This window comes from Balaenoptera borealis (assembly GCF_965194805.1).
Source record: "Balaenoptera borealis genome assembly, chromosome: 2".
Lineage (NCBI taxonomy): Eukaryota > Metazoa > Chordata > Mammalia > Artiodactyla > Balaenopteridae > Balaenoptera > Balaenoptera borealis.
In genome coordinates this window covers 114,887,519-115,175,876 of record NC_138867.1, presented here as the reverse complement: position 1 = coordinate 115,175,876, position 288,358 = coordinate 114,887,519, and the positions used below count along the sequence as shown (strand labels likewise).

Below are 288,358 nucleotides of genomic sequence, written 5' to 3'. Positions count from 1 at the left end.
CACACCCAAACACTTCGATGATAACAGAATTTGCATTGATCTTCACTTGTGTGTTATTTTAAGTTGCGAATTCACTTAATTACCTCTGTCTTTGATCAAGGCCACCTATTGTTCATGGGATCTGAATTTAATGATGGACCAGATGAATCCAAGAGCTGACCCTACCCACCCCCACCTCCTCCGACATGACATCCAGCAACACTCACTTCCTGAACTGGGTATATAAATACTCAGCACATTTGCAGGACTTTGCAAGCTACCTTTTGTTTCTCCTCCGGAGGGTGTTCATGTGTATGAGCCAAAGGAGATGGGGCGTGAAGAAGCTGAAAGATCTAAAGGGGAGAAAAGGCCGGAAGTTTACAGGGAAGACGGCTAATCCTTGCCAATGGGGTGAAAAAGTCAGACATCTGGTTGCTGGTTGTGTTTCCTGCTAAAATTCAGGGCAAAAGTTCCCCTACAAGGTTGAGTCTGGGAGAGAGGAGAAGAAAGAGAGTAGGAGGGGAGATGTGAGACAGAAATCCTGCAGCCGGGGAAGGGGAGAACGGGCAGGCAAAAACAACTGTTCTGGTATTCTTTGAGCTCAAATCTTCTTCCAAGAGTGGGATGGAAATTTGGCAAAAAATTCAAAGCACTCCGGCTTCCGGGGAGTGAGCGGTATCTAAGAAGCCCTCACAGGTCTGCCCTTGGCTCATTGCCATGTTTGCAGGAGGAGCCGTACAGCTCTGATCCAAAGTCCTGCCGGATAACAGATGCTGGGAGTTAACCTGGGATTCTTCATTAACAGTGCAAATTAGCAAGAAGGAAAATAAACAGATACTCGGATGCTCTATGTGTGCTCCCGACTGCAATAATCCCTTACATCACAACAGCACTTTGCCCGTTTACAAAGGATAATGTCCTACATGTGATTCCCATCATCCCATCTTGGTGAGGGGTGAGGGTCAGGCCTGGGATATGAATCTCCATTTCACAGAAGAAGAAACAGGCTCAGAAAAGAGAAGTAATTCGGCCTTGATTAGGCTTCCAGGCCCAGACTTGTCCTTGTCCCTACAATGCCCAACCTCATAAGTCACCAGGAACTGTGAAGAGGCCTGAGCCCCATGTGTGGGCACATGGGGAACTTTCTGTCCAAGGTGCCGTTTCTGGGCCACAAGGTGTAGAACCAATTCTTTGAAACTGAGAGCTTTCCGAAGCATTTGCTAGTAATGCTGGTCCAGTGCCTATTTGTGTCACAACAGACCAACCCAACTTGAAATTCCATTTTCCCTGAAATGAACTGTAGTCGATAGCCCTTCATTTATGTTAACAATGGATGAATTGCTACTACACAATTTTTTCAACTTTCTACACATCTGAACATTTTCATAATATGATATCAGGGGAAATAATTTTTATTCTATGTTTGAACCTTCAAATAAAAGTGATGAGTTGGCCTGCCTTCCTTCCCTTCTTCCATTCATCATTCGACACATATTTACTGAACACCGTGCCCAGTGCTGGGGATACAGCAGTGAACCCAACAGTCATGAACTTTGACTTCATGATGAAGACTGACAATACACGAATTAACACATTTGAAAATATAATGCTACCTCTTCATAAGTGCCTAGAAGGAAAGTGTTATGGTAGAGAAAACTTAATAGGAGGACCTGTATTCAGATGGGGAAGTAGGCCAGGAGAGAAAGCATGAGGAGCAAAGTTCTGGAGACAGGCAAGATTGTCAGGGGGCCTAGGAACTTGAGAGGAAAACCAGTGTGACCTGAGCTCCTGGGAGACTCTGAAAGAGGCTGCTAAGCCAAGAAGCACATTCAGCAACACAGCTTGGAGGATGCTTCTACCGTGAACCTCAGTTTTATCACCTATAAAGTTGGAGAGTGATACCAACATCACCGGATATTTGAGAGAACGATCAGGTTCTAGCCCAATAAAATGGAAATCCTAACCTGAGGTACGCAAACCTGCCTCTATCATGTTACCAGATTTGCTTCATCGTAATGTCTCATTGGTCTTCATCAGCGGTTGCTGGAGCATTTTGCTTTGAATTTCTCCTACCATTAAAGTGTTAAGTGATCCGTAAGCACGTGAGAGGTGGCACTGCCGAAGGACACTGCAGAGCTTCAGTCCAGGGTCACCTTCCAATTTCCTGTTGGTGAGCTTTCCAGTGCTAATGGTAGGGGCCCAGCTCACGTAATAGACAAGGCTGGCTTTTGTATGTAGGAAAAAATTTCCTCCTTTTCTCATCTCACTCTCTGCCACCATATTTGGGAGACATTTTGAAAATTTAAGGGATGAAGTAAGTACAGACAAAGCGTTTTATCAACTGTAAAGCAGTGTTTCTCAGCTGCGTGTCTTCTGGATCCCCCTTTCCCCTTTCTCACTCCTTTCAGAATCACAAAACCTTGGGTGGTTGGTATTACAAATATATGAGTACTTTTTTGTTTTCCAAGAATTAAATTATACTTTATATCATGTGCTAGAGTTTATAAAACCCTTTGATGAAACTTATTGGAAGGCCTGATAACCCTGGCTGTCTTGTTCACTGCTGTGTGTGCAACACCTAGAAATGTGCCTGGCCCATAGGAAGCAATCAGTAACTATGAGTTTGGTGAGTTAATTAACGAATCACATTTTATAGGTGGGGCTACAGAGGCTTAGTAAGATTCACTGACTTTTCCAAGTTCATGCAATCGCTAAACAGTAGGGCCAGGACTAGAAATCAGTTCCTCAGAAGTCTCATTTAGGCTTTTTCCTGGGATACTACCCCTATTTTTATGGTATAATCATAAACTCAGAAATAATATGAAATATATTATGTATTTGAAATAGCTGAAATGGCTATCCTAGTAGCTTACTCTTACAATAAATTTGATTTTTTGTTTTCTAAACGATGGGGATTATAAATTATACCTAGTGTGGGAAGGAGCAGTAGGTGGGAGGCCATAGGCTCTCACCGAGAGGCAGAAAGACTGAGAATCAGGCTGGAGCTTGGAGGGCTTGGCTGGCTGGCACCAGTTAGTATATGGGCAAACTATGCCACATACTGTCACAGCTGTAGATGAGAGCAGCCCTGCATCACAGCATTTGATGAAACCTTCAAGAAAATTCAAAATCAGAAAAGACATGCCATAAACTCTAAGAGTGTTTATCTAGAGAATAGGAGCAGACCCAGCAGACTTCCAATTTGACTTTACAGACTCCTGCATTGCTTATATTTGTACAGTGAAGTATATTAAGCACAAGAGCCCAACAAAATCAGAAGCCTTCACTGTATTTCGTATGTTCCATTGAAAAAGCCTGGAAAACAATGCACCTCAGTTTAGCATGTTTCCATAAAATATAACTAAGGTATGAAGAAAAATAATGAAAATAGAAAGGAAAGGCTCATTTTCACTGCTGCTATGAAATAATAATGCCTAACATGTATTGAAAGCCTATGACAAACCAGGCTCCATGCTAAGCACTTTGCTTACTTATCTCATGTACCACTCATGGCAACACTATGAAACAGTCCCTTTTATTATCCCAAATGATGCGAGAGTTGGGCCCCAGTTAAGAAACTGGCACACAGGCCCCGAGCTGCACTGGTTTCTTTGGTGTGTGAATCCTGCAGTAAGGGGGTTGTGACAGATTAGAAGTTCATACAAGTTGTACGAAACAGCACGCCTTCAACAACTCTTTCCCGCTCCCTACTGGTTACAGATGCTAATTAGAAAACCCTCTCTCTACCAGCTGCCCGTTCCCCCCCTCCCCTAAATTGGAAGCCCCTCGCACCAGTTCAACCCCTGCCGGAAACTCCCAGCTACTCCTGATGCACAAGAGGAGATAACCCTTTCTTCACTTGATTAAACTTTTAACAATTCCAATGTGTTCTGTATCTTCAAAACATGCTGTTTATCTCGCTATTTGGCATTTACAAAGCAGCATGTGAAAGTGGCGAGATATTTTCCTTTGGACCCAAGAAAAGATATGGACATTTGAGTCGTGAATTCCTCAGTGGCCCCAGCTTTGCTCTGTATCTTTATGGTGGAACGTGGCATCTTGAAATATGGAGGTGGTTGTCATGGGGAAAAGTTTTGCTCACTAAAACGAGAAAATGAGGGTGAATTTTGACTCTTTTCTAATTAAACTAACTTGCTCTGTATCTTTGAGATGTACCCTTGTTCTACTGGTGAAGCCCCAGATGGTGTTTTAGTGCTTCCTGAGGCTCAGAAAATGAATGATCAAGTCCCTTCATGGAACGAGGGAGCTTTGCTTCTGTTTGATCAGTCTGGATGGAAAAAGGTTTAGAAAAGATGCCTACAGCTCTCACATCAGGAGCAACAGCTTCTAGCTTGTGGAGGCAGCTACCAGTCCCATCACCTAGGACCTGGTGCTGAACCTCTCAAAACTTCATCAATTTCCTCCTCTATAAAACAAGCACAATTAAAAACTCTGCATCATGAAACCCAGTCTTGCTTCTCCATGCTCCAGAGTTGAGGTGGAGAGCAGAACTGAGACAGCCGTGCGGCTGACAGGGTCCTGGTGCTCCAGCCAGGTATGAGGCCTGAGACTCTGAGGTGGGAGAGCCGAGTTCAGGACATCGGTCCACCAGAGACCACCCAGCCCCTCGTAATATCAATTGGTGAGAGCTCTCTCAGACATCTCTGTCTCAGCGCTAAGACCCAGCTCCACTCAACGGCCAGCAAGCTCCAGTGCTGGACACTCTATGCCAAACAATTAGCAAGACAGGAACACAACCCCACCCATTACCAGAGAGGCTGCCTAAAATCATAATAAGTTCACAGACACCCTAAAACACACCACTAGACGTCGACCTGCCCACCAGAAGGACAAGATCCAGCCTCATCCACCAGAACACAGGCACCAGTCCACTCCACCAGGAAGCCTACACAACCCACTGAACCAACCTCACCCACTGGGGACAGACACCAGAAACAAGAACTAGGAACCTGCAGCCTGTGAAAAGGGGACCCCAAACACAGTAAGTTAAGCAAAATGAGAAGACAGAGAAATACACAGCAGATGAAGGAGCAAGGTAAAAACCCACCAGACCAAACAAATGAAGAGGAAATAGGCAGTCTACCTGAAAAAGAATTCAGAGTAATGATAGTAAAGGTGACCCAAAATCTTGGAAATAGAATGGAGAAAATACAAGAAACATTTAACAAGGACCTAGAAGAACTAAAGAGCAAACAAACAATGATGAACAACACAATAAATGAAATTTAAAATCCTCTAGAAGGAATCAATAGCAGAATAACTGAGGCAGAAGAACGGATAAGTGACCTGGAAGATAAAACAGTGGAAATAACTACTGCAGACCAGAATAAAGAAAAAAGAATGAAAAGAACTGAGGACAGTCTCAGAGACCTCTGGGACAACATCAAACGTACCAACATTCGAATTATAGGGGTCCCAGAAGAAGAAGAGAAAAAGAAAGGGTCTGAGAAAATATTTGAAGAGATTATAGTTGAAAATTTCCCTAACATAGGAAAGGAAATAGTCAATCAAGTCCAGGAAGTGCAGAGAGTCCCTTACAGGATAAATCCAAGGATAAACACACCAAGACACATATTAACCAAACTATCAAAAATTAAATACAAAGAAAAAATATTAAAAGCAGCAAGGGAAAAACAACAAATAGCATACAAGGGAATCCCCATAAGGTTAACAGCTGATCTTTCAGCAGAAACTCTGCAAGCCAGAAGGGAGTGGCAGGACATAATTAAAGTGATGAAAGGGAAAAACCTACAACCAAGATTACTCTACCCAGCAAGGATCTCATTCAGATTTGACAGAGAAATTAAAACGTTTACAGACAAGCAAAAGCTAAGAGAATTCAGCACCACCAAACCAGCTCTACAACAAATGCTAAAGGAACTTCTCTAAGTGGGAAACACAAGAGAAGAAAAGGACCTACAAAAACAAACCCAAAACAATTAAGAAAATGGTCATAGGAACATACATGTCGATAATTACCTTAAATATAAATGGATTAAATGTTTCAACCAAAAGACATAGACTGGCTGAATGGATACAAAAACAAGACTCATATATATGCTGTCTACAAGAGACCCACTTCAGACCTAGGGACACATACAGACTGAAAGTGAAGGGATGGAAAAAGATATTCCATGCAAATGGAAATCAAAAGAGAGCTGGAGTAGCAATTCTCATATCATACAAAATAGACTTTAAAATAAAGACTATTACAAGAGACAAAGAAGGACATTACATAACAATCAAGGGATCAATCCAAGAAGAAGGTATAACAATTGTAAATATTTATGCACCCAACATAAGAGCACTTCAATACATAAGGCAAATGCTAACAGCCATAAAAGGGGAAATTGACAATAACACAATCATAGCAGGGGACTTTAACACCCCACTTTCACCAATGGACAGATCTTCCAAAATGAAAATAAATAAGGAACTACAAGCTTTAAATGACACAATAAACAAGATGGACTTAATTGATATTTATAGGACATTCCAACCAAAAACAACCAAATATACTTTCTTCTCAAGTGTTCATGGAACATTCTCCAGGATAGATCATGTCTTGGGTCACAAATCAAGTCTTGGTAAATTGAAGAAAATTGAAATTGTATCAAGTATCTTTTCCGACCACAACGCTATGAGACTAGATATCAATTACTGGAAAAAAATCTGTAAAAAATACAAACACATGGAGGCTAAACAATACGTTACTAAATAACCAAGAGGACACTGAAGAAATCAAAGAGGAAATCAAACAATACCTAGAAACAAATGACAATGAAAACACGATGACCCAAAACCTATGGGATGCAGCAAAAACAGTTCTAAGAGGGAAGTTTATAGCAATACATTCTTACCTCAAGAAACAAGAAACATCTCAAATAAACAACCTAACCTTACACCTAAAGCAATTAGAGAAAGAAGAACAACAACAAAAAAAAAAACCCCAAAGTTAGAAGAAGTAAAGGAATCATAAAGATCAGATCAGAAATAAAAGAAAAAGAAATGAAGGAAATGATAGTAAAGATCAATAAAACTAAAAGCTGGTTTTTTGAGAAGATAAACAAAATTGATAAACCCTTAGCCAGACTCACCAAGAAAAAACGGGAAAAGACTCAAACCAATAGATTTAGAAATGAAAAAGGAGAAGTAACAACTGACACTGCAGAAATACAAAGGAACATGAGAGATTCCTACAAGCAACTATATGCCAATAAAATGGACAACCTGGAAGAAATGGACAAAAGCTTAGAAAAGCACGACATTCCAAGACTCAACCAGGAAGAAATAGAAAATATAAACAGACCAATCACAAGCACTGAAATTGAAACTGTGATTAAAAATCTTCCAACAAACAAAAGCCCAGGACCAGATGGCTTCACAGGTGAATTCTATCAAACATTTTGAGAAGAGCTAACACCTATCCTTCTCAAACTCTTCCAAAATATAGCAGAGGGAGGAACACTCCCAAACTCATTCTACGAGGCCACCATCACCCTGATACCAAAACCAGACAAACATGTCACAAAGAAAGAAAACTACAGGCCAATATCACTGATGAACATAGATGCAAAGATCCTCAACAAAATCCTAGCAAACAGAATCCAACAGCACATTAAAAGGATCATACACCATGATCTAGTGGGGTTTATCCCAGGAATGCAAGGATTCTTCAATATACGCAAATCAATCAATGTGATACACCATATTAACAAATTGAAGGATAAAAACCATATGATAATCTCAATAGATGTAGAAAAAGCTTTTGACAAAATTCAACACCCATTTATGATAAAAACTCTCCAGAAAGTAGGCATAGAGGGAACTTACCTCAACATAATAAAGGTCATATGTGACAAACCCACAGCCAACATCGTTCTCAATGGTGAAAAGCTGAAACCATTTCCTCTAAGATCAGGAACAAGACAAGGGTGCCCACTCTCACCACTATTATTCAACATAGTTTTGGAAGTTTTAGCCACAACAATCAGAGAAGAAAAAGAAATAAAAGGAATCAAAATTGGAAAAGAATTAAAACTGTCACTGTTTGCAGATGACATGACACTATACATAGAGAATCCTAAAGATGCCACCAGGAAATTACTAGAGCTAATCAATGAATTTGGTAAAGTAGCAAGATACAGAATTAATGCACAGAAGTCTCTTGCATTCCTATACACTAATGATGAAAAATCTGAAAGAGAAATTAAGGAAACACTCCCATTTACCATTGCAACAAAAAGACTAAAATACCTAGGAAGAAACCTACCTAAGGAGACAAAAGACCTGTATGCAGAAAACTATAAGACACTGATGAAAGAAATTAAAGATGATACCAACAGATGGAGAGATATACCATGTTCTTGGATTGGAAGAATCAACATTGTGAAAATGACTATACCACCCAAAACAATCTACAGATTCAATGCAACCCCTATCAAACTACCAATGGCATTTTTCACAGAACTAGAACAAAAAATTTCAGAATTTGTATGGAAACACAAAAGACCCCGAATAGCCAAAGCAATCTTGAGAAAGAAAAACGGAGCTGGAGGAATCAGGCTCCCGGACTTCAGACTATACTACAAAGCTACAGTGATCAAGAGAGTATGCTACTGGCACAAAAACAGAAATATAGATCAATGGAACAGGATAGAAAGCCCAGAGATAAACCCACGCACATATGGTCACCTTACCTTTGATAAAGGAGGCAAGAATATACAATGGAGAAAAGACAGCCTCTTTAACAAGTGGTGCTGGGAAAACTGGACAGCCACATGTAAAAGAATGAAATTAGAACACTCCCTAACACAATACACAAAAATAAACTCAAAATTAAAGATTAGGATTAACGACCTAAATGTAAGGCCAGACACTATAAAACTCCTAGAGGAAAACATTGGTAGAACGCTCTATGACATAAATCACAGCAAGATCCTTTTTGACCCACCTCCTAGAGAAAGGGAAATAAAAACAAAACTAAACAAATGGGACCTAATGAAACTTAAAAGGTTTTGCACAGCAAAGGAAACCATAAAAAAGACGAAAAGACAACCCTCAGAATGGGAGAAAATATTTGCAAATGAAGCAAATGACAAAGGATTAATCTCCAAAATACACAAGCAGCTCATGCAGCTCAATATCAAAAAAACAAACAACCCAATCCTAAAATGGGCAGAAGACCTAAATAGACATTTCTCCAAAGAAGATATACAGATTTCCAACACATGAAAGGATGCTCAACATCACTAATCATTAGAGAAATGCTAATCAAAACTACAATGAGGTATCACCTCACACCAGTCAGAATGGCCATCATCAAAAAGTCTACAAACAATAAATGCTGGAGAGGGTGTGGAGAAAAGGGAACCCTCCTACACTGTTGGTGGGAATGTAAATTGATTCAGCCACTATGGAGAACAGTATGGAGGTTCCTTAAAAAACTAAAAATAGAACTACCGTACGACCCAGCAGTCCCACTACTGGGCATATACACTGAGAAAACCATAATTCAAAAAGAGTCATGTACCACAATGTTCATTGCAACACTGTTTACAATAGCCAGGACATGGAAGCAACCTAAGTGTCCATCGACAGATGAATGGATAAAGAAGATGTGGCACATATATACAATGGAATATTACTCAGCCATAAAAAAGAAACGAAACTGAGTTATTTGTAGTGAGGTGGATGGACCTAGAGTCTGTCATACAGAGTGAAGTAAATCAGAAAGAGAAAAACAAATACCGTATGCTAACACATATATATGGAATCTAAAAAAAAAAAAAGGTTCTGAAGAACCTTGGGGCAGGACAGGAATAAAGATGCAGACGTAGAGACTGGACTTGAGGACATGGGGAGGGGGAAGGGTAAGCTGGGAGAAAGTGAGAGAGTGGCATGGACTTATATATACTACAAAATGTAAAATAGATAGCTAGTGGGAAGCAGCTGCATAGTACAGGGAGATCAGCTCGGTGCTTTGTGACCACCTAGAGGGGTGGGATAGGGAGGGTGGGAGGGAGATGCAAGAGGGAGGGGATATGGGGGTATATGTATATGTATAGCTGATTCACTCTGTTATACAGCAGAAACTAACACACCATTGTAAAGCAATTATACTCCAATAAATATGTTAAAGAAAAAGAAAGTAATTTTGAAGTTCTACTTGAAATAAAAACAAAAAAACCCTCTGCATCATAAGGTTATTGGGGTGGTTAAATGAGATAAAACATGTAAAAAGCACTTAAATACTGCCTAGTACACAGCAAATTCTCAATATAAACTTTATTATTATAGTCTCCATGAGGTGCCAGATGTTGAATTAATACATCTCACAAATTGTCACGGTATGGTTGAGATAAATGCCACAAAGTGTAAAGTGTAATGAGAAATTATAATAGGATAACATAACCAACCCTGCCTGGGTGGTCATATAAAACTTGCTGGAGGAAGTGAATGTAAAACTGAAACCTAAAGGGTAAGAAGAATCCTTCAAATGGGAGAAGGTCAGCACTAATCAAATACACTCTTCAAAAACCAACTACATTAGCATTTCCTTGAGTAATTAAGTATTACTGCTTTAAATAAAAACTACAAATGTAAAAAGCAAACAATTATATGTCGTTACTGTCTTGTATTTATGTATCTTTAATAAATAAGTTAAATATGTCTTCAAATATTTATCAGATATTTGAGTCTTTCTTTAATGATTTTATTTATGTTCTTTGCCCAAGTTTCTTTGGCGGGGGCATCTGTATTTTTATTTACTTTTGAAAGCTCTTTATATATTAAATATATTAACCCTCTATCATAGTTATCATAGACAGCTTTCAAAATTTGTAATTCACCTCAATTTTGTGATGCTTTTTAAACTTAAAAAAATTTATAATCCAAACTCACTGATAGCTTGATAAATATATTTGTTATTGTTGATGTTGTTCATATGTTTAGAGAGCTCTTGCCCCTCCTAACTTCAGATGAACATTCACCTATATTTTCTTCTTTTATGGTTTTGTTTTTGATTCACATCCTTATAGTTAAAAAAAAAATCTCTGCAATGTTTCAATTATGTTTTATTGGTTCTACACCCACTTATTTTGATTCTTACTTAGGATAGCCTACTCTTCTTGGAATTAGTCTCAATTATTTATCCTCCAAGTAGATCATTTCCTTTCTCTTAATCTTTATTGCTTTTCCCCATTTCCTCTGCATTTTGCAGACTGCTAGAGTTTATCCTTCATGTCAGAGATTCAATTTTCTGGTCATTTAGTTTTTTATTGCCTCCAATTCAGATGATTTTAATCTTACCATTAATATAGTACTTTCCTTGCCCTCCTTCTAGCCCTTTCATCTTGTCTTCTTCTTATGGTTTTCTACTCCTGTTTCATAGAAGCTTTGTTTATTGAAGGTGCCAAACAGTTTTCTAAAATTTTCTTCTGGGATTTGCTGAAAGTCATTTTTATTGTTACATTCTTCCACTGAATTTTTAAGATGTTATTTCTGTTCCTCTGACTCTTCACGAGGGTTTTAGCTGTCCCTTGTCAGGCTTCCCCTTCCCCACTTGGTTCTGCACAAAGAGAGAACTAACTACAGGGGCAGATGAGTGGGTGAATTGCCCAGCTCCACTTTTCATCAGTAGATGAAAAGCAGTAGAGTAGGTGGCTGTAATAGCTCATGATCCAATTTCCAGTGTCCAGTAGGAATACCTGTCATGATTTTCAGCAGAACTTTTTCTTCATGTAAGATCTTACTTGGAACTCTGACATAAAAAAATCTATAAAATCATAAAAGCTTGATTTAAGTGAGGGATAAGGGCTCTGAATATCACTTGTCATATGCTTCTTGTCCTAAGGGAGATTTTCTCTTACTTCTCGGTTCCTGGCTCTCTGATGGGTTCAACTGATGGAATAAATGAGAATTGCAAACCCTCAGCAGGTGCCGCTGTGAAGATTTCTTTGCTCTTCCTTTTTGTCAAAGCATTGACCTTGGGACCTCAGTCCTCTAAAATTCCCCATACCATCTCTCTCTCTCTTGCCCACCCCCAAACTCCTTGCCCTCCTTTCTGCGATTTGCAGTCTTTGGATGGATGTAGAACATACGGTGTTGAGGGGTGTGGGAAATCGTAGTCCTCAGTCTCCTCAAAATACGGCCTCCCAGGGTTCTGAAATGTCTATCTGATAGCATGGGTGTTGCAGAACTCCTAAAGTGTAGAAAACGGAGGTTGCTGAAGATTCTTTCTGCCTTCGTTTTAGGAAACAGGGATACTCTATTTCACGGATGAAGCAAGATTTGTCACCATTTTTTTCCCTCTGTCTTACTCTATTAGTCCTAAATTTGGTGAAAATTCTTCCCAAATTCAGTTTAAGGTTATCCTTCAGGCAATGTAAGCTGTGGAAATTTTCTGTACCTTCACAAATACTTTGGTGGAATATTGGGGGTAGGGGTTGGTATGAGGTTGCTTGCTTGTATTTAAAGCTGCAAGTTCCAGGGATCATTTCATGATTCATCTGGGGACCATAGGATTGACTGCTCCTGACCTATCTATCGAGTGGTCTTGTATTTACACTTAAATTTTTCTTTATTTTAAAATTTCATCCTTTAAAATGTTGACTTCTTTTCGTTTATAAGATATTCAATAGTGTATCGTTATGATTTATATTGGGAGTATATGTTCAGACATTTTTACCAATAGAGGTAGTTGCGATCAAAACATCATGGGGAAAAAAAAACACGGAGACCACCAGTCTCTAAGATACTCTGGCACACCTGGCCCTGGAAGTTTAAATGTCCCCCTCTGTCCCTTCTTCATCACTCCCTAGGGGCTCAGGTCCAGGAGAAGGCGAAGAGGGCTCCTGGGCAGCAAGTCTCCCCCACTAGACTCCCAGCCCGGCTCCTTCCCCACCCAGGACTCAGACGCCGGGGTGAGGGTCCCCTTTCTTTCCAGTTTGCTACACCCATGACCTTGCTTTAGGATATTTTGTTCTGTTCCAGAGCCCAACAAAGTCAGCATTTAGCTAATGAGCACCATATTATTGAGAATGTAAACGACCCCATTGTTTCTCCCACTTTATGGAGGAAGGTGGCTTCCTGAGGTAAATTAATTTGCGGAAGGAGTCATAATAACCAATTGCTTTACAATAAGCAACGCTTTATGCCAGTCATGCATAGGATGGGGCGCGGGGAAAATATTACACAGTATATTTTTCTTCAACTTAAGTCTTTTATGGAAAAAAAAAAGTGTCTTAAAGCTTTAAAGTATTCAAGCTATGAACTCTGAATAGTTCTAAAATGCTCCCCGGCAGTCTTCCTCATCTTCTTTGAATATCTTTGGAAGAGATGCAAGTGTGAGGGAACTGGAAAAAGGAAAACAGTCCCATCAGGATGGTTAAATATGGCTCTTTGCCCTGCTAGGGTAGATAGTTCAGAGGAGATCACAGAAGAATCTGGCAGTGAAAAAAGGGCAAGGATTCCAAAGAGTCGGCAGCCACTAACTAGGAAGGGAGACTTAGAAAACCCTGGCAGCGTGAGGGTAAAAATTCAAACAGCACAGAAGGGAAGAAGTGATCTATGTTCCATAACTGTCGAACTCAGATATATGTACAAATATTCATATGTAATGTTTATCTTCAAATCAGGTCTTTCATAAAAAAATGGCGGAAAATGCTTCTATATAAGGTGTTCAAACTATCAACTCTAAACAGTTTTCAAAAGGTACCCTGAATCCTCCTTTTCTTATCTTCTTTGAATACTTTTAGAAAAGAAGCCATTTTTTAAGTAAAACACAACTAGGTAAGGCAACTGATGAAATTTTTAAAAACTAGGACAATGAAAGCCTGTCACATAGACATTTCATAAATATTTATTTAGATACCGATTTGCAAAATAAAACTACAGTGCTCTTTTTGCAGTTTGATTTTTTTCTCTCAACAGTATACTTTGGGCATCTTTCCATAATAGTTCCTGGAAATTGGTAGCATTACTGTTAATTGCTACATTGTGTTAGATTGTAGGGATGCACTGTAATTTGTTTGACCCAACCAATGGATGTTTTAGTGTTTCCATTTGGTTTTCTATCACAGTCAAAGCTGCAACAAACGTCATTTTGTGTCTTTGCACACAAGTGGGAGTACTTCTGTAAGATAAACTTGTAGGAGTGAAAACACTGGGTCAAAAGGCATACAGAGGGTGGGATTTCAGGATAAAGTCTTAATACTTCTCCAGCAGCTCTAAGAGAAAAGCGGGAAAAGGATCAGGACTCCTCAGCCCTGTCCCTTCATTCCAGATACTCTTGAACCCATTCCAAACAGGGCTTCACCAACGGTCTGGGTTTGCGTAACCCCGAGAGCAGACCCTAAGACAAGTATTTAAGTGCAAGTAGTTTATTTGAGAGGTGATCTCAGGAAATACAAGCAGGGGAATGGGTAAGGGAGACAGGAAATAAAGGCTGTGTTATCACACCATTTCCCACTATGGGCAGCTGGGGTTCAATCCTGCTGGGAAACACTAGGAAAGAGTATGGAATACATCCCAGAGATACCCCAACCATGGAACATGGAAGCTGGTGTACTTATGCATTACGGCCATGCCCTGTCTTTGGTTGAGAAGTGAATCAAGGGGCATTAAGTATCTGGATCTTCCAACCTGTCCTGGGTAGAGGTCAAGTGCATCCCTGTAGCTGGCAGAGAGCTGCAGATGTTTGGAGTAATCAGCTGCTGTGTAGAGATGAGTGCCAAGAGGGTGCAGGCAAGGCAATGACAGCATCTGCTTCATCATTTCTGAGAAAGTGTCACAATTCCTAAACAGAACTAAAAACTCCTACTTAGTGGAAGAAATCAGAAACCCACTGATGTTTGCTAAGATGGACACATGCCCTATTTGGCTTGGCAGCATCTAAAACCCCTTTCTTTTGGGAGAGACTCCTTTATGCTACAGTTCCCGGAGGGAGGCTGAGCCCCCTTTCCACCATAAAAGCCCAAATGGGGAATGTTTATACCCTGCCTGCTGTGTTTGCAACAAATGAGTGGTGCAAAGATTCAGGGACAGTCAGGAACGATTCACAGTGGCAGTAGCTAGGTTAAGAATCCAGCAGCATGATGAGTCTTCAGGAGAGCAGAGCTGGCAAAGTGTAGTAACCAGACTTTTCCCAGTTTCATCCCCAGCCATCCTACCTCCACTGGTTTCTCCCAATTTTCCAAGCCTACTTCTCTAATGCATCCATCAATTCTTGGAGCTCCCCAATGGCTTTCGAATAACACAACAGAAACAGAGTTTCTGTTGTTAGCAATAAAGAAGCTTAACTACTGTCTGTAATCATTTCTCCCCCGCTCCCACCATCTTCTCACAGAACTATCCATGCAAACAGACAAATAACTATTTTGAATATTACACACCAGACTACTGGGCTATGGTCATAGACATCAGGAGGACTCTCCATCAATGGTAAATTGGCTAAAGCCCAACAGCTGATTGCTGGAGTCATGGGTAGGGGGAAAAAAAAAAAAAAAGATAATGGGGGATATCTAACTGCTCTTAGGGTGGTCCACTGCTTGTTAGATGTCATCTTCCCTAACTAAAGACAGAAGCCACCCCGTCACCAGCCTCAGCATAGGTGCAGCTCTCTAGGCACTCAGGTGAAATAAAACTGGTGTCCTACAAAGGAATGAAAATCAGGCTTGTATCAGAATTTTCCTCAACAATACAATACAGCAGAAGACAGTGGAGTGAAACTGTCGATGTTCTGAGGAAAGAAAGCTCACAGCCATTTAAAGGAGAGAAGCCAAGTCCCCAGCAGGTACTGATGTACCTATGGAAGAAGTTCCAATGGAAAAAGGGACAAGAAATCTCTTAACACTGAAAACTGTAAAGAAGATATAACCTGAAGACTGCAAAAATTTTTTTTAAATTAACCAAGAAACTGGAAAAGACACCAGTTACTGCTGAGAATGGAATTGGTGTTCTGGAAAATCAAATGAGGGAAGCAGCACACATACCCAGAGACCAAAAACAAAACAAAACAAAAAAACGCCACATAAATGCAAATCATGGGTACAAGATAAATGGTAGCTCTGGGAGATCTGGTGTGCATACCACAGGAGATCCTTAAGGCAAAAGGCATAGAAGGAGAAAAATAATAATTAAGGAAATAATGAAAGAAAACTCTCAGCTATAGAAAAACTTGCAATTTTAGAACTAAAGGGCTCATCAACTTTCAGCTTGCACAAAGAACTCCAAACTCATCATACCCTGGTGAAGTTTCTCAGATTTGAAGTTAAAGAGAAAATCCAACATGTTTCCAGGCACATAGAAATCTTACCTACAAAGGAAAATGACCAGACTGGTATTAAACTTCTCATCTGCAACAGTGGAAACTAGAAGACAGTAAAACAGTGATCCTAGATTTTGAAAGAAAAGGACTACATTCCAAGAATCCTACAACTTGTCATTTATGTGTAAAGACTATTTTTTCTGGATATGCGAGGACTCAGAAATACGCTCGTGTTTTCTGGGAGAAAGGACTAAGGAAAGTACTCTAGGTTAAATTTAAATCAGAAATAAAGATTGTAAGCTGTGGTAAGATGAAAAGTACAAAAACATTTGGGAACAAGAGCACTGTAACCTTTATGGCTGAATCTAAAATCAAATGATGAGAATGTGACTGGGGCTTTTGGTATCAGTGTTAAATGTTAAGAAAGATGGGAAGGAGTGAAAGCTTTGGATTGAGGTTTACATAGAGGAGTGTCAACAAGAGTTTCATTTGGGATATCTCTGATTAGAGGAATAGAGGTTTAAGTTTCTTTGGAAAAAAATTAAAAGTTAATGCCAATGGAGTTAAATTCTCCTACCAAATGACTACAAAAAAAAAAAAAAAAAAAGAGGAAAACGAAACCAATAAAATGTGTGTACCTCTATGTGTATAAGTGTGTATATGATTGATGGGATAAACAGCAAAATATTAACAATTGATGGTGGGTTTATGGGTAACATTTCTTTTTTAATTTATAAAAATAATGGAACAGTTAAATTCTATGTGTGGAGGCAGGACAAGTTTTGCACCCCTTAAGTACTAGGGATCTGTTTTCATTTGCCAGGACACTTTTGGGGACTACCCCTCTCCAGTTCCATACTCCTACTCCCTGAGCCACATGGTTGAGTGCAACTGATCCTGGGCAATCAGATGGCTCTGTCCTCCTGGCAGTTGGTTCAGGGATGGGTATAAGATCCATGAGTATGTGACTTTATGACTCAGAATGCACATAACAATCTAGCTCTTTTATCTGAAGTAGCATGACGTCATCGTTGCCTATTTTAGAATGAAGCCACATCAGAGTAAATCAGGGAGGAGACAGAAGGAAAGAGAGAACAGAGGGAGCTAAGAAGACCAAAAGGGACAGACAATGACAAGCTTGAATCTCTCTACCCTGCCAGTTTACTCCTTAGACTTCCCAGTTGTTTAAATCCATACCTTTTCTTTTTTTTAACTTAAGCTAATTAGTGTTGGTTTCTGTCACTGTTAACTAAAAGAATCCTGACTAAGGCAATGTCCCAGCCCCAAAAAGTTCAGGATATGTTACTAACTTGACCTGTCTGGGTTTATTTTAATCAAGAATGCTTTCCCTTGCCAGCATGATATGATTTTAGCCCAAGATAATTTTTTTTTTTAATGAAAGCAAAGGCCATCCTCATTCTCCTTATGTATAAAAAATCTGAGGGGGCTCCTCCTCTTATCATTATCTTTGTTCTGCCAAAGGGTGTTGTTTTGGGACGGTTCCACTGCCCTCCTCAGGCCCTAAATCCTCATCTGCATTTCCTAAATAGAGACTCTTGTTCATAGAAAATCTGCCCCCACTCTCACTGTTCCACCTCATAATCCCCTCTCACTTTCTCCCCTGCTCACTAAACTCCAGATACGATGTGGGTTTTTTTGGGGTTTTTGGGGTTTTTTTCTAGCATGATCTCAAAAGTGCCAAACTTTTACCCGACCCCAGAGCCTTCGTCCTTGCTGTTCCCCCTGCCTGGAACTTTCTCTCTTCTGAGATCCTCTCCTTCCTGCACTTGGCTGCCTCTTCATGTGTCAGCTTGAATATTACTCGTGATATTCCTTCTTCCTACTTCCAGGACAATCTAATCTAAGATCTGACATCAACTTTCATTTTACTTTTTACTTTTCTTTCACATCATTGATCACAAAGCATAATTACATGGTTAGCTGTATTTCTGCTATCATGTGTCTAATATCTCTTACTTTCCCTAGACAACAAGTCCCATGATGGCGGTGGCAGGGTCTGTTTCATTCAGGGCTCTATCCCCAGTATCTAGAACAGTGCCTGGCCCATGGTTGGCGCTCCCTAGATGGTTGGTGAATGGATGAGTGCAGGCTAATGACCAGCCATTAATACATTGGATAGTTCCTGGAACACAGTCACAAGGAGGCCTGCTTTCAGGAACAGGGCATCTCTTATAAGGCTTGCCAATGAGACGCTGCATAGATTAATGGCCTTTACACTGACTTCAGTCGAACAATAAAAAAAGAATCAGGAAGGAGGGTTTCCAGGAACAGCCTAGAGTCTGGAGAGCAAATAGATGGCCTGGACCTGGGGAAGGCTCCGTCTTCCCATTTGTCTCTTGTAGACTTTGGCCAGGACTCACTTGCATCCTCTGTACAGAGTGTTTCAGGGCCACTGTTCAACCAGATTAACTGGGAAATTCCTGGCACAAACTTGTTTTCATACCAGGAGAGGGTAGCCAACAAATTCTGAGGAGGTATTAGAAACATCTAAGCAGCAAAGTTGGAGAAACTTCCTAACGAAGGTGTTAGACCCTCAGATCAGAAGGGAAGGGAGTGCTTTTAATATTAGAACCAGGTTTTCCATTTTATGAGCATTTACAAATTATTTCTCAAATATAAACTAATGCCAGAGCAAGGGATTTAAAGTCAGCAAGGTCTGGGTTTGAATCGAGACCTGCCAATTACTAGTTATGTGACCCAAAGCAAGTTACTTAACCTCTCTGGGCCTTGGGGTTTTTGTCTTCTTCCTTCCAAAATGGAGGAAGGAATAATATAATATCAGGAATAATATCAGAACCTACCACGTAGGGTTTCAGTTCATGAGTGGGCATTAAAACGTCATAATCAAAGCAAAGCACCGAGCATAATCCTGGCACCTAACGATCACCCAATACTGGTTAGCTATTGTTATCTCATTGTTATTGCTGTTCTTGTAAAAGTAGGTAAAACATCTAGAATGGTGGTTATCTGGTACATAGCAAATAGCAGTTGACTACTGTGATTCTCTGGGGTTCATCAAAGGTGGTATTCAAATAGTTAACTACTCTGGCACCAGCCAATCAGAGGGAGGCTAAGCATTTACCTTTTGGTGGCTGGATTTGTGGAAGGCGAGGCGTACCATGGGTCAGGGGAGGGCAGGGATGGCTGTGGTGGTGGGGGTCATTTTAAGGGATCTGGGCAGTGGCTATTTACCAAACAGTTCAGAAATATTTCTGCATTTAACCCCCAGGGCGGCAAATCAGCTCACAGTCAGCCCTGGAGCTGGGACTGAGTTAGATCTTGCGGAGGATCTCAACCCAAAGGCACTGCTGACTCTCGTCCAGTTAGAAAATGACCTCTGAATACTCACTCCCACCTCTAGGGTCATCATCCGTCCAGCCTCTGGACCCTTCTTTGTTCACTACCCGCATAGGAAACATCATCTCCCTCCACACCCAGCAACTTGCAGCCTCAGCAACACCACCACCATCGCACTTTGGCAGGGACTGGCCTCTCCCTGGAAACGCTTCCCAGTCCTCAAGGCTCCCTGCATGTTCCCCTCTCTCCCCGCCCCCCATGCCAGGCCGAGGTGAACCAGCCCCTCCCCCATCTGCAACACAGCAGCCTTCTCACTGCCCTTGTCTGCCATCCCCTAAACCCAGCCTGAGGCCCTCAGGGGCCCTGAATGTTCGCCCCATTTCCCACTCTCCAGCAGGGCTGCCAGACCCTCCAATGGTCAGAGGCCTTAGGGCTGCCAGCTGACTCTCATTTGGGAAATGGCTGGTCTCTATTTTGAGCAGAGGGACGTGTCACACCTCGGGGCCAGGACATCTCCCCCCTTTTGCCAGAACACCACACTCCTAGAGTGCTTAGCCAAAGACCTTTCAGTTCCGGTCTGCAAAGGCTGTCAGGACCTTTCAAGTTGCTTAAAATCTCTGAGCATCCAAAAAAGTAAATCTTATTTTCTCTTTCTTCCCCACCGTTGGCTATATATAGCTCCACGTACAATAGCTAACCTTGGACGGCTGAACACTTGGACAGGCTTGGTCTATTGTCTTAACACCCGCCCACATGCAGCCACAAGCCACAGCCACCCAACTGGGACCTGCCTGCAGGGAGGGGTCCACAAAGAGAGCGAGGGAACCAGTCCAGCCATTTCAGGCCCCACAGGTCCTGGTCCTGCTGCTTCTTTGCTGGGTAATTTTGGAGAGCTGACTTGAGATCTCTGAGCCTCAGTTTTCTTTACCGTCAAAATATTGTAAATTTGCTGGGAGGGTCAAAAGGATTACTGTACATATTTGTCAAGAATCAAACTCAAGCCTGGCGTTATGGTGGTTGCTAAATAAATACTTGCTGTTAGACTTGTGGATGCCAAGTGGTGGGGTGTGGAGGGATGGAGTGGGAGTTTGGGGTTAGCAGATGCAAACTATTATATATAGGATGGATAAACAATGAGGACCTACTGTATAGCACAGGGAACAATATCCAATATCCTGTGATAAACCATAATGGAAAAGAATATGAAAAAGAATATATATATATGTATAACTGAATCACTTTGCTGTACAGCAGAAATTAATATAACACTGTAAATCAACTATACTTCAATAAAAAAAAACTTGCTCGAAGTTATGTTTATCTGGTAACTATTTGAAACCTCTGGCTGTTTGGGCAATTGAGAAAAATGTCTTTTTCTGTCACTCACAAACACAGCACACTCACAGATACACGCTTAGAAAAGGCTATATGCTCCTCATCTTTCTAAATGTTTCACTCTTATCTTTTGATGGCCTATCATTAAGTTCGTTCCTAACATTTGTGGGCCAAAAGGCAGAGTATTAAGGGAGGTCCATATACTATGGGCCTATATACTAAACAGCTTTATTGAGGTATAATTGACACAATAAACTCCACAGGATAGGTTCTGACATACGCATCACCCATGGAACCACCATCACATAGTGAAAACATCTAATACTCCCCAAAGATTTCCGCCCTTTATAGTTCCACCCTCCTATACCTCCCACTCCACCCCCCACCATTCTCAGGCAACCACTGTTCTGCTTTCTCTCAAAATGGATTAATTTGCCTTTTTTTAAAGAGTTTTATATAAATGGAACTATATAGTATGTACCCCTTTTGTTTGGCTTCTCCAGCCAAACATAATTATTTTGAAGTTCATCCATGTTGATGCAGGTACCAATAATATTTCGTTCCCTTTTATGGCTGAGTAGTATTCTACTGTACGGATATAACAGATTGTTTATCCATTAAACTGTTTGTGAATATTTGAGTTGTTTCCTGTTTTGGGCTATTTCAAATGAAAGTTCCAGGAATATTCATGTATAAGATTTTGTTTCTATATATGCTTTCTTTTCTCTTGAGTAAATACCTAGTAGTGGAATGCCTGGATCATATGATTTGTGTATGTTTAGCTTTTTTAAGAAACTGCCTAACTCTTTTCCTGCCAGAGTGGTCATACCATTTCACATCCCCATCAGCAGTGCATGAGTGTTCCATTTCCTTCCCATCCTTGCCAACACTTGGAATGGTCAGGCTTTTTCATTCTAGCCATTCTAACAAATGTGTAGTGATATCTTACTGTGGTTTTATTTGCATTTCCCTAAAGATTAATGATGTTGAGAATATTTTACCATGTGTTTGTTTGTCATCCACGTATCTTCTTTGGTGAGCTGTCCAAATCTTTGGCCTATTTAAAATAAAATGACCTTGTTTTCTTATTACTGAGTTTTAAGTGTTCTTTTATATTCTGTATACAAGCCCTTTATCGGGTACATGATTTGCAAAGATTTTACTTTCAGTCCATGGTGTGTTTTCTTATTCTCTTAACAGCATCTTTCAAAGAGAAGAGTTTTAAATCTTCATGAAGTTCAATTGATGATTTTTTTCTTTTATGAAGTATGCTTTTTGCTCTCATATCTAAGAAACCTTTGCCGAATTCAAGGTCAAAAATATTTCCTCTTAAAAGTTTTATGGTTTTTAGATTTTACTATGATCCATCATTAGTTAGCTTTTAAAAATAATTCCATTTTGTATATGGTGAGAGGAATGGCTCAAACTTTTTTTTTTGGGGGGGTGCATATGGATAACCAGTTATTTCAGCCTCATTCATTGAGAAGACTACCACCTTCTCCACTGAACTTTGCAACTTCGTGGAGAATCAGTTGTCTTTATATGCATGGGTCTATTTTTGGAGTCTCTGTTCTGTTCCATTGACCTATTTGTCCATCTTGATGCCAATATCACGCTGTTTTAAATATTGCCGTCTTAAAGTCAGGTAGTGTTAGTGCTCTAGTTTTATTCTTCCTTTTTAAAGTTGTTTTGGCTAACCTAGGTCCTTTAATTTTGATATGAATTTAAAAAATCAGAGTGTCAACAAAAAATCCAGCTGGGATTTTGACTGGGAGAGTATTGACTCTACAGAACAATTTGGAGGGAATTGACAACAACATCAAATCTTTTGAGCCATGAACAAGGTATGTTTCTCCATTTAGTTAGGTTTTCTTTAATTTGTCTCAGCACTGTTTTACAGTTTTCTGTCTATGGATCTTGCACATATTATATTCATCCCGAAGTATTTCATAAATTTTGCTGCTATTGTAAATGGTATTTTTGAAAATTTCAATTTCAGTCATTTATTGCTGTAGATGAAAATACAATTGATTTTTGTATGCTGATCTTGTATCCTGTAACCTTGCTAAAATCACTTATTAGTTCTAGTAGCTTTTTGTATATTCCATTGGATTTTCTACATAGACAATTGTGTCATTGGCCAATAAGAACAGGTTCACTTCTTTCTGAATTGGTTAACTTATTTTTCTTGACTTATTGCATTGAGTAGAACCTTCAGTGTAATATTAAATAAAAGTGATAAGAGTGGACATTCCTGTTTGGTTCTTCATCTTAGAGGGGGAAAACCATTCAGTCCTTGACATTTAGGTATGATGTTGGATGTAGGTCTTTTATAGATCCCCATTATCAGGTTGAGGAAGTTCCCTGCCGTTCCTAGGTTGCTGAGTATTTTTTAAAAATCAGGAATGGATATTGGATTTTTGAATGCCTTTTCTGTATCCACTGCTATGATATCATGTGTGTTTATGTATCTGTGTGTGTGCATGTGTATGTGTGTGTGTATTTATAAATTTTTAGTTTGTTAATATAGTGAACTATAGGCTAGTTAACCAACTATATGAAAGTTAAACAAGCCTTCCATTTCTGGGATAAACCCTTTTTAGTCATGATATTTTATCCCTTTTATAGATTGTTCGATTCTGCTAAGATTTTGTTTAGAATTTTTACATCTATCTATGTTCATGGGGTATGCCGGTCTGTTGTTTTCTAATAATGGGTTTTTCTGGTGTAGTATTAGAGTGATGCTAGCAACATAAAAATAAATTGCCTTCTCCTTGGGTGGGGTCTGTTCTTGGGAGGATATCCTGAGAAAAAGGCCCACATAGACCCTGGAAGACCATCAGGGCCCTTCTGGCAGGTGATTTTGGTATTCCAGTCACCTAGAGTATGATCTAGAAGAGTTCTGGGGATGCATTTTCCTTTGGTTCCTCAATAATTCTTTCTTGCCTCGTGGAGAGCCTTGCAGGCAAGCCTCTTTAAAACACTAGGCATAAGGCAGGGGCCCCTTTTGCCCAGGTCTAAGGCACACCACCTCCAAGAAGACTTCTGGAATCCTGACTAGCCATCATCTGGAACCTTTGCCCACTTTGAATCTCACCCCCCTCCCACTGTCCTCTGTGAATCATGCAGGTAAAGACACTCTCTGAGGAGTGTTCAACTTCTCCTGGCTACCGCCTCCTCCCCAACAGCATTGAGACACGCACAAGGCTCTCATCTGAAAGCCCAACAATAAAACAAAGCTCTCCTCACTCCTGAAGGCCCTCACCACCCTTGCTTCCTCTCTCCTTTCACAGCCCAACTTCCAGAAAGAACTTAACACCCTCACTCTGTCCACATAGCCTATTCACCTCTCAATAAACATGACTCTGACTCTCATCCTTGTCACTCCTGCCAAGGTCACCAGCGAACTCCTTGTTGCCAGTCACTTGGGAGCCCTTCTCTGCTTGACTCTTCAGGGCCTTTGGCGCTGTTAGCTACCTCTCCATCGTGATTCCTCTTCTGTTGATTTCTCTAACAGCCTGGTCTTCCTCCTGCCTCTCTGGCTTTTGCTTCTTCCACAGACTCCTACATACTGGTGCTCCCCTGAGATCTAGTCTCTCTTCTCAGACTGATCACCTAGTTCCAGATGACTTACCCCATCCCCATCAGGAGCTACATACATTTGCTCAGGTTGTACACTGCTCAGCTCCAAAGAGTACCATTCACATTGTGGTCATTCTGAAAGGCAATGCCCAGATTTGAAGTATGCACAACATGGCCATGTGGCTTCCCTGCTTGTCCACAGTCCAAACATACCACTTGACATCCTACAGAACAATGGTCTATTACATCTCTTGGCTGTGAGGCTTTCAAAGGCTGAATTCACCTCTTAATCATGTCTGAGGGGCCTGGCACACAGTAGATGATTTTAAGGGTGTGTCCACCACCCAATCCCAGCCAGTGTAGATCTCTCCACTGAGAAGGGCCACCATGCCATAAGTGTGGGGCTGTACTTCCTTTAGACAATGTGTCCTTTTGGACTAGAGGAAAAGATTGTTTGCTAACCCTCCTCTCACCAGACACTCCCATTCTTTGAGCTGATACCAGCTGTGAATCCTACTCTGCCTCTCTGAGCGTCAGTTTGCTCAGCCAGAAAATATGGCCTACGTTGCGGTCTAAGGCAAGGATTATTGAGGCAAAGGTGTCAAAACCACCCCTGCCTTTTGGCCCCTTCACTCTGTCACACAGCACCCAGGATGATAGCTCTGGCTAAAACCTACCCCAGGAAAATTGTTTCTTATTGATCATAAAGGGCATCTAGAAGAGAAATGGAGCCAAAACCCTGGGAAGTATGTTCTGCCTTAGCCCTTGTTGGCTCTCAATGTCAATTCTATTCCTGCTTGTTAGTATTATTTAGTTATTCATTCATCCATTCATTCAACAAATGTTGAGTGCTTGCTACTGCCAGGTGCTGTTGGCAGGCGTTGGGAGACGGGGATCACATGTTAGACAGATATGGTCCATGTCCTCATGACACTGCACTCTGCCACACTTGGAAAAGTCTGGGTTTATTTAGGCGTGAACTTGCTAGTGCAGGAAAAACACAGGCTGATTAGACAAAGAGTAAGGGGTGGGGAACGGGGATGTGGAGAGTAGAGAGATGGCTCTTTAGACAGTGTGTATACAGAAGGGACCTCTGAAGAGGTGGCATATGAGCTGAGTATTAGAGACGAGCTTGTAGGGTGGGGAGATCTCTGAGAAAGAATGAAGGAGGTAGAAAGGGCATGCTTGAGGAACTAGAGAAGGCAATGCGGTTTTGCAACAAAACAAGGGAAGGGGAGAGTGGCACGAGGTACTATGAGACAGGCACGAAGGCACCAGAGCAGCCAGCAAGATGAAGTCTGGGCGGGATTCTAAGAATGAGAGGAGGTCTATCAGAGTTCTGAGCGGGAATGATATCATCTGCTTTAGGGTTTACAAAGATGGGGGATTTCTTACTGTCCAGGGACATTTGCCCACCAGGGGGAGCGCCTGGAACGCAGCCGCTGAGTCCTCCCCTTTCTGCTGGCCAGTTCTCCTTCCTCAACCTGGCTCAAGGCACCACAGCCAGGGCTGGCTCAGATTAGGGGCTGGGAATGGACAGAAGTGAACGTTGGCAATTGCTTTGGTAAATGCTTACCGAGCCTACCACGTGCCTGGCCTGAATGAAGCGCATTATTACAGTGTATCTTCCCAGGCCTCCATCCTGTAAATACTATTAGTAGGCCATTTTTGGATGGCAACACGGCAATTACAATTTTAAATGTGTATGTTAGCCCAGCAATTCCGCTTCTGGGAATTTATCCTCAAGAAATATTTGCCTCTGTTCGTGAAGAGGCTTGGGCAAACATGTTCACTGGAACAGTATTTGTAAACTGGTGAAGAAAATAGAAACAACTTCAATGTCCAGTCCTGCAAGGAGAATGGCAAAATAAATCATAGTTCATGTACTCTTGGGGAACTATTATAAATAATGAGAGCTCTCCAGATGCTGCTGTGGGAACATCTCCCAGACACACAGTGAAGTTTCCCACAAAGCTGGTGCAGTACAGTCCTATCACATAAAGCAAAACAGATCCATAACCCAAACAAAGCTATGTTTTTATTTACTACTATATGTAAATTTACAGAAAGAGGACTAGAAGGAGGCACAACAAACTTTTTAGAAATAGCCATCACCTCTGGGGAGGGGTGTGGATTGGTAGCCAGGAATATGTCAAGTATGGCTTTTATTGTCTGTAATGGTTTTAATTTTTCATGTGGTTTTTGTTTCATACAGCATGAATATAAAAAACAGTGCAGGGACTTCCCTGGTGGCACAGTGGTTAAGAATCCGCCTGCCAATGCAGGGGACACGGGTTCGAGCCCTGGTCCGGGAAGATCCCACATGCCACGGAACAACTAAGCCCGTGCGCCACAACTGCTGAGCCTGCACTCTAGAGCCCGCGAGCCACAACTACTGAGCCCACGTGCCACAACTACTGAAGCCCACGCGCCTAGACCCAGTGCTCTGCAACAAGAGAAGCCACTGCAATGAGAAGCCCGCACACCACAACAAAGACCCAATGCAGCCAAAAATAAATAAATTTATAAAAAAACTAAAACAAAAGCAAAAAAACAAAACAGTGCAAAGTGTGAGTTTGAAGTCACATAGCTAGGAAGTAGGGGGAGCTGAGGTTCAACTCAGGCTGGTGGCAGCACAGTTTCTTACATAATGGGTTTCTACTGTCCTCACTCACTCATTCACTCACCACATGTTTACTGAGTGTCTGCTGTGGACCTGGCACTGTGCTAGGTACAGGGAAACAGTAAAGAGCAAAATGATAGATCTGTCTAGTGGAGCATACTAATTATTTGAAATATTTTAAAAGACAGATTCTACAGGTAACTCTTCCCCTTTCCTGAGAGTCCAAACTTTGGTTCTGTTCTTGAATAATTCTGTCAAGTTTTGTAATTTCTAATGTTTCAGTTATTTAACTCTGAGTCTCAGTTTATTCATGTGCAAAATGGGCCATCATTAACAACCTCACCGAGTTTTTCTGGCCATTAAATGAGGAAAATGCTTAAGCCAGAGCTTGGTACCTGGTGTGTGCTCAATAAACTGAGACATTGTTATCCTTGAGGTCTCAGCCCCTGTGTTAGCAATTTATGGTAAGGTCTCCATCTAGCTTCCGAATCCTCCAAAAGAAAAGAAGTGGAGACACAGGGGTGGGGTGGGGGAAAGGAGGAACGAGCCACGCTACTTTATCCTAGACATGGATTTTCTCCTGAGCTATGGGTCTTTAAACTCTTGGGCTTGTGGGTCCCATCTCAGCTTTCTCCTGGACTTCAAAACCCTGATTAATTCACTCACCTTCCATGCAAAAAGCACTTGCGGACCACAAATTCTGTGTCCCCAGGGCCCAGCGCAAGGCCTGACATGGAGCTAAAACAACCTGGCCTCAGCCCTTGGCAAGCTCAGAGACTGCTCATGGGTTATTTTATGGAAGGCCTTCAGCTCCCCACATCTGCTCAGGGACACCCTGAGGGGCTTCTAGGAGGAAAGAACTTCTCGGCAGCCTGCCCTGACCCAGGCCCACGATCTGCTCACCCACCCGCTCCGTTCTCCCGCCAGGGATTCCCATCCCTTTGCATGGTGCCAATAGCAGGGCGGGCGTGGGGGGCTGAGAGGTCTCGCAACACCTGGGACAAGCTCTCAGGCACGGAGCTGGGGGCAGGGAAGGACAGGGTGCCGCCAACAACTCGGGGGCGTGGCGCAGATGCAGCCCGGCCCCTCCCCGTCACTCCTTAAGCCTTCAGAGGTTAGGATCACTACTAGCTATCCCGGTTGGCTTTAGCTGAAGCGGTTACTCCGTTCCGTCGGAATTTCTGATTCCTATATTGGGGTTTGAGACCCGTGGATGCTTTCTCACCCTTTTGTCTACTGAATTAAAATACTGAATTAAAAATCCTTTGATGGCTGGATGGAGCGCATGGAACGGGTCACTCTTGGGTTCCGAGTCCGTCTGGTCCTAGATGACCGACTGACCAACATCTACTGCAAGGTCGGACAGGTGTCGGCAAAAAAAAAAAAAAAAAAAAATGCACATGACTAGAGATTTACAGTCAAGGTCAGAGCCCCCGGACCTTGAGGCCGTGATGTGGATTATGGATATCCTACATATACAAGTACAAACAGAACGCCTCTGCAACTTTAATACAATCACTGCCATTTATCTTATCCTTGCCGGCTTTTTTTCTGTGTGTGCTGCGGTCAGTGGACCACATAGTGAGACCTCCCGTTCCTTACACCTCAGCTGGCCCTCCCTTGCAACTTAACGCAGTTGTACTCCCGTGGAGCGATGCCCGTGGAACGATCGGCTGCGCATCTCCCTCCCAATTAAAAGATCTCTGCCCTTATCTTTCCTCCACCTGGTTTCCGTCATGATCGCCAGACATTGTACGTGACTTGGTTTAATGTGGGGTTAAGCCGCACTCAGGTAGGACCTTCGACCTTCGTAGTATCTGCCCCATCTAGCACTTTGGAGGCCAGATTGAGCGCACAAACGCGCACGAATATTTTTGAGATGAAATGCCTGGAAGTGGAGTTGCTTTCTTCAGGGCTTTAGATACGTGCTGCCTTCCGGAAAGGCCGGTTGGTATGAAGAGGGGCCTTGGTTCTTGGCGAAGGAAATCCCAGCGACTCCGGGGAGGAGGAGACGGTGTGCTGGGGGAAGGGGGCCAGGGGCGCGGAGAGGGTCTCCTGGAGGCACTCTCAGGCTACATTTCCGACTCTCCTCTCGGCTCTGAAGGATGGGGACCGCGCACCAGCCGACCCTGCCTTCCACCCGCCTTGGATCACGCCACCATGTACCCCGCTTTCAAGTCTTTGCAGAGGCCGCTGCCCCCACCTCCTCGCCTCGCACTGCTCAGCCCGCAGGCTCGGTTCAGGCCTGGGGCTCCGAGCACCTCCCTTCAGCCTGTGGGCGACCCAGGCAGAGAGAATCCCTGGAACCGTGCGCCCTCCGGCGATGGGTGACCAAGCCTCGTGTGGTCCCCTGATGGGCCTCAAGCTGGTGGGTACGAAGAAAGCCGAGGCTTGTGCACCCCTTCTTCTCCCCACCCGATCGGCAGCAGGATCCTGAAAGAGGGCTGGGAGCAGCGGACAGCCCGAAAGCAAACACCCCTAATCTGGGGGAAAATAGTCATGGTGCAGAAAGAGGAGCTTCCCTCCCTCCTCCCATTCACCCACCCACTAACCACAGGGCCTTGAACCTTGCAAGGGAGAGAAACTGAGTGAGAGGGGAACCGTTGCGCTAGATCCAGCTTGGAAGCTGAGCTATTAGCAGTGACGGGGGAGGGGGGAGGGATTAAACTGGACCTTATTCAATCCTTATTTTCTAATTTTACCTGAAGAACACAAATTACTTAACTAAACCAAAACAAACCAGCAAACCCTTACTGCTGTGCTTCAGAGGACTCACCCCCAACAGTCATCACAAGAGGATCTTGTTAAAACTTCACATTCCTGGGCTGCACCTCAGACAGCTGAATCAGGATCATTCAGTGGTGCTCTGGAATCTGCATTTTTAAAGAACTCTAGGAGAATTATTTCATACCTCCTCCCCAACTGATGGCCCTGTCTTATATCTCATAAAATAAGTTCAGGTACACCCAGGAGAACTTCCTCGCTTTCCTGCCACCAGAGCCATGTCTCCCTGTTTCCTAGCATAGTTCTTGGCATGCAACAGGCATCCGATATATATCTATTGAAAGAATGAATGTTCAGAGGGATAATCCCACCCCCTCCTCTCAGGGAGGTGTTAACTTTCCCTATTTCCTCAGGCCAGGGAAATCCCTTTGCTTTCCAGAAGTGGATGTTTAGGCTCCAAAAGACTGATGCATTAAATTGAGAAAACAAACAAACTCTGTATTGCCTCTCCCTGGCAGGTGTTGGTGAACCACTAAATAGATATCTTGAGAGAGGGCTGAGCCAGATCTCATTAAAATCATAAAGTCAATGTCTTTCCTTTAAGAATGTTGTTTTTTGCATATTTGCATGATGATACCAACACGGCTGGAAACTGGGGGATTCATGCTGGGTTCCAGATGAGGCTGGCTGGACCTTAGTCTGCTTCCTGCTCACCCTGACCTGACCCCCTGGGGAAACAAAGCTTTGCCTTTGGAGCCCAAAGCAGAGAAGACTGAGAGAACCAGACACCACTTCTCTGCCAGCCCTGAGCTGCTGTCCCAGCAGATGTGGCCATTTCTCTAACAGTGGTTCTCAAACTCTGCCCTGCATCAAAATCACCTGGGAGGCTTGTTCAAATTGCTGGCTGCATCCCCTGAGTTTCTAATCCAATAGGTCTGAGGTGGGGCCCCCCAGATTTTCATTTCTGACCAGTTCACAGGTGTTACTGCTGTGACTACACTTCCCAGGACTACGATTTTAGAAACTTTCGTCTATGGCAGTCCTTCCAAATCTGATGGGACATTTGCCACTCAAAGTGTAACCCCCAGTCTAGTAGCATTAGTGTCACCTGGAAGCTTATTTGAAATGCAGAAACTGAGCTTCCATCTTAGAACAATTAAATCAGAGTCTTCATTTTAACAAGTCTGAGAAGAACTGACCTGGGGTGTGCGTTAAATATGCTAATTCCTGGTCTTCTCCAGGACCAGCTGAAACAGAATCTCACAGGGTAGGGCGTGGAAATCTGCATCTGTAACAAGGTCCCTAGGGGGTTCTTAGGCAGGGCAGTGGTAGAGAACCATTGCTCTGCACATTAAAATCACCAGGGGAGGTCTTGAAACTACTGAGGCCCCGATTCCCTTAAAACCAACTAAAATCAGAATCTCTGACAATGAGGTCTAGCCTTTGGGATTTTAAAAAGTCCCTCAGGATTCTAACAGGCAGCAGGATTGAGAACCACTGGTCTTGGGTCCCTGCTGGCTGTATGGGTTCCCCTTGGCTACCCAAAGTAGTCGTTAGAAGAGCTTGGAGTCAGAGTTGGGTCAGAATCCAAAGGAATGTGTCCTAGCATTCAGATTATTATGGTTGCCTTGGGGGGGGGGGGCGTGTTGGAGGAGCTCCAGGGCCCTTTGTGATCCAATTTCCCTCTTACCAGCCAGCTCTGCAGCCACCCTTGGCTGCTATAGGATAGAAACTTGCAGACCGTTAAGAGTGTTAAAATGCAAAGGTGGGCACTTGTTCCGAGAAGCCCCCGTGAACACGCACAGGCCCAGCTGATGGGAATCATCATTTGACAGTCAAGTGTAGTTCCACTGTGTGTGGGTGCCCTTGGGGTGACAGCTAGCCCAACAAGGGGTATGCCCAAGAACATGTGAGGAGGGGGTGTGGCCAACCCAAGGTAGTTCTATAACCCCAGCTCTCAGCAGGTCTCTTGTGGGTCTGGGACAGTTTTAGAGGCAGGGGATCACCCCACTTCCAGAGGAAGGGCCGTGACCTGCCCGGTGGGGCTTCACAGAGCCTGGTCCTGAAGCCCAGCCCCAGAGACCCCCATCTTGGTCCAGGACACAAGCTTTTCACGGAGCGAGGGCAATTCAGAGGCCCCCACAGTTGCTGAGTAAAGAAAATGAAACTAAACTCAGGCTTATCACCAAACATGATTTTTCTAATGTTGAAAATACAGTTAGAAAGTTGATCAAAGGGTTTTTCTTTTTAATCGTTCACGCGTTTAAATGCCTATGTTAGTTTCCATTGCCCTGTAACAATTTACTACAAACTTAGTGGCTTAAAACAACACCAACTATTTCGCGGTTCTGTGAGAATTCTGGGTGGACTTGCCTGGATTCTCTGCTCAGGGTCCCATGGGCTGAAATGACAGTGTCGGTGGGCTCTTACCTGGAGGCTCTGGAGAAGAACTGGGCTCTATGCTCATTTAGGTGGCGCTGCTGAAGGTCTGAGGGCCCCATTTCCCTGCTGGCTGTCAGTGGGGCTGCTCCCTGCTCCTAGGAGCCGCCTGTGTGCCTTCTCACTTGGTCCCCTCCATCCTCAAAGCAGTAACTCCGCACGGAGTACCCCTCACACTGCAAACCTCTACCTACCTCTTCTGCCACCAGCTGGAGAAAGTCTGCTTTTAAATAAGGGGCATGTGATTACATTGGACCCACCTGGATAATCTCCCTTTGGCCATCAAGGGAGTGAGGAGGTCACGTAGGCCGTCTTATAATTTGGCTTACCACAATGCCTGTTTTATTTTGAAACTTATTAGTAATTTATTTGGGCACAATAAAGGAGGATTACAATATGTGATGTACGCTCACATTTTCCTCAAAGACAAAATCTGGAAGGATCTGTGCCAATAAGTTGACAAAGACTATCGCTGGTTGTTAGAGTTACAGGTCATCTTTACTTTTTCTTTCTGCTTCTCTATATTTTCTGAACCTTTTGCAAGGAGAAAGTGTTAATTTTACAAAAGGGAAAAAGTTATCTTCAAAAGCAAAGAAATCTGACTCTATTAGATGTTAAAAGATACTAAATTAACACAAATTTAAGTGGTGTGATACAGGTACAAGCACAGATATGTGGATCAAAGGAACAGAAAAATGTGGTCGAGACATAAGCTGATACCAATAATCAAATGTATCTCCAAGAAGGAAAACAAAATGTTGGGGAAGGAAGGAACTGTTGGCTTCCTGGGGATGAGATAAAAATTTGGAGGTGAAATTCCCATCTTAGAGTAAATCAAATTCAAATTGGATTGAAAAGTTAACAAGAGAATGATAGACACATTAGGAAATAAAACTAAATGTACAACTAAGATCTAAAGCTAAACATAAGGTTAGAAAGATGAAAAAGGGCTTTTGTTTTTAATCATCCACTGGTGTAAATTCCATAATCTCCAAAAAAGGTTGATAAATACCTTCAAAGATCTATTTTCTGTAGGGGGTATTCCTCCTAGTTGAATGTCTCAAGTATGTAAACTATAAACCACAAATAAGGGTGTTTCCACATTACTCAGGTACCCAGGGGTTCCCACCAGTGTGGATTCTCCCATGTTGCAAACTGTTTAGGTTCTGAGTAAAGGTCTTCCCACACTCCTGACACCAGCAGGGTTTCTCACCAGTGTGCGTTTGCAGGTTTGCCCAGGTGGGCTGCTCTGTGAATGCTCTCTGAAGGCCTTTCCACATCACACTGGGTTACGACCTCTCTCCTCTCTTGCTGTCAAGCTGCCACTGTCCCATTGAGGGACAGCCACGATGCCCTGTTGTAGGCTCATAAACGGGTTGCGCTTTGATGGCCTACTCATTCTATATTTATTGACGACCTACTGTGTATCTAAGCTAGATGCTTTGGGGCAGAAGACTGGCTTGCCGCACCAAGAAGCGTGCAGTGCGGTGGAATTCAGGCCCGTACGAAAGTGTTTAGAACAGGACTCAAGGGGGAGTGGTCATTAAAACTGTGTCGTAGGTCCCTGTGCATTCCTCTGAGGAAAGGGTTCCCAGTTTTTGTCAGGAGTCCCTCGTTTATGGAAGATTAGGAATCCCTGCTCTAGGCTGGGAGTTACTAGGATCTGAATGAAGGTGTTTCTTCTCCGAGTTGGGCTGGGATTGGAAGCTGCATCTTGGCACTTCGGAGACTGTTCTTCCTTCGTTCTCAGGCATGTTTGGAGGAGTTGCCCCTGCATGACTGAAGAACTGAGGTCACAGGGTGCTTACACATCGGCCCTGTGTTCACTCCCCTCCCCCACCACGGTGGGACTGACCTTCTCCTCCACTAGGGCACTTCCCTCATTCTCCCGTCTGGGAGCCCAACTGAGAGCTGTCATCAGGGAAAGGGCCCTGCGTGCAGATGGCTTCCTTGAACTTGAATTATGTATGAGCTGTTGCCAAGAAGCCACAGGGACTCACTGGCCCCCCTGACAGTGGAGAGAGTAGTTTTCCATCTGTTCATTCAAAAACTCATTTCCCCCCAAATAAGGATATTTAAAGGCTATTTAATTCTCCTCTCTCTCTCTGCTGCTCCCAAATCTGACCTTCTTCCTTGTAACAGAACTGGAGGAAGAGGATCCTGGAAAGGGGGAGTAACTATCTAAGCATGGAACTTCCTCCCCAAAGTTGTTAGAAGGTCAGGTCACCTGCTTGAGATGAAGTGACTGGTCCTGCGGTGTGATTTTTTTTTTTTTTTTTGGCTGCACCGTGCGGTGTGGGAATCTCAGTTCCGTGACTAGGGATCGAACCCGTGTGCCCTGCATTGGGAGCGGGGAGTCTCCTGTGGTGGGATTAAGTAGCCATATGTCTGTTCTCTGGACCCAGATGTTCTCCCTGACCTGGGGCCTGGTGACCCGTGGGTGTGCCCTCTCAGGGAGTCTTCTCAGCCAAAGGGGACTGAAGCGGCCTCGGGGACAGGGATGCCCACAAGGCCACCGTCTGCTTTTCTGGAAGAGACCAGAGGAGGGTGCTGGATGCAGGCTTCCTCCAACCTACATCCATGAGAGCCCCCCAGAAGGATACCCCAACTATCTAGGAAGCCTCCTCTTCCTTTTCAGAGAGCAACAGGGGCCTGAGCCCGCCATGTTGAATGAAGGGGCCATTTGTGCTCTGGAAACCAGGCTCTGGGGTGACACCATTTGAATACTTACTGTGTGCCAGGCCCTGTGCTAGGTGCTGGGACCTGGGGCTGGGACAGAGTCCCTCCCTCACAGCAGATCACTCGCTAGCAGGGGAAGCCGAAAAGGAAGTGAGGGAATTACTCCAAATAAGTTATTAGGGCTGTGATAATGGATTCACAGGGAATGGAGGGAGGGGTTTCTGATCCAGGCATAAAGGATGAGGTTGAACAAATAGATTTTTTCCAGTTTTTCATTTACCTACAGGCTTATCAGTCCTTGAAAATGGCACCCATTCAAGCACTCAGACCAGAAAGTGCATCCTTCTCACCCCTCTTTCCCTCTCACTCCAGATTCAAGTCCTCTTGCCGAGGTTACTGATGACATTCATGTGGCCAAATCCAATGGGCACACCAGTGATTTAACATGCTTGATGCTCCCTCCTTCTTGAAAGGCTCTCTGGTGACTTCCAGGCCTCCTCACATACCTTCTCAATCCCTTCTGCTGCTTTCTCTCCCTCTGCCAAACCTCTAAATGCTGGAGCAGCCCCAGGCTCTGTCCGAGGCAGTGTCCTTTCTCTGTATTCTCTCGCTAGGTGATCTCACCCAGTCAGTGTTTTTGAATAGCACCTACAGTATTTGATGACACCCCAACACCCCATCTCAGGCCTGACCTCTTCCCTGAGCTCTAAAAGCCTTCCTGACATCCCGCTTGTATGTTTAACGACTTCTCCAATGTAAAATATCCAAAGCAGAACCCTTACTTTTCTTCTACTGGCAGCTTCTCCCCCATTCATTTCTGGGTATATACCCCAAAGAATTGAAAGCAGGACTCAGATATTTGTACACCCACATTCATAGCAGCATTATTCACAATAGCCAGAAGGTAGAAGCAATCCAACTGTCCACTGATGAATGAATGAATAAACAAAATGTGGTATATACACAATGGAATATTATTCAGCCTTAAAAATGAAGGGAACTCTGACACACGCTACTATGAGGCTAAAGCTTGAGGACATTATGCTAAGTGAAATAAGCCGGTCACAAAAGGAAAAAAGCTGTACGATTCTATTTCTATGAAGTACCTAGGGTAGTCAAGTTCATAAAGACAAAAAGTCGAACAGTGGTTTCCAGGGGCTGGGGGAAAGGGAGAATGAGGAATTAGTGTCAATGGATATAGTTTCAGTTTTGAAAGAGGAAAAGAATCCTGGAGATGGGTTGCACAACAGTGTGAATGTATTTAATGCCATTGGACTGTCCACTTAAAAATGGTTAAAATGGTAAACTCCATGCTATGTATATTTTACCACAATAAAGAAAATCTGATCATGGCACAGCTCTCCCACCTCTCTCCCCCAGCTAAAGCCCACTGTGACTCCTCACTGTCAGAAAGATAGTGTCTAAAATCCTTACCACAGCCCACAAGGCCAGGCATGGTCTGATCCCTGATATCTATCTCAGCAGAGGAATTTTCTCTCCTCTCCCCACTCTGGCCGCACAAATCTCTCCAGCACGTGCCTCGGAGACTTCATGCACTTCATGTGCTTTCAGCCCAAATTCTCTTCCCCAGCCCCTCACTTTTCAGGTCTCAGTGTCAACTCTACCGCCCCTGTCACGCAAGGAGCTCTGTGATGGCAGGGACCGTGCAGCTGCCTGGGGTACAGATGGTTCTGTGGAACCCGCCCCCAGCAGCCCAGAGCTGGAAGTTTCCTGTGGGGCAACCAGACCTCAGCTGCTGTCTTCCTCCCCACCCAGAGTCCTCCCCCAACCCAGGAGTAGGTGTGAAGTGCAAAGTATCTGTGCCTGAGGCTCCGTCTTGGGCCGCTCAGGCCATTGGAGGGGTGTGTGTGTGTGTGTGTGTGTGTGTGTGTGTGTGTGTAGGGGGTTGTCCCAGACTCCCACGGCCACTCTGCTTATTCTCTGAACTGGTTCAATCTGGGATTTGAACAAAGGATCCCGTGGAGCGGGTGTGTTCCTTTCCTCGCCAGGCAGGGACGGCCAGGGAGGTGGCCCCATTTGACTTTTCAGGACAGGGCACTGCGCCCAACCCTCATTCCGTGGCCTTCTTTCCTGGCTTTAGAAAGATTTCTGAGCACAATATTCCGGGCAGCTCCTCTCAGACCATGACATTGAATTACGGTTTCAAGCACAGAGGTATTTTCCTCTGCATGAGAAATCCCTCTCCTCTCCCTTCTTTGCTGACATCCATGGGTCTGGGGTGCCCATGGCTGGTGCTGACTCCGCTCCCGGCCCCCCAGCAGCACGTAAACAAGCTACGGTCCAGGCTGTGCAAGCAGAGTTCAGGCCTGCGGGGGCTTCTCAGGAGGCCACCCTGGCGCCCATGTCCTGCTTGCCTGGGGCTGCCGGGGCTCCTCCTCGATGGACACTGGGGCGGGTGGGACACAAGGGGTGGTTAAGAGTGTAGGGTTTGTGTGCCAGCCTCTTCCTATTCTGAGACCTGGCAAACTACCTTACCTCTTTAACCTTCCACTTCCACAGCAGTAAAATAGAGATTCTATGAGTACTTACCCATTTCACGGGAGGACTGATGTAAGAAATAGAAAAGATAACGCATTTAGGAGCACAGCCCAATGCAGTGGCCCCGGCCCCATCTCTGAGCTGGCCTGTGTGGGAAACACACGCCCCAGCCTGGAAGGCCCTGGGGCCCCAGTGCTGAGGGTCTCTGTGGTCCTGTCTAGCCCAGAGGCCCGGGAGCCCAAGAGTGACAGCAGGGCGCGAAGGGAACCAAGTAGAGCCCCTTTCCCTTCTCCTTCGCCTTCCTTTACCTGGCTGGCGTTCAGCCGGCAGTGCTCAGAGAGACCTGGGCAACCTCCTGGCTTGGGCCCCTCTCTGGCCTTCTGATGCAACATAGGGCAGCACACACCTCCCTCCAGCGATCACCCCTCCCTGGAAACATCCAGGGGCCGACCCCTTGGCCCTGGGTGTCCATCCTCAGATGGCAGCACCTAATGCTTAGCCTGAGTCTCCAGGAAAAACAGAGGTAGGGATGTTTAGGACCCCAGAAGGGAACTCAATCCTCTTTGTCTGGGAGGGGGAGGCAGGGCCATGACTGTGCGTGGTTCTCAGTCACAAGGAGGACTCTCCAGCGGAAAGAATGGATGGAGCCCCCCGTACTGGGGAGGCTGGGGTAGGGACAGGGCTGGGGTCACAGGGACAGACGGAGGGGCTTTGGCATTTTTAAGGAAATGTGTGGTGATTTTTGTTTTCAGTGAAAGGATCTTTAGAAGTTATACTGATCACCTCTTTGGGTTCTGACGGCATCCTGTAGCGTCCAGGCGTGTGCAATTTTGGGTGCTCGAAGACCAGCACCTCCAGCAGGAGCAGGGCATCACAGGCGGCCCGAGCCTGTACGAGCCCCTGGGGGCGGGTGAGCCGGGCAAGTGGCGGCAGCGTGCGGAAGGCTAAACCTCACCTCTTGGGACGTCCCCCGAGCCCCCCGCAGCCTGACCTCCACCCCTCCAGGTCAGCTCCTTCAACTCCTCTTAGCTCCTCCCACGTCCAGGAGCTCCTGGGTGTCCCTTCCTCCGGCCCCCACTTGCTCAGATTCCTTCCCGTCTGTCACAGAAGCACAGTGCCGTCCTTCAGAGTCCACGTGGCTGGGCAGGTGGCACTGCCGTTAGCTGACGAATGAGTCTCTTCCCCATGAGAACAGGGCCATGTGTGCTCCCCAAGGCCTAACACTCACATCCGAGGAATGGATGGACGAACGATTGTATTGGGGTGCCGTGTTAGCGGCTGTCTTTCCCCAGACTGGGAGCCACACCCGGGAGGGGCCGTGTCTGGTGCGCCACTGCTCTATTCCCGGCAGTGCCATCTTCGGATAGTTGGTCGCCTAAGTGAAATGAGTTCTCAGGCAGCCTTGGCAGTGATGTGGGGGAAGGCGGGGCGTCCCAGTCTCCAGGAAAGTGGGCTGCCTGTGGGAAAGACACTAAAAAAGGGCTCTCAGCTGCACTGATCCTGAGCAGCTCCAGACAGCGTGATAAGAAAAAGGATACTTAATGCTGTGCCGAGTGCTTTACAAGAATCATGTCCCTTCATCCTCGCGATGGACCTATGAAGCTGATGCTATGGTCATCCCCACAGACCATCCCTCAGGGCTTGTCGCCTAGCTGCTCCTGGTGGAATTTCCGTGGAAGGCGCATCACGGCCCCAAGAAACAGAAACCCAACCCTGTAAATACCCAAGCCAGCACACAGTTCCCATCCAAAGCGGCACACATTTCTTTGGTTTTATTATTACAGACACACCATGTCTCTACCACAACCGGGGAATCCTGAGCTCTGCGTGCCCTACCTACCCTCTCTTTTCTACCTGGACAGGTCACACAGAAGGGTCCAAGCTACATGCAGGTGCAAGAAATGTTTGACAGAGCAGTTCAACTCATAGCTTATAAGGATGCCATTTCTATTTCTCCAACTGTGAAAGAGCTTTACAAAAACAGTGCCACGACACCCCCATGATGCTGGATTGCTTGATTCATGTTTTGTGAGCTTCAGAAACTTTGGCTCCCTTTTCCAGAGTAAGTAGCATAGGCAGGAAGTTCCACATTTGGGACAGGTCCTTCCTGGAAGTGAATGTCAGGCCGTGACATCCAGGTCTCTGCATGCAATGGGCTAACAGTCACGTTTAGGGGGAAAAAAATTAAAAGTCTCTCTCTCTCCCTCCTCCCCCCACCCTCCCAAGGCTCAGATCTCATTACGGTGTACATTATGGCCCAGGTACATTGAAGTGTGATATTTGGTTTCAGAAACATTCAGTCTCTTTGGCAAACTGAGAGAAATTGGTGGGAGCTGCTGAAATGCATTCCTCCTGCGGTCCTTCGCACTAATGCTTCATCCTCTCTAATAACCGCTGATAGACAGGGGCTGAAAGAGAGATATTTGAAAGGTGAAAAAGGTGCAGGCTTCCCATGTCTGTCTAGGATACTGTCAGAATCACGAGCACGAGGGCCAAGCAGCCTTCTTCTACCATCCTCTCCTGCACAGAGCAGATGCTTTTTGGTTTGTGAAACTTCATATCTTACTCAATGATGTTCTGAACTGGGATTTTCTACGTCTGCCAGCTTGGGACCACGACCTCATCATGGGTTCCTGCCAAGCCCCTGTGCAATATTCCCAGATTCTTAAACCTAAAAACTCATATCAACCCTAAAAAGGTTGGCACTCTTATTATCTCCATCTTAGGGAGAAGGAAACTAGGTGTTCTGTGTCTGACCCCAAAGGCCATGTTTTACTGCACCATGGTGTTCTTATCTATAGACAACAGACGGCAGATTTGGGCCTGCTTGGGGGTAAGACCCAAACAAGTCTACAAGAACTTCAAACCCAGACCAGACTTACCTAGTTTCACAGAGCTCTGGGTAGCCTGAAAGAAAACACAAGGTGTTAAGTTTTCTAGTGGATGTAATACCTACACCTGCTCATGGCAGTGGCTTTGCCCATTGCCATCCTTACTCAGAAAAAAATGGAGGGGATGAGGAAGAGGAAGGGGAATGTGGAACTGCTGGGCCCCGGGGGGCCACTCAGTCAGTCGTGGCAGCCCCAAGTGATGACGTGCTAGCCCCAACCAAGGAGACTCTGAGGCGGACATTCCTGGGATGCCCCAAAGTCAGGCTTCCCCCCAGACTATCACCTGGAGCTTGCGGAGCTGGGATCGCACAGGGGGTGGCTCAGGAATAGGAACTCTGGGCCAAGAACCCTCCTCAAGGGGCGCGAAGGAGAGCCCTATGTCCAAAAGTAAAGGGACGTATTCCAGCTCCATACCTCTGGGTTAAAGACTACCTCCTGCAGGCTCTTCTGTGGAAATGCAAACCTTCTGTAACATGACCCGTATTCCCAAGGGGCTCCACCTGACCTGAAGGGAGCCTGAGTGGGACCCCTGGGCCCTGGGCAAGCTAGGGAACAGGAGGAGAAGCACAGAAAGTCCGAGAGGTTCTGAGAGGGAGGTGGGGCTGAGGCAAGGAAGGGAGGTTCCCCACACAGAGGGCCCTGGATCCAGCACCCACACCTCTGCCCAGCAGGGCCCCAGCACTGGCCACGGCGGGCTGCGTCACGGAAAACAGAAGAGTGACTCGGAGCCCAGGCTCAGGGCAGGCCAGTCTGCTGTAAGGAAAGTTCAAGATGGGCCACCCTTCTCGGTCAGCTGGATTCCACAGCTGTGTCTGTTCTTACGGCCTCCCCACGCACTGAGGCTCAGATGCCTCACTTGGAAGGCCTCGGCTGTCGCCCACAAAGGAAGCAGGGCCTGCCTGGGTTCTTTTATCCAAACTCCACACAGGCCGGGGCTGAGGATGCCCCCATGGGAGTGGACAGAAATTACAGGAGAGCCCTGGGAGGACAGCCAAGGAAGACAGGAGAGTCCCCTCCATGAGCCCAAGCACAAGACCCAAGGCTGTTCAGGGCAGGGGCCAGCGTAGGCAGGCGTCTTACCCTGGAGAACGCGGATGCCTGTTTGAAGATATCAAGCGCAGAGTCTGCGAGTTCGTCCCCCCGTTCCTGAGGTCTGTTGGCTGCAGATAAAAGGAAAGGCAGCTTCAATGAGAGAGAAATGATTAGCGTGTCATTCATAACCACCAGGACTGAGGGGGCACTGTTGGGTTTTCTGGCTCACATTCTCAGATGAAGTTTTCCTTTGTAACTTGCCATAACTCGTGGTGGAATTCGGCCCGTGGGGAGAGAGCTCAAAGAAAGGTGAATGCACAGGTTGAGAGAGGCTAGGCTCCAGCTTTGCTGGAGGTAAAGAGAGCTCACCCAGGGCGGGATGCTGCAGGAGGGGTGCTTTGACCCATGTTCACAGCGTTCACATGTAACAAACAACTGGGCTCTGTTCGAACAGGGCTAGGATAGCCAGGCAACGCAGCAAAGAGAAATCTGTCCTTGAGTTGCTGGGTGTAGTGCATTTGAACCAAGAGTTCCTAAGTTACTTTTCAACCAGACCCAGCAATGCCGTCCAGAGATGCTCAGTCCACACGTCCCACATCATTCTCATCTTTGCTCACAGCAGGGTTTCTATCGAGCACCAACGGCTGTGTGTCGAGAAGGGCCAGCAGCAGGATGAGCGGGGGCGTGGTTCTTTAGGGCCTTACCCGGAGGCTGCAGGACACTGGAGATGACGTGGACCACGCCATTGGTGGCCATGATGTCAACTTCAGTAACAGGCTCCTTATTGACATTCACCACGTTGTTTTTCTGGGAGAAAAAGAGACAACAATTGTTGAACAGCAAGCACGTTTACCTTATCCATTCTTAAACCTAGCAAATGTTTACTGAGCACTTCTGGATGCCAGATCCTGTGCTAAGTGTGGGGGATACTCTGGTGACTGGAACAAGACCCCTGTCAGCTACAGACCTTCGGCCTGGTAGACTCAATTTAATCCTTGTGTGGATCCAGCATGTTGCAATTTACAAAGTGCTCTTTTGTGTGATTCCCTTATCCTCACAGCAGTGCGTGGTGAGGAGGTCGATATCATGGCCTCCTTTAAGCTGAGCAGGTGGGACAGCTGGGAACAGAAGCCAGGTGTCTGGCTCTGGTTGAAGGGCTCTTTCCCCTTTTCCTCCATGCCTGGCTTCAGAGTTTCTCACAGGGTAAATCTGTCTCAGGCTTTCCTGAACGACCCAAGGGGGAAGGGGGAACTGGAGCCTGAGACCGACAGGACCCTGACACCCCAGACTAGGAGCTGGGAGATTCTCAGGTGACCTGCAGAAGTCAAACAAGTCATGCCGTCCCTGCCTGCCTTCCTGTGCTCCCGGGAGAAGCTGATGAGCACAGGGATGGCTGGAGGCCAGGAGAGAGATGCAGGAAGCAGAAGCTGAGCCAGCCACATGCTGCAAGGGTGGTCCCTCCACGGGGTGTCAATGGCCTTGGCTGGTACAGCCAGGGAGGCCACAGGCAGCTTCGCAGAGCTGGGCTGCCTATCTGTTCCCTCTCTTCAAGGTAGGGACCCTCGGAGGCAGCTCCAAAGTGGAATGTGCAGAGTAAGGGAAGGTTCACAGAACAAGCGTCAGAAGAAAAAGCCTCCTGGGCTGGTCTGGTTCATGGTACAGCTCAGTGAACCCCTGGACTTGGGGGCGATAGAGTGGGAAGGGGATTGGGAATTGATCTTTCAAGACTTGTAAGTAACTATCATTTCCTTAAGGAAACGGAGATTTAATAGCTTCTCCCAGATGCCAATCAGATGCTTTATTCCCCTGCAGATCTGGAAGTTCTTATTCCGGTCTAACCACAATCTCTCTTGATTTCCCTGAAGACTCTTTTTCTTTTCCTTTCCTTTTTTCTTTTCTTTCCTTCTTTCTTCTCTTTTCTTTCAAAATGCACTCAGAGATTCAAGATGCTTCTTAAACACGGAGTGTGTGTCTAATGCCATCCTAGGGACGAGATGTGCCCTAAACCCCAGTGGTAGGGCACGGCCAGCCTTTTAATTGTTAAACATACTCACCGAGCTGACTTCCAACTTGTCGCCTTGGAGAGACTTCAGCCGCACCAGGGCCCCGATGCCTCCGCTAACCAGGATTTCATCGCCAACGTGGTATTTCAGGATGTTGGCAAGCTCCTTGGCGTTGCCTGCAGGTTTGTGGGAAAAGAAAGCAGAGTTAATCCTAAGGCTGGTAACGGGTGTGGTCAGGGAGGGCCCAAAGGAGAAGATGTAAGCAGTCACCCCCGAGATGGAGAACCCCCTGCCCAGGTAATAAGCACTTATTGAGCACCTACTGTGTGCTCAGCCCTCCGACCCACCATGTGCATAATGGTCAGGGGAACAAGACATATGACCGTGGCCATGACTCTACCTGTGCACTGGATGGGCTGCTGGGTTAAGTACACGCTTCCGTGTGATGCTGAGAAGGGAGTTAATCTATACTCCTCTGTGAGTATGACTCATGTTTCCATGACTAAATATTTGCTTGGAAAGCCAGGGGCCTTTCCAGCACTGGCATCTGAGACATTTCATCATCAGCATGGCTCCCAATAGTTATAACACAGTAGTGAAATATTTACACATTCTGCCCTCAAATGCATACTTTGAGACGGCTGTTTCCTAAGGGAGAACTTAAAAGAGTCGACAGCTGCGGTCTGGAGGAGCTATGGAGCCGATGAGGTCAGGGCCGAAGGGGGGATCCCTCCACAGTGTCCCTCCTCGTCACGTCTCAGCATTCCTTCCGGCCCACGTCAGCTCCTCCACCCACTGGGGAAAGCAGCCAATTGCTCATCAAGGTGCACAGGCAGTCCCCAGATTAAGTGTGGGAGGCAATCTTAAGGCTGCCAGCTGCCCTCTCCTCTGCATCGAGGCTGCCCCTGGTACTCATGTTACCAGCCAAATGGCCGGGTATCCCCAGGGCTTATGGACGGCTATTTCCAGCAACTTGAAACTGAGAACAGAGAAAGCTTTAAAGTATTTTGGGGAGTTCACTTGGTTATGGACGAATCCACATGAGTGCCACGGGATGGAGCCACCAGGTACAAAGGGATTTCCAAACATCCACAACTTGGAGCTGGCAAGAGTTTCCCTTCCACCAAAATACGGCCTGGAGGTGCTGAGCCAAGCCAGCCCCCAGGATGGGAGGGGTCTCCTTCTTCTGAGATCTCTAACACCTGGATCGACCTCTAACACGGGGACTGGGATGGGCTCCATGCCCCAGGCGTGCTGGGGTCTAATCCTGCCCGTAGGCCTGAGGGAGGGCGTGTTGGGGGAGCTTTGCCCAAGCCCTCCCTCAGCTCCCGCACAGCTGAAAATGAAAGGCAAGCCAAGCAGGCTTGGGACACCTGGGGAATATTCCCTTCCTCCTGAACAGAGAGAGAATGGAAAGTTTATGTCCAGAGTGAATGTCTCCCCTCTCCTCAGGAACATATGTCAGCACCACAGACACAGGCATTCATTTAGCAATAAAGAAAATTAAACAGGACACAAATACAGTTCACAGCTGCCCGAGCTTTTTGTTCTGTACTCCAGAGCGGGAAGGGAGGTGTAGACGATTTGGGTCCCAAGACTTAGCCAAGATCCTTCCTCCTCCTTCTCGTCCTCAGACTCACCTTTCTGCACTGGGTGGATGTGTCGTTCACAGGCATGCAGCAGAGTAAACACCGCAGGCCCATCCTACCTCCGCACCATCATTGCCATTATCCCATTATCGATGGGGCACGTGTGCCCAGCATTGTGGGCAATGCTCATTTAATCCTTATTAACACTCTGAGCAAGGTGCTCTTACCACCCCCATCTTACTAATGGGAAAACCAAGGCCCAGAGAGGTTAAGCAACCTGCAAGAGGTCACTCAGCTGGTAAATGCCAGAGCCAGGGTTTGGTCTGCTTTCAGGTAATCTGGGAGCCCAAGCTCTTCACCACTAGATTGTCTCTCAAACATACTCAACTTAATTGCTCAGGGCCTTGATGAGCTTCCTGGTAAAGCTTTCATCCCGAGGTACATGTGACACAGGTAAATGGCTTCATGAGCAGGTTCTCACAGGTCCTCAGGGGAAGGCATGCCTTGTTGACTGGGCTGGTTGTCATCTACCCTCAATTCCCTTCTACTCTTCTCTGCCTTGTTCACTGCCTGGGGAAGCTGACCACCGTGAAGTACATCATCCGGGCTCCCTCACCCTCCTGCGATCAGCTGCCAGGAGGCCGCTGAAGGAGGCCAAGGCACCTAGTGGCCTCCTTGCCATGGTTCTGATAGCAGCTGCATGTGGCTCTAGCCAGTGTGCTACATCCCTCCTCCTAGGGTCTCCCTGGACCGGCCCTCCCCCCACCATCCCCTGCCCCCAGCACCCCCAGGCCTGGAGTGGCAAACAATGGGTACCATCACCCTTTGCTGGTTCCTTAACCCTGCCCACACCTCTGCAAATAGTCTTGTCATTAAATTCCTTTCAGTCAAACCCTTCATAATGTGCCAACTGTTTCCTGCTGAAACCCTGACCGATACAGTTACTTTAGAGAAGTTGAAAAATGTACTTAGGTTGGTCTTTACCCAAGAGTTTGTTCAGTTCTCCCGGTGGCAAGGCTTGGAAGGCTTCATTGGTAGGGGCGAAGACCGTGTAGACCCCTTCCCGGTTGAGGGCCTCGGTCAGCCCCGCAGACTGGATGGCGGCCACCAGCATGCTGTGGATACACACACGGAAAAGGTCACCTCCCTGTGTGTGTGTGAGGGGGGGTCGTCATTTGCCCAAATACCGCACCACGGTGGGTAGGTGGAGCCCAGAGCACTGGCATTCATACCCCTTGCTGGTTTTCGTACAGACAGGGAACGATTCCGGTCTGCATCTTCTCTCCATAAATGCTAAGTTCAGTTAAAAGCCAGAAGTCAGTGGCCAAAGGCAGAAGGAGGAAGGGAGAGGTCAGTGCCATGGCTGATCCAGAGACTGGCTGAGCTCCAGGGCCCGAGGGATGTGATTCCGGGGGGTGGGAGGTGGGGGCAGAGGGTGGGTGGTCTCCTAGGCTCTTGTGCAGATGGCTGAATTCAGTGAATGCTCGATGTCACAGCACCCAGTGGTGAGTGAGCAAATCAGAAATGGAGAGAGCAAGGCAAGAAAACAAAGTGACATCAGGAGCCTGAGAAGGAAGGAAACTTCAGGGGCAATAAGCAGACACTACACGGATTGAGACTCATCACGCGCGCAAAGCCAGGTGTTCTCAGCTTCCCTGGGACTTTAAAAGGGGAGCAGGATGTTTCCCTTGCCCTTCAGGAATACAAGTGCAGCCCACTCCCTGTTCCCAAGGGTGTGAGGATTACACTCCCAGAAGCCACCCTTCTTCTCAACCTAAGTTTTTAAGGTGACCCTCGTCCTTTCCGAATCCCCGGCTTGGGAGATCACACGGACACACGGCCAGTGTTCACTGGAGCCCCGAGGAAGTGGGGAGCTCGACAGACAGCTGAGGCCACTGTCCTGCCCCAGCAGGGCCACTTGCAGAAGCACCGCCCCGGGATGGAGCCGGTTACCTGAAGCGACTGTCCCCCTTCAGCACGTCCATGACGGTGCCCACTGGGGGGGTCAGCACCCGGTCCATGGTGAACAGGGTCCCGTATCTGCCCCTCTTGTCGTGGGCGGCGATGCAGCTGTTCTCAATGCACAGGCTCTGCACAAAAGAGGGGCAGAGAGAGGCCACGTTACCCCCCAGCCCAAAGCAGGGGCCTCCTGATTTGTTCAGGGCATGTGCTGATGGCTTCACCCACAGAGATCAGTGAATATATACGGGGCTGCAGCATTAAGACTAGGATTAAAGGATGTGTTTCCTCCAGGAAAAAAAAAATAAAAATGGCGTTCCTTAAGGAAAGAACAGCTATAGAGGCCCCAATAAATGTACAGAGAGGGCCCATAACGAGATTATCACGTGACACGAGAGGGCCATTGACAATGATCAAATAAAGAGATCGAGTCTCTTCATTTATCTATTTAACAAATGACAACCGTCTTTAGCCAAATGGCGCTGGCTGGTCCCGAGCAAGGGCTATGTTGTGTTGTACTTCTTATTTGATATTCCAGGGTAACTGTTGGGTTTGAAGAGAGAGAAGAAACAGGAGAAGAGGGAAGAGAAGCTTTTGGACCAAGGAGGGCTGAGTGTCAGTTCAGGCAAGGCTTCTCTTCACGGGAGCTAAGAAGGATCCAAAACCTGCATCCCTCCTCCCTTCGTTCATCACTCTGGGTTCAGGGTGGATGGCTGCTTACCCAGCCAGGCCAGACAGGTGTTTAGTTTATTCCCAAAGGCCTCCAGAAAAGGAGGCTTGACTCTTTTGGCAAGACCCCCATTTCGATCCTTTGATATCAGATATTCTTTCTAAAATTCCTTCCTTCCTTATTAGAAACCAGTTCTCAGGCAAGCTCCTGCTTATTGAACACTTTTTTTTTTTTTTAACACTAATATAGCTTGCATTTCTTGGAGCTGAGACAAAGAAAGAGCGTGATTTAGGACCCAGAACTTACATTACGGTAAACAAAAACTCTCAGTTTTTTGCCGCCCAGAGTTTCTAGGATCTGTCCGTGGTACAGATACTTGGAGGCCAGCTGATCTTTAATCATGTGGTTCAGAAGCAAATTCTTCGTCCGGGCATCAATTGGAGGGGTTCCATCTGCAAGAGAAGGCGTGGTCAGGTCCAGACAGTGCAGCAGAAAGCCCATCCCTCCTTCCATTTGGAAATAGAAATTGAGAAATCAAGCAAGGCTGCCAATACTCCTTAACATCTGGCATCTTGTGAGAATTAAAAAAAAAAAAATGTCTAGATAATCAAGGGTGTTTGGAATTTTGCCCTAAGAGGGAGGGGTAGGCACGGACACAACTTGGCCCTTCTCTGCCTTCCCCATGGCCATGGCTCAGCTGTATCCTCACTCTGACCTCCTGACTATCACACTGGCAATTGACCCCGCAAATAAAAAGACAAGGGAGTGCTTTGCTCTCCCAACAGATGCACACTCTTGAATTCTGAGGACAAGACTGCCACGTGCATCCTCTGCTCTACCAAACGAAATAGCAGAGCCTCTTCACTTTCTCGTGAAGTCACTTCTGCTTTTGGCTGAGCTGGGTGGAAGCACGAATGGTCCACGGGGAGCTGTAAATTGGGGAGGGTGCTGTGGAGGTGACAGCGGTGGGGCAGCTGCCCCCAGAGACAAACGCACAGGGATGCCTTCCCCACGATACCTTTGAAGACAGAATTCATGGGGGCCAGGAGAGTCAATCGCTCAGTTCCAGAGAGATGGGTGCCGAGGCCAGCTTGTCTGAAAAGGTCAACAGCTGTGGAAACATCGGACTCTGCAGCCAACTCAAATAGCGTCTTGGCTATAAGGAAGGAGAAAGTGGGTTCAAAAGTTAAAAGTACTGTTTTCATGTATCATTCGTCCATCCCAGAGCATGACATACATCAGCAGGAATGTCATCTCTTGAGTCAACAACCCCTCTAAACACTGCTGGGGCACAGCGGGTTTGTGTCATCAGGGGAATGGTCACCCAGAAAACCACACCGGTTGGGGAAGTGAGGTGAGGCTCAGTTGGGCAGAGGGCCTCTGTCCCAGCCCTTGGTCAGGGTCCTGTCCAATGCTGGGGAGGAAGAAAGCATTTGTCTGTGTCATGGCTTCTGAAGAGTTGATAATGCCAGTGACCACACCCACAGAAAGTTTTCTTCTGGGTTTGTTTTTTCCTGTGAAATTCCCTCACTCATTAGCAGTAGAACTCCCTGGCAATCCAGGATGGGGAAAGGATGCTGAATGGGACCCAAGCCAAAGTCCATTCAGTCATTTTTCCCTGGGTCAGTGACCCTGGGATCCTTGGGCATGATGGAGAAAGCAAATGCTCTGAAGTCAGCAAATGGCCCTCTGTGCCCAACCAGTGCAGGCAGATCTTCTGAAAGGCCTCCGTGATTGAGTCGCTCCCTCCCCAGACACCTCCAACGGCTCTCCCCTGCCCACAGGGTAACGCCCAGACTCCCAAGCCTGCAGCTCAAGACTCTTCATAATCTGGCTGCAACCTGCCAGGTGCCCAGGCTGTCTCTCCTGGGAGGCTGTGAGCTGGGTGCAGACAGGGAAGCGGCTCCCAAGATCCCCGAGTTCCCCCAGCCGCGCCACCATGGACGGCACAGGGCACAGCAGACCTGGCAAGCCCAAGGCCCCCGAGGCCTGGATCACCTGAGTCTGGAATGAGCAGCTCGTCGATGAAGTGGATCACACCGTTGGTGGCCAGGACGTCTTTGTTGGAGATGATGGGCTTCCCGTTGATGGTGAGCATGTCCCCGCTGCAGCCCACCTCCAGCGTGGTGCCCTCCAGGGTCTCCAAGGACAGCCCCGCCACGATGGCTTCGGCACACATGGCCGACTTCAGGATGTGGTTGTTTAGCAGGTCTGGGGGCCGAACAGGACACAGGTCAAGTCAGCGCCAGCCGGGCTGACCTGAGGCGCCAGTTCGCCGCCTGCCCCGGCTAGGAGGATTCCATTCTCTCCGAGGCTAACGATCAGACGAGCCTGGGGTACCACGTGGCCTGGATCCTCCTCTTCCTCTCCTCCTAGCCTGTAAAACTAGTTGGGCTCTGTGCAGTCTACCTGAGTTTGAACCCCAGCTCGGCCACTTAGCAGCTGTGGGACCCTGGGCGAGTCACTGAGCCTCTTTGAGTCTCAACTTCCTCACTGGTCAAGTGGAGATAAGCATAGCATTCATCTCCTAGGGCTGATGGAAGGATGACATGAAACTCTGAAGGTTAAGCACCCAACACAGCGGCTGACGACAGAGTAAACGCCCAACAAATGCTAGTGATTAGCTTCTTAGTACCTGAACTTCAGGGTGAATTCTCTTATTTGTATCTGAACTTCCCAGATAGGGGAAAAACTCAAATGAGTTTACCTTGGGATTTTTTTAATCTACTGACCTTTATGAAAATGTAAAGTGTGGTAGGAAAAGATGAAAACTGTAGCAAATGAAAGTTCTGAATTATTTCTACATTTTATTTGTTTTTGTTCACTTTACCCCAAGGGTCTCCTTAGTTGCCAGGGCCTGTTAGAGGCTGGGGACGGTGAGCAGTAAGACATGGTCTCTGCAGCCCCATTCACCCCGCCCGTGAATCATAAACACAATCGTTTAATTACTTGCCCAAGTGCTGCTTTAGGGACAGGGCAGGGGCTGGGGGTGCTGAGGCTGCAGGAGCAGCGGAGGGGACGTGCTCCAGCCCCAGCCAGGCAGAGCCGTTCCAGGACTGTTGCTCACCAAGGTCCCCGGGGCCCTCTGTCTTGCGTGCTCACCACAGAGGCGAGTTCCAATGTGTCCTGAGTGTGGGAACCAAAACCGCACTGTCACAGACAGGAGGAAGCTCTGAGGCCCCGCAGAAGTGCTGAGGGCCTTGAAGGCCAGTGCTGACCCGCTTCAGCTGGTGGGGAAGACAAAGGACGGCAAGACCGCTGTGGGAATGAGGCCTTGGGGATTTAGTTTCTCAGGGAAGGAAGCTGAAGGCCGGGGGTGGGTAGGTGGGTGAACTGCCAGGGCCCCTCGGAGGGTGAGCCAGGCCAGGGCTGGAAGCCAGTCTGCGAACGGGCACTTCTCGTCCATCTGCCGACCCGCTAGCAACCAGGAGACTGTCAGGTGGACCGTGGCCGCCCGCCCCCGAGCCTGCAGTAGCAGCCCCACACAGAGGGCCCTCGCTTTGAGCAAACAGCTTAAAGTGGGAAAAGGCAGATGTGCAAAAGGGATAAACTTGGGGTGTTTTTTTCACTTTATAATAAGGTGTTCTGATAGCTACAAAGATAAAAATGTGCTCCGTACAAAACATGTTTTAGGGGGAAAACAGCTCTAAATAAAAAGCTAAAATGCTGCGATGCACCCAAGTCTCATCTCCTCGGAAGCCTTCAGGACCCTCAGGCTGCGGATGCCCATCCCTGCCCTCATCCCCGTGACCTTGGGAGTATCTCTGAGTACAACGCTCAGCACATCAGATCCCCAATGACCTGTTTTTAATTAAGCCTGTTACACCAACTAGGTTTAAACTTCCTTGACTGTACCATGTTCACTTTTGTGGCCTGGGTTCCTGGCACCACAATATCTGGACATAATAGATCCCCATCTGTGCTTTCAGAAATGTGCCCCTTCCCATCCCTGCATAGCTTCAAGGAGAACGTTTTACATTTATGGGGTGTCTGAAATGCATTAGGCATTTCGAAGGTGGGTTTAAATAGATTCAAAAGAAATGAAGTCATCCCTGGATTATATGTGGAAGGAGTAAGTGTGATTGGAGGGTTGGAGTGCACAGGGGACCTGGGGCCTACTCCCCTTTGAAGGGGACCCAGGGACCTGCAGGCAGCATCTCAGTGGTCCTGGAGTTGGGGAGCTGGGGTGGCAGAGCCTGGCCTCCCCTCCTAATCTCCCTCACATGCCCTCACATGGTTCTTCCCTCTCCTCCAGCAATAATCAACACTCCTCCTAACTTATCAGCTCACTGAGAAGGTAAGGAAGGACTCAGCAATGAAGAGTCAAGAGTTGACTGTTTTGGGTTTTTCATTGTAATTTTGGATTATCTCTGAGGCCCCCCGGCCAGACACAGGAAAAGTTCAAGGGTCAACATGATGATTCCATTTCGAGGATGCCAGCACCTGCCACCCCCTCCCCACACCTCCAAGCTACCGCCCACTCCGGCAGCCTCACTCTAGCTTTGATCATTTGGGCCTTTAACTCTTCCAGACTCTGGCCACAGCTTGCTTTGGACCTCCAGCTCCACCTCCCTCCTCAGCCCAGCTGTGTCCCTAGACAAAGGCTGCTGGATTCCTCACCCGCCCCTCTGACCAGGGTTCTGCTGTGGCCTCTGCAGAGACACAGCCAGCTGGGAGCAATGGGACAGGATGGCAGGCTGCGTGTCTGTCTTGGACAAGAGCAGGCCTTGGGCTTAGTCTGGCCACTCCAATGAGGCGGCAGCAGAAGCCCAGGGGTGCTCACCTCTCAGGGCCTCTGGGTCCCCCAGGATCCGGTTCAAGGTCTCAGCGGGGATTTTCTCGAAGGCCTCATTGGTCGGGGCCAAGAGCGTGTACTGGCCGTCCCCTTCGAGCAGGGTGTTGAGCCCCGATGCAGCCACGGCAGCCTGTGGGGGAGGGGAGAAGACGGAGCGTTCCCTGAAGGCTCTGGGCACACATGGTCTCGCCAGTGCCCCTCTGGAGGGCTCCAGACTTCTGTAGAAGCCCTGGATGGAAAGATAGGCTGAACCAAGGCTCACTTCTTCCCACGGCCTCCAGGAGCCTTGCCAGCCTGAGCTCCGCCCACTCTGACCACCTCTTAGCTGCTGCCCTGCCTTCCTCCTTTCCACCCCGGGGCTGTTGTCCTGCTGTTCCCTCTGCCCTTCCCCCCTTCTTTGCTTCTCTGACTCCTATTCCTTCCTCGGGCCTTGACGAAAATGTCGTTTCTCTAGGTAGTCAACTTGGCGTGGCCCCCCACCCCGCCCCCGCCCCCAGATGAAAATGAGTCTATTAGACACATATTCTCACGTTGTGCAATTCAACCGTTACTGGTGCTAATTATCTGTGTGGGCTCCGTGAGCATGAGGATGACATAACCCCTTCTCTACAGAGCAGGAAAATGACCTTCTAAAAGCACCCCGCTGCTCCCAGGAGGAGACACACTCCTTGCCGGGTGTGCAAGGCCCCGCAGGATCTGGCCTCACCAGCCTGGCCACGCCCACCTCACCTGCTGGCTGCGTAGCGCTCTTCACTCAGCCCTGCAGGCCTCCTTCTTGCTCATCCTGCTTCTGAGCCCTACTCTCCATCTCCCTCCTGCCAGCTTAGCTCTTGCCCCTGTGTCTTGTGTAACTGGCCATTCCCGATATTCAGGCCTCAGCTGAAAGGTCATCTCTTACAGACAGACCCTTCCCGGCCCAGCCAGTCCCCAGGGGCTCCTCTGCTCACCACTTACTGCCCGACTTCACAGCACTTAGCATGATCTGTGACTGCCTTGTCTGTTTCTTGTCTTGTGTCCCCCGGAAGAATACCAGTGCCAGCGGGGACAGAACTTTGTCTTGTTCTCCTCTATTCCTCGGGCACATAGAGCACACCTGGGAAGTAGCAGGTGCTTAACGAGTGAGTATGTGTTAGCAGAAGGACAGATGGGCGTTAGAAAGAGCCAAAGGGAAGAAGAAAGGAAGGAATATGTGCCAACCCTGAACAGTAAGAGGGGGTTACTCGGTGCGGATCAGCTGCTATTAATCAAAAGATGTGCCACCAACTTTGTGGGAACATCGTCCCCCTGCAGACCCCTGACCTTTGAGCGACCCAGAAGGAAAGCATGAGAAGAGCTTAGAGGGCAGGTTCCCTAGGGCCCTCCAGAGCCACTTCCTGAGGCCACCTGAGTGCCAGCCCAGCCCGGGGATGTTTGTCTCTCTGTGTTGGTGATCTCCAGGGGAACAACCATCCCACGCCCACTTGGTATCCTTTGTGGTCAGGAAGTTCTCCTTGAATCAGGGCAAAAACCCTGACAGGGCAGCCTGTGCTAACTTCCTCTGAGCAGCCGGTGCCAAGAGGAAGGCCCATGTGCCACCCCAGTAGTAAGATAAATGCCTGCTGGGCAGGGGGGGCAGGAACAGCATTCTGGTGCCCCAGAGCAGGCAGAAGCCAGGCCAGAAGTCAAATCCCAGACTCCGTGTCTGTGTCTATACTTGTGTCCTCTCTGGTGGTCAGGGCTCCAAGGAAACAGGGGTATGGCTACATCAGGGGTCCCATGGTGGGGACGTGTGGTCCAGAAGATCATGCAGGCTGAAAGGCCATTTATCTAGTCCCACGTGAGAGAACCAGCAACTGGGAGGAAGGGCCCTCCCACCTCTGGAACCCACAGTGCAGGCCCGGGCAGCCGTCCTGCTGCAGCCATCGCCTCTGAGCTTCCCAGGGGAGTCAAGGAAAGGACAGTACATAGGAGAAGACCAGCGGGGGGAAGTTCCCAGCAGAGAATTACGATGTCTCCTTGGGGTCAAGCTGACAGCCTGATTAGTGGACTCGCCATGTTCATGGGCATTTCAAGGAACTTGCTCCATGTCAGCTAAGCGCCCACGAACATGGAGACGTCCTCCACCCCTCCCACAGAAGAAGGCCCTCTTGGGAGGTGGTGTGTCCCCAGCTGGGCCTCCCCCGGGGCAGTCCCTCACCCGAAGGGTCTCGAAGGTGTCCTCGATCTCGATGATCTGCTGAATGTTGTTGGAGATGGTGGAGATGACCTTATCAATGAGGTGCACCACACCGTTGGTCGCATGGTGGTCGGCTTTCAGCAGCCGGGCACAGTTGACAGTCACAATCTGCCCGGAGAAGGAGTGAGAATGAGCAGCTAACACCTCGGAGGCACAGCCTCGAAGGCCCAGGCGGGGAGAACACAGCACAGCATGTGGCCTCCACGAGCGGGGGAGAAGCAGGTGCAGGGGGCAGAGGACTGTGCACAGCTGACCTCACCCGCGGGACACCACCCCAGGAGCCAGCCCCACACGCGGACCGGGCGTGGGCTCAGGGTGGGCACGGGGCAGAGCTGTGGAGGCGGGATTCCCTACCCCATTGGGATAGTGGTGGATTTGGATGTTGGAATTCTGGTACATGGAGGTGAGGGCCATGCCATGTTTCAGCTCGTCCGTCAGGACCCGTCTGTCCACCATGTGGTAGCGGAGGGCATTGAGCAGCTCGATGTTAACGTTGCTCACCAGCGAGTCCAGCACTTCCTAGGAGGGGGGTCAGTGTGGCAGTGAGGGGGCTGCAGGCCCCACGTTCGACAGAGGGGTCCCTGCCACCCTGGGAAAGGTGCCCCGGGGACCCCCCTTCTGCCGAGGACCCCTACCCGTGAGCACCAAGGTCTGTCTGGCCACTTAAATGGATGGGGCATTGGAAGCCACCTGGGGAGGCGTATTTTAGCTCAAGTGCCATGGCTTTATCTGAGGGCTTAAGGAAGACATTTCCTGAGACGGTGGGAAATCACTACGGAGTCTCAGTGAAAGCGTCCCCAGTACAGGTCCCTGGGCAGAAGGAGGTCATCTCACAGCTGGCAAGGAAGCCCAGGCCTCGTTGCTGGGGGCGAAGATGGTGAAGCTGCCGGGCCCTTCCATCTCGGGCCTCAGCTTCTCCGTGCGGTCCGTGTACAGCTGAGTGGTGGTAGCACCAACGACTCCCAGGGTCTCGTACAAGTTGGAGAGTGGCAGGGCTGCAGGGGCAGAGGACAGAGAGGGGATGGCCTGTGGGATGCCCCCCCCCCAACCAGACCACACCCTTGTCTGAGATGGGATGGCACACCGCTGGAGAAGGCCAGAGACAGCCTGCTGTCGGGGAGCCCAAAAGGCTGGTCACGTGCTTCTTAGAACAACTCCACAGGCCAAGTGCCTCCCTACTTGAACTCAACTGATTGGTCATTCTTAATCATTTTTAACTAAAGCAGAGCAAAGCTTTTGTTCATAGACATTTAGATAACACAGGTGGGAACACCAGAAACAGATATCCCAGTTACAAGGTAGCCTTATGGATTTATCTAGCTGTTTTTGAAACTGGTTCCCTAATGGCCTCCACCAGAATGAAACAGATCTTGGAAGTACTTTAGGTATTTGTAAGTAATAAAATGTTATTTCCTGCAAGTAGCCGGAAGCTCAGGAGGCCCTTCTCCTCACACAGAGAGCTTCGTGTTCCTTTTAAAGGGCCTGAAACTAAGGGCCAGAGGCTGGGTCCCACCTTCCGGGTCATCTCCTTCCCCATCCCACGTTTTCCACCTGTCCTGCCACTTAAGTCAGGAAGGCCGCGGCTCCAGCCCATGCCGACCACACCCCCTTCGTGACCATGGCACCAACCAAATCACCCCCCCTTCCTTTTAAGTCTCAGTCTCACATTCTCAACTAATGAAACAGCGAAGTTTTCAAAGTTAAAACAAAAAAAAATCCTCCTCTGTACAGTCCCCAGGGGTGTGTGGGATTAAAGGAAAGGATCTAGTAAATTCACAGGTACCATGTCGTCTGTGGACCCGCATGGCCATCGTGGGACCCTTGGCTGATTCTGGGGAAGCCGGCCTGGCCTGCCGCTCCCGTGCCTACGAGCTCCATTGGGCCGGCTTCCGACAGAGTGAGGGGGGCGTGGCCTGGTGTTCCCAGCCCAGCCGGAGACCAGGCGCACGCCATCCACTCTCCAGCAGGGCTGATGAGAAATGCTGGATGTCTTTAGAATCACTCCCAGCCAGAGACAGCAAGGCCAGGAGCCTGTGCCTCGTGCAGAGGGCACAGGCAGGTCAGGATCAGAGTCTGTTCCCGCAGCGTGTTAAGCAGTCGGCTTGTACAGGAAGGAGCAGCGCAGGAAACCTGCTGTTTCCAGCTTCCATCCTCTGGCCCTGTCATGGAGTCTCATCCCTCGGACCCCCACTCAGACTCTGCTGCCCTTCACGTGGGTGCTCCTCTCTCCCTCCTTCCCTTCCATCCGTGCCAACAGGCAAGGCTTACTCACCTGCTGGACAGCCCTTCTCTCCCGGGACCTTCTCATATCCGGGACAGCACTCGTAGCTGATGACTCTGTAACGAGACACACACGTGTATTAGGCAGGACTTCCCTCCCCCTCCTGTGTCATCAGCCCTCGCTCCAGGAAGGGACATGATGGGGCACATAGCCTGCTCTCGGAGGAGACCACACACTCAGTCATCTTTGTGCCTTTCATTGGCAAGAAGCTTGTCACGCCTCTTCAGCTTTGTACAAGGTGCCCAGCGGTTGCCATCACCTATAGCAATGCAACCGGGATACAGTCAGAGGATGGCGGCAGCATATCCGTGGTGGCATTAGAAAACATCCTCACCAAGAATTTATCTCCAACATAATTCATGGGGAACCCAGTGGGCAGCGTTCCCGAGAGGCAGCAGGGAGGAGGAGAAGGAGCCCTGGACCTTTCTGGCTCTGAGTCTGCCAGTCCCGTCTCCTCTCTGGGCCTCAGATTCCTCATCTGTAAGATGTGTGCATGTATTGTGCAATGGTCATCAGATTAAACAGCCCATGGTCTTCTGGTTCTCTGACTTAATAACCAGGAAGGGTAGTGTATTGTATATATGATCAAGTTTTTCTCAATCTTCACGATCACACTTTAAAATAAAAACAGAGTTCTTTCTTATCAAGACGCTTGTTCTTCTGTTTCTTTAAATTAAAAACAAATTTTTCATCAATGAAAACATTATATAGTTTCAAAATCTACAAAGGATTCTATAGTAAAATGCTCCCCATCCACCCTCCTCCCTCAACCATCTCGTTGTCCTTCCAGGAGGCGACTGATATTGCCAGTTTGCGAGATTCTTTGTATTTGGATGAACAAGACTGGCAGTTTATGGTTTTAAACTTTGAAGTCATTTGGCAGGAAAACTTAAAGCCTCCTCTTCTAACTCAGACTGGTCCACTGTGGAACACTCACCACCTTCTGGAGGTCTGAAATGCAAAGCTTCAGCTAACCCGGCATCCTGGTGAAACCCAGAAGACTGAGAATTTCCAAGAACATCACAAGGAAGGAAGTGTTCTAAGAAAGACTTGCTTCATATCAAATCCCCCTGTCCCGTCGAACGCCACCCCTGCACCAGCGGCGTGAGCACAGCCCCTCCTCGGAAGCCCTGGAACCAGAAGCCAACAGCCCTGTCCCGCCCCTTCCTTTCTTTCACATGGATGTGCCCTTCAGGACAGGAGAGAACTCAGCCTTGAACTGCAGCGGGTTTACCACAGAGCCGCTCACCGCGGCCACTCACAGGATGTTTAATGACATCACCAGGAGAGAAGCAGGCAGATCAGACAGAAGTCTGGCCTTTGGGAGGGGGGAGGGTGCACTCAGTAAGCCCAGGACATTCTGCTCTTACTAATTCCACTGCAGTTGTCTCAGGGAAGCCCGGGTGAGTCATGTGAAGATGAAGCCTGGTTCATCTGTTGTCCAGGCTTCATCTTCTGTTAACTAATCTTTCAGAGACAGATTAGTTAGGACGCTTAGGCTGCTAGGGAGCTATGGGTGTCACTGGGCCAGAAATGAGCCCCCAGGACATTTCTGAGGAGTGACACCATGCACATCCTTCTCTGCCCTGCTCTCTCCATCCTCCTGACTTCCTCTTCCCCTTTTCTCCCAGCCTTCCTCCCAGCCCTTTCCTTTCTAACCTTTCAGCCCTATTTAAAAGGGTTAAACAGGCTGGTGGTCTCAGGACTGATCCTGACTAACTCACGGTTTTCTCTTTGGAAACTAGTCATCTTCTGCAGCAAACGTGAGATCTGACTGACCCACAACCTTTCAAAGGCAACATGATGCAACTAAACGGTATTAGAATCAGGAGACTAGGCTTGTCATCCATCAGTAACTAGCAGGGTGGCCTTGAAAGTCCATTTCTCTCTCTGGGTCTCAGCTTCCTGATCTTTTGTAAAATAAGGTGAAGTTAAACTAGATGATCTCTAAGGTTACTTCCAACTTCACACTCACAATTCCAGCCAATGGGATTATTTCTAAGGGGTAGAGAAGCACTTTTTCAAAGTAGGATAGTGTCTGCCAGCTTCTCGTAGCTAAACCTAGGGAGAGCCGCAAGCCTTCAGCCCATAGGACCGGGAACACGCATGCGTGGAATCTCAGGCTTCCTCTGATAAATGCCAGGGCTCTGTGGCTGGGGTTGAGGAAGTGGGATTCGGTCAAGTCCCCCAAAGCTTAGCTTCTTTCTAAAAGTGCCTGGGTGACCTTCCCTGGAGTTGGAGAAGCGCAGCTGGAGGAGGGGTCTTCTCCTCAAAGCCTTCATCATCTCTGGGGTCCCCCATGCACATGGTGCTGATACTCCATGCCTTGGAGCCCCCAGCCAAAGGCTTTTCTGGCCAAAGACCCTTCTCCCAGGGTGTCAGCGTCTGAGTTCCATCCTACAAAGCCACAAGAGAGCTCAATAGCTCAGGGGACCTCACCAGGATTTCCTTGAGGACAACAGAGAGTCAGCCCCCCAGGTGTGAACTTACTGGTTCCTGTGGCCACGTGTGTGTGGAGGCGGGAAGAGATGGGGGGAATGACAGGAGAAACGGAGGCTGCCGGGCAGGGGAGCAGGGACAGACGTAAGCAGGGACGTCTCCGCGTGGAGAAGGAAATGCAGGATGGAATCAGAAAGCTGAAAGGGCTCTGGGGGCAAAGGAGTTTCTTAGGATCACAGCTGGGGAGGGGCAGATCTAGGACTCTCCCCACATTTCATCAAGTCCAGACCCTTTTCCATTGCTCTTGACAGTGCACATATTTGGGGGAAAGTGGACTGATTTGGAAAGTCTGACATCAAAAGGACGCAGGTGGTCTCTCCGATGTGATCAGAGCTAACCCCTGTCAGCACTCACTGCCCCTTCTCTCCAGGTGGGCTTTCTGTACCTGTGTCCCACAGGGGCTGGACGTGGGGGACACACCACCCCCTGCAGGGGCTCAGCCCCCTAGCCAAAGGCTTTTTCCTGGTTAGCTGAGTGTGGCTCCCTGCCAGGAAGCCTTCTCCTAATCCTCCCGCCCTGCTGGCCTCTCCCTCCTCTTCCCTCGTGCTACCCATATTCTGGCATCCCCGGCACTCTCTAGGGGCATGGGGTGACCCACGCCTCTCACCCTCAGCCTGGTAGCCTTATGGGTTGAAACGTTTCCACGGCTGGCTGTTACCCTGCTCAACTGTCCCAACAATACCAGGTCTTTTCAGAACCAGTCTGCCTGGCCCTGGAGAAGCAGAGGGCAGCTGTAAATTGCAGACCAAGAAGAAAGCCCATTGAGGTGATCCTGACCAAACCCTTCAGGACTCACACGCCCTTTTCTCAGCCCCGTGTGCCACCTTCCTTGGGCTCTGGCCCTGGGGAAAACACACATGCTGTGGGGAGACGGGCCCCTGGGGCAATCACAGAGTTGTGGTTCTGATGGAGAGGTTCATCTCTCCAGGATGAACGCAGGAAAGGATGGAAACCACAGGGAGCCCCGCTCCGTGCCTCCCTGGTTCCCTGGCTTCCCTGCACAGGGAGAACCAATCTGCTGGTCTCCGAATCGAATCTTATCAGCAAAAGCTGCTCTGATTAAAGGCTCCTGGCTTCTCCTTGGCCTGACACAGTCCAATAAGCAAAAACCTCAGAAAAAGTATATCCTCTAGGGTAATGAGACACTAATTTTCTTATTCCAACTTCCCATGTCAGAAGAGCAATTTGAGGAAGAAAGTCAGAGAAGGTGCCTGACTTAGACGGGCGTTTGAAAGAGGCAGGGGGTGGGTGCAAAAGGCAGTGTCAATCCAAGGCCTAAAGAATTGAAATAGAGTCTCAAAGCTCTCCTCCATTCCCCTCCAAAGTTTTACTCACGACTGGATAAAGAGAGAAGCATTGGTTTTTCTCTCCCCAAAATAATTTTTCAAGGAGGTAATATAATAAGTTAAAGCAATCACTCTCTCCCAAGCACGCTTCACGATTTTGGCCGCTGTGACGGCTGTAAACACCTAGGGATTAACCTGACTCTGAAGTAGTGCGGTAAGGAATGGAGCCTGAGAGCCAGTTTCCTGTGACCGAAGGTAAACCATCCAGCGTGTCATGATTTCCAAGGGAATCACTGAACAAACACAGACTGATGTTGTCTAGACATGTGCCTGCCTGGATGAGTTCATTTTCTGCACTCAGCTGAGCTCTCTTAAGCCTCCCAGGAGAAAATGAAAATCTTGAGTCCCCTGGTAAAAAAGGGCTTGTTTTAACCTACTGTCTACCACTAAAGACTCCATCACTATCCCATTCACCAGGGTCCAGCTTGGCGAGTGATGAGACGGAACCTTGGGAAAATACACTTACATTGTTTGGTGATGTCTGTTTGCACATGGTTTGTGAGGGTATTTGGGTGGTGGTGGGGGGGGGGGTCTCCTGGATGCTGGCTGTGTCTCCTCAGTTCCCATGCTCTCCATCTGACTAGGGAGGGAGCCCCCTTGCAACAGGGGTTCTCAATGACCACCAGGCTGCGGGTAAGCAAAGGTTGGTGGCTCTGGGCCAAAGGGCCTCTGTTGACCCCGAGGAGGCCTTCTCCCTGGGACCTAGAGTCACAGGTTTTAGGGCTGAAGAAAGATCTGGGGCAGTTGACCCAGGCGCTCCAAGGCTGCTCACTTGGGCTCCCCCCCATGTCACCAAAACTAGCTGCTGGGCTTGGTTCTCCCCTGGGGGCAGCATGCAGAATAACTGGACCTCTCCCACTCACCAGTGGATGACTTTGAGCAGGTTGCTTAGGCTTTCTGAGCCTCAGTCTTCCCCTCTGTAAATGGGCTAATGATCACACTGGTCTTAAGGGATGATTGTGAGAACTGAACGAGCTAACCTATGAAAAGCACTTACCAGCTAATTGATATTTACTAAGCACTCAGTTGTGGAGCTTCTTCCTAAAAAATTCCAGGTATAAACTTTAAATTGAAGTTAGGTTAATAACTTCATTGAAAGCCATGTCCTGCAGGAGACCACTGATCAAATCACATGTAATAAATAAATTCCCCATAACACAGCTATAAAAGTTAATAGATAGGGCCCACTGTGGTTAGAACAGATCATCACAAATTTAGTGAGTTAAAACCACAAAATTTATTATCTTACAATTCTGGATGTTAGAGTCAGAAGTTGGACTTACGAGGCTAAAACCAAAGGCTGTATTCCTTCCAGAGGTTCTAGGGGAGAACCTACTCCTTGTCTTCTCCAGCTTCTAGAGGCTGCCTGCATTTCTTGGCTTGTGGTCACATCACTCCAACTTCAGTTTTCATTGTCGTATCTCCTTCTCTGACTCTGACCCTCCTGCTTTCCTCTTACAAGGACCCTTATGATTATATTAGACTCATCAGATAATTCAGGATAATCATTCCCCCCCCCCACCCCCGCCAAGATCCTTAACTTAATCATATCCGCAAAGTCTCTTTTCCTTTGTAAGGTAACATATTCACAGGTTCAGGGGTGAGGATGTAGACAGCTTTAGGGGGTCATTATTCTGCCTACCACAGGGCCTAACCCCAAATGGTACATGGGTTCATGTAAATACTCAACAGAACAAGATTCCCTGTCAGCTAAGCTGCCTCCTAGGAGTTTACAGAATGGGATAGAACCTTCAGGAAGCACTGCACAACAGAGGTGTTTGGCATATGTCAAATCTGAGTTATTTCAGAGCAGGTTAGCCACGCGGTCCCAGGGGGCTGCACAGGGAATATGAAACAGGGAAGGAGGTGCTGGTGTGGGTCTGAGGCTAGCTTGGCATCCCTAGATGGCTTCTCACCATCCTCTTCTTTTCCCTCTTGGGACCGAGGCTGTGGGATACAGGAGAGGGAGGAAAGGAAGGTTCTTCCTCAGCTTCACTGCAGATGTCCCTGGGTGCCCTGCCCAAATGAGATCTACAGGAAATAGCTTTGCCAAATGATGGAAAATCTCGACCATACACCAGCTGGCTTCGGTAGAAGTGAAATGTCTAAACTTGAAGGCAGTGCTGAAGAAGTATTAATATTTCAGCCCTTGGGCAAAGCAATGCTTGCTACTAGAGAAGGGGGAATGTCCTGCCAGCTCATCTTGGCTACTGTGTTTGTGAATTGCGTTGCTTGTGAAACAACGTCAAGCCTTTTGGAATGGACAGCTGCCACCCCTACCTGCTAGCTCCTGCGCTGGCCCTCCCTGTGCCTCACTGAGGATGCCTGAGCTCCTGCTGTGATTCATTACATCCCCACGACGTCAGCTCTGACTTGGCTGTTAAATGGGCCTCCCTCTTGCCGGGGCTTCTACAAAGAAGGCCTGTCCGAGGCAGCCAGGCTTCCTGAGCACAATTTCCTGCACCATTGCTTCAGCTGCTGTATGTAAAAGTGTTATGGTTACTGATCAGACCGAGGACTGAAATGACCCTCTTTGCTTGATTAGCTGTTGTGTCACACTGGTGCTCTTTAGGATCTGAAATTAAATGAATTTCTAAGTAATAAAATTCACTCAAGTCACTAAATAGGGGCCCACTGGTAACTACTTCCTGTAATAAAAACCCATGCATCAGGCTTGACAAACAGCACCAAGACTCTTTTTGGAAATACAGAAGAGCTATCGTCTAAAGATGATGGATGCAGTGGCCTGATGGGAGTGCTGAGTGCTGAACGTGGCCATTCCCCTCCCCCCCTCTGTGGAGGTGGAGTCGGGGCCTCACTGCAGCAGACATTTGGCTCCAGGCTGCTGGGCCTCTGTGTGACCTGACCCGGCAAAGCCTTCATCCCTTGGTCCTGTACTTAGTGCCAATTATCTGCTTTCAAGTTCCAATTCTCCTGTGGGTCCTGGGCCCCCTGGTGACCTGTGCTACCCCCTTCCCCGTGACACTTTGCCCCCATGCACCCCAGTGCACACCTCTGCTCCAGCCTCTTCCCTGGAGTCGTGCTGGGAGGATCCCCACTGCCCAGGCGGACCCCACGCTGAGAAGGCCCTCTTTGCTCCAACCACAACCATGCTTGCCGTTTCCCAGTATGGTCATCTCCCAAATAAATGCACCAAGGGACCCACTGTCACCAGGATGACATCAACTCCAGCCAGCACAACCCTCTCCTCTCCCGACCAGCTATGGCACTGAATTCCTGGTGCCCAGATGGCAGCTCCTTCATGGGTCTTAATCCCGGGCACAAGCAAACTACAAGGCTGCTCCTTCTCAGCTCTCTCGGGGACAGTGGAGATGAATCCAACCACTTCCCCTTTCCCTGCCTGAGTTCTCTGGATTTCCCCCCAGTCAGCTTCACCTTCCTGACGCTGCACACAATGTTCCAGGAAGGGACCTTCTTATCCTGGATCGTGAAGTTTTTTTTTTTACCAACTCATGATTTTCTGTCCCCATTTCCTCTTTTTTAAGCTGCCCAAAGCAACAGCACATTGCAGAGTTGTAGGTGCCGGTCATCCCCTCTGGCTTTGTAAGACCAGCTCAATGGCTGGGACTGGGCCCTGGGCTCTGCTTGGCCCTGCTCTACACCTCCATTTCCCCACCCACACCTACCTGTCTATTCCTTCCCCCAGTGCCTGGGCTCCCCCTGTGCTCACTGGTGCTGCACCATCACATCTTAATGACCCCTTAACAAGAACATTTGGCCAACATACAGCTGTGCTGCCTGCACCCGTCCTGGCACATCAGTGGAGAAGGGTGCAGGTACCAAGAGCCAATAAGCCAAGGCGACTCATCACCCACAGCAGCGTCAACCTGGGAACTGCTGGGGAATATTCCCAAGCTACTGTTAACTAGTCAGACAAATGCTTCAACAGGGGCCACCCTGAAATACCATGGCCAATGCCACCCTGTTGCCAGCTTGACATCATAAGTGGGTCCCATTTTTAGGGAAACCAGAAAGAACAAAAAGGTGGCATCTTGAAACCCAGGGCTCCGAGGTGCTTGAAACCCAGGGCTCTGAGATGCTTGATACCTAGGGCTCTGGTCATCTTCCAAGAAGCAATTATGTGAGGCCTGGCTCTGTGTTTAATTAAGTAATTAATTGTTTATTTTAGTAGATAATATACACACATGGGAAAAGTCAAAGAGTACTGAAGGTATTCTTTTTTTTTTTTTTTTTTTTTTTAACTTGGGTTCCAGGTAAGGACATGTGTATATTATTTGCATAATCTCTTTTTGTCCACAGCAGCAAGAATTCTGGCTGGGGGTTTGTTTGTTCCCTAAACCTGGGAGGTGGGTCCTCTTAGCTCACTCAACTCTTGCCTTTGTGGCTGGGCTTGGTCAAGTGGGGAACCAATTGTCATGGCCCTGCCCTTGACAGGCTCCCAGGGAGCTACTGGTCTCTCCCCACCTCTGCCCTGATCTACAATTTCCCTGATCCATACTAGAGTTGATAACTGTGTTAGGACACAGTCAGGGTCACAAGTTGGGATATTTATTTCCATGTACATCTCAAGGAAAGAGCATTTTTCCCTTCCTTCAGTTAGAGGAGACATCTGCTCAAAAGCAAGTCACGAGCAATACATTTAAAAATCCCTAACATGGGAAAGGCTTCAAGATCATGGCTTAGCATCTCTTAATCCTCTCATTACACAGATAAGAAGAAGGTCAGCCCCTCACAAGTGGCTCAAGGAGTTCTGCACGGCACATCTTCCTGTCCGTAGGAGACAGCCAGCTTTGAGATCTTTTGATGGCTGGTGCCAAAATAGATTAGGTTTCCCCGGAATTCTGTTAGAACATGCAGGCCACACGGCAGTCGGCAGTCGGGGTGAATGCCGCCTCCCTCCGTGCTGATCGTGTTGAGAGAGGCACCAACAAGCCCTCCTGTAACCACAGGGGTCCACACTCCCTGGTGTCTCACTTCTGTTTGTGGGGCTGAGATTTGCAAATAACAGCAGGTGGCATTTACTGAGCACTTACTATGTGCCAGGTACCTAACTTAGCCTCTCCTGTGCATTATTTCATTCAATCCTCATAACAATCACATAAGGTAGTCCTATTGTTATTCCCACTTTACAGATGAGGCAGTTGAGGATTCCAAAGGTGAAGACACCTGCCCAGGTAAGTGGCAGAGCCAGCCCTTGAATCAGGGAGTCTGAGCCTGCGTTCTTAATATGTTACGCTGTCTTATTACATGCATATTTCTAGGCACTCTAAGTCTTTTGGGGGCATTTACCTTGGATTGCAGAGCAGGAACCGGGTATAAGTTCACTAATGGGCTTTCTTTCCCAGAGTCAGAGGCTGACGGCTTCTCCACTGAATATTTGTGTTTGTATCATTTAGTGAGGATTAGGAAGCACGCACACACACACACACACCCACACCATGTTTCATGTTTCTTGTAATCCCAAGTCAGCCCTGAAAAATGTATCCAAGTATTGTCAGGAGCCTTAAAAATGAAAAACAAAATTGGCAAGCCTACAAAAAACACCACTCCCAAGCACACAGTTCCCTGACATGCTTGCACACGCATCTTCACGGCTCCAGAAGGCTGGCCCACGCCCAGGGGCACCTGCAGCCCGTGCACATCGAGGGCAGCCTCCCCAGTGGCTGGAGGGCTCGGGTGGTTCCAGATACTCACGTGGATTTGCCGCAGATCTTTCTCTGGTACCACTGCTTGCAGTTGGTGAAGTACTTCTTGTTGGTGCCAATGACCTTCTGCACAGCGCACACATTGGGGCTGAAAACAAAAGCTGCCGTGTTAGCAAGATGGTCAGCATGTCCACCCACCTCCACATCCCTCCCACCACGTGGGCCCTCCTGGGTCACCAGAACGTTCTAGATATGGAGAAGATACAGTCATTTCGGTCTTGGTTCCAGGGGCTGGCTTGGGGGTACATTCTGGCCCTCGTGACCTAGATTTCCAGCATCCCCCTGAAAATATCCCCCTCCGATTTGAAAATTGTCGAAGTATATCTCATACAGTGACGTAATTTCATTTAAGCATTCTTCTTTGACACAGACACTTGGTAAGTGTAAATACAAACATCTTAAAAATTTTAGACTCCATGTTATAGATGGAGAATATCAGCTAAGTAAAAGTGGTGTGCTTGCTAAGAACAGCAGCTTTGAGAGAGGCCCCCCAGCCTTTCTCTGCACCTCCACTCCACACTGAGCCCAAACACCCACAGGCTTTAACCTGGCCTCCCTGTGGGCATTGCTGGTCCTGTGGTCATGAGGTCCGGGCCCCAGCACCTCCCAGGCAGCTCCACACACAGACATCCTCTGCGTCCCTAGGCAGTTGCCTGGCTCCCAAACACGGCCTATCTGAAGCGCCCACCCTGGAAACTAGGGGGCACGGCCACCTGCTGTCAGGACCTTGGAAGGAGATGCTCGCTCACTGAACTCAGTCATTTATTACTTAGGCCCCGGCTTGCATCCCACTCCCCGCAGAAAGCCCTCTTCCAGTGCCCCAGGTGACACTCTTCTGTCCACCTCTGACTGGTGATACAGCCCTTGTTTGATGCTGGCTACCAAACAGAACCCCAAACTGACCGGGCCGTGTATGTCTTCTCTTCAACTACCCTCCAAAGAACCCTGAGGGCAGGTGTTCTGCCTTGTTCTTTCTTTCATGTTCTAGATGCGGCTGAGCACCAGGTCAGGTGCAGAGGGGCTTGGAATGACCTGCTCCCAGGACCACCCAGCTCAGAAGCCTCCTGAGCAACCCTGTGCAAACACCCAGGTTCTGCTGAGAAGTCTGCTTTCCCAGAGACGTGGGGTTTTGTTTTTGTGTATTTTACCCAGTGTACCAAGTTCTGACCCAAACCATGCTCAGGCCATGTGGTGGCAGGACATTTACTGGGAGCCCCTGGGGAAGGAGGCAGCTGTGGCTGTGCGGTGACAAGTGGGAGGCGGTCTTCCTGAGCCAGAGGCAGGCAGTTCACCTGGCTGAATCACAAGCCAGAGCAAAGCAAAGCGAAGAGACTAAGGGCTTTCACAAAACCTCTATGCCCAGAGAACCTCAGGTATCAATTCTAAATATCACTTCCTTTGATACTTTACAAATATAATCGATTGCCATCATTTGAGATGCATGGTATTTTTCGGGAAGACACTGATACTGCAGTGAGGGCAGCACCTGCCGTCCCCATCATATGGCTATGGGAACTTGGTCAATTCTCAAATACTCAGAGTCAGGTTATTGGGTGGGAGGGCACACTGACCCTTTACCTCTCTGCCCTGTCTCTTCTACCACCTGGATGTCACCTCTTGTCCAGTTTGTGGTTCAGCAGGCAAAGGTGAGAGGGCCAAGGAAGCCCAGTAAATATTAGTGAGTTACTGTTAAGAACCTGAGGGTGAGAGAAGCTGAGGCTAGAGAGGAAACCGCAGGTCAGCAGGGAGAACAGCCCTTACCCCCTTGCTCCTGGCTGGGTCTGACCAAATGCCCACAGCCTCCAGAGGATTTTTACAGAAGCCAACGTGTTTCTCAGTTTGCTGCACGGCATTCATAGGTTACAGCAGTCCCCACATAACCCTGAGAGAGTCCCCGCTGGCCACACTCCAGCCACAGGTGCTGTTTATTGCTGTACAATTTCAGAAGTTCTTCTATCTGACCAAGCAGGAAACAATTACTGTTGATGAATTCCCTGCAACTTTCCGTAGGCGTTTGGCAAAATCTTCAGAGTCTCTTGTGGATGTGGCTCCAACATTCCTCTGTGGAGTGAGTTTCCACTGCTGCTGCCCTTTGAGACAGGAGCGGAGGCTGGGGGTCTCTGTGACGCACGCCCTCTCACATCAGGGTGGGAGGGGTGGGCTGTGTACCCAGGAAATTTATGCTGAAGTTTAATCAAAATGAGCACCCCATTTCTGGGACTTCTGCCTCAAGCACAACAGCTCTGCTGTTCAACTTGGATTTGAAAATCAAGTGCTTCAGAAAATTCAGTCCAGTTTTGGTTGTTGATATTTGGAAGTGTGACTGCATTTTTACTTCTCTTTCAGTACTGTTTTTTTCCTTCCTTATAGCAACACAGATAACAGCCGGGAGTCAAGAGACCATGTCATAGTCACTACTTTCCCAGCATCTTTCTGTGTTTGGACTAAGTCACTCCACCTCACTAAGCCACAGTTTCTCCATCTGTAAAATGGGAACGCACACTACAGAGCTCACTGTGTTGTGGTGAAGATGAAAGCAAAAGTGGTGACGGTGATAAAGGGTGAGCAGGGCCCGCTTATTATTTCTTCCTTCACGTCGTGTGAAGCACACATACAACATTTCCTTTAAAAAAGAGCTTACCTTTCCCTTCCCACCAGATCTCACTTTAAAAGATGGCCAGAGTTTGAACAAGATTATCCATTTTGCTCAGGGTGCCACCCCCAAGGGCAAAGTCAGGCAGCCCTGTGAGGTTTTCATAGATCAGAGTAAACGCGGCTGTGTCTGCAACTGTTTGTCACAGTTCACCTGCCTGTGTGTCCACGCTTTATCGGGGGAGGGTGCACACCAGGGACTGCTTAGACCATCCTGTCCATCACAGCTCACTGGAGGCCTTTTCAACCGCACTGCAAGCGGCTAGTCAAGAGGATTAGCCTGCAGGGGTGGGGGGAGGGCGGGGAGGGAGGAAATTGATCTAACGTCTGAACTTTATAATAAAGAGCATTTGCATTAAAAAAAAAAAAGAAAACCTATTTTCCAGCTGGTCTGTGGCTTTTCTGGGCTTTGACAGGAAGGAGGCTTGCCGCAGAGGTGGCTCCTGCTGGAACCCTGTCAGCACCACTGGGGAAGCTTCACTGTGGAGCGCACAGAGCCACCACTCCGGGTAACAGTGCCACAGGGCATGCTATTGGGGCTTTTTCTTGACTTAGTGCCTAAGAAGATACAGCGGGAACAGAAACCTCCCAGGAGGACTGCAGCACCCAAACAGGACATGCTCCACTGGTAAGAAAGGCAGAGGGACAATGGTGAGCTGGGCAGAGACAATGAAAATGCCAGGTGCTCACATTTTGACTTTATGCCTCGTCTCCCCCTCGTCTTTCTGCCCTGTCCCCTCACCCTACTGTACCCGGCCTAAGTCAAAGGTGCATCTTGCACTTCCCGAAAGACCCCGGGACATCCCCTGTGCTCTCCTCTCTCTTGCAGGGTGCTGAGGCTGCAGCATGGCCTGGATGGCTTTCACTCTGCAGAGGGGTCAGACTCACTCCCATCAGTCCCCTCCCCACAGCCCTGGGCACCTGAAAGGCCAAGTAAGGCCACAAGGCCACACACAGGCAGAGGTAACAAGGATGACTGCTCCCAAGGAGGGGGCGCTTCGAAGGGCAGGGAGCCAAGGCTTTGTAAAGCCCTATGAAGACAACTCTGATCACTTCCAACGGTGAGTTTTGATCTGAGTACAGATCTGCCCAGTCACATGGTGGTCTGGGCACCACCTGGGAGCAAATGCCAGACCCAATGGCATTTGGGCTGTGACACGACTATCCACATACAGTTCTACCTAGTTGTGAAAAAGGAGTCAGTGCACCCAGGTAGGCTGGAAGCTCCAGCAAAGCCTGGCTATGTGTGAAGCGGGAGGGCCTAGTTTGGGATGTAGAAACACTGCCCATCTCTGCCTGGGTCTGGGCCGGGGTCTTTACCAGGTCAGACCTTTTGCCTGGGTTTGCCCCCTAAAACCAACACATCTTCAGTGTCTCAAAGGAATATCTGCAATGATAACGTCCCAAATTTACAAACCCAGCCAGTGTTTTAAGAGCGATTCCAATCCCAGCTCCAGTACATACTGAAGGTCCGTGGGGAAGTGGCGTGTCCTCTCCAGACTGTTTCCCCATCTGTACAATGTGTGCGAGGCTCGGCACACTCTCCTGCTCTCCATCCGCCCGGGGAGCGGATGCCGCACTGCCCTCGCTGTGCCTGGAGGGCACTGTCTGCTGCCAGGTCGGGGGTGTAGGCCTGGACAGGTGAACAGGAGCCTGGGGGCCTTGGTTGCTGCCAGCTTGTGTGGCCCCAGCGACACGTCTTAAGGTGCTGGACAAGGACCTGGCTGGACTGGAATCTGTGCCCTGCTGGGTGGGCTCCCTCTCTGCCCTGGCCACCTTCCCACGGTGATTCGGGGCAGAGAGCTGCCAAGCGGTCTCCCCTGGGAGAAGCTCAAAGCCCGGGATCCCTCTCACGCTCTTGGCCCGAGTAGGGGTGACGGGTCAGCTCTCCCATCCGCTTCCTCTACACAGTGCCTCCTGCTGACTTTCCTCCATCGTCCCCGCCTCCCTCCCTCCACCTCCTGCAGGGCTGGTCCCTCCGAGCGTCCCACACAGCCTGCTTTAGGCTCGGGCTTTGTCTCCGGCGCCCCCAGCCCGCTCCGACGGCCCCGACGCCCAGTCCCTCCGCCCCCCATGGGGGCGCCCGCTTACCCGTGCTGCCGACCCCGGAGGCGGCTGTGCTGCAGCACCAGCTGGTAGGGAGACTTGGCGGGGCTCGCCGGCGTGGCGGCGGGGCCCAGGGCCAGTGCCAGGGCGAGGGGCAGTAGCCGCCCGAGGAGCGCCATGGAGCGAGAGGCCGCGCAAGGCGAGCTGGCGAGCCGTGGAGGAGTGCGAGCGCCGTCGCCGCCGGCAGGTTAAGTAAGCGGAGAGCAGGGAGCCGCCCGAGGGGCGGGGAGCGGGCGGAGGGCGGGCTGCGGACGCCCCGCGCCCCGCCCACTCCCCCTCCGCGGCCCAAGATCGTTCACAACCAGCCCCTCTCTCCCGTGCTCCCCAGCGTCCACCAACGGGCCGTCGGGGCCTCACTCCTTCACTCCCTCCTCGAGGTCTGCAGGGTCCTGAGCCCAAACATGCCTCACCGGCCTCAGGCCATGCTGATTCCCACAATATTCTACCCATCACACTTGCCTCCGCATTCCACGCGCACCCCTCTCCTCCCCCAGCTTGCTAACTGTAAGATGGATAGGGAGTAAATCTTATGATTGACAGAAGACAATATATATATATATATATATGTATAAATGTATATGTGTATATATATGTATATATGTATATATATGGCAGGTTTTGTTAGACTCCAAGCTACTCTTGGAAACCGTGGAGAAGGGTGGGGTCCGCCACCTTGGTACACACTCATTGTCTCTTTTAATAAACATCTGTATAGCACTACGTGTGAAAAAGATGCTGCAAAACGATAGCAAAGACAAGATTTTTGCCCTGGAGGAGCTCAGAGCAAGTAAACAACTAGTCACCTGGGAGGGAGATAAGTATTCACTCAAGCACCTATTAATCGCCCACCAATTACCTGGCACTGCTAGCCTGGGGAGACAAAGATGGATGAGTGAGTGAGATCCAGGCTCTTTCTGAAAAAGTTCACAGTCCAGAGACCCTCGGGCCAGAAAACAAGCTGCTATGGGGAGGGGCAGCTGGGGCCTTGGGAGCCTGGAGGAAGCACCGGCCTGACAGGAGGTGACACCTGCTCTAGGCTGGAAGGATGAGAAGGAGTTAGCCAGGCAAAGTGAGGGCATTCTGGGCCCTCAAAGTGTCCGGTTGGCTGAAGCATGGGGAGGCAGGGTCAAGGAGAGAGAGAAGGGAAGGCATGTCACAGGACCCAGACCCAAGCTAAGAGTCCTGCAGGTGATGGAGAATCAGGCCAGGGGCAGGAGCAGGCTAGGAGAGGACAACATAAAATAAGCAAGACTGAAGGCAGGAAGGTCAGGTGACCAGGAGGGGACCAAGAGCTTGCTCCGTGGAAGTGGAGGTGGGCGTGAAGGAGGGTGGCACACCAGGGGGTGTCTAGGAGGTAACAGACTCGGCAGAACTTGGAGGCTGTACCCAGAGAGTTGGGGGGGGGAGGAGGAGGAGCCAGGGATATCTAAGGTGCTATTGGCAGGGGCATCTTGTTGCATGGTAGCACCATTCTTAGAATGAGGGATATGGAGGGAGGTGCAGATTTGCCGGGAGAGGGTCAGTGGTTTTGGACATACTGACTTTAAGTGCTTGTGACACATCCAGCTGTCCTGTGGGCAGTTGTATGTAAAGATCTGGGGCTCCATCGAGGATTCTGGGACGGAGATCCCAACATGGGAGTCCTCCTTAGCTGTAGGCAGCTGAAGGCGTGGGAGCGGATGGATTCTCTGGTTGGGCGTATGGAGCAAGAGGTGGGTGATGACAGACGACAGAGAGGAGGCATGGCAGAGAGTAGCCAGCAAGGAGGTGAAGGAGCGCTGACAGAGAGCAGGAGGAAATGCGGAGCCCCAGAAGGAGGGGGCTGTGAGCAGCGAGTACCGCTGCACACAGATCTGAAGCTTATCTGCTTTGTGGGAAACAGACAGGCGCTGGGGACTTGGCTGTGGGAGCAGGAGGGCGAAGCCAGATGATGGTGGTTTGATGAAGTGATGGTGCAGTAGAGGGTGTGGACGATTCTTCCAAGAAGATTATCTGAGAAAGGAAGGGAGAGTCAGTGTGGAAGACAGGGGACACAGTCTACAAAGGCCTGGACATGCTAGGACATTGCTGGAAAGGAGTGAGGAAGGAGGAGCCCAGTGTAACGGGAGAGGGGGAGGGGGATCATCCGAGTGAGGGGAAGGGAAGCAAGGAGAGGCTGAAGCAGAGCAGTTGGGGGCTGGAGGAGGGGCAGAGCGCAGAGGGAGTAAAAGCTATTGAGGGCCTGAGCTGGAGTGTGGTGGAGGGAGAGGAGAGGGCGGGTCAGGTTTCAGGGAGATTTCAGTGGTAGCACTGACTAGACTGGGAAACCCAAGGGCATGGAGGGGAGGGGGGCGTGGAGTCAGGGACAACCTCAAGGTCTCTAGCTGGGATGATGAGATGCAGGACGGGCGCTGGTGAAGGTGCACATTGGGTTGCCCGTGGGGAGCGAGGTGTGACTCCAGGTGCGTTCATATCATGCCTGACAAGAACCCACATTTCGGGGTGGAGATGTGCAGGAGGGAGCTGCCTTTGAAGGTCTGAAGTTCAGGGGAGGTGTGAGCACTGAAGATGCAGACTGGAGTCATCACACTAGCAGGTGGTGGCTAAAGCCCTGGACTTGGGCAGTCTCCCTCGGGTGCACGTGTCGGAGAAGAGGAGGAGGAGATGGCAGGCCCTGGGGAGCACCCATCTGGAGAGACTGAGGGGAAACAGAGAAGGAACCCTGACAGAACCGAGGCCCAGGGACACCCTGAGAGGCCACAGGAGAGGAGGATTTCAGAGAGCCACCATCACTGCCAGGTGGGGCAGAGGATCCAAGCTGGACCCTATCACTGAGCGGTTCCTAGACTACGGTTGGCGCTCAGGAAACCAAAGACCACAAGACTACGGAATGTTTTCTGGAACATTCTAACCCCAGCTCGTATCTTCCTCATTGAAGACTAGGGGATGTTCTGGGGTGGTTTTGACCTTGGGGAGAGCCAGGTCCTTCCCTGATTCCCTTGCTCGTTCCTCTCCTCCCATTTCCCCAGGAGGGAGGGTTGGGACAGTCCCTCCCCTGGCTACCTGTGGGGGGCTGCTCCCCGGGCTGGGACCTCTGCCACTTCGGGGGAGATGATCCCTTTGCCTGTCTCTGTTCAGATGGGGCTCATTCTGCCGGCTGGTGAGGACTGTCAAACACATACTTCAGTCTGGAATGAGTGGACTTTCCTGAAAACAACTTTCTGAGGGAGGAGGGTGCCTCTCCAGTGGCTTTAAGTTCAGCATTCAGGCGCCTGCGATTTAGCTCCACTTTATCTATGAGTCTTTTTCCTCATTGTGGGGTTTATCATTTTCTTTTTTTCCTGGAGCCTCAAGAAGAAAAGCCAGGGGATAGGAAGAACTGTCTTGATGATTTCCACATCAAAAATCCTATCTGCTGACTTTGTTCTCAGACAGTGATCGTGCAAAGAAAGAGGTGTCTTTGGCAATGACTACTCAGTGAGTCAAGGTGGACGGCTGCTAAGATCATGAGCTGGAAAGCTGGGCTGAGGTCTAAGAACACAGCAGCCTCCATGGATTGTCTAGTCTAAGCTGCTGTAAAATAACTCCTTTATAAAATCGAGGTGGTCCCGACCAGAAGGGTAGGGTAAGGAATGAAAGGAAGTTTCTGGGAAGGATACATGCTGAGAAGTGAGGAAGTAGCCTTTTGGCAACTTTGCTTGATGGTTTAGGTTTAAAGCTTGGGTGCCCAAGCCAGGATCCATCAGGTAGATTGCCAGCCTTGCCTGAGTGATGGCATTGGTAAAACAAAGCTGCTGAGTGCAGGCTCTGGAGGCAGGGGACCTGGGTTCAAATCCCAGTCCTACTACTTACAAGCTGTGTGGTCTTGGGCAAGTTGTTCAACCCCTCTGAGCCTCAGTTGCTACTTTTCCCATAGAGTTGATAACAAAACCTACCTCACAGGACTCTAGGGTAGATTACATGATATAATTCATGTAAACGGGCCAACAGATACGAGCCGCTTACCTCTCCCAGTAATTGCACTATATAATAGAGATCACTGAAAAGATATGATAGGTTAGCACCTACGGAAGTGTAATCATCTGAAAATAATCATTTAATTGATTGAAAACAAAACATTTCTCTGTTTCAACAGGACTGCTTGGCATAGGACACTGGGAAGTGCTCAGAGAGATTCAAGCTTGGGCTTGATGTCTCCCCTGGGGATGGAGCACTGGCTGCATCACAGTTTTAGGGAAGATGCCCTGTGTGTGTAAGAGCCTGGGAGCTGTGCCTTCCCCAGCCCAGCTCTCCCTCTAGCAAGATTTATAGGCTCTAGGACAAGTCAGGTAATCTCGTTGTAAAACTTCCCTGATCTGTAAAACTAACATTCGATGACTTGAGTTTTTCCATGAGCTCAGGAAAGAGATTACAGTAAAACTTCATTTACTGTTTAGATGTAAAAAAAATTCCACCTCTGTGTCCCACCACTCGCCTCCCTCCAAAACCAGAAAATGCAGAGCCCTGTGAATGTAAACACGTTCTTCCACCACAGATTGCTGCTTTGTGGGAGGGGTGTTTTTCCACAGGAAAAGATGTTGCTGGGGAAAGGAACAGGGGTCCTCCATCCCAGATGTCCTGCCACCAACTGGGGCTAGCCCCGCTCACTTTCATTTGGGAAAGATTTCCCTTTTCTTTCCATGTTAGACCAACTAAAGAGAAAGAGAGGCTTGTTTGGAACAATAATTACTAGACTTTTTCAGACACTTTATAAAAATGACTATTTTCTCATTTTGTGGCTCTTACGAGATCACCAAAAACAGTTTAGTTTTTGAAAATAACCCTGTTGTGCTTGACAACAGGGCTTCAACATCAAGAAGAGTGAGCAGTTCCAACAAGCTCTCCACAAAGGAAACACAGAAAGAAACTGGTTCTGGGTCTGTCGGCAGGAGAGCTGGCATTTGCCGCTTGACCAACTTCATGCCTCCCTTTTGCCATCCTCCCTGGGTGATGTCAGGCATCAGTGAAGATAGATGACACGGTCAAAATAATTCCCAGAGGACACTCAGCCTTTCTAACCTGCCACCATGTAGTGAATGAGAGAGCTCTTACAATTCAGTTCCCTACTACTTGCCAGGGAGAAAGAAGGTTTTGGCATGAGATATCCAATTTTTAAGAGTACTTGAATCAAATTTGGGGGGAATTTTCCATTCCTTGTACAATACACAGCACTTAGAATGGTACTTTACACACTGCAATTATTCCATCCACCCAACAAACAAATGCAAGCAACATCCCCACTTACTAAAATTAAGGGGTGATTATAGTGCCATTTAGGGGATTCAGATTTGGTTTTTCAAGGATTTTCCATAACCTTGCCACTCAAAATGTGATCTGCAAACAGCAGCAGCAGCAGCAGCCTGGAACTTATTAGTAATGCAGAATCTTAGATACTGCCCTCTGTCCCCCCGGCACTGAATCAGACTCTGCATTTTAAATAAGATTACCAGGTCATCTGTGTGTACCTCAAAGTTTGAGAAGCACAGGCCTACAGGTTTCTGTTAAATAGCTAAAGCTCAGATGAGTTTAAAATAGGATTCAATTTACGTAAAACTTTTCAAGAAACATAGCCATTGACAAAAAAAAAAACACCTGAAAATTTGTACCAAGGACCACATTGGAAATCTTTGCTCTCACGGAAGCCCAGCTCACACTGTGAATGACAGTCAAGATGCCTGGGTGACTGGCAAGTGGCTTTTTCTCTAGGTCCAGCTGTTGGGTATTTGGTGGCTTCTACTCACTGAACTGGGAAAGGAAATTGTGTTCAGTCCAGGTCATCTTCAATTCGTCTCCCCTTTCAAAGCCTGCAAAGGGGGCGTGGGTGGTCTACAGGTTTGTAACAGCAAGAACTTAAAAATAAACCTGCAGTTTCAGGCTCTACAACTGATGGAGACAGAACAGCTGTCACAGCCCTAAAATGGCATTAGGTACCCAGTGTTTACCTTCCTAAATGACTTATTATTTTCACCACTTCTCTGAACACTGGCTTTCTTAATCAGGGCTTGCCAAATGCTACTTGTTGGCTAGAACCCAACTTTATTTTCCAGGGAAACTGATTTTTCACAAGAGAATTGCATTGATTTGGCTCAGATAAAATATCTTACAAGAGAAGAATCCAGAGGCACTTTTGAGGTTGCTTCAATTGCCTGACCTCAAATACTTTTATGGAGTGATGCCCACTGTAGGGAACTTACCAGACGATTGTTGGCTTGAGAAGCAAAGCTTACTCATGCCTTTCCTCTGCTCCCCTCAAGTTTTCCTGCATGGAGGGCAAAGGCCTCAGAGAAACAACGCCTTCCCAAGTCCACTAATCCTCATACCGCCTCTGTCCAGCTCCTCTCCGTTTCTGTATTCTTGCACGGCACTGCCCAAGGTTGGAAAGTCTGCTTCCAGTTTTGCCTCTCCCCCCGCCCCTCACCCCCCGACATGCGATCAGTCACCAAGACCCTACAAGTGTTCTTTCCAAATCGCTCCTAGATGTTTCTGTTTCCCCATCGACCACTCAAATACCCCAGATCCCCAAGGCCTCACCTCTCACCACCAGCAGCCCACACCCCTCCTCTGACCCGCAGCCATCCATCTATCCCACCACTGCCGGTCTTATCTTCCCCAAACACCACTTTCACCAAAGCACTGCTTTCCTAGGACACTGCCAATGGCTTTTATTGTTTATGAGAGAAAATCCAGACTTCTCTGCCTATTTTCTTCTTCTTTTTTTTTTTTAAATGAACATCTTTTTTCACCACTGATTTAAAAAGAAATACATGCACATTGAACAAAGCTTGGAACACACTGAAAAGGCTACATTAGAGCATAAAAGTTACCCACCCTACACCAAATTTGGTTCCTACACCAAAACACATCCAAGGTGTTGCCCTCCCTCTGTTGCGCCTGGCCTCTAAGTCCTTCGTAGAATTCCTCTGTTATCCATCTCGCCTGCTCTCCCATGTGTCCCAGGGTCAGCTCTGGCTCCTGCAGGGCACGTGCTTCCTCCACCCTCCCCACACACAGTTCACACAGCCCACTTCCGCTTCCTCTGTGCAGAGCCCTGGGCTACCTCTTTGCTTCCACTTACCTGTATAATATTCTCCCTTTAAACCCAGCTTTGTTACTGAGAAGCTGTGTGTCCTCAGGCAAATTCCTTAACCTTTCTGGGCTACTGTTCTTTCAGCTGGTCTCCCTTCCATGACCTTCCCACTTCATGGAGATTCTCCTTTGCCATGTCCACCAGCTCTAGCCTTTAGCCCTTGGGTGTGCCATCACAGTTGGCCCACGTAATTATATCTGTGTTTCTTTTATAACCTCATCATAACTCAGCAAGGAACCCAGTTAACATTTACAGATTCATTAATTGACTGACTGTGTTTTGAAAGGTCTAGCCTAAATCCCTGCTGGTGCAATTCACACCTCTTCCCGTGGATTCTAGACAGAGACTGGCACTGCTTTAGCTGGGTGCTCCACCCCACACCCTGGGCTAGACTGACTTGTGTGGCCTTCCGGGTCAGGCAGAGACTCTGATGGGCCTTAAGGAACATTGGTCCTGGCTCGTCTCCCCACCTTCCCTAGCCGCGTGTTCAGTTGCCTAGCAGGAAGGCGTCAGCGTCTCTGGGGCCGGTGCTCCCCAATTCACGGAAGGTTCCCCCATGTTAGCTGAAAAGAAAGGCTCCACTTCCTCAGCTGCAGAGCTGTGCCAGCATCACAGAGCAGAAAGGGGAAGCTGCTGGCTGTGTAGCAGCCACTCTGAGAGCCACATTACAAGTGCTCAAGAGGGCTTCCCTGGTGGCGCAGTGGTTAAGAATCCGCCTGCCAGTGCAGGGGACACGGGTTTCGAGCCCTAGTCCAGGAAGATCCCACATGCCATGGAGCAACCAAGCCCGTGCACCACAACTACTGAGCCTGCACTCTAGAGCCTGCGAGCCACAACTACTTGAGCTCACGTGCCTAGAGCCCGTGCTCCACAACAAGAGAAGCCACCACAATGAGAAGCCCGTGCACCGCAACGAAGAGTAGCCCCTCCTCTCTGCAACTAGAGAAAGCCCGTGTGCAGCAACAAAGACCCAACGCAGCCAAAAATAAATAAATAAATTTATTTAAAAAAAAAAAGTGCCCAAGATATTGCTTCTGACCTGACACCACCCTGCCTCCACCAAAAAGCTCTGGACATTCGAATCCAGGGTATAGAAGGCAATCTGTGTAGGCTGGGGAGCTTGTGAGATGAGAGCCACAAAATTTAGCCTGTTGGTTTTAACACTGTGGAACAAACTCATTCTCCTTTACCCTGGAACGAAAGGGCAAAATTAAACCCGTGCACGTGCCCCATGATACCCACCCCAACTTCTCTGCACCCTCCACTCCCCCTCACCCAGCAGGCAGGCTCTGGGCCCCTCCAACAGGACAGGCCCAAGGGCACACCTGTCAGCATCAGCTAGTGCAACGCCCCTTCCTCAGCCTCTTCCAGCATTTTCCTCCTCATTCTTTCGTTCAGAGGACTCCTGATATTTCACTGGACATGAATGGGGTAAGTGCTGCAATAAGAGGAGGCACTTAAAGGGACTTGGATGGCTGCTTCTAAGGACAGCCAAAGCAGGGAGGTCTCTGCCTCTGAGGTTGCCCCAGGTGAGGCTGTGTCTAGGAAAGGCTGTGAGCCTGAGAATGACGCAGGGAAGTAATCAGGGAGGAGAGCAGATGTGTGCCTGCACGTGCACACACAGAGTCAGAGCCTAGTAAAGGAGAGCTATAGCTTACCAACGGCAGGTGCTGTTCTAAGTACTTTCCATGCACTAAGTCATTCCATCCTTAAAGTCATCCTGTGGGTTGGGTATTGTTATTTTTCCTGTTTTACGGATGAGGAAGGCAAGGCCAGGAGAGGTGAAGCAACTTGCCAGAGTAGTGAGGAAGCCAGAAAGCTGAAGAGTCAGGGTTTGAATGGAAACAGCCCAGCTCCCAGCGCCTGCCCTACCTGTATCACTGCTCTACGCCCCTCTCCAGGTAGTGTAGCTGCACATTTTTGGAGAGCCCTGGAACTTTCTCTCCCTCGCACAGCAAGGGAGAGCAAAACCTTGCAAGTTCCCGGGAGCCACTCTGGAGAATGAGGCAGCCTTGGTGAGGAAAGCAGCTGGCACAGTCACTGCCCCCCTACCCTAGACAAGCAGGGGAACTGAGCTGTGGGAACCACAATTTATTTTCACCAGGAAATCAGTATTCCTTGAACGGATCAGCTAGACTTATTTAGCAATCCTTAACAACCTTGCCATGGCCACTCCCAGCCTGCAAATAGAGTACTCTGTATCCACTGCTCAGTGAATCCGTGGGGGCCAGTACCTCCCAGGCACAAGGGCCGGGGGTCGGACGATGAGCCCAGGGCTACTGATGCTCCTCCGGCAGCCCTGACTTTCGGCTCCTCCAAATCATCCAGTTGCAGGATCCCCCTCTGATGAAGTCTCTAGAATTTGAGTTAAACAAATAAAAATGCTCCTCAGCTAGCCTGGGCAAGAGGGGAATTGTTTCCTTGAATGTGTGTGAAGCACAGCCCTGTCTTTTCCCCGGGGTTTGGGTAGATACCCGAGGGAGTCTGCAGCACTGATCCCGGGGTTCCCTGTGGCCTGGGACCTCCCGAAGGGAACGTCCCCCGAGCCACACCCCATTCAGGTCTCCTCTGGGCTCCAGGGGCCAATTTACGGTCTCAGCTCACTTGGGATTCTTCAACATACTGCAGCAGGAGCTGGCAAGGTCCCACCATTCCTCCTTAACTCTCCAGGAGCCTCTTACAGCCTTCTGTGCTTCCACAGTGACCTCTGTCTGACTCTTTGGTTGGCAAGATGGGTCACTTTCTTTCCTAATGTATTTCACATTGGTGATGGACTAATCTTTACCTGGCGGTCATTGTTTCTCTGAAAGCACCATGAAAGGACGTAAAATAAGTGAAAGGTAATTTTCTCCTGGTAATTGGCACGACCCCATCTGTGACAACACCTTGGCAAGGCACATTTAAAAAAACTTTCCTTTTATTCCTTTTTAAATTACTGATCAAATATTAAGTATCTGTGCCCAAGATTTCTTCAAAGGAATGGCATGGGCGCTTTAATTAACATTTAAGACAACAAAATCCCAGGATGATGAAAGAATTAAAATGACCCCCAGGGTCTGTAGAAAAGATTTGCCTACATTAACTGGCACATTTCTGAAGTTACAGTTGAACGAGAGTTTGAGTTAGTCCTGCTGGTCTACATCATTTAGAAAAATACTGCCGACAACATATGGACAACCAAATTTCTCCACAGAGTGGTTCTGGACAGATTCTAATACAAACACTCTCTAAGCTCATGCTATAAGCCCAGCATGGATGAGTCAGTCATTCTCTAAACATGAGGCACTGAGTCTGGTTGGGGAGCCAGGCGCACACACGATGAAATAAGTGTCGAATACATGGCTTGATATGAAAGGAACTCCAAAGGGAAGTACCCAACAACTCCGTTGTTGCAGGCGGGGGGTTGGGGGGGACGGGGAAGAAGAGGGAGGATGGGGGCGTAGCGGAGGGTGGGAGGGGTGACGGGGGACTGGGATTCTTCCCAGAAAAGGTGATTCATCATCTGGTTGAAACAGAGGCCAAGTCAGCAAGGTAGACTGCAACTCATCAAACCAGAAACCGGAGACAGGGTTAGTACCAGAGACATACTTGCTGGTCTGCGTTTCTGGTTCTCGTTAGGGCTTTACAGTTCCCGAGACAGAAGAGCCTGAAAGAATTGCTTTTCTGTGTGTCCACTCTTAATGGCCAAGGAAAACGCCATCTTCCCAAGATCATCCAGGGTTTTTTCCCTCCATTGTTGAGAAATCTACTAAATATCCTAAGGCTTAATATTTGGTGTCTCTCAAAAATAGACCCAGGTCTTCTATGTGAGCACTTTCCACGCCAAAAGCAATAAGCACTGGAGCAGGCCCCTAAGCCTTTTGGGCTCCATTTCATCTGCAGGGCACCATCAGCAGCTAATGGCATATTGTGCTGCTGGCGTGCAAACATGTTCAGGCTCCTTCCAAGCCTTCTACTTGCTTACATTTTAAAGGGGGCGGGGTAGGCCAAGAAGCGTACATCTCTGTGTGTGTCTGTATGATGTGCAAACAGCAGACTGTGTGGGTCCAAATCCACGAAGTGCAAATCCTATGGAGCCCTTGAGACAGATGGGGCCGAGTTGTGCTGAGTCGGGGAGGGGTATGAGGCTCAAGGCAGAGCTTATAAAGGCTTGGCTTGGTGGTTAAAGTCCAACACAATACGCAACTTGAAAAACATATTTATTTAGATACAAAGTTCATCCAAGACCCCATAAAAAGACCTTGGTCTGTTTTCAAAGAGTATTGTGACAGTCATGGCCTCTTTTTTAACTTTGGTTCCTATAATTTACACCGGGGACCTGAGTTGATCATTCCAAACCAGTAAATTAACAAATGGAGGAGCAGAAAGGAAGACTGCAGGGTCATAACTGTTTCCAGATGTGGGGTCTGGCACAGCGTCAGCCTGGTGACAGTAACCGAAGAAAGTCCCTCCTCTCCAGCTAACAGCAGGCAGCTACTGGTCCCAGCAAAATGGCCTCTCTCTCTGTGTTTTCATTTCAGAGGACTTGCTCGGCTGGAAGCATGGCCCTTGCTGACTGTTTAGTGGGCACAGGCCATGGAGTTGATTCCAGTCAAACGCAAGAACCTCAGTGCAAGGCGTCTCCTGAAAGAATCGTATCCTTATAACGGTGGCCCTAAATGATGGAGAAAGATGGGGGCTGAATTGGGGGCAAACGTCACATCACTAGGGAAATGGTACATGTGCAGTCGTTAGCCCAGGACCCTGTCCTTACCATTGATGAAATGTCTCCTCTACAGTTCCCCAGAGGAGAGGTGAGAGGGCAGGCTTGCTTCTGACTTCAGGGCACTTACAACCTGAGGCCAGGCACACACCCATGAGACAAAGCCAGGAGTGACTGGGGCCAGATGAGATTTGTCAGGAAAGACATCCTATAGAACATGCCCATGAAAGGACTCATAAAGGACAGCTGGGCCTGCTTTCAGTAGCAAAAAGAGGTGCTCTTAGGAAATGGCAGGTTCTGGCCTAGACCAAGTGGCCAGTCTCCACACATGGGGAACTTCACCCTGGACCTCAGACCGTGGTCAAGGTACCAGTCAGGTTCCAAGAGGCCCAAGGCCGTGAGGCCAGGCCAACGGAGCCCAGGCTTCTCACGTTCTGCTTCCATCCTCCTCTGTCTTTTGGGAAAGCCTCCTTCTTCTGTTGATTTTTATTTGCCAATCTGCTCATCCAACCACAGGGAAAATCAACTCTGAATATTTAAAACTGGAAGCATATAAACTGGTTTGACATACATGTGGCCTCGTCCCGCAGACAGATAGGGAGTAAGCTGGCCTGTGCGGTCATTGACCAGCTTGGAGCCAACTGTAAGAATGAATTTCATTGCTTTCTAGACCACAAGCAGCACTTAGTTGTGGATTTCCAGGAAAATACCATGCCGAAACATCACAGACAATTCCCGCTTTTGTGCCTCAAAAGATATATCTGATCTCAGTTGGTTTTGATTTGTCAGGGACCAGAGCTTGTTCCCCTGAGTCATCTGCAGGAGTAAACTGTGTGAACTTGAACAGAAAGCCCCGAAGGGTGTGAGGGAGAAGGGGGAGGATGTGGCTCGCCAGGGCCACTGTGGGGCAGCAAGCAAGGCTGAATCTGTCTGCTGGTGATGGGACCTGATGGGCCAGTGACAGAGCCAGAGTGTAAATGAATGATCCTACTCTCCCGTCCCTGCTACTGTCTCTCTGCCCTTCCCTGGTCTCGGACATGAAAGGCAGGCTGACACAAGCCACACACATTTCATCCATCCTTCAGGCCCCTGGGCCTCAGCCCCAGGGCCACTGGGGTGCACACCCCTTGAAGATGAAACGCTCCTCCATAATCCCGATTTTGGAATAATGCACGAAAAGATATTTCAGAGCACGGCTTCCCGGGGATTCACGTCTTAGGGGCCAGCAGATGGGGTCCTGTTAGCCCTTTCCCTGGCTAGACTGGGTTCCATGCACTGCTGCCCAGAGCCAGGGACGTATGAGAACAGCTCCAGAGAAGCTCTAGGAGGCCTCCTTTTCTAGTAAGTTCAACGCCCAGTGAGCATTTACTAAAGTGTCAGTAGTGGGTTTTGCATAGTGGAGCAAATATGGGCATAAACATAAAAGATGTAGAAGATCCTTTGTGTTTTCCAGAGCATACCATCATCTGGGAGGGCCAACAAAAGGGAAGAAAAACACTGGGAAACCTTCATCTCCATGGCCAAATTTACTAAGTGTTTTCTGTTCTCAGAGCCAAGCATGCTCTTTCTTACCTCCAGGCCCTTGAACCCACTGGTCAGAGGCAAGCCTGCTGCTTGACTTCCACTTGCCCATTTGATTTTAGTTTAGACGACGCTTCCTCCAGGAAGCCTTCCCTTCCTTCATGCCCTTTCTCTGGGCCTGCACTGGCCTCTTTTCTTTCTTTCTTTCTTTTTTTTTTTTTTTTTTTACTACTGTGGCATCTATTAGTGTTGTAACTGTCTGGTGACATCTAGACCGCGAGTTTGGAGAGGGCGGGGGAAACGCCTGCCTCATTCACTACCTTATTCCCGGCATTCATTCATTGATGCATTAACTCATTTATGGCATACCTAGAGTGAGCCAGTCAAATGATCAAAGAAGAGAAAAGTCGTCCGTCATGAGGCTTCACTACTCAGGGAAGGCCCGTTGGAGGAGGTGCATTGGGAGGTCTTCTTCAAGAAAGTTTGAGAAGGGAAGACAAGAGAGGCACGGAACCTCACTGCATCACACCCCACCCTCCATGAGAGGTCTGGGCTTCCATGGGAATAAAATCTGGGACCCATTAATAAGGGGGAAGGGCATTCACATTCAAGGAGCTCGTCCACATGCCAAGACGGTTTTCCGTTATTAACATCTGCCATTCACCCAGAGCTGGCTGCAGGCCAGGGTACTTCTGGGGCTCCCTCATTTGATCTTTCAACAACCCTGCTGAGTGGAGCTGGTTGGCCCCGTTTTTACAGAGGAGGCGCTGAACCTCAGAAAGGGTGGGATTGGGCCAAGACCGCAGAGTCACGGAGCCAAATTTTAAACCTGATATATAAATTTTTTCTATCATACGTTTAAGTAACTGCCAAAGATGCAGAATACTGTATTTTGAGTACGTGTGGGGCGGTGGGAGAGAGGAGGCGGCATGGGTGAATCAGTATTGAGGGGGGCTCGCTCAGGCAGATCTGCTGTAGAAGAGGGTACGCGTGGAAGCTGAGAAAACTGATTCTGCTAAAAACTCTGTTTGTCCACACACCCCCTGCAGGGCTTCCTAGAGTCCCAGGGGTATGTGTGTTTCAGTTTAAAGTCTCCATTTGCCCTTGAAGGTCAGCGACCACTAGTGAACAAGGCTGCCCTCCCTCAGCAGGGGCCCAGCATCCCAGAGCAAACCAGATGAAAGAGGCCAAAGGTTTTCTCACTTTTTCCTCGCAGGAGGGTTAAGTTGCAGGCAGGTGCTCTGCTGGCGTGGCATGGCCAAGTCCTACAGACCTTTGCCACTCAAAGACTGTGATTCAGCCCCACCCTACTGAACCAGACTCTGCCCCAAACCAGAGGCTCTTAACATTGGCAGCATCTTAGGATCACTGCTCAGGGGGAGCTTTTCACAAATCCTGTTGCCCGGGGCCACACCTCAGACCATTTAAACCAGAGCTCCGGTCCTGTGGTCCCCGCGGCAGTTTCTCAGCTCCCAGGGTGATCCCGTGTGCAGCCACTGCTGAGAGCCACTGTCGCGGACGCATCGGCACACCTTCAGCACCCCCTTCACAGCTGCACGCTCCCCTCCTCTCCCCGGGGCTACTCTGGCAGCCCCCAGCCCCTTCCCTAAGCCAGATCCTCCCAACCTGGCCCTACATACTCTTCCCAACCTTGGCTCCAAAGGCTCCCCCACTTTCTAATCAAACTGGAGGACTTGCTCTTCCCCAAGCACCCCTCAAAGTTTCCCACACGCTCACCCCCTTCGATCTATCTTCTGTACTATTTCTCGCCCCAATCCTGCCCATCTTTTTTTTAAATTTTATTTATTTATTTATTTATTTATTTATTTATGGCTGTGTTGGATCTTCGTTTCTGCGCGAGGGCTTTCTCTAGTTGCGGCAAGCGGGGGCCACTCTTCATCACGGTGCGCGGGCCTCTCACTATCGCGGCCTCTCTTGTTGCGGAGCACAGGCTCCAGACGCGCAGGCTCAGTAATTGTGGCTCACGGGCCCAGTTGCTCCGCGGCATGTGGGATCTTCCCAGACCAGGGCTCGAACCCGTGTCCCCTGCATTGGCAGGCAGACTCCCAACCACTGCGCCACCAGGGAAGCCCCCTGCCCATCTTTTGAGGCACATCTGAAATATGCCTCCTCCACATCTGAAATATGATCCCCTCCGCCTGGTGGGGACCTCCCCATCACGTTTTATCTGACTCTCTCATGGCCCTTCCTATTTTCTACTTTGGACTCACACTGCGCATCTTCTTTCCCCTTTCCAAGCCGCCCCCTGAGGCTGAAGCCTTCAAGGGCAGACTGGGGTCCCACGTATCCTTGTTTATCCTGGCTCTCGGCTTGGCACACGAGAGCTACTCATACACAACTGCGTCCCCTGCCCTGTTCCTTCCCCGGGCAGAGGGCAGGCCCAGGACAACTCCAGAGCCTGGAAAATTCAGGCAGGGCCTGAGAGCCCCTGTAGCGCTGCAGACCATCTCCACCACCGCTGGTGATTATCTGGCTTGCCAATTTGTTCCATTAAATTAAAGGTCTTAAAATTACTACTCTAAGGGGAGTGGGCAAAACCCACATTAGGCAAATTGCGTTGGTCTCTGCAACATAAAAGTTGCCTAGAAATAAAAAGTTTTCTATCATTTGTAGCAATGTTAATGCAGAACTCCAAATGTGGGCCCCCTCCCTTCTAAATAATAGCCTTACTCTTTGGCGGGATAAGATAGGTTCACTACCACAGCCAGCAGAAACCTGACCACCAAACTTCAAAGGAAACATTCTCCATCTCTCCCTCCAGCTTACTCTGGCAGTCTGGGCCTGGCCTCGGTTCAAACCCCTAATAAATGCTCTTTTGATGCAGAAACTTGCATTAGCATTTGGGCTTGGACTGCTCTCCTGTTTTCCCTTCATGGGAATCATTTAGTAATTTGCTCTTATAAAATTCAGGCAGGGAACCAGATATTCAATGTCTAGAAACAGGATGCAGGAGGACTCCACCTCACATCACTGTCGTCCCTGTGCTTCTGAGCAGGGCTGACCATGCACTTTCCCCTCCAGGGAATCTGGGATCCAAGCTGCTGCTCCTTTAGTGTTGGTGGCCTTCTTCCCTTCATCTCCTGCCCGTTTCTAGGCACCCACTTTTTTTTTTTTTTTTTGAGCTATACTTGACATATGACAATGTATAAGCCTTAGGTGTACAACAGGATTTGATATATATTGTGAAACGATCACAATAAGTCTAGTTAACACCCATCACCACTCATAGTTACAATTTTTTTTCTTGAGATAAGAACTTTCAGATCTACTCTCTCAGCAACTTTCAAATATACAATATAGTATTGTTAACTATAGTCGCCATGCTGTACATTAGATCTCCAGGACTTACTTATTTTACAACTGGAAGTTTGTACCTTTTGACCCCTTTTACCTCTACCTCTACTCCCCTGTTTGGCAACCACCAATCTATTCTGTTTCTAGGAATTGGTTTTTTTTTTTTTTTAAAGATTCTACATATAAGCAAGATCATACAGTATTTGTCTTTCTCTGCCTTATTTCACTTAGCATAATGCCCTTGAGGTCCATGCACATTTTCACAAATGGCAGGATTTCCTTCTTTTTTATGGTTGAATAATAATCCATTTTATTATATAAATGTACATACCACATCTTCTTTATCCATTCATCTACCACTGGACACTTAGGTTGTTTCCATATCTTGGCTACTGTAAATAATGCTGCAGTGAACATGGGGGTGCATATGTATTTTTGTGTTAGTGCTTTGGTCCCCACTCTTCCTATGTCTCTGCCAGCCCATTTTTTAGACAGGGTCCTGAAACGTATCAGTGTGGGTCACATTCAAAGTTCACTTTGTCTCTGAGATGCAAATTTGTACTGACAAGGTTGCAGCTGTATGGTAGGATTTACTAAAGAGCCAGCAATCTTTCGCATTCTTATCTTCTTAGCACCAAACCAGAGGTCTCAAGAGATATTTTAGAAAGTGTTGGTTCCTTAGTGCATATTACTGAAGAGGAAGACTTTTGACAGAGACTGAAATGAGTCAGTCTCTCCCTGCATCTCACCTAGACATGTGGTATTAAGGCAGCACCCCCCAGGGCCCCAGGCTAGAGCCGTGCAAATTGGGATTCCATGTTTAAAAGATTCTCTTCAGTGTTAGGCTTGGAATGGGTTGCAGAAGCTGCTGGGAGGTGTCCTGAGGAGATCTTTAGGAACATACAGCCGTCTATTACCCTTGGCTGAGGACAAGCACAGAGAGCAGAGGGGTGGGGAAAGGGACCTTTGAAAGCTGCTTCTAGCCAGGGACTCTGTGACATGCGCCGCTGGCCTCATCCAGAGCCAGGTGACGCTGCTGTTCTTCTCCAACTTTTGCTTAAGAGCCTGTATCTCAACAAGGGTTTTCAGCACACTGTATAACTTCCACTCTACACAGAAACTTCAGCCCAGAGGGGGAAAAAACTGAGCTTTTTTCTCTGGGCCAAACACTGAGAAACTTTTGTTTGCATGTGCCTGTTACATTCAGCTCTTCACGGATAACAGAATCACCAAAGATCTAAATTCTGAACTCCCCCGTTTCCAAAAAATTTTTAAGAAAATGCCACCTCAAAGTTCACTAGGCACTTAGAGATTTATATTTTGAGTTCAAGGTTTCTGATGAGAACTGCAATTTTGCTATTTATCCGGAAAAGCATGAATTAGACCCTTATAGTAAGAAGAGGAAATGGCTTGCCAAATAGCAGCGTTAATTCTCGAGATTCTGTTTAATTACACAATACTCCACTTCCTCTCTTCTTCAACTAATGTGAACAAGCAGTTGTCTGAAATATTAAATACACAAAACCACAGCAAACGCTAAATGATAAATCCTAAAATTATATACGTGTGCTCTTTATGGGCAAAGAAGCGCATACGGCATTATAGGAAGAAAAGACAAAATAAGGGAGAGACTCCTCACCTTCCCCGAGCTCCTTGGAGATTCTAGAAAACCATTTTCCAAGTTCATTTCTGATTTTCAAAACCAAAGGATGATAACAATAGTTAGCTTTTAAATCTTTGGCTACAACCACCCAGAGTAAATTTCTCCTTTATTAACCTAGAGAGAATAATTATCAAATAAAAGATCTTCTGTTCTTTCTCAGCCATGATTTGTTTCAAATGCGTCTATTCAGTTCCACATTCCATGTTTTACACATGTGAATACTTAGACATTGGATACATTTCCTGTTAGCTGTCACTGTGCACTGCTTTTCAATTTAAAAAAAGAGATTTAAAAGATTATCAAATAAAAAACAACTTCAAAGCTTAAAACAGGGGCTTCCCTGGTGGCACAGTGGTTAAGAATCCACCTGCCAATGCAGGGGACACAGGTTCGAGCCCTGGTCTGGGAAGATCCCACATGCCACAGAGCAACTAAGCCCGTGTGCCACAACGACTGAGCCTGTGCTCTAGAGCCTGCAAGCCACAACTACTGAGCCTGCGTGCCAAAACTACTGAGCCTGCGTGCCACAACTACTGAGCCTGCGCTCTAGAGCCCGTGAGCCACAACTACTGAGCCCCTGTGCTGCAACTAATGAAGCCCACGCGTCTAGAGCCTGTGCTCCGCAACAAGAGAAGCCATCACAATGAGAAGCCCGCTCACCTCAACGAAGAGTAGCCCCTGCACCGCAGGTAGAGAAAGCCTGCACGGAGCAACAAAGACCCAACACAGCCAAAAAATAATAATAATAATAAAATAAAATAAATTTTAAAAAAAAGCTTAAAACAAATCCTCTTATTGTATTCCCAACTACTTTATATCTCTTATCACAAGGTAAGATTAAACAATCCTTTTGGCTGTTTTCCCAAACACCCAGACATATTTTATGCGAAGTGTGAGTCATGGTGGCATTGCTTTCAATGTTCGGGACAGTCTCCTTGGAGTGAAGAATAAATGGCAGTCTGAAGTTATTGGTGATGATGGATTGGGAACTAGACATTTATCCAAGTGACGAAAAACGAAATAGGAAAATGTTGCCTGCTAATTTTAAATCAAAAGAACTAACTGTCTTATATGAGTTGTGTCAACTAAGAAGTATGGGATGGTGGCAGAGCCTGGAAAGAACAGAAGTTGGAGAGGAGCACTCTTATGAATGAAAGAATTTAAACTCTAGAGCAAAATGTGGACTGGTAAGAGTTTTAGGGAAAAAAAATTTAGTGTCTTTCTTCCATCCAATGTTGTTTTCTGTGTGGTGAAGTTTTATGATGGCAAGTTCAATAAACAGTGAAGTCAGTTATTTCCTAAAATGTCTATTTTTATCCTAACGTTATTTAACCTATGTGTGATGAGGCAAAGATGATTAATGTATTTGTATCTCTTAGAACCTTTGCCCTTTGAGAGCTCCTTCTGAGGAGAGTTTCATTTCTGCCCCATCACTCATTGGAACTTCTGTGTTTTTGAATCAAAATATCAGAGCAAGGAAAAAAGAACCACAGAAGCAGGAGGAAAAGGAGAAAACTAGGAAGTCTTCATTGATCTGACTCAGCGTGTCCAAAAGAAATATAATATGAGCTATATTTATAAATATGTAATAAACATATATAAACATGAAATTAAAATTTTTCTAGTAGCCATATCCAAAAAGCAAAAAGAGACAGGCATAATTAATTTCAAATATATAATTTATAAAGCAATATTTTAAAAATATTATCATTTCAACATGTACTCAATATAAAAAATTATTAATCAGATATTTTACATATCTTTTTTTTTATAACAAGTCTTCAAAATCCTGTGTGTATACTACACTTAAAGTACATCTCAATTCATAGTAGTTTCATTTCAAGTGCTTACTAGCCACACGTGGTTAGCGGCTGCCATATTGGACAGTACAAATCAAGATAATAAATTATTGGGAGGGGGGAGTAGAAATGAAGAAAAAAAGCCCTGCAGGCTGTGGGTTTAGGACTTTATTGCCAGGGAAATGTAGAGAACAGCTTAGCAGCATAAACTGAGACCTCTTTTAAATTCTTAAAAGAGTAAAAATAAAATATTTGAGTTATTTTGAAATTAATTTGGGTAGATGTACTGTGTTTCTTCAAACTGGACCACCTGGTCCTGGCTTTACAAGGGTTAAATCTCCAATCATGGGTGGAGGAGAAGTAAATGAAAATGTAGGGTAGAAAGATGTTGGAGGTTGTGGGCAGAGGCGAGCTATATTATTACCTAGATCTGCACAAGCAATGCCTGTCCCGTGTCTGGCATGGGTCACAACCAACCCAGGAGGGCACAAAGTCAGCACATCAAGCAGATGCAAGAGAGGATATCAACTGTCATGACCCAGTAGTGCTATAGAGCAATGGTCTTGAAACCCTTGGAGGAGACAGGCATGGCCACGTGGCATAGACCCTGACAGGTGGCATAGTTTGGAGTGGTCACCCTGGGTGCAGGAGCAGGAAACAGGATGAAGGATGCCTGCCATCAACCTGCTTCCTGCAGGTGCTGTAGACTAAAAATGCACCACAATCAGAACCCAAGCAGGAGAGACTGACACTCAGGCCTTCAAATGCAGCTGGAGCCCAAGGATCAGGATAGCCCAGAGCTCTGAACTCATTTTATGTCAGACAGGAGTAAAAGTCATCCTGAATCGGCATGTTAGCACCATTCTGGTGGCCCAATCCCATGAGACTCTATGAAAGAAATACCGTGCTGCCCTGTGAGAGTGATCTATTTCCCAAACCGTTTCCTGGAACTGGGGCCCCGTCCATAGGGCCCTCAGGATAACGCCATGAATGGGAGTCCTGAAGTTCCTCGGAACATTTGGTCTACCCCACAGAGGTGAAAGGGTCAAAGAGCAGCCTGAACAGAAGGAATGAGGACCAGAGCTCATAGAGAAGGAACCGAGCGTTGCAGCTGGCCCCTGGAATGAGAGCGGACTTCGGAAACTTCAAGCAAGTTACTCCAAAGCATGGGGCTCGGGACAGAGACCCCACTTTGTGGGACTAAGGGCATTTGGGAGGAAGGTCTCCTGGAATATGAGAGAATAAAGCCAATACAAAGAGAGAAACAGAATGGGGAAACCAAGTGACAGAGACAGTCCTGCTGACCCAGAGCTGTGGAGGTCAGTTCAACCCCTGAAGTCAGTTTTGGCAGCCAACACATTCTCTTTCTGACTTCAGCAAGTTTGCAAGGTGTCTCTGTCACTTTCAACTCAAAGAGCCCTGGACAATGCAGAGTGTTCAATGCTTTCAAGACTAAAGTTGTGGATTCCATCCTCACGAGGGCCATTCCCTTCCTCCCAGTCCCAGGGCCAGGGACATCCCTCTCCTCTACAGGTCCAAACATGCACCAGAGGGGCTGAGCAAACAAGGCTGTAGCAAAAGAGCAGTAAGAATCACCTCCCTCCCTGGAAAACAGCATAAAAGTATGAAGGATCATCCCCTTAGAAGGATGAGACCCTGGTTTTATGATGAGGTCTTCTCAAAATTCCTCCATAAACAGATGTGTTCCACCCTTCTCCACCCAGCTTAAAGCACCCTTGTGCATTTAGAGTAATCTCTGTAATCTGGTCCCAGCCTGCCTGCTGCTTCAGTCTCACGCCATCCACTCCCCACTCCCACTCTGTGCTCTTCAGCCATTCTGGACTTCTTCCTGTTTCTTTAACAAGCCACATTAGTTCTGCCTCAGGGCCTTGGCACTAGCTGTCTCCTCCTCTGGAATGCTCTTTCTTCTCTCTGACCTCTTTTTGTCCTCAGATCTTACGTGAAAGGAGACAGGTCTTCCTTGACCCCAATTTTTCTTTATCATCCTATTTTCATTCCTTTAACAACTGCTGCTATTTGTTCCGTTGGTTGTTTTTATCTGTTTCCCCATTATATTTAAACTCTTTGTGGGTGGGAATCTTATTTGTCTTATTCACTACTCCATCCATAGTATCTAAAAGAATATCTGGCACATAGTAGGTGCTCAACAAATATTTATCAATTACATAAACTAAATGCACACAGGCTGTTCTGGTTGACAGATACAGCTTGTCTTCTGGGGAATGTCATCCTCCCAGCTCCTTAGTTAAATCTAGAGCCGACTTATTTATCTGGCTTAACAAGTCACTGCTGAGCATGCCCTCTGCAGTGGCTCCTTCGGAGGTGATAACTGGATGTGGTTCTTAACCTCCGGGAATTAAGGAGTCCTTAACCTCCAGGACTGATGGGAGAGACAGATACACAGACAAATACAAGACAACGTGGTAAATGCTGTGCTCCAGCTGGGGAAACAATGAGGAGAGCACGATCTTTCTGCTGCACAAGACATTCAGACAGTGAAGTCGGGGAAAGCCACAGAGGAAGAGCCTTCGGGATGTGTACATTTTCCCCTCTTGCGACATCTCACAGATATGAACTGTAAAAGAAATTCTCCCCACCGTCTCTCTCCCTAAAGTATGGAAAGATATATATGGCACTAAGTATCCACAGTTTGTCCTGAAAGAAGGGAAAGCTGGAACACCATGCACTTGAAAGAGCTTGTGATTATCAATTCTGTTTGCATGTCAAGCACCAATTAGATTATTTATGCCTCTCAAGTGGATTTTGCATTAACCTGAATATCTGGTTTTGGCAGTGTTTTATAATCTTCTAGATTCACTAATTGCCCCTCCTATCCTGGCTTGGGGTAAGGAGATGTCGCAGGAGGTAGAGGGGCCTTGTGCCTATGAAATGATCGGGAGGAGAGCCAGCCAGCAGTGTCCCCACGGGGAGGACAGAGCCCAGGAGTCCCTAAGGTCCCAGGTCTCCATCGTCTTGCCCCAAGGGGGTTCACACCCAAGACCAGCCTCATCAGAGAGCAGGGTGCCACCCTGCTCCTCACCATGGGTGCTGATTCACCTCCGCCCGTTAGACACTCATAGAGAATACGGAATTCCGAATACAAGACAAAAATCCACCGGGAGCACAGGAGGCTCAAGGCCAGGTCCTGAGGTCTTTGCACACCCTAATGTCTCAGAATTTACTCACTTTTGCCTTAGACCCCTTGTCTAAACTTGGTCTAACAAAATGATCAAGGCTCATTGTCAAAATGAAGCATCATCCAACTCCTTATGGTTAAATTATGAATCAGTCATGAAAGGACTTTTCATTTAAAAAAAAAAAAGAGCCTGAAACCCATTTTCTGCTACACTAAACACATACATACAAACAAGCTGGATAAGTCAAATAGACAAGACCTTTCCAAACTGCAAACTCATATAATCTATGCACCCTCTAAAAAAAAAAAAAAAAAATCTAACAACAAAGAGATGAGATGGAGTTACTGGAGCTGGGCACCCTTGGTGGGACACAGGGCACTTCCAGGCTCTGAGGCTGGACACTGGGAGGCATCTGTGGTTTCTGTTTCTTTGGCCCCTAGAGGAGGTGGATCAACCCAAGGTCAGCAGATCCCTCCTTTCTACAGTATTCCCGCTAAATCGCAGCAGTCGAAAAAGATGATGAATGTTGGAGCTGGAGCCATTTTGGAAACTCTCTAGACCAATTCCTTCATTTGTAAACAAGGCAAGAGAGCTCCAGAAGGGAGCCCTGCCTCGTCCGAGGTCACACAGCAAGTCCAAGCTGGAGTCAGGAACAAGAAGCCAGAGTTCCTGACTCCCAGCCACAGGGCTCCCAGTGCACCCGTCATAATACATTGGTGTTGTGAGTTACGGCCCGTGTGTATCTGTCCTAGCGCCCTAATGAGACTCTAATCTCCACTGGCTACTTACAGTACTTTATTCTTTGGATCCCTGATAGTCCCTCAATTTGAAGCTTCCTTAGAACTTTCGTTTTAAAACAACGCTTTGTTAATAGCCTCCTACTGAGCCGCTCCCAACTTCTCATGAAAATAACTAATACAACATTAAAAAGAGTAAGAATCTCATTCTGTGACTTGGGATCAATATTCAACCCAACACCAGGCAAGAAATTGGATAAAAAGATGCCATTTTAGGACCACCCATTCTGTGGGTTAGGGAGCCAGCCCCTAAAACCAGGACCACAAGGGCTAGCAGTCCAAAACGCTGGGATGTTGTCCAGGGGGCTCTCTGCCTTCAGCGGCACCCTCTCCTCATGTCCTGGGGACAATGGATGCAGAGGAACTGGGCTCCACAATAGCCCAGGAGGGGAGCCTTCACAGGCATGGCACTATAGCCCCAGCCCACAGATGGCAGAGCCTGGAGGCAGGTGTGCCGGGGCACAGGTCTTTCTACCTACTTTATCTTTATAATGTGTCAGAGAGCTAGCTAAACAGTGATGTAGAAGAAAGAGGATTTCAGCTAACAGATGTTCAGTAAATAAAAAGCTGCTGGTCAGGCCAGAAAATTGCGCCACAATCTATGACTCAACTACTGAGTGGGGCTTTTAACTGAAACCCCTGATGACAGAGGCAGCAACAAGCATGAGGCCCCACAATCTCTCTACTGGAAACTAATGGATCTAGAAAGAGCTTCCAACTGTTGAAGGATGAGTAGAAGGGGAGAAACAACAACAACTAGAAAGTAATCACGGAACATCTGAAAAAAGGTACCCAGGTTTGCAATTTAAAAGTTTTAAATGCAATACCAGAAAGAAACCAAAAAACAAAAACCCTGCGTTAGGTCCATAAGAAGCTGAGCTGATACCACAGAAAAATGCATCAGTAGCACAAGACGAGCATGAGACTCAGAGAACACAGAAGAGAAGGGCAAAGTGATGACAGTGACAGGAAGGAAAGAACAGGTTTTCTCTCACTCTCCTCATTGTCTATCTTGCCACAACAAAGAGCTATAGAGCTTCCTAAGGAAGAAACTCACACGGTTGGAACAAAAGCAATAATGAAAGATATAACTAAAGAAAACTTTATATTTAGTATGCACATTGAAAGGGCTCATGGTATTATGAGTAAAAATAAGTTTAAAGGGGGCTGTGCAGGAAAGACCTAACAAAACAGGCCTAAAGCTGCTATCCTTAGACCTCCAGCTGCTTGCTGGGGTCTGGGAACTTGGCTGGTAAAGAGCTCCCTACACTGATATAAAACTTAACCTAAATGGTAAGTAAGAGTGGCTCACTGTGCCTGAACTGTTTTTTACAAACACTGCGGTTTAGGCTGAACACCTGCTTTCCCTCTGGGAGTCTGGAATTTTGGTGCATGCTAGGTAGAGTGCCTTTATGATCAGACCCCAATAAAAAAACTTGAGAACTGAGTCTCTAATCGGATTCCCTGGGCAGACACATCACACATGTTGTTCCATTTTCCTTGCTGGGGAAAAGTGAGCTCTGTGTGACCCCTGATGGGAGACAGAGAACATAAAGAAGCCTGTGCTTGTGTTCCTCCAGACTCTGCTTGTGCCTTTTCCCTCATAAGCCAGTTGTATCCTCCTAATACATTGCTGTAGTAAGTCTTAGCCATGAGTACACTTCATGTGGACTTTTGTGAGTCATTTTGGTGGATCTCCAAATTTAGCAATGGGACCCCTGATACAAGGGCTTCACTTAAAACACATTCTAGCAAAGTATTTGAATTTTAAGAATATCTTACTTGTACATTATAAGCATCAGGGAAGAAAGACAACTTCTTACAAAGAATATAAAAATTGGCTGGCTTCAGACTTTTCCTTTACCACTCTATATGTGGCAGCCTTCAGAGGGTTCTGAGGGAAGAATGTTGGGACCCAGTAATTTTGTGGCCTTCAGAATAAAGTCAATAGACAGACATTCTTAGATATGTAAGCACTCAAAATAGACTTACACCAGTGACTGAGATCATAAACTTTAAGGGTATGAGAATATGGAATTCTACATATGCACTTTTTTTTATGGAGATCCCTAATTCAAAATCCAGTCTGATTGTTTTATTGGAGAATTCTGCAACTTCAGGCTTAGCCCTTCACTCTTTCCCTCAGCTGTTTTTCTGCTTCTGACACGTTACTGAGACCAAGAAATGATATTTTTGTGCCATATCTTTTACCCCATAATTTAGGAGGAATCTTCTGTTGCAATTGATGGCCACTTAAACTATTAGGCACTATAGTTCTATTCTTAATGATTGCTAGACATACAAGACAGCAACAGGTCTCATTTTGTAAGAGTCACTGTACTGAGGGTTGTTGTGTTGAGTAGGATTCTGAACCACATCTGAGCTCCATGGGAAATAATAAGGGGGATCAATGAGCGATGACTGGCCTGGGGAAAAAATGGAGCATGGCGGTACACGTGTCGCTCGTTTGCTATCCCTAATCACATACTCAGGATATTGTGGTTTAAAAATTAATACACACAAAAAAATCTTAATTTTGTCCACAAAAGAATAGCTGCATAGTTCAATAAAAAAGACCATTTACATTTCAAGAAGTTTGAGTAATAGTTTTCTGTATTTAAAAAATTCACAATGAGAAAAAAAAAATTACTCCAGTAGAGTGACTTGGGTCATTGTGTGTGTATGTGTGTTTTAATGTACTGGGAAAGTTAATAAACCACTCAAATGCAATTATTATCTGTCATCCAGCCCTTCTTTCAATAGCTTTTCATTTGGACCTTTGTTCCTTCGTTAACTATGCTTTAAAAAACAACTATGTAGTAGTATCTCGGCTATAAAAAAGTAATGCATATTACAAAGTCATTGATGAAATCTACCAAAGGGTTAATCAAGGTTACCTCTGGAAGGTGAACTTTTGAGTGATTTTTAATTTTTAAAATTATTTATCCAGGCTATTCTCTGTTTGCACCCCTGCTCACCATCAGGTCTATTCTCCACTTTTCTCTACCTTGCTCAGACCCTGGATCTGTACTCTCTATAGGTCACATTGCCTGGGCTCTCTTGCCTTCTGGCTTCTGGTTGGGTTTGGCCAATCGGGGTGATTAGAAGAGATCAGAGGGAGGAAGTAAAGATGCCTCAGAGAGGTAACGTTGGAATAACATTGGCACTCCGTGTTATTTCCCAGCAGTAGAGTGGATCACTCATGTACATATTTTGCTGCTCCTTCCTGCTTTTTGGATATCCTTCCTCATGTATATGAGTAAATTACATCATCTCTAAAGGTTTCACAGTTAGAAACTACCTAAAACTTGTTCACCCATAAGATTTCTATTCCTTCCCACGGGGAAGAAACTGATAAGGTATCAAGAGGTCTGGACTGAGGACTGGAGGCTGAGGTCAGGATGGCACTGCCTGAGTCTGAATTCTGTGGCAGAATAGAGATTATATCTTAAATGTGAACACATAGACACTGGGTGAAGTTCTATGCAAAAAATGTTTAAAGTCATAAAATGTTAGCTTTATAATTATGAGGAAAGTTAAGCCATACTTTCTAATATTTAAAGAAAACATTTATGAATTCCACTAATTAGATAAGAAATGGTGAGATCTTCCTGACAAGTTTGAAAAATCAGACCAAAAAATGAACACAAATTTCTTTCTCTTAGAGTTGTGTTATAAAATAAAATAACAGCTATGTTAGTCTACATCTTGGTTTCACTGTCCATGCATGGGTTTATCAGTTTTGTTTTCCTGGGCCGTCAGCTGATATGCTTTCTTCATTTCATTCTTTTCCATCACTGAGTTACCCATTTTGACATCTCAGCAATTTAGTTCACGTTGTGACAAGTTTGATTTTAAACAACAGGCTAAAAATCCTATTCAATACTAATGTTTATATAATATTGTTGGGGAGACAGAAGGAAGTTAGAAAAAAAAATAGTAAAGGAAGAAAGTACAAAGAAAAGGGTTGACAGACCAATTGCATAACATTTTTAAACCTCTCTGACAAAAATACAAAAACATCATAAGATAAAAAGGTAAACAACGAGCCGAGATACATATCTGCAAAGTCATCAAGGATCAATATCCTTAATATAATAAGCTTTTGCAAATCAATTAAAAAAAAAAACTGGGTAAAAAGCATAAGCAGTAAATTTCCAAAAGAATAAATTAAAATTGACAATGAATGAATGAGAAAGTGCAGTTTGATCACTAGAAAAATGAGAAATTTTAAAAATCCTTGCCTATTTGATAGATGAAAGATTATAATACCCAGTGTTGCAATTGTAACTTTTCTTAAACACAAGTTGCCATAGCTTTCAAAACTCTTTCCAGTATGCATGCCCATTCACAGAAATCCCACTACTACCAAATCATGGGAGATGGGCTTAAAGACGTCTGTATTGAGCGATCATCTCAGGATTATAATGGCAGAATGTGGAACAATCCAAAATCAGGGGATTGGCTAAACAGGCTAAGGTAAGTCTACGGGATGGGATATATGCAGCTGTAAACATCATGTATAGAGGACTGCAGACTGAATGGGAAAGTGGTCCTGATCTACGGTTTACTGAAAAAATAGGACAAACTAGCTCACATTCCATGCACAGGTGTGTTGTTGGGTGGTCTGGGGCTGTACAGTCTGGAGCGCCCAGCCTGCAACTGAGCCTTGGCCGCACCCGCCTCCCCAGGTAATCCTGGGCAGATTTCCTGCCCCTTCTAAACTGCAGTGTCTTCCTTTGTAAAAACGGTATTAAGGAAAGTACAGACCGTACAGGGTCTACGGACTACGGCCCAAGATCTTCCAGGCAAAGTACTTAGTACACTGCCTAACTGACGTGTGCTTTAGGTTTTTCTTGTTTTTAAAAATAAATGTTGAAAAATACTCATGGAAAATAGGCCGAACGGACACCAAAACCCCTGGCAGTGGGACTGTAACTAGTTTTTGCTTCTTTTTACTCTTCTAGGATTTCTGCATCGAATGTGGATTACATTCCATGTTAAAACACACGTACTAATGTCGCTCTATCAGGTTACCAGGAGTCTTGGGGAAACAGCCGAAACCCATCCTTCTAGGAAGCAAACAAAGAAGAAATGGGCAAATGAGGGGGAAACCACCCCCTCACCCTAGGCAACACGCTCCAAGCCCGGCCTGTGGGGCGGAGGAGGGCACCTCCCGAGCCTGTCAGGCAGCAGGCCCGGGGTCATGGCTGTGGTTGCTCGGGTGGGCGAGGGCTGCACACTGGCCCTTTGTCTAAACAGGCTCTGCTGGGTCAATGAGAAGCAGATGGCCCTTCCCCTCCTCACACACCTCGGATGCAGGGCCTGCTTGAGTCCCCCGGGGCAATCTGGTTTTCATTTTATAAGCAGAGGAAAGCTGTGGAGGAAGGAGGGAGGGAGGCTATAGTTTTCGCGGTGTCAGGGGAGTTGATGCAAGAATAATTCAGTTCTCCCAGACTCTGAAAGACAAGGCAGTGCAACCCCACAGGATGCCTGTGGCGGCCAAGCTACAACCTACACTCACCTCTCACTCCCGCCGGGCAGAGGCAAGCCAATCCCGGAACCCGTGGCCTGGATCTCGAGGCTCCAGGCTCTTAGGACCAGCAGGGAAAGGGAGTTCAAAGCTTCTTCAGTCTGCATTGTGTAAAGGAGCTAGAGAGGAAGGTGTAGGGGCCGGGGAGCAGCAGGCCTCCCACCCCGCAGCCAAGGGAATCATTATAAACATCCAGGGGGTCGCTCCTCCTTCCTGGGGAGGAGCACAGGCTCTGGAACTGTCCTGTCCAGGATCTCATCCCAGCTCGCTGCTCACTTGCTGCGTTACCTTAGGCGAGCTACCTAAACTCTCTGAGCCTCTGTTTCCCCACCAGACAGATGGGCACGAGACGTGTGTGATGTCACAGGAAACGGGATGACTGCAGGAGGTGATCCATAGGAAGTGTCTACAGAGTGCTTGGCACATAATAAGTGCTCATTAACTGTTGGCTACCGTCACTGTTTTAACTGCCAGATTCTCTGTGTCTTCCTTCCCTCCTCTTTACACGGTGGCGTAATTTACATGGTGACAGTCTTTCATGCATAATTTCTTCTCAGAGCAGCAACTGTTCTCAGTCTTTGCTTCAGGGTGATCTCTGCCTGTGTTCCACATGGGGGTCCCAACCTGCAGACACTAATGATTTATATTGTCTTTGGGATGAGTCCAGATTATTGCATGTGATCGTTCTGTGACAGCCCAGCCATGACCCAGTGTTTTCCCTCATCCGGCAGTTGTGCAGCAGGGACAAAAGTCTTGAGAGCCAGAGAATGACTGTAGATAATCCCAGTAACGAAGTGCCACCCTGAAGCCCTAAGATAAAGGACAGGAGGATGAGAAGAAGCCCCGGAGCAGAGGGTTTCAAAGGCAAGTCTACGAAGAAGGGGGCAGAGTGGTCCCCAGAGGAAGGGGAGCAAACAGAGCATTTGAACAGGTGTGAAGGTGGCTGCGATTTGAGAAGACACCAGAGAAGGAACAGAGTTTCAAAATACACAGGAAGAGGAAACGGCTGAGTGGCCTTTTGCGGGTGGTGGCAGAAAAGACCCTAAGAGAAAGCCATCGTCAGCATGAAAGTCTGGAAAAACAAGAATCGTAAGATGCTTACATGATGGACAGACAAATGATAGGTGTAGGGAAAGAAGAGAAAGAAAGAGGATTCAGTGCAGATGACATGGTAATTGAGATTTTCGGAAAGAGATGACAAGTAAACTGCATCAAACATCTCCAAATCAGGTGTGGCTGCATTTGACTGGCAGCTTTCCCTGAATGTGCTAATTACACTCATTTGTTCTCAAATAAATTAGCTTATTTGTCAGGAGGGCTGAGGTACTAGGGTCTGAGAGAGTGTCCTCCCTCAGTGAGCAGGTGGGTAGTTCTGTTTGAATGACAGAAAACTCATGACTATAGAGCAACACAATCACTTTTTATGAAGGTTTTTGGATTGGGTCCTCAGCTGTATTTCACAGCAGAAACTGGATCAGAAGCCTGGCTAAGATGAAAACGACCTGAATGTCCACCAACAGATGAACGGATAAGGAAAATGTAATCTATACATACAATTGGGTATTATTCAGCCATAAAAAGGAGGAAAACCCTGCTATTTTTGCAACATGGATGGACCTCGGGTGCATTACGTTAAGTGAAATAGGTCAGACAGAGAAAGACAAATACTATGACAAATACTATGATCTCACTTCCATGTGGAATCTTAAAAAAATAAAAAAGAAAACCAAGTTCATAGATATACCAAACAGATTGGTGGTTGCCAGAGACAGGGAGTTGGGGGGTGGGTGAAATGGGGGAAGGCAGACAAAAGGTACAAACTTCCAGTTACTAAAAAAAAAAAGTCTTGGGGATGTAATGTACAACATGGTGACTAGAGTTAATAATACTGTATTGCATATCTGAAAGTTGCTAAGAGAGTAGATCTGAAAAGTTCTGCTCATAAGAAAAAAATTTGTAACTGTGTGTGGTGACGAATGTTAGCTAGACTTATTGTGGTGCTCATTTCACGATATACACAAATATTGAATCATTATGTGGTACACCTGAAAACTAATATAATGTTGTATGTTCATTATACCTCAATTTAAAAAAGACAGAGAAGGTGGCAGCAAGATTAACAGTGATACCCTCCTTTGTATCAGTCAGGGATAGGCTAGGTTATGTGGCAATAACAAAGAACCCCAAATCTCAGGGGCTTTTAACAACACAGGTTTATTTCTCAAGCCCACTGTGGGTTGGCTGAGGCTTTGCTCTGCATCCCCCGCACTCAGGGACCCAGGCCGATGGAGTCACCATCTCAAATCTTGCCAGTCACTGTGTCAGAGGAAAAGAGAGTGAGACAAAACACACACACTGGCTCGTAAAACTGCTCAGAACGATGTACATCATACCTACTCACATTTCACTGGCTAACGTAAGTCACACGGCTGTGCTGAATCACCCAGGAGCTGGGGAGGTACAATCCTACCATGTGCTGGTAGAAAAGAAGGAGGAGAAGAAAGAGAAGGGAATGAAAGAGTACATGCGTGAGCCGCCCTAACTACCCCAACCATGCATTCCACAACTTACCCACCTGCCTGTCACGTGGCTGTCACTCCTGGTAGCCCGCACCCCTCTCAATGATTCCCAGACATCTCTGCCCACCTGGGCACCACAATCTTCAAGTCACATTGTGGATGAGATGATCGGTAACAGTGCTTCCAACTTGACTTCATAATCATAAAATAAGGGAAACACAGAGCAGAACCTCTGGGAGGACCTAGCCCAGAGCCCCTCTCTTTACAGGTGGAGAAACAGGGAGTCAAAAGAGCAACCACGTGTGGGAGACAGAATTCTAAGACGGCCCCCAAGATTGCCACCCCCTGGTGTGCACACTGCAGGATCTCCCCCCTGGAGGGTGAGTGGACCTGTAAACAGGATGGGATATCACTTTAATGATTATGTTACTTTACATGGCAAAAAGGATTTTGTAGATGTAATTAAGATCCCCCGAGTTAACCAAAAGGGAGGTTATCCTGGGTGGGCCTGACAATCTGAATGCCTGTAAAAGAGACGCAGCAGCAACAGGCACTCTCCTGCTGGCCTGGAAGAAAGCAAACAGCCATGTTGTGAACAGCCTATGGAGGGGGCCACCTGGCTAGGACCTGGGGCAGCCTCTAAGTCAGCAAGGAAATGGGGACTTCAGGCCTACAACTGCAGGACCTGAATTGTGCCAACACCCTGAGCGAGCTTGGAAGAGGCCTCTGAGCTCCAAATGAGAACACAACCCCAGCCAACACTTTGATTTCAGCCTGGTGAGATCCTGAGCTGAGAACCCAGCTAACCTAGGCATGACCCATGAAAACTGTGAGATTAAAAAAAATTATTTAAGCCACTAAGTTTGAACTAATTTGTTACGCAGCAATGGCACACTAATATGCCATGGCATTGGCGGGTTCTGCAACTTCCTTCCCTGGGGCTTCTCTGCTGAACTCCACCACCCACCGGGCATGCCTTTGCAGCTGGGAAGGCAATCAGACTTCACCCATGAAGCCATCAGGAAAACAAGCTCAAATCAACACCCATCATTCTCTCTTTTCTTGCACTCTTTGCTCCATTCAAACCATCTCACACATCAATGACAAGGGAATCTTTCAGAAACACTGCTTTCTCCCATGCCCTTCCCTTCTCCAAAACCAGCAGCAACTCCATTCTCTTGCCTGGGAACATCAATTCTGGGCTTCTAATCCCAGTATCCAAGGCCTTCCAGCTCTTTGTCTTGCTCTCACTGAACACAGACTCTCCAACCTAGGTCTGAGGGTATCTGCATGGCCCGTCCTACCTGCCCGGATTGCTACCCTCTGTGCCCTTCCCTAGCCTGCTCCCAGAGGCATGACCCTTGCCCCATGGTCCCTGTTCATCTGACGGGTCTTTAATATCTCCCCCACCCCCCAGTGAAATAAAATCACCCCCAGTGAGTCCCGCTCACTGTACTCTCATTCTCCGACTGTTACATAACACCTGACACAAATACAAGGCATTTCTGCACTTGACTCCATCCAATAATAAACCGTCACAAGTATCACATCATTTAAATCTCTTCCTGCCAAGATTTCAAACTCTCTAAGGGCAATAACTATGGTCACTCCAGGTGCTACATCCAGAATCGGAAAAGGCATTTGTAGTCATAGCTAACTGGAAACAACCCAAATATCTATCATCGGGTGAAGAGATTAACAAATTTTTATTGCCATTCAATGGAATACTGCTCAGATTAAAAAAGGGAATAAATTATTAACAACATGCTATCATGTGGATGAATCTCAAAAACATTATGCTATATTATTTATAATAATACTATATTATTTATTTATATAAAAACCTAGAAAAAGCAAGGCGAATCTATATTGACAGAAAGCAGATAAGTGGGTGCCTGGGGCAGGGGTCGGGGGAGCGTAGCAAAGAGGCACAAGGGAACTATTTAGGGTGATGGGAATGTTCTGTATCTTGATTGTGGTGGTAGCTACATGAATGTATAGATTTGCCAAAACTCATCAAACTGTATACTTAAAATGGGTGTATTTTAAGTCAAATTATGCCTCAAAGTTGACTTTAAAAAATTCTTTGTATATTCCGAGTCAACTCAGACTTTGTTGGACACATCACAGGACATACCTTTCGGAAGTGGAGATCTGCACGTGATTTGTAAAGAGGAAGCCTAGGAAAATGCCTACAGATAGATGCCTGTTCAGACACCGGTCCCTAGAACATGGGTAAATGTGTCTCTCCCACACAGATGAGCTCCTAGGCTGACAGCAAAGTGTCGCTTAAATGGTGAGTTAACCAACTTAAAGAGGCATTGCTCAGCAACAGAAGCCCAGAAGGAGAGGGAGAGGAGGACAAAAAAGGACATGTGTTCAGCAAGAGAGGCCTGGATTTGGAGGTTCAAAGGGCATCTGTCCTCCCCACAGCTCTCCCCACGTGGTGCAGTGGGGCAGGGCTCTTGCAGAGGCCTCACCCTGACCCAAAGGAAGAACCTTGGGGACCAGCTCCACCCCCCTGCTCTGAATCCACATGCCCCAGACACTAGCCTGGTTATAGTCTGACTTCCAAAGGAGCCGGGTCCTGGAAAGGGGCATAGGGCTTCCCACCAAAGAAAGGCATCCCTGTTCGCACCAAGTGCCGGAGGGCCACTGCCCGGGTCATGCTGTCTCATGTGGCCTTTGGATAGCCAACCACGACCCTTTCTTCCTGCTGTCACTCAGGACACCTCCCGCAAGATGAGGCTTGGCAAGGGCAGCAGCTGGAATGGGAGGAGAAATCAGCAGGGCTCCAGCCCCGGAGAGAGCCAGAGAGAAAGAAAGCAATCCCTTGTTTGGTAGGAAAGAGCTCGCGACTAGCACGCTGACTGTAAAGGACTGGAAACCAAGTTCTGAGGTAGGAAAAGAAAGGGAGTGTGCTCAAGGGCTAGTGCTGTGGGAAAAGCGGAGAGACGAGCAGAGGGGCCTGGGAGCCAGGGAGCTAGGAGGCAGGAAGAGGAAGGAAGAGGCTGTGAGCTCAGCCGTGGCCGTGAGCAGCAGCAGAGATGGAAAGGGGAAGAGAGGGCCCTAGAGGAAAGGAAGGGGAGACAGCTCTGCTGGCTAGTGCTGGGGGCTGCGGGGACACAGGGCCTGTTTACACACAGGGCTGCCGGGCGGTCCCGCCACCTGACCAAACCCCCGATGTTCCCCTTTTCGCCCAAATCCCGCGACACCACCTTGCATCAGAGCCCCCAGCCCCACTCATCAGCACTGCCCTGACCCCTGTCCGCAACCCAGAGCCTGGGCTCTGCTCTCCTCCCACAGGCCAGGACTCACCTGCCCCTCCTGGGGACGCTGCTGGAACTACCCTCCTGCCGCCCCCTTGCTGAACCGCGTGGAGACGTGCTCAGTCGCGGAGAAGCGACCCAACACGTGTTAAGTGTGTACTATCCTAGACATGTTCATTCCGACTCTCATAACAACCCTCCAAGGGAAGCAGTCCAATCTCCACTTGGCTGTCAGAGAACCTGGGCTCAGAGGGTTGACCTAATTAGCCCAAGTCCAAACAGCTGGTGAGGGGCCGGTGGGGAATGAAACCTTCCAGCTCCTCTCTGCTGCTCCCAGGTGGACTCAACTACACATCCATTCAACTCATTTCCCTGATTAAAACCCTCCACTGACTCCCCATTACTTAAAGCAGTGTTTTTCAATGTTTGTTTTCTTGTGGTCACAGTCTACCTTCTCCAAAAAATGTTTACACGGACACTCACCTACCACCTTGACAACGGCAGAGCTGACTCGGTGTGCGCGGGGCTGAGGCCCAGCACCCCGCCTGCTTTCCTAGCTGCCACCTCCATCTGAAGTCTCACCAGCGTGCCAGTTTAAGACTGAAACTCCTGACCTGAGCCCTGGCCTCTTCCTGTGATGAGTGGTGGGACCATCCACTCAGGGACCCAAGGGCCAGCTTCTCCCCATGTGCTCCCTCACCCTCTGTAAGAAGCAGCAAGCCCTCTGATGTGCCTTCTCCATCTCTCCTGAGCTGACCTCCTGCTCTCCATCTGCACCGTGAGCACCAGGCACCCAAGTCCAAGCGATTACAGTCTCTCACCTGGAATAAGGGTGGCACAGCCTCCCCGCTTCCACCCTTGCATCCCAAAAGTTCGGTCCGCTCCCCACACAGCGGCCAGAGTGAGCCAAAACAAAACTCCCCGCCAAAGTAGAAGGCCACCCTGACATAGGAACTTCCTGACATTTGAATGGCATTGTCACTCCCCTCTACCCTCAATCAAATATGGCCATGTATTTCCTTCTTACTTTTATTTAAAAAAAATTTTTTTTTTGTATAATCTTGAGTTGAAACTATCAACCAAAAAGTAATCTGAGAGTCAGAAGAATGGGATGTGACCTGTTCTTGAATTGCTGCATGACCACTGAGTTTCACCAGCCACAGAGCAGAGTTCATAGAATCTGCTCTTTCTCTTGCCTGCAGCTGTTATGGAAATAATTTGTGTAAAATATTCAGAATTAATTACAAAGAACATATACATCTGAAGCACTCTTATGTTTCACTGACATGAAATAATAAATATGGCTATATGGACATCTGGTTGACAATATGATGTTCTAAGATCTAAAACAAATCTGATGATGTCATTAAATACCTATCTTTCTACTTTTACTTGTATTTAGGACAAGGTCCCTCTCAAAATCTATATTTATTCACGGAGTTGGCCACATGGTCATATAAATCATAAGAAAATTTGGAGCAGATGTTATTGGGTAGCTGGAATTCTGTTAAGACTGCATTTTAATGGAAAAATGACACAGAGCAGACTTCCTACATGTTTCACAGATAGAGTAATGTAGCTACTTGAAAGGACTATTTATATTCTAGATAGGTTGACTTTTAATCAACAAATGTGACTGCTTATTGTCTGCTCTTGGGTGAGTCAGACAGTGGGGTATGCAGGCGTTTCCGGGCAGGAGGGGAGTTGGGCCACCGCACGAAGGTTTTACGGTACTTTCTCTGTCAGTGTGTCTTGGGCTCTGTCTCCTCTTGCTGGCTGGTGGAGATGTTCTAGGGCCTTTTCACAGTAGCCTTCCATGGCCCTGCAGCCTCAGAAACTTTTGCCTGAGAGGGAAGTGATAAATGTGAGCTAAACCTGAAACCCCACCTAGTACAGAAAACAACTCTTCGGCTGTGTACATTTCAAAGATTTTTGAAATCCTCTGTTTTGTTGGTGTTTACTCCTCTGAGTCTGTTTCATCTGAAGTCTATGTTTTGAACCCTGTTTGGAATAATTTTTCAGACGTGATTTTCTAGGGTTGCAACATGTCCTTCTGAAGACAAATGCCTGTGCTTCTGAGATGCAATAGGTGATGTTCCGCTTCATGTGGCCTCTGGCTCCCTTGCTTTTATTCCTCCCTTTCAAGTTACTGACTGGAGCATCACAGAGCTGTAGTCCAGATTTTCTACTTTTTTCTGTAACTTGGAAAATGAAGAGGTAAAGCTACAGTGTTCAACATGGGAGGTCTGGTGGATAAACGGATTGGAAAATGACTTCACTCAAACAATGACTCAGTCAGATTTTCTGACATAGAATAAGGTGGTTTAACTCTGCTTATCCCAAGTTAGGTTACGTGTTCTGAATAACTGCAAACACCATCCTCAGTTGGGCAGCTATCTGTGGTTTCAGGGGAGAGATGGGGTAGGTGGGCAGAAGAAGAAGGACCGTACCAAGTGCCCCCTGGGTGCACGGTGGGGTTTCAGGATGGGTGGTGGCTGAACGCGCCTCTCTCCCTGCACTGAGCACCTGGGGGCCGAGGCCTCACCATTTGTGTTTTCACGGGAAGACCCTGGGGTTGGAAAGGCAGCCACAGACCCAGCACCTGCCTTGTGCCACCTGAGTAGCCTGGGTTCAGCCTGGCAGACTGAAGGACAGACGAAGAATGACAAAAATGCCATAAATCGGAAAATCTTTTCTGGTTGCGGTAATTACAAGGATCACCAAAAACAGAGTAGATGTTATCAACTTGTTTTATATAGAGAGACTTGCACATGCCTATTACGATTCACGCCGAAGCTAGACCATGCTGCCCTTGTCATTTTATTGCCTCAAATATTTACTGAATACTTACTATGTACTAAGCATTTATGCTCAGTGACATGTGACATCCTAAATAAGCAGATTTCCATGTTGTTTTCATCAGCACAGTGTAGTATTTATAATATATTGCTGGATGAAAAAAAGTAGTTTGAATCACAAAAGGACACACACACACTGTAAGAACATTCAAAAATATAAAATGTTAGCGATAGCTCTTTGGGTAATTGGATAATGGGCTATTTTTATGTTTATACAGCATTATAAAAATATATATACCACTACCCAGGATATGTCTAACTCCAGCTACCAGGAAAAAGTCCTCCCAACAATGAATTATCGACAACTAGCAAGGGCAGCATGTTATTTGTTTCCGTGATGACACAAATCTTTACCGACTGGTCACTTACTGCCCTTGACATTGGAAGATGGTTGCTCTAGATTTCTACCTCTTAGGAAGCTCCCACACTTAGGTCCTCTTAGATTTTTTTCATAGTTCCTTTGCAGTACACAGTTCCTAGGCGGACAAGTATGGTTCAAATCCCGGAGAACCCATATGTCAGGACCTAATTTGTTTTGACATACTGTATGTGTAAGAAAACTGAATTGACGTCAGTTTCAAAGCCAACACGAAAACCAGACCTTCCTCCAGAAAACTGCATCACGCTATTGCTTTTAATCTTTTCACTTGGGCCAAGTTGAGACAAGAGACATCCACTCCAGGTAATTCCAAAGGCACCGAGGCGTACAAAGACACCTGTGGCTGGAACCCTGAAGACTCCAGTGAGTAGCACTGGGGATGCACCACTGGTGAGTGATGGCCACGCACTTACTTCTTATAAATACTGATTGTGTTAAGTAAGCATTTTTGGATTTCATAGAAAGGTTTCTATCTTAACATATTTGCAGAATTCGCAAGAAAAACAATATTTGGTGAATTAGGGATGACCACAGGTCATCTTACTGCAGGGAAAAAGGTGTGTACTTGTCCTAAATGAAATTTGATGGTGTTATGAGTCATGGATACACCCCAAAGTCACGTGACACTTTCATAATTATCCACAGTCTGAGAAATCCTGTCTCACTGTTGCTATAAAGTTCAAGGCACAAAGTGTATGAATATTATTTTTGCTTTGCAGTCAACCGGTGGAAAATACCAGTTTTCAATTTGGACCAGCAAAAGCGTATCTCTAAATTATGCTTTATCTCAGCATAAATTTTCTTAACTTGTTTGCTAAACAGGGTAACATTGCCATGGATACTTTCCACTGCCCTATAACTTCTGTTACACATTCTGACACTTTCTTTCAAAGCTACCACACATGCTACCAACTGAACACGTTAGCATGTCATTTGTTCTCAGCATGGATGGGAAATCCAGAGAAAAAGCAGTATAAAAATATGATGAAGAGAGAGGAAGCATAAAATAAGGAGAATGAGAGGGGTGGAGACCCACAGCGTGACTAAGAAAATGTACTAGGGTGACTTAAGCCTTTCGGAGCTCAGGTAGCCTCCATGTTTTGTCTAATCAAAATCACTTCCTATGAGAAGGGACGGAACAGATGGAGATGGAGAAGTACGTTTAATTGAGCTAGCTGACACGGGGAGAGAGGAGGAGAGCTGTGGCCCACAGACAGGATGGGAGACAGGCTTCTCTCTACTCACTGAGGAGGGAGCTACGCACCAGCCACCCCTCGCTACCCCACGGTGCCACGTGCAGAGGGCCCGTGCTCAGCTGTCAGCTTCCCCACACACCTGAGCTGTGTGCAATGGAAATATCTGCCCTGCAGTCGCTTCTGAAACCCTGGCTGGGAACGGACCATTCTAGATTCTGTGTTGGGCTCATCAGAGAGGCCGACAGGACTATCGATATCCATTCAGATACCTCCTGCTGGCCTGTGACAGAGAGGCTGCAGGTGAGCACAGCACAGGAAAGACAAGTGTTACTGTCACCTTGCTGCCTGTATTCCCTCTTCAACGTCTCTGAAATCTGCCCACTTCTCTCCAGCTCCGCTGCCAGCTAAGGCCCGGCTGCTAACACTGCAACGTCCTCCTACCTGCCCTTCCTGGGTCCTTGTTGGCCATCCTCCTAACCAGAGTCCTCACTGAGCCAGGGTTCTCTTCTCAAAACACAAACCCCATCACGGCTCTACTCTGCTTAAACCTTCCAGCGGTTTAAGACAACCCAAAGTCTCTCACGTGGTCTATAAAGGCTTCTCCGCTCCTCCCCACCGCCTCCACCGTGGGCTCCTCTCACCTGTGCGTCCCTCTTCCTCCTCCGGGACACACTGGGCATCTTCGTGTGGGGTCATGGCACATGCTACGCCCTGCGCCCAGGCGCCCTCCCTTCTCTGCCCCTGGTGTTGCCCCAGCGCCAGCCCCCTCCCATCCCCGGCCCTTCTTCCAGATCTTGGCTCAGGCATTACTTCCTCACAGAAGCCCGCCCTGACCCTCAGTCTAGGCCAGGCTCCCTTGTTATCTGCTGTAACAGAACCGTGTTCTTTTCCTTCATAGCACATACTGCAGTTTGGAGAGACATTAAGCAACTAATCACACTGCTGGGACTATGGCTCTTCCCCTGGCATATCAGCTCCACGAGAGGAGGAACTGCTTTAGATTCACCTCTTTATCCTTAGCTCCCAGGACAGGGCCTGGCACTCAGTAGGTGCTTGATAAATATGCTTATTCTCTCAACTGATACCCACTAACCTAGTCATACACCAGCTTCTCAACCTCCACAACCAGCAGTGCTGAGCAGACGACTTTGATCTTTGTTATGCCCGTCTCTCTCTTATATTTTACCTCCAAAGAGCTGACTTTGTAAAAAAAATTTAAAATCTAAGACAGATGCTTTCTTTTACAGATGACTCTCTTGATAAATCATGTTTAGAACAGAGAATAGGAGAAATAACAGGGTCTTATTTCTTAATGTCTATCTGCCGTCTCGAATTGACAACAATTTGTCTGACCTTTAACTGTCTGTCAGCAGGATGAGACAGCTTGCCCACACCAGATCACAGACAATTCAAAATGGGCCCAGGTCAGAAGCCAAAACCTTGTCAACAAAGGTCCCTCTTCCAATAACGCCACCTAGAGCTGACTGTCCTCTCTGCCTGCGCAGCCTGAGGCAGTCACACGACTCCAAACCAAGTACAAGCAAACAGGTCCCAAGGTGCTGTCCTCAGCCATCTGCTTCTCAGGAGCCACAGTGTTGGGACAATACAGGTCTTCTTAATAACAGTGAGAGACATGAAAGCTTAAAGCCACACCTGGCCATAATGAATATTACTGTAAATAGTCCTAAGTGATGTTAATGCACAAGAAGGAATCCCAGAGGATCTCAGCTTAGAACATGCCTAGCAGATAAGCAGGCCGAAAGCATAAGTATTTCTGTTCTTGGACTGATTATAGGGAGCACATGTTGACCTCGTACCTTCCTTCACAGAGCATTTGGGGAAGTGGGCGTGAGTCAGGAACCCATCTTTTGGCTAATTAATTTGGAAACAGAGAGATACAGTGAGTGGCCCAAGCTCTCAGAGTGGGCCAGAGGCCAAAGAACTCACTCTGATCACATCCAGTTCAGGGTTCCTTTGCTCAGTCCACAATCACAAAAGGGTCTTACAAGGTGTGGCCCAGGGACCACCTGCGTCAAAACAACTCCAGAGAGTGTGTGGAAAACACTTTGACTCAGAACCCTCTGGGGATAGAATGCAGACATATGCACGGTCAACAACCTTCTCAAGAATTCTGATGTCCACTAACATTTGAGAACCACAAAGCTGAACTTAAATTTCTGCCTTGACAGCGCACATCATTTCCAAGTTTATTCTTCAATCTGAATTTGTGACTTTTTGGGATAAGGAGGAAGAAGGATGTAGAATGAAACCCATGGTGTTCTTAAATTTCCTGTTTGAAGTCCCTGGTACTTGTGTTGAATAAAGGGACTTCTACATTATGAGGACCTGGGAGAGGAGTGTATTGCTAAAATTAGAGGAATCATTTTAAATGAGGGAAGGGCCTTCCTCTCAGTGCCCTCTGGTGGAACTAATCCAACCCACTGCTTACACTTAGAGTCTGAAAAGACTTCACAGCCTAGGGGATCAAGCAGTGGAATCCAGGGCCTGCCAACTGGAGGAAGATAGAAGTGATTCCCCTTGCTTTGGGCTGGGACACGGAAAAGCTGCACCCCAAGAGTAGAGGGAAAGAGAAGTAGGTAAGCTTTTTCAGGGACTATAGCACATCTCATTCTTGGACTGAGCTTTTCCGAGCTCATCCTGGCTTGCTGGGATGCTTAGGGATCTAGCAAAAGCAAACATAATTCCTCTCTGGAATTATAACCTCATCTTAGTACTCTATTTCTACAAAAAAATTTTGTAAATACAATGTCCAACACAAGATTAAAAACAACCAGAGCCACTCAAAGACAACATGAGAGAAAAACAATAAAGAGAAGGAACAGACCTGAAAAGGCTTTAGACATTAGAGTTACCACACAAACTTTAAGGTAACTCTGCTATATATATTTAAAGAGCTAAAAGACAAGCTTGAGAATTTTTGTCTGATAACTAAAAATTATTTTGAAAAAAGAACCAAATTTAAGTTTTGGAAATTAAACATACAATAACTGAAATCAATAACTTAATGAGTGGGTTTAACAGTAGATTAGATATAACTGAAAAGAAAATTGGTAAGACAGTTTAGAATATTGTACTTAAATTGTGATTTGTAGACCAGCAGCACTGACATAACCTAGGAGTGTTTTTTTTTTAAATATAGGCACACCTTGGAGATATTGCAGGTTCAGTTCCAGACCACCACAATAAAGCGAGCAAGTAACACAAATTTTTTGGTTCCCCAGGGCATATAGAAGTTATGTTTATACTATACTGTTGTCTACTGAGTATGCAATAGCATTATATCTAAAAATATAATGCATATACCTTAAAAATACTTTATTAAAAAAATTCTAACCATCATCTGACAATGCCACAAAACTTCAATTTGTAAAAAATGCAATATCTGCAAAGCATAACAAAGTGAAGTAGAATAAAATGAGGTATGACTGTAGACTTTTATCTTAGAATGGTTTTAGATTTCAGATAAGTTGCAATGGTAGTACAGAGTTTGCATATAACCCACACCCAATTATTAACATATTACATTAACATGGCACATTTATTACAATTAATGAACCAATATTGATATGTTCCTACTTTTTTCCATTTAGTAGTTTGCTTAATGCAAATTTAATGAAGTTATAGCATGATGGAAAGAACATGGGCTCTAGAATCAGATAGACCCGAATGTGAATCTGGGTTCTGCTCATAACCAGCATGATGATACATTCCTACTGACTAAAACTCATACTTTATTTATACTTGCTTAGTTTTTACTTATTATCCTTTTAATGTCTGGGAGCTTTTTTAAATGTGTGGAATCTAAGCCCCCACTACAGACCTAGTTAATCATAATCTATATTTTTAAAAGATCACCGGGTCATTTTAAAGACATTAAAATTTGAGAAGTATTGGTTAGAAAAAGGAAAATTTTCAGACTGAAGCATGAACAATAAATAAATAATACAGAAGAGAGTGTAAGAGGAAGAGTAAAGACAATAAATATAGACAATGAGATGCAAGTCTTATATAAGAAAAATTGCAGTCTGCAAAGAAGATTACAGAGAGAATGGATCAGAAGCAATATTTTGAGACCATGGCTAAGAGTTTTCTAAAACTGATAAAAGATATCAAGCCACAGATTCTAGAAGCTCTAGGAACCCAAAACAGGAATGAAAGAAAATCCACACATGGGGGGGACCTTCAAGATGGTGGAGGAGTAAGACCTGGAGATCACCTTCCTCCCCACAAATACATCAAAAATACATCTACATGTGGAACAGCTACTACAGAAGACCTACTGAAGGTTGGCAGAAGAGCTTAGACCTCCCAAAAGGCAAGAAACTCCCCACGTACCTGGGTAGGGCAAAAGAAAAAAGAAAAAACAGAGACAAAAGAATAGGGACGGGACCTGCACCAGTGGGAGGGAGCTGTGAAGGAGGAAAGGTTTCCACACACTAGGAAGCCCCTTCACTGGCGGAGATGGGGTTGGGCGGGGGGGAAGCTTCAGAGCCACAGAGGACAGCACAGCAACAGGGGTGCAGAGGGCAAAGCAGAGAGATTCCCGCACAGAGGATCGGTGCCAACCAGCACTCACCAGCCCGAGAGCTTGTCTGCTCACCCGCCAGGGCGGGCGGGGGCTGGGAGCTGAGGCTCGGGCTTTGGAGGTCGGATCCCAGGGAGAGGACTGGGGTTGGCTGCATGAACACAGCCTGAAGGGGGCTAGTGCGCTACAGCTAGCCGGGAGGGAGTCCGGGAAAAGGTCTGGAGCTGCCTAAGAGACAAGAGACTATTGTTTCAGGGTGTGCGAGGAGAAGGGATTCCTCCCCCATCTGCCCACAGAAAGCAGAGCACCGCCTAAATGAGCTCCAGAGACGGGCGCAAGCCACGGCTATCAGCACGGACCCCAGAGATGGGCATGAAACGCTAACGCTGCTGCTGCAGCCACCAAGAATCCTGTGTGCAAGCACAGGTCAGTATCTATACCTACCCTCCCAGAAGCCTGTGCAGCTCACCACTGTCAGGGTCCCGTGATCCAGGGACAAGTTCCCCAGGAGAACACACAGACATGGTGAGCCTCAAGCTGTTGCAACGTCACGCTGGCCTCTGCCACCGCAGGCTCGCCCCGAATTTCAATTATAACTACCGTACCCCTTCCTCCCCCTGGCCTGAATGAGCAAGAGCCTCCTAATCAGCCGCTGCTTTAGCCCTGTCCTGTCTGGGTGGGAACAGAGGCCTGAGGGCGACCTACACACAGGGGTGGGCCAAAACCAAATCTGAACCCCAGGAGCAGTGCGAACAAAGAAGAGAAAGGGAAATCTCTCTGTGCAGCCTCAGGAGCAGTGGTTTAAATCCCCACAATCAACTTGATGTCCCCTGCATCTGTGGAATACCTGAACAGACAACAAATCGTCCCAAAATTGTGGTGGTGGACTTTGGGAGCAACTGTAGACTTGGGGTTTGCTGTCTGTGACTGATTTGTTTCTGATTTTTATGTTTATCTTAGTATCGTTTTTAACACTTGTTATCATTGGTGGATTTGTTTATTGGTTTGGTTGCTCTCTTCTTTTTTTTAAATTATTATTACTTTTTAAATTTTAATAATTTTTAAAAATTTATTAGTCTTTCTTTCTTTTTTCTCCCTTTTCTTCTGAGCCATCTGGCTGACAGGGTCTTGGTGCTCCAGGCAGGTGTCAGGCCTGAGCCTCTAAGGTGGGAGAGCCGAGTTCAGGACACTGGACCACCAGAGACCTCCCAGCCCCATGTAATAGCAATCGGCAAGAGCTCTTCCAGAGATCTCCGTCTCAACACTAAGACCCAGGACATATTTAAGACCCAGCTCCACCCAACAACCAGCAAGCTCCAGTGCTGGACACCCCATGCCAAACAACTAGCAAGACAGGAGGAACACAACACCACCCATTAGCAGAGAGGCTGCCTAAAATCATACTAAGTTCACAGACACCCCAAAACACACCACTGGATTCGGTCCTGCCCATAAGAAAGACAAGATCCAGCTCCACCCACCAGAACACAGGCACCAGTCCCCTCCACCAGGAAGCCTACACAAGCCACTGAACTAACCTCACCCACTGGGGGCAGACACCAAAAACAACAGGAACTATGAACCTGCAGCCTGAGAAAAGAAGACCCCAAACACAGTAAGTTAAACAAAATAAGAAGACAGAGAAATACGCAGCAGATGAAAGAGCAAGGTAAAAAACAACCGGACCAAACAAATGAAGAGGAAATAGGCAGTCTACCTGAAAAAGAATTCAGAGTAATGATAGTAAACATGATCAAAAATCTTGGAAATAGAATGGAGAAAATACAAGAAACGTTTAACAAGGATCTAGAAGAACTAAAGAGCAAACAATGATGAATAACACAATAAATGAAATTAAAAATTCTCTAGAAGGAATCAATAGCAGAATAACTGAGGCAGAAGAACGGATAAGTGACCTGGAAGATAAAATAGTGAAAATAACTACTGCAGAGCAGAATAAAGAAAAAAGAATGAAAAGAACTGAGGACGGTCTCAGAGACTTCTGGGACAACATTAAATGCACCAACATTCAGATTAAAGGGGTCCTAGAAGAAGAAGAGAAAAAGAAAGGGTCCGAGAAAATATTTGAAGAGATTATAGTCAAAAACTTCCCTAACATGGGAAAGGAAATAGTCAATCAAGTCCAGGAAGTGGAGAGAGTCCCATACAGGATAAATCCAAGGAGAAACATGCCAAGACACATATTAATCAAACTATCAAAAATTAAATACAAAGAAAAAATATTAAAAGCAGCAAGGGAAAAGCAACAAATAACATACAAGGGAATCCCCATAAGGTTAACAGCTGATCTTTCAGCAGAAACTCTGCAAGCCAGAAGGGAGTGGCAGGACATATTTAAAGTAATGAAAGGGAAAAACGTACAACCAAGATTACTCTACCCAGCAAGGATCTCATTCAGATTTGACAGAGAAATTAAAACCTTTACAGATAAGCAAAAGTTAAGAGAATTCAGTGCTACAAAACCAGCTTTACAACAAATGCTAAAGGAACTTCTCTAGGCAGGAAACAAAAGAGAAGGAAAAATCTTACAAAAACAAACCCAAACAATTAAGAAAATGGTCATAGGAACATACATATAGATAATTACCTTAAATGTAAATGGATTAAATGTTCCAACCAAAAGACACAGACTGGCTGAATGGATACAGCAACAAGACCCATATATATGCTGTCTACAAGAGACCCACTTCAGACCTAGGGACACATACAGACTGAAACTGAGGGAATGGAAAAAGATATTCCATGCAAATGGAAATCAAAAGAAAGCTGGAGTAGCAATTCTCATATCAGACAAAATAGACTTTAAAATAAAGGTTATTACAAGAGACAAAGAAGGACACTACATAATGATCAAGGGATCAATCCAAGAAGAAGATATAACAATTTTAACATTTATGCACCCAACATAGGAGCACCTCAATACATAAGGCAAATGCTAACAGCCATAAAAGGGGAAACCGACAGTAACACAATCATAGTAAGGGACTTTAACACTCCACTTTCACCAATGGACAGATCATCCAAAATGAAAATAAATAAGGAAACACAAGCTTTAAATGATACATTAAACAAGATGGACTCAATTGATATTTATAGGACATTCCATCCAAAACCAACAGAATACATTTTCTTCTCAACTGCTCATGGAACATTCTCCAGGGTAGATCATATCTTGGGTCACAAATCAAACCTTGGTAAATTTAAGAAAATTGAAATCGTATCATGTATCTTTCCTGACTACAATGCTATGAGACTAGATATCAATTACAGGAAAAAAACTGTAAAAAATTCAAACACGTGGAGGCTAAACAATATGCTACTAAATAACCAAGAGATCACTGAAGAAACCAAAGAGAAAATAAAATAATACCTAGAAACAAATGACAATGAAAACACAATGACCCAAAACCTATGGGATGAAGCAAAAGCAGTTCTAAGAGGGAACTTTATAGCACTACAATGCTACATTAAGAAACAAGAAACATCGCAAATAAACAACCTAACCTTACACCTAAAGCAATTAGAGAAAGAAGAACAAAAAAACCTCAAAGTTAGCAGAAGGAAAGAAACCATAAAGATCAGATCAGAAATAAATGAAAAAGAAATGAAGGAAACAATAGCAAAGATCAATAAAACTAAAAGCTGGTTCTTTGAGAAGATAAACAAAATTGATAAACCACTAGCCAGACACATCAAGAAAAAAAGGGAAAAGATTCAAATCAACAGAATTAGAAATGAAAAAGGAGAAGTAACAACTGACACTGCAGAAATATAAAGATTCATGAGGGAATCCTAAAAGCAACTATATGCCAATAAAAAGGACAACCTGGAAGAAATGGAAAAATTCTTAGAAAAGCACAACCTTCCGAGAGTGAACCAGGAAGAGGCAGAAAATATAAACAGACCAATCACAAGCACTGAAATTGAAACTGTGATTACAAATCTTCCAACAAACAAAAGCCCAGGGCCAGATGGATTCACAGGAGAATTCTATCAAACATTTAGACAAGAGCTAACACCTATCCTTCTCAAAATCTTCCAAAATATAGCAGAGGGAGGAACACTCCCAAACTCATTCGATGAGGCCACCATCACCTTGATACCAAAACCAGACAAACATGTCACAAAAAAAGAAAACTACAGGCCAATATCACTGATGAACATAGATGCAAAGATCCTCAACAAAATCCTAGCAAACAGAACCCAACAGCACATTAAAAGGAACATACACCATGCTCAAGTGGGGTTTATCCCAAGAATGCAAGGATTCTTCAATATACGCAAATCAATCAATGTGATACACCATATTAACAAATTGAAGGATAAAAACCATATTATAATCTCAATAAATGCAGAAAAAACTTTTGACAAGATTCAACACCTGTTTATGATAAAAAAAACCTCCAGAAAGTAGGCATAGAGGGAACTTACCTCAACATAATAAAGGCCATATATGACAAACCCACAGCCAACATCGTTCTCAATGGTGAAAAACTGAAACCATTTCCTCAAGATCAGAAACAAGACAAGGATGTCCACTCTCACCACTAGTATTCAACAGAGTTTGGAAGTTTTAGTCACAGCAATCAGAGAAGAAAAAGAAATAAAAGGAATCCAAATCGGAAAAGAAGTAAAACTGTCACTGTATGCAGATGACATGATACTATACATAGAGAATCCTAAAGATGCTACCAGAAAACTACTAGAGCTACTCAATGAATTTGGTAAAGTAGCAGGATACAAAATTAATGCACAGAAGTCTCTTGCATTCCTATACACTAATGATGAAAAATACGAAAGACAAATTAAGGAAACAGTCCCATTTACCACTGCAACAAAAAGACTAAAATACCTAGGAAGAAACCTACCTAAGGAGACAAAAGACCTGTATGCAGAAAACTATAAGACTCTGATGAAAGAAATTAAAGATGATACCAACAGATGGAGAGATATACCATATTCTTGGATTGGAAGAATCAACATTGTAAAAATGACTATACTACCCAAAGCAATCTACAGATTCAATGCAAACCCTATTAAACTACCAATGGCATTTTTCACAGAACTTGAACAAAAAATTTCAGAAGTTGTATGGAAACACAAAAGACCCCGAATAGCCAAAGCAATTTTGAGAAAGAAAAACGGAGCTGGAGGAATCAGGCTCCCTGACTTCAGACTATACTACAGAGCTACAGTAATCAAGTCAGTACGGTACTGGCACAAAAAGAGAAATACAGATCAATGGAACAGGATAGAAAGCCCAGAGACAAACCCACGCACATATCGTCACCTTATCGGTGATAAAGGAGGCAAGAATATACAATGGAGAAAAGACAGCCTCTTTAACAAGTGGTGCTGGGAAAACCGAACAGTTACATGTAAAAGAATGAAATTAGAACATTCCCTAACACCATACACAAAAATAAACTCAAAATGGATTAAAGACCTAAATGTAAGGTCAGACACAGTAAAACTCTTAGAGGAAAACATAGGCAGAACACTCCATGACATAAATCACAGCAAGATCCTTTTTGACCCACCTCCTAGAGAAAGGGAAATAAAAACAAAACTAAACAAATGGGACCTAATGAAACTTAAAAGGTTTTTTGCACAGCAAAGGAAACCATAAAAAAGACAAAAAGACAACCCTCAGAATGGGAGAAAATATTTGCAAATGAAGCAAATGACAAAGTATTAATCTCCAAAATACACAAGCAGCTCATGCAGCTCAATGTCAAAAAAACAAACAACCCTATCCAAAAATGGGCAGAAGACCTAAATAGACATTTCTCCAAAGAAGATATACAGATTGCCAACAAACACATGAAAGGATGCTCAACATCACTAATCATTAGAGAAATGCAAATCAAAACTACAATGAGGTATCACCTCACACCAGTCAGAATGGCCATCATCAAAAAATCTACAAACAATAAATGCTGGAGAGGGTGTGGAGAAAAGGGAACTCTCTTGCACTGTTGGTGGGAATGTAAATTGATACAGCCACTATGGAGGTTCGTTTAAAAACTAAAAATAGAACTACCATATGACCCAGCAATCCCACTACTGGGCATATACCCTGGGAAAACCACAATTCAAAAAGAGTCATGTACCACAATGTTCATTGCAGCTCTGTTTACAATAGCCAGGACATGGAAGCAACCTAAGTGTCCATCGACAGATGAATGGATAAAGAAGATGTGGCACATATATACAATGGAATATTACTCAGTCATAAAAAGAAATGAAATTGAGTTATTTGTAGTGAGGTGGATGGACCTAGAGACTGTCATACAGAGTGAAGTAAGTCAGAAAGAGAAAAACAAATACTGTATGCTAACACATATATATGGAATCTAAAAAAAAAAAAAAAGAAAAACAAGGTTCTGACAAACCTAGGGGCAGGACAGGAATAAAGACGCAGACGTAGAGAATGGAATTGAGGACACGGGGAGGGGGAAGGGTAAGCTGTGACAAAATGGGAGAGTAGCATTGACATATATATACTACCAAATATAAAATAGATAGATAATAAATAGATAGATAGTGGGAAGCAGCTGCATCTCACAGGGAGATTAGCTCAGTGCTTTGTGACCACCGAGAGGTGTGGGATAGGGAGGGTGGGAGGGTGACGCAAGAGGGTGGGGATTTGGGGATATATGTATACGTATAGCTGATTCACTTTGTTATACAGCAGAAACTAATATAACATTGTAAAGCAGTTATACTCCAATAAAGATGTTAAAAAAAAAAGGAAAATCCACACATAGATACATCATAATAAACCTGCTGAAAACCAAAGACAAAAACAAATAAAATCAGATGACCTTCAATGGAGTCCCTACTGGACTTAAAGCTGACTTCTAAAGAGAAATAATGGGAGTCAAAAGACACTGGAATGATATCTCCAGAGGGCTGAAAAATACAATGGTAACCTAGAATTTTATACCCACGGAAAACATTCTTCAGAAATTGTGACATAAAGTTCAGACAAAGAATAAATGAGGTAAGTTTTTCTCCAACTACTTTGCACTAAAAGAAATATTAAAAAGGCTCTTTCAGGTAGAAGGAAAATGATCCCAGACGGGAGTCTGGAGATGTGGAAAGAAACAAAGAAAAATGAAAATGGAAAATATGTGAATAAATCTAAGTGACGTTCAACTGCATATAATAATAATGACGTATTGTGTGTTTACAAGATAAAATATTAAAATACAAACAATAGCAGAGAGCTAAAGTATTAAATAAAACCACAGGAGCGTCCAGAAAGCAACAAAAACACCAATTAAAACTGGGTTTTGATAATGCATGCTGTAATCTCTAGAATAAGTATTAAAAGAATGACTACAAATCATATAAAACTTTCAAGTTTATGGAGGGGTAAATGCCATATAGAAATAATTAGTCAAAAGGAGGTCAAGAATGGGAAGAAACAATATAGACTAGGCAAGGAAAATAGAACACACTGAGTAAGATGGTAGATTTAATTGAAAATGTATCAGTTTTTACATTAAGTGAATTGGTCTAGGCAGTAAAAAGTCTGCCTCCGTTTGGGGATGTTTGCTGACAGTTCTTCAGTCTCTGCCTTCCCTCTTCCCTTCTGTTCTACATCTGGTAAGAAAAATATGGGTACTTCCTCCTAAGGCACCAGTGGGAGATTCAAGCCACACAAGCCCTTTTGTTTGAAGGCATCCCAATCCCAACCCAGTCTCCTAACTACAGTCTCCTTTCCTCGCTCTCAAGCCATTTCAGGCCTGCTCGAGAGGTCTCACCTGTTCTCCCAGACAGCCTCAGTTACGTAAGTAATAAATCTTTTCATACCCTCTTGGTGTGTATGCATGTTGTCATTGTCTCAACATCCAAACCAAAATTTGGGTAGGGGTCTATCTTGCTTCTTCAGGGTGGTTAAAACAGTTTTACATGTCCTAATTAAAAGACCAAGATTACAAGACAATTAAAACTACAAACCCAAATAGATGCCATTTACAAGAGCTATATCTAAAACAGACGGATACAGAAAGATTGAAAGGATTGAAAAAGGTAATATGGAAGTCACTAAATAGATTTGGTTTTGCTATATTAATATCTAAAGATAAAGTAGACTGCAAAATAGAATGCATTACCAGACGTAAAGAGAAACACTTTTAAAAATAGTTTAATTCAGAGAACAATATAAGTATTCTAAAACTGTAGGCCTCTAATAAAATAGCCTCAAAATATCAGCACACAAATCAAGCTTCAAACACTAAGAGAAACAGAAGTGCAATCGTAGTGGAAATTATTGCACACCAATTTCAGTAACTGAAAGAAGCAGCAGACAAAAAGCCGGTAGAAATACGGGAAAGGTAAACAACGTGATCAGCAAACTGACACAGTGGACACACTTTCTACACTTCAAACTGCAAGATACATTTTTTTCCTCAAGTGGTATTATATAGAGCTTTCTTTATTGATAAATCATTGAGCTGTATTGAAAATTTTATTCACATTACTCCTTTTTACTACTTTCCACAATAATCTGGAGGTTCTCCACCTAGGATTAAGACCCTCCATGGTGTCAGAAACCCAGCCTTGTTCTACCTTGTTGTTCCACTATATATATTTTCCATTTTGAAGCTGCCTCAGTCCAAAATGGCTGCTGAAACTCCAGCTATTAGGATCACATTCCAAATGCAGGAAGGAGAAGAAGAGGGATTTCATAACGTCCTTGTAAAAACACTTTCTAGAATTTGCAAGTACTATTTCTGCTTATATCTCATTGGCCAGAACTTAGTTACTTTCACATCTAGTTCCACAGAAGGCTGGGAATAGAGTCTTTATTTTGGTTGGCCAAGTACCCAGCAAAAAAAAAATTGAGGGTTTCATTGTTACACAGGGAAAACTATAATGATATCCAGATGCTGAAATAAAGAGAGGAAAAAAAAGATTCACATTTTACCTTATTTAATGGACATTTTCTCCAGCCCCAGCCCCAGCCTATCACCACCAACAAAAAAGACAAACTTGGCTCCCTAGGATCCCCTCTGTCTGTACTCCTTTGTCGTGGCATGAAGGGGGACTGGATGGGGCAGGGAGGAACAGGCAAGCAAGCAATTACTAAGTCGAGCGAGCTTTGCATCCATACCCTAACATAGTAGGTTTAACGAATAGGCTGTGGAGGTCTCGCTTTGCAAGTTAAAGTGAGTGATTGCACGGAAACTGAAGTCATTAATAAATACAGCCTCTATTTCATGTAGGATGTCCAAGTCTAAATCAAATGCAACTGTTGAAAGGCCAGATGTTATTCCCATTGCTACACTGCAGTGTTTTCCTGGAAGTGATCTCACCGTGTTGGTAATGCTGTTGTCCAACTGTTCGTACTATTTATATCTAGAACCCCAGTTTTCAGGTTTAAAATGCATCAAGCTGCAAACAGCTATTGCTTTGAATGCCGAGCCGGACACGGGGAAATGAAGCAGAATCCTCGAGCTGTGAGGTGTTAACTTTGACGGCTGTCAGCGAGGCAAAGCCTTATGTAACTTGTAAACACGTGGGTCTATCATTGTGCATGGTTCTGGGAAACACTGCCACATTAACCAACATGGGGGATCCAAGTCTTCGCTGTCCTATTCTATGAAGAAAAAATTTAACTGTGATTATCTCCTACAGACTGGAAAGTACATAATCCCAAAGCTAAGAGGGATATTTGGTCAGAGACATAAACAGAGTGCCAATCCTTAGAAGAAAAAACAAAAGCAACTATCAGAAAGAAGTGTGATGATGCCCTTTACCTGGAATATTTTCTTCTTTTTGTTTTTCTCTTTTAGAATTTGAGGGTAAAGAAAGGCATTGTGAGAAAATAAGTTGTTTTTGAAGAATAGATTTTTTTTAAGGATAATTATATCATTTTGGTTTTATGTATTCATCTCACAAAAACATTATTGGTACGATGAAGTGAAAACAATACAGTTATTAACACATTGGTAGCTATACACACTCAATAGTTCATTCACATTATAAATGAGAAATAGAACATTTAGATGGTTGTTTTGTTGAATGTCAATATGAAGACAACTAATGCCTAAGACTGATTAAAAACGATAGCTCCCATTTCTGGGGGTACTTCCTATGGGCCAGGTCCTGTGCTAAGCGGCTTGTTTGCATTATCTCACCAAATAGAAAGAGGTTCTATAATTATCCCCCAAGTTCAGCAGAGGAAAGTGAGGTGCAAGCAGGGTATATCACTTGTCCCAACCCACATGGCCCTTGAGAAGTGCAGCTGCGACTTGAGCCCAGGTTGCTTGCTCCAGAGCCCGTCCTTATAAGCCTGAGATTAAATGAGACATACTGCATTTTGGGAGTTTAGCCCAGCGCCTGGCACATAATGAGCTGCCAATAAAGGTAAAATGAAGGATATTTACACAAAAACAGACTAAAGCAAGCTGCAAATCACATACCTTCCACATCACTGAAGGCGCCTGAGAGGACAGTTAATGAAAGATAAGGGGAACCACCTGGTTGAGGGTCCCTTTTTGGTTCTACTTCTGCTTCACAATTATCCCTGGGCTCCAGCCCTGAATCACTCCATGAGAGGCTGTGTGGCTTTGGACTAATCACTTCTCCTCTCTGGACCGGACATTCTTCTGTAAAACAAGAGCATCTGGCTGGAATGATTCCTAAGGTTTCCCTCTGCTCTGAACTACTACAATTTAAGTCACTTCTAAGATTTTACCTGTGAAAATCAATCCAGGAGTCCAGGGAGGCTGAAACCTAGCTTTACTATGTAGAAAAAGATTAACTGCCCTATGAAGAAAGAGAGCAAGGCATTAGAAGGATCAGCATTTTCCACAAAGGATAAACTCTGTTTCAATGGCAACAGGCTGTGGTGGCAAAACTGCAAAGCTTCCAGAGTGGGCATGACTCAAAACCAGAGGGCCAAGGAAGACCTTTAGAAGAGCTGATGGAATCGAATTATACCAATGACTTTCATAATCCTGCTCCATTTCAGACCCAAATGCGTCAGTCCAGATGGGAAAGGCATGCAGGCTGCTCCCGGGGGCAGAGGCAGAGGCTCTGAAGTCTGCTCCATGGCGTCCACTAGTGGAAGACCACATTGTGGCGATGCAGACCTGCTGATTGCAGCGGTTCCAACAGCTCTGCACTGTTTAAGCCCAAAGTCCACCCATGCAACTCCTGAATAGGGAAACAGGAGAAAGAGCAAGTGTCTTGTCCAAGCCCATCAGCTAGCTAGAGACAGAGCTGACCTTTCGGTCCACACAGAGAAGTTGTCTTCTGTACAACACACCAACGGTTCTCTATCATAACCTATCATTTAATATTCATTTGTTGCAAGATCCTGGTCACTATATTAAAAGAAAGAGCAAACTTGCTCTATCTTTCATCCAAGGAAATATAAAATGTCTGGACAAAGTCAGGTCTTCTGACTTTGTCATAATTTAATAGCTGTGCAAATATTCTTGGGATCCCCTCTCCCATGAATATTTTATTGGAATCAAAATGGTTCAGAGAGATAAATTATATTGGAAGTAAGAATTATTCAACAGATATTTTGAACTTCTCATGAGTGACCAGGACAGCATACTGCAAACTCTCCAGTATAAAAAATCTGACAAAATCCACCAAGTAGTCTCAAGTATATGGTAGTAATGCCATTTATTTACTGGAAATCCACCTATACTTGAAACATTAAGCATATTTGGGTTCAAACAGTGTGTAACGTTAGGAAAATAAAAGCGGCGTGTGACAGTTCTTATCCCGAGAGGCCGCACATCTTCACAAGGAAGTTAAGATGTACACGATGGATACAATATATGACTATAATTCTGAAAGAACTTAAATGTCCCAGAAAAAAAGTTGGGAGGGAGTCTCAAGAAGGGGCACTGACAAACCTAGAAAGAGCTAGGAGAACTTCATGGAGCAGACAGGACTTGAACTGAACCTTAAAGAATGGGAAGGGCACTGAAGTAGAAAGAAAGGCAAGCGATCAGAAAAGGCAAACGCACAAGGATGCAGGGTGGTGGCTGAGGCAGGAAGGCGTTCCATGGACGTGTCCTGTCATGGCTCATCTCAACACGACTTCAGTTTCTCAAACGTCTCCCAGTTCCCAGCTGGCTTCTTTCTTGCCTCTCTGTCCAGCCTAGATGTCGTGGTCAGCCCTTCCGATCAAGCTTGTCGACTCTATGCTTTAGCTACCTTGGGGCCTCCCTCTGCTTATTGCGTCCTCTTCTCCCACTCCTGCGCAGCTGGACACTCCTGGAGCATCACAGAGACTGGCCTCCTGAGTCCCAGCTGCTTGGCAATCCTTTCCTTCATTTCCCATTTATCAGCTCCCATGGCCAGTACAAACCATGCTTAATCTCAAGCTCAAGGTCATTTCCTTGCCACTCTCACATTTTCTACGCATCTCATCTCAGAAGACTGAGGCTCTTCTACATGGGCTCCAAAATACCTTGTCCCCACTTGAAAATGTTTCTTTATTGCCACTTATTCTCCTTCCATGTTCCAGACCACCCCCTCACCATCACACATCACATCCTCAGGTAAGACTATAATTAGGTCCCCCAACTCCCCATATTTTCTGTCTCTTGCAGAAGAGAGCACTATCTCTGCTTTTGGGCATTCCATGAATTAGGTGAATGTGAGACTCACCAGGGAAAACATTTACCCTACATATTCAGGCCTGGAGCTCCTGTGATTCCAAGAGACCCGGGATTAGTAATTGCCCAGGGAGACTGTCCTTGGAGATAGGAGAATGGATGCAGGACAGCTTCTCAGGAGTCAGACAGGCATCGCTTCACGTGTCTGAGCTTCAGTTTTGGCACAGACAAGGAGCAGGGACAAATGAGGCAGTAAACTTGAAAACAAAAAGGTGCTTTGTTTTCTTTAAAAGAAACACACCAAGGAATGAAGACCCCTCAATCATGAAATGATCGATGTGTAAGCCTTCTAATTTTGGCACAGTAACATTTTTTCTTTTCTTTCTTTCTTTCTTTTTTTACAACAAGGTTTTGGCAAGAAAGGAACAAACTAATAAAAAGATGTTTCAGAATATTTGATAATGATCAACAAAAACAGGAAGTCATTTGGCAGGTGATTTGCTTTTCACTTAGCAGGTTTTTGTTTCAAAAAATACAGGCCAGAAATTCTTCTTACTAACATTGCTCTTAAATGATAAATTGGAACAGCTTATCATTTGCTATTTGCTATTGAAAACGTGGGGGGCTGCAGGCTAACCTCAATGCACATTCCCTTGCGGGATTCTCCGTTTGCTCTCTACAGCACCCACTCTTTGCTCTTGTCTCACAGCCCTTCTGTTTCTGTACGGTTTGGCACTGGTAAAACACAAAGAGACGTGCAGAGTGCTCACAAAATGAAAAACATGCTAATGAAATGTGGGAATTAGGGATTTTCTTCCCTGGCTCCACCATTTTCATTATGTCTTATTTCTCCTCTAACTCCTCACCAAAGGTTTTAAATTGAACAGACCATAAGGAAAGTTTTCAATGAGATTGTACTTGGGTATATAAAGCGTCCATAAATTAAACCAACAAGATGAAATTTCCTGAAGCCCCATGAAAGCCCCCATGGCATCCCAAGCTTTGCTTCTGTTCTGGTTCAACTCTTGAAGTCAAAGCATGGGGTTAAATTTTTATTCCTGAAGCAAAGGTGCTACAATGTTGCAATAGTTAATTTTATATATCAACTTGCATAGGCCATGGCACCCAGGTATTTGGTCAGAGACCATATAAATGTCTCTGTGAAGGTACTTTTAGATTAACGCTTAAATCAGTAGACTTTGAGGAAAGCAAATTACTCTCTATAAGGTAGGAAAGCCTTAGTCAATCAGTTGAAGGTCTTGAGAGAAAAAAGAGGGAGGTCCCCCAAGGAAGAGGGAATTCTGCCCCCAGACTGCCTTTGGACTCCAAGCTGTAACATCAACTCTTCCCTAGGTCTCCATCCTGCCCACCTGCCCTGCAGATTTTGGAGTTGCCAGCCTCCACAACTGCATAAGCCAATTCCTTAAAATAACACATACTCTCTCTCTTTAGAATACAGTATACAGAGGGTTATTTTGTGTATATATATATTCTATATATAGAAAAAATATATTCTGTTATTTTGTGTATACACACAGACACACAAACACACACACACACACAAACACACACACACCCTACCAGTGCTGTTTCTCTGGAGAACCCTAATACAAATGGATACCCTTTTGTTAATTGCAGAGAGAAAACAACATCTCCAGCAGAAACAAATTTTCTGAAATCATAATTACAAAAGATACTTCTAGGCTAGCACTGTTACATTTTCCCTGAAAAGTTCTGTTTACCCTGTTGTCTGGCAAAGGTTTCCTTAGAGTCATCTACTCTGAAGGTCATGCTCTCTGTCTTTTATGTCCATCAGGTCCAACCAATTTCCTTTCCTTGATAGTTCCTATTTAGCAATAACAGAAAAAAAAAGTTTTATATCTCCGATATACCTTCTGATGAAACAATTTAAAAGTAAACTTTGAAAACAGATAAAAACACAAGTATATCTAGTCTTTGCACAAATATCTAAACATCCAACAATGACTTCCCTATCCTCTCTCACAGCATCCAACATGAGTGTTCCTGGAGCAGTTCCAGATCTCCCTAGGGTCAAATGAAATTTTTAAATTTCATCTTTATTGTTAGAAACAAGCAACACAGTGGGAAATCAACACACACAGTCTTGATTTCCAAGGCCCTCTGAAATGCTTTATGGGCTTGGCCAACTTCAAGACCATCAACACTCCCCACACCTGTTTCACTCCTCCTGGGCCTGCACTCACCCTCATTCTCACATCCAGGGTTGACCCCTGCCATGTTCTCAGTCTTTCCTGGCTTGCTTGCCTCCCTACTCATCTTAACATTCTCACAGCGCTTAGTTGAGTGCCTTGCACAAACTACTCACTGAACATGAACTTGAGTCATTGAACAGTGAAGCAATACTGTAACTCTGACAGTCACTCATGTTGACAGTTCCTTTTTTAGGAGGTATCAGTAGCTAGACAGACGATTTAGTCCCCGAACAGGAGAGCATCATTTCTTCCATTATCATAATCCATTGATTACTCAGTTTAAGATGTTCAGCTGGTCTGAGTCAATCCAAACAATGGCGCCAAGAATGTGTGTGTTATAACCTCTGGCAATGCTCTGACCATGTCTGTGTGTGGTGCAATTTCAGAGTTCAAAGCTCAGTGGGCCAATCACGTCTGTTTACCATGGCTTGGGGTAATCCAAGTCTTTGTTTCCCTAGGTGGCCCTGGGATGTTTGCTTTCTGTTGGTCAAAGTACTAGCAGATGGTGAAACTGGGTGAGGAAATATGCCCACTGTGGGTCTCTACGTATTTGATAGAGTGAGGACTGTCTATTGACTGGGCTTAGTACATTCTGGAACCTTAAAATCAAATGGTCAGTTCTGACACAAAATTCTCTGGCAGGATTTTAAAACCAAGAGACTCTCATTTGAAAAGAATGGATTTAAATAAAGAACAGGTCTTCCTTGATTGCATATTTGTACCCAGTGAGATAAAGAACAGTTTTTTCAGTAAAAGTTCAAGTCCAATTTAAATCTCACAGGCTAGAATGATCTTATTTTATTTTGTATAGATGACTACCACTCTCTTTTAGCTACAAAGGTATGCAAGAGATAGAGAATCAATTGGTTCACAAGTGTTCTTGAGAGCAACCTCAGGTAAATATTAGTGGTTGTAAGCAGAGAAGGCAGACACTGTAATTTAATGAGTTGTGAGGAGTAGCCCCCTCATCTTTGATCCTCTGCCCTTAGCACACAGTAGATAGAAAGAGGGAGGATGTTTACATCCTACATGGGTACAAGCATTTCCCCTGGGGTCATGGTTCTGATGGCCAGATACAGGCACACGATTTCATGTAGGGACTACACACAGAGAACAGCCAGTACGTACAGTCCCTTAGGAAAACCAGACATTGCACATACTAGACAAAGACTATAAATCAGCTACTTTAAACATTCAGAGAACTAAGGGAAATCATGTATAAAAAAGTAAAGTATGAGAACAAGGTTTCACCAAATAGAGAATTTCAATAAAGAACAGAAATTATATGTAAAAGAACCAAATAAGAATTCTAGAGTTGGAAAACACAGTTACTGAAATAAAACATTCTCTTCTGCTCAACAGAAGATTTGAGCAGGGAGAAGAAAGAATCAGGAAACTTGAAGATATGTCAATTGAGATGATCCAATCTAAGAAACAGAAAGAAAAAAGAATGAAGAAAAATGAACAGAGGCTTAGAGACCTATGGGGAACCCCCAAGAATACCAATATATGCATAATGGAAGTCCCAGAAGGAAAGGAGAGAGAGAGAGAAAGGGGCAGAAAGAATATTTAAAGAAATAATAACTGAGGGACTTCCCTGGTGGTGCAGTGGTTGAGAATCCGCCTGCCAATGCAGGAGACATGGGTTTGAGTCCTGGTCCAGGAAGATCCCACATGCTGAGGAGCAACTAAGCCAGTGTGTCACAACTACTGAGCCTGTGCTCTAGAGCCCATGAGCCACAACTACTGAGCCCTCATGCCAGAACTACTGAAGCCCATGTGCATAGAGCCCATGCTCTGCAACAAGAGAAGCCACCACAATGAGAAGCCTGTTCATCGCAGCAAAGACCAGCCCCCGCTCACTGCAACTAGAGGAAGCCTGCACGCAGCAAGAAAGACCCAGCACAGCCAAAAAATAAAAAATAAAAATAAATTAATTAATTAAAAAAAAAAGAAATAATAACTGAAAACTTCTCAAATTTGATGAAAAACATTAATCTACACAACCAAGAAGCTCAACAAAATCCAGGTAAGATAAACTCAGAAGCTCAAAGATTGGACACATCATAATCAAACTTTCAAAAGACAAAGCCAAAAATAGATTCTTGAAAGCAATAAGGAAGAAGGAATTCTTCACATACAAGGAATTTTCAAAGAGGTTAACCGCTGATTTTATCATCAGAAATCATGGCGGCCAGAGGCAGTGGTATGACATATAAGAAAAATACTGCAAGTACTGAAAGACAAAAACTGCCAACCAAGAATTCTGTATCTGTACCTGGCAAAATTATCCTTCAAAAAATGAAGGAGAAGTTAAGGCATTCCTAGGTAAACAAAAACTGAGAGAATTTGTTCCTAGCAGATCTGCTCTACAGGAAATGCAAAGGAACTCCTTCAGGCTGAAATCAAAGGACACCTGACGGTAACTTGACTCTCCATGAAAAGATAAAGAGTACTGGTAAAAGTAACTATCAATACATAGGTAAAGAAAGCAATAATTACAAATCTGTATGTTGATGAGCATACAATGTATAAAGGTATAATTTATATGACAAAGCACGAAGGAGGAGGGAAAGAGTGAAGCCATATAGGGACAAAGTTTCTGTATACTATTGCAGTTAATTTGGTATTAATCTGAACTAGATTGTTGTAAATTAATTTATAATCACCAGGGGAACCACTAAGGAAATAACTCAAAAATATATAGTAAAAGAAATGACAAGGAAATTATAAAGTACAATAGAAAATATTTACTGAACACAAAAGGCAGTAAATAGATGAATAAAAAGACTATTTTCAGATTAAATGACCTTGTATATAGAAAATTCTAAGGACTTCGTCAAAAAAAACCTACAAGAGCTAATAAACTTATTTGGCAAGATCACAGGATACAAGATATATATACAAAAAGCAGTTGTGTTTCTATACATTAGGAATGAACAATCTGAAAGTGAAATTGAGAAAGCAATTTCATTTATAATAGCATCAAAAAGAATAAAATACTTAGTGATACATTCAACAAATGAAGTGTAAGACATGTACCCTGAAACCATAAAACTTATTCAAAGAAATTAAAGAGGACCTAAATAAATGGAAAGACACCCCAAGTTCAAGGACTGTAAGACTTTATAATGCTAAAACGGCAATAATCCCCAAACTGATCTACAGATTCAACTCAATCTCTCAAAATTTCAACTGCCTTTCAATTTTTTTCAGAAACTGACAAGATGATTCTAAAACTAATATGGAAATGCAAGGGATCCAGAGTAACCAAAACAATTTTGAAAAAGAATTAAAAGCTGTTAGACTCCTACTTCCAGATTTCAATATTTACTATAAAGCTACAAATCAAGTCTGTGTGATACTTCCATAGGATATACATATAGATCAACGAAATAGAATTGAGAGTCCAGAATGGCCAAATGAATTCTGACAAGGGTTCCAAGACAATTAAATGGGGGAAATAATTGTCCTTTTAATAAATAATGCTGAGAGAACTATCTACACACAAAAGAAAAATGAATTTGGACCCTCTACTTCATACCATATTAAAAAATTAACTCGAAATAGATAAACCTAAATGCAAGAGATAAAATTATAACATTCATAGAATAAAACATAGGCATAAATCTTCATGACCTTGGATTAGATAATGGTTTCTTAGATATGATATCTAAAGCACAAGCAGCCAAAGGGGAAAAAAAAGATACATTTAATTTCATTAAAACTAAAAACTTCTATGCTTCAAAGGACACTATCAGTGGGAAGCAGCCGCATAGCACAGGGAGATCAGCTCGGTGCTTTGTGACCACCTAGAGGGGTGGGATGGGGAGGGTGGGAGGGAGGGAGATGCAAGAGGGAAGAGAAATGGGAACATATTGTATATGTATAACTGATTCACTTTGTTTTAAAGCAGAAGCTAACACACTATTGTAAGGCAATTATACTTCAATAAAGATGTTTAAAAAAAAAAAAGAAAATGAAAAGACAACACACATGGGAAAAAATATTTGCAAATCATCTATCTCACAAAGATCTTGTGTCCAGAATATATAAAGAACTCTTACAACTCAACAATAGAAAGATAAATAATCCAATTAAAAACTGGGATTTTAATAGGATTTAAATAGATATTTAACAGAGGAAGAAAACATACAAAAGGGTAATAAGCGCATGAAAAGATGTCCAACTTCCTTGGTTATGAGAGAAATGCAAGTCAAAACCACTATTAGATACTACTTTACATCCACTAGAATAGTTATAATTAAAAAGACAGATAATAACAAGTGTTGGTGAGGATGTAGAGAAACTGGAACTTTTAAACATTGCTGGTGGGAATGTAAACTAATGTAGCCACTTCGGAAAACCATTTAACAGTTCCTCTAAAAGTTAAACACAGAGATACCATATGACCCAGCAATCTCACTCCTAGGTATATACCCAAGAGAACTGAAAATATATGTCCACACAAAAACTTGTACGTGAATGTTCATAGCAGCATTATTCATAATAGCCCAAAGTGGAGACAATCCAACTGTCCATCAACTGATGAATGGATAAACAAAATGTATTATATTCATTCAGTGACATATCATCCAGTCATAAAAAGAAATATAGTACTCACATATGGTAAAACATGGATGAACCTTGAAAACATTATGCTAAGTGAAAGAAGCCAGACACGAAAGATCACATATTCTATGATTTCATTTACACGAAATGTCCAAAACAGGTATGTCCATAGAGTGAAAAAGTAGACTAAGAGTTGCCACGGGCTGGGGAAAGTACGGAATGAGGAGTGGCTGCTAATGTGTCAGGTTTTTCATTCTGGGGTGATGAAAATGTTCTAGAATTAGTGGTAATGAGTGTATGATTTTATGAATATACTAAAAACCACTGAATTATATATTTTAAAAGGGTAAATTTTAAGATGTGTGAATGAAATCTCAATTTAAAAGGGATCAAGTATGTTAGCAGATATAAAAACACACATTATATTTATATGTATATAAATATATACAAAAGTATACTGTTGTTATGCCTCTTCCTTTTGCCCCATTTCCAAATCCTAAAGAAATATTGACAACCTGTGTCACCATGTTTATCCTGTGGCTTTTTGTGTTACCTGGCCCACCTCCAGATACTCCTGGTTGAAAAACACGGGCCGAGGGAGCCAGAAAGGGAATCAAGGAGCAAGATGTTTATGGGCCCATTTGGTGTCACTGAAGACAGAAACATTTTCTAGTCCATTTTATCACAGAAAAGGAAAGAGACTTCAGACGAACCACACAGTTGGTTGGAAAAGCCCTTAAAATTCTTTACCTCTTTTTGCTCTCATTCCACATTCATCAAACCACTTTCCCAAGGGTTTTAACACCAAGAAGGGAGCATATTCTCCCATTAGAGAGGAATCACTTCCATTGAAAGTCATCTATTTGTCTGTCTGTCTGTCTGTCTGTCTGTCTATCTATCTACCTACCTACCTACCTACCTACCTACCTATCTATCTCTGTGTGCATTTGGCTTCCTGTAACTTGATGAACTTGAATCACTCTCCCTGAGTCTAAGTCTTAGACAATGAAAAAACTAAGGGCCAGACTCTGGATTAAGGTAAATTCACCTCAATCAAGGATGATAAATAGATTTTAATCTATATGCTAACTGACCGGGCTGGCACCATGATCTTGGACTTCAGACTCTAGAACTGTAAGAGAGAAATTTCTGCTGTTTATGAGCAACCCCATCTATGGTGATCTGTACAGCAGCCTGAACAGACCAAGACGAACACAAAATATTAACATATCAGAATCAATCTGTTCATAAACTCCTGCAATTTGGCCAGTATTATCACTTTGATATTTCAGCACAAGTTCACTACCTACCTCGTCGGAAGCAGAAGACAGAGTTACAGAGAAGCAGAGACAAGACAGGAGGAAACAACTGAGCCTTGCAACTGGGTGAGCTCTTACATTCCTTTATCTCAAGCTTTTCTAACAAGAGATGAGAATGATGTGCTGAGAGTAACTTTTAGTAAATCTCAATATAGTAAAATATAGGAAAAATAGTTTTATTACCACTGTCCTCAAATTTGAATTATAGCCAGTTTTGAATTTCTCCTCATCCTGAGCCTCCCTTCCTTTGGTGAAAGTACTATGAAAAGTAAAATGGTCAAGGCATGAGGCCTGGGATGGGGCAGTGGAGGTGGTAGGAGGTGGGGGTGGGTAGGAGAGAAATGTGAGATCAACTTACAATGCTGAGAGCTGACTACTTCTGGCAAGAGTTAAATGCCCGTCAGTAATTGTAGCCCAGTAAGAATTTGTACTTCCACATGTACTTCTTTATGAAGTATAGCTCAAAGAAGATACAGGTCTCTTTCAAAGCTGTCTACTGGGCTTCCCTGGTGGCTCAGTGGTTAAGAATCTGCCTGCCAATGCAGGGGACACGGGTTCGAGCCCTGGTCCGGGAAGAGCCCACATGCCGCAGAGCAACTAAGCCCGTGAGCCACAACTACTGAGCCCGTGCTCCGCAACGAGAAGCCACCACAACGAGAAGCCCGCGCACCGCAACAAAGAGTAGCCCCCGCTCGCCACAACTAGAGAAAGCCTGGGCGCAGCAACGAAGACCCAACGCAGCCAAAAATAAATAAATAAATAAATTTAAAAAGCTGTCTATTAACAGATAAGTGTTTTTAGTCAAAAGATCTCTAATATGTAGCAACCATCTGATCATTCCTCATAATCACTGACTATACACAAAGAACAATAGCAGTGCCTTCTGGCCCTGGGATCCTACTCCAAAATGGACATTTGCCAGCCTTGCTCAGAACAAATGTTCAGTTAGCTAGCTTATATCTGCTTTAATTCCCTTATTATTTCCCTAGACACAATGGAGTTTAATTATTGTGTTCAAAAATACTGAGAGCTGGTAATTTTCTGATGTAAATTAAGGAATATAGTCCAGGTTTAATATGCTAATGCCCATCGTGATGTTTTTAAACCGGTCAGTAATCACCTAGACAAATTTAATTCAACATGTTCTTAATTCTAGTTACAAACAAAATATTGGGTATACCTCAGATCACAGTTTTGCAACCTTGGCACAATAGACATTTGGGGCCAGAGAATTCTTTGTCGTGGGGTCTGTTCTGTGCCTGGTAGGATGTTTAGCAGCACCCCTGGCCTCTATCCACTATGTTCCGACAACACCCCTGTAGCTGTGACAACCAAACATATCTCTAGACATTGCCAAATTCCCTAAGGGACAAAACCATCCCGGGTGAGAACCAATGCTCTGGATAAATGACAGATGCCCAAGAGAGAATGTCTTTAGATGATTCTAACACAGTAAAACTTACCCACTTCCCCATAGGTTTGAATCCCAGATCTGCTACTTCCTCCCTGTATGATCTTGAGTGAATTTACCTACTCAAGCTGTGCCTTTGTTTTCTCCTCTGGAAAATGGGAATTACAATAGTACCTGCAACTCAAGAGGCGTAAATAAAATGATCCACTTAGCAAATAGCAAGCACTCAGTAACTGCGGGCTGCCGTTATTGCTATTGTTAATATTTTCATCCCAATTTCAGCTTTTCGAGGTCCTCACTCTGCAATCAGTGAGCTAGGGCTCTTAGGATATTCAGCTGGAGATTAAGATTCTGACTGAGGGACAGTTGCTCTTTTGAACAAGCAGTATGATGTAGGTGGTAAAATATGGATTTTGGAGAAAACTGGGATCTAATTCTCATTTCCTTGGGATTTTCAAATCTCACACTTCCCACCTTCACGAACATTATCCTCAAAATAGGGCTGGTAGTAACATCATCAACATCGTGTGTGAAAATTAATGACGAAACCTATATTTTTAAAACTGCTCTGAAAATTACTGCAACGTGGAGCTGGTGGCCGTGAAAATGCTGCTCCCAGGGCCTCCCCTAGGGAGTGTAATTGACCAAGGTCCCCAGCTTCTGTGCTTTGAAATCCACCACCTCACTTGCACCAAAGACCATGCCTCCATCTGGCTGCTCCCCACCAATGACTGCATTGGAGGGAGGATACTCAGGTAGGTCTGTTCCTGGGAGACCCAGCCCTCCTCTGTCCCTGGCTCTAGTGAGAATGAAATAATAAGATAAGCAGTGAGCAGAGTGCCTGACACATACGCTGCACTACACAGCGCGTGGCACTATAGTTAAAAACACCCGCCCAATTCCATATGTTAATTCCTCACTTTTGTTCTTAGAGATCCCAAGAAAGAAAAAGCATATTTGGATTTAATAGTATCACCTTATGGTTTGTGATACTGTTGCCAGACACGGTCCCACAAATCTAAGCATTTACACATTTTATGTGAATATGTGTTTGATTTTACGTTTTGATGGATTAAAATGCATACATGTTTAAACCAAACAGAACGCAACCCAAAGGAAAAAAAAACAATTTGGATTTGCTGGCACTGTTTTTCCTCTAGTACAGAGACTCCAGTTCTTTGACATAGTAAATGAATAGGCAGTCCGCACTTTACACACGAGATGCCTCCTTGAGAGACTGTGTGTGAAGTAAAAAGTGGTATATACTCTAAGTGGTATTGTTTAGTTACTGCTCCTTAACCTACCATCCCAGAACTCACCGGCTTCAAATGACAACCAGTTATTCTTGCTCACACATCTGTGGGGCGTGCTAGGCTGGCTTCAGGGGGCTGACTTGGCTAGGGTGACTGCTCCACGTGACCTGCATTCTCTTCCCGAGGCCAGCAGGTGAGTCTGGGAACCCTCTCCTCACAGCGATGGCAGAACACAAGAAGGCAAATGCAAAGACACAGACCCTGGAGGACTCAGGCTCTACGGGACACACTGCCACTTCTGCTTCGTTTTATTGGTCAAAGCAAGTCATATCACTGAACTACAAATCAAAGGTTGGGAAAGCTCCTCTGCCCCCAGTGAGACACAGCAAGGGCGCTGATGCAGGGAGGGGTAAAGAACCAGGGCCACAATCTCAGTCTCCTGCAGACCCTGACAAATTACTTAAATAGGGATGCTTCCATAGAAAATTCCAGGGCCTCAATTAATATTAAGCATAAAAAGGCAGAGGTGCTAATACATGTTTGGATTATACAGAAAAGTAAAGAGAATAATATAACAAATACCCATGTACTGACCTTCAATAATTAATAAATTAATGTTTAAACATATTTGCTTCTGATCTTTTTCTTTTTTATAAAGTATTTTAGAGTTTAAGCACTTTGCATATCCTTTCACAATTCTATTTCTCTCCCTCCTCAGAGGTAGCTATTATCCTAGAGTTAGTCTGTGCACATTTTTGTATTTTTACTATACATGCAGCTATTCACAAAGATAATACATTTGCTTTCAAAATTTAATAAGTGGTTAAATTTAATCCTGTGTATAGCATTTTAAAAGTAGCTTTTTTATTCAAAAGTGTTCAACAGTAGATCTAGCTGTTTTAAAACAGACTGCCTTCATTTGAACTGTTAAATTATATTCCAAATGTTATTATTATACTCCATTGTATGACTCTATCCTAAGTCATCTTTTCCTCTACTTATGGATACTTTGGACGTTGTTAGTTTTACATTGTTACAAACAAGCAAACATTTAAAATCCTATATTTAAAGGAAGGAAATATAATTTTATCAAAACAGTAAAATTATTTGCAAACATTATACAGATGAAACATAACTGAACTGATGATCCAAAAAACCCAAGGGATATATACTAAAGAATATGTTATAGAGGGTCATACATTATTAATGGTCTTTTCTGAAATATGTCCTACCCAGGAAATGAAAGGTAGATCTTCTAGAAGATGGTACTAAGCATTCAATTTTTCACGGGATATTCTCCCACCAGTCACAGCCCAGGAAGAGTCACTCTTCACCCAGCCTTATCACTTTCTGTTAATATTTAGTCAGCATTTCCAATAAAGTTAGCTTCATCAGAACAAAAGCTTTTATATAGGTCCTACATGTGAGCCAAACAGCTATCCATGGAATATTAGAATCTGACTCCCCCCCGTTCTCATATTTGTTTTGTGTGTCTCATACCAAATTAAAGATATGAGAGATGCAGCATTCTAAGGCTAAATAGCTAGAAAATACTAATTCAAACTTGAGTATTCTTCAAAGAGAGCGTAGGGGCAATCCTAAGTATCAGAGGAAGAAGCATCCTAAGGGAGACCAAAGCCAAATGTTTTCCACAGGAATCCTCCTTCTGGCTGTTTTGATTTCACCTGGTAAGTCAAAATTACAATTTTAGAATCTTGGCTGACTTTTGAAAACTGATTTCAAGGATAGATTTAAAAGTCATTAACATCACAATCACAACAGAAACTTGTCTATTTGGTTATTAAAAATGGAACAGGAAGGATACACGGGGGAGAGGGGTGGTCCTCAATGATTTCCACCTGAATGTTGTTTCTTTCATGAGAGAAATAGAAAAGTCTTTCCGTCTTAGTCTAGGACTTAATCGGAACAAAATTAGAAAATAAAAAGTTTGCATAAGAATCTGATTTATAAAACTCCTGATACAGAGACTAGTATGGATTAGGACAAGGGGAACTGCCAGAGCAGAAGAGAAAATGAATAAATTAATAAACTGTCTAATATATGTCTCAATTCTGAAGGATAGATATTAGTTGTCAAAGAGATTTGAAGCTTGGCTCCAAGGTATAAGACTTATGAAACCCACCTTTTAGAGGTATATTCAAGAATATGCTTAATGGCCATATTCTGTAGCTTCTCTTCATAACACATATATTAATGAATAGCAAAATATCTTTAAATAAAATCAACAACCAAATTAGCAGATTCTTGCTTTTGCTTCTGTTTTTGTTAGTCTGTCCTGACGTAAAAGGATGAGTTTCTTAACGCATCTCTCTGTGAACGTTAACAATTGGAAATCCAGGAAATCTAATTCAAATGAACATTTATCAAGTGCCTACTCTAAAAGAGAAGTTACACTAAAAACAAAGTTTGCACAAAATACACAAAGAGAGCCATCGCCCTCCTCCATGTTTTACTGCTTCATAATTTTTCAAATAATTGTTTTACTCCCTTCTCCACTTTCTCTTCTCACTCCACTCTAGGCTAAATTAGTTTGACATGTTCTTATTTCTAAGAATCTCCTCTTCTATGTTTGCAAATATGAAAGAGATTTCGTGTTAAATAAACTTTGCTAGTGCAGAGTTTGCTTCTGCTTTAATTCAAACATTTTCTTGGATTTGATTATCATGACTAGCAATAAAGAACATTTCAAAGTTACTTTAGAATTTCTAGAATTATTTCTTTGAGCCATGCTGTTTATTTTGTTTAACCTGAACATAGTGGTCCCCATGCCAAGTCATGAGCAAAAAAAAATTGAAAAGCACAATGTATACCATTGTTTAATGAATAATCTGAAACAAACTATAACGATAAAGGTAAATGCTTATAAAGAAATACACAAATACTCTACATGTCATAAAACAGACTTCTGTGACCAGGGGAAAAGCCCATTTTATAGCTGAATCAGGAGTTAAAGGAAGACCACCCCTTAAACTACAGAAAAATTAGAGAGAAAGTATAGTGAAAACAGAATTTTTCAATCTACTGGGAGACACAAGGATAGTAGAGTTTGGGAATATGTGGTCAGGAAATGTGCTTCTCCTATTTCTCCTTTTTAGCACTGGCTGGGCCATGGGCTACTATATGTGCTGGCAAGTCTTCCAATGAGATCAGGACGTGTGACAGCCACGGCTGTGGCCAGTACATGGCTCAAAGGTAATGGGGTTTCACACATAACCATATCCTCTTTTGGCTCTTAACCTCTTTGCTTAGTGTCCTTGCCCGAAGTTTCTTCAAGTGCTCACCATCTTTTCCCTTCCGACAGCAGGAAAATTCAGATATAACCAGTTACATTACCATGTTTGGAGCAACTTCCAAGAATAGGGTGTCAACTCTGGGCTCTGAATTAGGAACAGAGCACTGAACAAGGGCAAGAGAGAGGAGAGCAGTGTTTTCTCTCAATGTTTTCACACGTTGACTCATCTCACCTGGCTTTTCCAAGGTGAAAGCCAAACATTACTGTCCCATTTTACAGATGAGGAACTTGAACTGGGGCACCAAAGGGTTAAGGGACTTGCCAAACACAGTTGGAGGTGGTGAAGGCTGGACTAGAATTCAGGTTTTTGGATCCTCTTCCCATCAAACCATGGTGTTACTGACCCAGGCTCTGGGAGGTGAACACCAGAGGCTGGCCCTAAGCAAGTAATCTCTTCCAGACAGTGAGGGACACACTTGTGAACTTTCAACAATGCACAGTACTACCTTGGGAGTGCCACTTTCTGATGAAATAGCCATGTGTCCAACTGTATCACTGATCTCCATCCTAATCACAGAACAACTCTCACTCACACAGATACTACTTACAAGCAACCTCACATACCTGGAATAGGGCTAAGAGACAGGACATAGGGGAAAGTGGCCTCTGAATTGCCAAAATTAAGACTCAATTAGTTCATACCCTAAACTTTATGCACTTGACTCATACAATAACTTACTGGCTCCTCACTTGGAATCTGCTCAATGTTGCTTTACACATACTGCTAACAATCCTAGTGAATCTGACTTTCAGGTAGACTATTAGAAGGGAGAAGAGGCTGGTGGAGAACTGGCATAGTGTCAACAGTGAGGACTGTTGGAAACAAGAAATCTCACAACCTGGGATCATTCTGTGTTTGTGCTCCACACACTTTAATAAATGCAGGAGGTATCACTCACTATATTAAAACCGTACACAATAAATGATATTTATAATGACTTATGGATCATTGGGAGAAAAGTAAGACTAGGGTAACATATGATTCTTTTATAATAGGTTCCCATAAAAAGTCATCTCTTTTCTAAGTGGTCTTGCAGGGGTCAAAATTCAGGTATCTATAAAATTTACTTACATGGATTGCCTCATTTCCCCAAAATGCCATATAATAATAATGGCTAACATTTTTAAAGGCTTCCTGTGTTTTACTATCTTAAATGTTTTAACCTTTATAACATGGTTATTACAACCTGCAGAGAAGGAGGTGAAAATTGGGTAAACAGAGTGACGAAACCTGGGACACTCCAACACGTTCCAGCAGCTTCAATTTTTGATACCCTGGTCTGGGAACAGTGGGCTAACACCATGTTCCTGGGCAATAAAATTCCCAGGGCAGTTCCTCAGTCTGTTCATTCTTATTTACATCCTGGAAATCATAGGCTTCACCGGGGTGTGGATGTCTTGTGCTCGGATGGATCTACTGTGTATGCACCTTTCACCGGAATGATTGTGGGCCAGGAGAAACCTTATAAAAACAAAAATGCCATCAATAATGGTGTCTGGATCTCTGGAAGAGGTAAGGGGTGGTGTATATACCTGGAGCACATACTGGAGATGTTTGATGCTTATTTATTTAATGCGTATTCTATACAAAGACGTTTCATTCTTTCTTTAAAGTGACAAAACCTAGGACCTAAAGGACAAGGGTACCAAACTAAAACAGCCCATGCATTTTCAAAGATGTTCCACCACTTTCCCTGAAGTCATCTTCTTTATGCATACACTCCCCACCTAACTCTATAGTTGACTGAAGGGCTTTCTTCCTGAGGCCCATGTGACTTTGCTTAACAATCTACAAGCAAAATCACTTTAGCATTACAGTATTATCTATAATGAATAGACGCTTTCATTCACCAAAATCCCACAATTCAAAAATGTTGGCATTTCTGCAAGAGTTGATGTGAACTATTTTCAAATGCTCTATGTTCTAGGTAAAGCTGGGTCTCCTGGTACTCCAGGTACTGGGCTTATTGTTTGGTTGTTTTAATTCTATTGACGTAGAACATACACACAGCAAAGCGCACAAAGCAAAAATGGCCAGCTCCATGAATTGTCACAAAGTGAGCACACCCGTGTAGCCTGTTGGTTACACCAGATCAAGAAAAAGAATAGCAGCAGCAGTCCAAAGACCCCATGTGCTACCTTTTAGTCATCATTCCCAGCAAGGGTGATTACTATCCCACCACATATTAGCTTTGCCTGTTTCTGAAAATGATTTAAATAGAATTAATCAGCACGCAGTCTTTTGAGTGGGGCTTCTTTTACTCCACATAAGGTTTGTGAGATTCATTCATGTTTTTGCATGTAGTTTAAGTCCCTTCATCCTTATTGATGCGGAGCATTCCATTGTATGCATATATCTTCACCTATTTAATCATTCTTCTCTAAACGGACATCTGGGCAGTATCCAGTTTTAGGCGATTATGAAAATGCTGCTATGAACTCTCTGTACATTTCTTTTCATGAACATAAACATGCATTCCTGCTGGGAGTGGATCCGGAGGACACTCCTCTCACTAAGGCTGTGAGAAACACTTTGTGAGGGAGCCCACATCCTTGAGGAGCTATCCAGTGGCTATCCTCTCTAGGCCTGAAATGACAAGAGGAACTACTGCCATTGAATGGAGCCCACTTAGCAGTCAAGGCTGGCACGGTTATCCAACAGGGAGCAGAGCTGAAGCAGTAATCAGATACATCAGAAGCAGAGACCCGTGGCATTATCTAGTTAATCATGGTGACCTACAACTGAAGACATGGGCAGCCTACTAAAGCCTTATTTGATTTGTATAAATGGAAACACTCTAGGTCTGATAAACAAAATTCTGACTTCAATCATGACAATAATGGGTCTCAAAACCTTCCTCCCAACACCATCAACCCATTCCCAGACTTGAGCCAGTTCACAGTCCCAGAGCCCCTTGAATGAAAGGGAGGCTGAGTCCTTCTGAGGAAGGGCCCTATTACAATGCCAAAAATTTATACTGTAACCCTTACTTCTAGCCATCCCCAAAAGGACCTGCAGCCTTTTAGCAGGATGATTGTATACTGGGGAAGAAGACACTCGCTCAAAACTGACAGTAATTTCTAAAGACCCAAAAAGCCACTGTGGTCCATCAATCAGACTAGGGGCTTCTAGGGTCAGGTGATCAACATAGTTTTTTCCTAGGGTCCATCTTACAGTTGACCTAGTGCATCCACATATCCACCCTGTGGTAATTTCACCAGTACCAGAATGCATAACTGGAATCAATATACTCAGCAATTGGCAGAACGCTGGAGGAGTGGAGTTGCTGGGTTACTTGGTATACGTATCTGCAGTGCTAGCAGGTACTGCCACCCAGTTTCCCAAAGTAGTGGTACCAATTCACAGCCCCAACAGGAGTGTATGAATGTTCCAGTTGCTCCATACACAATACTTGGTGTTATCTAGCTACCTTTCTCATTTCAGCCATTCTGATGAGTATGTAACAGTATCTCACTTAAATTTAATTTGCACTTCCATGATGGCTAATGATATTGAGCCCCTTCTCATATTTATTGATAACATGGATATTGTCTTTTGCAAAGTGCCTATTCATGTATTTTGCCCTGGCTTTTTTGCCTTTTTCTTATTGGTATGTGGGAGCTTTTTGTGTCTTTTGGATATGAGTCCTTTGTCCAATATATGTATTATAAGTATCTTCTCCCACTTTATGGGTTCCTTTTCACTTTTCTAATGTTTTTTAATAAACAAAAATTCTTATTTTTAATGCAGTCCAATTTAGTAATATTTTCCTTTACTGTTGACACATTTTTATTATCCGTTTAAGACACATTTGCCCACCCTAGTCATAAAGGTATTGTCCCTATGTTTCTGTGTACAAGCTTTATTGCTTCATCATTCATACTCAGATTTATAATCCATCTGGAATTGGTTTTTGTGTAAGGAATCAGATAGGGATCAAAATTTCCCCCCATATCGACATCTGACTCAGTACCATTAACTTGCCAAGACCATTTTTTCCTTACTGCATTGCAGTATCTCTTGTCATAGATCAGGGTCTGAATATACATAGGTCTGTTTATGGTCTTTCTATTGTGTTTCACTGGCCAGTTTGTCAATCTTCCACAAATACTGCACTGTCTTAATTACCATAGCTTTAAAATACATCTTGATATGAATAGTATAAATCTTCCAACTTTGATCTTCTTTCAGACTGTCTTGGCAATTCTTGGGTTATTTGCATTACCAAATAAATTACAGAATCAGTTTGTCGATCTCCACCAAAAATCTTGCTGGGACTTTGGGTTTGCATTCATCATACAGGATCAAACCGAGAAGAACTGATATCTTAAAAGTAATGAAAGTCATCCAATCAATGAACTTGTTAAAATTTCCATTTATTTAGGTCTTCTTACACTGTTGTATTAGTAGCTTAATTAGAGTTGTATTAGTATCAATGTAGAGGTCTTGCACATATTTTTGTTCAATATATGTACATAAAATGCACCTTATTAATTTTCCATAGATCTTCTATAGCAGTACTGTCCAATAGAAGTATAATAAAAGCCACATATGCAATCTTTTCAGTAATCACATTAAGTAAAAAGAAACAGTGAAATTAATTTTAACAACACATTTAACTTAATACTTCCAAATTATTATTTCAAAATGCAATTAATATAAAAATTAGTAATATTTTACTTTTTGGGGAGTACTGTCTTCAAAATCCAGTGTGTATCTTATACTTAAAGCACATCTAATTCAGATTAGCTATTTCAAGCACTGACTAGCCACATGTGGGTAGCAGCTACTGTGTTGGACAGGACAATTCTATAGCCTTACTTCTGTCTTCTGTCCACTTGACCTGTTTCACTGATGCAAGTGTGTTGAAGTCTTCTGTCACTACTGGGTTTCTATCTATTTATCCTTGTACCTCCTGCATTCTCTCCTTTATATAGATGGTTTCTGTGTTATTTAGTGCATGGATAATCATATCTTCATTGGATTTAGCATTATACATTGTCCTCCTTTGTCTTGTTTCAATGCTTTTTGGCCTGAATTTCACTCTCTGGTAACAGGATCATAATCCTTGCTTTCCTTTTTCCTTCCATTTACATGGCAAATCTTTTCCAGTCCTGAATTTTTAGCTTTTCAATTACTGTTTCATTGTATACAGCATAGAATTGCATTTTGCTTTCCAAGCCAATAGGAAAATCTTTTTCCTATATGAATTAACATTTATAGATACAACTCATATATTTGGTCCAAACACTGTCATTATTTTATGTTGTAATTATGGTAATATAATGGTATTATCTCTATTTCTCTATTTGATGGGTCTTGTTTTAAATTTTTCTTTTGATATTTAAAAAGATTTGTATTCTTGTGCCTGTTATTTCCATTTTTCTTTGTCTTTAAAGTCTATTAGTTTTATTGGAATCTGTCTTGGAGCTGACATTGTTCTGGGTCAATTTTCTCAGTTACATGGGGTTTTTCTGCTATTCTTCAATGCCTTTTAAAACACTCATTTGAGTCTATTCTTCCTTAGGCATCTTGTAATTTTAATCTTCATTTCTGATATGATTTTGTCATTTTCTTCTACTCCCTCATTGAGTTTAATCAACCGTCCTTTCTTTTTGTATTCATTTCTGGTTTGTTTTTTTTTTTTACAATTTCTGATTCAAGGCTACTAAAACCCAGATAATGAATAATTTTACTACTTCTTTTCTTTTAGGTTTCTGTATTAAAATGTTCTACATTAAGCCAATTAAATATAAAGGTTCTATCAAGAAGGGAGAAAAACTGGGCACTCTATTGCCCTTGCAGAAAGTTTATCCTGGCATACAATCTCACGTACACATTGAAAACTGTGACTTGACAGATCCTACTGTGTACCTATAGATGGAAGACAAATAACCAGATCTTCTAAAGAGAGCCATCTTCTTAAAACCTGGGTGCATATTCTGCTTTTCAAGAAACCTGTGTTCAAATAGAAACATGATGAATGCAAGAAAGAAAAAAGCATGTTGATTTCAACTCATTGCCACTTTGATGTTTTGAGGGTCAATTAATCCCTCAGGTCTGATCTGTAATCTATGGGATCTGGGGTGTGTTTTTTCTTAAAGATTTCTCAGTCCTGAATACATAAGATAAATAAACATATGAATTCAAACTGGTTCCGACGGCATCTTTGACACTTCTAAAACTAGCTTTCTGCTTAAAAATAAGAAAAAGCCTGAAGTGTTTTTAGGGTACACGAATAGAGTGTTGTACAATGCTAGACACATAAACCTGATAAATATTAGGTGAATAAACTGGAGCCTTCTTTTGAGTTAAGGTAGTAAAGAATTTCAGCAATAGCCTTAGGTTTGTCAAAGTGCTTGGAGGGTGAGGGGTTTACACGGATAAGACAGAGTTTGATGGTCTTTATATCCACACATTCCCACGTTCTATCTAAGCAGTTGATCTTCCAGGTAATGAATGACAGCAGTCCAAGGTAATATGGAATATTCTAGATTTCAGAAAGATTGCATTACAGGGAGTACTAGAAAGAGAAAGAGGTCTATCCTAACCTGAAGTATCTCATGGAACCAAGTCAGTCAACCTCATCTAGCCATACGCCTATCATAGCTACTGATTCTTACACATCATTGTATATCCTTATTATTCTTTCCTGGTTATGCTGACAACAGGTACAAAGGAGAAATAAAACCATATGAATGTTCAAAGGACCAGAAATAATATGGCTCTGTAGATTTTAGGCAGTCAGTAAGAAATGAGTACGGTGAATTCATCATTCTAGAAACTTTCTTCATGAATTTTTGCTTAAACTCTTTGGAATGTAGAAAACTCCAGTAGAATGACTTCATTCCTAGTGTAGATATGCTATAGGAAATGCAGTCAATTGAACTTTTTTACTGGAGAGAAGTGTCTGCATTTGTATACTAGGACATACGTATAAGAATGTTCATGAATCACTATTTGTCATAGCAAAACCTGGAACAACTCAAACGCTCATCAATAGGAAGATGGACAAATTGTGGTTTAGTTATAGATGGAATATTATACTGCAGTGAACCTCAGCTAAACATAACAAAATAGATGAATCATAGCAATATAATTCTGAGTAAAAAAAAAAAAGCCCAGAGGATCACATATAGCACGATACTCTTTTTATAAAGTCAAAACAATTAAAGCCAAAACGTCATTTTTAGGAACATATATACATATGCGATAAAAATATATAAAAAGGAAATCAAGCAAATAATGAACACTAGTTATCTCAGGACTGGATAGGGAATGACCACACAGAAAAATTTAAGTTACTATCAATGCTGTAGTTTTATGGTTGGGAGGTGATTTCATGAGTATTTATTATTATGAAGAAGATGTTATGGAGGCAACAGGACTTACAGGTGGGTGTCCAGGAAGAAGAAAGAGTCAGTGATGGCTCTCAGACAGTTTAGAGTCTATACAACACAATTAGTACTTTCTCATATCCAGTTAGATACTATTCTCTACTGTGTCATAACATCTTATACAAGGCTAGAAAATTAAGACTTTAATTTTTGGTTAAAAAGAAAACCGTAACACCAGCACTGTCTGGTTTGATCATCTACCTTACTTGTCTCCTTAGTGCCAAATAACCTTAGATTGTTTCCAAAGATTACATTTGTTTTCAACGGACAAAGGCTGTGTTCCCATTGAGATCACAAAAAAGGAAATAGCATACAGATTTCAAAGGCAATTTTAAAAGGACCTCTAAAATGTTTGAACAATGAAATATATGCTTAGCCTTCTAAATAATCAACCTTCTGAAGTGACTGTTTTAGAAACCAGACTCATTACCTGGAACGGAGAGCTTCGCCAAGGTAGAGCAAGAACACTGCCTTCTGCCTAGCTTTCCACAAGCACTCTCATATCTGTTGAATGGAAATGCAAACTTTAGACTAAAGGACTTCTTTCCTAGGAATCACTAGAATACAGCGCCCTCTGGTGCATTATATCAGAGGTTTTTTTGTTTGTTTTTTGTTTTAATTTCCTTTTCCTTTAGGTTTGAGTGTTAAAGTGTTCAGTTTAAAGTATTGTAAAGGTTCAAATGACAGAGAAGTAATAGCCCTGAGTAACTTAATTTTCTTTACTGAAGGTGATTATAGTATATACTTAAAATTTTGGTGTCAGATATTAGGTTAAATGACTATAAAATCCATTTTTATTTAGAAAATGTTTTGAGTTTTCGAAAGAAAGTAATTTAATGAAAGAACAAGGTAAGTGGACAATTTAAGAGGCCAAGGCTAGAGAGGGAAGAATTATTACATCCTTGTGACAACATTTATCACACTTGGCGCATATTAACAACAATACATATAACTTTAAAATCTGCCTATCTCCCCAATATTTAGTAAAATACAAATGAGGCAAGCAAGGCTTATAAGGAAGGAGAAAAACAAAGAGAATCCTATTTTTGTGTCTCTTCAACATAACCTACAATAGAACCTTTTCTCCCATTCTCTCCATTTACAGTTTGCCCACAAAATTATCCTAACTTTTCCAGAACCCTCTAACACATGCATAAAAAACATTTTAAAGAACAAGTTTGCTTACAGAACTAAAATATTTTTCAAAGGCTAACACTTGAAATCCATCTAATATTGAACTCACTCATTTATCTAGAAACCTCTATTCTTAGGTAAGCAGTACTTTTCATGGACTTCCAAAGTAATGGCGACATTTTCATTCCATGGAGCAACAAAAATACTCTATTTCCTCATCTTGTTTTTGGCTATACTAAACTCTTTGCTCTTCAATTTATCAAAAGTAAGCCAGACCAAGCAGGGTCATTTAACTGAGCTGATCAATTTTACTCTGACTTTTGTTCTAAGAGTCACTATAGCGCTTAGCTAACTAGGTTTGAATACTGGGCCACCAAAGACCACTATTTTGAGCAGCAACTGCTCATTCAATGCGCAAGAGGCCACTGGTACTCATTCTCCCTCTATGCTAGTGGGCTCACCTCCCTTCTCTAGCCCCTCTCTGTTTTGCTTCATTATCCTCTAGCGCAGACACCACTGGCATTCTATCACCTCACCATTCGGGTATATACACTTAAAGTAACACCAGGTGAGATTGGAGGTTCATCTCTGCAGTGTTTCCACCACTACTCTGATCTCCAGTCAGACTGACCTCTCCATCTCACACCGTTTCCTTCATGGTTGTTTGTCCCGTGGTTCTAATCAGACTTTAAGCTCCCTATAATATGCTGCTTCTGCACTCTCCTGAAATCTCAAAGTATAAATTACATGATCTGCAATAGTAATAACTATCTTTAAGAAATGGGTTTTATTTTTGAACCAGAAATATCGGTCCCACAAGCATTTATTGAGTGTGTTCTGAGACTTTCAAACACAGAGGTGAATGAAATGCCTGTTCTCAGAGTCACAGTAACAAAGACCATGGTACAGTGGTGAGAGTGTATGCACAAGGACAGTCTCTAAATAAAGGGATATGAACTGTGCTACTTTTTAAAATCACCATTTAGAAATAACAATATGTTTTAATTCCTTAATAGATGAGAATATTTAAAATTTTTTTCCTATAAAAATATTCAAAACTGGAAAATAATGAACGTATTTCAATTTTTTTTAGTTTAATTGATTTCTTAGAAATTTAAGGTATTGGGGAGAGGACTTAGAGGAACAAGTCTGAAAAAGAAAGTACTTATATAAAACTTGCTGAATGCCTACTATGTGCTAAACACTATGCTAGATGCTGGGCATACAACAGTGAGTAAAATCCAACCTTGATCTTGCAACGATGGAGCTTACAGCACAGTGGTTGAAGCAGATAATAATCATACAAGTGAAGAGCAAATTACAATAGTGATAAGCACCACAAAGGGAAATCACAGAACACTGAGACTCACGGAGGCTTCCCTGAGGAAACGACATCTAAAGGAAAGATGGAGCAAAGAGAGTAATTGAAGTAGAAAGAATATGCACAAATGCACTCTGACTGAAGGGTTCATGGCAGTCTTAAGGAACTGAAAGAGAATGGGAGCAGAAGGGCAAAGGGCACTTGGTAAGAGAAAACAAGGTCAAAGAAGCAGGGAGAAGCCAGACCTTGTAGGGTCTTGTGGGTCATTTTAAGGATATATGTTCATCTTAAAGGCAACAAATACACAGCCGTTAAAGAGTTTTAGCTGTGTTACTAATTAAATTCTAAGATCACTTCTGCAAAGGATCTGGCATAGTTTCAGATACACAGTAAATATATTCAGTAAATGCTGATTCCCTCCCAAGCACACTCTGAAAAATTTACCTTTTCATCTCAGTAGTGTATTTAATCAATTAGCAATCACAGTATCTTTAGAAAATGAATTAGCATTATTTAATTTTAATCTAATGCCCATTTTCTCCCAAGTTAATATAATAAAGTAGAATTCAAAGTGCACTGAAAATTAGAAGTTATTTATTGAATCATAATATGATCCTATATAGTGCTAAAAATGGAGTACAATTAAGCCAGCCTCTGTATCTATATTTTGATTGTACTCTTAGTTTTTAATACTAAATATTTTGCAAAATATATCAATACCAAGATGAAACAAAAATGATTAACAATATAAAGTTGTAAATGACATAATTTAAGGGATCCAAAGCTCAATATTATAAATTTATTTAGCAAGCCAAAATATACCTTCAAGGAAGGCTGAAGAACTTATCTAGAAACCAACTGTTTCTATCAACTATCTAATACACAATACAGTGTCTGTGTCCTATATGTGGTTTCTGTCTTTTCAAATTTCTCTTATTTTCTCAAATGTTTCTGCTGTAATCCATTAAGACAGTTTGCAAACAATAAAATATTTTACCTAAGACATTTCCGCAATGCATCTTAAAATTTACATTTGCAGATAGAAAGAAGCTAATCTTATAGATTAAAAAAAAAAAGTTAAGAATCTTTGGTAATTACCAGAGAGGCATGACATCAGGGAACCATACTCTTCCCAGGTATTTGGAGACTTCAGCATGAATTTCATCTAGGCTATAATCATCATCAGGGATCAAAACTTCCTCCATGATAGACAGCTGGGTTAGCCTTCTCCCACATAGTCTTACAAACTCAATGAATGCACTGCAGCTAACTTCACATTCACTGAGGCCCAAGGCTGTTAAGTTTTTACAGTGTTCAGCAATACAAATAAGTTCATTATCAAGAGCCTGAAGACCATTAGCACATACTACTAACTCTATTAGTCGTGGACAGTTAAGACCTATCCGTCCTAGAATTGCTTTGCTTATGGAACGACCAAAATAAAGGTGAGTAACAGGGGTTTCTTCTTTGAAGAACGTCTCCAATTCCTCTTCATATAAAAAGAAGTACATAACAACATTAACTCCAGGGGAGTGTTTAATGAGTACATCCCAACTTTGTTTTTTAATAGAAAGAAATTTGATTTGTCCAGGATTTTCACTCACAACATCTATTCGAAGATGCTCAAGGTTAACATGGGTCTCACTTGAAAGTGCCAGGAGAAGTTCATCACTTAGCATGTAATAATTTAATGCCAGTTCTCTAAGACCTTGACAATGGTCAGCTACACAAAGGATTCCTGCAGGGAATGGGGAAAAATCCTTAAACACAAAGAATATGGATACTAATATAATATTTTGTGAATTTAAATTTGATACTAGTTATTCATTATTTGCTAAAATAGATGTAATGATTTCTGAGGAGATGGATGCCAAGATATATATCATTATACATGTAATAAAAAATATCCATAACTAAGATACTCCTAGGAGAAGCAATTTAAACTATACGTAGCTTATACATTAAGAGGTCTTTTGAAAAAAGATTAATGAATTATGTCTTATAAGCATGTAGTTTTCAATAGGAAATTGCATTATTACTACTACTATAATAAAAAACATCGCGCAAGCTTAAAAAATATAACCTACCATCAGATGAAACATGAGGACAGCTACTCATTTTGAGGCGTCTTAGAGTATCACTATTATTGGCCACAAGAATCTTCAAAGAAGGATCATCCACTGGTGTGTCTTCAATTTTGATTGATGATAATGATTTTGAGTTGACAAAAACAACTGTAAGTGCTGACACAAAATGAGACTAGCATGAAAAATAAGAAAAAAATTACAAAAACATTATTTAAACATCTACAGCTTCAATTAAGTAATTCATTAAAACTATATCAACATGCTTACACTAACATAATAAAAGCAATCAACATATTACTATTTTTCATAGTGCCATTAGCCAGTAGAAGACATTTCTATAACAAAGTATAGTTTTATACTTTTACCATCAATAAATGGAATGGTGAGAAAGGAAGAAATTTCAAAGATTTCATAAACACATCTTCCAATTATTTTCAATCTTAAGGATTTGTTTTTCAATATTAAAAGGATATAATCATATTTATTTCCTAGAATAGAGGCTGGCAAGTTATGGTCCACTAGCCAAAATCAGTCCACAGCTTGTTACTGTATGACTCATGAGTTAAGCATGGTTTTTACATTTTCAAATGGTTGAAAGAAAATTTTTAAGGAGTAATATTTTGTGATATGTGAAAATTGTATGAAGCTCTTTCAGTGTCCATAATTAAAGTCTGACTGTAATATAGCCATGCTGCCTCATTTATGTAATGCTACGTCTGCTTTCACACTACAGTGCTAGAGGTGAGCAGAACAGTATGACCCACAAAACCTAAAATTGTGCTTTCAGGACCTATTCAACCCCCTAGCCTGAAAGAAATAGAAATCTTATCTTTTTATTCACTTCTGTATTTCCAGCACCTGAAATAGTATCTGGCACACAGTAAAAGGTCAATATTTATTGTTGATGAATAAATGATGTCATATTCTTCCAAACTTTTTTCTAGCAAATTATCCAAACAAAGATACAGTTTGAAAACTTCCTCTGTTTTGGAGATTGACAAACTAAAGCTTATTTACAGTTTGACTTCAAAATGGATGGAATTTCACAAGTTTTCAGATCCAGTATTTTTTGACACAGATAGAAAGTCTGGAAACGAAATCCATGCATGATCATTTTTCCTTTTACAAAATCAACTTGGATTCTATCAAAGGCTCTATTGTCCCTATCAGAATGACCAAACTGGTTATACATCTTAATTCATTTATAAGAAAACATTGGTTTATACTAATTGTAAACTGATTTACACAAATTTTTAAATGGTGGACAGCTAAACCTCTTTACTAAATTTTATGGTGCCAAAAATTATTAGAGGAATAGAAATAGATCACTCATTTTCCTTCAGAAATATAAGGTTTATTTTCCTTTTAATCAACTCTCACCCAACTCTTTTAGTACTGAAGGACACATTTAAGCATTAGAGTACATATTTCATTACAGTAACAATATATTAGTTTAGTACTTCTTACGCCTAGCAAAATGCTGTATCTTTACATTACTTTCCCTCAGTTTACAAATGAAAAAACTGAGGCTCAGAGAGATCCACAACTTTGCCAGAAGCCACAGAGCTCATTTTGCTGTGGAGGCAGAGCTTGAAATGAAGCCTGCTAATCGCTGGTGCTCCACTCTGGTGACGGCATCAGCTAACCCAGAAGCTAGCCCCGGAAGCTGATGCGCAACATGAGAGACAGCTCAGAATCTAAGAATTTCAGGTGGATCTGATTCCCTAGCTCCTAAACAAGGAAATAACTATTTAGAAGTAGTAAGTTTTCATCTGGTTACTTAAATTACTTGAATCCCCAAAAGACCCATTCTCTTCAGGCTAGCAGAAATGCTTGCTAGAAGAGAGCCATGACCCAGTTAACGAGAAAGGAGATGCTACTATTCCTCCATCCTCTTCCATAGGAAGGTTTCCATTAGCCAGTTTTACTGACAACCATAGTTTAGTGCTTATTACATATCAGGCACTATTCTAATTCTGGGTTTATAATGGTAAATAAGCAAAACAGAATCCCTGCCTTCCAGGAGTTGATGTTTTCTGTCTGAGGAGAAGAGAGTAAACTAAACATGTTAAATAAACAAGGTGATTTCAAGCCCTGATGAAGGATATAAAGAAAATAAAATAGTGTAATACAGTAGTGAGTAACTAGAGGAGGGGGTGTTGTTTTAGCAAAAGTAGTCAAGGAGGGCCTCCCTGAGGAAATGGCCTTCAAGTTGAAGACTGAATGAAGAGAAGACAGTCATCAGTTTCTGTGGCAGAGACTGCTGGTTGCTTCCTAGGAATTGATTCCTAGGGTTGATTCCTAGGAATCATCCATCCTTTCTTTTTTGGTAATCTGGTTCCAATTTTTAACTGGGCACATCGCCACCCAGCTAAAAGACTGTCCTAGCCTTCCAGAAATGTGGTGTGGCCAAAGAGCTAAGCTGGCTGACAGACAGAACCACCATGAGGTACTTATGGCTAGTCCTGTGGTACTTACAGCTTGAAAAAGGAGAGGGCACACCCTTCTCCCCCCATTTCTTTCCTCCAGCTGTCTAGAACAAGGACGTGATGGCTGGAACTGAGAAAGCCATCTTGGGCAATGAAAATGAAGAAAACACCTTGGAGAGAATGGAGTGCCCAGAAGGGGCGTGGGTTCCAAACAACTTCATACCAGCTATGGACTGTGGCACCTATGGATTTCTTTAGTGTAAGAGAAATAAACCTCAGTCATGTTTTCAAGCCACTGCTGTTTTAGAATTGCTACTGTAAGGATGCAATCATCATCCTAATCAGTATAGGACATTTAGTTAATAAACATTATATTGTTCCACCTCCAATGGAGAGACTACAGAATTACAGGAAAGACACCCACTATTGGCCCTACGCACTCTACATTCAAAGTAACTAAGTAAACTGGCACTTGAAAATTCTAAGTATAACATCCAACTTTTATATTAATGACATCTACTGTGAAACAATTACTAAAATTACAGAATATATCTAAAGAATGAAACCATGCATCAGCTATTTCATCAAAAATAAGTGCTAGTCAAATCAACAGAAAATGGCTTTAAATAATTATTTGAGTGCAAGTAAGGTTATGGTCTGTTTTTAGGAATAGAATTATTTTTGACTAGTTCGACAATATTTAAGAATTTTAGTAGCTCTCACAAAAATGTCTAGCATCTTTACCTTTGACACATTCATAAAACTTGGCTTGGCCGTTGAAATCAAGCCCAAAGTCTGGATAGAACAATTTACCAGCTGAGAAAGTATATCACAGGCAGCTTCTGCTGATTCAGTACTACTGTCAACCTACAAAGACAATTTAATATCTTAATTTCCTGAATATAACTTATCAGAAAGTTATTGGCAATGTAATTATTAACAGAATTCAATTGCAAAACCGTACTTAACCCTTCAAGCTATAAAATAAATTAGAATTTTTCTCTATACACACTATCTCAGATAAAAAATGAAAAATAGAAATGATGACAAATGAATTTTCTAAGCACTTTAAACTTTCGAATCTTATTTACACTTTCAAATTGTATTTATACTTTCAAATACAATTACCTGAATTTTAATAATGGCATCTACATGAAGGAAGCTGAAGTTTAAATTATTCAATTATAGCTCAAGTGCTACACCTAAATCTATGCAAGTAACAACAGATAAATAGGAAAAAGTTTGGGATTAAAATTCTGCAAAATTCATTGATTGTTTCAATATAATGATCTAGTTATACATAAATGTCAACAAAACCCAAGTCATTGTTTTTATTTATTGTTTATTTTTCTTACCTTAAAGCTGACGTACTGGAGATGGGCAGCATGCTTTTTAATGATCTGCTGAATGAGATCAGGATGAGTGGAGTTAAAATATGAAGTAGCTGACTTGTTCAGTTCAAACTCAAACTTTCTCCAAAGGTCAGGAATATGAAAAACTTCATTCCATCTCTTACATACAGAAGATGCCCGGGCCCGATCCATTAAAGGAAGATACTGAAAAATGCGTAACACTACATAGTGAGGCAAACTCCCCCAGTCTAGAAGGACAGTGTATGTATGAGTCTGGTTGAGAGATGAGTAGAACCCAAGTTTAGGCTGTTTCACTGCTGGTGAAGACTGGACAACTTTATTCACAACAGATAAATTGTTCCTCTTCATTCTGTAAACATTAAACAATGTTAAGTGATAATTTTCCCATCATTTCCATCATATATTTTGCTTTAATTGTATGGAATAACAACATTAGAAAATGAGAAACAGTTTAAGACAATTTTGACAAGAATCTTCCACTTTCATGCGTTGATAGGTACTACTACTATGTGCTAGGGATACAGAGATAAATAGGAGAGGACCTGCTCTCAAAGAGCTATGGTGAAACGGCAAAATACAGTGATAAATGCCATCACTGAAATTGGGACAAGTTGCAATGGAACATTAAGGGAACGGCATGCATTTGAGTTTGTATGTGGTGGGGGGGGGGGTTGGGGAAGCTTCCAGGAGGAAAGGTCCAAGGAAGCAGTGTATGTGCCAGGTTTACTCCTCGTCAATTATTGTATTCTCACTATCACATTGCAATTGGGCTAAGAACTCCCAGGGGGTCTGGGAGACGGTAAAACATAATTAAAAGCATAGATCTGGGTAAGTCCCAGCTCTGCCATTTACTAACCATGGGATCTTGTCTGAGCAAGTTAACTTAAGCCTCAGTTTCCTCATCTGAAAAGCAGGGAGAACTGCAGTACCAATCTCATAAGGTTATTGAGAGGATTAAAGTATCTTAAGTGCCAGGACACAATAAGTGCTCAATATATGCTGCAGTCATTGTTGCTATATTAAATTGTCCAGTGAATCTTCCTGAATAAATTCCATGACATTACTTAAGTTGGAGCACAATTCTAACAAAAAGTCAAATGACCTGTGACAATGTTCAGATGACACCCAGGACACATGAGCTGCAGAGAAGTGGGATATAGCAGGGACAGAAGCTGTGTGACCAGCATACTGGGTCCTTACGAGCCAATGTAAAATAGCAAAGGAATGAGCATTCTCTCCCAACGAAAAGAAATGATGACTCTCCAGGTATTAGTCAGCTTGAGACACAACTGAGTTCCAACAAATTTCAGGTCTAGATATACCCAAATATATAATCCTGTACATATATTTTACATAAGAATCTAAAGTATTTTAAGTATACAATTATTTAAAAGGTAAAATAATGATAAGAGTAGTTCTGAACTTATGTTGACTATTTAACCCTCTCTTCACGCCTGAATGTTAGGAATGTGTATGTGGAAGATTTGGTGTCATAATTGAAACCTACCTTCAAATCTAATGAAATATCTATTTAATATGTAAATATCTCTGTCTTGTAAGTCACTCTGTCTGATGTGAAACATTTCTTAACTACAACATAGAGTTGGATCCCAGAAGCAGGAATGACCTATAAAGTCACTGAACAAAATGAAAGGTCATCTTTAGGGTTTGGAGAAAAAAAGGAAAAAAAAAATGTATCTCAAGCATCAGGCAAAAGAGCTACTACACACTTTAATCTGACTAAACCAGTTATGCGCATAACTGAGCAATACAATGTAGAATATATGAAACTGCTGACATCAATAATTCAAAGCATATACTATTTTAAAGGGCTAATTCCCTAAAATGAAATACGATGGCCCAGAGAAGGTAAAGGAATGGACGCCAGATTCTCAACTCTGATATGGAGCACATTTATTGACATTTGGCTTGTAACTGTTTTATTTGGTAGCCTACAGAATGGAGAGTTAAAATTTTACTAAGGAATTACAAAAAAGTTATCCCTAACATAATCCGTCATTAAAAAGCAGTGAAGCCAAAAATAAAACAAAGACTTCATCCAAATGTCCAGTTAGAAAACTGCCTTGCCGTTCTAAATAAAGGCATTGTGCTATACATTAAATCTGTATTAACATGGATTAAACATTAAACCTGTTTATTTATTAAAATCATTAAACTGCCAATTCACTGACAAATCACCATAAATAACTTAAGGATATTAGGTACCAATAATTCTATTAAAAATAACATTTTAGCTTTCTTTTTCCTCATGTACATTAATTTTCAGAATATAAAACCCACCCACAAATCATAAATTTCATATAAAATAGTTTGATAACAATGAGCATCAGGAAAATATTAGAACTCAAGACAAGTTGATCTTTGTTAGCTTGGAATTCCAGCCTAAGCATATACAATCACTTTTCAAAACTGGTATTTCTTTTTCAAACTACCAACTGTCTTACCTAAAGAAGGCTTCCAAGTTAGAGTTCCCTCTGAACAAGCGAAATGAAGTAACTGCTGCCATGGGGTGCTCACCAACATCCATCTGATTTCACTTCCTAGCTTGGCAAAACACCACAAAAACACATTTATCAGAATATATAAGTAAAAACCCAATAATTTTTATGCTTAGGATATTTATATATCATTGTATATGTTGAAAGTTTTTGTCAGGAAATTACTGATTCCCAAACTATTTTCTACTCAGAGGAAAACCTGTCCATTAAAAACAAAACAAAACAAAAACACATTAGCCTGATTAATGGAAGTACTGCAACACTTGCCAGGAATTACATGTGAAGTTCTGCTCAAATAGAAGGCTGTGTGTGGATCAAACAGTCAAAGGAGGGTTCTGAAAATTCACATTTTAATAAACACATATGGAGAGGTATTACAAAACATTTAAGGTAGCCCATGATTACATTTATTTGTTCATAGGCTGTGTAAATCTTTCAGTTCCAAGTTTTAGCAGCACATAACGTCACTACAGTTAAAATAATTAAGCAGACAGAACTTTTATTTTTTAATCATTCCCATATGAATGTAGTTTGACTAGTCTGCTGTTAACATAAGCTTCTGTGGTTTTTATTTTTTCACTTATATTGAGACATATAATTGATTCGTTCATAATCGATTGATTCATATTCTCTTTGAGGTTTGATCAATTTTAGGCACAGTGACTTATCAGAATTAGGAGCAGTCTATGGACATGGAAGAAAATAATAACAGGTCTACACCAGGATAAAACTCACTGCCTGGACATCATGAATAAGTATCATAAGTAAAAATAAATAAATGCATTGTGCTAATTTTTGTAAGCCTAACTCAGTTACACACAGGAGGTGGAGGAGGAAACCTACCAATCCACTAAAAACTTCTCTTAAATCTCTAATGCCTACCACCTGCCAGCTCTCAACTTCTCTCTGAAGCCTACTCCTAAAATAGAACTTTGGAGGACAGACAGGGAGAATGAATTAGAGGTCAATATCCACAATTTGATTTCCCCACTGCCAAGTGTTGTTCTACTATCATCCAAAACACTATTTTCCAGATAATGGTAAGGTCATCTCTCTCTCCTTTACATTCCACTCCAGAAGTAGGTAGAAAGGAGCCACCAGGTACAGTTTCAGAGGAACACCACAAATGAGAGAAAGAAAAGTCAAGTGACTTCTATTTCCCTAATCAGATGACACACAATTTTATTTACTGCAGAAACTTTTCTACTGAGTTATCAATATGGCTAATTCTGTGTGTGCAGCCCATTCTTTATGCTAGAGAACACTGAAGAGATCTGGTAAAGGTATATAAATAGGGAATCACTACCGAAGACCCATAAGAAGGTGGTACCAAAGTACCTAACTCAGATCAGTTCACTGGAGTCTTCAGGATCAGATGAATTACTTCCCTGGTGGCTGAAGGAATCTGACTGCTGCTTTAGAGTCACTATCTGAAATTGTGAGGGCTGGTGGAAGACAAAACCAGAATTCAGAATCCCATTGGGTGGTAAGCCACAATTTGGAAAAGGGAGAGATGAGCAAGCCTGACGTTGATCACAATTCTAGAGTATAAAGCAGGTTTGTTAGCGCTTGGGAAAGAATGTAGTGATGAGTCTAAGTCCACTTGGTGGCTTCACTATCCACCGTAACCCAATTTCCTTTTTTTGATACGTTTATTAATTTGGTAGATAAGGTGACCCTGTGAATCGGAGCCTCTAAAAGTTTCTAAGAAATCTCCCACAGTATTCTTGAGGGAAAGATAATCAAAGACAGGTTAGACGAAAAATTAAACATCCAAAGCCACATCTTCTGCACCATCACCAGATTCTTCCAGATTGGTGAAATGAATAAACAGAAGGTACTTTTAAAAGTTTCAAGTTTTTAATAGTCTAAGAGTAGAAATATTGTGTAAATACTACAGATAAAGAATAAAAATTCAAGACTATCTAAAAGGTTAGACAAATTTATTGGAAGCATTAAGATGAAGATGAACAGAAAAAATGAGCAAATGCCCTTTATTTAAGCTACTTTTCTAAGGTGGTACACTGAGAAATCAGGTTGCTGCCACCACAGGCACGTGGCCTCTGCTAAGAGACCCTGAAATCCCAGTCACCAGTGCAATGACCAGGGAGGTGTGGCCTGGCAGGAGAGCAGATGATTTATTCCAAAATATAGCTTTGAAACACACAGCATTCTAATAGAAGCGAATTGTGCAGAGGGGCAAAATCCTCCCACTAAACATATCCCAAACAGAGGACAAAACAATTTTTTAGAGATGTTTTCAAAAATATTTATGTTCTTTGCAGCCCACATGACCTCTAAGTTCCCTTCTAAATCTAAAACCTACAATTTCTTAAAATATGAAAGTCAAATTACAATATCATCAAGGTTTCAACAGGAGAAAAATAATTAGTATTTATGTCAAATAAATCTTTCCTAAAGCAGTAATTGCCAACTTTTTGGTGTTATATTTTTTCACTGATTTAGCAATTTTCTATACACTCTCAATAGTCTCTGTGTATTAAGATATATTTATTTTTCAGGAAAACTTTTAATTTTAAAATAGGTATGTTTGCTTTTAAATGACTCATGAAAACTGAAGTTTTCAAAATACATGTGGATTCAAAACACCTTTTGAGATGCAAGGAGAGGGTTAAACAGAACTTGTGGATTCAAAACACCTTTTGAGATGCAAGGAGAGGGTTAAACAGAACTTGAACTGTTAAAAATCCTTGAAAGGGGGGCCCAGCTGTTCCCCTTTCTTAACCCTCCCCACCTCTTCCCCCAACTCTGGAAGAGAAAAAGGAGCAAGGACAGGAAGCCAGGCGCTCTAAGGCGAAGCCTTCTGACGTGGGGAAAGCCCCCATCTTAGTGCTGGGTACACCAAGGGATCCAACAATTAATACAAAGAGTTCAGGAAGGCATTTTGCAACATTTTTCTGAGGAAATAATCATAATTTTTCAACTCTGGGGAAAATTTCTGGGCACAGGTGCTAAAAACAAAACCAGTACACCTGAAAGAGTATAGATTCTTCCAACTCACAGCAAAGGCTTGAGTCTACTTTTCTCCCAGACAAGCCTTTGTAAATTTAAACTCTTAACACGATCCTCCTGTAAAGGAAAACCCTTCAAGTAGTCGTGCAAAAGCAACCGCGTGTATCAGTAATCACTTAGCATTCTCATCAGCTACAAGGATTGGAAACATGTAATGCGCGTTTGAGAGAGAGAGAGGTTAAGACGAATGCAATCCTTTCAGAGTTTACCCTCCAAAGATGAACAAAATGATTGAATTCGGGAAACCTGGGTCCCGAGCTGGGCCCTGCAGAAAAACCACCACGGGAAGAAACTAACCACCTGTGGCTGTAAAACCAGACGGAAGACCCGACGTCAAGGCAAGTCAAATGCGGTGGTGGAGGCTGGCAAGGCGGCCTGGCCTGGGGTCGGATGGGCCGTTAGCCAGGGGCCCCCCCCTCCCTCTCCCCGCCTCGGGCGGCCCCCGGTGGGCAGCGCCCCGGCTGCGGAGGCCAGATCGCACCTCCTCGTTCCCGGAGAAAGCGCGCTGGGCGGGGCGCCTCCCGGTCCCCAAACCACAACCCGCCGGAGTCAGGACCCGCGTTCCGGCCCGCGGCTTCCTGAAAGCCAGCGGAGGCGCAATCCCCGCAGACCACCGCGCCCCGCAGAAGGAAACGCTACCTTGCAACACAGAACCGCGTGTGTTTCCGCGCGCGCCCCGGTGTTCGTGGGCCGGGCTGCGGCGGCGAGACCACCCCGCCCCGTCCCAACTCGAAGCCGCTACACTTCAGCGGGCTGCGCTGGGCCCGGAGCGAAGACCCCTGAGCCCGCGGGCGTCCCCCAAGGCCGCCCCCGGGCGTTCACGCATGCGCGCAGCTCCACTTTTCGCGGGAGGCCGGTGCGCGCCAGCTCACACCTGCGCAGGAGTCCGCGGGGCACCTCCTTAGTTGGTTAGTGGGAAGTTTCTGCCCGCCGCCTTCACCGAAATCGCTGTGGCCACCTGCGCCCTGAAACTGACGACCAGCCTCTCCGAATGGGAGTGAATTTGCAGTTGCAGTTTCTATAACTTAACCTCCCTGGAAAGTGCACCCTTTATTAGTATACAAATAATTGAAACTTAAAATATCAGAAGTGTTAACAGCTCAGTGTTAAATATGTATATATCACTTCCTTGTCCTGCTCCACATCTCGTTCCCTGGGGATAACCACTGTTCATTGTGTAAATTACTAGACCTTCGGTACATACCCAAAAGTATCCAGTGAGAGGCAAGGATTTTATTACTCTCATTTGTTAGTTTGAAACAAATCTGAGATCAAATTGTATATAATGTTCTGGAACTTCTTTTGCTTACTACACCATGGACATAGTTCTCTATCAACACATATAGATCCCCCTCATACTTCCTTTTTTTTACAAACATCTTTATTGAGGTATAACTGACAAGATAAACTGCACATGCTTAAAACGTACAATTTGATAAGTTTGGACACCTTGAAACCATTGCTGCAGTGAAGATAATGAACAAACGAATTTCTCCCAAAAGTTTCCTTATGCCCTTCTATAATCCCTCCTTCAACCCCTCCCCCATCTGCTTTATGACACTATAGATTAGTTCGCATTTTCTAGAATTTTTTGTAAATCGACTCAGAGTGTGTACTCTTTTTTGTCTGGTTATTTGCACTCAGCATAATTGTTTTGAGATTCATCCATGTTGTTGCATGTATCATAGTTCTTTTCTTTTTATTGCTATGCAGTATTCCATTTTATGGATATAACACAGTTTGTACATTCACCTGATGATGGATATTTGGGTTGTTTTTGGGTTTTGGTTATCATAAATAAAGTTGGTATGACCATTACACATCTTTGTATGGACATATGCTTTCTTTTCTCTTGGGTGAACACCTACTGTGGAAGAGCTGCATTGTATAATAGGTGTATGCTTAGCTTCTAAAAAAGACTGCCAATGCCTTGCCTTTTCCAATGAGGCTGTTTTATATTCCCACCAGAAACGTATTACAGTTCCATTTCCTCTGCACTCTCACCCACACTTTTTAATCTAATAGATGTCTAGAAGTATCACAATGCAGTTTTAACTTACATTTCCCTAGTGAATAATGCTGTTGAGCACTTTTTCATGTGCTTATTTGCCACCTGTACAACTTCCTTGGTGATGTGTCTGTTCAAGTCTTTTGCCTAATTTTAATTGGGTTGTCTGTTTTCTCATTGAGCTTGGAGAATTCTTCATATATTCTGCATACAAATTCCCTCTCACATATATGACTTATAACCATTTTTTTCCAGTCTGTGACTTGCCTTTCTACACTCCTTCAAAAGGGCAGAAATATTCATTTTGTTGAGGTTCAGTTTATCAATTTGATCTTCTAAGGATCATGATGTCAAATCTAAGAAATCTTTGCCTAAGCCAAGTTCACAAAGATTTTCTCCTATATGGTTTATAATTTTAGATTTTACATGTAAATGTATGATTCATTTGAGTTAACTTTTGTATATGAATCTAAGTTCACTTTTTTTGTATATGTATATCCAATTATTTCATTACTAGCTTTTGAAGAGACTGTTTTTCTCCACTGAATTGCCTCTGCATCTTTGTGGAAAATCAATTATCCATGTATGTGTGGGTCTATTTTTAGACCCTCTATTCTGTTTAATTGATATATTTGCCCATCTTTATGCCAATATCACACTGTCTTGATTTCTGTAACTTTATAATAATTATTAAAATCAGGTAGTTTTAGCCCTACAACTTGTTCTCTTTCAAGACTGTCTTGGTGGCTTCCCTGGTGGCGCAGTGGTTAAGAATCCGCCTGCCAATGCAGGAGACACGGGTTCGAGCCCTGGTCTGGGAAGATCCCACATGCTGCGGAGCAACTAAGCCCGTGAGCCACAACTACCGAGCCTGCGCGTCTGGAGCCTGTGCTCCGCAACGGGAGAGGCCGCAACAGTGATAGGCCCGCGCACCGCGATGAAGAGTGGCCCCCGCTCGCCGCAACTGGAGAAAGCCCTCGCACAGAAACGAAGACCCAACACAGCCAAAAATAAATAAGTAAATAAATTAAAAAAAAAAAAAGACTGTCTTGGCTATTCTATATTCTTTGCATTTCCATTCGCATTTTAGACTCAGCTTGTCAATATCTACAGAAAATCTTGCTGGGATCTTGCCAGAGATAACCATGAATCTAGAAATCAATTTGGGGAGAACTGGTATCTTAAAAACATTGGGTCTTCAAATCGATGAACACAATATATCACTCCACTTATTTAACTCTTCTTTAATTTCTCCCAGCAGTGCCTGAGTTTTCATACAGGTCTTGCACACATTTTTTTCCAGAGATATCCCTAGGTATTTTATAGTTTTTAAAATGCTGTTGTAAATAGTATTTCTTTTTATATTTTAAATTTCTAATTATTTGTTGCCAATATATAGAAATGTAATTGATTTGTGTACATTGATCTTATATCTTGCAACCTTGCTAAAATCACTTTTTAGTTCTAGAAGCTTCCATTGGAATCTAGTACATTCCACTGGATTTTCTACATAAACAATCATGTTGGCTGTGAAAAAGACAGTTTTACTTCTTCCTTTCCAAAATACATGCTTTTAATTTCTTTCCCTTGCCTGATTGCTCTTTACCTACAGTACAGTGTTGAAGATTACTGGTGAGAGCAGACACCCTTGGCTTGTTCTTGAGCTTAGGGGGAAAGCATTCAATCTTTAATCAGTAAGTATGTTGTTACCTATAGGCTTTTGATAGATACCCTACATCGGGTTGAGGAAGCTCCCTTCCATTCTTACTTTGCTGAGAGCTTCCTTCTTTTTTTTTTAATGAATAGGGGATGTTCAATTTTGTCAAATGCTTTTTACGTATCTATTGAGATGGTCTTACGGTTTTCTTTTTTAGTTTGTTCAAATGGTGAATTACATTATTCCTTTCTAAATGTTAAACCAATCTTGCATTCCCGGGATAAACTTGACTTGGTCATAATTTATTATCTTTTTAATCTATTGTTAAATTCAATTTGCTAAAATTTTGTTTAGAATTTCTGCATCTATGTTCATAGGGGATATTGACTTGTAATTTTCTTTGCTTATAGTATTCTTCTCAGATTTTGATAACAAGTAATGCTGGCCTCATAGAACAAGTTGGAAAGTACTTCCTCCTCTTCAATATTCTAGAAGCGTTTGTATAAAAATGGATTGTTTGGGCTTCCCTGGTGGCGCAGCGGTTGAGAATCTGCCTGCCAATGCAGGGGACATGTGTTCGAGCCCTGGTCTGGGAAGATCCCACATACCGTGGAGCAACTAGGCCCGTGAGCCACAACTACTGAGCCTGCGCGTCTGGAGCTCGTGCTCCACAATAAGAGAGGCCGCGACAGTGAGAGGCCCGCGCACTGCCATGAAGAGTGGCCCCCGCTTGCCGCAACTAGAGAAAGCCCTCGCACAGAAACAAAGACCCAAACACAGCCAAAAAATAAAAAATATATAAATAAATAAAAATTAAAAAAAATAGAGAAAACCTTACTTATAAAAAAAAATGGATTATTTATTCTTGAATATTTGGTAGAACTTACCAATGAAACCATCTGGGCCTGGAGTTTATTTTGTGGGAAGGTTTTTATCTACAAATTCAATTACTTTAGTAGACATAGAGCTACTCATGTTATCTATTTCTTCTTGAGTGAGCTTTGGAAGTTTGCATTTTTTAAGAAATTTGTCTGTTTCATCTAAGTTGTTAAATTGATTGGCATAATATTGTTCATAATGTTCTCTTATTATCCTTTTAATGTCCATAGTATCTGTAATGATGTCACTTCTCTCATTCCTGATATTGGTAATTTGTCTCTACACTCTTTTTTTACTGGTTCAGTCGGGCTAAACTATTAACAATTTTATTGTTTTTCTCCAAGAACCAGCTTTTGGTTTCATTGATTTTCTGAATTGTTTTCTCTGTTTTGTATTTCATTGATTTCTATTCTGATCGTTATTTCCTTTGTTTACTTTGAGTTTAATTTGATATACTTTTTCTAGTTTCTCAAGGTGGAAGTGGAGTTCATTAATTTTGAACTTTCCTTCTATTCTAATATGGGCATTTAGGGCTATAACTATCCCCCTAAGCACTGCTTTAGTGGCATATCACAAATACCTAAGTTCAGGGAGTCCACTAAACTCAGCCTGGGTTCCCCCTTCCTGTATAGCAGTCTAGAAGCTCTCGATGCAGTAAAATGGGGCACTCATAGGGCTTCTGATGTCTTGTGTCTTGAAAGCTGTTGCTTCTAATATTTTGTCTCCTCCCCACCTTTTTTTTTTTCCATAGAGGGTAAATCTAGTCCCTGTTTATCGTGGTTGGAATAGGAGGTCTCCCCCTCATATTTTGTAGTGGATGAGTGAGAAGTTCCCCTTACATGGAAAAATCACAATTCCTTTAACTATTATCCTATCACTGAAATCTAGTTTTTACTATTATGAAAATCATATGTCTTAGTTCATTTCTGCAGATATTACTGAATAATAATCCTAGATATGGAATTATTTGTTCAACTACATTAGATTTTGACAGATACAGCCATATCTAAAATAATGCTGGACAGACAATTGTGATATACTTCATTTCAAACTAAGGACCACAGAATTATGCCAATAATAATTTTTAAAAAGAGCATCTCTGTATAGTCCTTTTGTAGGGAATGTCATTGTCATGCTATGAACAAATAGTGATTCTGGTGGTTTGAATCAGGATAGTCTAGGTTATGCTGCATAACAAATAACTGCAAACCACGAGGATTTAACACGACAACGGTTTAATTCTCACTCATGCTATGTTTCTCTCATAATTCAGCTGGGAGCTCTGGTCCCTCTTGTCTTCATTCTGGGACCAAGAATAATGGAACAGTTACTATCTAGAAAGTTATCAGTCTGTGGCAGAGGGGAAGAGACAGTGGGATGCATAATTGTATCTTATGCATCTAACCTCACGTCAATTCCATTCTCATTTCATTGGTCAAAGCTCGTCAAAATGGCCACACTCAAATTTAGGTGGGTGAGAAAGTGCAATTCTATCACATATCTAGAAGGAAAAACCTGGAATATTTGGGAACAGCCATAAGGACTGTCATATTAGTAAAATTGTACAACCAAAATGTCATCAAAAATATTTTCAAGGATAAAAGAATGTCTCACTTTGGGGAATTATCAAGTTCAGGAAAGGACTGTCCCCAAGACTGCAGTCACTTCTGACACCAACTACAGATATCAGGGATACCCAAGACCATCTTGCTTCTGACACCATTCAGGTAGTTCTCAAGACTACCTTCAGATTGATAATTTGCTATAAAGACTCACAGAACTCACTGAAAGTGGCTATACTCATGGTTATGGTTAATTACAGTGATAGGATGCAGATCAAAGCAGCCAAGGGAAGAGATGCATGGGGCAAAGACCAGGAGAGTTCCCCATGCAAGCCAGCAGTTGTCATCTCCCAGTGGAGTCATGGACAACACTAAATTCTCCAGGCAACAATGTATGGCAATATACATGGAGTATTGCCATACAGGGGAGCTCACCTGAGCCTTGGTATGCAGAGTTTTTATTGGGGTTTGGTCACATAGACATGGTTGACTGCCTGTGTGACTGATTACTTGCCAGCCCCTCCAGAGGTAGAGATGATACCACACGGCCCAAAGCCCTCACCATAAATCACATTGTTAGACTATTTGGTGTGGCCCAAAGCCCCAGGTAAACAAAGACACTCTTATCAGGCAGAACATTCCAAGGACTTAGAGATCACATTATGGGAGCTGAGGGTGAAGATGAGACCTCTCTTCAGGTAAGGATAAGTCTGTACTACACAGGGGTTAAATCATATTTGATTCAATATCATTTCAGAACTCTACAATTAAATTGTCTCTGTATCCTACTGGAAAGAAAAATACATTTGAATTATATCAGTAATAGTTGCTACTGAATAAAAAGTCTTTTTTTTTGGTAGTGTGATGGGAAAAAACAATGTCACATTTGCCAAACACATAACCTATATAAAAAGACCCTCTAAAAGTTGTTTTTGTTACAGTTTATCCCAGTTGAACCCTAAAATCAATATAATTATGCTCTGAAGATCTATCCTACCCTCCTTTTAAGAACTTGGTTTTTAATATTTAAAAAGATATATAAGCTATTTTCTAACTAGGTTAAGACTTTTTGATTTCACTTCATATTCCTTTAGATTAAGCTTTCCCCAAAGGAAATTAGTAAAGGTAAAATTAGTAAAGTAAAAATTAAGGCTTTTAATTTTAAAATCAGAAATGCCTGTTAGTGTGTCCCTAAATGTGGAAGAACTTGCTGCTGTTTTTACTGTATTCAAACACAGTATGAAGCCCTTGTAAAAAGAGGGAATTATGAAATGAGCATTTCTAAATGGGTCAGGGTTAGTCATCACTGACAATACTGATTCAAAGCCACTATCCTGTTTTGAAAAGTGAATAAAATCAAGGGGATTGCATGGAGCTCAAGATTTCATAAACACCATGTCCTATCTGGTGCAAGGTAGCCTTGTTTTGTACCATCTCATGGATCTGAACTTATCATTTCTTAAAACAGAGAAGAAAAATGATTTTGAACCTGTTGCTTTTCACTAATGCTTTTCTAGTCAAGCTTTTATAATGCAAAGTCTTTAAAATAAAGTATAACTTTGAATTATGTTCAACTTTGTAGATTACCTGGTTTTAAAAGCTATAACTCAAGTAAATGATTCTGCAAATATACTTTGTTTTAAAGAGAAACTAATTTATTGCTATGTTTAAACATTTCATAGAAATACTTCGTTAATTTGGAGATAATTTTCTGCAGTCTATTTATGAAAGGCAAAATGTATATTATTAATTTGATTGTCGGCACTAATCCGGGATTATAGAGAGAAACAGGGTCAGCCATTTCAAATCATTTGATAAAAGTAGGTTAGTAGGTCATGTTTTATAGCTGTCCTGGTGATCAGCCATTTCTAGAGCATTTCAAAAAGTAGTCATTAGCAAGGATGAAAATGTCTTAGCTTTTTTATAAATTTTTTTTTTTTAAAGATTTATTTATTTAATTGATTGATTGGTTGCTATGTTGGGTCTTCGTTTCTGTGCTAGGGCTTTCTCTAGTTGCGGCAAGCGGGGGCCACTCTTCATCGCGGTGCGCGGGCCTCTCACTATCGCGGCCTCTCTTGTTGCGGAGCACAGGCTCCAGACGCGCAGGCTCAGTAGTTGTGGCTCACGGGCCCAGTCACTCCGCGACATGTGGGATCTTCCCAGACCAGGGCTCGAACCCGTGTCCCCTGCATTGGCAGGCAGATTCTCAACCACTGCGCCACCAGGGAAGCCCTTAGCTTTTTTAACAAGAAGAAAAATTTAACGCTGAAATATTTTCCTTATATAGAGCAGTAAACACTTTCAATGTATTAAATTTTCTTGTTTATTATGTTTTCCTATGTTAATTTAAAATCTTTGAAAAACAACACATCTTAAGATTGGAAATTAACTACATAATAGTTTAATTTGTCTTACTGGTTTTAGAAAGAAAATGCTCCAAAGTAGGGTTTTTTAAAAAAAATGATTATTATTCATTATCATAAGGGATATACTATATTGCCAGTCAATTACATTAGATCATAAAAGTAGAACAATTGTCAGAGGAAATAGAAAAAAATACTATAATATTTAGGGGAAGTAATATTTTAAATGCCACAGCATAGCAGCAGACTGGCAGCGAACACACCAATCAAGTACCCAAACAGAAATAGGGCAGCTCTTTGTTACCAAGGTAATAAGGAGACACTGAAAACACAGGCTCATAGACATCAACAGAGTTCGTCACTCAACACCGATGGTAACTGTGCAGGACAGAGAACAGAGCAAGAACAAACTGAGCCACACAGTCATCTGTGCAACACAGCCAGATGCTCACGACAATGATGTTCACTACTGCTCACGTCACTGCTGATCACACACCTACTACCAAGGCTCCTAGATGGTGGTATTGATTAAACTACTGCATCAGTAGACATTCAAACAGAACACAGCATGTCTGGTTTTTACATTTCCCTGTGTGGACTCCCCCTGTTGAGTAAAATTATAAAGCTCAACACTTAGAGAGAGAGTTACATCTTTAAATCTTTCAAATGAGTATTCTTATTTGAGCCTTATAAAAATGGGGTGAGGTGTGCAAAACATGTCAAATAAAAATCTAAGTGAAACCACTTTCCGGACCACATGCGTACCCAGCACGTGGCGTGGTGTGCTCTCTAAGATGGTCTTTGAGGAGGAGTCCAGGCTTTTGAGAAGGCACAAAGCTTTGGGCTTAGGGGGAACGATTTTCCTCCAGAAGCGGGGAGCAGATCTCATGTGTGAGAACTGGAGCTATTTTCTTCCCTTGATGGTGATTCACAGAATATGTATTCAGTTTGGGTCAAATCATAGTGAAAGAGTATATTTTAGATCCTCAAATCCTTGTTGAGCATTTTTGCCCTTATGTTTAATAAAAGATGTTTTCTCTTCAGAGAAAATTCTGTTACTCATATTCCTTTATCAACATCGATCACACCTTCTTGCCTTTAGGGAACTTTTCAAATCTTTGAAAGGAAATTATGACAGCATCCACTATTGAATGAAGTGTGTTTCATTAAGAGCAAGTTGCTGTTGAGTCATATCCTGAAAGTGACTCGTTCTTTCTAGCAGAAAAATTGTATGGGTACTTCAGAGGAGAACCGAGTCAAACTCTTATTATATTGATGTATTTCCCTTTGGAACAGTTTTCATTTTGAATCCAGAAAAAATAACAAATATCAAGCTTGTAGAATGCCATGTATAGGTTACCTTTGACAAGTGACGGTGATGATGTGCAACTACTTCACTGACTTCTGAGTATAATTCAGTTGCATTTCCTTGAATTAACTACCTAGAAAATTATGCTAAAAACATTAATTTATAAATCACAGCATTTCTTATGCAATATTCATGGCATCCCTAGCACTTTTCCTAAATGTTCTCAACGTAGAGTTAGAACATTATCCATGAAAGGTAAAGGATTTGAGTAAAAGTTCCTTTTCACAAACTCAGATTGCCCTATATTCTGGACGTTGTATAAAACCTATTTTCAAATAGCCTAAATTTAATTTTAAAATTTTTGGCTAATATTCCATAGAAATATGTTGAGAATTATAATGACTTTACTCCTGAATTATGCAGAAAAAAAAAATCCCCAAATAGTTTTTAAAACAAATGCTTCAAATTTTAAACTTTGGTATGCAGCCTCTTGTAAAGCAGGAAAAATGATGGGAAGGCATCACCTTTCTCTAACCAGAAGACATCACATTAGCCTGTTCTTTTAGCTTTGGTTTGTCCTACTACCAGCCCAAATCACAGACACTTTTCTAAATATAGAACAATAACGTATAATGATGTTTTGAGTACACTATTTAATTATGTCCTATTCCATGGCAAAGACTATGGATGCAGTCTCTGGTTTTCCCTTGGTTCCTCTGGCTGTAACCGAGCAGGACCCTATGGGGCCTTCCTGGGACAGGCCTTCCCCTATATCCTCTGCTTTAGCTCCTCTCTGAAGTGCCTAGATAACAGTATTTGATGCAAATTTCCTGAGTTGTTTTGTGGATGTGAAACCCCACACCACCACCACCAAATGGAAGAACTACTTGGAGACCATGAGCACATAGCCCCAGGCCTCCTGGAGCCTAAGCACTGATGATGTTAACCCCTGTGACAGCACCCTGCTGCCTCACCAGCAGCCAATGAGAGAACTGTGCACAAACTGATCACTTACCTGTGACCCCCAGCCCCCATCTCCTGGCCTTTAAAAATGCTTTGCTGACCCTTCGGGGAGCTCGAGGCTTTTCAGGGCGTGAGCCACCTCCTCCCCTTGCATGGCCTTGCCATAAGCCTTTCTCTGCTCCAAACTCCAACGTTTCAGTTTGTCTGGCCTCACTGTGTGTGGGGCACGTGAACTTGCGTTAACACGGCCACTCCTCTCCTTGGCCGCCCCCTCTCCCAGCTCCTCGACCTCTGCCCCGGCTCAGTTCTGGGAGCACTTTTTTCTCTATTTATGCTGATTCTCTTGGTGACGTCACCCCTTCTCCTGACTTTAAGTTCAATCTACATGTTATTGACTCCCATGTCTAGATCTCCGGTCCTCCCCTCTCTCTTGAACCCCAGACTTTTATATCCAGTTCTCTCTTGGACTTGGATTTCCGATAGTCATCTCAAACTTGCACCCGGAGTGACTTCTAGATCCTCTTCTTCAAAACCTGCTTCTCTTGCTGTTTTCCTATCTCAGTAAATAGCAACACCATGTTTTCAGTTCAGGCCCAAAACTTTAGAATTCTCTCTTTTCTTTCCGTAAAATCTGTCAGCAAATCTCAGCTCTAACTTCAAAACATGTCCAGAATCTGAATACCTCTCCTCACGCTGACTGCCACAATCCTGATCCAAGCCACCACCATCTCTCCTGAGTGTTTGGTGGCCCCTAACGGCCTCCCTGACTCTGCTCTTGCTGCTGCGATGCCTTCTTAATGCGGTAGCCAGAGGACTCCTACGAGAATGTCAGGTCAGCGATGTCACTCCTCTGCTTGAAACCCTCTAATGGTGTCCTTCCACTCAGAGTAAAAGGCAGTCCTTATAAGGACCTAAGAAGCCTCCCTGCAGTCCGCTGTCTGCCACCCCATCCCTTTGACTTCATCTACTACCTCCTCCTTAGTCCGTCCCTCACTCTACTCTCTATTCCTCAAACCCTCCCAGTAGACTCTTGCCTCAGGGCCTTTGCTATTCACTTTGCCCTCTATCTAGAATGCTCTTTCCATAGACATCCACAGGGCTTACTCCCTCTTCTCCTTCAGGGCTTTACTCAAATGTCACCTGCTTTATTTTCCCCTTAGTACTAACCACTGTGTAATATACTATATGTTCTGCTTATCGATTGCTCCCACTGGAATGTAAGCTCCAGGCAGGCAGGGATTTTCGCCTGTTTTATTCACTGCTGTATCTTCACTACTTAGAATAGCGCCTGGCACATAGTAATTACTCAAAGCATAATTGTAAAGGCATGAGTAAATGAATGTCTTGTCATCTCACAAAATTGTTCCAGTAGACAGAAGACGGGTAGATGGATGGATAGACAGAGGAAGCCTATATATAGATAGGTTGGTATAACCTGTCACTACCACTCCCCCACCCCTACTCCAACAAAAAACAGCACAAATACTAAGACAGAATTACAGACAGAACTTCTCATTTTAGGCTAAGGACAGCATATAATCATTACACATTTTATATTTTTCAGAAATTAAGTATTAAATAATACCTTTCATTTGAACATCTTAAAATGTGTTTTAAAAAAAGAGTACCATAATTACGTGTACTTATACATCACTTTAAACATCAGGTAGCAGTAGAAGGCCTAATGGATTCAAAATCTCACTGGCTTTTGACACCTTTGTAATAGAACAGAAAATGAAAGAGGAGCCCAAGCAGCAGGCTGACATTTACAATATGTCATTTAAGCCTTAGAAAGTCTATTGTTGCCTTGCTTATTAGCATGAGAAAAAAGTGAAATGAGGTGTTGACTATCAACAGAGTGCCATGGCGACCTTGGGCCAGCCAGTGACCTCAGTTAACTTCACTTGGTTCTTCCTGTCTTCTTACCACATCGCAGTTGAGCAGATTGCTCAGAGAAGGCTTGACGAAGGAAGAGGGGTTCACTCTTAGCACTTTTTTCTTAACCACAAGTGTTTTCCTGAGGTCAAAGTGTGAGTGACACATACGCTCTGTGTTGACCACACTTAAAATCTAAAGACAAGTGTCCTTTATGAGACTGAGCCCCTACAAAGCTGTCAAATGTTTAGAGTGTGGCTTTGGTGCCCTGGTCTCCTAATGGCATGCCCCTCATCACCTTAAATCCCCTCTTCTCATGCCCGGAACCCTCACTCTTCTTACTTTCAAAACTAGCACACAGGAAACCTCTGATTACAGCTTAAATAAGCTGCCTCTTCCAAAGTTGTTATATGCACTTTTGGAGAGATCAAAGCCAGAAATAAAATGAATGAAGTGCCAGTGGTGACATTTCAGGAATCAACAAGCCAGGCCTCTGTGTTTGGGGGCAGGACTTTGACTGCCAATGCCCTGGAGATAGAGTCAAGTAGGCCAAACACTCACAACCCCTGCACCCCAAGCATCTCCAGCACATAGCTGCTCTACTTATTAAAATAAACTCTGCCCCATGGGTCTAAAGTCTGAAAGAGACTCCAACAGGCCATGAATCATATATTCATAGACTTCTGGAGGACCTTAGAAGCCACTTAGTGTAACTCTCCCATTTTATAGGTGAGGAAATTGAGGTTCCTAAACGTTAACTGCTGTCCTCTGAGCCCCTCAGTGCACATTCCATGTCTTGCTTTTGTGTGTGCTTGGAAATGACTGATTGCATTTCTTGCAAAAGGTCCTATAATTCAACATAGTCATTCATTCTATACATCTTAGTCAGAGGCAGTGATATTTGATTGAGCTTGTCAACCAGGATGCTCCAAAAATGCCTGTGTTCTAGGAATGCAAATCATATAAACTAATAAGAAGACTTTCAAGTTGGGCCCAGGAGGAATTAACTTGTCATCTGCCTCCAAACTAGAGTAGCCCATGACCTCAGGCAACAAGTGGTAAATCAGTATTACCTGCTTGAGCAAAGAAAAAGCATGGTGGTGTGGAGAGGACACTGGACGGGAGAAGGTAGGTATGAGTTTTAGCCCAGACTTCATCGTAATCTAGCCATTTCACTTTTGGCGAGTACCTCATCTCTTTGGGAAATAGAAACCCTCCTAGTAAGCAACCAAACTTACTACCATCCACTAGGACAGGGCAGAGAAAAGAGCAAAGCAAATGCGCCATAGTTTACTTTAAAGGAGAAATGTCTCTCTGGTTCAGTGTCTCCTCATCTATCAGAGGCTTGGAGAAAGAGATTGCCTGGGAAGGCTGAGAGCACACTTGTACCACCCCAAGTCTTTCCAGCTCTTTTCTGTGGCCAGAAAATGGACACCAGGTGGCAACCAAGAAGATCCCTCCCCAAAACCAATTTCAGTGGTAGACATGTGATCTGTACGCAAACAAGGATAGTACCTACTCCCCTTAGCAACAGAGATAGGGCCAAAGGATAGCCATGTGACCAAAGCAGACCATTCTCAGATTTCCTCAGATTGGTATACAGATCTTGGGAAATAGGAGTCCTTTCCTCTAGTTAATAAGTTGGGATGGTGCAAACGTGAGGTTACAGTGGCTCCTTCCTTTGAGCTCATAGTGGAAGTCCATCTGCAGGAGGAGAGGTAAGGCCAACACAGAGATAAGCAGAGCAGAGAGAAGGACAGTGTTCCAACAATGCTGTCTGATTCCCAGATTCAGCCATGCCTGAAGATGTCTGACTTGAAAAATTCTCTTTTTTGCCTGAATTAGTTTTAGCTGGATTTCTGTCATTTTTGATTAAAAGAATCCTGAGTAACACATCCTCTAATTTTTCAAATGGGGAAAGTGAGGTTCACACAGAGGGAGTGATAGACTCAAGGTTACACAGCACACTGGGGACAAAATTTGGACTTGAAATCAGATCTGTTGATTTCCATTCCAACACATTTTCTACTGCACAGTGCTTTATATACTCTATCTTGTTAATTATTCAACACTTTCTAAATAAAGTACAGGTCTTTTTCCGTACCATACTGCATCATGGCAAAATTCATTTATTTAAGCAAAAGATGAAGGATCATTTGCCAAAGATTCTATGATATAATAAGAGAATTTAAACTAATTGATTTGTGCCTAGGTAACTCCAAATAAAAGATTTGATCATGCCAGGATCAAAGGTAGAAACCATGTACTTGATTCTATTCTTTTGCCAATGGAACATCTACTGTGTTCCAGGCACAGAATAAGGTCTTTTATAAATGTGTTCATGTGTAGTTACTTCACACTGGGTTCAATGCATAGTTGAAACTCAGTATACACAGGAAGGAAGGAAGAAAGGAAGGAAGGGAGGGAGGGAGGGAGGGAGGAAAGCAGGTAATAAGGGGGAGAAAGAGGAAAGAAGAAGAAAAGTAGAGTGGGTTTCAAGTAAAAATCAATTGTTTTTTCTACTGTTCAACAGAGCGTATATTAATAACTAGTATCTTACAGTAATCTCAATAAATGCCATGAAACCTAGTCTGCTATGCCACTACTGCTTCTCCTAAATTGAACAGAAGAAACCGTGAGAAGAGAAACCTCAAGTCAGAGCCTCAGACGACAAGCCCATCTTTGGAGGACTGAACATTAGGAACAAATAACGTAACAGAAGATGGTGACTCTTGATAAATGCCCTAATTGTAGTAGTTCCATGAACTGGTTACGACAGGTCTCAGTCACAAGTAGTAATATTCATTTACAAGGGCTGTAGAATAAACTGTGTGAAAATGGGCGGTTCCTGGATTTAGTAACACAATGAATAATGTTTTAGAAAACTTGAGCACTTGATGATGAATAGATTTTAAGATTATTCTATTTGAATTATTGTTTAGTATGTGTTATTATCATTCTTTGTGATCAGACTTTTTAAACCACAACCAGGATGAAGACAAAAGGTAAAAATATAAGTTTCAGAGTCAGAAAGTAAGATGGTCATCAGGAGAATATGTTTTGCATGGCTTTGTAAAAGTACCCAGACACTTTCAAACTTGCTCTTTTCTAGTTTTAAATTCAGTAATGAAAGACAACACCCCAAAAGATTCCTTAATATCATAAACACAGAACTGAAGGGCATCCTTTACCATGTTATATAATTTAGACATTATAAAAAGGAAGGGGTGGGGAGATTTCACTCTCACCCTCATCAAATTAGCAAAATAGAATATACTATGTGAATTATTTGTTAAAATAAGTTTTTCTTTAGGTAAGAAATCTTTGCCTTAACTCATATGGTAATCTAGACATCAATAGTTTCCATCAATGGTTTTATATTCCATGTAGAGTACATTATAATAATTATTTCTGAACTTTTGAAATACTGATAAAACTTTATATAAGCATGACTTTTGTTAAGATTCGCCAATGGCACTGATATCAACTTGCCATGTCATTTATTATTGAAAAACTTATGAGTGTACGGTTCACTGTCCAGCAAACTGCTCACTGGTTTCTTGTGCTTATTCTTCCCTCTGCGTGTGTCGAGGGCCACGTCACTGTCTCTCAGAGAAACACTAAAGACTTGACTTTGCCGGTCAGCAGTGCAGTCTTTTTATGAAACACCTACAATAGCACCACATGCATCTTCACCATTCATTCTTTAATTCAAGTGTTCATTCAACAAATATGTGCTATTCATTGTTCAAGACTCTGAAAACAGAGGTGGACCAGACAGAAATGGTCCCTGCTTTTGGAACTTTTATTGAGAGAGAGAGAGGAAATGTTTTCATTAAAAAGATGATTTTAGAGGTTGGTAAATGCTCTCAAGAAAACAAAACAGGTAATATGATAAAGGGTGTGGGAGGAGGGCGGTATGAATAGGGGCATTTAGAAAAATCCTTACTGAGGAGGTGACATTTGAGCTTGAACATGGATGACAAGGAGCCGGCCTGCATTTCCCAGCATGAGGGAACATCAGGAGCACAAAGGATGGACTGGCATCGTGTAGGAGGGAAAGAGAGAGAGTGACCATGAGTGAGCGTGATAGGCTGAAGAAGGAAGCAGGGGTCCCAGCATGCAGGACACCGTGGGTCACGGGGTAGCAGGTGGTGCGGGCAGCTGAAACTCTGTGCTAAGGGTTTGGGGAAGACAGTGAGGGTCTTCCAGGGCAGTGATATCCGATTCATGTTTTTAAAAGATCCCTCTGGCAGCTGGTGGGTAATGGATCATAGGGAGAAGCTTAGGAGTGAGGAGGGGTGCTGGTTCTGTTTATGTAGGTTGGATCCTACGCAAGGAAGGCAGGCAGAGTAGGTGAGTGGGCTTGAAATCCAGCTTTTGCACCACTCACCAAGCCCTGTGTCCAGCATGGGCCTACGTTCGCCTGGAGAAAGGCATATATTTTTCTATCACACGTAATGCACCATATGGGTAGGAAGCAGCCTCAGGAGTGAGAACAGGGGGCAAGATATTGAAATAATCTTTGTAGGGATAATAGTTATGGTGGAGAAAGAAAGAAGTGGGTTTAGGATATGCCTGGATGAAGAGCTGGCAGGACTTACTGATGGATTAGATGTGAGAGGCGAGGGGAAAGGAGAAGTCAATGCTGATCCTTAAACCCATGGGGTACGGTGCTGTCACTGACTGAGGGAGGGAAATCGGGGAGTGGGCCAGCTTATTTTTAGGAGAGGGGTCAAGAATTCAATTTCGGCAAAGTTAGCCTAAGATGCATGTTAGGTGTCAAACAGTCAGACACATGAGTTGAGGAAATTTTTGACTCTATTAAGTATAACTCAGAAGTGTGAAGAGATCATAGCCTCTTAACATCTTCCTCAAGATTCCTGACCCACTGAGGGATGGGGACAGGTGGAGGAAGAGAGCTAGAGTCAGCCCGGTCTGCTATTCTTCAACCGAGGGAAGAATTTAAACAGGTTCCATCTCTCGGATTTCCATCCCATCACTCCTCTCTCCCCCAAGATGCTGGGCACCCGTGGTGCACTCCCAGCAGCGCCTGGCAGGGGTCTTTGCTCCTTTTGGTGCCCTCTACCACCTCCGGACTCTGCAGCAGTGCACCTTGTTTGCATGGCCCTGGCCACTGCTTGTCCTGCTGGTGTTCACTGCTGAAACTGGCAGCCTATGGCTGGTGAGAGCTCGGTTAAGGCTCTGGGACTCCCTGCGTGATTCAGCCTCTTGTCAGCTGGCCCTGTACAGCCCTCTGGGTGCCTGCCATATTCTCCACCCAGCTCCTGACCTGAACCACACTGTGGCCCTATGAATGTTTACTAGCTCTCTACCCAGCCATGGTCCACGGACACTTTGGGAACATTTGGGCATTTCTGAGTCCCATCCTCATCACATGGGAACTGAGGATAGCTTTAGAGAGTGACCACCCAGCCCTGTCTCTGCCTGACCATGCCATACCACTGATTTTACTCTGATATGTTTGTCCACCATCTGCCTCCCATCACCCAAGCTGGCATCGGGCCCAGATGGGAGACGATCTCCTCTCTTAGCTTCCAAAGTAGACTGAACAAAAACTCTCATTGTCTGCCTCTTCTGCCCCACCTTCTTTTCCCAACAAGCCCTTGGTACCAGAAGAGGTGGGCTTCCAACTTTCATTCATCCTGTTCCATTCTTCTCCTGCCCTGGGAAGCAAGCATCACAGCCCAGACAGCAGAAATGGGGTGGGGGCAAGGAGAATCTTCTCCCTATATACAGAATTCTAATATAATTGAAGGATACAAAAATTCTTTCCAGTCACATTGCTACGGCCAAGGGATTATGGGAAATGGTGAAATGATTATTCAGAGGGAAATGCAATCTACACATATTTAAATATATTACACTTGTAACACAAGTGTAGAGCTCACTGAAACTGCCAGTGCTGGAGATACAACTGAGAGAAACCAGCATGTGGATGGGGTAAAGCCAGGAATGAAGGAGAGTATCTAAGTCATGTAGAAAAGCGCTGAGAGCCCAGAACCAAGTGCTGGGGCAATCTAGTACAGAGAGGCTGGACGGGGCCAGGAGCCAGCAAAGGACACTGAGAGGTAGTGCATGAGGTAGAAGAAAGTTAAGAGCATGTGCTGTCACTGGGGCCACAAGAGGAGCAGGCTTCCAGAAAAAGGGAGTGTGCAACTGAATCAAACATTCCCAGGGGGACAAGCCTATTAAAAAGACCCTACCCACAGTCTGATACTGACCCTGACCCTACCTCAGACCCCCAATGCTTCCTTAGACGGATAATAAGGACAAGTTGGAATGAATAAAACAAATACCTTATCTAAAAGGACCATTAGTAGCAAAACTTCATAAAATCGTGTAACCATTGTTAACTAAGATGATACTCTATTCAACAATTTCTGCACTCTTTGAGCCAAACTGAAACCCCACCAGGATGACTGAAGTGAACACTGGCTATTGGAGATCCCCCGCCGTTACTGAGAACTTTTAGAGGTACTGCACAGGATCTCCAGTCTGCCTCTTATGCAGCGTCATGAAGAGCAAGGGGACTTTCTTTGCTTTGCTTATCTTTTTTTCTGAAATCAACTTGGAAAACACATTAGTCTTTCATTCTTTTAGGCAGACACTAAAGCACATGGTTTTGTGGGTGAGGCCTCTGCTGGTTCCCATGCTTGGTGTCCCAGGCGTTCTGGAAACAGCAGAAATGTAGCCAGAGATGGTGCCTTTTTTTCCACCAAAAGGAGCCGTGAAATAAACCCCTAGGATGTGCATGGTGCCTGTGGCCTGATGCTTCTCCCCACCATTGCTCTGAGTTCATGGTGCCTGCTACCCCTACCCTGACCTTCACTTGTAACTGTGACTGTGGCCACAGTAGTTTTATTAAGTTCCTCTATTCCATTTTACCTGTTTAATCAAGTTAATACTATCTAGACTATGGAAAGAACAATACAAACAGTGATTGAGTTTGAATTGTTTACTTTAATGGTCAACCTGAGAGACAGAATGAGATAATACAAAGAGCATGGGTTGAATCCTGGCTCTGCCTCTCACTAGCTTAGTGACACTGGAGGTCTAAGTAATCCAGTGGGTTGTGGGGTGGGTAGCGAGAAACCTGCCCTCTAAGCTGGGCTGGGTTTCTAGGACCTGTCACTAGCCGTGGAGGAGGAGCAGGGCCATTGTTACCCCCTCAGGGAGCTAGAGATAGAGCAGGTTACTATAAAAGGAGCGGGCAGACTGTTGGTGGGAATGTAAATTGATACAGCCACTATGGAGAACAGTATGGAGGTTACTTAAAAAACTAAATATAGAACTACCATACGACCCAACAATCACACTACTGGGCATATACCCTGAGAAAACCGTAATTCAAAAAGAGTCATGTACCACAATGTTCATTGCAGCTCTGTTTACAATAGCCAGGACATGGAAGCAACCTAAGTGTCCATCGACAGATGAATGGATAAAGAAGATGTGGCACATATATACAATGGAATATTACTCAGCCATAAAAAGAAACGAAATTGAGTTATTTGTAGTGAGGTGGATGGACCTAGAGTCTGTCATACAGAGTGAAGTAAGTCGGAAAGAGAAAAACAAATACCGTATGCTAACACATATATATGGAATCTAAAAAAAAAAAAAAAAGGTTCTGACGAACCTATGGGCAGGACAAGAATAGAGACGCAGATGTAGAGAATGGACTTGAGGACACGGGGAGGGGGAAGGGTAAGCTGGGATGAAGTGAGAGAGTGGCATGGACACATACACACTACCAAATGTAAAACAGATAGCTGGCAGGAAGCAGCCGCATAGCACAGGGAGATCAGCTCCGTGCTTTGTGACCACCTAGAGGGGTGGGATAGGGAGGGTGGGAGGGAGATGCAAGAGGGAGGAGATATGGGGATATATAACTGATTCACTTTGTTATAAAGCAGAAACTAACACACCATTGTAAAGCAATTATACTCCAATAAAGATGTTTAAAAAAAAAAGGAGTGAGCAGAGACAAAGTTCAATATTTTTTTGTTTTGAGTCTTTTACCTAAAGTACCTAGAGCAGGTGCTAGAGACCAAGGGGAGTGGAATCCAGTAACCTTGCTTAAAATCTGCATCCTTGAGGCTGCTGAGGACAGGGCTTGTCCTCTGGGTGGAGGAAGACTCTGTGATGGCCAAGATGTCACCTAGAGGGAGGCTCTGTGCTAGCTGATGTCCAACTTCCAAGACAAGAAGGAGACCTTGCTCTTGAGCTAACATGAAATTCCACCCAAGCAGCTTAGCACTGCTTTCAGCACCATCCCTGTCCTGAATAAACTATTCAATCTCTAAACTGCTAAAGAAAAATTATACATCTAAATTTGTCTTCTATGTTTGTTAAGGACTGAAAGAAATTGCATTGGCTTACATAGTCTCTGTTGGGACCCATCTCAGCTGCCCATCCTGATTATCTTTCTGAACAGCTGTCCATATGCATCAGCAGAGCAAAAAATTACCAAATATATAAAAGTACTCAGCGGTTTAATGGAACATTCAGAGTAAATAATACTGAATGAAAAGCGCTTAATAAAAGAGCTTCTCTCTCCCCTACTTCCTGTGTATATATTTTTAACAATTCTTATTCTTACATTGTATCAATAAAGCAAGAGCAGGCTGTTAGGAAAGCAAATAATATGTAACAATTCTTGAAGATAAAAAATACAATTGCACAACTGAAAAGAAAAAAAACAAAACCCCAGCAGCAATGAACACAGCTAGCTTCCATCTTGCTTTCTAATACCATTCCCCAATAAAAGGAATCCGCACTCTTTGGAGAAATGGCTGATTCTAGGACTGGGGAAGCAAATAGACAAGGTGAGCCTGGAATATCTTCTGGTACCAGAAAGTAATACAGTGCTCAAAAAATAAAAAAAGCCACAATGATAGGGTCAAAAGGGACACAGAAGACAATTTAAACATCTCCAAAGTGGCTAAAGCTGGAACAATTTGAGCAACAAAATAAACAAGGCAGTATTGGATTGTAACCCAAAGTGTAAAGTAAATATTCATGAGTCCATACTGATATAAATAAATGAGGAGGCAAATCTCCCACGCAAAAGAATCCCAAATAATTTATGTAGATACTCAGCCCTCAAGAAAATGGAACATAGCTCCCTGCTCCTTATGTGTGGGCTATGTATGGTGACTTCCTTCTACAGAGTACAGTACGGAAAAAGGAGAAAAGAATAATCAACAGTAAGAAACCTGACAAATGTTACCTCAGCCAGATGATCAAGGTCAACATCAGTAGGGATAAGTCATGTTGATGTATGTACCTTTGATATGATGTGACAAAAATAGCACTTGACTTCTGTGGTCTTCCTCCCAAAACACACAACCTCAGTTTAATCATGAGAAAACCATCAGGCAAATCTCAACTGAGGGACATTCTCTACAAAATGCTTGACCAGTACTCCTCAAAACTGTCAAGGTCATCAAAAACAAGGAAAGTCTGAGGAATTGTCACAGCCAAGGAGAGCCTAAAGAGACATAACGACTAAACATAATGTGGTGTCCTGGATGGGATCCTGGAACAGAACAAGGACATAAAGGAAAAACTAAGAAAATCTGAATAATGTAAGGACTTCAGTTAATAATAATGTATCAATATTGGTTCATCAATTGTAACAAATGTACCATGTACATAAGTAACAAATGTAGGAGGTTAATAGCTGGGGAAACTAGATGTGGGATATATGAGAACTTTCTGTACTATATTCACAACTGTGTTGTAAACCTTAAACTGTTCTAAAATTAAAACTTTATTAAAGATCAAAAAAGAAGATGGAAAGATGCTGAAGTAAGGTATGGGGGAGAGTGAGCCTGAACCAAATAAATTGGTTTAGGGTCTGACAGTGGGTATCAGATTTCGGAGAAAGAGAAGTTGGATGGCTGTATCCAGGGTCAAAGAACCTTTAATGGAAATAAAAGCTTTGGTGGAATTCTTAATTAATCATTTTTATAAAAATGGTGCATGATGGGCTTCATGAGCTTATTACATACTATTTGGAATGCACGTTGAAAATTTTAAGTTAAAATATTCATTGGTGGGGAAAAAACCCTCAATAGAGGCAGTTAAACAACAGATTGGATTCTGCAAATAATTGAATTGGGAATTAAAGGACCCAATCCAAAAGTTCCCCCAGAAATCAGGAGTAAAAACAATGGTAAGAAATTTAAGGGAAAAACAAAGGCATGAAAAATAAGTTTAAGACATTTCAAAATATGTACAATAGGAATTATAGGAGGACAAAAATGAAGATTGATGATCAAAAAACTAAAAGAAAAGATTTTAATTGGAAGAAAGATTATGATCTTAAAATCAAATGGGCTATTTGCTGGTCAGGAGTAAAAAGAATAGCCACAACTAGACAAATTCTGGTGAAATTTCTGAGTTCCAAGGATGAAGATCACGTGGATAGGAAGAAACAAAAAGGTTTCATTCAGAGGAAGAAACCAATAGAAACTTCATGAAGTAAGAAAACAAAACTTAAATTATAGACTATTAAGAAATTAATGAGAGGGCTTCCCTGGTGGCGCAGTGGTTGAGAGTCTGCCTGCCAATGCAGGGGACACGGGTTCGAGCCCTGGTCTGGGAGGATCCCACATGCTGCGGAGCAACTAGGCCCGTGAGCCACATCTACTGAGCCTGCGCGTCTGGAGCTTGGGCTCCGTAACAAGAGAGGCCGCGATAGTGAGAGGCCCGCGCACCGCGATGAAGAGTGCCCCCACTTGCCGCAGCTAGAGAAAGCCCTCGCACAGAAACGAAGACCCAACACAGCCAAAAATAATAAATAAATAAATAAAAATTTAAAAATAAAGGAATTCCTTTAAAAAAAAAAAAAAAAAGAAATTAATGAGAACAAGCAAACCACACCCCAAAATCTACACAAGGCTGCTGTGTTCAAAAGACTGGCTTCTTATCTAGTAATAACTATGTGATCCTGGGCGAGTTACTTAACTTTATAAAGCTTCAATTCCTCATCTTTAAATAATAATATCAACTACTTCCATGGTGCAAAATATGTGCCAGACACGGTTCTAGGGGCTTTATGTGTATGAATTTATTTATCTCCCTTAACAGGCCTATAATGTAGATTATATGATTATCCCATTTTACAGGTGAAGAAATAGGAGCACAGAGAAGTCACATGCACAAGTTACAAATGGCAGCAACTGTAGCTCGAGTCTGCACTCATAAACACTATGCTAAAGACTTCTTATGAGGCCTTATGGGGTGTTATGAGGATTCAGTGAGATAATACATGTAATAGTGTACTCAATAACTGGAGCTACTATCTGTTTTAAAAATGAAGCAAACATGTGACTTAAGGAGCTAGCAGAGGAACAATAAAATAATCTAAATCAGGTAAGAAGGAATTAATTAAGGCAATAATAATTTATAATATAGCAAAAATGCTAAATTAGAATAAGAAAAATCATACACAGTATTGATAAATAAAAGCATAACTTGATTCTCTGAAAATAATCAACTATACAACTTTCCTACAAGTTTCACCAAAGAGAAAATGTGGGCAAAATGCACAACATCACTACTTTGTTAGCAAAAATCTGGGATCATCTTCTAGGAATATGCGCAATAAAAAAAAAATCAATAAGTGAAAAATCTAATAGAGCACTAAAAAGATTACAAAAACAGAAAATACCAGAGTTAACATCCGAAAGTCATCAGAACCAGATTTTATGGACAAGTTCTTATGAGAACTTAATTCGTTCAGCCATGCTTTTTTTTTTTTTAAAGAAACGGTTGTTTTCCTTCAACCTTATTTGCATTTTCTGTTTAAGAGTCTGCGGAAGAACAGCTTAAGGCGACCTGGCGCATGTACCTACCCACTGGCTGCAGTGCCGTCCTGGGAGGCGGGCTGACTAGTCTTCAGCGGGGAGTCGCCAAAGAGGGCAGAGGGCCCCTGCGCCTGCAGCCGAGCCTGCCACCTCCGGTTGAGGGGCCGTAAATTCGGGAGCTGGAGCAGTCCGTTCACCCTGAAGTTCCTCCGTGCTCTCAACCTTTTCAGCTGTAGCCGGCTCTCCCTTTACCATCTCTTCAGGGTCTCCGTAGAAGTAGAGCAGGTGTGACTTTCCGCGGGTGTTCACGGGAGATGGCGCCGCGCAGGCGCAGAACTTCCCCGGCCGGCATCCGGCGCATCAGATGCACTGAGTGAGCGCCCTTGCCCATGTGTGAGACGGCAACGTCCACACGGCGCAGAGGAGAGTGTGCTTTACCCAGAGACATGCGGGGCAGGCCCTGGGATCAGTAACCACCGGAAGTTGCAGTTCCCAGAAGGCTGCCTGGATCTGGTTAGTGAAGTTTCCAGGAGTGAAGTGTCCAGCAATAGGAGTGGCCCCACTGGCTGCAGCAGACTTCAGCACAGCCCACTGGCCAGTAGTCCTGGAGGATATGACATGACACCAGCAGGATTTTCAAAGGCAACAATGGCATGAGCTGCCAGCAGAAGCTTCTCCCGGTTCTCTTCAGATTTATGATGTAGATACAATTACTTTTTCTTGTGTAAACGTACTGTTCCATTTGGAAGTCAAGGTTGGTGCCACCTAAGTGGGTTCCTGATGCTAGGAGTTTGAGGACATCCCCTCCTTCATTTGCAGGACCTCAAGGGCTCCAGACACTGTGAAAGTTTTCCTTTCAGTTACGACAGGAACCCAGAACAATGCCACGGACCCCTCTTTAGGTAGAACAGAAAGGACAGCAAATAATCTGATTGCTGTGTCCCAGGCACTGTTGCCACTGGGTTTGTGGGAATGAACAAGAAAAATCCCCTGCTTTCCATGGAGCGTGACGGAACACTGAAAATTCTCAGGCTGATTAAACTCTTACAAAGTATAGAGAAAGATGGAAAGCTTCCTGACGCACTTTATGAGGATAGCATAATCCTGACCCAAACCTGAAAAAGAAAGCGTAAAAAAGGGAAAATTAAGAATGAACTTATGGATGTAGATGATGCCTGTACTGTATTAACACAACAGTTTCCCCTTCCAAAAGAGAATTTGGCCTTTCCATTAATTTTTTAGTTCTGTTTCCCTGAAAACCAGATGAAGGTAAAATATCAGCTGGGCCTGATTGGCAAAGTGTGTCTGCACTGGGAGGACTACCAGTGAACCATAATTCCTCATGGGGACATCACAGCCTTGGGCTCCCCTGAATGCAGGGGACTTGGAAGCCCCCCCATTGGAACTTTTCCAAGAGATACTGGCTCGTATGGGGCACAAGGCCTTTAAGCCACCACCATCCTATCCCCTTGCAGTGGGAGTCTTGCTTCTTCACACCTGAGCCATCTCATGTGGAGGGCTAAAGGAACGACTCCTGGATGACCGCTCCCATGGAGAGAAGCAACGAATGCTGCCTTCCTGCAAATTATGTCCATCCTCTACCCTTCAGAGGAGGCAGGTACTGAGTGTGACCTAGGGTGGTCTTGTGAGTTTGAATGTTTAGCTGAGTCCACATTTAGCTGAATGTTTGATTGAGCCTAGGAAGACCTCCCAGTGGAGGTCAAAATTCAAAAAATTCAAAATAAAGGAATAGCAAGTTGAATCCAGCAATGTGTTAAAATGGTAATGTAGTATGACCAAATAGATTTTATTCAAGGAATGTAAGGATGATTCAACATTTGGTAATCTATTAAAATAATTTATCACATGAATAAGTGAAAAGATAAAACTCACGGTCCTGACAGGAACTTAAAAAGACACTCTGTAAAATTGAGAGACATGTCTAATAAAAACTTAGTAAACTAGAAATACAAAACTATTCTTTATGATGAAATCAATAGCAAACATGATATTTAAATGGAAAACACTGAAAGTATTCCCAGTAAAGTGAAGAAAATGGCCACAAGGCTTGCTATGACAACAACGGCATTTCCTTAATTCTAGCTGTGAAATAACAACAACAAAAGGAAACAAGACATAGTATTCTAAAGAAATTTATTATAACAGCAGGGGTCAGAAAACGGGCTGGCTGCTTGTTTATTTTTAAATAAAGTTTTATTGGGACAAAGCCAGAGACGTTAATGTATGTAATGTCTCTAGCTACTTCCCTGCTACAGCAACAGAGTTGAAGAGTTGGGACAGAGACCATATGGCCTACGAAGTCTGAAATATCCACTAGCTGGACATTTAAGAAAAATTTGCTGATCCCTGGACTAGAGGATTATTATTTTCAGATGAGAACATCTACTTAAGGAAAAAAACCAAGAGAATCCATTGAAAATCGTTAAAACTAATAAGAGGGTTCAGTAGTTGGTGGGTATAAGATAAAGATACAAACATTAATCATTTTTCTCTTGTGTTGGATTGCATCACTTGGCCTAGTTCCTCCCTCCTCCCCATATCCATGCTCTTTGCCATGTAACTGCTACATCTCCTCTCACCATGGGCAAGATGCCCTGCTTTATTCATTGATCAGTCATATGACTTGCTTTGGTACTGGCATGTAGGCAGAAGTGATGCAAGCAGAGGCCTGAGATGAAACTAAGCATTGGGCTTTACTCCTACATGTCTTCCACTACCATGAGAAGAACTTTTACATGGGATTATCCCAACGGTCTCAGGTATGTGGAAGCCAGGCCCAACCTAGATTAACCAACTACTGCAAACCCGCAGATATATAAGTGAGCCCAGACAAGATCAGCAGAGCTGTTCAGTCAAGCCCACCTGAAGCCCCTAAATATATGTGAAATTAACGATTATTGTGGCATGCCACTAAGGTGTTGTGGTCTTTTGCTACATAGCAAAAGCTAACTTCTATACCTATAATATTAGCAATAACCAGTTAGAAAATGTAACCCTGCACTCAATAGCTATTAAAATAGAAAACACTTCATCTCTTTCTTTACCCTTTTTACCCAACTACCTACTCAACATGGCCCCTGGATGCGTAATAGGCATCTCAAACTAAACAGGTCCAAAACAAAATTCACCCCATCTCAACTCCTCCACTCCAATACCTGTTTCTTCTGCAGTCTTCCTTATGTCAGTTAATGACTCTTCTCTTTCTCTCTCATCATTTAGCCAGCCCACCAGCATATCTATTGGCTCTACTTTAAAAATACATCCAAATTCTGAATTATCTGTCTACCACTATTGATACCACTTTGGTCCAAGCCACCAACAGCTCTTATATAGACCATCTCAATAGCAGCCTATCAGATCTAACTGTAAAAGGCGATCAAGTCTTCCACTCTTGTGTCCCAGCTATTCTCCATGCAGCAGCTATTCTTCATGACCTAAAATATAGGTCAGATCATGTTATTCCTCTGCTCAAAGCTCTCTGATGGCGCCCACCTTATTTCGAGTAAAATCTCAAGTCCTCCTCACTGCCTATCATGCTCTATTTGATTTGCTTTCTGGCTCCTCTCTGACCCCAATGTTTCTATTCTTTCTTTAATCACTCTGCTATAGAAACACTAGCCTCCATGCTGTTCCTCCTGCATGGCAGACACACTCTATCCTCAGGGCCCTTGAGCTTTCTATTCTCACTGCCTGAAATATTCTCCAAGATATCTGCCTGACGCACTCACCCACTTTCTGTGGACCTCTACTCAAATCACTGTATCAGAGATTTAATACTGATCAAAATCACTGCCTACCTTAAAGAACATAACTCCCACCTTCTACCACTCACTGTTTCCTCACTTGCTTTTGATTTTCATGGCACTTATGACCACCTGACATATTACCAAGATATTTGTTTGTTTATTGTCTTTCTCTGCTTTCTAGAATGTAGGCTTCCCAAGACAAGGTACTTTGTTTTGCTCACTGCTTTATCCCCAGAGGCCTAGAACAATGCTCAGGATATAATAAGTTCTCAATAAATACTGTTGAATAAATAGATAGACCTAGGAATAAACTTCACAAAACTCTGCAAAACCTGTATGAAAAAAGAAATATAAAATTGAATTGAGGGAAATAAAAAAAGGCTTGAATATATAGAGACATATCATCATCCTGGATGGAGAGATTCAATATTTCAAAGACATCATTTTTTCCTAAATTCAGTTTATATTGAACACAATCCCAATTAAAATCCTAATATGATTTTTTGGGGGAGGAAACTTATCAAAAGGATTCTAAAACCAATCTAGAGCTATAAATGTTTGAAGCCATCTAAGGCACTTTTGAAAATGACAAGTAATAAGAAGCAGGCAGATATTCCCAACCATATATTTAGATATACAGAAGAGCCACAGAAACGAAAGGTCATGGTACAATAGCACCAATATAAGTAGACATGTCATTGGGACGAATCGGAGAGTCCAGCTAAGCAGATAAATCCAGTTCACACTGCCAGCTGTGTGACTAAGGTGACTCTCAGCCTCTCTGAGCTTCAATTTCCACATCTATAAAATGGGGCTAATAAAGATTGTCAAGAGGCCTGAGTCACATAATATACATAAAGTGCTTAACATGTCCCCTTGTATGTAGTAAGGGTTCAACAAATTCTAGTGCCTTCCCCAATGGGACCCAGAACAGGAGTTCTTATCCTTTCTTAATCAGATGGACACTAGTAAACTAGCCACAGCAAAGGGGGTCCCACAGTCTTTAACTAATGTACGGGCAGGTTTCAGGTAATGATGGGCTGTGTCGATAGGAGGGTGTGAAAATTCCATCGACAAAGATAGCCTGGATTGTTATTCACCAACAGTGCAGAGGAGAAGAGGGGAGGGGAGGGAAGAGAGGATGCTGGTCTCAGAGCTCTGGAAACTGCATAGGGGCCAGTCTGGGAGAGTAGGCTCTGTGTCCATGGGACCCAGAATTTCCTTAGGAGGGATGGATGCAAGGGGAGGGTGTTGGGCACCCAGCTAGAAATCACCTCCTTGGGGGAGAAGCCCCTAAAGCGATGACAGCACATCCAGTGGGGTTTGCCCCATCACACTTGATTGGGAAATACTAACTTAGAAATAACTATTTGATTAAGAAATTAGTGCTTGAGGATTCTCATAACTAGTTATCTCTTGGTTGTTTACAGAAAAAAATGAATGGGTTTTACTTAGAACCTGAGTGCCTTTTTTGGGGTGTATCATTTTGTGCTGTGGCTTCCTAGAACAAATAACCATTTTGTTTTATTCCCAGAGAAATAATCCATGACACATGGGTTTTTATCACAAAACAAAAATGTCAAACTTTATCTTTATAACAAAATAAATGGTTGAGTATAGTCTTTTGTCATTTATTGTAAAATATGTTATCTATGCTAAATCTTGGTAAGCATCTTACTCTCCGATCTTCTTGATAAAATAGGTGAGTAATTAATTTCTGAGCTTGGTGTATTTCCTCTGTAAGAGATCATTTGCCTATGTGCATTTTGATACTGAAAGAAATCCTAGAAGCTAAACTTCAAAAATTGTAGACTTTGCATAGATAAACATCTGCTGTTTAATGGTGTTTTGAACTGCAGAGCTACCATTTAAGTACTTTTAATTCTTTTCTTTTTTATAACTGAGTGGGTGGGGAGATGGGAAAGAATTGTTAAGAATAGTCAACTCTCTCTCTGTTTCATCCTTTACAGAGCTGGAGTTCCCACACCTGACATGCCTTCCTCATGTAGTTCAATGAGAATTGAAAAGAAGAAGAGATTAAAAAGTACTTCAAATTTCTCAAGGGACTACAGAACAGGAAGGTTTATTTTGTTCATTGCTGAATCACTTTCCTGGCTCAGGTTTTTAAAATGTTATATTTGCTCTTTTTTTGTTACTGGTCCATGGAGAACATGTATTGGCCATTTCGTAAATAATATAAATTTAATAAGCTTTTACAAGATTAAATGTATTCATCATTCATTCATTTAACCAGTAATTCCTAAATACTTAATATAGACTGCACCCTGGGAATACAAATGAACAAGAGTCAGTCATCGTTATTGGCTCTCATGGAACTTACAGCCCACAAGGAGGAATAGACCCTAAGACAGAATCATGCAGATTGCAAAGACTACTATGGTCATGGAGGGCTTCGTGGAGGAGGTGGCTTTTGAGTTGAAATCTGAAGGATGAGAATGGGCCATACATGGAAGAGCTGAGAAAGAATATTCCAGGCAGAACTCAGCAAGAGCAACGGCCTGGAGGCTGGACATAGCAAGAAACCAACATGACTGGAGGGTGGTAGGTGAGGGGAAAGCAGAGTATGAGCAGAGATTGGATCAGACCAGACCAAATTTCCAAATGGAAACGTGGCTCATTCCTGAAGAAGTATTCCAAATGGAACACTCCTATCTCTCCGTGAGGTAGGCCTAGGTGATCTGCCACAGATTCCTGTGTGGGTGAGTGTTGATGGTACAATGATGCTTGGAAAGGCTAGATAACCTGCCCAAGGAGCACCAATGTCCACTGATCACCTTTCCCCAGCACCAGCTCTTAGGGGTTAGGTAGGAGGGTGGGTGACCCAAGGCTAGCTGGTCAGGCCAGGATTTGGCCCAGGAAGAAAAGGATGTTAGTTCACCCACTTTTCTTCTGACTTCAATATGCAAAACTGTTCCCAGTAAACCAGGGCCTACTTTAGATACCACTGATGGTGGGTCATGGCTACACGAAGAGAAGATTTTTTGCTCGTGGGACCATCAAGCTCATTCCACAGACAGCTGCAGCAAATGATGGGCCTCCAGCACTTCAGACAATCAGGCAGCCGAAGATTCCAGGGCCCCCACTCCCTTCCCCTCTGTATGGAGGGCTGACCTGAATAACAGAAGGACAATGGGAGAAGAGACACGTGAGCCACCAGCTCCTAGCTGTGCCCTTCCCAGGAGTGGGAGATAACAGATGGTATCTTCTGAAAATGAGGAATGTGGTATGTGAACTACCCTTTTTGGTAAAGGGTCAGATAGTCAATATTTTAGACATCACAGGCTATATATGGTCTCTGTAACACATTCTTCTTTGTTTTTATCTGTTAATTATTTTTTAATAACACTTCGAAAGGATTAAAAACCATTCTTAGCTTTCAGGGCTTACACTGAATCTGGCCAAGTAGGTTACAGTTTGTTGAGTCCTAAGCTAGACTACATTGCCCTGTCAAATTTCAAACTGAGACTACTTAATCTGCATTACACGCTGCATAAACATTTCTTTTAAACTTTACAAGAATTCTCTGAGATAGGCCTTATATAACAACCCTATCCCCATTTTCCACACTCATCGGTGTTTTATGGTCAGGAGATGGAAGCTTGGAGAGGTCAAGACACCCACCCAAGGCCATGTGTCTAACAAACGACAGAAGCAAGATCTGAACCCAGGCAGTGTGTTCTCAGGCTTCCTGGTCTTAATCACAACACTATACTATCCCCCACCGTTAACTAGAGATATGGCTTTGGACACATCCATTCGTCTTTCTGGGTACAGCCCCCATCTGTGCAGTAAGAGGGGTCTTCCTCAGTGTGAGGGGCACACCTGATGCTGTGTGGAATGATTTCCATGGTCCATACACACAGCATTAAATAATGTTGATTCACACAGTGAGATGACTGCCCATTCAAGTCTCTTTTAAATCTTCCAATGATGTCAGGGAAAAAGGTTCAATCTGGCCCTCACATATCTTTTAACATCTCTCCAGCACATGGTAGTTTCCATTTCTATAACAGCTTTCCATTTTTACTGAGTTTCAAGGCTCAGGGTCTTCAGTAGGCAGTGATATCTAGCTAGAATTTAGTATCACTCTTCTATTCTTATTGTTACTTTCTGGTGTTGCTTTCATGGTTTTATTTTTATTGTTTTTTATGATTATTTTCTATTTATGTAAAGTGTTAGTGCTGCTATTGCTGCAATTCTCTTTTCCATTCCTTCATGGTTATAAGATTGCTCCTGAAGCTCCTGCCATCACATCCATGCCCAAACTGGAATAAGGGGTAAGGGCAGGTTTCAGCTACTTTTATCTCCTACTACCAAGAAAGCAAAAGAATTATAAAGACATTGCATTGATCAGAACATGTCACATGGTCGCCTATAGCAGCAAGAGAGGCTGAAAAAGTGAATGTTTGGCTGGGCACATTGCCACCATGAACTAATCAGGGTTCTACCAACAAGGAAAGGGCATAGATACTGGACTCGGTAATAAAAGTGTTTGCCATAGGCTGGGAAGCCTTTGAACCTTCTTCTTAGTGCCTGCAGAGGACAGGCCTGGAAGTTAGAGATGCGGGAGCATTTGGGGAATTAAGCAGAAAGCCACTTTCTTTTTACCTTGTTTGCCACCAAGATAGTGCGGCCACATAGAGCCGCCAAACACCAATGAACCATCGTCGCTCGTAAGGAACAACGTGCAACGAGAAAAGCAATAATGTCACACGCTCTTACAGTAGTAAGAGTAGTGGTGAGAAATCTTATGGGTTTGTCCCCGTTGGCCACTACGGCACAAAGTGCCAAGCAAAGTGCCTTTTCAGTCTCTATTATGTAGAAGAAATATTTTCTTAAGTGCACACACCTCCAAATATGTACCCTAGAAACTAGGTCTGAAATCTTATAAAATCTCAGTTTATGTGCACATTTCTTACTATTTCAAAAACTTTTCACATTCATGATTTGACCCAACAAGGATTTAGTGATGGCCCACTGTTCCCCAGGCACCTTCCCAAGTGCTAAGGATACAGGGGTGAAGTAGACCCACAAGAGGTATATATCCTGATGGAAGAGGCAGACAAAAAACACACAGAGAAGCAGGAAAGCCAGAATATTAAGGACTGAACCTGGGAGTCAGACTTCTGGGTTTGAATACAAATTTTGTTGCTTTCTGGCTGTGTGGCTTTGGGCAAATTGTTTGCCTCTCTGTGCCTCAGTTTCCACAGCTATAAAATAAAATAATGAGGATAATTATACAACTTCCTTCATAGGGCTACAGTAAGACTGCTTCTTGGCTCATAGGGATTAGAACAGCTTCTCCAAAGAACCAAGAAGCTAAGGTGCAGACAGCGTTTTAAAAGGTAAAAAAACGGGGATGACAAATTAGTACAGACCTCATTTGATGACTGTACACATTACATGGTTTAATTCCCATAAAGTGCTTAGAATTGTGACTGGTATGTAATAAGTACTCAATAAATGTTAACTATTATCTTATTTTGAGCATGGAGTTTTTACTGGATGTTGCACAGTGCTATGTAAGTTCCCTAAAGACACTAAGGAATCCTCTAGGCCAGTTTTAACGGGCACTGTTGCTGCATTCTTGTGCTTAAGTTGAAGACTTCCTCCTTCAGTCACTTGTTCCAGGAAGCATTTGTGTGAGGTAGGGAATCTGGCCCCAAGCATGGAAGACAAGTTTAAGATTTGGGAGTAAAGTATAGTAAGATTGAGGTAGCAATGACGAGACAGAGCTTGCAAAATCCCTGATGACAGAACTGCTCTCCTGCACTATTTCTCATCCTCCCTGCCCTCCTTCGTCAGAATACCAGTGACTGGCTATTATATCAGCATTTCCAATAAAGTAAAAAGGGGAAAATACAGACCTGGGCTTTCATGGAAAGTATTTTCACTCTCACAACCAGAATCTCTGCCTTAAAAAAAATTATTGTTTTAAGATCTTTAACCTTTCCTGCAGCATCTTGATACCCAACTTTCTGAAAAGTGTCTCTTCTGAGGAATGGTATTTCGTGGGACAACGTAACATAGTCTTTGCCAAGTGACTCAGTTTGAGATATATACACACGCAAATATTGTTCCAATGTCAAGTGACCCAAATTTACAGAGAAAAAGTGGGCATTGGTATCAGTTTGATGTCAGGGTTTTCCCATGTTTGCAGGGCAGCTTTAAATACAACTTGATTTGAAGGCATTTGAAGGCCAAGCTCCAGCCCCTTGTCAAGATGCTCCTGGCTGTGGTCCTTGCCTCTGCCCTGCTCCTCTGCTCCGCGGCCAGCCAGAGGTGTTTGACCTTGACAGGGATCAAGGATGTCGAGTACCTCATCAACAACCTGCAGGTAATCTGCAGAGGGGGGCGCCAGTGGGAAAGGCAATTATTGAAAATTTAAGTGAAATATAAGAGGATGAAAAATGCACCACTCACCATGGGTTCTTGTTTCTCCACTTAACTTTTTTAGAAACATCCACCTTCAAACTGCAACTGCAGCACCAATGTGAGTAAATGCTCTTCTAAGATCTTTCCAAACTAATTTTAGTTTTCACATCTGGAATCTTCACTGTGAAATTTCTCTTTCGCAGGTGACTGATTGTTTGTGTCTGCCCATTCCTTCTGTAAGTATAGTAAAAGAAAATAATCTTGATCATGTTTTTTTAAAGCCTTTAAGTCAAAATTAATTGTTCTATTTGATATCTGAAATAAGAAACTGTTACTTAGTTATAATTGTTACAGATTAGTAACAATTTTAAAAACCTTTCAAAATCTTGAAATTCTATGCTATTGATATATACATTTCTTTGCATTTAGTCTCCTTGAGAAGTCTGAACACTTTTCGATATTTAAAAAAGAATCTTGAATGTGTTTTTAGATTAGTGGCCATGTGCCCAATTAAATCAAACTGGGACTGAGAATATAACAAATGATATAGTTCATATCACACTGTTTTCTAATCCATTTGCTGGTATCTCTAGGGTTGCAAAACAGTGTAAATAAAATGACGTCCTTTTGTCCTTCCTCTGGCCTAAACTCTCTGCATACTTTGCCTTCTCCCTCCCTCCCTCCCTATCCTTCTGTTTAGCTGATTCAGAGTGGCTATTGCAAGGTTTGAAGCCTGCCTTCCAGGAGGATAGGGTGTCTGAGATCGTGGGTGGAGGGAAAGTGAAAAGGGTTTCCAGGGAGTCATTTCCCACTTTGGCAGAGAGGAAGCGTGGCAGGAATTTCCTGGTTAAGGTGAGGAAGCAGCACCTACCCAAGGTGCTGTTGTGCTTGACTCTCTCACAAGCCAGGCCTGGGAGAACCTGAGCTTTTCACCACAGCTGAGGTCAGGTGTCACACCCTACCATGGTCCATCTATTAGATGACAAGAGCATATTATGACTTCTGAGGAGGAACCACACATTTATGGCCCAGCCCATTCCCTTAGTTTTTAATCCATGGTTTTAGCTACTGCTGAAACAATGGCAGTATTCAACAGGCATATCCCATCAGGCTGGTGTGAAAAGGCTTTTCCTTTCTCTGTACTTTCAAACTCACTATGACAAGACTTGGAACAAGGGAGCATCCTTTGAAAAGTAGACTCAGCACTGGCTGTTTCCTGGGGTCCACAGGCCTCATGTTCCCTGGGGTGCAACATACTGGAAATCTTCAGGGAGTGTCACTGTGGGAAAAGGGCCTTACCTTGAAATATTGAAGATCATTTCCTAGCCTGGCAAGGCACCTGTCTAAAACACAATGCAAGTTTAGATTACATTGGTTAAATTAAAATAGCCTCTAAAAGCATTCTCTTTGTGATTCCTACTCAAAGCTGTCCTCTGAATGTTTCTTTTCCTAAATCCTTGTTATTTACCAGGACAACTGCACCACAGCATGCTTACAAGAGGGTCTGTCGCAGATGGCCAACACCACAGTGAAAACAAGTTTCCCGCTGATTTTCAATCGGGTGAAGAAAACAGTTGAAGCCTTCCAGAACAACAAGTGTGGAGTGAGTGTGTTTTTATCTGTGATGTGCTCTGGTTAGTTATTTTTGTGTGAATGTCAATGCCAACTCCATCTGAATGAGAAAGGGTGATAAGGTTGGAACTGGTAGTTCAAGGTTGATTAGGGACATATAAGAAATTTAATCAGAGCAAGAGAATTAAAGTGAGATCTGCCCGGATGGTTCATTGTTCCCTCTGACTTTAAACAACACTCACCCTTATGTTGGCTTTTACTTCTCTCCACCTCTTGAATAATGAAAGAATCTAGCCTGATTGTAATTAGAAGCTAAAATCTAGAGAATCAGGGCTGTAACCCATACAGTTCTAAATTATCTTAGAGATTCAGTTTGCCGAGTGGCTATTCTGGCCTGTAAGTTAAAGTTTTCTTTCCATTGGCCAAGGAGGTGTTTAAAGGAGGACACATCCACATCCAGGTGGAAGCTTGTCATCTGCCCTAAATGTCCATCAGTGCGTCCTCTTCTTGAGCATACACCCTGGTCGCTGGAGGAAAGGGGAGGGAGTGAACTTTTTTCATTACCGTCACCATGTGAGGGCCCCTCCTCACTCAGCTACTGAACTGCGGGGGTTTCTGCCATCAACAGCATGCAGTTCTAAATGCTTAATATATACTGTTTCATTGAATACCTACCTTAATGACAATTGTCAGATTTACCACCCTCACATTGTAGAGGAGGAAACTGAGGCTCAGTGAGGTTAACTGATTTGCCCAAGGCTGCATATTTAATAAGTGGCAGCACTGAGATTTGAACTCTGGTCTCTGGGACCCCCTAAATCCCACTCTTAGTCATTGTGCTATAAAATGACCTTGGAAGGACAGCCAGAAAGAACAATAACAAAATTTTAAGCCTCAAAGCATCCCAAGAAAGTTTCCTCTAATGAGGAGATTTAGAGATTTAGGGCCACTTGATATGTGTGTGTGTGTGTGTGTGTGTGTGTGTGTGTGTGTGTGTGTGTCTGTGTGTGTGGCAAGCAGACCCCTGAAATCCTACTTCAAAGTCAACCACCTATGCCACCTACACAAAATGTTAGTGACTCCCCATCCATTTGCTCCATGCCTCAAGCCCCCCACTGCCAGCACACCCCCATCCCCACTGACCATCCCCCCCGTCCACTCACCAGGCTCTGGGCAGGGTAGTTCCTGGGGCTGCTGGGTCCCATACTGTTTTAGTCACTCTGCCTTTGTCAACTTTTATCCCAACAGTCTTTCTCCTGTGAAAAGCCATGCAACCAAACCACAGCAGGCAATATGATGACATTTCTGAAGACTCTCCTGGAAAGTTTCCAGAAAGAAAGGATGAGAGGCAGAGTGTGAAGCTGAAATGTTTATTTATTCTATTTATTGAATTTAGAAAGCCTCCTCTTTAAGTGGTTGCAACTAAAAAATCAAATAAGCCATGCTAAGTCAAAATCAGTTTTAATAGTTTGTTTAAAATTTTATGTCTTTATTTTGGAATAAACAGATCTTGGAAAAAAACTCAGTCTGGTCTCTAGGTGCTTATTTGTTCCTTGATGCTCAGAACAAAGAAAGCTACAAGTCTGTCAATGGGCTGATGGGTCAAATACTCCTGTAATAACAGTAAGACTCGTTATCCTCAGCACAGACTTGAAGCCTCGTGAACCGTATCTGGGGCTGTTAGGAACAGGGCCGCACAGCAGGAAGTGAGCGGCAGGCGAGCGAAGCTTCATCTGCCGCTCCCCATCGCTCCCCATCGCTCCCATTACTGCCTGAACCATCCCCCAGCCCCCCACACACACTCCCGTCCGTGGGGAAATCGTCTACCACGAAACTTGTCCCTGGTGCCAAAAAGGCTGGAGGCCGCTGGTTTAGAGGAATCTACTAAGGGCAGTATTTTTCCAGGTACTGGTAAAATTAAAATTGCTTCTCCCTATGGGGCTAGACCATCCTTTGGTACTTTTTTTTTTTTTTTTTTTTAAAGATAGTAGTCATCTTTTCTCTTTTTTTTTAAAATTAATTAATTAATTTATTTATTTTTGGCTGTGTTGGGTCTTCATTTCTGTGCGAGAGCTTTCTCTAGTTGTGGCAAGCGGGGGCCACTCTTCATCGCGGTGCGCGGGCCTCTCACTATCGCGGCCTCTCTTGTTGCGGAGCACAGGCTCCAGACGCGCAGGCTCAGCAGTTGTGGCTCACGGGCTCAGTTGCTCCGCGGCATGTGGGATCTTCCCAGACCAGGGCTCAAACCCGTGTCCCCTGCATTGGCAGGCAGATTCTCAACCACTGCGCCACCAGGGAAGTCCTCCTTTGGTACTTTTGATGTCAATAATACATAAAGTTCAGAGCACCCAGAGCCAGGATTCCTCAAAGGGATTTGCTCAAAGGCATTTCTGTCGGTTACAATGTCAAGAAATATCCATGTGACCTGCACAGCAAACAGGCCTTGGCCAGAGGTGAGGTTCTCTGATGATATGGGCAGTGTGGTCCCTGTAGCTGTGCAGCTCCATTAGTGACGGGGGTGGCACGAAATTCGCCCTCCACCTGCAGCCATGCCCCTCCCGCATAGGGGAAGTGGAGGAGTTTTAGCAAAGGGGGCCCAGGTCAGGGGAGTGTTTTATTATTTGGTGCAGAAATGGTGGGTCCATGGGTACATCCAATCATAATTATTTTAGTCTTAGTTTTGACAGAAAGAGCCAAGTTTCTCAGTGATTAACTGACGGTGACATGTCTATCAAAGGGCAACAAGCTGGATCTCTAAGTCCAGAGGCTTTCTGCTCACTGGTTTAAACTTTGTCTTCCCTCAGTGCTGAAGGCCATCAGGCACGTTGCAGGGGACACAGACCTCCATACAGACAGACAACAGTCATAGTCTGTTGACCCATCGGCTTCCCGAGAAAAGGGAAAACGTCACGTGGCAGGGGGGTGGGAGTGGGGTATAGGTTCTGTCGAGGAGGTTTCCTCTGGACCTCTCGTAGCACGAGAATTCGAGCTCCAGCTATTACTGTTTTTATGAGTATCTCCCAGCATCTCCTATATTATTTCCTCCCCGAGACTCAGAGTCTGACCCCTAAGTGTCCTCAGTGCCCTCCCTCTTGGCACCCAGCTCCCAGCACCGGAGGCCTGCCCTGCAGGGTGGGTCGAATGCAGGGTCCGGCCGTGGCTGCTGTGCCGGATCCCCAGCTGGCCTGTGGATTCCCACGGACAAAGCTGAGAAAATGGTCTATCAAATAACACCTTTACTGTTATTTATTAATAGTAATCATGTAATTAGTAAGCCCTTACTCTATATGTACTAAGCATGCATGATCTCATTTCATCTCCTAATAAACCGTAGGAGGTAGGTATTATTATTTCTGTTTTACAGACGAGGAAATTAAGGCTCAGAAACGTTAAGTGACCTTCCCAAGGTCCCACGGGTGGTTAAGAGTTAGAGTAGGGATCCAGCCCCAGCTATCTCTGATTCCAAACTCTTTGCTCTCTCCGTTCTGCTCTTTTCTTACTCTGTGTATATCGTGTCTGTGTTGTGTTCCCTCTGACTACAGCCTGACGGTAAAAAAGATTCATAATGATATGGGTCCACATTCCATTTTCCAAAAACCTGGGGTCCAGAGAGCTTTCAGAATTCAAACTGTTTAGCTGTTTAGAAAGAGAATACTCAATTCACACTTCTCACGTTACATAACATCCATAGCAGGGCCTGGGGATCCTGTGATTAAACACATTAATAGCCTGCAAAAAACAGAGGAGCAATCGCGTGAGGTAGTCAGCTTTGGCAACCAAATGAGTCTCAACAAATCTTGGGCTTTCAGAGCTGCTTGGATCTCAACATTATGATAAGGGCTTTGTGGGCATTTCTTTAGCTCTGGCCCCACTTACAGAAAGGGGGGCCCTCTCTTTGCACTGGGCACCTCCAGGAGGGCCGGAGACCTCTGTGGCTCCCTGGACAGCCCGCCGTGGCATCCAGGTCCTGGCAGCAGGGCCTTCTCCTCTCCTCTCCTCTCCTCTCTCTCCTCTCCTCCATCCGGGTTTTCTGAATGACTGGCCCCAGACGCAGAGCTGTGCCGCATTATACAGCATGGTTTACAGCCTGCAGCCTTGGAAGCCGCCCCCTCAGCAATGCTCACCCCACACGGGCATCACAACAAGGACAGACGCTGGTGGTTGGTGATGGTTTCAGAACACAACCTGGGGATGCAATCAGCTGCCGGAGAAGATGGGCAGAGAGATAAGCTGCAACCCACTGTCACAGCTTAGTCACCAGCAGAGCCTGGCGGTTTCCCTTGGCTTTTCTGCAAAGGTGGCGTTACCCGCCGGATGCACCCCTGCAGCCAGTTCAAAGCAGGATTCTCAGGGCCTGCCTGTGATGAGGTGCCCCGTCATTGCTCTCCTTCCTGTGCCAGAGGAGCTGAGATTTATCTAGAAGTCACCTTGGAGAAAGGAGAAAAAGAAGGACTAACATTTATTGTTTGCTGTGTACCAGGCACTCAGTTAATGATGTTTTGTTCAATGTCTAGTTGGATCTTTACAACAAGCCCATGAGGTCGGTGTAGAATTATTGTCTGCAATTATGCCTAGTGCACAGATGAGGAAAACGGGGCCCAGAAAGTTTACATGGTTACATTACTTGCCAGGGGCACACTGCTCACAAGTGGAAAAGCCAAGATTCCAGCTCAGGTAACTGACTCAAGAGCTACATTCTTAAATCTGACCCACAGGAGGGTGTCGGCTCTCAACACAATCAGTCTCAACAACCTGGCTGCCTTGTCCAGGTAGCCAGGCCCCCAGCAGAGTTGTGCCCAGGAGATTCCAGATCAGGGCACAATGTCACTGGCCAAAGCCAAGCCCAGATGCTTCTGGCCTGAAAGCTGACCAGTCCACATCCATCTGTCTGTCTCTCCCTCTCTGCCCATCCATCCCATTTGAGGCAGGAAGATACTGTGCAGTCTCAGCCCTGCAATTCCTTTCCTACCCTGCTCCCCTCCTCATTCATCCCAGACCAACACCTTTCTTCCTCTGCAAAGGGAGCGCTCAGCAGAAATGCAAAGACCATTCACCCATTGAAAGTGTACAACTCAGTGGATTTGAGTATATTCACAGGGCTGTGCAACCATCACCACAATCTGATTTCAGAACATTTTCATCACCTGCAAAAGAAACCCTGTACACATTAGCAGACATTCCCTATCCTCCCTTCCCCCAGCCTAATCAACTAACAATCTACTTTCTGTCTCTACTGTATAAATTTGGCTCTTCTGGATTTTTCCTATAACTGGAATATGACGTGTTCTTCTGGGACTGGCATCTTTGACTTACCATGATGCTTTCAAGGTTCATTATGTTGTAGCATGTATCAGTACTTCATTTCTTTTTATTTTTTAATTTTTATTTTATTATTATTATTATTATTTTGGCCACGCCGTGCAGCATGTGGGATCTTAGTTTCCCCACCAGGGATCGAACCCACATCCCATGCAGTGGAAGTACAGAGTCTTAACCACTGACCACCAGGGAAGTTCTACTTCATTTCTTCTTATAGCCAAATAATATTCCTTTGCATGGATATACTGCATTTTATTTATCCATTCATCAGTTGATAGACATTTGTGTTGATTCCACTCTTTGGCTATTATGAATAATGCTGCTATGAACATTCATATAAAGGTTTTTTGTGTGAACATGTTTTCATTTCTCTCGGGTATATACCTATGAGTGGAATTGCTAGGTCATAAGGTAATGCTGTTTAAATTTTGAGGAACTGCCAAACTGTTTTCCAAAGTGGCTGCACCATTTTACATTTCTACCCAGCAATGTATGAGGGTTCCAATTTCTCCACTTCTTTGTCATCATTTGTTATTATCTGTCCTTTTGATTATAGCCGTCCTAGTGGGTATAAGGTGGTATCTCGTGGTAGCTTTGATTTGCTTTTCCCTTATAACTAGTGATGCATCTTTTCATGTGCTCATTGGCCACTTGTATAGAAATATCTATTCAAATCCTTTGCCCATTTTTAAAAAAATTTTATTTTATTTATTTTTTTATACAGCAGGTTCTTATTAGCATCAATTTTATACACATCAGTGTATACATGTCAATCCCAATCTGCCAATTCATCACATCACCACCACCACCACCCCACCGCTTTCCCCACTTGGTGTCCGTACGTTTGTTCTCTACATCTGTGTCTCATTTTCTGCCCTGCAAACTGGTTCATCTGTACCATTTTTCTAGGTTCCACATACATGCGTTAATATACAATATTTGTTTTTCTCTTTCTGACTTACTTCACTCTGTATGACAGTCTCTAGATCCATCCACGCCTCAACAAATGACCCAATTTCGTTCCTTTTTATGGCTGAGTAATATTCCATTGTATATATGTACCACATCTTCTTTATCCATTCATCTGTCGATGGGCATTTAGATTGCTTCTATGACCTGGCTATTGTAAATAGAGCTGCAGTGAACATTGTGGTGCATGTGTCTTTTTGAATTATGGTTTTCTCTGGGTATATGCCCAGTAGTGGGATTGATGGATCATATGGTAATTCTATTTTTAGTTTTGTAAGGAACCTCCATACTGTTCTCCATAGTGGCTGTATCAATTTACATTCCCACCAACAGTGCAAAAAGGTTCCCTTTTCTCCACACCCTCTCCAGCATTTGTTGTTTGTAGATTTTCTGATGATGCTCATTCTAACTGGTGTGAGGTGATACCTCATTGTAGTTTTGATTTGCATTTCTCTAATAATTAGTGATGTTGAGCAGCTTTTCATGTGTTTCTTGGCCATGTGTATGTCTTCTTTGGAGAAATGTCTATTTAGGTCTTCTGCCCATTTTTGGATTGGGTTGTTTGTTTTTTTTAATATTGAGCTGCATGAGCTGTTTATATATTTTGGAGATTAATCCTTTGTCCCTTGATTCGTTTGCAAATATTTTCTCCCATTCTGAGGGTTGTCTTTTTGTCTTCTTTACGGTTTCCTTTGCTGTGCAAAGCTTTGAAGTTCCATTAGGTCCCATTTGTTTATTTTTGATTTTATTTCCATTACTCTAGGAGGTGGATCAAAAAAGATCTTGCTGTGATTTATGTCAAAGAGTGTTCTTCCTACGTTTTCCTCTAAGAGTTTTATAGTGTCTGGTCTTACATTTAGGTCTCTAATACATTTTGAGTTTATTTTTGTGTATGGTGTTAGGGAGTGTTCTAATTTCATTCTTTTACATGTAGCAGTCCAGTTTTCCCAGCACCACTTATTGGAGAGACTGTCTTTTCTCCATTGTACATCCCTGCCTCCTTTGTCATAGATTAGTTGACCATAGGTGCGTGGGTTTATCTCTGGGCTTTCTATCTCATTCCATTGATCTATGTTTCTGTTTTTGTGCCAGTACCATATTGTCTTGATTACTGTAGCTTTATAGTATAGTCTGAAGTCAGGGAGTCTGATTCCTCCAGCTCCCTTTTTTCCCCTCAAGACTGCTTTGGCTATTCGGGGTCTTTTTTGTCTCCATACAAATTTTTTAAAATTAATTAATTTATTTATTTTTGGCTGTGTTGGGTCTTCGTTTCTGTGCGAGGGCTTTCTCCAGTTGCGGCAAGCGGGGGCCACTCTTCATCGCAGTGTGTGGGCCTCTATCATGCCCTCTCTTGTTGCGGAGCACAGGCTCCAGACGCGCAGGCTCAGTGATTGTGGCTCACGGGCGTAGTTGCTCTGCGGCATGTGGGATCTTCCCAGACCAGGGCTCGAACCCGTGTCCCCTGCATTAGCAGGCAGATTCTCAACCACTGCGCCACCAGGGAAGCCCCTCCATATAAATTTTAAGATTTTTTGTTCTAGTTCTGTAAAAAATGCCATTGGTAATTTGATAGGGATTGCATTGAATCTGTAGATTGCTTTGGGTGGTATAGGCATTTTCACAATATTGATTCTTCCAATCCAGGAACATGATATATCTCTCCATCTGTTGGTATCATCTTTAATTCCTTTTATCAGTGTCTTATAGCTTTCTGCATACAGGTCTTTTGTCTCCCTAGGTAGGTTTATTCCTAGGTATTTTATTCTTTTTTTTGCAATGGTAAATGGGAGTGTTTCCTTAATTTCTCTTTCAGATTTTTCATCATTAGTGTATAGGAATGCAAGAGATTTCTGTGCATTAATTTTCTATCCTGCAACTTTGCCAAATTCATGGATTAGCTCTAGTAGTTTTCTGGTAGCATCTTTAGGATTCTCTATGTATATTATCATGACATCTGCAAACAGTGACAGTTTTACTTCTTCTTTTCCAATTTGGATTCCTTTTATTTCTTTTTCTTCTCTGATTGCTGTGCCTAGGACTTCCAAAACTATGTTGAATAATAGTGGTGAGAGTGGACATCCTCGTCTTGTTCCTGATCTTAGAGGAAATGCTTTCAGTTTTTCACCATTGAGAATGATGTTTGCTGTGGGTTTGTCGTATATGGCCTTTATTATGTTGAGGTAGGTTCCCTCTATGCCCACTTTCTGGAGAGCTTTTATCATAAATGGGTGTTGAATTTTGTCAAAAGCTTTTTCTGCATCTATTGAGATGATCATATGGTTTTTATTCTTCAATTTGTTAATATGGTGTATCCCATTGATTGACTTGCGTATACTGAAGAATCCTTGCATCCCTGGGATAAATCCCACTTGATCGTGGTGTATGATCCTTTTAATGTGTTGTTGGATTCTGTTTGTGAGTATTTTGTTGAGGATTTTTGCATCTATATTCATCCGTGATATTGGTCTGTAATTTTCTTTTTTTGTAGTATCTTTGTCTGGTTTTGGTATCAGGGTGATGGTGGCCTCATAGAATGAGTTTGGAAGTGTTCCTTCCTCTGCAATTTTTTGGAAGAGTTTGAGAAGGATGGGTGTTAGCTCTTCTCTAAATGTTTGACAGAATTCACCTGTGAAGCCATCTGGCCCTGGACTTTTGTTTGTTGGAAGATTTTTAATCACAGTTTCAATTTCATTACTTGTGATTGGTCTGTTCATACTTTCTATTTCTTCCTGGTTCAGTCTTGGAAGGTTATACCTTTCTAAGAATTTGTCCATTTCTTCCAGGTTGTCCATTTTATTGGCATAGAGTTGCTTGTAGTAGTCTCTTAGGATGCTTTGTATTTCTGCTGTGTCTGTTGTAACTTCTCCTTTTTCATTTCTAATTTTATTGATTTGACTCCTCTCCCTCTTTTTCTTGATGAGTCTGGCTAATGGTTTATCAATTTTGTTTATCTTCTCAAACAACCAGCTTTTAATTTTATTGATCTTTGCTATTGTTTTCTTTGTTTCTATTTCATTTATTTCTGCTCTGATCTTTATGATTTCTTTCCTTCTGCTAACTTTGGGTTTTGTTTGTTCTTCTTTCTCTAGTTCCTTTAGGTGTAAGGTTAGATTGTTTATTTGAGATTTTTCTTGTTTCTTGAGGTAGGCTTGTATAGCTATAAACTTCCCTCTTAGAACTGCTTTTGCTGCATCCCATAGGTTTTGGGTCATTGTGTTTTCATTGTCATTTGTCTCTAGGTATTTTTTAATTTCCTCTTTGATTTCTTCAGTGATCTCTTGGTTATTTAGTAACGTATTGTTTAGCCTCCATGTGTTTGTGTTTATGTTTTTTCCCTGTAATTCATTTCTAATCTCATAGCGTGTGGTCAGAAAAGATGCTTGATATGATTTCAGTTTTCTTAAATTTACTGAGGCTTGATTTGTGACCCAAGATGTGATCTATCCTGGAGAATGTTCCATGTGCACTTGAGAAGAAACTGTAATCTGTTGTTTGGGGATGGAATGTCCTATAAATATCAATTAAATCTATCTGGTCTATTGTGTCATTTAAAGCTTCTGTTTCCTTATTTATTTTCATTTTGGATGATCTGTCCATTGGTGTAAGTGAGGTGTTAAAGTCCCCCACTATTATTGTGTCACTGTCTCTTTCCTCTTTTACAGCTGTTAGCAGTTGCCTTATGTATTGAGGTGCTCCTATGTTGGGTGCATATACATTTATAATTGTTATATCTTCTTCTTGGATTGATCCCTTGATCATTATGTAGTGTCCTTCCTTGTCTCTTGTAACATTCTTTATTTTAAAGTCTATTTTATCTGATATGAGTATTGCTACTCCAGCTTTCTTTTGATTTCCATTTGCATGGAATATCTTTTTCCATCCCCTCACTTTCAGTCTGAATGTGTCCCTAGGTCTGAAGTGGGTCTCTTGTAGACAGCATATATATGGGTCTTGTTTTTGTATCCACTCAGCAAGCCTGTGTCTTTTGGTTGGAGCATTTAATCCATTCACGTTTAAGGTAATGATCTATTTGTATGTTCCTATGACCATTTTCTTAATTGTTTTGGGTTTGTTTTTGTAGGTCCTTTTCTTCTCTTGTGTTTCCCACTTAGAGAAGTTCCTTTAGCATTTGTTGTAGAGCTGGTTTGGTGGTGCTGAATTCTCTTAGCTTTTGCTTGTCTGTAAACGTTTTAATTTCTCTGTCAAATCTGAATGAGATCCTTGCTGGGTAGAGTAATCTTGGTTGTAGGTTCTTCCCTTTCATCACTTTAAGTATATCATGCCACTCCCTTCTGGCTTGTAGAGTTTGTGCTGAGAAATCAGCTGTTAACCTTATGGGAATTCCGTTGTATGTTATTTGTCGTTTTTCCCTTGCTGCTTTCAATAATTTTTCTTTGTCTTTAATTTTTGCCAATTTGATTACTATGTGTTTCGGCGTGTTTCTCCTTGGGTTTATCCTATATGGGACTCTCTGTGCTTCCTGGATTTGGGTGGCTATTTCTTTTCCCATGTTCGGGAAGTTTTCGACTATAATCTCTTCAAATATTTTCTCAGGTCCTTTCTCTCTCTGTTCTCCTTTTGGGACTCCTATAATGCGAATGTTGTTGCGTTTAATGTTGTCCCAGAGGTCTCTTAGGCTGTCTTCATTTCTTTTCATTCTTTTTTCTTTATTCTGTTCCACAGCAGTGAATTCCACCATTCTGTCTTCCAGGTCACTTATCCGTTCTTCTGCCTCAGTTATTCTGCTATCGATTCCTTCTAGTGTAGTTTTCATTTCAGTTATTGTATTGTTCATCTTTGTTTGTTTGTTAATTCTTCTAGGTCTTTGTTAAACATTTCTTGCATCTTCTGAATCTTTGCCTCCATTCTTTTTTCAAGGTCCTGGATCATCCTCACTATCATTATTCTGAATTCTTTTTCTGGAAGGTTGCCTATCTCCACTTCATTTAGTTGTTTTTCTGGGGTTTTACCTTGTTCCTTCATCTGGTACATAGCCCTCTGCCTTTTCATCTTGTCTCTCTTTCTGTGAATGTGGTTTTTGTTCCACAGGCTGCAGGATTGCAGTTCTTCTTGCTTCTGCTGTCTGCCCTGCCTTTGCCCATTTTTAAATTGAGTTATTTGTCTTTTTATAGTTGAGTTGTAAGAGTTCTTTGTACTTCTGGATCAAAGTCTCTTATTTGATATAAGATTTGCAAATATTTTCTCCCATTTTGTGGGTTGTCTTTTTCCTTTTCTTCATGGTATTGGTAGCACAAAAGTTTTAAGTTATCATCCAGTTTGTCTATTTTCTATTTTGTCACTTACACTTTTGGTATTCTAAGAAATCTTTGCCTAACCCAAGGTCACAAAGATTTATTTGTATGTTTTCTTCTATGAGTTTCATAGTTTTACCTCTTACATCTAGGTCTATGATCCGTCTTGGGTTAATTTTCATATATGGTGTGAGATAAGGTTCCAACTTCACTCTTCTGGCATGTGGATACTCAGTTGACCCAACACCATTTGTTGAAAAGACTATTCTTTCTCCATTGAATTATCTTGGCACCCACATCAAAAACCAATTGACCATGAAAGTAAGGGTTTATTTCTGGACTCCCAATTTTATCCTGCTGCTCTATGAGTCTATCCTTATGCCAGCACCATGCTGTCTTGATCACTGTAACCTTGTCATAGGCAAGAGTGAGTCCTCCAACTTGACTCTTACATATCAAAATTGTTTTGGCTACTCTGGGTCCTTTGCATTTCCATATGAGTTTTAAGATTAGCGTTTTGGTTTTTTTTTTTTTTTTTTCAAAGCTATCTGGGATTTTGAGAGAGATTGCATTAAATCTGTATGCCAATTTGGGAAGTACTGCTATCTTAACAATATTTAGTCTTCTGATCCATGACATAGAGTATCTTTCTATTTATTTAGATCTTTTAAATTTTCTTTCAGTAAGGTTTTGTAGTTTTTAGTATAAAAATCCTGTACTTCTTTTATTAAAATGTGCCTAAATATTTCATTATTCAAATACAATTGTAAACAGAATTGTTTTCTTAATTTCATTTCTGGTATGTTCATTGCTAAGATATAGAAATACAATTGATTTTTGTAGGTTGATCTTATATCCTGAAACCTTGCTGAACTTATTTATTCGTTCTAATAGGTTTTAGTGGATTCCTTAGGATTTTCTATATACCAGATCATATCATCTGTAAATAGAAGTAGCTTAGTTCTCCTCTCCAATGTGGATGCCTTATATTTCATTTTCTTGCCTAATTACCCTGGCTACAACATCCAGTGCAATGTTGGATAGAAGTGGCCAGAGTCTTGTTCCTGATCTTAGTAGGAAAGCACCTATCCTTTCACTATAAGTTTGATGTTGGCTGTGGACTTTTTGTAGATGCCTTGTATCAGGTTGAGGAAGCTCTCTTCTCTTCTCAGTTCATTGAGTGTTTTTATCATGAACAAGTATTGGAGTTTGTCGAATGCTTTTTCTGCATCGACTGAAGTGACTGTCCTTTACTTATTAATATAGATGTTAATTCTTGGCTTTTGAATTTCCAAAGGTAGAGCTCCTAGCTATAGGGGGAGGAAGTAATAGCCTATGGACCATGGAAGAGAAGTTAGAGAAGATGATAGCAGACACTGGTGAGTGCCTCTCCCCCAGCTGAGCTTGGAGTGGTGGTGGCAGAACTCCAGGGAGGCTTGAGGACCTGAGAAGGGAGGGCTCCTGAGCCACATGTCCTGTGTGCCCCGGGAGATGACAGTCGGAAAAGAAATTGTCTCCTGCCACCCATTACATGGTGTGGCATAGGGAGCCCCAGGAAGGTGGGCCTGATGCAGGCCCTTGAGTAGTTCCAGTGTGGAAGGCAAGGCTTTTCCCATAGGACAGAGAGGGGCATGGATGTGTCATGGAGCACGGTAAGGCCAGAGGGGCCTCGGGGTTGGCAGATATGGCAGGCAGGGACCATGTGGCCAGGACCAGATGGGAATGAAGATGCTTCCACAGAAGCCACCATGGAGGGAAGGCCATGCTCCAGGACTAGACAGGAAGAATGCTAGCATAGGATGGAGCATCTCCCAAGAGCAAGAAGCCTCTCCCTATACCCCAAACCCTGAGAATCTAAAGTCACCCCAGGAGAGGGAGAAGAAGGAGAAAATCCTGAACTGGCTGTATTTAACTTGGAATTTCTGAGTTTTACATCTGAAATGGCAAAATTACTTTTTCTGCCACCAGGTAGAATGGAAGCTTGAAAAAAACTAAATTAAAAAAAAAAAAGCAAGCTTCTTTTATTTTTTGTACACCTGAGGATGTGGCTGAATCAATCAACAAACACCAGTAAAGCACGCAAGGAGTGCCAAGTGCTGGGTTCGACACAGTGGTGTCTTCATAATCTACAGGTGTGGAGGGGAGCGACAGCCGGCACAAGGCAGTTAGGGGTGGGTCCTGTGACTGGTGAGGGTGACTGGGCCCAGAGCATGCTGGCCTCTCCCCACTCTCCACCAGCAGCCTGAAAAAGCAGACATTCTCTGGATGGTTTTTCCGGCTCCCAGGTGCTCACGGGCTGGACTCCTCTGCTTGACCAAATGTTTCCTGGAAACTTCATTGATATCAGCCTGTCAGAGAGAGGCACTGGGAGTCAGAACCCTGGAGGACTTGAATCAGTGACTCGACAGATATCCTGGGCATCAGAAAGGTCACATCAGCATCTGCATCCACCCCACCCCAAGCACGCATATTGGAGGTCTACTTGGGGGTCCAGAGGCCTAGGAGCCGAGCATCTGTAGAAGTCAGAGTTTTAGAGGCAGAGACAAGGCTCAGGGACCACCGATGCAGCCACTCTGTATCATCCCATGAAAAATGCCAACAACCCAGACTCAGAGAGAGGAAGACAGCCTGAAACCGAAACAGGAAAAATCACAGAGTACCCAACCTCCACCACGTTCCTCTGACCCCTGTTTAGCACTTCACAGTTTAGAAAACCACTTTAACAATAGAGTCTTACTGAATCCCTGGAAGATAGGTAAGGGAGGTCCACCCAGTGTGGCCATTTTACAGATGAGGAAACTGAGGTCCAGGAGGGCCAAATCTTGCCAAGTTCATGCAGGTAGCAGATTACAGACCTGGAGCTGGAACCCAAGGCAAGGTCTCCCTGGTCTGAAGTTAGTTCCACCACAGAGAAGTAAAAGAACAATGACAACAACGGAGATGATGAGACCCCAAAAAACAGGAAGAGAAGTGTCATGGGGCCCAGATGCTCTAACCACTGAAACCAACGTCACGACGTACCAGAAGCCCCGACCTGCGGTGCATTTAGTTGACCTCTGCTGCCACCTAGTGGCGATTCTACAGCTCATCAGCCGAGAGCGCTTTTGGGTGACTGATTTTGTTCTGTAGAGCAGGAGTTCTCAAAGGGAGACCCGTGCTCAAAACTATTTTCATATGACACCAAGATATTATCTGCCTTTTTTACTCTCATATTATCACAAGTGTACAATGGAGTTTTCAGAAAACTACGTGTCAAGGGATATCGCAACCGACCGAAAGCAGAAGCAAATATGGGAATCCAACTGTCCTCTGTTTAAGCCAGACATTAGGAGATTTGCAAAACTGTAAAACAGTGCAACTTTCCTCATTATTTATTTTTGTTTGGAAAGAATAACTGTTTTCATTAAAATATGTGTGCTAAAATGTAATGGGCTTATTATACTTTAAACAAATACTTTAAAAATTCTCAGTTTTTACAGATGGCCAAAGGATGCTCAACATCACTAATTATCAGAGAAATGCAAATCAAAACTACAATGAGGTATCACCTCACACCAGTCATAATGGCTATCTTCAAAAGTCTACAAACAATAAATGCTGGAGAGGGTGTGGAGAAAAGGGGACCCTCCTGTATTGTTGGTGGGAATGTAAATTGGTACAACCACTATGGAGAACAGCATGGAGGTTCCTTAAAAAACTAAAAATAGAACTACCATATGTCCCAGCAATCCCACTACTGGGCATATATCTGGGAAAAAAACATGGTTCAAAAGGATACATGCACCCCAACTGCAGTGCTGTTTACGATAGCCAAGACATGGAAGCAATCTAAATGTCCATTGACAGAGGAGTGGATAAAGATGTGGTGCATACATACACTGGAATATTACTCTGCCACAAAAAAGAACGAAATAATGCCATCTGCAGTAACATGGATGGACCTAGAGATTGTAATACTGAGTGAAGTACTGATAAGTCAGACAGAGAAAGACAAATATCATATGATATCACTTATATGTGGAATCTAAAAAAATAGTACAAATGAACTTATTTACAAAAGAGAAATAGAGTTACAGATGTAGAAAACAAACTTATGGTTACCGGGGGGAAGGGGGAGAGGAATAAATTGGGAGATACGGATTGACATATACACACTACTATATATAAAATTGATAACTAATAAGGACCTACTGTATAGCACAGGGAACTCAATACTCTGTAATGACCTATATGGAAAAAGAATCTAAAAGAGTGGATAAATGTATTCATATAACTGATTCACTTTGCTGTACACCTGAAACTAACACAACATTGTAAAAATTCTGTTTTAATTTCTGTAAATGTTATAATCTATATAAACAAAAATTCCTTGCGGCCCTCCGTAATTTTACAGAGTGAAAGGACTGCTGTGGAGAACCTCTGCTGTAGAATAATGGTTACTGGTATTCTTTTCGCCGTCCCCAGGAAGGCAAAAGGGCAAATCTGAAGTTCTGCAAGACCAGGATACAGGCACCAAACCTGGTGCTTAGCGTGAAATTCTGTTCTGTCTTCAGCCTCTCTGAAAAATGGAATTCTGGGACTTCCCTGGCAGTCCAGTGGTTAAGACTCTGCGGTCTCAATGCAGGGGGCACGGGTTTGATCCCTGGTCGGGGAACTAAGATCCCACATGCCGCAAGGCTCAGCCGAAAAAAAATGGAATTCCATTTGTAAACATACTCCTGATGATGACACAGATCAGCCTGTACTAAGCTTCCCGAGGGCAGGATCCCTGCCGTGGTCACCCAGCATACCTAGCACAAGCACCTGGTACAGAGTCAGATCAACACACATCTTTTGGGTTGAGTGTATGACGTGTGGACTAAGGACAACCCCCAAACTGTTGGTCCCAATTATTCCACAAGATTCTCTCCTCCAGGAGAATCTAACAGGAAGTGGGGCCATTGCTGGTTGACCCCTCCCAGTACTGGCTACACATGAGGTTTGTCTGGGTTGGGGTCGAGTGCCTTCATTAAGATTGAGGCCCATCCTTTTGCTGTCCAGGTGTTCGTGTGTGTGTGTGTGTGTGTGTGTGTGTGTGTGTGTGTGTGTGTGTGTGCAGAAAGTGTGCTGCAGGCTGTGTATAACTGGCACTGGGGTGGGCAGGGCAGGCAGAGGAAGGGCTGTTGCTTAGAGCCTGAAGTTGGCCTGTGCAGCTGAGCCAGCGGGAGCCTGAGAAATAAGTGCCCAGCATGGAACCCAGCTCTGCAAATAGATGTGCCTTTATTTTTAAAAATTATAAAATCAATATATGCTCACTGTAAAAGATTGAAACACTATAGTGGTGCACAGAGAAATCACCATCATCATCAAAGTAGAAATTGAAAGCCTTCTCCCAATTCCATATTCCCAAAATAGCCACTATTAAGTTTGGTGTGTATCCTTCCAGATTCTTTTCAATATCTATATAATTATGCATAATTAGAATATATTTATATAACATATATATATATATTTTTTAATTAATTAATTTTTATTTTTGGCTGTGTTGTGTTGCTGTGCACGGGCTTTCTTTAGATGCGGCGAGAGGGGGCTACTCTTTGTTGCAGTGTGTGGGCTTCACGGTGCCTTCTCTTGTTGCGGAGCGTGGGCTCTAGGCACGCGGGCTTCAGTAGTTGTGGCTCACAGGCTCAGTAGTTGTGGCATGCAGGCTCAGTAGTTGCGGCGCACAGGCTTAGTTGCTCCGCAGCATGTGGGGTCTTCCTGGGCCAGGGCTCGAACCCGTGTCCCCTGCATTGGCAGGTGGATTCTTAACCACTGCACCACCAGGGAAGCCCCAACATATATATTTTTAAAGGAGTAACATCACACATTTTACCCTTCCACTTCATTTTTGCACTTAATATACAGCCAGCATCATATTTCCATGTTAACTTACCTCCTTCAATCATGCAGAGGAGCCAAGATGATCAGAAGAACCTGGGACAGGTTCTGACACCTGAAGAAGGTTGTTGCGGATCTCAGCTCATCAGAAGCACCCAGCAGAAGACCCCACCTGGCCTCGTGAATACAACACTCTTCTGAACAAACTGGCAACCAGCAGCAGCGCCAGGAAATGGTCTAGCTGAGGAGGACTTAAGAAACATGTTCTGGGTTGTGTTATACAAAACACCTCAGGTTCCCCCGGGAATGAACCAGATGCTAGTCAGCCTCTCTTCACCAGCATCCATAGTGCCTGCCAGGCCCAGCGATGCATGCAGACCCATCTCTCATGTAAACAGAACCGTCTCTAATACGCCAGAACGGAAGTACCACAGGGGCCCTTCATGGCTGTCCCCAACATCAAGGACAGTGTCTGCATGTAGTCAATGCTCAAAAATGTTTGATGACTGAAGGAAGGAGCGAACATCCTGCTGCTGGCGGGATGAAGAGTTTAGACCGCAGCCTATAGAGCTGCCCGGGGACCCCACAGTGCCAGGGGTAGTAAAGGAGAAAAATCAAGGAGACCATACTGAGGGTTTTATTTCAAGCAGGGAACCCTTTGCTACAGTAACAGCATAAGTTGAGGAGACTGAACACTTTCAACTTGGTGCCAGAGCCATGCTTTGTGCTGGTGCTGGGTCTGTTGGGGGAGGGGATTTTCAGAGACATTCTCCAAATCACTCAAGGGGGATGGGAGGCAGTGGAAAAATCAAGGAAGACCCTTTCAAGGGGGAAAAAAGGGGTGGTGGTGGGGAATCTAAGGATATTTTCCCCACCAGGATCTAAGCCAGGAATAGATGCATCACGCTGGCTGGTGGCGGCTTCCCAGGGCACTGTGTTGAGAAGGATTCGGGAGCGGCGTTCAGCTCACGAGGAAGGGGCTGTATGACTGATTAGGGATGCTCCTGGGGGCTTGGAAGTGGCAGTGACATCATGGACACATAACAGCAAAAGAGCAGTGGCCTCCCCACATGGTCCCAGGGAGAAGTAAAATTTAGATTAATGACATCATAATGGAAATCAGACTGTGGACAAAGAGTTCATTTTGTTGTGTTTTGTCCTCCATGTGAAAATAAGGCCCAGAGAATGCCCACCCGACCTGCACTCAATACTGCCATCCCGGAGATGCTGCAGCCGCGCATGCCACTGTCCGGGGAAGAGAAACCTGCTACAAGGCTTCCCCGCCGCCCTGCCCACCTGAGGCAGCTGGGGAAAAAGGAGCGCGCTTGCCATCTGAGTTCCTCTCCTCACCTGTGTCGAGAGGGCTCCTCTCTGGGCCGGTGACATCCACAGGGGTCTAAGCAGAGGGAAGAATGAGGGTGGCCAGTCTCTTGGAAGGCAGGCGGAAGCATCTGATACAGAAATGTTTTTATTTGGGAACTCAGAGACAACTCCAGCTCCTCTGTGAATTCCCAGCGAGTTTACAGCAGTCTTGGGGGCAGGGTCTATTTGACCCTGCTTGATATCAGGTGCCAGTGAGGATCTGAAATAGATGGTCATGAATCAAAGGTCCTTCCAAGGCAGCAGCTCAGCGGCCCCAGCCCATAGGTGAGGAAGAGTGCTTGCAACTGGGAAAGCAGGGATTCTGGAGGTGAGACCGGGTGGCTGAGGGTCGGCGGGGAGGCATTCTTTCTCTTCAGTAAATTCGCTACCACAGGTTCTAGAGACGCCGCCATCAGCATCAGCTGTAGCAGAATGAGGCCCTGGTCAGGTGATGCTGGCTCTGGAAAGAAAGAGGAAAGCTAAGACTTTCATCTAACTGGGGTTATCAGTCAGCGAGATCCAGGAGTCAATCTATCTGAAAACTGTTTTTGTGAAGCAACACTGGGCAAAGTATCGCCATGAGAAAAGACTGGGGAAAGGCTATGAGGTTGTCCGGGGTTATTTGTAAAAGTTCGATAAAAGATATTGTAGGAAAACATGTATCTTCCTGCCTTGAAAATGAATTTTCCTGAAGTTGAAAAGTGGGCCAATGAAGTCTGAATGTCACAGCAGAGGGCGAACCAGCATCATTCCAGGAAAGTTCTGGGGGCAGGGGATGCTGGCGGGCCGGTAGGGATGGTGCAGTTGGATTCACAGGCCTCGGACCTGTGAATTCAGGTCAGTGCTTGGATTCACAAGTGCTGACCGCTGAGCGGTGGTTGGGACCCCACTTCTACCACCAAAGGTCATCTTCCTTGTACAGTCTGATCCTGGTTTCTCTACGTGAACAGACAAAACTAACCACATCACAAAACCACCACCTTGTGCGGTATTTACTGGGTTTCAAATGATCCTTGGGTCACTCATATGTGTGATCTGGGAGCAAGATAACTGAGTGGATGAGTGAGAGGGAAGTGCTCTTCCTTCCCAGGACTTCGTGGGGGCGGGGGGAGAGCTCTGTATCTGGTGGTTGGAAGGGGGCTGGAGCTGCTTGGGGCTGGACTCTATTCCCTGCAGGCACCTGGAAACAATTCCACGCCGTTCCCACCACCTGTGCCCAGGAATCGAGATAGACAGCGTCCCACCACTTTTTAGGCTCCCTAATTCTCTAACTACCTCATCCCACTCTGTCCTCAGTCTAGGTTACGAGGCAGGCACTGGCTGCCTTGTCTTCAAAAAGTGGGTTTTACTGCTGCCTGGGGCATGACCTGCCCGAGATTTCAGTGCTACTTGATAAATTCAGATCCAGGACTCATTAAAGGGCTTTGGTGTTCTTGGATTAGAGCAGGAAGTTGAACTCCTTGGGTGAGGCTTGTTCAAGATGAGGCTCCAGAAGAGTCATTGGGAATGCCCTCCTCCACCTGAGAGGCACCAGCCCCCTCGCCACCCCAGCAGAGAAAAGGCACACAGACATCTGTGCCCCTTGTCCTATCAGAGCACTTTCAGAAGGAAAAGCTTCCAGTTGGGGCACTGCTCTGAAAGGCCAAATCCAGGACAATCAGGATTGGGCTTGCTAGAAACGCCTTCTTTCCTCCTGAAGTAGCCAATCACCAGGGTGGCCACAAGTGGCAGGGTGCCATGGCTCAGGCAAGCATCCAGCGACTCTGGGATCTGTGAAGCCTTGGCATTAAAACCGCTTTGCAGCTGAAGATTTAATGACATGGAAAAATGGTCCTGAACTAGTAAATGGGAGGAGTGAGTTATAAAATACTGAGTAAAGTTGGATCCCATTTGGGGGATAAAAAAGTTGGAAGAATATTAACAAGGTCATGAGATTACAGGTATTTTTATTTTGTTCTTTTTGTTTATTTGTATTTTCTATTTTTTCCTACAATAAAAATTGATTTTATGATAGAATTTTTTAAAAGTCACTTTCATCTGTTAAAAGGGGGATGTGGCCAGTATCTGAGCACAGCTTTAAGAACCAGACTTCTCTTCCCTGTCCTGGACATAACCCAAGTTCAGTGACTCTTTACGCAGGATATTTAATTATGCAAAATGTGTTGCTGCCCTTTTCCTTTTGTAAGAGAGGGCAAAAAGCCAGAAAGCTGTGGATACAGGTGCTTTAGTGAAAAGCTAAAGCATGTGATTTAAAGCCAGTGTCCAGGGCTGGGCCTGGGCTCACTCTCATGAGCCTGATCCATCCTGCCCTTCCCTTGGCTCTAGGGTCTGGCCCCATCCACGCATCCTAGCCAGACTCTGATGCCCCAGGGCAGTCAACAGGGAGGTTGGTTAGACCTTCCTGATGAAGACAATCCTTTTTGAGAGAATTTGCAGTCACCACGACCGAAGCAAAATGGTCTCTTGTTTTCTAGAAAATTCAGTGACTCATCCCACTTTGTCTTCTGAGCTCTGCAAACAACTAGTTTGGGGCTAGAGAAGGAGAAACAAGGGAGGAAAAGAAGGGATATTGGAAGTTGATCATCCATCTACTCAACGGTGTTTCTGAGTGGCCATTTGTGTGCCAGGCTTCGTGAGAAGCACTAGTGATACAGAGGTGAAAACATAGTTATAGCTCTTCTGGAACCTTCGTGCTGGCTGGGGAGTGAGGAAAGTTGGCAGGCAGTTATAATGCATGGGCATGTGGTAGGGACAGAGCAGAGCCTACAGCAGGCACACATTCTCCTGGCTGAGACATCAGGGCAGGCTTCCTGGAGGAGGAGACCTCTACACCAAGGCCTGGACAACAAAGAGGAGTTGGTGAGGCCAAAAACAAGAGGAAGGCCTGAGAAGAGGGTGTCAGGCAAGGGCGGCATGCACAAACACCCTGAGGCGAGAGTGAGGATGGTATGTCTAAGATGCTGGTGAGAACGAGGCTGTTAAGGACTGACACTTAACCTAGAGGGCAATGGGAAGCCATTGAGGACACTGGAGCAAGGGAGTCACTTGTTCAGATTTCTGTTTTTAGATCCCTTTGGCTGCAGTGACCTTTCTACAATGAGAACAGGAAAAGGAGAGGGTGAGGGAGGCAGGGATGGTATAGCAGAGGCTGTCCTCTAGACTCTGGGAGCCTGTCCTCAGACCTAGACTGAGTTCAGTAGGGAGGTGGGGAGATGGTGCCTGTGTAACAGGCGGTGGGAACCCTGGTTCAAGTCCTCAGTCTTGAGCCTGGGTTATTTAAATTGTACAGTGAAGCTAAACACGCGTCTCTCCAAGGGCTCTTGAAGCTACTGAACGGGAAACAGATAGGTGAGCTCACTATAAACAGGTAAGTTCTGTGCCGACCTCAGTTACTGAGCGTCCAGCTCACCATCAGCCACAGGTGGGCATTTCAGAAGGGCTTTTTGATGACAAGAAGGGTGGCAATTCTAGCCCAGAATTAACACAGATTAAACAGGAAACAAATGATAGAGGGATATTTCAGAAGGCCACACCATTTTCACCTCAAAGAAAGTTTTAAGCTCCAAGAGGGCGCAAGTGGCTGGGAAGGAGGTGCACTGACCTTGCGCTCAGGGGCTGGTCGCCACGTGGTCCCCGCGGATCGCCTGCAGCGAGAGCTCGTACCCAAGGAACATGGCCGCGCTCATGGGGAAGCCCCGCACGGCATTGACCGTGATGCCTCTGAAAAACACCTTTGGCAGGAGGCAGCGTTATCACAGGGCACTGACCTGCACCTTCCGCAGGGCTGCCACCGAGGGCAGAGCCAGGGCCGGCGCTGCTGCCCACCCACGCAGCCCCCTGTCCCAGGCTGGACCCTACAGAGCCCAAAGGACCGGGAAGGTGGAGACCCTCCCCCTCCAGCACACACACACCCCAGCCACGCCCCCACCCTCAGCCACGTCACTTCTGAAGGCGCGTTCCTTCGCAGGCCCGGTACGCAGGCCCGGTACGCATGCGCTACATACTATGCGCCAACAGGTGAGTCCCGCGAACACCACATACACTCGTTTGTGGCGCTCTCTCGTGAGCATGCGCACAGATGCTCGGTTCTCGGGACTCTGCAAGTCAGAGCTCCACACGCTTTGCAGGGGCAGAGCACCCGGCCATGACCAACAACTGTGACAGGTGCTTCACAGGACGTCCCCAAAGGGGCAGGGTAGGGGGAACTCAGGCCCTGCTCAAGATGACACACCTGGAGTCCAGGTACAGTTTGCCAGTTAGTAGCTGTGTTACTTGGGAAAATAGCAAAGTCTCTAGAAGTCAATTTTCCCAACTGTCAAATAGGGGTAATAATACTATTGACCTCCTACAGTTTTTGAGGGAATAGATGAGACGTTACTTTTAAAGGCATTTTCACAGTGCCTGTCAGGCAGTAAAGCACTCCTTAACTGTTGACAGTCACACCACCATCCTTATCATCAGTACTCACCACTTCATACAGAGTAGCACTCCACTTTGGTCATTAGTATGAGTGCTGAGGAGTATTAGTACCACTGGCCTAAACCCGGCCTTTAATACAAGAAGACTGTATTTGTCTTCACGCCTAGGGAATATGGTAAGATGCTTCCCTTCCACCCTGAATCTTCCTGCCTGGTGCTGGGTAGACACTGATCTCTGTGATGTGGTTCCAGCCCTTGGGAAGTTTATAAGCTACTAGGGAAGATAAGCCCCATTCAGGAGTAACTACAGTATAACCTAGAACATGATGAGAATAAGTAAAGGCCTTGGTGAGGGGTGGGATGGGGAGGAGCTGTCATTAAATGTCTTCTCTGGGAAGAGATCACATGTCTGAAGGTAAATCACTACCCAAGTGTGAATGACCTGAGAACTGTCAGGTATAAGATGTAAACTTGTTTATTGATGCCTGTATAATTTACTGTTTACGGACTAGACCTGGTACTATAATTTTCAGAAGGTAGAAATCCCTTGCATGTCCCCAGTTTTCTTAGTTGTTGGACACTGTGATGTCAGGGTAGGTGCAGGCCACTGTCATGGGCCAGGACGTCAGGTGACAGACATCCCTTCAGGAGAGGCGCCTGCACCATGGCACTCGTGGCAGCCTGGGACATGCAGCTTCGTCAGGAAGGAGAGAGAAGGGCCTCAGTGTACCTTGGTGGGTGAGGGAGCCTTGGCCCCAGGGAAGGGAGCTTAAGATCCCCAGAGGTGAGCAAGTGGCCCAGCCAAACCCTGGAGCAATTCAGGTAGGGGGCAAGAGGGCTCCTTGTAACATTAGTACTCCTCTCTAATGTCTAACCTTTCTGGAATTCCACAGGCTCAGCCAGGGTGACTGAATAGCAGCAAGGAACTGGGTCAGGCTCTGAGAGGAAAATTCCATGCCGGGTGCACACAGAGGCTCCCATGTGCACCGGGGTTTGGCTCTGCAAGGCGAGGCAAGCCAGGCAGGACGCAGCTTGGAATGTGATCCTCCTCTCCCACGGCACTGGGCCATGCAGGAGCCGTGGGCCACTTCAGGCAGCCAGAGGTGACCTCCCCCTAGCTATGGCCTGCTCTGCTGTGAGGCCCAAAGATGGCAAAAAGAGTGCAGAGCTACTGGCTATCACCTTGGCTTTTGGAACACAAAAACAGTAGACAGAGTCTTTCCTCATGAATCCTCAATGGCTCCCCACTTCCCAAGGTCAAGTCCATACCCTTCCCTGGGCTGCCAGGACCCACATGCTCTCTCCTTGCACTTCTCTGAGCTGCCTCTTACACTTGACATTGTGGGCAGTATATTGGCCTGCCATTCACTCCTCCTAACAGGCCAGCTCTCTCTCACCACTGAGCCTCTTCTGGTCCCCTCTGCTGGAATCCTCCCCAGACTCGGCTATACCCTCTGGTAGCCCTGCCATGGCCACCCCAAGTAGGATTATGGCCCGCTGTCTTCTGTGCCCTCAGTATCTCTGCCATCACAGCACTTCTCACACCATCCTCCAATCACCTATGACTTGTCTGTCCCTTCATTAATAGTCCCAGTCAGAGTAGTGCGGCTCACATCTGAATCCCTAGCATCTGCACGGTGCTTGGCCTAGAGGAGCCTCTATAAATCTTATTAAATGAATCAATGGATGGATGGACAGGCAGATGAATGAATGAGTGAATGAATGAATGAACGCATGAACGAACAAACTCCTTGCTGTGAAAAAAGAATGGTCTCTGGGCTGAAAGCATCCTGGTGGTGGTTGTGGTAGTGGGGGATTCCTGGAGTGGAGGGAAGCCTTCAGATCCCCCAAGTAGCAGAACCAAAGAGTAACCAACACTGGTGCCTACTTACAAATGGTCCCCTCCATCTCTCCTTAGAGTCATCCAGTCTCATCCCACTGTCACAAACCCCCTCACAACAGTCACCTCTGTGGAGCTAGAGGACATCAAGTCACTCCTCCAGCCTCCTTATTGCAGATGACAGCTCTCCAAGTGTGAGCCATGGCCCATGTGGTTTAGGACGATCCTCGCAGCAGGCAGAGAATGGATCCAAAACTACCCCACCTTTCTTCCGTTCTGACTTGGGAATGCCCCAGAAGTCCATGGACTTACTAATTCCCCTACCATAAAGACTGCTTTACTTGTAATCACTGAGTTACAAGGGGCTACTAAAATTGGGTACCATTGCCATTATTTGACTCCTTTCCAATTCTTTACTATCACTGAGTTCTTCTTCCATAGGGAAGTGAGAATAGGTTGCAGCCTCAGTGAGCTGCAATAAAACTGTTTGGGAATGGGTACTCCACAAAGCCAGCACTCAAGCTCACTAGGATTGGAGCCATCCCTCAGCCTTGGGAAAAGGTGCTCCACCTGCCGCTGCTGGGGATCTGACTGTGAGACCACCCAACTTTCCAGGGCTGTATAAGATTATTTTTTTAATCATGTTGCTATGTATGTTTATATGCAAACACCTATACAAACATACATAAATATACTCACACACATATATGCTTGCATAGGCTGTGAATATTTTGAAAATATATCACAAGAAACTTATAACAGTGATTGCCTTTGAGAGAAGACTGGCAGGGGGTCACAGGAGGGACATTTAGACAGTATATCCTCTTATACCTTTTGAAGCTTCCTATGTTCACATACTACAAATTTTTTAAGCAACTAATAAAAAATAATTTCAGTCAATGATGTGGTTAATCAAGTTGAATATTGCTATCTCTGCTTAAAACCTGTCTCTGAATATAAACTGTGGGTCAGACACTTTTGAGGTTAAGAAATCAATCATCTGACCTCAGTTGTTTTCTAGGACTTTGCTTTTAACAGAACACAGTAAATTTTTGGAGGAAATAATATCTGCAATATATTTTGCTTCTACAGCACTTTTTGGAAAAATGATACATTAATATTTGGGGAAATAGAAAAAAAATCTCAAATAAAAACTGAGCATCTCTTTTGAATCTCTCTTATGTGTCACTCTGTATTTATTGGTTGAATCACAAATTGTGCTTCTGCTAAAAAAATACAAAAGACAATTGATTCAACATCTATTTATGATAAAAATAATAAAGGCCATATATGACAAGCCCACAGCTAACTTCTTAATCAATGGTGAAAAGCTGAAAGCATTTCCTCTAAGATCAGGAACAAGATGAGGGTATCCACTCTTGCCACTTTTATTTAGCATAGTATTGGGAGTCCTAGCCACAGCAATCAGAGAAGAAAAAGAAATAAAAGGAATCTGAATTGGAAAAGAAGAAGTAAAACTGTCACTGTTTGCAGATGACATGATACTATACATAGGAAATCCTAAAGATGCCCCCAAAAAACTACCAGAACTCTTCAATGAATTTAGTAAAGTTTCAGGATACAAAATTAATACACAGAAATTTGTTGCTAACAATGAACTATCAGAAAGAGAAATTAAGAAAACAGTCCCATTTACAATTGCATAAAAAATACCTAGGAATAAATTAACTAAGGAGGTAAAAGGTACTTGGTAAGCTATAAGACATCAATTAAAGACAGTGAAGATGACACAAACAGTTGGAAAGATATACCATGCTCATGGATTGGAAGAATTAATATTATTAAAAAGACCATACTCCCCAAGGCAATCTACAGATGAAATGCAACCCCTATCAAAATATCAATGGCATTTTTCATGGAACTAGAACAAATAATTCTAAAATTTGGATGGAAAAACAAAAGACCTTGAATAGGCAAAACAATCTTAAGAACAAAGAACAAAGCTAGAGGTACCATGCTCCCTGATTTCAAACTATACTACAAAGCTACAGTAGTCAAAACAGTATGATACTGGCACAAAAACAGCCACATAGATCAATGGAACAGAATAGAGGACCCAGAGATGAACCCATGCTTATATGGGCAATTGATCTATGACAAAGGAGACAAGAATATACAATGGGGAAAATACAGCCTCTTCAATAATGGTGTTGGAAAAACTGGACTACTTTCTCACACCCTATATAAATGCAAAGTGGATTAAAGACTTAAATGTAAGACCTGAAACCATAAAACTTCTAGAAGAAAACATAGGCTATACATTCTTTGACATCAGTCTTAGCAATATTTTTTGAGATCAGTCTCCTCAGGTAAGGGAAACAAAAGCAAAAATAAACAAATGGGACTATATCAAACTAAAAAGCTTTTTCACAGTGAAGGAAACTACCAGCAAAATGAAAATGCTGCCTACTGAATGACAGAAGATATTTGCAAATGATATATCTGATAAGGGGTTAATATCCAAAATATACAAAGAACTCATATAACTCAACATCAAAAAACCAAACAACCCAGTTAAAAAATGGGCAGAGGACCTGCAAAGACATTTTTCCAAAGAAGACATACAGATGGCCAACACGCACATGAAAAGATGCTCAAAATCACTAATCATCAGGGAAATGCAAATCAAAACCACAATGAGATAGCACCTCACACCAGTCAGAATGGCTATTATCAAAAAGACAAGAAATAACATGTGTTGGTGAGGATGTGGAGAAAAGGAAACCCTTGCACACTGTTGGTGGGAATGTAAATTGGTGCAGCACTATGGAAAATAGTATGGAGGTTCCTCAAAAAAAATTAAAAATAGCACTACTATACAACCCAGCAATTCCACTCCTGGGTATTTACCTAAAGAAAATAAAAACACTAACTAGAAAAGATACATGCACTCCTATGTTCATTGCAGCATTATTTACAATAGCCAAGACTGAATTAAATGTTGACATCTGTGAAAACATGGATGGACCTAGAAGGTATTATGCTAAGTGAAATAAGTCAGAGAAAGACAAATACTGTATGATTTCACTTATATGTGGAGTCTAAAAAACAAAACGAACAAACATAACTAACCAGAAACAGAGTCATAGATACAGAGAACAAACAGGTTGTTGCCAAAGGGGAAGGATGTTGAGGAGGAGAGAAATAGGTGAGGGAAATTAACAGGTACAAACTTGCAGTTACAAACTAAATGAGTAATGGGTATAAAATGTATTGTGTGAGGAATATAGTCAATAATTATGTAATATCTTTGTATGGTGACAGATGGTAACTAGACTTATCATGGTGATCATTTTGAAATGCATAGGAACATCAAATCACTATGTTGTGTACCAGGAACTAACAAAGTGTTGTAGGTCAATTATACTTCTAAAACAAACAAATAGAGAAAAAGAGATCAGATTTGTGGTTACCAGAAGTGAGGGGTGGTGGGAGGGGATGTACAACATGTAATGTACAACATGATAAATATAATGAACACTGCTGTACATTATGTATGAAAGTGGTTAAGAGAGTAGATCCTGAGTTCTCATCACAAAGAAAAAAGTATTTTTCTATTTCTTTAAGTTGTATCTATATGAGGTGATAGATGTTCACTAAACTTATTGTGGTCATCATTTCATGATATATGTAAGTCAAATCATTATGCTGTACACCTTAAACATCTACAATGCTGTATGTCCATTATATCTCAGTAAAACTGGAAAAGAAAAAAAAACAACTGAGGTGAGAATTCTAGGAACATGGCAGAGTAGAAAATACCAGGACTCTGTCTCCTCACCTAAATAACTATTACACAGACAGAATTTGTCTGATGTAACTACTTTAGAACTCTGGAGTTTACTGAAGGCTTCCAACTTCCAGGGGAGGGTTTGGGCAGTGGTTAATTTCAGTCAATGTCAGCATTTAGCACAGTAGCAGCTACCCATCCCCCATCCCAAGCCCTTTGGCAGGCATCTATGCACGTGTTCCTGGAGTAACCTGCACACAGCCTGTGGGAACCAGGGTGGGCAATGAGAACCTTGTCCTCCAAATACTGGACATCTGTGTTCTGGTCACTGATTGCTGTTTCTGATCATGAGGTGCAAAGAGGAGGGCATTCATTCTTGTTTAACCTCCCCCTCCATCTTGCAACCCCCTTGTTCACTGGCTGAAGTGACTTCCAGGGAATTTAAAGGGATGGTGCCCCTTTCCCTTCCCTTCATTTCTCTCTTTTTCCTCTTTTGGGAGCCAGACATTAAAGACTAGGACATTCAAAAGCAACTGCATGTATGAGGAAAATTAGAAAGTGACTGCGTATGCCCAGGGAAAGGCACGGGCTCAGAAAAACACTGAGAAAACCTTAAGTTTACACCTCAGGTTGATCATTGGCACAGAGATAGCCTACAACGATCAAAAACAATAACGAAACCCACCACACCCTGCGGAAGACTGAGAATTGGATTTCCAGAGTTACCACATTATTAGATTCAAATGTCTAGTTTTCAATAAAAAATCACAAGGCATATAAGAAACAGGAAAGTATGGTCCACTCAAAGAAAAATAATCAAAATAAAATGTCCCTGAAAAAGACCTGATAGCATATCTACTTGACAAAGACTTTAAAATATCCTTCTTGAAGATGCTTGAAAAACTAAAGAAAGATGTGAAGAGAGTCAAGAAAATGATATGTGAACAAAATAGAAATATCAATAAAGAAATAGAAAACCCAGAAAGAAAGCAAACAAATTCTGGAGCTGAAAAGCACTGAATGAATGAATGAATAACTGAAATGAAAAATTTACTAGAATGATTCAAAGGTTTATTTGAACAGGCAGAGGAAAGAATCAGCAAACTTAAAGATAGGACAAGAGAAATTATTGAGTCTGAGAGAAAGAAAAAACATGAAGAAAAGTAAACAGAGCCTAAGGGACTTGTGGGAAACTATCAAACAGAGCAACATATTCATTGTGGGAGTCCAAGGGGAAGAGAGAGAGAGAGAGAGGCAGAGAATATTTGAAGTAATAGGGCCAAAAACTTCCCAAACATGATGCAAGACATGAATACAAACATCAAAGAAGCTCAATTAACTCCAAGTAAGATGAACTCAAAGAGAACTACAAGAAGACACATTATAATAAACTTTTGAAAGACAAAGAGAGACTCTTGAAAGCAGACACAAAGTATCCTCTATAAGACTTTCCGCAGATTACTCATCAGAAACTTTAGCAGCCAGAAGGCAATGGGCGAATATATCCAAAGTGCTGAAAGAAAAACACCAAAACTGTCAACAAAGGATTCTATATCCAGAAAAACTATCCTTCAAGAGTGAGAGAGAAATCAAGATATTCCCAGATAAACAAAAGCTGGAGGAGTTCATCACCACTAGATCTACCCTGTAAGAAATGCTCAAGAGAGCCCTGCAGGCTGAAATAAAATATCACTAGACAGTAACTTGAAGCTGTATGAAGAGATATTGTAAAAATCTCACAAAAGGTAAATACATGGGGAGAGTGACGCTAGCATCATGGCAGCCCAAAATGTCCCTTATTTTGTCCTCACTTCAACAACAAAAATTCAGCATCCATCCATAAACAAAAGTGCCTCTGTGGGAGTTGTGGGATCCAGCACTATACACCAAGGGACCCAAGAGGAGTCTTGCCCACCTGTGCATCAGCTAATAGGCAGACAGACCTCAGTACTGGCAGCAAAACCTGCAGTAGCCTGTGAATTGGCTCCAGCCACTCTTGGCTGTAGTCCAGGAGCAGCTGGAGAACACTGACTTGGGAGGTCACACACAGACGAGAGAGCCTTTGTGGAAGTCCAGGTTTCCAGAGGAGAAGCTCTGGCACTCCATTGGAGCAAAAAAACAGAAGTTTGGACACACTGGCGTGGCAGTTAGTAAGGATTGGAGGGCTTGGGATGAGGCAGTCACGTGAGATAAGGCCCAGAGATCAGTAGTAACATTAACGCTAATAAAACTACTACTAATAATGCTAATGATAAACAGATGACTCTTTCTAAATGTTCTCTATGTGTTATACATTAAACTGAGCACTTTTTATATGCCTAATTTAATTTAACCTACAAATATCTCTGCTGTTCATGGTAGGGGTGATTATCATTGGAGAAATTGAGGCCCAGAGAGGGGAAGGTTGCCTGGATTCCCCCAGTTCACAAGTAGCCAGGCCTGGCTTTGCACTCAAGTCTGCTGACTCTAAGAGGCATGCCAAGATAGCCAGGGGCCCATTCGAGGAAGAGCAAGCATGAGGGTACTAGGGGGTATAGTGGGAGGCAAGATAGATGGGGATGTTTATAACTTTGGACACTAGATGTGGAAACCTGATCTTCATTCTGAGATAATTTAGAGGCAAGTAGAGGCTTGGGTTTAGGATAAGCCCTTTAGGTTCAGGAGAAGGAAGACAAGGCCAGGCTGGAGGCTGCCTCAATAGCCGAGACCAGAGGTGATGGGGTCTGGACTTGTGTGGGGTGGAAAGCAGAAGACAGATCAGGGAATTGGAACCTGCAAGATGTGATGATTGAGGTGATTCTGGGAATTCCCACTTATAGGAGGGGTGAGGCTGAGGTGCTGAGCAGGGAGTGAGGAAGGAGCTCCTAGCCTTTCTGGATGAGGAGGCAAGCTTCGGTAACACAGATGTGGGTCCAGACCCTGGCTCTGCCACATACCAGCTGTGTGACCTCAGGTAGGTTACCGGTCCTCTCTGAACCCATCAGATGGGTGCACACCCACTTCTTCCTCCAGCCCGGGGCAAGGACTGGATGAAACAAGTGTTTCATAATTTAACTGCCAGCACCTCGGTTTCCTGATTCCCTTCTCTGTAGTCTCACATCTTCCAAAATCTCTGACCCTACCTTCCAGGGACTGACACTGACCCTGCATGACTGCTGTGGGGCTTACTTTAAGACCTTCCTTCTGGTAACTCTGGGAGATACAGTCCAGGACACCTTTGTATTTGTTTACATAAACCCCGTCAGCTTGCAGTCGACTCTTCACGACATCCATAGGAGTTGCTGTCCCCCAAGAAATTGCTCCTGTTAAGAGAGAGACAAATAGGTATCAGGGGCTGGCTGGTTGGGGTGTGGAGGAGACCTGGCTCCCTGCAGATTTCCACCATTCAGAGGCTTAATATGCTGCTGGGGGACGTGGAAAGAGCTCAAGGTCAGGACCTAGGAAGGGGGTTCTTGATCCTCCCTCGCCATTTGCTGTGGGACTTTGCAGAAGTCTCCTGCCACCTCTAGGCCTTGGGTTTGTCTTCTGTAAAATGGGCCAGCAGTACCTATCTTCATGGGGTTGCTATGAGGACAAATAACCTGATGCATGTGAATCATTTAGCACAGTGCCAGGTCCATCGCTAGTGCTTCCTAAGCAGAAGGCTTTATTAGCAGCTTTTATTGGAGCAACAGGCCCCATAGTACTTTCCGGGCACAGGGGAGGGAGACCAGGGTGAGGCCTGAGGCTGAAGGCTGGCAGCTCCCCAGAGGCAGGATTTACTCTGAACATGAAGAAGATGCTAAACAAACACTTTCAGATAGCCTGCTTGCCAATGAAGGGTTAGCTTAGGGATTGCAGAGAAGAGCAGGGGCAGGTCTTTAAAAAGCTCTTATCTTTTCCAGTGATGTGGGATAGAGGCCTTAGGACCATGTGCCACTGGGTCATCTCCATTGGATAAGTTCAGGTGTCCTGGTTTCAGTACTTTTGTGACTTTAAAGGACTCTAAGAAAACAACGCCAGGTTATTGTATAAACAGAGAAATTGGCACATTCTTTGATGGGGAGAGAAAAACAAACCGATGCCAAAGTCCAAGGCAGCTGGTTTGCAAGGTTTTGTAACTGCTGCCCAGCAGCTCCCAAAAGAGGCCTTAGCCTGTCCCCAGACCCCTGCCCATCCCAGCCTCCTGCCCTTGGTCCTCTGGGGGCCCTCTGGACCTCTCCTCCCTCCTGCCTTCTTCCAGGATAAATGGGGCCGCTTTCCCTGGAGTCAGCCCAGGTGCTGCCCTGGCACACTCCCCTGTTCTCAGCCCATGGGAGAGGGTATTACAAAACCATGTTTGACTGCCAGGCCACACGCACCTGCTCTCACCAGAAATGAGAGCAGCTGGGGCCTGTTTGCCTTCTCAGTCAAGAAGTATTTATTGAGCACTTACTGGGAGCTGGCACAGGCTAGGCCTCAGGCACAAGGCGGGGGAACAGGAACACTGGGGTCTGGTGGCTAAGATGTGGGCTCTGTTATGTGTTTCCTAAGTTTCAAGCACAGCTGATTAGATGATGAGGAGGAGGAATGACAATTTTCTTCTCTCCAGTGGATCTTTCCCATCAGCATCAAACATACCATGTTATCTGCCTTTTTTAAAAAAAATTTTACTGGAGTTTGGTCGTTTTACAATGTTGTGTTAGCCTCCACTGCACAACAGAATGAATCAGCCATACACATACAGATATCCCCTCCCTTTTGGACTTCCCTCCCATTTAGTTTACCACCGTGCATTCGATAGAGTTCCCTGTGCTATACAGTATGTTCCCATCAGTTATCCGCCTTCTTGAGAAGCAATCCTCTCTTGACTTCCGTACCCCTCTCTGACTATAGCTGTGTTTCTCTCTTTCCCAATATAGCACATTCAAATCTCTCAAAAGTGTTGTTTGTACTTGGGTTCTCCAATTTCTTTCATCCCATTCTCTTTTGATCCCACTTCAATCAGGTTTTCACACCCTTCTCTTCATCAAAATGGGTCTTGTCAAAGTCCCTGATGACCTATGCATTGCTAAATCCAAGCAGTGGGAATAGCAAGTGCAAAGGCCCTGTGGTGGGGAGAGAGCCAGGCACGGTCAAGTTGTAGGAAAGAGACCAGTGTGGCTGGAGCAGAGCAATGTAAGGGGACGGTAGCAAAAAAATGAGAGCAGAAGGGTAACAGGCAGCTGAAATGCTGATGGTCTTGAAACCATTGCAAGGTCATTGACTTTTACCCAAAGTGAAATGGGGATGCAGCGTGGGTTCTGGGTAAGGAGGTTAAGTAACCAGTCCATGGTCACAAAATGACTAAGTGTGGATTTGAACTTGGATCTTTCTGACTGCAGAGTCCCTACTATACTGTCTACATTAGCTGTGTGACCTTGAGTTGGTCACGCTGAACCTGTTTTCTCACCTGAAAAATGGGGAGACTGATTCCTACCTTCTGGGGCTAATGAAAATGTCACATTGGAAAGGTTTGCAGGGTGCCAGTATTCAAAAAAGGTGAGCCATGATAACAGATTTTCTTTTCAAAGCTCAGTGATACCTGACACAGAGTAAGTGCTCAAAATATACCTTCCAGCTGAAAGCTGTAAGAGCCCAGATAGGGACTCAGAGAGAAGGGGATGGGAGAAAGAGGGGGGACCATGCCCCATTCGTAGCCCTTCACCTGCCTGGCTAGGTCTGGCCATAGCAGGTACTTAACTAAGAATTGTTGGATGAGTGGCTGGATGAACCCTGCCCTTCCCCAGGGCTGAGAAGGGCATGGTAGGCTCCCCAGCTGTCTCGCTGCCGTGGCCGGCACGGGGTCAGGGGTCGGCCATGCCGCCCTTACCTGCCATGCCACCCGCCAGCCACACAGCACAGGGGCTGGGGCTTGTGTGGGCCTCGGGCGTAATCCAGTCGCTCAGGAACACATAGGGGATGAAGTAGAGGCAGTAGCCCGGGACGTCCCGCAGCAGCATGGCACTGGCGCCCCGGTACAGCCCTGCCAGGCCTTCAGTCCGCACGATGGTTATGATGCAATGCACAGGCCCCTGGTAGGCTGGCTGCTCCCCAAGAGCTGCCACCCTGGGCTTCAAACCGAGGTTGGCTGCAAAGACAGGGCAAAAAGATGGCAAGTGACCTGGGGGCAAGAGAATGACCATTGTCTGGCATTGGAGTCAGCCCAGCCCATTGACAGTTCCCACTCACGTCACCAATTGATTTTTACCAAAACTTCTGACCGTCTTGGCAGCTCAAACGGGGATTCTGAAGTCCCAACAGGGAGCTCCTGCCAGCATGTGCAGCCAGACTGGACAAAATCCCAGCCAGGTGATAAAGCACCTGTTGCCTTAGAATGCCCAGAGGTTCTCGGTCAACCATCACTATGTCTTTTTGAGTAGATGTGATTGCACGATGCCTTGGGTCAAATATGCTGAGGCATACCAAGCTCCTTCTTGAAGCAGAGGCTGGAAAACCCAACACACTGTTTGTGTGTGTGTGTGTATGTGTGTGTACTCATGCATAGTGTGGTAAAAAGTGTATGAGATTTGGACCCAGACTGTCCTGGTTCCAAATCCTGGCCCTGCTTACCAACTTTCTGACCTTGGTAGGCACCTTTTTAGCCTTTGTTTCCTTACCTTTGAAAAGGGGACAGGCCAATACTGTATTGTATACTTGAAAGTTGCTAAGAGAGCAGATCTTAAACATTCTCACCACATACACACACAAAATGGTAACTATGTGAGGTGATGGATGTGTAAACTGACCTTATCTTGGTAATCATTTCACTATACATACGTGTACCAATTCATCACATCGTGCACCCGAAACTTACACAAGGCTATATGTCAACTGTATCTCAATAAAGTTGGAAAATTGTATTTTTTAAATAAAAAACAGAACAGGCTGTTGTGAGTATAAACAAGGTAATACCTATAAAGAGCTCAGCATGGTGCTAGGAACACTGTAGGGGTGCAATGTTATCACCAGATTATTACTGAGGCCAAGTTGACTGGTGTGAGTTGGGTGCAGGAGGCACTGGCTGGAGGGCTGGACATGTTCTCACTGACTCTCTCCAGCCCTGGCCAGGCTGTGCCCTGAAACAGCTGTAGGGCAGTACTGGTGCCATTGGCCCCTCAAAGTCCAGGGGCACAGGGTGCTGTCTCCTTAGCTGACCTCTGGGGTCTCTGCTGGCAGATCATCAGTTGTTATATCAGTAGCTTCTTTACAGGATGTGTGTAGCCAGCAAGTAGCGACTCTGTCTGTCCCTCTAATTCTTCCATCGGGCTTCTTGCATCTCCCTGTCTGATGCCTGTCTACTCTGCTACGGACCTTTTAGCACAGCTTTGACTCATGGCCAGAGAGACCTCCTAGTCCCAGTGCAGATAAAGCAGACTCATGTTCTCAACTTTCCCTTCTTGAAGAACTAACATGACATGGCCAGGACAGAAACAGAATGAAGCTTGCCTGTGACCACATGCGTATTTTGCCAACTGGGTTTAATTCCCTGTAAGCACCCTCTCAATGGGGTTTTACACATGCTGGCTAAAAGACAGATCACTTTTGTTATATAGGTGAATATCCAAGCCCCCTACATAGCCCCATCTTTATCAAATGAAGGTTAGGAAAAAATACTCAGCTTCATGATGCCACAGTCCAAACCGGAGATTTAGGAGTAAAGTACAACCTGTCCTTTTCACTCAACCCGGAAGTAGACGAGGTCCAGGGGGAGGTTCCTATTTGCCTGGAAAGTATGCTTGAACAAACTAATCCTGTATTTTCTTTCTATGTTGGGGGAACAGAGGCATCCTGGCCACGTGCATTAGGCCAGCTACAGCGTGGGCAGGAGGCTGAGTCTCATTCTATAGTCTATAGCAGGGAGTGAGCAGGGGTGGTGGCCACTTTTAGGGGCACAGGGCCCTCTGAGCTCAGAGCAAGATCAGACACTGTGGTCTTTGAGAGTCTACTGAGAGGTCACTGAACACCCCTTTCTCTCCCAAATCCACTATGATACCACCAGGGTCATCCTGGGAAATTTTGACATTAGCCCACATAGATGTTAATTGTCCCAACATATAAACTTTGCCTGGGCCATGCTCATGTCAAAGTAACAGTGATCTGTCCCAGGAGTCAAGGTTTTCATGAATCAACTGTGGGTATGATGTAGCTTTCAGAAGTTACTGATTGAAAGAGAATGTCCTGATAACATTCTGCTTGTCTGGGGGACAGATGTTGAAAAAAAAACTTGTCCAACCTCCAACTGACTTTGTCAACAAAAACCCTGTACTTTTTTCCTTTTCTTTTCAGGATAAGCAATAAGGAAATTCTCTCACATTCTCCTACGGTTGTAACATAAGCGATCTAGCTTTTATTGCTTGAAAATGATCCATTTACAATTATTACAGCAATAGAATTGTCATGGTGACCTGGAATACTGACACGAGTCTGAACTGGTGGCCAAGGCCTTCTGGACACAAGTTGATACTGTGAAGCCCTTGGAACTCCTTCCAGCTCCCTCATTCCCAATATTTTTAAAGAAATTTTTTATTTGGAAATTATTTCAAATTTGCAAAAAAAAAAAGTACAAAAAAGGAAAACTGTACACAGAACACCTTTACCCAGATTCAACTATTGTTAACATTTTACCTTATTTGTTTTATGGTTTGTGTGCTCTCTCTCTCCTTTCCCCTCTTCTCCCACCCCGCCCCCCCACTTTTCACTCAAACACGTGTGTGCAATTAAACTGAACAGATGCCTTTGTCCCAATGCCTAAACTTTGCCTGGGCCATGTTCATCTCCAGGTAACAGTGACCTGAACTGGAGTCAGGGTTTTCACGAATCAGCTGCGGGGTACAATGTGGCTTTCAGGAGTTCCTGATAGAAGGAGAGAATCTGATAAAATTGGAAAAACACTTGGCCAAACGAGAACTGGCCTTGACAACAAGACCCAAACCAGAACCAAATCTGTACTTTCATTCTTTTTCTCCCAAAATTAGCAATAAGGAAATTCTTTTGCACACACATGCATACATAATTTTATTCTCTGACCCATTTCAGGGTGAGTTACATACAAAATGGCCCTTCACCCCTAAATACTTCAGTCTGTGTTTCCTAAGACTCGGGATACCATTCTACATACTGTGGGACAACAGCCGGGTTCATAATCTACATGGACAATACTTGTATCTAATGTACTGCCTATGCTCATACCTTCCTGTGATCTCATGCTGACCTTTAGAGTGTTCCTCCCCAACCCCCAGGACAGGATCCAGTCTATCAGGTATTATATTTAGTTGTCATGTCTCTTTAGCGTCCTTTCATTTGGAGCATTTCCACAGCCTTTCTTTGTTTTTTTTATGACACTGCCATTTTTCAAGACTACACCGCCCCCTTTCTTGTTAATAGAACTTTCCTTATCTGAGGCTTGTTTGATGTGTCCTTGTTATTACATTGAGATGATGCATTCTTGGATGGACTTCTTCCCTGTTCTTAAGTCTCACCTTTTTTCCCATGAAGACCAATCACTCTTAAGAGCCCCTGTCTTCTCCTCTGGCCTCCTCTGCCTGTTTTTATTAGTTTGTTTTTTAACTGAGGTATAATTTACATTCCATAAAAGGTGTAGCTTGTAAGTGCACAGTTGGTGAGTTTTGACCATGGCATGCACCAGACACCATATCCTATTGAGAAAATGACGTCTTAGACTTGAAATAAACTGTTTTGGTCACTCAGGCAGAGCTAAGAAGCCTACCTAGCCTCTCCTGCTTTTCAAGGCAAAAGGATTCTGTGACATCAATGACGTGTCACTCAATGAGAAGTAAATCTCTTTTGGGTGACAGTTGTTACGGGCCCACCTACTTTAGCAATAGTGGTATGGACAATTCATAAGGGACCACAAGGCAGAAGACCACTGGGATTCTGATCAGTTGCTCAGAGCACAAGATGCTCTGTGGCTCAGCTGGGGAAGGAGTTGCCCAGGAGCCTTGGCAGCTAGACTTAGAAAAGCGCCGAATCAGAGCTTCCAGTAACTCTAGCAGTGGACCAAATTTAGTTTGTGTAAAACAAATTTTGGTGACCCTTAAGAACTGACTTGGGAGGTTGCTGGCAAGCAGCTCTTGGAAATATGCACAACTGATACATGTGGATTTGTCTTTGTGCAAGGAACCCAAGGAAGGAAGTAGGCACCCTGCTCACACTGAACCACTGCCTCTCAGCCTGTTGTTCTGGAACCTTCAGGGCTTTGGCTTGGGGTGTACACATGCAAGTGAAGGGTTCACATTAGGTATATTTCCTTCTAGAATGAAATGTATTTAGTTTCTCTAATGAGAATTTCTTGTTCTAAGATGAGGATAAGATGATGAATCAAATTTTGATTATTTCTTATCATGATTATTTCTTATCACTTTGCCATTAAGGCCATTTTTTGCTATACTCTCTAAATCAAGAGCCTTTTACTATGATAGGTGGAGTTACACTCAGGATGCCTGTGGTTTTCTTTGTTTTCCCAAATTCATTTAGGGTCAACTCAAGCACCCTACACCAAGATGAGCAGGATGTTCAAAGTTGATACAATTGCCCCCCACCTGCTCCTAACCTTCACCTAGGAGCTTAGGAAGGCCTACACAGTTCTAAAAAGACCCCTCCTCCGGGCTCCCCTGCCTTGTCCAGCTCAGTCCCCGCCATCGCTCCTCGGACCACACACTGTGGCCGTCTGGCTCCACCGCTCAGCAGCGGTGTCTGGTGCCTTGCTTGCTGGCTCCTGCCTGGGCCAGGAGGTCCCTCTGTAGGCAGGTGCCTCTGCAGGTGCCTCTGCAGGGAGCTCTGCAGCGAGTGCGGGTGTCCAGGTTTGGCCACTTCTAACAGGTACACATGCAGCCACTCCCTGGGGGGTCCTCCTACCTCAGAGAGGCTGCACTGGCCCAGATGCAGGCTGAGGTCCCCACAGATCTGCCACTAGTGCCCCTCTTCTCAGAACCCAGGGTCCTGCCACTGCATCCCGCTGTACCCTTCCCAGACACAAACACGAACAAGTTTCACTTCTTTCCATTTTCAGGCAATGCTGTTCAATTTCTTCAGTGGGTCGTGACCTTGGAAACAGGAAAGTCATCTGAAACACAGTGACTGGTCACTGATCCACTGAGGTAAGGAGGGCCCAGGCCTCAGGAGCCTCTCTGGAAGGGAGAGCGCCACCAGTCCTCCTCTGTGTGCCTATGTTAGGGTGGGGTGGAAATACAACATCATTTCTCAACAGGTCACTTTCTCCAGAAAATCCTTAACAAGTCCGCCACCCACTGATGAGGCCCTGCTGGTCCCCAGTTAGCGATGTGCAGGCTCACCAAGTGTTCTGTGCTCGAATGCCTCTGGGCCAGCAGGCTCTCAAATGCAAGGGGGCAGCATGGGGTGATTTCAAGGGACCCACCAATCCACAAGCATTATAGATTGACAGAATTCCTAAAATATCTCACATACATGTCTGGCCATTTTTCTCATATGTGTAGGTGCTATTGTGGGAACACAATAACAATTACTTAAATACACTGATGATCCATGGTAGTTTCTTGTCACATGTGTTTTCTTAATCTGTGGACACAAAGTAAACAGCTGTTCTATGGGTTGGACTCCATTTTATATATTTAAAAGGTACTTGTAGAAAAAGCTGGGACCCCTAGTCCATACCAAGGCTGTACCCCCTATCATGGTCTGTCCTGGCTGCTGCTGTTTTCTGAGCATGTTGTTTTGCCTTAACCGGTTCAGTGAGTTTCCTGATGATAGGGATCACACACTGTGGCCTGTCCCAGGCACTGTGGCCCTGTGCATGACACTGTGGGCCTTATGCGCCTCAACATCCATTCAGTGAACACTTGAGCATCTGATCGGCAGCTCTAGCACCGGGGCCTCCCAAAGCTTCACCTCCTGTGTTCGGCATTCCTCCAAGCCCAGCCCTGTCTGGTCCTTGTGCCAGAGACTATAGACGCTAAAAGAAACTTCCAAATCATAAGCTGCCACACTTGTCGAAGAAGCTATGGAAGCATCCAGTAATGTGGATGGACATCCTCCAACAAACAGGTTGGGTATAACCTCTGTGGTTTGGGTTTGAACAAGCTGAGGGACCCCTCAGTTCACTTCCCCAGGGTATTACCAACTGGGAAGCTCTGGCCCAGTTCCTGTTTCTAAAGAGTCCAGCAGTTTTCTCATGATCTAAAGAGTCCATGATAGGCAGATGGTTTAGTAGAAAGAGCCCTGGATTAGGAGCAGCTGGGATTTGCTCTGTTGCTCAGTTGCTATTTACTGTACAACCTGGTGCAAAGGACTCAACCACACTGGGCTGCAGTTTCCTCATCATACACAAAAGGCGAAGAATCAGTGGCCTGTCCACATCATTTGGCTTTTGTGAAAATTGAGAATGTTGGCAAATGTACTTTACTAAAATGTGTGTTGTGCAAATGTACTTTACTTGAGGCAAATAGTTATCGTTCCTGTCTTTATTACCTTGCCCTGATGTGACTTCAGATTCCGGAAGTGCTGGACCTGCTAATCTCAGGCAGCCATGCCCTGCTGTCACCTGCCATGACCTGCCAAGCCTGCTGTGGAAAGATTGTAGATACCGACCCAGCTCTGAGAACTACCAACACTAGTGTCAAGTCTAGAAATCAGGACAATATTTGCCCTTGTCAATTGATTGGAAGAACAAATGGATGTGTCCCCACTGTATGTAACTTATACAATGGTGTGTTATGTTGTGTACACCTTCATTAATCTTGGCAAGCTATGTGGGACCACAGTTTGAAAAATATTCAGTCACACTGTCCAGAACTCAAGGGCGCCTCTTGAACTGCATGGCTATATGCCTGGCCTCTTCACAAACCTCCTCCCTCCACTTCTGGGTTGCCATTGCTCCAGCCCTCACTTCCTACTGGCACACAGCCTACTTGAGAAGAAGGCCCCGACTGTATGGTCCTGGCTAGTCTCCAGGTTTTTGTGCCCCTTATCACATTCCAAGGGTTCCTGCCTTCCCAGAGGCTTCCTTCTTTAGGAACTGAATGGAGCAATGTGTATCTCTTTACAGAGCTTAGCATCATTAATTCCTGCCCTGAACTGGGAAATTCTTAGAAAGTCCACTGTATCAAAAGGGTAACCTGCCTGGAGATAAGTATGCTTCGGCAGCCACACATCTTTATGGGAGCAATAAAACTGTGTTGCCAAAGAGACAAACTGATGTAGTCAGGGCCTCTGAGGCACAGTTGTTGACCTTCTCAGCCAGACATTTCAGAAGATCCAGGGAGAAATGGTTTCACCCCATTTTGCCATCATGCAGATTCTTGAGCTCAAACGGGCTTTGTGTTCAGGTGTGTGGCTGATGATCTTACTTGCCCAGATCACCCCGCAGCTGGCACTCCCACTGTTACCATCCAGTCCAGCTTGTCTCCTCTTGGCATGTCCAGATATTAGGACCTTCTCCTCCTCGAATCCTGGCCACACTCTGTCCCTTTCATTCCATCAGATTATCTTAAGTATGGTAGAGTCAGGCTTCCTCAACTTCCTTCCTCTTGCCTCAAAATTCTCTCGCAATTGTCTCTTTCCTTCTCCCCTCCCAACTTGGAAAAGAAAGTCTTTTTCCTTCTTTACCCATTGGTCTCCGTCCCCACTGTCACCCTGACTTCAGCAACTCTCCCTCCTTCCCTCTCCTTCCCGACGTTGGTGACACGAGTCTCTCAGGACTGTGTTCCCAGGGTGTGGAGCTGCATGGCCCGGGGCGGAACAGCCCAGGGAGCATGGACAAGTCACTTAAGCCCAGCCTCAGTTTCCCCACCTGTCAAATGGAGAATGACAGTGCGGATTTCATAGAGTTGCTGTGGTGACTGAATCACAGGATTTGTGTTAGCACAGAGCACATGGCTGGGGCGCAATACTTGTTAACTACAGCTATTAGCATCAGTATAGCTCCCGCCCAAACTCCTTTACAGCGTTTTCTCATTGACGTCTACCCTGGTGGTTATTGCAGCTCACCTTGGCATTTGCATCTAACGCCATGACTTCAGCTGTCACTTCTATGTCTGTCACACCCCTGTCTAGACCTCCAGCCCTGACATTCCATTTGCAGTCCCTCCCTCAACAGGAACCAAGGTCAAGTCCCCACGTTCTCACTCGAGCCTACCCCTCCAGCCAGGGTCCAAACCAGCAGCAGCAACAATGAGTATGTGTGCTCACCCACTCCACACCAAGCTCTGTCTTGCATGCTTCATCTGCTGGTTAATTCCCTGCGTGGGAGGTACCACCTCCCTCATCGCCACCCAACTTTGAAATCCTGGGTCATTTTCGACACTTTCCTCTCTCCTGCTTGGCCTGGTGGTTCTACATCATCAATGCCTTTTCCATCTGCCGCTCCCCTCTACTCCCAAAGCCCACGGCCCTGGGTCCGGCGTTCCCAGCCTCTCGCCTGGTCTGTGGAGCAGCCTCCAAATCAGCCTCCTCACCTCTACTATTCCCACCCCCTTCCATCCCTTCTGAAGGCCAGGTTCACTTCCTACCACACAGCTTTGCTCAGGTCATGCTGCTGCCCAAGATGCTCCACTGACTGCAGAATAGAAAGGAAACCCATACTCCGCTAAAAATCCAAGCTCTTCACAACTGACCCTGCATCTTCCACCCCTCCTCCCTCATCCTGCCACATGCTTGCCTTTCCTGCCACTGACTCTTTTTTTTTTTTAAGATTTTTTTTTAATGTGGACCATTTTTTTTAGCATCTTTATTGCAGTATAATTGCTTTACAATGGTGTGTTAGTTTCTGCTTTATAACAAAGTGAATCAGCTATACATATACATATGTCCCCATATCTTCTCCCTCTTGCATCTCTCTTCCACCTTCCCTATCCCACCCTTCTAGGTGGTCACAGAGCACCGAGCTGATCTCCCTGTGCTATGTGGCTGCTTCCCACTAGCTATCTATTTTACATTTGGTAGTGTATATAAGTCCATGCCACTCTCTCACTTCGAATGTGGACCAGTTTTAAAGGCTTTATTGTGTTTGTTACAACATTGCTTCTGTTTTATGTTTTGGCTTTTTGGTTGCAAGACATGTGGGATCTTAGCTCCCCGACCAGGGATCGAACCCGCACCCCCTGCACTGGAAGGTGAAGTCTTAACCACTGGACCACCAAGGAAGTCCCCTGCCACTGACTCTTTCCTTACATCGTTTCTCAGTCTGAAACACCTCTCCCTCCCTACATCCCCACCTCCAAATCCTAGCCAGTATTCAAACACCCAATCAATAGCCACTTCCTCTCTGGAGCCTTCCCGGTCTGCAGAGCCAGATTCTGAGGTTCCAGGGCCTTCCTGGGGCCCTTCTCATTCTGGTGCACACCTGATTCCCCACCAGACTGAGTGCTCCATGAAGGCAGGGGCTGTGTGTGTCTGATACCTGATTTACCTACTCTGCTTGGCTCAGAGCAGGGCCTCGGGAAATGCTAGTGAATGAATGAATCAAAGAGTGAATTCAATCAAGTGTAACCCTCAGCCCTTTGCCTCCAACTGGGCCTGGTGAAACTACTATGATGGTCAGCACAGAGTTAATGCTGAGTCCTCCTCTGATTCCCCAAACTCTGGCCTCCTGTGGTGTTGAGGGCTTTGTGATCTGCACATTAATTAGGGTCTTAATGAAAACACAGACCTGAAAGCTCCCAGATGGGGGAGGAGTGAGTGCCATTGGCCACTGAGCTCCAGGATGTGACTTGGCCCAGGCAGCAGAGGGACCTCACCCCTGAATTCCAGCTCGGGCCCAGCAGGGTGCCTAGTGAGGCTCATGCCTGGGCGAAGGGTAATGATAACTTGAAAACGGCACCTTCACAGGCACCTTACTGTCAAGGCCAGATCTGAATGAATTCAGGCCAAGTGACAGAGGCCCCAGGAGAAAACCTCCGTGAAGCTGGAAGAGTTTTCATGAGGATACCTGCCGTCTAGCATGTACTGGTAGGCAGCGCCAAACGGACCCTCCCTTTAAACTTTAGCAACTGCCTATGTAATTTGGTAAAACCCCTCTGTTTAACAAATTTCACAATACGTACCAAGAATCTTAAAAATGACTGTAGTCTTTGACCCAGTCACGAATCAAAGAGCCCACACATTTAGGGAAATGACTGTAAATGAAGGCAACTCTTTATGGACAAATTTGCTGATCACATCACTATTTTTAGAAGAGGAAGAACTGTAAACAACCTAAATGTTCACTAGTAGGAAGACTTCTAAATAAGTTTAATTGCATAGCTAACATTTATTTCGTGTTTTCAATGTACCAGACATTGTGTAAGATCTTCCTGTGTTACATGTTATCCCATCCCATCCCAGTTATGAAGGAGCTACTCCTGTTATGCCTTTTATGCAGTTGAGTAAACTGAGGCTTGGCAACAACAGGTGGAGGTAAGATTAGAAGCAGGTGGCCTAACTCCAGAAACTGAATTCTTACTACACTGTATCATCCCTCTCAAAATGTGTGTGTCTGTGTGCATGTGTTTATTTGATGGAATATTGTACATCTATTTTAAATATTATCCATCTATTTTAATTTTAGAATTCTATTTTAGTAACATGGAAGATGCTTCTGTTTTACATTGAATTAAGAACAGGATGTGAAACTGTCTATATAACATAAGTACAACCTCTTAAAACATTTAATCCATGCACATAGAACAGGAAAAGGAAACATATTAATGTGTTAACGGTGACTGTATTTGGGTGGATGGGCGCTTTCTCCCTCCACATTCAGACAGTCAGGATGAACTCAGTGGCTTTATATTTGCACGTCTCCAACCAGATGAGCTGAGTTCTCACCTCGCCATGGCCTCCTTTCTACTTGACACATGCCCCAAAGCAGGGAAGCCAGAGGCCTCTGGCACCTGCCTTCAGTACATGGCTTAGTCTCTCATAGCCTGTTGTCACCACCCGGGAAGTGGCTGGCAATTCTGGGGTAAAGCCACAAGCCATGAGCAATCCCACAAGCCCTGCACAGGGTAGCCTGCAATTACCCATCTCAGCCCAGTTATCAGGGAGAGCGGGCCTGACTCAGAGCAGAGACCACAAGCTCGCAGCCAACCGCAGCCCCACACTGTCCAGTCCACACAATGCTTTGGGCTGCAAGGTGTTACGTTGGTTTGTGTTTGGTTTTGGTTTTACTTGAATTATCTGACAATTTCCAATTGGAAGACCCTGGGAAAATCTAGCTTTCTGCCTTCTCTTAAAAAGCAGAAGATCCAGGCCGCGTGGCAACAGTCAGCCGGAGCAGGGTTGCAGCCACCCCTCTGACAGGATCTGGGCAGCTTGCAACCGTGTGTACCACTCCCGACCGCCTTCCCAGCACCAAGGCCGACACACGTGCTTGAACTGCTGTGTTTCTAACAGCAGAGTGATATGGAAAGTGAAGTATGTTCTGTGTTTCAATAAAAAGAGGAAAAACGAAACACAGGTTAGGAGGGCTGTAGGTGTCCAGAAAATGGAAAAGGGTACATTTTCCAGGTACCCGTGCTTACTTATGTTACCTCCCTGGTCCCAGTGAGTCTTTGAGTTTTCTATCTCTGGCCTAGAGGGTTTCCGAGGAAAAAGTGAAAGATAACCACATCCTTCCTCATCTTCTGGAGAGATTCCTGGCAGAAAGTACTGCCTGGTGACCCACTGCCTGCCTCCCATGCTTTATCCCCAATAGTTGATCCTGACCAGCACCTGTAGTCGCCAAAGCCCTTTCCCCATGCATCTGGGGGGACAGGGGAAGGTAAGGAAGAGTGGGCCATGCAGAGCGGAGCTGCCCAAAGCCACAGGACTCGGACCCATCCCTCGGAGCCCACAAGCTATGCCCACTACTTGAACAATGTCATTTTGGAGACATGTTCCAAGTCCCCTTTCCTCCCTCAAAGTTTGCAACTGGTTTTGCACATGATGATTTTGTGCAAAGACCCAGATATTACCAAAGTTGTCGTAGCCTCAGCTTCTACAAAACCCTGGGGCAGAAGCAGAAATAGCATCAGTGGGCTCTGAGTCAGTTGCCTGCGTCTGTATCCCAGGTCCATCTTCCACTAGGGCAGTGACCTCAGGCAGGTGATGGAATCTCTCTGTGCCTCAGTCTCCCCTTTGTAAATGTCTAGGAATTGGGTTGTTGTGAAGATTAAACACACACTAAGTTCTTCGCACAGTGCCTGGCACATGGTAAGGGCTAAGTAAATACTGGCTCCTCAGCCCCCATAGCTGTGACTATTCTGGGTTAGTCCAGATCACAGGCTCTAGGGGCACAGCTGAGGCGGACCCTCCAGTCTTGGTTTCTACCTTCCCTCCGCCCACTCAGGTCAACCGTTTTGTGTCTGCACTGCCAGCTAAGCCCCTGGGATCAGGTGCTAATGACTTCGAGCTTTGCAGGGCTGGGAAAAATCTGTGTGCAGGACCTCCCTTGGTCTCTTATTAAGAGCCTTCCCTGAGCTCCCCAAAGGTCAGCTTCCTGGCACACTGGGGAAGACAGAACAAACACATTTTTATTTTCTGTTGCTGCCTCAAGCGGTTTACTTAAGAACCGGTTTCCTTCTGGCACCATGCGGATGAACTTACAGCCTGAGGCCATGGTCCCGTCTGTACAGGAGTAGGGTCAAGAAACCGCCTCCCGCCCTGAGATGCTGGAGAAGGACAGGGAGGGCACACCATCCCCATGTTCTCCCTGCTCAGAGGGCTTATCCAGGAAACAAGGCTCCAGAAGGGTCCCGACTTCCTGGACAGGCAGTTCCAGAGAGTCCCAGCCCAGGTGGGCTGTGCCTCAGGCTCCCATGGCCCAGGAGAGCAAGCATGGGTGGCCCTCGGTGCTGCCCTAACTAGGTGCACGGTACTGACCTCCAAGCTCTCCTTCCACCCCTCCCACCACCTGCCCCAGAGCCCTTCCTCACCCCCAGCCTGGCTGACAGCCCAACCCATTCCCTGCCACCCACCCTATTTGGAGTGGCCCAATTCCTGTCTGCCCATGTGCTGGACAGAGCACTACAAGAGAGATGGAGTCTTTTGTTCATCGTTGTGTCCCCAGCACCCAGCCCTGTGCCTGGCACACAGCAGGTACATAATTATGGTGTGTTGGGTAAATGAACAAGGCTAACAGTCATGCTGACCTCCCACTGTCGGGTGGATATTAAATGAGATGATGCACATACAGCACTTAACACAGTGTCAGGACACGATGAACACTTAGCAACTTTGGCAGCTGCTAACGGAGGCTGCTCAGCTCCCTAAAAGTGAGGCTCCTGCACGCCCAGCATTAGGGGCTTTCTTGGGTCTGGCTGTTCTGCTCCTATCCTTCCTCCAGTCTCCGGAGGCTTCTAGTCTGGCCTCAGGACCCCTGTAGCTCAGCCCTTAGCCTGCCAAGTCAGCCACCATTCTAGAACCCTCTGCAGGAAAAGTGTAGGTGGGTGAGGACAGAACAGAGAATGGAAGCAAACACTGTGGAGAAAGTTTACCAATTAACTTGCCTCCAAATGTGCCGGCATTTATTGAGAAACACCTTCCTTGGTGTCTAGGCTGGCTGAGGGTCCCCTCACACGTACACAAGCATGCCTACCCCTCTCTCCTCCCCTTCCATGGACAAGGCGCCCTGGCTGTGAAGGAGGTGGGGCTGCCCCCAGGAGCCTCATCACCGAGACTCTTGCAACATCTGGACCCCAAAGAGCTTTAAGGCCTATGGAGAGATTTCCTCTGCACCCGAGACTAACACAGCTTTTTGGAAGTAGACAGGATAGTGTAAAAAACCAGCCTAGGGGCCGGGACTCCTGGGTTCTAGGCCTGTCCATGATGCCCTTCATTTCTCTACATCTTTGCTTTTGCCTCTGGGATAGGACCAGATCAGCGAACTTCAAACTCTTCTCAGAGGTGTGACCCCTTGGTCAAACTGAGCTGTACCAAGACACGATTCAGTATGTCAGGTAGATGGAGGCGAGGATCTGCCTGCCCTGTATCTCCCTGGGCGGCCCCCATGGGAGCACGCTCTGTGACCCTCCGGGTGAGCCAACCCGTCTGTTGCCCTGCATCTCCCCGCATGCTGACAGTGACCGCGAGCATCCAGCAGGTGTGACTCATGTTCTTGGGGTGGCAGGGACCCCTGTGAGGGGCATCGGCACTCTGCTCAGAGTGTGTGCAGACCTGCCCTAGACACCGCCCCGGCTGAGCAGGGAGTGCAGGCTGAATCGAGGAACCTGGGTTGGCGGCAGGAGAGGCACTGGCCTCGGACGCTCCTGAGTGAGCTTTTGGGGCTTCAGCCACGGGGCAGAGCCGACCCCCCGCCTCTGTGGGCAGAGGGTTCACACGGAGGCCATTCAGAAGGCTGCCAAGGAGAGGGGTCTTACCCACGAGATCTGTCAGGTATGTATCTGAGGTGACAGGAAGGACCTGGGATGCAATCCTTCCATTATACGGAAAAGGAGACTGAGGCCCAAGAAGGGATAGTATCTTCCCTGAGGAGACAGAGTAAAATGAGAGCCAAGGACCAAACCCCAAGGTATTGAAATTTGTCTAAGACCCCCCAGTTCATCCTTCCTCGGGAGCTGGCACTTTCTACTCTGCACAGCAAGTGCCGTCCCATTCTTTCCATCCTCCTTTATCAAAACTGCTCCAGGAGAAGAGTCAGAAACCTCCTTCCCAGCAGGGAGATGACAGCTCCAGCTCGCGGCGCAGGAGTAGCTTCATAAGAAATGAAGCTCTAATGGGACATCAAGGGTGAGGGAGGGGCGGCCCGCTTCATGGCCCTGCAGCCAGTCCAGCTTGAGGCCTCCCTGGCTGCACTCCCTGGTGTGTGGGGGGCAGGTGTGGGTCTGAGACCTGGGCAGTCACACAGGGCCCCTCACTTGACAATGCTCTGCTGTTGCCCTTTTAAAATTCTTACTTATTTGTGATCAAGAGATCGCATTTTCATTTCACCCTGGGGGGCTGCAAATTATGTAGCTGGTCCTGACTGGCCAGTCATTAATTGTGTGTCCTTGAATAAGTATCTAAACCTCTGGGAACTTCAGTTTTCTTATCTGTAAAATGGAAAAAATCACAGCACCTGCCTCAGAGAATTGTGCTGAAGATGAATTAAGAGAACCCACGCGGGGCTCTTTGCAAGCGCCGGGCGCATAGAAAATCCTTAACCAGTAAGAGTTACCACTATAGATAAAATGATTCAACATAGATGCCCTGCTCCATAAAAAGATTATTAACCAAATCCCAGATCTGGGAAACCAGGAAAGGGTCACAGGTCCCCAGACACCAGGCCACCTCCCCTGGCCGCTTACCTTCACGAAATGGCTGTGTTTGCATCTGCAGCCGGATCTTGATGAGGTCCACGGGCGCACCCAGCCCAACAGAGACCACGCCAGCCACCATGCTGGCCAGGAGCAGGTCGGACAGCACGCGGGGTGAGCCGGCCTCGGGCTCCTGGCACCGGTGGTGGCTGAGGAACCTCTGTGTGTTGCTGAAGACCCCAAACACCACTGAGTTGTAGACAGCGATGCTGGCGAGGGGGAAGGCCATGCCCTTGAAGAAGCCAAACACCTGTGGGGAGACCCAGGGGGAGGAAGCATGAGGGCCTATGCTGCCCTTGGCAGAGACCTTGCCCTCCTGGAGCCTACGGGCTGGCGGGGGAGACACCATAGGAAAAGCAAACCAGTACGTTGGTGGAAAGAATAAAAGAGGATGCTGATGTGAGAGGAGAGACAGGGGAGGGCGAGAGCATCCTTAACCCGAGGAGGAACCGGCTTCTGCATGAAGCTTTGGTTCCTGAGCCGTGATGTGCTGGGCCTGGAACCTGCATTTGTCACTGGAGTGGCAGTGTTCTTGGGCTGTGGCCGAGGGCAGCCCATGGAGCCCCAGTGGGTAGTGGGCTTACCAAGCACCACACACTCTTCCCTCATGTGTCACTCCAACAAAAGCATTCTCTGGGCATGTGCCAGGCCCTGGAGGACAACAAGAAAGACACACTCTCTTCCCTCACTGACCTCACAGTCTGGGGGCAGGGGAGGGGGGACCCAGACAGACAAACTGACAGGTAATTAAAATATAATGTGCTAAGCCTGTAGTGAGGGGGTAAGAAGGGTCCCACAGCATCCCAGGGGCACCTGGGCCAGCATGTAGCTGGGTGCCCCGAGCATGGAAGTCTACTGGAAAAAAGCCAGAGGGGGAGTCCCCGGATGAACAGCACGAAAAGGCTTCTGTCCATACACACCGCGTTCTCAGCAAACACCACAGATGCTCCACTGAAACTGGAAAATTCCACAGGCTCTTCGAGGAGTCAGTGCAGCACACGTGGCACCAAAGATGAAGAAGCACCGGGAAGCCATTGTAAAAACTCCAGGCTGTACTCAAACCCACTAATCCTGACCTGAATGCATGCCCCCTATTGGCAAGGGGCAGGACACCTCCTCACACAGGCGTCCACACACACGTGTGCACGCAAACACATATGCACGCACGCACCATGCTTCAGCCTCTTCCTCTACAACAAGGTCTCTCAGATAACTTGAGACATCACTTAGCTCTGAGCTGCTGTGTCTCAGAGGAACGCCCACAGTCCCCACAGAAACCCCAGAGTGGACATGCTGGCTGGCAGACACTGCAGAGAACATGTGCCAAAAAGGAGGCTCAACAGCTGCCATTCAGGGGACACAGGAATCGGACAACGTTACCCCGGAACAACGAGTGCTGGGTTTACAGCGCTCACCCTGATTTTAAAGCAGACGATCAAGAGAGTCAGAACAACACCAGGACACAAGACATATTTTGTCTGAAGAGAAGAACCTCCAGGTGCAGGCAGGAGGCTCCCGAGCTCCAGGGCACTTCCTAGGACGGAGCCTGGGGGGGACAGCAGTCAATAACGGGGCCACATTTCCAGTGACTCAAGGAAAAGCCCAGGGCTGCCACAGGGCTTACACCTGACTATTTCTTTAAACCAACAGGTCATTTCATCCTAAATTTTAAAACTTATTTTAAATTCCCCAAGGAGGAGCCTTGGAAAGTCTTCCAAAAGCACCTACTCATTCTCAAGAAGGTCACCTGATGCTTCTTCTACAAAATGTTATTCAGAATTTCCCCTTTGCAGAGAAAACCCCTGGGTCCCATGGTCTGGAGTGACCTGTGGTACAAGCCCATTCCGGGTGTCTGGGATCAGAAGAGCCTGCCCCCCACACCCTCCGCCCCATGCTGGGAGAAAGGGAGCCTGTGAACACATGGTTTACCACCACACATTTGGTTTTGAAAACCTGGCAGGTCATCCTGTTTTTGTAGGAATTTTCCACATTGTGGTTCTAAATGCCTCCGAATTTCTCCAGAGAGGTGACACAAAACCAGTTTTTTTCCTCAATAACATCCCACTTGGGGGCAGGGTTAAGTTTAGGTAACACATAATATCGGAGGAGTGGTGTGAGATGAAGAGAGAAAATTGAGCCGAAGGTGATGAGCGGAATGAACAGGCCTCCTGCTGGGCGTGCCGCGCGTGTGAGGGCTGTGACCTCGGTCCCCAGGAGGAGACCCCACCCCGGGAGCACTTACACTCTCCCTCCTGTACACAGTGCGGATGCAGCTAAGCGTGCTCCCGTAGCCAGTGCCGGCCTGCAGGCGAGCCTGCGGAGAAAGACAAGGGCGTGAGGGCCAGCCGGAGACAGGTTACATCCCCACCTCCCTCACGGCTCTGGGCTCCCAGCACGGAAGCCCAGAGAAGGGAAGCCCCTGCCCCAGTGACCCCGTCAGGAAGGAGGCCTGGACTTCAGTCCCGGCCTGGCTGGCCTTGCGTCCTCTACCTGTACCGCCTCCCTGCAAGTCCCATTCTCACCTTGCTAAATGCAGCAGGAGTCCCCTTGGTCTGAGGGAAGAACAAAGGCCAGTTTGTTGTGCAAAAGCAATGTTTGTGTGGGGACATATGATGCTGCTGCATCTTGAGTACAAAAAGCTAACCTGCGGCTCTGGCCCACCTGCTGTCCGTCACTCTGCCCTCCTAAATACTCTCAGGAGCAGCCTGCTCTTCTCATCTCCAGAACCCCTGCATCTCTCACCCTGATGATGGGCTGGGCTCCTCGCTGGCCTCCTGCTTCCCCCACCCCAACTCCTTTGCCTATGTCTACACAACAGTCAGACTAATCTTTTCCAAACAACGATGAATGTTTGTCACTGCTGTTTCAAGCTCTCCAGTGGCCTCCCACCAAACTCAGAATAAATTCCACCCTTAACCAGCACCCAGAAGCGTGGCTTTCACCACTCGCATGTCATTTCCTCCGCACCCGTTGTGCCTGCCACACGGCACATTCCTGGACCCTGGAGCATCAGTTTTTTCTCACTTCTAGAATGTTCCACGTGTGTTCCTCCCCTGGAAGGCTCTTTCTCCAGCTTCTGCTCATCTTTTGGGTCTGAGCTTAAATGCTGCAATGATGTGATCTGTTCGTCTGTTTACTTAGGGTTTATTTGGGCCTCCCTCTGGGGCAGGGCCGTCTTGTATTCCCCTCTCGTCCCTGGAGCCGAGCGTGGCTGTGGCACTCGGCCCTTTGTACTGGCTAACCAAGGGGCCGGAGGGTGAAACCGTGGCATCCTCTAATGGAGGCTGGCTCTGGTGACTGGGGGCATCCGTAGACAGGCAGAGGGTCTGAGAAAAGCCACAGAAGAGCCCAGAGCACACTTCACTCTGGGTCTAGACCAGAGCAAAAGTCTGTCAGCTCTTGAGGAAGCTGCCACCGAGGCCAGCAGCACAGCTCAAGCCTCTAAGGCCTCCAGTTGTAACAGGAGCTAGCATTTAGTATGCACCAACTGCATTCTTGGGAAAACACTGGAAATCTTATGGAACTTATCTCACAGAATCCCACAAATGCTCTGAGGCATGGATACTATCCCCACTTCACAGATGAAGAAAGCTGATTCCCTGTATATGTTTCCGATTGCTGCTGTAACAAATTATGATAAATTCAGTGGCTTAAAACAATGCAAATTTATTCTCTTACAGTGCTCTAGCTGGGCTATAGAGAGCTGAGCCCTGAGTAGAAAACCCTGGTCACATTGCATCAGACATAAACTTTAAATGCACCAGCTGTGCCGGGAGCCAGCAGTGAATCCTGATCCCAGCTCTACTGCCACCAAGTAGCCAGTGCTGGCTCTCCCACCTGTGGTGAGGCAGCTGCGGGCAGGGAATGAGTCTTTGACCCAGGTCAGCAGCCCAGATCCTTCTAGCTTGGCTCTCCCAGGGGCGAGTCTGGAAACCAGGAACAAGTCACTCATCTGCCTACCCACACTCCAATGTGTGTATTCTTCAGGACAGGAGGGGATCGTTCGCTGCTCTATCCTCACTGCCACTTGACAATCCTCATGACAGCCCCACCGGGGAGGTGCTCTTTGCCCGTTTTACAGATGAGGAAACCGAGGCTTGGGGAGATTAAGTGCTGTGCCCTAGGCACAGGAGAGTATGTGGGAGGCTGGAACTGGACTCCAGGTTATTGTGACTCTGAGGCTCTTGCCCAGACATTTCTCAGTGAACAGGAACTCTAGAGAAAATGCCAGCCAGAATGAAGGGGGATGTTCTGGAGAGAAACAAGGGCCCCAGGCCACAGCCCTGGGCTGGACCCAGAGGCCAGCCATGTAAGCCAGCATCTTGAGGCTGGGACCCTCAGCAGAGAGGTTCTCAGGCTGAACAGAGACAAGATTTTATGTATCAGGAAACGTTCCCTGCAGAGGCTCAGGGGGCAGAGTGGAGAAAACAAGGAGAGTCCTGGTCTTTACAGGTGACATGTGGCCAGGCGAAGAGTGGCCAGGCTTGCCTGTGCCAGGGGCAGGGGATGAGGATGGGGGTTCCAACAAGCTCTACCATCCCCTAACCAAGCTGCAGGTGAGGGAAGGATGCTCTACCAGGGAGAGACACTGGTTGCCCGGGTCAGAAATGTGGCTGTTAGGCCTGCCGGCGCAAGGACTGGACTTGCTTTGTCCACTACTGCTGCCCTGCCAGCCCCATAGTGCCTGCACAGAGAAAGCATCCAAGATGCATTTGATGTATGAGCAAAAGGCTGGGCTTGTGTGAGGGGTGTGAGGAGCCAGGAAATACCTTTAACTATTTAGACACATAGGCTGACCTCCCCATCAAGAAGAGAGCAGGCCTGGGCTCTGACTGAGGAGGGGCCCACGGTCACGCAGGGAGGAAGATGGGGAGAAAGGGGACCACAGTGCCCACTGGAGAAGGGCCTGGGAGGTCCTCTTTGTGCACGATCCCGGCAGAGCGTTAGATACAAATGTGGAAGTCAGGGTGAGGAGGCACTATCTGTGGCCACGTTCTCAGGGTACAGCTGTGAGTGCTGCTCGCCATGGGGACAGGTGGCAGGGGTGGGGGTGGACCCAAAGAATGTCCCTTTGTAACATCTCACTCCTCAAGCCTTCGATTTGTTGTGTGACCTGAGGTGACACCCTTCCCCTTTCTGGGGCAGTTTCCACATGTGTAGAACAAGAAGCGTGGATGATCCCAATGCCAGGTGGCTTTGCTGGCTCCGTCAAGTTATAACGGCTTCCCATTCCCAACCTAAGTCTAGAGTCCTAACCTGAAGTTCAAGGCCTCCAAGGATTGAGTGCCAACCTACCGGTCCTGGATTCTGATCCGTAGCTGCTTTCAGAAACCTGATGCATCAGCAGAAGTGGCCATGTTGGCCCTTCCGAAGCATGGCCCCCTGGAGGTGTCCCCACCTCACTGCCTTTGCCCATGCCATTCTCTGTGCCTGGAGTATCTTTTCCAGTGGCCCAACCTTAGATTATGGGCCCAGATTCTGGTTCCCTCGCTCAATAGAGGCTTGCAGGAGAGCACTCACAGTGCCCCACCCCTCCCCTGCAGCTCATGAGAGCCTGGAGGCAGAAATGGAGCTTCACAAAAACAAAATCACTGCCCAGCAAGGAGGGGGGAGCATTCCAACCGGGCCTCCTAGCGCTCCGCCCCCGTGGACTGGCACAGAGAGTCTGCCCTGCGCTGGTGGCCTTCTGGGGGTCAGAAACAGCAGGCACATTCCCGGAGTCAGACTCACTCCAGGCCCCTTTCCAAAAGGTAATGGCAACACGGCTACTGTACCTTGACTGTGTCCAGAGGGTGGCCGACGATGACGCTCGCTGCACCTGTGGATCAAAGAGGACTTCCTGGTTACTCAGTCCCTGGACTCCTCACTTGTACTGGCTGGCTCTTAGGACGGAACAGAGGACTCAGACACTTACATTCACTTATTCAGTCAATGCCCAGTCACCAGAGGGGACCCCCCCGCCCCCCGCCAGTGTGTTAGGCACAGGCTCACGCATGGAGGAAGGCAAAGAAAATGGAGTAAAACCTGGGCCCTGCCTCAAGAAACAAATACCCTAAAAAAAGGGAGGTAAAGGTGCTGGGATAACTGGCTACCCACATGCAAAAGAATAAATAGACCTCTACCTCATACTATATACAAAAGTTAACTCAAAAGAAACTAAAGACCTAAATGGAAGCACTGCAACTATAGAAATCATATGCTAAAATATAGGGGGAAATCTCCACGAATGCAGATTTGCAACAGATTCTTATATATGACAACAAAAGTACAAGCAACAAAAGAAAAATTGGATGTCATAAAAATTAAAAACATTTGTGCATAAAAGAACACTCTCAAGAAAGTAAAGAAACCTACAGAAGGGGGGGGGGAATATTTGCAAATCGAATATTTGATAAGGGTCAAATATCCAGAATATGTAAAGAACTCTAACAACTAAAAAGAAAAAAAAATTTTTTTAAGGGCAAAGGACTTGAATAGACATTTTTCCAAAGAAGATATACAAACGGCCAAGTACATGAAAAGATGCTCAACATCATTGGTCATTAGGGAAATGCAAGTCAAAAGCACGGTGAGATTCTGCTTCACACCCACTAGGATGGCTATAATAAAAAAAAAAAAAAGAAAGAAAAGGAAAATAACAAGTATTCGTGATGATATAGAGAAATTGGAACTCGTATATATTGCTGGTGGAGATGTGAAATGGTGCAGCTGCCGTAGAAAACAGTTTGGCTTATTACAAAGTTAAACATAGGATTACTCCATAACCCAGCGATTCCACTGTTAGAAATATACCTAAAAGAACTGCAAACAGGCACTCAAACAAGTACATATACACACATGTTTATAGCAGCACTATTCAAAAAAGCCAAAATGTAAAAACAGCCTAATGTCCACTGCTGGATGAATGGCTAAATAAAATGTGGTATATCCATACAATGGAATATTACTAGACATAAATAGGAATGAAGTACTGATACATGCTGCAGTGTGGATGAATGTGGAAAACATTATGCAAAGTGAAAGAGGCCAGACAAAAAAGGTCACATATTGTATGATTCCATTTATATGAATTATCCAGAATAGGTAAATCCATAGAGACAGAAAGCAGATTAGTGACCGCCAGGGTTTGGAGGAGGGGAAATGGCAGTACCTGCTTAATAGGTCCAGAAACTTCTCTGGGCATGAGAAAAATGTTTTGGAACTAGATAGATGGTTGCACAACACTGTGACTGTACTAAATGCCACTGAATTGTATACTTTCAAATGATTAATTTTATGTTATGTGAATTTCACCTCAAAAAAAGAGGGAGGGTATGAAGAGAAAACCCAGAAACTTTTCAGGTTCCTGCAGGTTATTTAGCTTTTCTACACCTCCCTTTTAGCATGTGTAGTGGGAATAATATTAGCACCTACCTCACGGTTCCATTTTAAGAATGAAATGAAGTAAAAAATGTAAAGTACCAGCAGAGCTTGGCACTTACAGGATGCTCAAAAGGGGCTGCCATCCCTATTGATTTTTTTTAAGAAGGCCTCTTTGAAAAGGTGATGGATACTCTGGATCTTTTCAATGAAAAATGCCCATCCGCACACACATTCACAAGGCCAGAACGATTTTGGAGGCAAGCAAGACAGCCTTGAGGCCATGCCACAGAAGGCAGTGATTGTGAGACTGAAACAGGAGCCATCCTTCTGAGACCAATTCCCCATCGCGCTGATGAGGAAGGAAGTGTCTCTGCTAGCAGGAGTGACTGCACCAGGTAGGGCAGATCAGGGGTCCTGGAATATTAGATATCTACAGAGCAGAGAAACCAGCTATTCCAGAACAAATGTTCCCTTGGTCTAGAACCTCTAGGCCCCTCTCAACCCCTCCTTCCCACAGAACGGGGCAGAGGCAGAAAGATGGTGGGCAGCGGAAAGCCGGGCCATTCACTCTACAGGAACCCCTCCCTTCAGGGGAAGGAAGGAGCTCCGGTCCTCAGGCTCTGGCTGTATCCCTCAGCCCAGGGCAGCAGCCCCAGACCCAGCCTTGGGCCATTATCTCCCTGCATACTCATTAGTCCACCAATCTGAAAGCAGGGATACAGATAAGAAACAGAATTATCAGGTCAGTGATTTCCAGACCTTGGGATATTACAGACCAGTAAAATTTCGAACAAAATGTGAAAGATGTAATGGTGAAAGTTTATCATGACAGGTCACTGAGAGAGAAAACAGCTATAGATGAGTACAGGGCTTAAAATGGCCCTGGTACCAGACTGTCTGGGTTGGAATCCTAGTGTTCATCCTAGATGTATGGTTTTGGGCAAGTCATTGAATTTCTCTGAGTATCCACTTCCTCATCTGTCAAATGGGGATGTAATGATAGTAGCTACCTCACAGAGCTATAAAGAAATATACATAGACATGAGACCACATATTGTATGATTCTGTTTATATAAAGTGTCCAGAAAACGCTAATTTATAGAGCCTGAAAATGGTTGCCCAGAGAGAGAGGGAGGGGATGGGGTTTAATTGTAAATGGGCATGAGGGATCTTACTGGGGGATGAAATGTTCTAAAACTAGTTTATGGTAATGGTTGCACCACTTGGTAAAATTACTAAAAATCACTAAATTGTACACTTGAAATGAGTGGATTTTATGATATGTAAAATAACCTCAATAAACTTGCTTTAAAAGTATCCATGTAGCATTTAAACAGCACCTGACACTTATGAACTATTCACTGCTACTATATATTCATGTTCATTTCATGGAAGCAAAAACAAAAACAAACAAAACCATGTTGACATCAACAAAGTAAGGGCAATCGCAGAATAAAGGACAACCCACTACTTGCTGTGTGAGTTGGGGAGGGTCTCTGTGTCATCAGAGATTTTGAGCTACTCTGACAGTCTTACCCTCCAGGACATTTCTCAAACCAAGCCCCTGGCAGCCCTACTGAAGTTGGTCTGACTATTTAAAGGGCAGCCAAGGAAAGCCTCTCCCTCTGAATGGCTGAAAGCTTGTCCAAAGAGGGTCTGGATGTGCCTGGTAGATCCCTGGGCACAGCCCCCTGACTGGCAAAGTTAGGAGAGGCAGGTCTCAGCCCTACCCAAGGGAGCCTGTGCAAAAGAACTGCCCCCAGTGAGAGGAATCACCTTTGCTTGGGAGGGTGAGAAGCAGGGGCCCTGCGGCCACCTGTCACCTGTGGGGGACAGACACGGACTCCTGCTAGGAGGTGGGAGGGTGCCACCAGAAGGGGAACCACCCGGGATCCTAGCTGGTTAGTTACTTTTTTTGTTTTTTTTTCTTTCCTACAAATCTCCTGGTCTCCATACCTAGAACACTTGGTGGGGCACAAACACGCTAGCCATAGCCTCTACCTGAGTGTCTCAGGATTTTACTTTGGGGAGGGGCTGCATTCGCCAACAGCTCTTTTCTGATGGTCCTCTTAGATGGAGCCAAAAGAAAGGCTATATCTGACAATAAGCAAAGTCCCTCAACCCCGTCCCCCGCAATAGCTGAGCAAAGAGGAGGGATAGACCTATTGGAAAGAGAAGAATGGAGAAGCAAGGCAATGGATGCGACTATCGCCCAAGCAAACACACCCCAGGCTCAGCAGAGAGCGGCTCCAAGAGTGGTAGGAAGGGACCGGCGGGCCCAACAGTGCCCGAGGAGAGGCGTGACAGTTGGCTGTGCTGAAAACGCGAAGGGTTCCTCCTATCTGGCAGCGGACACCTGCAGCCGGTGCCGGGCTCCCAGCTCTGCGCTCCGCTCCCCGCAGCCCGACGCCACAAGGGTCGGCCTGACCGCCAGGCCGGGCTCCGCATCCCGCGCGCGGGGGCGGGCGGCGGTCAAACGCCACCCTCACACACGAGTTCCTGTGAGCCCAGAGTCCCCAGACTCAGGTGCGCACCAGGGCGCCGAAGGGTGTGTACGCGCCGGGACGTTCCATTGGCTGTCCGCTTTGACCAGCGGTTTAATCATTACAGGATCAAGTCCCGCGGACCCAAACTTTGAGGCAAATCGCAAGCTCGGGATGAATCTCCCCCGGGGTCGCGGCAGCAGGCGAGGAGCGGCAAGACCAGCCGGGCGGCGGGCAGCGCGCACCTAGGGCGCGTATGGGCAGCGCCCCGGCGCGGAGCTCCCTGACCCGGCACGGCGTGGCAACTCCGCCTGCGCAACTCCCGGCTGGCTCGCTCTCTTCCTCTCGGGCCGGGCTGTCCCGTCAGCGCACTCACCTCTGGGGGTCCCTCCCATCCGGGGATGCGCTCACCTCCGATCCAGCCCGCCACAAAGTCTTCCAGCTGGAAGTTGCCCATGGCCGGGGCCGCGGAGCCTCGCGTTCCCGGAGCCGGGTCGGTGCCCATTCAGGGTCTGCTGGTCATGGCCCACGGGCGAGCGCGCCGGTCGGGCCAAGTCAGGGACGCGGAGCTCCCGGCAGATCCTCCTCCACGCCGGGTTCGGAATGGCTCGGAATCGCCGAAGCGCGCGGGCCGCCTGGGTCCCGCTCCAAGCGCCCGCGGGCAGCTGACATCACGCCCCCAGTAGACCTTAAAGGCGCAGCGCGCGGGCCGGGCGAGGGAGTGTCCACCGGTAGTTATGGTAGTTCTTCACATCTCCTCCGAGACACTGGAAATGATTTCAGGGACATTTTTCAAAGTTCATGACAAGAGGTACAGAGGAAGGCTTTATCCGAGGTCCAGAAGTATTTAATTACAAACACCAAGGTCTCTCTGTGATAGGATTATTTAGCTGGGTGGACACATCCTCTTTTAAGCTAAAACAGAGCTGAAATAATTATAATTGAATGTACAACTATCAGCTAAACCAGAAGTTCTCAATTCTTTGAGCTGACTGAAAGCCATGGACAGTTTCGCTATAAAATACAAAGGACACACAATTTTCCATAACAACTTTAGTGGTCAGAGGCTCTTCTCCCACCTGCACTCCACACCTTTCTCTAGCCCCCAGGTTTCAAAACCTTATTTATTCCTGAATTACTGAAATAATGTGTGGAAAGCACCTAGCCCAGGGGCAGGCTCCAAATCAGTGCTAAATAAGTACTCGCTCTTAATAATGTTCAACATTTCCTGGGCACTGAAATCGGGCCCCCTTCACTGTACCTGGGCTTACTCCTCACAGCAGCCCCGTGAGATGGGTGTTATTATTATCCCCATTCCTAGGGAAATGATTGTATGACACACAGATTTTAATCTTTTAGAAAACTGGTCCAGATTTGGAGATGAAAGTTGTCGCACCTGAGTTATAGGTTTAGCTGTGTGAGGACAGATTTGAGCTTATTCCCAGAAGACCTGGCTGCCACGGTGGAGAGCCCAGGGGAGACCCCACCCAGACTTGAAGGTCCTGCAGCACCCCCGGCTGAGGGCACACAGCCCCCTGCTGAGAGCCCACAGCCCCCTGCTGAGAGCACCTGGGCCAGGTGGGAATTTCCAGAGCCCTGAAAACTCTCAGCCTGCCCCTGGCCAGGCTTTCAGGAGGGATGAGGCTAGCCTGGAAATTTCCTCTGAGAGCTGCCTGGGCGTGAGGTCTGGGTGGCCAGGCAGCACACTGTGCCTCTGGAAGTGCCTGCCTCGAAGCTCCCCGAAGCCGCTGATGCCCCACCCACAAAGCCCCCAGGGCTCTCTGAGCCAGCCCCCACCCCCTGCAGACAAGCAGACCCAAACCCAGCTCAGCCTCCTTGGCTCAAACACTTCGGACCAGCCCGCAAACGCACTACCCGCACGCTCCAGACAAGCACACGGAGCCAGAGCTGCCTTGCCCTGAGGATGTTTTCAAGCCAGAGTCTGTGCACAGTCTTACTTCCTCACTCCCCCTCACAGTAGCTGTGAGCAGGCACTGGGGGTCATCCCGGCAATGGTCACTTTTATGTGTCAACTTGGCTGGGTGACGGTACCCAGTGATTTGATCAAACACTCATCTAGGTGTTGCCGGGAAGGGATTCTGTGGAGGTGACGACCAACTGATTTTAAGTCTGGGAGCTTATCCTTAATAATCTGGGTGAGCTTCGTCCGATCAGCTGAAAGCCTTTAGAGCAAAATGGAGGTTTCCCTGAGGAAGAAATGCCACCTGTGGAATGAGCATTTCCAGCCTGCCAGCCTGCCCTCCAGATTTCACACTTGCCCAGCCAGACCCTACAATTATGTAACATAGAATCTCCCTCTGGTTCTGTTTCTCTGGTAGAACCCTAACTGTGTACACCTGTAAACTAGAGATGCGGTGGCTCGTAGGAGACTCAGGGAGGTTTAATGAGACCCTAACCAGTCAGGGGGTCTCATGCCCCCCAGCTGTGAGCTGGTGGAGGAATTCTAGGGACAGCCTTGCTCTTGACCTCTCTCCACACACTTCTCACCCCGCCCTCCACTTTCCTATCCAGCCCCTTGTGCTGAAATGGTGCTCGTGTCTCCCTGAGCCTGTGCTGATCCCCATCAGCCATGGGCTCTCTCTTCCCTGTCCCACCCCCAGGCAGTGATGCTTATTGCCATTCCAGCCATGTCCCAGGCCCTGGCCCCAGAGCAAGCAAGACCTGGAGGGCCAGGGTCATGTCTGACTCTACAGGGGCCCAGCCCCCTCCAGGCCCAGGCTCAGCCTGAGCCAGCCCGGAAAGCAGAGGGGTGGTCACCTCTCTCTCAAGACCCCCTCTCTGTAGGCAGCCCTGCACCCAGCCAGGTCCCAGCTGGAGGTCCATGCTTACCGGGAAATGTGACCTGGCTACGTGGAGGTGCTTTTGGTCCAGTGAGAGCTCCCTGGCCTCCCTCCAAGAAGGAGGAGGACTGGTGTACCTCAGTGTCCTGCTAGTTTCCAGCAGGGACCCAGCCTTAGCACCTGGGATTGCAAAAAATGGTGAGGGGTAATGTCTGAAGGAAGGGGCCTCTGCTGGGCCTCTCCCACTGGCACATTTATGTCACATCATCAAGACCATCATGGTGTGGCAGCTGCCCAGGGCTCCTTCTTCCAAAGCAAGACAAAGTTTGCCACTGAGGCTTGATCCAAAAAGGGCTCAGAGGAGTAGGGCTACCAGTAGCACCTCCCCCCACCCCACACCATGCTGTGCCCTGCCATGCTTGGGACGCGTGCCAGGACAGTTATGAGAAATGAAAGGTCTCCAAAGAGTGGTCATTGTGTGAACTCACCTTGAAGCTGGTCCACAGGTGGAGAGCCTGACAGTTCACCAAGGCCTGCCTGCTCTTTTGGAGGACCACCCAGAGGGTGCCAGGCGGATTGTCGTTCCCTCAGTCCTGTGTTGGCACCAAGTAAGAAAGCCTTGAGTTGGCAGGCAGAGGCTCCGGAGCCCTGGGACAGCCTCCCGGGCCCAGAAAGCGGCTGCTTGAACTGCTAATGAGCTGCAGCAGAGCGGAGGGTGTGGGCTCCTTTCCAGAAGGAACCTCTGTGCTCCATTCCCAAATGTGGGCCACAGATCTGCCCAGCAGGCACACCAACGAGGGAGGTAGGGGGAGGCCCCAGGTCTCGTGGCAGCCAACGGCCTGGCCAGAGAAGCCTAGACCCAGCAGAATGCTGACTCTGGGGAGGGCTCTGAGCTGCTACTTGTTCCTGGCTTCCCTGCTTTGGAGCAGCAGTTGTAGCGCTGCCGTGCACACTTGTATTCCACCCTTGGGAGAGAGCAGGTAAGGCAACTGAGGCACAGAGAGATCAACTCCCTGGGTTGCTAGGGTCAGAAAGAAGCCCGATTTCCTTTCTTCTTCAGCTCCTTCCCCAAAGGTAACCCCCAGAGCATCTTCCACTGCAGTGGGGATAAGCAGCTGGGCGATGCTGACAGTCTTTGATAATGAGTGGCCCACTTCCCATTTCTCATTTGCCCTTTCAGGTAAACAGTCTCCCAAGCACCTAGTCTGTGTCAGTCTCTGCTCTTGGGAAGGTCTCTGGCAGAGAGAGGACCGTTTACCTGAGACGCCACGTGGGGGCGGCTGTGAGAGCACTGAGGGGAGTCAAGTGTCAGTCAGCAGTCAGGGAAGGCCCCCCACTCACCCCGGGCCTGCAGCCCCCTGGCTGCACCCTGAGTCTCTCCAGCCGCATGGCTCCACCTCCTTGGCCAAGCCCAGGTCCCCCACCTGCTACACCTGGGCCAGCTGCTCCCACCTGACACCCCGTGGCAGAGACCCTGCCCTGCTCCCTGCTCTCCTCTGTCTTCTGGAAGCTTGCCCTCACCCGGTGGGGCGGCCATTCTCCCTGACTACTGCGCTCTCTCTCCTTCTCTCTGTCCTCGGTACTCACTTCCTGCCCCTCGTTCCGTTTGGGGACTCTCAGGGCCCTCACCTGGACCCTCTCCCAGCCATACCCATCACCTCTCAGATCACAAGCTCGACACCTCATCTCCTACCTGTCTCTCCTCTACTCAACTCCTCTACTTGGATGGCCCCATGTCATCTCTAACTCAGCACATCCTTTTATGGACTCTCTAACTATCCCTCCAGTGCCCCACCCAGCTGGCCACCCAAACCAGACGCTGGGCATCACCCTCGATTCTGCTCTTTCCCCCAAGGCCTCATCCTATCAGCCGTGAAGTCCAGGGTCCATCTCCTCCCTGGCCCCGACATCCATCCCTCTCTGACGTCTCCCAGTGTGGCTCAGCCCAGCCCTGTGCCTCTGCCTGCCTGGATCACGGTGGACAGAAGCCCCTGGGTCCCTCTGCCCCAATCCTCTGTCCCTCCAGCAGCTGCCACAGTGAGCTTCTGAGACCTTGAATCTGCTCCTGCTCCCCAGCTGACAGACCTCCAATGACTCCCCACGACCTTGAGTCTAATTCCACATCCTTAGCTTGGCATGTGAGGGTCTGTGGGCCTGGGTTCAGCTGCCTTTCCACTTCTCACCTCCTACCACCCCAGCCCTCCCCTCAGGCCAAAGCCCCAGCTGAGTGGTATGTCCTCCATGCCCCACATGCTTTTCACATGTGTGCCCGCCCACATGTTCCCTTGCTGGGAACCCCCTTTTCCCCACTTCTTCTCTAGCTAACCCTCACACCTTACTCCTTTGAAACTCAACTCAGACAGCTTCTCCTGATAGGCCTTCCTTGAAGCACTCACGGCCCACTCCATGCTGGATCCACTATCTTTCAACTGTATTTCCAGAACATTCCAGGCATAGGCATAGCACTGCCGTCACGCCCTATGGATTATAGTCTGTCTTCCCGTCAGGACTGTGGACACACTGAGAAGAGGGCACTGCCTTATTCTCCTCTGGACCTGCAGAGCCTGGCAGAGGCCTGGTGGACATCCCTGCTCAGCGGGCCTTAAAAAGGGAGGCCATGGAGACCAAGTCTGAAGGGCCTGCTGACTGCTGGCAGTCAAAGAGGGAGTCCAGATACAAGGCAGAGCAGAAGAGACCAGGGTCTTTCTTGGCGTGTCACAGAAGCCCGGCTCCTTGCAGGCCCTCAAAAGTTCCAGATGCTTTTCCAGCTCAGGGCCTTTGCACTAATCGCTCCCTCTGCTTGCAGCTCCCTCCTCTTGCCATCCTCAAGGCCAGCTCTACCTCCCTCAGGACTAAGCTGAAACATCCTCTGCAGAGAAGGCTCTCTCATTGCCCCTCTCGAGGCCCCCTGCTTCTCCTTCCAGCCCTCACCGTGTTGGTCAGTCTTTGTGCAATGCCTGGGAGGCCCAGGAGGGTAGGAGCTGTCCGCCTTGTCCACTGCCGCTGCATTCTAAGCCTCTGCTGCAGAGCAGATGAACGGCAGTGACTAATGACTGAGTGCAAATGAATGAATGAAGTGGGACACATGCATGTCTTGTCTTTCTTCTTTGGGTGTTTGTACCTGCTGCATCACTCCTGTGCCGGCCTCAGACAATGGGAGCTCTGGGGTCCCTTCCCTGACTCTGATGAGTGATTTTGAAGGTGCTACTGGAGTTTCTCATTTGGGGCAGGATTCCTTCTTTTACTGACAGTTGTTTGAGAGAGTCTGTTCAAAGCATGTTCTGACTGTATTTGGTCCAGTGCCCATTCAATTTGATGCTCCAAGTCAAGTAACAGAGGCGAGTGGCCGTGAAGTGAGGGGGCAAAGCAGCTGCTGGGAGGCTGGGCTGCCTGGGCTCTGCTTCTGGTGCTGCTGCTCACTGGGCACCTTGGGCAAGTCCGGGGCTCAATTTCCCCTCTGCTTTTTGTAGAGCTGAGACGAGTCTCCTCAGTGTCCAGAGAACTCTAAAATTCTGGGCCATGGAGATGCTGGCTGTGGGTGTCTTCTTAAGATATGTCAGCAGAGGGCGCTGCTGCACAGCACTTGGAACTCCCAGGAGGAAAGGACAGGCTTGGCTGCAGCAGCGGGGAGAGATTCCTGGCCCAGTTTCCCTGGCACTGGGCTGGCAGAGTCAGAGCCAGTATACACTTGGGCAACGAAAGAGGTGCTGACACGGGAGGCTCAGGAGGAGTCTGAGGGTGCCAGAGCGGACCTCTGAGGGGCTTGATGAGGACCCATCTGAGGCTTCCTGGGAGCTGACTCTGTACTTGGAGGGAGAGCCCCCAGTAAGGAGAGGTGACACCTCCATCTCTTCACCTGCTTTGACTCATCCAGGCCTCAGATTTACCAGGTTCTTTTCCACCTCAGGGCTCCAAGCTGGGCCAGTGCTATATGTTCTTCCTACACTAGCTCATCGAATTCTGTGAGGCAATTCCCCACTTTTCAGGTGAGAAGAATGAAGCTCAGGTTGGTTAAGCAATTTCTTCAAAACCACACAAAACCTCCGTGAGTGGAGGATTAAGGATTCACACCTTTTGTTTGACTCCAGGACCCAGCTCATAACCAAGGTGCTGCCTCCTGGCCAAGCCTCAGAAAGTGGAGGTGACTTTCCCCAAAGCCCTGCCCCCTCCCTGCCCTGGCCCCTGTGCATAAATGTCCTAACTTCTCTGACTCAGCTTCTCCACCATCGGGGAGATGGTATTAACCTTTGCCAACTACGCTCACATTCTTAGGGCTGCTGGAGCAGATGTCTCAGGAATCAAGGGGAGCGCCCTGGGCTGCCCTCAGTCCTTGCCTCCCTGCCAGGGTCCTGTGGGCTGAGATGGCTCTGTGCACATCTGAGAACAAGGCAAGCCTGCCCTTTTCTTCTCAGCTGATGGGCATAAGCGGGCTTGTGCTGAGGACAAGCGGAGGCCGGGCAAGTCAGGGACCAGGAAACCTGGGATTGAGGGATTTCCGCAGGAGGAGAGGGGCGTGGGGTGGGCGATGGCGGGGGGACTCCACCGCAGCTGTTGAGGTCACGTCCAGCGGCCCCTGCTGAGCACTGCTGTGTGCTGAACTGCCTGGGGTGCAGAGAGCTGGTGACTCGGATGGTGAGAGCGGAGTCTGTGTCGGGAATGGCGGCCCCATCTCTGCCGCCGTGTGGCGAGTCTCCTCCACCGGCAGCTCAAACTCCAGCTGCGGGACTCCGAGGGAGACCAGGAAACCTCATCTCATGCCTGAGCTGAAAAGAAGAGGAGCCAGACTCCGCAGTCTAAGGAAGGAGCTGGTCCTAAAAAGACGATCTGGATTTTGGCCTGCGGAGGCAGTAGAGAGGGCATCCATCACAGCACAGGCAGAGGGCAGAGCTGAGTGACCCCAGGCAGGAGAGAGCACGGGAGCCAAAAGAGCTCACCTGCTGTGGCAGAGGAGGCTGAAGGCTTGGAGTCTGAGCTCCAGGACCCTGGCTGGCCAGGTGACTCTGTGGGCGGTGGCATCTGCTGTCTATCGGCGGTCCCCAGTCCTCCTGCTGCCCCTGTGAGTGGACGGAGGACCCATCTGGGGGCTAGCTGCATCTCACCTGGACAGACCTCCCTGGCCCACCCTGAGGCGGGCCTGGGCTCCTTGCACACCAGCCTTGCTCTCTGTGGGAACCTGGCGGGCTTGCCTGGGGAGGCTGAGGCTTGTGCTGGTCCAGCCTCTCAGAAGGGCTGTGGTGTCCCTTCGCACCCCTCACCCCAGCACATGCACAGCACACTCACCAGCCTCTGGGTGAGGGTGGGGTGCGGGCACGAGAACCAGCAACGTGTTCCGACCGCAGAGATAGCACAGGTCTTCCCACTTGCCGTGCATCTCTGGATGCATTCTTCCTTCCGGACCTCAGTTTCTCCATCTATTAAAAGAAAGGCCAGACTTAAGACCCCACACCTCGAAGAAAGAGACAGGGTGACAGAACTCGCAGCTTGGAACCCACCCAAACCCACTGCTGTCTGCTCCAGGGTCAGTGTGAACATGGCAAAGAGCAACGTCCTGTTTTTAAGAGAGGGGAGGTTTAAAGGACTCCAAGGACATCTCATTTTTGATGCAAGTACAAAGAAAAAACTTAAAAGAACAAAATCTCAAAACCATGTGGATTCAATTTTCTCCAAAATACAGATTTCCTAAGTGACAAATCTGTAGCCAGGGAGAAGGCTGAGGAGAACCAGCCTTAAATGAGGTACAAGTCCACTTGGGGAGGGCGGTGCAGAAGGGAAATTGCCCACTGCCCCATGCCTTACATGGCTCTGCTGCAGCCGGGTCTCCCAGCAAAGCAGCCGAGCTCCGGCTCTGCCCCTGCCTGTCACTTCTTCCAGCCCCCTCTCCACATTCTCCTGAGGAGCTCCACCCTTTTCCTCTTGCATGCAGCCTCCGAAGGTGCCTCAGAATGACCAAGGTGGCTTCCATCCCCCTTCCTCCACTCCTCCCCTAAGTTTAGGCCCCATAAAACCAGAATGTGCCCCCTTTTCTGCCTTTATTGTTGCCTCATCCATTCATCCAACAATGAATGCTTGAGTACCTCCCATGAACTAGGCATAATGCTGGGTTCTGGGGATACAGCCCTGTTATCTTAGCACATCCCTCCCAAGTACAGTGTTAATGCCACTCCCCTCTGATGCGACACCCCAACTCCAGGGCCTGCTTTGGTGAATGAGCCCTCTCTCCCCACAAATCCCCAGAATTTGGCACTATACCTTATATTAGAGCATATGGTAGCCCATCTTCCAGGATGGTCACCGATGTTTCTCACCATTCATGCCCTTGTGAGGTCTCTTTCTATACTGAATTAGAGCTCACCTGTGTGGCCAACAGAATATAGCAGAGGTAAAAATATGTGACTTCTGAGGCTCAGTTGTTAATAGGCATTACAGCTTCTGTCTTGGTCTCTGGGATCACTTGCTCTGGGGAAGCCAGTTGCCATGTTGTGCGGCTGCTCAAGCAGCCTTGTGGAGAGGCCCACGAGGTGAGGAGCTCAGGCCTCCTGCCATGAGCCGGCACCAATTTGCCAGCCGTGTGAGGGAGGAAGCAGTTCCTCCAGGCCCAGTCAAGCCTTCAGATGACTGCAGCCCTGGCCAACACCTTAACTGCAGCTTCACGAGAGATCTCAAGCCACAATCACCCAGCCAAGCTGCTCCCAGATTCCTGAACCTTAATGCTGTGAGAAATTGTGTTTGTTGTTATGTTAAGCCCCCAAGTTTTGAGATAATTTATTACATGGAAATAGACATCTAATACAAGCATAATAGTTAAGAGCATGGACCCCAGAGCTAGATAGTGTTTAGATCCTAGCTCTAAAGCTTTCCAGCTCTGTATTCTTTGGTTGGCCACTTAATCTCCCTGTGGCTGGACATCCTCCTCTGTAAAATGGGGCTGCCAACTGTACCTAACCAAAGTCAGAATCAATGTGTTAAGTCATGTACAGTGCTCAGCCCTGTGGTTGGTGCACAGTAAACACTCAACAAAAGTTAACTCTCACCACTGTTCTGGCCTCTGCGTCCTCACATGTGCTCATGTCTGTGTCGGCACAGAGCAGCTCCCGGCCAGTGCCAGCTGGATGGATGAGAAGCAAATTGCTCTTGCAGATAAGCCCATCCCCTTACCCAGGATCTCTCTGCCCCAGACCCTTCCTGCAAACCACTCCCTCAAGAGAGCTCTCAGTCTTGAAAAGCTCCAGGGTCTCCTCAGCCCTGGCACTTGGCTGCAGGGCTCCCAGCCCTACCTGTGCTCTACAAGCCCCACACACGGACCGAGGGAGCCGTACCTGGGACCCAGCTCGGAGAGCACAAAGGAAGAGTGGCCCCCCTGGTTCCTAACTCACACCCAGACACCTCCCAACTGTTTGAGGGCAGTGAGGGCTCAAGGATGCCAGCCAGCACAGACCCAGCCCAGACTCGGCCCTGAGGAACACACAAGGGACCAGACCAATTCCCCCCCTCCAAGAGCAAAGCCAAGGAGTCTTCCAGCAAGGGCACCTAGATTTCATCCATCACACTCCCAACCCCAAGTCCCCCAGCGCAAAGGGAAGTTGCAGGAAATATCAAAAAGTGGATTTTTTTAGAAGAAATTCTTCCATGTACCTGAAGTGTGACCGACTGATTTCTTTCCCCTCCTCCTCAACTTCCTCATCCTCAGGAAGAGTGGGGAGGAGGTGCAGGCATTCCCCTGGTGCAGGAACAGGAATCAGCCGTCAGGGGCGTGTGGGTCATGGCATCAGCACCGCGGGACAGACTGGCTGTGAACGTGGGACATGACGTGTATGACTGGGCACTCAAGGACAGTTTCAAACAGAAGCTGACGTCCGTGTGCTCGGTCCCAGGAGTGGGTGGGGTGGGCGGACACACCCATGTGTCCTCATCCCACGTGCTTCAGCCTCAGGGCCCTCTGCTGTGGTGCGTGGGGGGAACCTGGAGTTGGGGCACCAGACAGCACGTCCACGGAGTCCAAGAAGGCAGGGCCTCGGCAGATGTGTGCTGCGTCGCCGTGTCCTGCCTGCTGCTCCAAAGAGCAGGAAGCTGGGGAAGGAAAGGCAGAGGGGCAGTGAGGAAAGGAGAGCTGGGGATGGGTCCAAGGGAGCCTGGCAGGCAGCAGCTGGCTCTCTCCTTGCCGTGTGAAGACTCACCGAGGAGGGGCATGTGGGGAAGTGCTCAAGCACTCAGGCCCCCCCGGTCAGACAGACCTGGCTGTGAATCCCAGCTCCTCTGTTGGTGAGCTGTGTGAGCTCGGGCATGTTACTTAACCTCTCTGAGCCTGTTTTTTCAACTGTAGGATGGCGAAGACACAAGTGTATGCCCCTAAGGATTATGGAGGTGGTCTCTGTGAGGTGCCTAGTACATAGTAAATGCTCAATAAACGGAAGCCACAGGTATTACTTCAAAGCATCAAATTAGTGCACCAACGCCAACCCTTGTAGTGGAATGATTTATTTACAAACTCGTCTCTGGTCTCTGCGCCTCTCAGGTGTCCAGCCAGCCCTGCTCCCTCTGCTTTGTGGAGGCACTTTTGGGGCAGCTGCTCTCCACTGGGCAGGTTTCCCAGCTAGGAGAGATGAGTGGGAGCAGCCGGGGTGGTAGGGTCACTTCCTGGGGGTGGGGCTGAACGTAGGGTGCAGGCTGAGCTCTCCCCTCTGCTGAGTCAGACCCCGGGGTATAGCCACTGGCTAGCAGGGTGCAGGGTCTTCTTTCCAGCCCGACAGGGGAGCCTGCCGGGGCTTGGGGTCCTCCTGCCGGGAGGGAACATGAAGGCCTGAAGGCTGCAGTCCCAGGCCAGCTCCAGTTCCAGGGCAAACTGAGCTCTGGGAACCTCACCCCCAGCCACTTCACCGCCTGTGTGCTGATCATTAGGCGCTGGGGGCTGTTCCCCGGTGGTTCCTGCCGCCCCCAGCTCCTGCTCCCGCACAGGGAGGCTGCACCCGGCGTGGGCAGCTTCCCTGTGGGCTCCTGGCCCCGAAGTGGACAGGCGGGAGGCCCAGGGCTCGTGCGCAGCCACTCCTCAGGGGTTCTGTGGTAAGGCACGAATCCTGAAGCACAAAGGGCCTGGCCCCCGAAGGCAACGTCGCTGGAGACAGGTGCATCCAGGCCGCTGTCACGGGAGTGCCCTGCTGAGACCAGCAGGATGTGGCAGCGAGTCGGTGAGTGAGAGCGCCCAGAGATGCGGTCTGGGCCTGCCGGGCCAGCCTGGGTCAGCAGGAGACAAGATGGTCAGCCAGGCTCCCAGGACTGGCCTGTGCCTCCACTCCACAGCAGCGTAGGGGAAGAAGGCAGGGCCGTACCTCCTACAGAAGGGAAGCACTCGGTGATGTGATGTCACTCGCCCCTCCCAGGGCTCCCAGCTGGGATTAGAGCCCACTCATCCCACCTCCTCCATCCTGCAGTCACAGGGCAAGTTGCCAGCTTTGTGGGGCTGGAGTGGCTTTAGTAACTCTGGAGGGCACGGGCTTTGGGTCAAATCCCAGGATTGCTCTTGCTAGCAGTGTCTTTGGCCAAGTCACCTAACTTCTCCAAGGCTCATTCCATAAAATGGGAATAATAACAAGACCTACCGCATAGGACTATTACTAGGAAAAAGGAAACGACACACACGAATCATTTGTCTGGGAGCCTAAGGACTAAACAAATAGTAGCTACTACTACTTTCTGTCTTTTATAAGGAAACTGAGGGTCATGAGGCTTAAAACACATTCACCAGGCCGCTCTCCGAGCAAGTGGCCGAGCTGGGATTGAGGCGGCCTGCCTCCAGGCTCTGTGCCCTTATCTAACGACACGCTGCTCCAGGAGCCCCAAGCGACCTCGGGGGCCTGGTCAAGCCTCCTGGGGTGCGGGGCCCCGGGACAGAGGTCTGCCAGGGCTCCCAGTGCTGCCCCCTGCACCCTCTGTGGCCTCCCCAACTCACAGAACACCTGCCGCTGACTGTCACCCTGCGGCAGCAGCAAGCCTGCAGCTCCCTCCTGGTGGGTGGGTCACGGGAGCCTGCACACCACCTGCCAGGAAGGGCCAGGCTGGGAAAACTCTCCTCCTTGGAGCGGTAATGAGGGAAGAAGCCACTGGGCGGTTCTGGGAACTCCTCTCTGATACTCTGGTCTCCTCCTCGGTCCCTGCAAACCTCGGGCCGCGGGGCCAACTCCTCCTCAGCCAGGAGCTGCCCGTAGGTGCGGAAGAAGGGCAGGTACTCCAAGGCCACCAGGGGCCCATGGGAGAGGTCAAGGTTGCTGCGGGGCTCACTGTCCCTTGAACCGGTGGCCTGCAGTTGACGGGACGGGGGCTCTGGGTCGTCCTCCTGCAGGATGCTCTCAGAGGGCAAGACTCTGGGCTCAGCCTCGCAGCTCTTCTGGGACGTCTGGGAAGAGAAGGGAGTTCCATCTGTCACTGCACCCAACTCCCCCAGCCCCTTCAGCTCCCGCCCCAGCTCCTGCCTACACTGGAGGCCAGAGGGGTTTTCCAAATGTGGCTTTCCTCGTTACAACCCAGGGTGGCTCCCATCCAGGGTCGGCTTACCCACAAGCCTCACCTGCAAGCTCCCCGCGGGACACACCAGCCTTCTTGCCCTTCCTCAGTCACACCAAGCAGGTCCCACTTTAGAGCCTGTGCTCTAAAGACTCTCTTAGACTCTCAGCTCAGAGGAGCCTTTCCAGCCCCCGCCTCCCCCGTGTGACTCCGGATCATTTCGCCCTTCACTTCTGCACTGAAGCATTTTTCTTAGTCAGTGGTCTGCCTGCTGCGTGTGTGCGGTGGTCTTTGTCTGGTGTTCCTAGCTCATTGTAGGCACTCAGCCTATACTTTTCCAACAAATGATCAGTCTAGTCGGCTGACTCTCAGTGCATCTCATATGCCCTTCACTCTGTCCAGTCCAGCCACATAGACCTTCTCTAGGTGCTTCTTACTTGCCAAGCATCCTCTTGCCACAGGGCCTTTGCACTTGCTAATGCTCCTGCTTGGAATCTCTCCCCTCTCCTTCTTCCTAGCTGACTTCTCCTCCAGCTCTTGGCTTAAGGTCTCTTCCTGTACTCCCCTGGTCTGGTTGCATCACTCTACCATTGACTCCCACCATCCTGATTCCTCTCATTCAAGGCACCCATTCCTCTGCTGTGAAACATTCGTCTGCATGATTACTTGATTAATGCCTTTCATCCTACAATTTATAAAGTCCACCAAGGCAAGGCCCATCTGTCTTCCGTATCCCTGGAGCCTAGAAGAGCCCTGGCATACAGTAGATACCAAATATTGGAAGAAATGAAAGGAAGGTTGGAGGGAAGGAAAGAGGAAGAAAGAAAGAGAACTGAACTGGGCTTGGCCAGGAACAAAGTCTTTGCCAGACTCAATGTCAACAGGAGGGAGAAGCCATTTCTTGGGGGGGATGGTGGGGTGGAGAATGAGGAATTACTTCCCAGGCCCTGAGGGAACATAGGGACCCAGAGCACCTGTCAGTGAAAAGCCAGCCCATGCTCCACCTTTGCCTATCAGGGCCATGGGTACGTGGTGGGGTCCATGGGGTACATGTGTGGCCTCTGGGACCCTATTGGAGGACCCTCCCAATAGGAGGGACCTATTGTGGTCTGGCCGTGGCCTTCTTGATCCTTGATGGGGACCCTGGGCCTTGAGTGCCCTCCCTCACAAAAGGCCATGTGGTCCATGCTCACCCCAACTCCTGTGTGCAGCTTGAGCACACGGTCCCCATCGTAAGTCTTAACCCTTGCTAAATGCCTGCTGTCCTACTGACTGCAACTTCCTGGAGAGTGGGTACCAGGCCCTCTTCTGAGTTCCACGTGTCTCGCTCAAGCCACCTTTGCTGAGTTTGTGCCACTCCCCAGACACCCCATGGGCACTGTGCTGTGCAGTCCTCTCTCTCCAGGAATCCTAAAGAGGCCTGTGAGGAGAGACTTGCCTTTCCAGCTTTGTTGTGCCAAAGAGACGGGACAGACTAGTAGCAGTGCCGGGGTTTGAGCCCGAGTCTGCCCTGCTCTGAAGCCTGTGGTCTTCTCACTGTGACTTACATGGTATCGTGGGTTGAACTGTGTCCCCCACAAGAAATGAGGTCCTAACCCCTGGTACCTGTGAATGAGACCTTATTTGGAAATAGGCTCTTTGCAGATGGAACCCAGTTAAGATGAGGTCATTCTGGATTAGAGTGGACCCTAAATCCAATGACTGGTGTCCTTATAAGATGAGGGAAATTCGGACACAGACACAGGGAGAATGTCACATGACAATGGAGGCAGAGACTGAAGCGACGCTGCCACAAGCCAAGAAATGCCAAGGATTGCCAGCAACCATCAGAAGCCAGGAGAGAGGCAAGGAGCAGATTCTCCCTCTGAGCCCTGAAGAAGGAACCCTGCCCACACCTTGATTTTGGCTCCTGGACTTCAGAACTGTGAGAGAATAAATTTGCGTTGTGTGAAGCCACCCAGTTTGTGGTGACTTGTTTCGGCAGCCCTAGGACACTAGTTCACGCAGGTTGGCTGGACGGCTGGTTGTGTGGATGAAGGGATCTGGCATAAGGATGAAGACTGGCAGCACTCTCCCAGCCCCACCTGGCGAGCAGCTTGTGGGGAGAGGCCCATCGCCATGACGGCAGCCCCCTCTGTGGGCTGGGCTCACCTAGGCCTTACCCTTCCTGCCATGTGGTAGTGCTGGCCCAGCGTGGACCTCCCTGCGGTGGGCCAGCAGCTCTCCTGAACCGCAGCCTTTCCCGCCTGGGTCATGGCTCCACTTCACCAGCCAGGCCTGGATTGAAGGAGGCCAGGTGCGCCTCCAGTTCCCCAGAGGGGCTCAGCAAAATGGCATGTGCACAATGCTGCTTGTGCTGTCCCTGGGACACTGCCTCCAGAGGCCGTTCCAGAGTCAGCAGTAGCCCCGAGTCATGACAAGATCAAGTCTCATCTTCAGAGTCGGGCTGAAAAGACAGAGCCTCCTCAGCAGGTGCCTTCCTCCTGACCTCCTCTTCCCCCTAGCAAATCCCCCTCTGCCTGTCAGAGAAGATTCCATCGTGAAGTCACAAGGCCTAGTGCCAGACAAGAAAGCCAGATGGCTCTGTTACCATGGAGACTCCTGCCCAAGCGCTCAACACCTGGGATCATCACCTGCCTCTTAATTCAGTTTAATCCAGCTCTCCCCCAGAGACTCAGGGGGACAAAGGGAAGGCGGACATCTTCTGGAATCAGATCAGTTCTCCACGACGGGGCCAGTGAGCTTGCTCAGGGACTTGTGCCCCGAGACTCGTGGAGTCCCCCAGGGCCTCTGGCAGGAGGTGAGGAGGAGTCCCAAGGACCTGTTCTGCTGCCCAGGGCGTCTGGACGTCTCTTTACGTGGGGGCCTCAGTCCCCTCGGGGATACAGCCGAGACCCGGGTCTCTGCTCTCCCTCTCAGCAGCCCCTCCTGTGTTGTTCTTCCCTGGTCACTAGTGAGCACGAAGTGAGACGGCCGTGGAAGGACTGATTATGCCGAATGCCTGCTTTCTCCCATGGAGCCAGCAGCCCTGACTTCTCTCCCAGGTCTGGTACTCCTGCTTAGAGGGAAGAGACTGGCATTTGTTGTCACCTCCCAAGTGTCCTACCCACTGGGTGATTCCCACATGCAGTCCTACAGACTTTCAAGTCAGAAAGTGCATCACTGTTAGGCCATTTTACAGATTGGAGAGTTGAGCCTCAGCACTAAGACAGCCTGGAGAAGAGGACTTCAGAGTTAGTCTTTAGCCTGAGGGCTCAAGACAGGAGAGCCCCAGCCCACCACAGGGGAGCCACAAGGCCTGGGCGTCTCCAGGACCTCAGGTTTCCCCAGTGCAGAATTCCAGGCAAAGCATGACCCAGCGGACCCCCCGGGGCCCAGGCAGGGCTCCACCATCTCTCTGCCCTGGGACCCATGGACTGCTGGGCTGTTTAAGCCCGCTTTTCTCTTTTAATAGACTTAACTCTCGAATCCATGTGGAAGTTATTTTTTGTAAGTGGTAATAGATAAGGCTCTAATTTTATTTTATATTTTGAATGGTTAGTCAGTTGACTCAACATCATTTATGAATAATTTATTTCTCCCCCAACCTGATTTGAAATACCAAAGTAAACCCACATTCTAAGTTCTTAACTATTTCAAACACAAGTCAGTTTCTCGAATTTATTCTGTCCCTCTCTTTGTCTCTCTTTGTACGAATACCATATTGTTTTGATCTCTTTAGTTTTATCATGATTTCAATTCATGTTATACAGTCATCTTTTAAACCACCAACTTTATCGAGGTCTACTTTACATACACTAAAAAGTATATGGTTCACCAATACCAATCAATCTATACACTAATGTAACAACCCCAGAATTAATATACAGAAGTACTTCTTTTCAGGTAATCCTCTCTCTGCTTCCCAACCCCAAGCAACCACTGATTTGCTTTTTGATGCTACTGATTCATTTTGGAATCACACAATACGCATACTTTTGTGTGAAGCTTTTTATTCCACATTTGAAGATTCATCCCTGTTGTGGCACTGTTCGCTCCTTTTTATCGATGAGCAGTACACCATCGTATGGCATAACAGTGTGTTTATCCAGTCATCTGTGTAGAGGCGTTTCCATCATTTCCATTATAAAGATGCTCTGAATAGGTACAGGACTTCATGTGGGCATAGTCTTCATTTCTCTTAGGTAAATACCTTGGATGCACATAGCTTGATCACATGGTAAGTGCATGTTTAACTAAATAAGACACTGCCACACTGTTTCCAAAATGGTTGTACCATTTTTACATTCTCAACAGCAATGTATGAACATTCTAGTTGCTTCACATTCTTGCCATCATTTTTAAATTTTTGCCATTCTAGTGGGTATATAGTGGTATGTCATTATGGTTTTAATTTGCATTAATTACTAATGACACTTTGCATTTTTTCACGTGCACGTTGTCAATTTATGTATCTTCATTTGCAAGCGTCCAAATCTTTTGCCAATTTTAACAACTTTATTATCATTAAAGTACTATAAATTGCATCTATTCAAAGTGTACAATTTGATAAGTTTTCACTTATGTCCACACCTGAGAAGCCATCACCACAGTCAGGTTAACAAATAGTTTTATCAACCCCCCCAGATTTCCTCCAGCACTTCTGTAATCTCTCCCTCCCTCCAGGTCCATCCCCAGGCAACTATGACCTGCTGTCACTATAGATTATTTTTCATATCCTTACCCTTTTGGTAGTCGGTAGAGCCTCTTGAATATGTCAGTTTATGTCTTTCACCATATTTAGGAAGCTTTAGGCCAAATATTCTTCAAGTATTTTTTTCCCAGTTTACTTCTCCTCTCCCTCTGGGACTCCTATGACACATATGTTATTTTTAAAGTATACATTTTCCCACAGATCCCTGGGACTCTGCTCATTTTTTTTCTAATTTTCTTTTTTCTCTTTTCCTCAGATTGTGTAATTTCTATTGATTTCTTCAAGTTTACAGGTTTTTCCTCTGGTCAACACCAGTCTGCTGTTGAAATCATCCAGTGAACTTTTAATATCAGATTTTGTATTTTTCAGCTCTAATATTTCCATCTGGTTCTTTTTTATAGTTCTTATTTCTCTGCTGAGAACTTCTACCCTTTTATTCATTCTGAATTTTTTTTTAACCTGATGGAGCATGGTTATAAAAGCTTCTTTGAAGTCTTTGATAATTCCAACACATGGGTTACCTTGAAGCTGGCATCTCTTGTCTTTTCCCTTGAGAACTGGCCACATTTTTCTGGTTCTTTGTATGCTGGGTAATTTTGAAATGTCCTAGACACTGTGAATATTATGTTGTGTAGATTTGGGTCCTGTATATCATCCTCTGGAGACAGTTGATGTTTTTGTTTTAGAAGGCAATCAACTCTGTTAGGTTCAAGCTGCAAGTTCTGTCTTACCTTCTGTATGCAGTGGTTCAAATCTAAGGTCAGTTTTCTAAGCCTTTGCTGTGTTGTAGTGGTGGTTTGGGTCTGTCCTGAACTTACATTATTTAGTGATTAGGCTAAAAATATGGGTCCCTGAAATCATACAACTCATTTAAAAAAGTTTTTATGCACACGGTTTAAACCTGATTTTGGTTCTCAAAGCTTGGCTGTGCTGGTTTGGGTCTGTCCCACTCTTGTGTAGCTCAGGGGTTAGGTCAACACTTGTATGCAGGTTTGAAGAATTAAGGGACCTCTTTTCTGGCTCTCTCTCCTCCTGGATTTCCCCCACACTCTCTGTCCTTCCAGGGTCCCCCTCCTTCCACTGTTGCTTTTGCTACTGTGCTCATGGAGTTGGCCCTCTAGGCAAAGCAGAGAGACAGACAGACAGACACAGAGACACAGAGAGAAAAAGAAGGAACCTAGTGAAACTACCCCTGCATGGATCACTTGTCCAAGTTTTGACTCTCCTCCACAATCTGTTTCATCTACTTTTTAGAGTTCTCAGGTAGTTGGTTTTTGTATCTTGTTCAGAATCTTTAGTCATAATCAATGGGAGGAATGAACGATAGTGAGCTTACACTATCATGCTAGAAAAGGAAACTCCTTTTCAAAATATCTTTTTTGTAAGGTTGTATGTCTTATTGTTATGTTGTAAGAGCTTTTATATATGCTGGATACAAGTCTTTTGTCAGAAATATGTATCGTGAATATTTTCTACCAAGCTCTGTCTCGCCTTTTCATTTTCTTAACAATGTCTTTCTAGGGAACAGAAGTTTTTAAATTTGATGAAATCCATTTTTTTTTTCATTTGTGTTTTTGGAATCCTAAGAAATCTTTGCCTATCCCAAGATTGTGAAGATTTATTTCTGTTTTCTTCTGGAAGCTCTATAGCTTTAGCTTTTATATTTTGATCTATGATTGTTTTGAGTTAATTGACATGATTTGAGGTGGGGATCAAGATTTATTTTTCCATTTGGCTATCCATTATGCCAACACTACTTGTTGAAAAGATTCTCCTTTCCCCCATTGAAATACTTCAGCACCTTTGTCAAAGCTCAGTCACAGATGTGTGGGTCCATACATCCTGGACTCTCTGTTCTGTTTTGTTGATCCATACCACACAGCCTTGATTACTGTGATCAGAGTTTCTCGATCTTGGCACTACTGACATCTTGAGCCAGATGATTCTTTGCTGTGAGGGCTATTCTGTGCATTGTAGGATGTTTAACAGCATCCCTGGCCTCTACTCACTGGGTGCTAGTAGCACCCCTTCCCCTGAGTTATGACAACCGAAAATGTCTCCAGACATTGCCAGATGTCCTCTGGGGGGAAAATAGCTTTCAGTTGTGAACCATTGCTATAAATTTACTATATTCCTTGAAATCAGCTACAGGAGTCTGTCAGCTTTGGTCATTTGAAAAAATATTTTACATTTTTAAAATATAAAAATAAAAACATACTGTAGGTCCTTTGCATTTTCATATAAATTTATGTTAACTTCTAAATATTTCAAGTTTTATATATATATATATATCTTTTTTAGTTAATAAAATATACCCTTTTGAGTGTACAGATCTACGAATTTTGACAAATGCACACCAACATGTAATCATGACCTTAATCAAAATATAGAACAGTTCACCTCCTACACTGTTGGTGGGAATGTAAATTGGTACAGCCACTATGGAGAACAGTATGAAGGTTTCTTAAAAAACTAAAAACAGAGTTACCACATGATCCTGCAATCCCACTCCTGGACATATATTGAGAGAAAACTATAATTCAAAAAGATACATGCACCCCAATGTTCATTGCAGCACTATTTACAATAGCCAAGACATGGAAGCAATCTAAATGTCCATCGACAGATGAATGGATCAAGAAGATGTGGTACATATATACAATGGAGTACTACTCAGCCATAAGAAAGAATGAAACAATGCCATTTGCAGCAACATGGAAGGACCAAGAGATTATCATACTAAGTTAAGTAAGTCAGACAAAGACAGGTATCATATGATATAGCTTATAAGTGGAATCTAAAAAAAAAAAAGAGAGAGAGAGATACAAATGAACTTATTTACAAAACAGAAATAGACCCACAGATGTAGAAAACAAACTTATGGCTACCAAAGGGGAAAGGAGGGTGGGAAGGGATAAATTAGGAGTTTGGGATTAACATATACACACTACTATATATAAAATAGAAAACCAACAAGGACCTACTGTATAGCACGGGAAACTACACTCAATATTTTGTAATAACCTATAAGGAAAAAGAATCTAAAAAAAAAGATATACATGTATGTATAACTGAATCACTTTGCTGTACGCCTGAAACTAACACAACATTGTAAATCAACTATACTTCAATAAAAAACACACAGAACAGTTTAATCATCCCCCCCAAAATCCCTTTTGCCCGGTGGTGTTCTGGTAAACCAGCTCTCAAAAACAAACAACACAACCAAGCCCTGATGGGAGTGTCTGCTGATTTCCCTGGTGTAGACACTCCCACCTGGCTGATTCCAAGATGCTAACATGGCACGGCTCAATGTGGACTTGGGAAGAGAGGTGCAGATGGGCCTCCTGTGAGGTGGCACCTGGTACCTCCTGGCCACCACTCATTGTATCACTTGGTAGAAAGCACCCTCTTCTCCTCACCCCCATTTAACCACTCATCTGTTATCTGTCCCTTTGGTTTTTGCCTTCCCCCTAAAATCACACAAAAGGAATCATATGCAAGTTCTGGTTATCTCATCTTTCTTGAATATCCATCTCTGCCTTCTCGATTCAGAGAGACTGAGGCACTGTGCTCTGAATGAGTATCCCCTCCCTGCTGCATTTTAAAAAGGGTCTTCAGGGGGACAGCTGGGGTGATTTTAAGGCTCACCTCCTTTGTTCCCTTTCTTGCCTGAATCACTGTCCTGCATTTTCTGTTTTCCATTGTCTTAAAATAGTGGTTTCCTGGTTTATCCACTTTCCTATTTGTTCACAGTGGGAGGGCAAATCTAGTACTAGTTACACTTTGGCATGAAGAGAACCAATTTTCAATAGTCACATTTATTTGCATGGTTATTCTATGCCAGGAACCATGCTGATCATTTTTCATTGATTATTTCCACTTAATAATCCTATCGGGTATGTAAAGAGAAGAAAATGAAGTTTAAAAAGGTTAAGAATATATTGAGTAATCAATGGCCAGTATTAAGTGGCAGAGCTGGAATTCAAACTTAGGCAGTTAGACTCCAAAGCTGAAGTACTTAATCACTTTGCCACTGAAGAAAGATTTCAGGTGACACACAGGGGAACGGTTCTTATTTTGATAGCAAATATATTTAATTTAATGTATATTAGAAAAAATATAATTATCACATCAAAGCTATGATTTTATAGATATTTTTGCTTGGGACAAGGTAGATTTTCTTTCAATAAAAATATGAGTCTTTAAATATCTGTATCATAGGTTGTAATCAGATGCGGAAAGAACATGGAGGAGATGTGAGAATGTCTGTGCTGTGGGACACAGACACTACACTTTGTCCCTTCTGGTTTGGTGAATGTGGTTCCAGGCTGGCCTGTGTCCATGTGTATCTGTCGATGTGGATGAGGATGACTAATTTTACGTAAAGGAAATCATGTATCACAAGTTGTTATCTTCGTTTCATAACACATGTTAGACTTTGCCCTAACCCATAAATATAGAGAGTTTAAGGCCAGCCCCTCAGGCTTTTCTGTGGGGTTGATGCCCCTTTTACCTGTAAGACATTTCAGGTGACTTTTAGAGAGCCACCTCCCCATGGCTGCTGTGCAAGTCCAGGGTTCCGGGGTTTCTGTGGCAAACCCTCAGCCATCCCGGCCCACACAGAGTCCCGGAGAAGATGCATCTAACTCACTGTACAAGCCACAGCGTACTCCAACTGCAGCTCAAGTGTTTGGTCCAGCAGAGCCCCTATCCCTGGGCCCACCCGCTGGGCGTTGCTGCCAGTTCCCAAGGCGTTGGCTTTCCTGGCCTCACTGAATCCTCACTGGATCCTCACACTCGTGACCAGCAGGGCATCATCAGGCCCAGAGATGGGGACTGACTTATCCAGGTAGAGCCAGGACTCAGCACCAGGCACCGTGCTGAGGAAGCACTTTAAAAACCCTAATAATCCCAGGGGCAGAGACTCAGAGCACAGTTCTGGAGATTCTCACTCCAGGTCAGTGTGGCTAAGCGTCTCGGCCCAGGGCCCTTGACTCCGGAGCCTGTGCTTCTAGCGCTTGCTCTGGAGGCAGAATGTGCTCTCTGCCCAGACAGATTACAGTCTAGACGGGGAGGGACATCAGCCCTCCCTGTGCCTCATGCCTCATCTGTGTAACAGGGACCATGTGACCATCTTGCAGGAGGTTTGAAATTCGGATTTGCAGGGACACATGATCCCTGTGCTGCTAAAGTCCAGGTGGAGTTTGGAGAAAGCAGAGATTCGATAAGATGGGAGTGGTCAGCTAAGGGAACAGAGCGAGGGGTGCAGAGCTAAGGCCCAGAGTGCAGAGACCTGCATGGATAGCCCATGCTCAGTGAGATGTCAGCTCAAAACCTGGAGCTCAACTACAGTGCGGATTCTGTTTCAATTGCCAACTTGATTTTTCTTTGTTGGAAAAAATACTCCACCACATTTGTGTCTTTGGCGGTCAGAATTGTCCTTTGCGTTTTCCTCCTCCTGCCAGAAGTGACACCTTTATCGCCCTGAAGCTGCTCTTAGGTGGCCTGAGGTCACTCTGTCAGGAGAAACTGAGGCCTTTGGTACAAGTCCCTCACCTGGGGTGCGTCCAGGAGCAGAACTTTCCTCCCACCGTTTGGGGGTGTTCTCCCCTCTCCCCCATGCTCCTGGTGTCTCCCTCCTTCTCTCCCCCCAGGATTTTCTTACTTTCTACTGTTTTTCAGGAAAAGCTCCAATAAAGTCCCTGTCCTAAACCATCTCAGGGCAGAAGCATGCCATGGTACCCGCAGCTTTTCAAGAGTGTGAAACTCCCCTGGTACCTTTAACATTGTTTCTTTCTTTTTGAAAGGACTGTTGACGTGTTTAATTTCCCCTTTCAGCTGGGCCCCCATATGAGCTGCTCAACTAGCCCCTCTTCCAATTCAGATAAGAAGTTTGTCAGAAGGACAAACTTTCACCTAAGAGGACTGTCTGCTTTTCAATGCTGGCAAATCAAAGACGTACTTTTATACATACCAGTCACAGTAACAGACGGGTGCCACTAAGGGTTTACGGCTCTTACCCAAGTCCTCCTCTTTCTCCGACCCTTGCCTCCCCCTACACTCTGGTCATCATATCTCTTACCTATCAGACAGTGCCATGCAGGTCCCTCCTGTGGGGCCTCCATGTCACCTATGAACTCTTCCTTCTTGGGGATCTACTTCTGACCTGTTCCCCAGTCATGCTCATTCAGACCCTTAAAACTCTCACCCCAGGCAATTGCAGTCTCTTTCAGCTGGTCCCAACCTCAGACACTCCCCTGCCAACCTAACCTGCTCCCAGACTTCTCTTTCTAAAATTCGGATTTTATCCTATCACTCCCTTGCTCAAAAACCTTTGGTGGCTCCCTCTTGTTTAGGAAACCAAATCCAAACTCTCTGGTCTGGCATTCTAGGCCCTTCACCATCTAGCTTCCTCTCTCCACTAAGCAAGTGCCCCCTCCGGCCCACTGGACTTGCGCTGCCCCTAAAAGACCCGGCACATTGTCCCCTGCGCCTTCTCTCACACGGCAACCCTACTCCCACCTGAGCAAGCCAGTAGCCTTCCTCCAAGAAACCTCCCGGGTGGCCACAGGTGCTCTATTAGTCTTCTAGGGCTGCCACAATACAACCCCACAGACTGGGTGACTTAAAACACTCAAATTTATTTTCTCACAGTCCCGGAGGCTGGAAGTCTGAAGTCAAGGTAGAGGCAGGGTTGATTTCTTTTGAGGCCTTTCTCCTTGGCTTGTAGATGGGTCCCTTCTCCCTGTGTCTTCATGACTTTCCCTCTGTGCGCGTCCATGTCCCAATCTCCTCTTATAAGGACACCAGCCATATTGGATTAGGCCCCCTCTGAATGACCTCATTTTGCCTTCATTATCTCTTTAAAGACCCTCTCTCCAAATTACATTTGAAGGTACTAGGGGTTAGGGCTCTGACATATGAATTTGGGGAGATACAATTCAGCTTATAACAGGTCCTCATACTTCTTCTGTCCGCCTTTCTCAGACTGTATTACAGAGAGAATGGCCTCCTTCTGCCTCCCCGAATGCCCAGAGCTGCTCTAGTGCTTTCCCTGTCCCCTGTCCCCTGCAGGGAGTTTGTCTCTAGCCATCTCTGAGTCTCAGAGTCCTCAGCTGTAAAATGGGGATAATAACAGCCTAAGCTTGTGACAAGAATTAATTTAGAGAACAGTCATAAATGGTAAGAATAGTGCCTGGAACATAGTAACCTCCCCACCAGATGACAGTGATGATTACTGTTACCTCTCCTGTGAGAACACAACCTCCTGGTGCACCCTAAACCTCTCAGCTTACAAGACCTCGACGGGGACATGAAGAGTGACCTGTCCCACAGGGATGCCATGGCTCTGAGGATGCGGGACAGGAATCTCTAAAGTGACAGATAGATAGATACATAGATACATAGATAGATAGAAAGGAATATTGTATAAATTATATATACAATCTCACATTAACCTTTGTACTAACTTTGTGTGTGTATTTTAAAATACCAGTCATAAAGCCAATCAGTCATTACAGAGATATTTTGTTACTTCAACACAGATTTTACATAAAATGTACTATTTAAATGTACTTTTAAATGAGAAGGAAAAAAATTCATATGCCCTACAGTTCCCTCAGAACTCTTGCATGTAAATTTTAGTTGGAGAAATAGGTACTTTCCTAGTTATCCACAAGGGGGAAGACTTATTCCATTTCTTCTGGAAGGCACCTTTTGGGTCATCATTAAAGATCATTTAAAACTACTATGATTTTTTGTGTGACTATTTCTTTCAAAGAAATGAAACTTCTCTATTCATGGAAGATGCCTTTTTTTTTTTTTTTAAAGCTGACAACTTACAGATGGCCATTGGTTTGAAAACATATTTCAAAATGATTTACACACACATTCTCCCTGCAGTCAGTCATTAAGCAGTCTAACAAATGCCACATCCAGAATGTAAGAACACTGTGGTCTTTCCACTAGAAAGTCAAGCAAATTATTTAAATTCACAGGAAAGAAAAAACATCTTTTCTCAACATCAAACAGAAAACATTCTCTCTTTAAAAATGTAAATCCCTTAAATATATTCAAGAATTTTAACAAGCACCCAGAAAACTATCCTATTACTCTTTGAAGCCCTTAAAGAGTTTTCTGAAAATAGTCACACGCTACTCAGGGTTGGGGAGAGGGGCTTGTAAGTGACAATGGAGGTGGAAGCAGGGCCCATGAGTCCCTGTGTACCTTTTTCAGGAAAGGCAGAACCAGCTTTAGAGAATCACTGGGCAAATGCAAGGGTATGGGGGAAATCTAAGAGTAAAGCACAGGATCCATTTCCCATCTGTTTTACATCTGGGGTTAGAAATAGGACACAGAGCTCTGAACTACAGGGAGAGCCTCAAAGAAGATGTTAAGAACAGAGAGTTGTGGAGAACTTGGATCTCTCATCTGTCCCCTCTCCCATCCAAGCCTGAGTGGGGTGGCAGTGGGGGCATTCCAAGAGGATGAAACCGAGGTGGTAGGCAAGCCAGAGGTAAAAAGCGGTTTGATGCTCAATCCTTTTTTGAGCTAATAAACAAACAAATTATCTTCAGTTCCAGGAACTGGATCTCCATCTAAGTTCAGAAAAACATAAGAGTCTAGACAACACCAGCTACTTACTCAAAGAAGTTTTTCCTACGGGAATAATTGAAGATATTTTCAGAGACGTGGCTTTAAGATACTTATTACAGTGTTGTTTATAACAGAAAAAAGTAAATGAAAAATAAATTAAAAAAAGAAAAATCTCTAAATATCCAACAATGGGGGATTGATCAGATAAAGGATGCTATAGCCACACAGGTAAATATTATGAAACAATTTAAAATTATAACATAGAAATGTATATATTGCTATGGGAAAAGAGTCATAATATATTAAGTGAAAGACAGCTTGGTTATGTAATAGACTATGCAGGATGTATATATATTGGTAGACTTGTAGATGTTATCATTTCTCTTTTTGCTAATTTAAAATTTTTCATCCTATTAAAAATAATACACAAAATATGTGCTACCTACAGAAAAGTTATTTATAAAAAGACAGAACCCAAAATTCCTATCAAAACACCAGCAAGATAATCTGTAGATATAGGCAAGATTATTCTAAAATTTATATGGAAAGACAAAGGAACTAGAATAGCTAAAATAATCTTTGAAAAAAGAATAAAATGGGAAGAATCGCTTTACCTGATTTCAAGACTTACTATATACTACAGCAATCAAGACTGTGTGGTATTGGTAGAGACACACATAGACCAATGAAACAGAAAAGAACCCAGAAATAGACCCACAGATATATGCCCAGCTGACTTTTGACAAAAGTGCAAAAGCAAATCAATAGAGGGGATAATCTTTTCAACAAATGCTGCTGGAACAACTGGACATCTGTGGGTTAAAAAAAAATGAACCTTGACCTAAGTCTCACTTCTTATATGAAAATTAACTCAAAGTGTATCATGAACATAAATGTAAAATTTAAAACTATAAAACTTTTAGAAAAAAATAGAAAGTCTTCAAGGCCAGGAAAGGGTTCATAGATATAACATCAAAAGCACAATCCATAAAATGAACAATTGATAAATTGGACTTCATCAAAATTAAGAACTTTTGCTCTGAAAAACACCTTGCTAAGAGAATGAAAAAACAAGCTATAGAGTGGGAGAAAATATTTGCAAACCACATATCTGACAAAGGACTAGTATCCTTTGCAAGTAAACAAATTACAAAAGCAAACAGTAAAAAAAAACCCAAACAATCCAATTAGAAAGTGGACAAAAGACAAGAAAAGATATTTCACCAAACAGGATATGAAGATAGCCAATATGCACAGGAAAAGATGTTTAACACCATTACCTGTTAGGGAAATGTAAATTAAAACCACAATGAGATATCGCTATGCACCTATCAGATGGCTAAAATAAAACATAGTGACAACACAAAATGCTGGAGAAAATACATAGAAACTGAATCACTCATACATTGCCGGTGAGAATGTAAAATAGAACAGTCCCTCAAAAAAACAGTTTCTTAAAAAAGTAAACACGCAACTATCATAGAACCCAGCAATCTCACATCTGGACATTTATCCTAGAGAAATGAAGACTTATGTTCACACCAACACCTGTACATGAATGTATATAGCAGCTTTATTCAGAGTAGCACAAAACTGGAAACAACCCAGATGTCCTTCAGTGGGTAAAAGGTTAAGCAGACAGAGGCCCATCCGTACCACAGATACTACTTGATGATAAAAGGGAAGGAACTATTGATACACACAACAACCATGACTCTCCAGAGAATTACACTGAGTGGGAAAAGCCAATTTCCAAAGGTACATTCTGGGTGAGTCCATTTACATAATGTTCTTGAAATGACAAAATTACAGAAATGGAGAACAGTTTAATGGTTGCGCAAATGGTAAAGGAGGGGTGGAGGGATGGGGAGAGGGTGTGGCTATAAAGAGGCAACACGAGGGATCCTTATGGGGACCGTGGGGATCCTTATGTCTATATTTTGACTATCAAGGTCACTATTCTGGTTGTGATACTGTATTAGAGTTTTACAAGACGTTACCATTGGAGGAGGCTTGATAAAAGCTATGTGGGATCTCTCTGTACTATTTCTCACAACTGCATGTGGATCTACAATGATCTCAAAATAAAAGGCTTAATTAGAATAAGAAGTAGATGAGAAGATGGTGGTGTGGGAA

General features: G+C 45.0%; 5 protein-coding genes and 1 pseudogene across 14 annotated transcripts; 2 read left to right on the top strand and 4 right to left on the bottom strand.

Annotated features, from left to right (window-relative positions):
* Positions 1–39,223: 39,223 nt before the first annotated feature.
* Positions 39,224–71,383, bottom strand: TGFBI (transforming growth factor beta induced). The gene is made up of 17 exons (XM_082381426.1): positions 71,177–71,383; positions 66,423–66,521; positions 56,893–56,957; positions 55,455–55,615; positions 54,975–55,139; positions 54,582–54,728; positions 52,394–52,535; positions 49,609–49,821; positions 48,629–48,766; positions 47,917–48,062; positions 46,935–47,071; positions 45,966–46,096; positions 43,444–43,568; positions 42,094–42,196; positions 41,438–41,517; positions 40,349–40,373; positions 39,224–39,874 (listed from the first exon to the last, which is right to left on the bottom strand). Exons 1-17 carry the CDS (start codon positions 71,308–71,310, stop codon positions 39,834–39,836), a joined length of 2,052 nt encoding a protein of 683 aa, XP_082237552.1. The 5' UTR covers positions 71,311–71,383; the 3' UTR covers positions 39,224–39,833.
* Positions 71,384–102,194: 30,811 nt separating this feature from the next.
* Positions 102,195–160,560, bottom strand: LOC309623972 (F-box/LRR-repeat protein 21; the record flags this gene model as incomplete). 6 transcript variants are annotated; one of them, XM_082381430.1, is made up of 6 exons in its annotated part: positions 123,122–125,182; positions 126,009–126,194; positions 154,211–154,382; positions 157,384–157,506; positions 157,995–158,361; positions 160,478–160,560. In XM_082381430.1, 6 exons carry the CDS (start codon positions 160,558–160,560, stop codon positions 125,178–125,180), a joined length of 936 nt encoding a protein of 311 aa, XP_082237556.1. In that variant the 3' UTR covers positions 123,122–125,177. The 6 variants fall into 6 exon arrangements, with proteins under 6 accessions (XP_082237557.1, XP_082237556.1, XP_082237555.1 ...); XM_082381428.1 differs by lacking the exons at positions 123,122–125,182; positions 126,009–126,194 and adding exons at positions 148,532–150,172; positions 153,222–153,861; XM_082381431.1 differs by lacking the exons at positions 123,122–125,182; positions 126,009–126,194 and adding an exon at positions 102,195–108,416.
* LECT2 (leukocyte cell derived chemotaxin 2) lies at positions 140,385–148,394 on the top strand. The gene is made up of 4 exons (XM_082381437.1): positions 140,385–140,645; positions 142,074–142,170; positions 143,647–143,783; positions 147,985–148,394. Exons 1-4 carry the CDS (start codon positions 140,600–140,602, stop codon positions 148,149–148,151), a joined length of 447 nt encoding a protein of 148 aa, XP_082237563.1. The 5' UTR covers positions 140,385–140,599; the 3' UTR covers positions 148,152–148,394.
* On the bottom strand, positions 160,494–191,113 carry LOC309623487 (small ribosomal subunit protein uS2 pseudogene; annotated as a pseudogene). Its single transcript, XR_014249936.1, has 3 exons — positions 191,107–191,113; positions 188,069–189,063; positions 160,494–160,573 (listed from the first exon to the last, which is right to left on the bottom strand). The product of XR_014249936.1 is annotated as a small ribosomal subunit protein uS2 pseudogene (transcript).
* Positions 188,968–204,178, top strand: IL9 (interleukin 9). The gene is made up of 4 exons (XM_082380436.1): positions 188,968–198,184; positions 199,646–199,817; positions 200,120–200,151; positions 200,971–204,178. Exons 1-4 carry the CDS (start codon positions 198,032–198,034, stop codon positions 201,112–201,114), a joined length of 501 nt encoding a protein of 166 aa, XP_082236562.1. The 5' UTR covers positions 188,968–198,031; the 3' UTR covers positions 201,115–204,178.
* A 13,597-nt stretch (positions 204,179–217,775) lies between these two features.
* SLC25A48 (solute carrier family 25 member 48) lies at positions 217,776–261,067 on the bottom strand. Of its 4 annotated transcripts, none has more exons than XM_082381433.1 (8): positions 260,048–261,067; positions 255,566–255,609; positions 252,034–252,105; positions 249,783–250,041; positions 234,356–234,613; positions 231,669–231,827; positions 222,118–222,247; positions 217,776–218,976 (listed from the first exon to the last, which is right to left on the bottom strand). In XM_082381433.1, exons 1-8 carry the CDS (start codon positions 260,139–260,141, stop codon positions 218,961–218,963), a joined length of 1,032 nt encoding a protein of 343 aa, XP_082237559.1. In that variant the 5' UTR covers positions 260,142–261,067; the 3' UTR covers positions 217,776–218,960. The 4 variants fall into 4 exon arrangements, with proteins under 4 accessions (XP_082237559.1, XP_082237560.1, XP_082237561.1 ...); XM_082381434.1 differs by having other exon boundaries at positions 231,694–231,827; positions 260,048–261,006; XM_082381435.1 differs by having other exon boundaries at positions 260,013–260,050.
* Positions 261,068–288,358: the final 27,291 nt, after the last annotated feature.

What these genes read in the sequence shown, in the direction of transcription:
- TGFBI (XM_082381426.1), bottom strand. Translation starts at nt 71,310, where the DNA reads ATGGCGCTCCTCGGGCGGCTACTGCCCCTCGCCCTGGCACTGGCCCTG. An exon ending in CTCCGGGGTCGGCAGCACGG is followed by an intron (nt 66,522 to 71,176) that starts GTAAGCGGGCGC and finishes TTTTGTTTTCAG; the next exon opens with CCCCAATGTGTGCGCTGTGC. An exon ending in AGAGAAGGGCTGTCCAGCAG is followed by an intron (nt 55,616 to 56,892) that starts GTGAGTAAGCCT and finishes CTGCCCCTGCAG; the next exon opens with CCCTGCCACTCTCCAACTTG.
- SLC25A48 (XM_082381433.1), bottom strand. Translation starts at nt 260,141, where the DNA reads ATGGGCACCGACCCGGCTCCGGGAACGCGAGGCTCCGCGGCCCCGGCC. An exon ending in ACCCTCTGGACACAGTCAAG is followed by an intron (nt 252,106 to 255,565) that starts GTACAGTAGCCG and finishes CTTTCTCCGCAG; the next exon opens with GCTCGCCTGCAGGCCGGCAC. An exon ending in AACACAGCCATTTCGTGAAG is followed by an intron (nt 234,614 to 249,782) that starts GTAAGCGGCCAG and finishes CTGTCTTTGCAG; the next exon opens with CCAACCTCGGTTTGAAGCCC.
- IL9 (XM_082380436.1), top strand. Translation starts at nt 198,032, where the DNA reads ATGCTCCTGGCTGTGGTCCTTGCCTCTGCCCTGCTCCTCTGCTCCGCG. An exon ending in GCCAGTGGGAAAGGCAATTA is followed by an intron (nt 198,185 to 199,645) that starts TTGAAAATTTAA and finishes TAAATCCTTGTT; the next exon opens with ATTTACCAGGACAACTGCAC. An exon ending in TTTATCTGTGATGTGCTCTG is followed by an intron (nt 199,818 to 200,119) that starts GTTAGTTATTTT and finishes AAATTATCTTAG; the next exon opens with AGATTCAGTTTGCCGAGTGG.
- LECT2 (XM_082381437.1), top strand. Translation starts at nt 140,600, where the DNA reads ATGTTTTCCACAGGAATCCTCCTTCTGGCTGTTTTGATTTCACCTG. An exon ending in GGCTGTTTTGATTTCACCTG is followed by an intron (nt 140,646 to 142,073) that starts GTAAGTCAAAAT and finishes TCTCCTTTTTAG; the next exon opens with CACTGGCTGGGCCATGGGCT. An exon ending in GGCCAGTACATGGCTCAAAG is followed by an intron (nt 142,171 to 143,646) that starts GTAATGGGGTTT and finishes TGGAAATCATAG; the next exon opens with GCTTCACCGGGGTGTGGATG.